Here is a 283361-nt window from a genome sequence, read left to right on the forward strand (position 1 = left end):
TAGTCTCAGAGTGGTTTCAAACTCACCATGATCCTTCTACCTCTGCCTCCTGAGTGATGGGATTAAAGATGTGCACCTCCCTGCCCAGCCTAAATATTTTTAAATTTATTTGAGAGACAAATAAAGGTAGAGATTGAGAGAGTGGTAGGGAAGCTCCTCTTTTCAGATGATAGTGACCATTGGGATGACCCAAAAGGCACTATAGTGCTGAGACGATGTGACAGAGGAGTGTTCAGCACTGAAACATCTCTATCACCCTTCCAAGGCTCAGCATCTATTGCAGAAGAGGTAGTGGAAAGAATGTAAGAACCAAAAGAAGGGGAGGACTGCTTACAATGCACTCTTCCAGACACAAAATAGCTTGGATATCCATGACCTTGCAGTGCCTGGTAGAACCTACACAAGACTCTCATAATAGGAGAAAAAGCTGACAGCAAAATAAAAGAGACTAATTGAGAGAGGGAGGGGATATGAAAGAGAATGAATTTGTGAAGGGGAATATGGAGGAGGGGAGGGAATTATCATGGTTTATTGTCCATGATTATGGAAGTTGTCAATACAAAAAGTTCAAAAAATTGGGCTGGAGAGATGACTTAGCCGTAAGGTGTTTTCCTGCAAAGCCAAAGGACCCAGGTTCGATGCCCCAGGACCCACGTAAGCCAAATGCACAAGGGGGCACACATGTCTGGAGTTCGTTTGCAGTGGCTAGAGGCCCTGGTGTGCCCATTCTCTCTCTCAAAAAAGAAAAAGTTTAAAACAATAAAAGAGAGACTAATTGAGAGGGAATATGATGGAGGTAGATTTGTGAAGGGGAAAGTAGGGGAGGGAATTGTGGTTTATTGTGTGTAATTATGGAAGTTGTCAATACAAAACGTTTATAACATGGGCTGGAGAGATGGCTTAGCGGTTAAGCAAGTGCCTGTGAAGCCTAAGGACCCTGGTTCGAGGCTCCATTCCCCAGGACCCATGTTAGCCAGATGCACAAGGGGGCGCACACGTCTGGAGTTCGTTTGCAGTGGCTGGAGGCCCTGGCATGCCCCTTCTCTCTCTCTTTACCAGCCTCTTTGTCTGTCACTTTCAAAATAAGTAAATAAAAATAAATAAAAAAAATTTTTTTTAAGTTTATAAAAAGGACACAGTGTGATACATGGTAATTTAATGATAACATTATTCTTAGAGTCACTGACCTTAACCATTGTTAAATTTAAAGGTCATATGGGAGGTGGGGGTGAAGTACTTGCCCAGGGCATCACACATATAAAGCTCACTTCAGTCTACTTTGCCAGGTGTGGTGACAGCACACATCTGTAATGCTAGTGCTCAGGAGCTTGAGGCCAGGAGGATCAAGTGTTAGAAGTCAGCTTTGGGATACACAGCAAGATCCTGTGTTAAAAACAAAAACAAAACTCAGTGTGGTGGCACATGCCTTTAGGAGGCAGAGGTAGGAAGATCTCAAGGTCAGCCAGAGCTAGAGTGAGACCTACCTCAAAAAAACAAACAAAATAACCCAAACTAAAAACTCTTACTTTGTTTTATAGAGTCCCTTGGCTAGGAAACTAAGTTCCATCTAGCACTAGTATCTATCTATTCATGGTGATGCAGATTTAATTTCTGCCTTCTCAAGTCCCATTGACAAATCCTCATGTTTGAAGGCAGCTGACCAGACCACCTCTCGTCTTAAACATCCCACTTCCTGCAGTGTAAGCCAGCGCTTCCAGCAGTCTTCTCTTGGGCACATTGTGGTTTATCAATTTGTCAGTAAACAAAATTGTCCTCTGGCGGCAGGCTAACTTATGTCCCTATAGAAGTACTACCTTCCTTATGTTAAAGATTATATGTTTATTTTGTCTGTTTTTTGAGGTAGGGCCTCACTCTAGCCCAGGCTGACCTGGAATTTACCATGTAGTCTCAGGGTGGCCTGGAACTCACAGTGATCCTCCCACCTCTGTCTTTCCAGTGCTGGGATTAAAGGCCTGTACCACCACACTCAGTTCCAACCTTTACCCCCTAACCTCCCCCCCCGCCCACCCGAGGTAAGGTATTGCTCAAGCCCAGGCCTGGAATTCACTACATAGTCTCAGGGTGGCCTCAAATTTAGTGATCCTCCTACCTCTGCCTCCTGAGTGCTGGGATTAAAGTCGTGTGTAAGCCTAGCAAGATTAACTTTTTATGGTTGATTTTTGTGTAGCTTCACTTTAAGTTTCACATTTCTGCTCCTTTTCTCTTGCTTTCACAGGAAAGTCCTTTCATCATAAGGCACAAAGTGGGCAGAACACCTGATAGAAACCATCATAAACAAAAACATGTAGTAGCCAGGCATAGTGGCACATGCCTTTAGTCCCAGCATTCTGAAGGCAGAGGTAGTAAGATCCCTGTGAGTTCCAGGTCAGCCAAGGCTGAAGTGACACCCTGCCTCAATAAAATAAAACAAATGTAGAAACCATCAGACAAGGGAAAAATGTGAAGAATTGGCCCATAAGGATCCAAGTACAGGTTTCTAGTTTTAACTTCAAGCCAAAAGACATATAAGGAAATAGATTAAGTAGACTATTCAGCAACAATTCTGAATGGTTAATTCTATTTTTTTCCTCCTGGAATTGCTTGTGTAATCACTAGATGAATGCACATTCCTTTCCATGGTGTAGACCAGGCCTCCGAGAACACTCCTTGACTGTCAGGCAAATGTGGAACAAATGGAGAATTCTCATGCTTAGATGTAGAAGTCAGCCTCAAAGACCAGTAGCATTGTCATATGGCACCTGCAAGCTCAACGCTGAGGACATGAACTCAAGACCATCTGCTTAGTTCTGGTTTTGTTCCCTAGAAGTCCATTCTTCACAAAGCCAAGGTTTCAGATAGCCTCTCTCTAGCTCCTACATCCTTCAGCATCTACCTGTGTGCCCATCAATGGGCAGGAGCTTGCTGGAACCAGTGGGTGTGGATCATGCTTCCATTTATTGGGACTTGTGGCTGTCAGCAAAGCTGACCTGGAATTCACCATGTAGTCTCAGGGTGGCCTTGAACTCACAGCGATCCTACCTCTGCCTCCCCAGTGCTGGGATTAAGGGCATATACCACCATGCTGGGCTAAGCTATGTTTTAAAATATTGTTAGGGCTGGAGTGATGGCTTAGCAACTAAGGTGCTTGCTTACCTGTAAAGCCTAAGGACCCTGGTTGATTCCTCAGTACCCACATAAATGCACAAGGTGGCACATGTGTATGGATTTTGTGAGGCCCTGGCAGGCCATTCTCTCTTGCCTCTATTTTTTTTTTTTTTCCTGAGGTAGAGCCTCACTCTAGCCCAGGCTGACCTGGAACTATGTAGTCTCAGGATGGCCTTGAACTCATGGCAATCACCCTACCTCTGCTCCTGAATGCTAGAATTAAAGGCATGTGCCACCACACCCAGCTCTCTGCTTCTATTTTAAGTGAATGAATATATACGTATATAAAATAAGTTAGAGCTTGAGAGATGGCTTAGTGTTGAAGGCGCTTGCCTGCAAAGCCAAAGATCCCAGGTTTAATTCCCCAGGACCCAAGTAAAACCAGGTAGATACACAAGGAGGCTGATGTGTTTGGAGTTTGTTTGCAGTGGCTAGAGGCCCTGGCACATCCATTCTCTTTTACTTTTATTTGATTTTCATAGGTAGGAACTCACTCTAGCTTCAGGCTGACTTGGTATTCCCTATGTAGTCTCAGGGTGGCCTCAAACTCATGGTGATCCTCCTACCTCTGCCTCCCAAGTGCTGGGATTAAAGGTACATACCACCTCACCTGGCTTTAAACTTTATTTATTTATTTGAAAAAGAGCCGGATGTGGTGAGACTGAGACTACATAGGGAATACTAGGTCAGCCTGAGCTAGAGTGAGTTCCTACCTCGGAAAACAAAAAAAAAATTTGAGTTAGTGTTGCTGTTCTTTTCTTTTCCCCCTTCAGGCAGAATCTCCCTCTGTAACCCACAAATCCTGTCTCAGGTTCTCAAGTGCTGGGATTACAAATGTGAGTTACTAAAATATATTGTGTAATATAATACATTTTAAAAGTTGAGGGGGAAAATTTAATACAAGTCATGTAGGACAGTGACAAGCATGGATCATACATTCAAGAAAATGTTACATAGTAAGACTCTACCTCTAAAAAACATGGGTTACATATTGAGCCCAGTATGGTGGCACATGTCTTCCCTACCCAGGCTGGGTCTCACTCTAGTCCCAGGATGGCTTTGAACTCAGCAATTCTGATCCTCCTACCTCTGCCTCCTGAGTGCTGGGACTAAAGGCATGTGCCACCACATCAAGCCCCCCCTTTTTTAATTGTATTTATTATTTGCAAGGGAAGAGCAAGCATTGACACTGAAAATGAATTCCAGATGCATGTATAACTTTGAGCATCTGGCTTTACTTGGGCAGTGGGGCATCAAACCTGGGCAATCATTCTTTCCATGTAAGCATTTTCAGCCACTGAGCCATCTCTATAGCCTGCATATGTCCTTACTTACTTTTAACTTATTTTCAAGCAGACACATGGGGGGGAGGTCTGTGAGGGGAGGGGGATGTGCATGCTAGGGCCTCTAGCCACTGCAAACTCACTCCAGACTTTGTGCTTCTGACTTTGCATGAATAGTGGGGAATAGAGCCTGGATCTTTAGACTTTGAAAGCAAGCGCCTTAACTACCAAGCTATCTCTCTAACCCAGCTGCACATATCTTTAATCTTAGTATTTGGGAGACTAATGTTCAGTGTGACTTTATGATCAGCCTGGGCTACAGAGAGACCTTTCCAGAAAGAAAAGAAAACAAAAAAAAAAAAACCCAAAAAGTACTACTTTCTTTAGGTTTTCCCTAAGCACTCAGTAAGTTGACACAAAGCATATAGTTTCTGTAGCTGGTTTTCCTGCCTGGCATGGCTAAATCAAAGCTGAATTCACAGAGATAGGTGAGCTAAGAAGACAGTGTTAGTTGGGCATGATGGTGTACATCTTTAGTCCCAAAATATGGGAAGCTGAGGTAGTAGGATCACTGAGTTGAGGCTAGTCTGGAGCTAGAGTTCCAGGTCAGCCTGACTTAGACAGAGACCAGACCCTGCCAGGAAACAAAACAATCTAATCCCTCACCGCCACCCCTTGCCCCAAAAGAGAGAGAGAAAGAAGACATAGGCAACATGGAAAAAAAAACAACTTATTATGATTCCACATTTCCACTGATTGGGAAGACACGGCAATTTCCTCCTGCACATACTTTATTCGCACATGCTAAGTCTCACTAAACATGTCACAGTCAGGAAAGATCACTGAGAGGCAGTTAGGGTTTTCAGGGCAATCCTTGCTTCTGGTCTTGTTCTGCACCAAGGTGAATAGCCAGGAGCAATACTGGGATGAGGGTAAGAGCGAGGAGAGGACAAAGTGCACAGTGTGGGAGGGCAGCTCACAGTGAAGCAGGCAGCACTTCTAGCCAATCAACACTTTTTATTTTTTCAAGTCAACACCTACACAGATATTACTATCCACTTCCTGACCCTAGCAGGGAGTCCAGAGGAGGTTTGCTCCTTCCTTAGGATGTCTCTCAGTCAACAAGACAGTGTGCATTGTCACCAACCTCAGCTCTGGTCAAAGTGCTGTGGGACCCTGCTCTCCTGCATCATGAGGGTTGAACTGGGCAAGGGTGCAGTGCAGGTTAGAGGCAACAGTGACTTAAAGAGCAGAACTACTGGGCTGACCCGCCACCCAGGTTACTCTTCCCAGACCAGAAGCTGCCCTAAAGCTTGGCTTGTGCCTGTGGGGAGGAGGAGCTGGCTAGGGTAGGGGTTGAGCTGCTAAGGACAGGACACAGCAGGATATAAAGCTGAGGGGAACATGGGACAGGAGAGAAAAATTATAAAGTGCTGGAACTAAACAGCCAAGTGGGACACGAGGGCAGAGCAGCACAGGTCCCTGAGGATAGGAAGAAAAAGAAAGGGCAGACCACCAGGGCTTGGAACATAGTGGAATGACAGAGATAAGGCAGGGAGGCAAGTACAGGCTGCGGGAAGGACTTCCCTAGCTCTGATTACATCCACTAACCCAAATGGAAAATTATTTACATACTTAAAACCTATCCTAGGCCCAGGTACTATACCAGGCCCAAGACAGCAGGCAGGCAGGCAGGCAGAGGGTGGGCTGGCTACCATCAGACAGCCAGCTTCCCCATGCATCCCTCCATCCCAAGTGGTAGGGAGAGAAGAAAATGTCACATCCCTATCCAGAAAGCCCTACTGTGCCTGCAGCTCCTTCTAATGGCTCGGCTACAGCATGAGCCTCTTGGTCTGACTGTAGCAAAGAATGGGTGTCTGACCCTAGGGGAGGAGGAGGTGGAGCATCAGGGGGCTTGGGAGGTGTCTCTGGCCTCAAGCCCAGCTCTGCATTTAGCTGCTCCAGCTCCCCTTGATCCAGCAACTCAAAGTCCTCAGTGGTAAGTGCCTCTTCTTCCTCAGGGGAAGGCAGGGGTTGGGTTGAGTCCTGGGGAAAGGGTGGGAGTACAGGGGGGGAGAGGAAGGGAACTGGGCCACTTTCAGCAAGACAAAGTGGGGGTGAGAGGATGCTGGGTGGAGCCTCAAGGTCACCACTCACTGCTTCTGGGCTCAATGTCTCCACTGGTCCTTCGGGAGAGCACTTCATTCCATCCTGTGGGGACCCTGCCCCATTGAAGTGCGTGTTCACAAAGTGAAGAGGGGATGAGAGCCGAAGCAAGGTTTCCTTGACTGTTCTGTCTTCCTCTTCCGAGTCCAGGGCTTGCTTTGAGAGGGCCTGAGAGGCACCTAGCAGATCTTCAGAAGGAGCCAGCTCTGCCTCTTCTCCCTCCCCCAGCTCCCGGCTTAGGGTCTCTTCTGGCTCACTTGGCAGGCTCTGCTGGTCCAAATCTGTTAAGAGAACAAAGGGTGAGGAATAGGCCTGCTCTCTGATTGGCCACAGCCAATGAGTTCAAGAGGAAAATGTGGGGAGGCAGGTTTGGCAGAACACTGCCTATAATCTCAACTCTTGGGAGGCAGTGGTAGGAGGATCAGGAGTTCAAGGTCATCTTCAGCTACCTAATGAATTCCGGGCCACCTATCACTCACCTACTCACAAACAAACAGGATGGGATGCTGAGCCAATGTCTTTTAGGAACAGAGTAGAAGGGTAAGTTAAAGGATCAGTTCACCAGACAGCACAACCAGTACCCCAAGTCAGGAAACAGGAAGACTAAGGTGGCCAAGGACTCCTCATACCCTCAGAGACATCTGTTAGTTGTGGAGTTGTGGCCCGAGACACGGAGAAGCCACCACTTTCCAAGATGGAAGCCTCCTCATCTGACAGCTCTGAGTCGGTAATAGCTAAAGCCAGTGCTGTTTTCTTCACATCCACCTGCAAGAAAATCAGGATGAACACAACAGGTAAGGGGACAAGAGCATCCTGCCCTCAAACCCTCTTGTTCCCATCCCCTTCAAAGATGGCAGTTCAATAGCAGATGGATTCCCCACAGGTTGGCCTCCAACTCATTACGGAGATGAGGCATGCCTAGAAAACTCCTAATCCTACTGCCTCCACCTTCCAGGTGCTGAGATTAGAGGTGTGTACCACCATACCCAGCTTCCACCCAGCCTATTTGACACCCCATCTCTGCTGGACCTCACCACTGGGGAGAAGCCAGCCAGCTCTGCCTCGCTTTCACTCTCCGTCTCAGCCAGTGGCTCATCACCTTCCGAGGGTGCATTCTTTCCTTGCCGCTCTAGAAAAGGACAGTAGGGGAGTGATGAGTAAGGACAATGGTAGAGGACAAACATGGCCAAGGAACTGTTAATTATTTGATTCCAAGAGAATTCCTGGGTTAAGAGAAAGAGAACCCCTTACTCCTCTTGTCATGTTTGTGATGCAGGGCGTCTGCTTCTGCCTTCATGCTGTAGTCTAACTGCATAAGCAAGGGCTCCAGGCGAGTGTACATCCTCTGGATCAATTCATGGTAAACCACCAGGGGCCACAGCAGGATACTCAGCACTATGGGTAAGAAAGTCTAGAGTTCACTATGCCAATTTCCTAAGACCTTCCATTCACCTGCCCTCTAAACAGTAAGGTCTAAAGGAAAATTAAGTCCTTTCCTGAAGTGGTACCACCCCATGTCCCACCCCACATCCACTGTCCTCCATCCCAAATGACTCTTCTGCTGTTAATAGGGATATTCTACAATATCTCTGGACATCTCTACACTTTATCCAGCAGAGAGATCAAAGTCTTTCCTTTGGTTCAGTTCAGGGAAAGAAGAATTAAAAAAGCTTCACAGAGGTCAGGGCTAGACCCACTCACTCACAGACAATGTAGGAGATCATAATCCCTGGAACATAGTGTCCCAGAACAGCCAGCACAGCACAGCCAGAGCAAACTCGAGCACAGAACTGCAGAAAAGAGCACAGTCTAAAAAGTGGGCTAAGCCATGCACCCACTCCTCAATGTAACTACTGTTCTGCTGATGGAAGGATGGGAATTTCCTCTAGGATGACAGCCAGTGATCAAGTCTAATCAAGCTAGGTGATCCAAGTCCACCAATTCAGGAAATTTACAACAGACACTGCTCACATCACTCCTCTCCCATCTTCCCTGACTTGAGGACAGTTATAGAATATCGGAGAGGTTTACCTGAGCTGGATTCTGCCTCTTGTACTGCAACAGCTCTTGCAGGTGAATCTGGAAGGTGAGCCAGCTCTCAGCCAGGTATCTGCACAACTCGGGCACACTCAGCAGGTGCGGCCGGGCGCCTGACCCCGCACCCTCACTGGGGAGACATGACATGACCCCTGGAGGCCTCAGATACCAGCTTCCTAGGCACTCAAAACCCTCTAGTATTTCTGATGGTCTCTTCAGTATAGTGTAGTAGAAAACCCCACCTCTACAAAGAAGGCTGTCTGGACCTGGGAACAAATCCTTAGGGCACCCAAACCTTGGTCTCAGAAGGCAAGGGCACAAGAGGACCTGCACAGGGGCCTAGGACCAAGTACACTATAGCTTGCTGACTGTCTCCTTTCTGTACTGAGGTCTGTGCCTGCAGAAACTGCAGCCTTCTCCTCTTTGAGATGACAACAACATCAGCAAGCAGACCAGATTTGGAGATTTGTCTTTAAGAGGTGGCCTGTACTCACCTGTCAGAGTGTGGCTCTTCAGGGGATGACGCTATAAAGAAAGGACAGGAAAAGATAAATTAAGAGTGGAACAGGCCCTGGGAGACAGACCCCAAAGGAGAAAGACTTGCCCCTCCTCTGAAGTCCCAGAGCTTTTAATTCCAGCACTTGGGATGCAGAGGTAGGAGGACTGCCATGAATTCAAGGCCACCCTAAGACTACATAGTGAATTCCAGGTCAGCCTGGGCTAGTTTGAGACTCGACCTCAAAAAAACAGAAACAACCAAACAAACATAAACAAACCCAATAACGTTTTACTATGTAGCCTAGGCTGGCCTCCTGTCTCTGCTTCCTGAATACTGGGATTAGGATTACCAGCATGAGTGACCATACATGGCCCAGAAGCATTTTCTTCAAATACCATCAACAACACTGGGGACTGAACCTTGAATACATGCTAGGCAAGCTCTCCACCACTAAGTCACATCTCCCACCCTCTTTCCAAGTATGCACATTTAACCACTGAGTCATCTCCCCAGTCCCCCAAAATTAGTTGTTATTTTTTAAAATTTAGCCAGATGTGGTGGCACATGCTTTTTTAGTTTTAGCACTCAAGAGGCCGAGGTAGGAGGTATGAGAATCTCGGTGAGTTTGAGGCTAGCCTGGGAGTTCCGTCAGATGGACTAAAGTGAGATGCTACCTCAAAACAAACAAACAAAAAACCCCCAAACAATTGGGCTGGAGAGATGGCTTAGCGGTTCAGGTGTTTGCCTGTGAAGCCAAAGGACCCATGTTCAATTCCCCAGAACCCACGTAAGCCAGGTGGTGCATGCAGTGGTTGAAGGCCCTGGCATGCTCATTCTCTCCCTTTTTCTCTCTAAAACAAACAAACAAACAAACAAACAAACAAACAAACAAACAAGATAGGTGTTAATCCCAGCATTCAGGAGGCAGAAATAGGATCACTGTTGCTTCTAGGCCAGCCTAAGACTACATAGTGAACTTCAAGTCAGTCTAAGATCGAGTGAGACCCTACTTCAAAAAGAAAATTTTTCTTTTCTTTTCTTTTTATTTTTATTAACATTTTCTATGATTATAAAATATATCCCATGGTAATTCCCTCCCTTCTTTTTTTTTTTTTTTTTTTGAAATAGGGTCTGACTCTAGCTCAGGCTGACCTGGAATTCACTATGTAGTCTCAGGGTGGCCTTGAACTCACAGCAATCCTCCTCCCTCTACCTCCCGAGTGCTGGGATTAAAGGTGTGCACCACCATGCCAGGCCAAAAAGTTTTTTTTTCTTTTTCGTGTGTGTAGTATATGAACACAGATGTACATGCCCAGTGCACACCTGTGTCAGTGGTTAACCGTGGCTAAAGGAATATGTTTGCAAAGTCTAAAATCCTGGGTTCAATTCCCCAGTACCCCCCTAAAATCAGATGCACAAAGTGGCATATGCATGTAGAGTTTATTTGCAGTGGCCAGAGGGGACGTAGTGCACCTCTCTCTCTCTGCATGTGTGTTTCTGCTTGCAAATAAATAAAATATTTTAAGAAAAAAACTTAACAGTAGGCTGGGCGTGGTGGCACATGCCTTTAATCCCAGCACTAGGGCGGCAGAGGTAGGAGGATCGCAGTGAATTCCAGGACACCCTCAGAGTACATAGTGAATTCCGGATCATCCTGGACTAGAGCAAGACCTTACCTCGAAAAACCAAAACCAACCAACCAACCAAACAAACAAACAAAAACTTAACAGTCGGCCAGGAATATAGCTCAGTGGTAGAGGACTTTCTAAATATCCGCGAGACCCTAAATTCAATTACTAGCAACACACACGAAGAATACTTACACAATTCCTATCACGAATTTAGCACTAATCATGTAACTTGCAGATTACTTAATTCTTAGGTCTCTGTGAACTCTCTGTTTTGTAGGAAATTTAGGGAGAGGTTGGGTGATTCTTTACGAGGTGATACACATGGTTAAGTGGCAGAGGAAGGTAATGGAACTCAGCTCATGTGGTTACAGACTTCACAGTCTTAACTACACCCACCAGAACGTAGCTTTTGGAAAAAGGGCAATTCTCACTTTAGGACAATTTCCAAATAAGAGAGACTGGCGGGATGGGGAGCGTGCCTGGGAGGCTGGCTGCACATTCCCCTCCCGGTTCAACCCCACGCAGCGCAGCGGGGGTGAGGTTCTCCCCCTCCCCCGAGCAGGTGCACAAGCGGCGCACGCTGAATGAGGAAAACACTCACCTGCGACGTCAGGGAGGAAGCGAGGATGCCAGAGATCCAGCAGAAAATAGGTCAAAAGTGAGATGCTGAGCAGAAAAAAGGGCCGCAGGGACGACGAAGACAGCAACCTTAGGGAGACAGGGCATCTCAGCGGGGAGTGGGTGGGAGGCTCCCGCGCCCGTCGCAAAGGGGCCGGACAGCCGTCCGCGCCTGCACTGGCCAAGCCGGAGGCGACAGGCCTAGGGGGAAGGGTGGGGGTGATGGGTGGCTCCCGGCCCCGGGCCGCGGACAAGCCCGCAGGCTCGGGGCGCTCCCGCCCCCGGGCTCCGCCCCCTCCTCGGCGGCCGGCCGTTACCAGAAGAGGCCGTTGAGCGCGGCGGCCGTGACCAGGCTGTGCAGCGGTTTCTCCCACACCAGCAGCCGCTGCGCCGCCGCCAGCGCCGCCTCCCAGCCGCGGAGCCGCAGCCACAGCGCCGTGGCCAGGCGCCCCACCGCCTCGGCCGTGGCCGCCTCCTCCTCAGCCTCGCCGGTGGCCTCAGCCACGCCGAGGCTCAAGCCCAGGCCCAGGCCTATCCCGGAGGCCCCAGCCGCGCCGGCGTTAGCGCCGCCCGTCGCCATAGCCGCAGCCGCTGCCGCTGCCCGAGCCCGCGAGGAGCCAGGGCAGCGCGGCCGCCGCCGGGGGTGGGGGCGCGTCAGGCGGAACCGGGCGCAAGCCGTGAGCCCAACCCGCCGACGGGCGTCACGTGACGGCCGGGCGCCGAGCCCGTCACGTGACGCGGCCTAACCGCCCGGATGGGGCGGCCGGCGCGTGCGCACTGGCGGTGGCCGGGACTCCCCGTGCCCGCGTAGGTTGGCGGTTTCTGACTGCTGGGAGTCGTGAGCCCCCGGGGCGAGGGGCCGGGCGGTGCCGCCCGCTCTGTCCTCCCAGGGTGGACGGAGCGGCTCGGGGTGTCGGGCTGCGCGTGTGACCCGGACCCAAGGGCTTCCAGACGCCCCATGTCACCGGGTAGGACGTGCTCGGGCTCGGAGAGGGCGGAGGCGGTGGCGTAGCTCATCCTCGGACGCCCTGGTCCTCCCCTAACCTCAGCGGGCCCACACGCACCCGCGCGGGACGCGGCTGACATGAAAGCAGCCCCGATGGCCCTCTCGGACGAGTTGTTTCTTCCGTGAACTTCTTCCTCCGCCTCCACGCGCCTGGGCCCCTTCCTCCCACATCCTTCAGGGACGGGTGAATAAATAAATAAATGTAGTCCCGCCGGGCGTGGTGGCGCACGCCTTTCATCCCAGCACACGGGAGGCAGAGGTAGGAGGATGGCTGTGAGTTCGAGGCCACCCTGAGACTACATAGTGAATTCCAGGTCAGCCTGAGTTAGAGTGAGACCCTATCTCAAGGGGGGGGGGGGGGAAATGATGCTGAGAGACTGAGTAATTTTCCATTAGCCATATATATTTTTTTTTATAAGTGAGCAGGAGAGCCATAATCAATGCAAGCCATCTGACTAGAGCTTGAAGCCCACTCTCTGCTGTACTGCCTTCCAAACTTCAAGGCCAGTATGAACACCCACCGTGGGCCCAGAGGTGGGCTTGTGCAGTGGGAGCGTTCCCCAAAAGTAAAGCTGACATGCACACACACACACACACCTACCCATGCTTGTGCAAACACGTAGACCCATTAGTGCCGTGAGTTCGAGGCCACCCTGAGACTACATAGTGAATTCCAGGTCAGCCTGAGAGTGAGACCCTATCTCAAGGGGGGGGGGGGAAATGATGCTGAGAGACTAATTTTCCATTAGCCATATATATTTTTTTTATAAGTGAGCAGGAGAGCCATAATCAATGCAAGCCATCTGACTAGAGCTTGAAGCCCACTCTCTGCTGTACTGCCTTCCAAACTTCAAGGCCAGTATGAACACCCACCGTGGGCCCAGAGGTGGGCTTGTGCAGTGGGAGCGTTCCCCAAAAGTAAAGCTGACACGCACACACACACACACACCTACCCATGTTTGTGCAAACACGTAGACCCATTAGTACCGTGAGTTCGAGGCCACCCTGAGACTACATAGTGAATCCCAAGTCAGCCTGGGCTAGAGCGAGACTCCACCTCAAAGAACCAAAACATGAAATACAGCCTCGCTCGGGTGCTGTTGACTTTTGGGAGGGGACGTGTTTACATCGTTTTCTGAGCCCTCACATCCCTTGCGATCTTTATTAAGCCGCTGACGTAACCCTACAAAATACAGTGCGGTGCCCAATGAGTTTTGCCGTTTCAAACTCGGCGGGGCGTAGGCGCGACAGTTCCCCTCCCAACCTGGGGGGTGCACATCCTCCCACGGGCGACTGCCGTGCACCCATCCTTTCCGTCGCGCGTGTGCGCGGCTGCTGTGCACACACCTTCCCGGAGCCCCTGGCTCACGCCAGGTCACTGCGGGGCGGCGTGGTCCCCTAGGAGCTGTCCAGTCCAGTTCTCAGTCGGGGGAGGGCGGGGGAGACGTCGGTGAGCGCAGGAGATCGGGGTGCCGTGGGTGGCACGCCCGCGGCTTGTAAACGCGCGGCGGACGCGGCCCGGGGCGCGGCGTCCCCGGCAGCCGGACCTCCAGCGCTCACTCACTCACTCGCGGGGCCCGGTGAGCGCCGCGCCCCGGGGCGGGACAGGAAGAGGCGCCGGCCTGCCGGGGCTCCGCCTGCCGCTCGCGGCGCCGGGGAGGGGGCAGCGCGGGCCAGGGCGGTGGCCCTCGGGAGAGGCGGGCCGGTGGGGGGAGCGGCGGGCGCGGACGGCTCCAGCGACCCTTACAACTCCTTCCCTTCCCCGCCACCTTCGCAGGACGGCGGCTGACGACGCGATGGACCTGTCCGGGCTCCTCCTGGACGAAGAAGGCACCTTCTCGCTCACCGGCTTCCAGGACTTCACGGTAAGCGCGCAGGCGGCCTCCTCCCCGGCCTCCCGGCGCTGGGGCTCTCCTTGGATCCCCGGCGCTCCCCGCTGGGCCCGAGCGGACCTGGAGCTCTCCTACTTGCCATAGCCTGGACTAGGCGGACCCTGCCGGAGCAGTTGGTAATACGCGAGGCCCCGGCTGCTTGGGCCCTGAGGCAGAGCCGTAGGTTACAGGAAGGGAGAGAAGGGCTGGCTGGACTCCTCGCAGCCCGTCTCTCGGGAGCTCCCGGTTAAGGCCAGGTGGCTTCCTTGTCCCTCCCCAGGGACCAGGCTGCCGTTGGCATGCAATCTGGAGAACTTCGGGGGCCGGCTGGGGCATGCCCCCTGCTCCCTCCCCCCCAGCAAGATTGGCTTGCTGAGCCAGGATCTCTACCATACCCTTCCCTGCCCTTCACCCTCCACCACCCCTCCCTCGTTTCAGTTCCTCCCTGGACACCAGAAGCTGAGTGCCCGCATCCGAAGGAGACTGTACTATGGCTGGGACTGGGAGACCAACTGCAGCCTGGAGGAGCTCTCCAGCCCCGTGGCAGGTTAGGCTGTATGGTTGTGTGTGACTGGGCAGATGAGAAGCACGGGGACAGGGTTGTCAACAGTCACTCAAATACCTGAAGGTTTACCCTCTGAACTGTACTTTGTTTCCTCATAGCCAGCTCACTTGGTACTTAGTTCAGGAATGCGGGCTATTTCACGTTCTTTTAGCTATGTGAGCGACAAACCTCGCACAGAGGCTGGACGTGGTGGCTCGCGTCTTTAATCCCAGCACTTGGGAGGCAGAGGTAAGGAGGATCACCGAGAGTTCGAGGCCACCCTGAGAATACTTAGTGAATTCCGGGTCAACCTGAGCTAGAGTGAGACCCTACCTCACACAACAATAACAAAAAATGGAAAAAAAAAACCTACTAGTTTTATTTATATTTCCAAAGTAAACAAGGCATGTTTATTTCTCAGACTGACATCAGTAACATACAAATGTGGGCAAACCAGTAACTGGGGTGTAAACTTTTATGCTGTAAAGTGCTGAAATTGAAGCTTGGAATCGACTTTTTTCTTTGTCAGCTTAGGAAAATTTAGGTTTTGGTATTTTGAGACAGGTTCTTGCTGGTATCCCAGGTTGGCCTTGATTTTGCATGATCCTTCTACCTCTGCCTCCCCAGTGCTGGAATTATAGTCACGTACTGCCATGCCCTGCCACACTAAGAGAATTTGTTTTTGTTTTTGTTTGTTTGTTTGATTGTTTTCCAAGGTGGGGTCTCACTGTAGCCCAGGCTGACCTGGAATTCACTATGTATTCTCATGGTGGCCTTGAACTCTTGGTGATCCTCTTACCTCTGCCTCCCCAGTGCTGGGATTAAAGGCTGCACCACCACGCCTGGCAAGGAGAATTTGATTTCTAGTTTGCTACTATGGTTCTGTCCTAAGACTTTCAATACTATAGACCTAGACCTTCCCTAAAAGCAGTAGGGACTGGTGAATGAGTGAGAGAGAAAGAGAGAGGTGCGTGTGTGTGTGTGTGTGTGTGTGTGTGTGTGTGTGTTTGTGTGTGTGTGTGTGTTTGCGTGTTTGCTCACTCTGCCCTCCTCTCCCCGGCAGACATTGCTGTGGAACTGCTCCAGAAGGCAGCACCCAGCCCTATTCGCCGACTCCAGAAGAAATACGTAGCTCACGTATCCCGGTGAGCCTGGGATTGAGGGGAGCAGGGTTAGAGTGTTTGGGCCCTAGAGAAGAGAGAAATGGGGAATGTTTCTAAAGCAAGGTGGAAGGACAGGGATAAGCGTCTTGCGAGTTTCAAGAGCTGAGGGACCCTCGGGTTTAATTACTGATCCTTTCCACCTCCCAGGGAGGCATGTATCTCCCCGTGTGCTATGATGCTAGCTCTGGTGTACATTGAGCGGCTGCGGCACCGGAACCCAGACTACCTGCAGCACGTGTCATCCTCTGACTTATTTCTGATCTCTATGGTAAGGTTTCCCTTCCCCTTTATCTCCCTAGTGAGCCAGGCCCCGAATTGGTGCTGACCCCACTTCTGGTTCCTCTCTAGATGGTGGCTAGTAAGTACCTCTATGATGAAGGAGAAGAAGAGGAGGTCTTCAATGACGAATGGGGAGCTGCCGGGGGAATGGCTGTGCCTACTCTCAATACCTTGGAAAGGGGCTTCCTGAGTGCCATGGTAAGTAGCTTTTCTATTCTGTTTTTCTCTGCTCCCTTGTCCATCTTTGCTTTCCTTTTCCTTTGTTTTCTCTGAGCTGTCTGTGTGCCTTCAGCTCTCTCTCTACATGTTCTTTTTTGTTTGTTTGTTTGTTTTGTTTGAGGTTGGGTCTCACGCTAGCCCAAGCTGACCTTTTTTTTTGATTTCTTAAGGTAGAATCTTGGTATGTAACTCTGGCTGTCTTAGAAGTAACTCATTGTATTGACCAGGCAGGACTTGGACATTTTGTTTGGTTTTTTTTTCGAGGTAGGGTCTAACTCTGGCCCAGGCTGACCTGAAATTCACTATGTAGTCTCGAGGGTGGCCTCGAACTCATGGTGATCCTCCTACCTCTGTCTCTGGAGTGCTGGGATTAAAGATGTGCACCACCACGCCTGGCTTGAACTTTAAAATTTTTTTAAAAATTTTTATTAACATTTTCCATGATTATAAAATATATCCCATGGTAATTCCCTCCCTCCCCACCCTTAAATTTATTATTATTATTGTTATTATTATTATTTGTTTTTTTGAGGTAGAGTCTCACTCTAGCTCAGGCTGACCTAGAATTCATTATGTAGTCTAAGGCTGGCCTCGAACTCAATGGTGATCCTCCTACCTCTGCCTCCCAAGTGCTGGGATTAAAGGCGTGTGCCACTATGCCTGGCTGAACTTTTTCTTTTTTAAACAACATTTAAAAAAGAAATTTTTTCAAGCAGAGGCAGGCAGACACACACCCACACACAGAGAGAGAGAGAGAGAGAGAGAGAGAGAGAGAGAATGCACACACTAGGGCCTCTATCTGCTGCAAGCAAACTTTAGATGTATGTGCCACTTTGTGTGTCTGGCCTTATGTGGGTACTGCAGAAGTGAACCTGGGTTGTTAGGCTTTGCAGCCAATCTCCTTAACTGCTGAACCATCTCTTTAGCCCCTGGCCTTGACCTTTTGATGATTCTCCTGCCTCCTGAGTGCTGGAGTTACAGCTGTATATTATCATGTCCAGCTTTCCATGTCTTTTTTAGTCTTTAAAAAATTATCCATTTTGAGCTGGGCATGGTGGCACACGCCTTTAATCTCAGCAGGCAGAGGTAGGAGGATCGCTGTGACTTCAAGGCCATCATGAGACTACAGAGCGAATTCCATGTCAGCCTGAGCTAGAGTGAGACCTACCTTAAACCTCCCCCCCCCCCAAAATTATCCATTTTGAATTGCTTCTCAGGCTTTTGTCTAAGATCAAGTGTAAAAAATTATCCATTTTGAGAGAGAGAGGCAGATAGAGAGCAAATAGGTGTGCAAGGGCATCCATATGAACTCCAGATGCATGTGTCCCCTTGTGTATCTGTCTTACAATGGGTACTAGGGAATTGAACCTGGGTCTTTAGGCTTCACAGGCAAATGCCTTAACCACTAAGCCATCTCTCTAACCCCTTTTGGGGCCTTTTAAGTTTTTATTTATTTATTTGCAAATACAGACAGAGAGATAGACGGAGATAATGGTCACGCTAGAGCCTGTAGGCACTGCAAATGAACTCCAGATGCACGTGGCATTTTGTGCATTTAGCTATTTGTGGGTACTGAGGGATTGAGCCCAAGCTGTCAGGCTTTGCCTCTGAGCCATCTCTCCATTTAGGCTTTTTTTTTTTTTTTTTAAAGTATTTACCCTTCTTGTCCTTTTAGCGTTAATTTGTGGGCTCCTGGAGCAGTCAGGTCAGGAGTGGCACTTTTCCTCCTCTCCAGGTTCTACTCTGGACACATTCTGAGTCAGAACTTGTAGTGTCAGGCTGAGTTTTTGCTTCCAAACTATCTGCCGTGCACTGTGAGTTTCCTAGGGACACAGACCATTCTCAGGGTTATTTTCTCCCTATGCAGTTAATAGAGGGTATAATGTAAAACAAGATAGGCAATAATTACATGATGTAATATGCAAGAGCACTTGGGTCAGATAAGTGCCAGTTTTAATTGCACTCCTGTCAGGTCACTGTGGCTCATATCTGTTTTGTTGGTGCTCTTCCCTTTTTAAAATTTATTTAGAAGTTTTGTTTTATTTTGTTTTTCAAGGTAGGGTCTCACTCTAGCCCAGGCTGATCTGAAACACACCCTAGCCCCAGGCTGGCCTCAAACTCACAGTGATTCTCCAAATTCAGTCTCTTGAGTGCTAAGATTAAAGGCATGCACCACCTTGCTCTCTTTACTTAGATTTTTCTTTTTTTTCAAGAGAGGGTTTCCTCTAGCCCAGGCTGACCTGGAATTCACTCTGTAGTCTTAGGGTGGCATTTAACTCACTGTGATCCTCCTACCTTGACCTCCCAAGTGCTGGGACTAAAGGCATGTACCACACGCCCGGCTATTTAGATTTTTTTTTCTTCTATACTTAGATTTTTTTTAGACAGGGTTTCACACTATAGCCCAAGCTTGCATCCACAGCAGTCCTCCTGCCTCAGCCTCCCAAATGCTGGGATTTTAGGCATTAGCCACTGTCTGGTTTTCTTCCTCCTTACTCACAGGATTGGAGGCTTTACACTGACCCTCGGGAGATCTTTGAGGTGCTGAGCTGGCTGGAGAGCTGGTAAGTTCCAGAAATTGTGTTTGAGGGACTTAGGGTCCTAGGCTTTAGCTGTGGAAGCTGGAGATGAGAATCTATAACCAGGAGGAGGGAGGTATGAAAAAGAAATTGCTTAAGGTGGTAGTTCTCAATCCCATCTGCCTTCCTTGGTATCATCCTCAGTTCCTGGATTAGCAAGTATCCCAAGGGTCTGTGTGCTTAGCCATCTCCCCCGTGCTGGCTGCCCCCGGCCTGGCCGCAGGAGTTACTGACTCTCTCCCCTTCCCACCAGTGTGGCTGAGCAGCAGGGACGGCGACGAGGCTGGTACACCTACACAGACCTGTGTGTACTGCTGGAGCAGCCAGCGTGGCAGCTGGCCCTGAGCTCCCTCTGCCAGAGGCTGGTAAAGGTGAGGAGGGGTTAAGAAGGAGAGGAGCTAGTGAAGGTGTTATGTAGTAGGGTGTTGCAAAGCAATAGAAGATGGGGTTTGGGTGGCAGAGAGCTACAGAAAGCTTCAGCTTGAGAAACTGGGTTGTGGGGGTGGGTGTGTGAATGGTAGTTGGAAGCCTGTTGTTTTCCTCTCTTCTCTCCTGCAGCTGTCCTGCCTGTTAGCTGTGGCATATGTGAGCAGTGTGGCCCTGGCTGTGGCATCTTTAGCTGTAGTGCAGCAGTCCTTGGGGCTGTCCTGTAGCTCTCCTCCTGGATCCCGCAACTTTGGACTGCACTCCAAGGGCACATTGGAGCCCTCTCCACCTTCACCTGTGGCACAGCGCCTGCTCTCTCCCACTAACGTCTCCAGCTGCCTGGAAGAAGACGCCCGGCTCCGGTCACTCTGGGGCAGTCTTCTGGCCTCACTGACTCCCCCTCCACTTCCTCCTCCAGACCCTCCTGCCCCACCCACTCTTCTCCCTAACTGCCCCTTTTGCCAGAAACTCCAGAGAGACCCTCCAAACTGCCGTGCCTGCCACCACCCTAACCGTACTATGTACACCAGGTCTTACCACCCTTGGTACCATGGCCATAGCCTGGCCCCACCCTGGCCCTGGAGCCCAGTGACCCCTCCATTCCTCCGGTCCCAGCAGTGTTCCCTTTTCAGTGTCATAGAGCTGGCCCGCCTCAAGTCTTTCATCTTCCCAGGCTAGGCAGGGCCCTGGTGAGTGCAATGAGGGCTTGGGAGTCTTGAGAATCTGGAAGAGGAAAGCTTGATTTAGATCTTTGCTACCTCTCTGGGTCCTTGGCTAGTACCCTGTCCTCCTAGGTAGGAGCATAAGGGGTTGTGGGGCAGAAGAACAAGGTCAGTCACTCTTCTAGACCTCAGAGGCTGGCTGCTAAGTCAGATCACTGACGGAGCTATGGGGCAGCTTCAGCTCAGTGACCAGGGCATGTTACAGATGACAGAAGCACCTCTCTCTGCCTCCTGCCTTCCCCCCAACACACCCTGGTTTGTCCAGACTTGCCTTTGAGTTTCTTAGGATGGAAGGGTAAAGGTGGGAGATGGGGATATAGGGGTATGGGAGTGAGGTGAGGAAAGGAAGGAAACATTGGCACAGGTCTGTGTGATGTCCCTATAGCAGGAATACCAGGGACTGATGGTGCCAAGCTGTGAAGGAAGGCTGTGTAAGGAAGGAATGCCTGCCACCTTTATCCCTTGGATGTAGCCTTGACAGCCAAGGATTGCTGGGACCTTCAACCTTGACCTTTTGTCTTCCAACCTGAGTTCCCTGCTCCAAGACTTCCCTCTCTTCTGATTCCTCTCTAGGTGTTTTCTTCACAGGCCTCTCTGGCCGCTGCTTTGTATCTGGGTTTTTCAAGCTTTTGTAGAACTGAGGTTTCAATAAACAGTTTCCGTGCATGACCTGGCCTTTGTCTTCTGCAGCAGCTCTTGAGGACTTTTCCTTCCTGTGTCTGCCCTACAGGTCTCATGGTTCCTGATCCTGTCATCTTGTGATCATTTCCTTTGAGTCCTCTTTCAGAACTTCCCTATTAACCTGATGGTCATAGGTTCCCATTTCAAGCTTCCATGTATCTCTGCCCCCAGCACCCTGCAGCCCCTAAAGCTGCTGGACTTGGCCTGCCATAGTATACAAATGGTCACTGTCATCCTAGACCTTGTCTGTTGTATGTTCTGGGTGGACACCAGCCTCGTGGGTACTTGTGGAGTCAAACTGGATTCAGGGGCTGGAGACACAGCTCAGTGGTTAAAGGACAGTCTGATAGCCCGGGTTTGATGCCTCAGTACCCACATAAAGCTAGATACACAGTGGTGTATGAGATGAGTCTGTAGTTTGTTTGTTTACAGTGGTGGTGTGCACATTCTTTATTTTTTTATTTTTATTTTTTGGTTTTTAGAGGTAGGGTCTCACTCTAGTCCAGGCTGACCTGGAATTCACTATGTAGTCTCAGCGTGGCCCTAAATTCAAAGTGATCCTCCTACCTCTGCCTCATGAGTGCTGGGATTAAAGGCGTGTGCCACCTGACTCGTTCTATTGATTTTTATTTTTGTTTTATTTACTTATTTATTTGAGAGTGACAGACAGACAGAGAAAAAGGTAGAGAGAGAGAATGGGCACCTCTGGGCCTCCAGCCACTGCAAATGAACTCCAGATGCGTGTGCCCCCTTGTGCATCTGGCTTACATGGGTCCCGGGGAGTTGAGCCTTGAACCAGGGTCCTTAGGCTTCACAGGCAAGCGCTTAACTGCTAAGCCATCTCTCCAGCTCCTATTTTTTTTTTAATAATTATTTGAGACAGAGAAAGAAAGGCAGAGAATGAATGGGCATGCCAAGACCTTTAGCCACTGCAAACAAACTAGACACATGTGCCACCTGGTGCATTTGGCTTTATGTGGGTACTGGGGAATCTAACCTGAGTCCTTTGGGTTTTCTAGCAAGTGCCTCATCCACTAAACTCTCCTGTGCATGTGTATATATATGTATATATGTATATATATTTTTTCTTTCTTTCAAGGTAGGGTCTAACTCTAGCCCAGGCTGACCTGGAATTCAATATGTAGTCTCAGGGTGGCCTCAAATTCATGGTATGCCTCCTACCTCTGCCTCCCAAGTGCTGGGATTAAAGGTATGCACCACCACGCCTGGCTAAACCCGAATTGTTTTTATTGATACATATTTTTTTTGGTTTTTCGAGATAGGCTCTTGCATTTATTTGTAAGCAGAAAGATATAGAGAAGAGAGAGAATGGGCACACCAGGGCCTTCATCGGCTGCAAGTGAATTCCAGATGCGTGTGCCACCTGTGCTTCTGGCTTTACGTATGTACTGGGGAATTGAGCCCCAGTTGTTAGGCTTTGCAGGCAAGCACCTTAACTGCTGAGCCTTTTCTCCAGTGGGTCCCCCCTCCCGCCTTTTTCAGACAAGGTCTATGTAGGTATAGGCTGGTCTAGAACTCACACTTTTCCTGCCTCTGCCTCCTGAGTGTTGGAATTACAAGCCACCATGCCTGATCAAGTCAGTCTTTCTTTTTCTTTTTCTTTATTTGAGAGAGAGAGTGAGAAAGTGCATGGGTGTGCCAGGGCCTTCAGCCGCTGCACTTGAACTCCAGACATGCACCTCCTTGTGCAACTGGTTTATGTGGGTCCTGGGGAATTGAACTTGGGTTCTTTGGCTTTGCAGGCAAGTGCCTTAACTGCTAAGCCATGTCTCCAGATCCCCCCTTTTATTTCTGTTTGGTTTTTCAAGGTAGGGTCTCACTCTAGTCAACACTGACCTGGAATTCACTATATAGTCTTAGGGTGGCCTCGAACTTATGGTAATCCTCCTACCTCTATCTCCCAAGTGCTGGGATTAAAGGCGTGCACCACCACACTCAGCCCTTTTTTTTTTTAAATAAATAAATACATTTTAAAAAGATATCCAGAAAGTGAAATGAAAAGCCACATACTGGGAGAATGTACTGGTAATGTAGATTTCTAATAAATCAATAAAGTGAATGGTTCTGATTAAAAACTGAGCCAAAACTTTAAACACTTCACAGGGAAAGCCATCCAAAATGGAACCCCCATGGTGGTGCTTATGGTGAAAGCCAATAGAAAGTACAGGGGCCTTCCACATGTAGATATGAATGAAAGCAAGTTTGGTGATTTTTTTTTTTCTTTTGGTTTTTCGAGGTAGGGTCTCACTCTAGTTCAGGCTGACCTGGAATTCACTATATAGTCTCAGGGTGGCCTCAAACTCATGGCAATCCTCCTACCCCTGCCTCCCAAGTGCTGGGATTAAAGATGAGTGTCATCACACCTGGCTTCATTTATCTTTCTTAACAGGGAAAATTCATACCATTTTAGAAAACTGGTCAGATATTTTGTACAAAGTTTACTGTATTCCCATCCCATCACCAAGCAATCTGAATCCCAGACAACAATTCAAGAAATATCCGTACACAGTTGTTCATCAGAAAACATGTACCAATCATTGACCCAAGGCAGCCAAGCATTAGACATGTGCAACAATGTTTCTAGATAGTAAAATGCATCTCTGCTATATTTACATAATGGAACATTACACAACGATGAAAGGAAGACATATCTGCTATTCTCAATCCTGGAGGATGGATCACACACTTAGGCAAACCTAGATGTTTAAAAGGCTGAACATGAAGTTCCAGATTGGCCAGGCTCATCTGGAGCAGCAGGACCAGGGAAGAGCAGTGGCTACCCCTGGGGTACTGGTTAGGTAGAGCACAAAAGCCTGAGACTGGGAAATGCCTGACTCCTTGATTTGGTGGTGTTTGTATGGAGGTGTTCAGGCTGGATGAATTAGCCTTATGTCCATGCTGTTTTCCATGTGTTAGGTGTGCTTCCATGGCAAATTTTGTATCAGTTACCTTGTTCATTGCTGTAATCAAATACCTGACAAGAAGCATCATGAGGACAGAAAGATTCATTTTGGCTTCTGGTTTGAGAGCATATGGTCCATCATGGCGGGAATGTGTCCTGGGAGGGCACTACTTGTCTGTGGCAGTGGGAGGGTGAGGCTGCTTGCTCACATCTCAGTAGACTGGGAAGCAGGGGAAAAGGAAATCAATTTTGGTGCTCAACTTTTTTTTTTTTTTTTCTTTTTGGTTTTTTGAGGTAGGGTCTCACTCCAGCTCAGGCTGACCTGGAATTCACTATGTAGTCTCAGAGTGGCCTCGAACTTACGGTGTGGCTAGTCCTCAATTCTTCTTCTCTTTCTTCCTTTTTTATTCAATTTGGGACCCTAACCCATGAGGTGGGTCTTCTCCTGGGACTTAACCCTTTCTAAAACCCCTTCAAAGACACGCCCAAAAGGTGAGGCTCACTAATGCCCTACATTTTTTTTCTTTTAGTTTTTCTATCTTAGGCTGACCTGGAAATCACTATGTATTCTCAGGGTGGCCTAGAATTGGTGGTGATCCTACCTCTGCCTCCTCCCGAATGAGTGCTGGGATTAGAGGCGTGTGCCACCACAGCAGCTTTTTTAAAACTTTTTTTTTTTATATAAACCCACACTCCATCATATCCCCTCCCTCTCTCCATTAGTCTCTCTTTTATTTTGATGTCATCCTCTTTTCCTCCTATTTTGAGAGTCTTAGGAAGGTAGTGCTAGGCACTGTGAGGTCATGTATATCCAGGCCAATTTCTGTTTGGACAATTGGACTGTAAGCAGTCCTACCCTTCCCTTGGCTCTTACATTTTTTCTGCCACCTCTTTTCTTTTCTTTTCTTTCTTTTTTTTTTTTTTTCTGCCACCTCTTTTCTACAATGGGCCCTGAGCCTGGGAAGGTGTGATAGAGATGTTTCAGTGCTGAACACTTCTCCGTCATATCTTCTCAGCACTATGGTGCCTTTTGGTTCATCCTAGTGGTCACCACCATCTGAAAAGAGAAGCTTCTCTAACCAAAAGTGAGAGTAGCATTAATATATGGGTATGAATGTTAAGTAAAGTGTTTATAGGGCAGTTTGGTGGGCAAGCACTTTAACTGCTGAACCGTTTCTCCAACCCTCCCCCTGCCTTTTATTTTTTCTGAGGTAGGGTCTCACTCTAGGCCAGGCTGACCTGGAACTCACTGTGTAGTCTGCTGATATTAAAGGCATGCCCCACCATGCCGGTCTTCCCCACCACCCTTTTCTTGAGGCAAGGTCTGTGTAGGTACAGGCTGGTCTGGAACTCACAATCTCCCTGCCTCGGCCTCCTGAACGCTGGAATTACAAGCCACCATGCCTGACCAAGTCAGTATTTCTCTTTCCCTCATTTCCCTCCCTTCCCTTCCCTTCTCTCCTAACACCCTTTATTTTGATTTTCTTTTTTTTTTTTTTAATTATTTATTTATTTGAGAGCGACAGACACAGAGAGAAAGACAGATAGAGGGAGAGAGAGAGAATGGGCGCGCCAGGGCTTCCAGCCTCTGCAAACGAACTCCAGACGCGTGCGCCCCCTTGTGCATCTGGCTAACGTGGGACCTGGGGAACTGAGCCTCAAACCGGGGTCCTTAGGCTTCACAGGCAAGCGCTTAACCACTAAGCCATCTCTCCAGCCCTTGATTTTCTTTTTAAAAGACATATATATATATATATATATATATATATATATATATATATATTAATTTATTTAAGAGAGAGGAAGAAAATGGTGCACCAGGGCCTCCATCCACTGCAAATGAACTCCAGATGCATGTGCCCCCCTGTGCATCTGGCTTACGTGGGTCCTGGAGAATCAAACTGGGATCTTTTGGCTTCACAGGCAAATACCTCAACCATCTCTCCATCCCCTCTTTCTTTTCTTTAAAAATGTTTGTTTATTTATTTGAAAGAGAAGGCCATAGAGTGTGTGTGCACCAGGGCCTCAAGCCACTGCAAATGATCTCCAGATGCATGACCCCCCCCCCCTGCATCTGGCTTACGTGGGTCCTGAGAAATTGAACCAAGGTCCTTTGGCTTTGTAGGCACATGCCTTAACTGCTAAGCCTTTTCTCCAGCCCTCCTTTCTTTCCTTTCCTTTTCTTCCTTCCTTCCTCTCTTCCTCCTTCTCTCCCCCTTCCCTCCTTTCTTTCTTTTTCGGGTTTTCCAGGTAGGGTCTCACTTTAGCTTAGGATGACCTGGAATTCACTATGTAGCCTCAGTCTGGCCTTGAACTCATAGTGATCCTCCTACCTTGGTCTCCCAAGTACTGGGACTAAAGGTGTGTGCCACCATGCCCAGCTCCTTTCTTTTTAAACATACAAACATTTTTTGTATATTTTGAAAAATTAAAAACTTGGGCTGGGGAGATTTCTCAGTGGTTAAAGACACTTGCTTAGAAAGCCTGCTGGCTGGGGTTCAATTCCCCAGTACCCATGTAAAGCAAGATGCACAAAGTGGCGCATGCAGTGGAACACTCATACTCACTTTCTCTTCACAAGTAAAATTATGAGAAAAACTCAATTTTACAGGAATATAATTCCATGTAAGTTATAACTATTCAGTGCCTTCCCAAGAGTTTGTTCATGGGCTGGAGAAATTCATTGGTGGTTAAGGCGCTTGCTTGTAAAGCTTAAAGCCTAATGACATGGGTTTGATTCCCCAGTACCCATGTAAAGCCAGTTGCATAAAGTGGCACATTCTTCCAGAATACATTTGCAGTGGCTAGAGGCCCTGGCCATATTTTTCTCTCCCTTTCTTTCTCTCTGCTTGCAAATATATATCTTTAAGTTTGTTCCAGCACTCGGGAGGCAGAGGATGATCACTGTGAGTTATTGGCTACTCTGAAATGACAGAGTGAATTCCAGGTCAGCCTGGGCTAGAGTGAGACCCTACCTCGAAAACAAAACAAAACAAAAAAGTTCATTATTTTGGAAAATCAGATCACCAATGCCAATGTTGCCTGTGGCATCAGATTTACTAATAAAGTGCCACTATCAGCTGGTCTTGTAGTTGTAAATCCACAGTATTCTAATGTAAGCCTGGAGGTTAGACTGTTCCATTATTTTCTGGTTTATTTCACATATTGAAATACGTGTTACTATAAAATATTTCCCCTTTCAGTTTGTGTGCCTTATATGTAGTGTGATCTTTGTCAAATGGGATGTTGGCACATTTATCCATGAGTTTCCCTTTGAGGTGGTCTGGGGCATATCCTATCCTGTATGATTGGGAAGTGCTAAAGTCTGGTGGGGTGGGGAGGAGTCTGCAAAATCTCTTTAAGCTATTTTTTTTAACCTTTTTTGTTTGTATTTTAAATATTTATTTATTTATTTATTTGAGACAGAGAGAGAGAATGGGTGCCATGTACATCTGCCTAATGTGGGACCTGGAGAATTGAACCAGGGTCCTTAGGCTTCACAAGCATATGCCTTAACTGCTAAGCCATATCTCCAGCCCTGTTTGTTTGTATTTTAGAAGTAGGGTTTCACACTAGCTCGGGCCGATTTGGAATTCACTTTGTAGTCTTGGGGTAGCCTTGAACTCACAGTGATCCTCCTACCTCTGCCTCCTAAGTGCTGGGATTGAAAGAGTACGCCGCCACACCCAGCTCTGGCTTAACTTTTTTTTTTATTTATTTTTTATTTTTATTTTTTATTTTTGGTTTTTCGAGGCAGGGTCTCACTCTGGCTCAGGCTGACCTGGAATTCACTATATAGTCTCAGGGTGGCCTCGAACTCACGGCGATCCTCCTACCTCTGCCTCCCGAGTGCTGGGATTAAAGGCGTGCGCCACCACGCCCAGCTTTTAACTTTTTTTTTAAATTGACAATGTTCATAATTATAGACAATAAACTATGATCATTCCCTCCCCTGCCCCACTTTCCCCTTCGCAAATCCACCCTCCATCATATCCTCTTCCCCTCTCAATTAGTCTCTTTTATTTATTTATTTATTTTAGTTTTTTCAAGGTAGGGTCTCATGCTGGCCCAGGCTGACTTGGAACTCACTCTAGTCCCAGGCTGGCCTCGAACTCACAGCAATCCTTCTCCTTCTGCCCCCCACCCCTGCCCCATGTGCTGGGATTAAAGGCATGTGCCACCACATCTGGCAGTCTCTTTTATTTTGATACCATCTTTTCCTCCTATTGTGGGGGTCTTGTGTAGATAGTGCTGGGCTCTGCAAGGCCATGGATATGCAGGCCACTGTGTGTCTGGAACTTTGCACCATAAGCACTCCTCCCCTTCCTTTGGCTCTTACATTCCTTCCACCGCCTCTTCGGCCATGGACCCTCTTCAGGCTATTTTGATAGGTCTCTCCCAACTTTCCTACTGTCCAGAGTCTAGGATCAGGGGATCTGGAGGAAGATTCTTGGGGGAGGGGTCCAGAGCTTAGCTTCCCGGTTAATGGCTGATGGAATTTGCACAAGAGCTGGGCAAAGGTGAAAGGGCTGTGTCCTGTCCCCAAACCCTCATCCCTTCGCTTCGCTTCATTGACATCCTCATCTCCTCCCCACTCCAGTCAGCTAACTTCACCCAAACTCTGACCTCTTCCTCTATTTAACTCTAGCCCCAAACAGCCCAGAAACAAAGTTGGGGCAGCATGAGCCGATCACCTCCCCGTCCCATCCCACTTTTATCTGTGGGCTCTCAGGATGCCCTGACTCCCTTACCATCTCTGCTACCTCCTCTCCAAGCCCAGACTTCCTCCTCCCACTCCTGGGCTTCCCGGTGTGGGCCTCCCACCTGGGCTCTCCGCTGTCTCCTAGCTCTGCAGGTAGGAGAGAGATCGAGGTGTGGGGATAGATGGTACTAACTAAAGAAGGTATTTGGAGGGAACCACTGTGTCATGAGGCAGCTTCTTCAGGCTGTTTCTGAAGCTTGCCCCTCACTGTTCCTCCATTGACAGCACTTCCTGGTCTTGGCATCTTTGCTCTGTGCCTCCCACCTGCTCCTGCTTCACAGTTTCCCCCAAGGAGGACTCAGTTACTCACCTGCTCAGCTCCTGGCCTCCAGCTTCTTTTCATGCGGTTTGTCTACAGTCCTGCAAAGTTGGATGGGCAGCAGGTGAGGGGAATTGCCCCGGAGAGAGAGGGGGCAGGATCTCAAGAGGGATCCTTGAGGGAATCCTTTCGGCTGCCGTGTTTCCAGACCCGCTGGGGCTGCTATTCCTACAGGCTGCCTGTCGTCCAGGCTCCATCCTTAGAGTTCCTTATCCCTGCTCTGGTGCTGACCAGCCAGAATCTACCTCTGGCCAACGAGACACGTGGGAATGGTGGGTACCGAACCAGGGAAGGCAGGGAGGGTTTGGCTGATCATCTGGACAGATCTGGTACAGACAGGATGGGAGTTGAGAAACAGTGCAACGGCCAGCCACTGTGGGGGTCTTGGAGCTAGGTGGAGAGTACTGTCTCCATCGCATCTACCTGTTTCTCTGCACCCCAAACTCTTCCAGCCTCCCTCTCACTCCGCCTGTGTAAACTGGCTGGCTGCCGTGGCCTAGAGCTCTGGAACACTTCTCTCCGAGAGGTGAGTGCTTGGAGATGGGCAGCAGGAGGACTGAAAGGTCCAGGCATGGGGAGGTTCTTTGTTCCTTTACGCAGGCCCTGAGATGCTCTGGGGAAGGAGTCAAGCGGGGACCTACCCCCAGAATTAGTTAGGAAGTCCAGGCTGAGGTCAATTTGTCTGAGCAAAGAGTCTCCTGAGCATCCTCTCTTCTCTTCTCTTCTGCCAGGTGTCCGGGGCAGTGGTGGCATCCGGGCTGCTGCAGGGCACGTTGGGACTGCTGGGGGTGCCTGGCCGTGTGTTTCACTACTGTGGGCCACTGGTGCTAGCTCCCGGCCTGGTTGTGGCCGGGCTCTCTGCCCACAGGGAGGTCGCCCAGTTCTGCTCTGCTCACTGGGGGCTGGCCTTGCTGTACGTGAGACCTGAAGGGTGTGGGGTGGTGCCCAGTGGGGGTGCAGGCCTGGGGGTGGGCAGAGCTGTTGACCTATCAGATGTGGCAGCCACCTGGGTAGGGGATAACATTTGTAGATTTAGAATACAAGGGTATTCCTTGATTCATCCTGTCTCCTTGACACTGGGGTCTCTTGCTGGGCCTCCCTTCCACGAGAGCATTTCTTCCTGGGGATCCCTTTTGATGGTATTCTGACCATTTCCACCTCCATTCAGCTGCCTTTGGACGAGAAAGTTCCTTCTCTCTCCTAGACTTATCCTGCTCATGGTGATCTGTTCTCAACACCTGGGTTCCTGTCAGGTACCCCTGCGTCCCTGGAGACCAGCTTCAGCCTCTTCAAGTCACTCTCACATCCCTGCCTTCCGGCTTCTCTCTGTACGTGGGGATTCGACAGATGAGATGAGAGGGGCTGATAGGGTCTTCTCCCCCAGCCCCCCCCCCCTACTTGTGGGCTTTTGTTGACTTCCATCCTGGCAGAAGGTTCTGGAGGAGGGGCTCTTTCCCATCTCAAGTTTTGTCCCTTAGGTACTGACCCCTGTGGCCTGTATATGGCTCACTTCTGCCCTCCTGGGTCTCAGTGTTACACCCCAGCAGCTGCCTGCCCCCTCTGAGGCACCATGGTTTTGGCTGCCTCACCCAGGTAGGACCCCGCAGGTTCCCATTCTCTTGCTCAAATCAAGGTATGTATTGTTTTGAACTCAAGATTTAATGAATTTCAGTTAGATATGGTGGTGCATGCCTGTAATTCCAAAGTATCTGGGAGGTAGAGGCAGGAGAATCAGGGGTTCAAGGTCATCCTCAGCTACATCTTGAGCTGGAGACCAACCTGGGCTACACAAGATCATGTCTCAAAAAACAACAATTTTTTTTTTGAGGTAGGTTTTCCTGCTAGCCCAGACTGACCAGCTTGCTGAGGTTATCTTAAAAAAAATACTGGGCTGGAGAAGTGGCTTAGTGGTTAAGCATTTGCCTGTGAAGCCTAAGGACCCCTGCTTGGGGCTCCATTCCCCAGGACCCATATAAGCCAGATGCACAAGGGGGCCCACATGTCTTGAGTTTGTTTGCAGTGGCTGGAGGCTCTGGTGCACCCATTCTCTCTCTCTCTTTTTCTCTCTCTGTTGCTCTCAAATAAATAAAAATAAATTTAAAAAATACTGGTAGAGGGCTGGGTGTGGTGCCGCACACCTTTAATCCTAGTACTGGGGAAGCAGAGGTAGGAGGATCGCTGTGAGTTTTAAGTCACCCTGAGACTACATAGTGAATTTCAGGTCAGCCTGGGCTAGAGTGAGACCCTATCTACAAAAACAAAACAAAACAAACAAACAAAAAGCATACAGGTAAAGGGCCGGAGAGGGGCTCAGTGGTTTAGGCACTTGCTTGTAAAGCCACTGAGCTCCACCCTGGCCCTTCGTTTATCAATTTTTATTTTTTGGTTTTTTGAGGCAGGGTTTCACTCTAGCTCAGGCTAACCTGGATTTCACTGTGTAGACTCAGGATGCCCTTAAACTCACAGTGCTGGGATTAAAGGTATTCGCCACCAGGCCTGGCTCCTTTACCAATTTAATAATGATCCACTAAATGTTGATGATGCCGAGGCATACTGGTAAATACAAGAGGCACAACACCTTCCTTCATGGTATTGATAGTCTATGGGAGAATACAGGTAGTAATCAAACAGGCACCTGAGTAATTGTGAAATTATCTTTGTGGTAAGTGTTCCCTAGAACTATGCTTTGAGGTGAGAGAAAATGATAGGGAACTTGATGCCACCAGAGAACCTAGGAGGTTAGGAAAAGTCTTCTCTTTTGTGTGGATTGAACCCACAAAGCCCCTTTTCTCCTTTTTTCCCTTCCCCCTCTCTTTTTTTTTCTCTTCCCTCCCTCCCCCACTTCCTTCTTCTCTCTCTTCCTTCCTCTTTCTGTCTTTCTGACTTCTCCTCCCCCTCCTCCTCCTTTTTTTTTTTTTTTGAGGAAGGGCCTTGCTCTAGCCTAGGCTGACCTGAAATTCAGTATGGAGTCTTAGAGAGACCTCAAACTCCAGGCGATCCTACCTCTGCTTCCCGACTGTTGAGATTAAAGGTGCCTGCCACCATGCCTGGCTTCTTTTCTTTTCTTTTCTTTCTTTTTTTCCAAATATAAGATAAACAAATTTAATGAGCTCATGTACAACACTAGAGGTAATAATACTGAACTGTTCTTTTTTTGTTGTTATCTTTTTGAGGTAGGGTCTTGCTCTAATTCACTGTGTAGTCTTGGGCAGTCTTGAACTCATGGTGATCCTCCTACCTCTGCCTCCTGAGTGCTAAGCTTAAAGGTATGCACCACCACACCCTGCTCCTTCTTTTCTTTCTTTTTTTAAAAAAATAGCTGGGCATGGTGGCGCACGCCTTTAATCCCAGCACTCAGGAGGCAGAGGTAGGAGGATCACCTTGAGTTCGAGGCCACCCTGAGACTCCATAGTGAATTCCAGGTCAGCCTGAGCTAGAGTGAAACCCTACCTCGGAAAAAAAAAAAAAAATACATACATACATACATACATACGTATGTATGTATGTATGTATGTATGTATTTATTAACTTATTTATTTATGAGAGAGACAGAATGGTCATGCCAAGGCCTCCAGCCACTGCAAACGAACTTCAGACACATGCGCTACCACGTGTATCTGGCTTACATGGGTCCTGGGGAATTGAACCTGGATCCTTTGGTTTTGCAGGCAAGCTCCTTAAATGCTAAGCCATCTCACCAGCTCTTCTTTTCTTTCTTTGCCTCATGTAGTCCACTCTGGCCTCAAAATTCTTTAAATAGTTTAATTAATTAATTTATTTGAGACACGGAGAAAGAGGCAAGGTGGTGGGAAGAGGTGTAAACAGGGCCTGCAGCCACTGCAAACAAACTCTAGGTGCATGTGCCACCCTGGGCATCTGGCTTATATGGAGTCCTAGGGAATTGAACCTGGGTCCTTTGGGTTTGCAGGCAAGCACCTTAATCACTAAGCCATCTCTCCAGCCCTGGTACACACTTTTAATCCCAGCACTAGGTAGGCTGATGTAGGAGGATTGCTGTGAGTTTGAGGCCAGCCTGAGACTTCATAGTGAATTCCAGGTCAGCCTGGGCTACAGGGAGACCCTACCTTTAAACAACAAAACAAACAAACAAACAAAAAAGGTACCAGGAAATCTTGGACTCTTGTGGCACAGGCAGTTAGAGGTGGAGGGCTACTCCTGATTGGAGTCTGGCCTCCAACGTGGTTCCTTCTCTTGCCCTAGGTGAGTGGGACTGGCCCTTGTTGACACCCAGAGCCCTGGCTGCAGGCATCAGCATGGCCTTGGCAGCCTCCATCAGCTCCCTGGGCTGCTATGCCCTGTGTGGTCAGCTGCTGCATTTGCCTCCACCGCCAGCACATGCCTGCAGTCGAGGGCTGAGCCTGGAGGGGCTGTGCAGTGTGCTGGCTGGGCTGCTGGGGAGCCCCATGGGCACGGCATCCAGTTTCCCTAATGTAGGCACTATTAGTCTTTTCCAGGTATGTAAACCTTGGCGGCGGAGGGGGGGTGTGTGGGGTGGGAAATTGGAAGTGGAGGGGAGAGGAGGGAACTCACACTGCCTGTCTGCCGCGCCAGTGCCCTCTCCAGCAGGCGGTTCACATCAAGGATGGTCCTGGAGGGAGGTGCCTGGAAGTGATAAGGGGCTAGGAATGTAAGGAAGCAGGCAATCATACCAGGTGTAGCAGGTACCCTACCAAGGCTGCGGTGAAGAGAAGACCCTTTGCTTTTGGGGACCTCAGACAGAGGGGAAAAATAAGGAAGTAAATAATTTCAGAGAGTGGTAAGTGCTGCTGAGAAAACAGCATGGGAGGGCTGGAGAGATGGCTCAGTGGTTGGGGGCGCTAGCCTGCAAAGCCTAATGACACGGGTTCCATTCCCCAGTGCCCACGTATGGCCAGATGCACAAAGTGGCACGTGTCTGGAGTTTGTTTGCAGTGGGTGGAGGCCCTGGTGTGGCACATTCTCTGTCTGTCTGTCCTCTCGATCTCTCTCTGTTTGCAAATAAAGATATTAGAAAAAACAGAGCAGTTGCCGGGTGAGGTGGCACACGGCTTTAATCCCAGCACTCAGGAGGCAGAGGTAGGAGGATCGCCGTGAGTTCGAGGCCACCCTGAGACTCCATAGTGAATTCCAGGTCAGCCTGAGCTAGAGTGAGACCCTACCTTGAACACCCCCCACCCAAAAAAAAGAAAGAAAAACAGCAGTGTGGTAGCTGAGCCAAGGAGGCACTTTTGGATAGAGTGGCCAGGATGTAAGTCAGGATGAGAAGGAGTGGGCCAGGCAAAGACCTGTGGCAGTCTAGGGAGGTGGATGTGTGCTGATGCCTCTTCTTCATGCAGGCTGGATCACGGCGAGTGGCATACTTAGTGGGGTTGCTCTGCATGGGGGTTGGGCTCTCCCCAAGGCTGGCTCAGCTCCTCACCACCATCCCATTGCCTGTGGTTGGTAAGTGGATATGTGGACTAGCACTGGCATTAGAATAGTACCCATCCCCCAGTGTAACCCAACCAGTTGGTTAGGCTGGTACTCTTTCTGAATAACCTCCCTGGATGGATGGATGGGAACATTAACCCTCATTTTCTCAGTCCAACATTGTGGTCTCTTGCCTGGGCTTCTTGTAGAATCTGAAACAAGCCTGTTAATTATTTTTCCTCATCACAGGCTGCCTGTCCTGCAGCACCCTGAGTGGCTCTCTCTCTCTCTCTCAATCTCCTCCTCCTCCTCCTTTGATTTCTTTTCTTTCTCTCTCTCTTTCCTTCTCTTTTTGTTTTTTTGAGGTAGACTCTCACTCTAGTCCAGGCTGACCTGGAATTCCCTATGTAGTCTCAGGTGGCTTTGAACTCATAGAGATCCTCCTACCTCTGCCTCCCCAGTGCTGGGATTAAAGGTGTGCGCCACCCCCCCCAGCCTTCCTTTGGTTTCTTTGTATGAGACAGGTGGGGTGTTGGGAGTGACCCAGGCTGTGGTTCTGTCTGCTGGATTCTCAAGCTTCCACCTGGCTGACATTGACTCTGGGCGGAATGTCTTCATCGTGGGCTTCTCCATTTTCATGGCCCTTCTGCTGCCAAGGTGGCTTCGGGAAGCCCCCGTCCTGCTCAACACAGGTAGGTGAGGTGGAGAAAGAAGAGCTGTCCAGAGGCGGTGTTGTGACTTTAGGCTCTCTGAATTCCTGGCGTCACCCTTCTCTGGGATTTTGTATAACTAGTTCACCTATTTATTTAAAAATACTTGTTGAGCACTATATAGCCACAAAGGTGCTTCCAGGTGTTCCTGTCTTATGAAAGAGATGAGTTGTTCAGGAGAATAACCAGAAAGTTCCATGTAAATAGCTGTGGTTCTTAATGGCAGAGAACTGCCATCTGCTGATCTTGGAGTATGGACAGATATAAACATGTGATTGTTCATCTTTTTTTTTTTTTTATTTTGGATTTCTGAGGTAGGGTCTTGCTCTAGACCAGGCTGAACTGGAATTCACTATGTAGTCTCAAACTCAGGTGATCCTCTACCTCTGCCTCCCAAGTGCTGGGATTAAAGACATACACCACTACACTGGGCTTCATTGTCATTTTCCCCTTCCTTCTTCTTCTTTATTTATTATTTTTATGAACCTAGGGCCTAATGCAAACTCTAGGCAAGTGTTCGACTACTGAGCTCTATCCCCAGCCCTCTTCCTTTGTGTGTGTGTGTGTGTGTGTGTGTGTGTGTGTGTGTGTGTGTGTCAAGGTCTCTGTGGCCTAGGCTGGCCTCATACTCACAGTTATCTTTTTGTTTCTGTCTCCTACTTGGTAGGATTACAGATATAAGCCACATGTCTGGCTAATAAAGTCATTCCCAATAGAAGAACCATAATAAACAAAGACAAAGAAATAGGATCTGAATAATAATAAAAAAAAAACTTGCCTTAAAAAAAAAAAGAAGGGACAGAGGAGTATTCCAGCACTGAGACATCTCTATCACACCTTCCAAGGCTCAGGGTCCATTGTGGAAGAAGTGGCGGCAAGAATGTAAAATCCGGGCTGGAGGGATGGCTTAGTGGTTAAGGCATTTGCCTACAAAGCCAAAGGACCCAGGTTTGATTCCCCAGGACCCATGAAAGCCAGATGCACAAGGGGGCACATACATCTGGAGTTCATTTGCAGTGGCTGGAGGCCCTGGCATGCCCACTCTCTCTCTCCCTTTCAAATAAGTAAATAAAAATAAAAATGTAAAATCCAAGGGAAGGGTAGGACTGCTTGTAATGCAATCTTCCAACACAAAATGGCCTGGATACCCATGACCTTGCGGTTCTTGGTACTACCTCCACAAGACCCTCATAATAGGAGGAAAAGAGGATGACATCAAAATAAAAGAGAGACTGATTGGGAAGGGAAGGAGATATGATGGAGGGTGGATTTGTGAAGGGGAAGTTTTGGGGAAGGAAGGAAATTATCATGGCTTATTGTCTATAATTATGGAAGTTGTCAATAAAAAAGTTTTTTTTTTTTTTTTTTTAAAGAAGTAGGGTCTGGGCTGGAGAGATGGCTTAGTGGTTAAACGCTTGCCTGTGAAGCCCAAGGACCCCGGTTCGAGGCTCGGTTCCCCAGGTCCCACGTTAGCCAGATGCACAAGGGGGCGCATGCATCTGGAGTTCGTTTGCAGAGGCTGGAAGCCCTGGCATGCCCATTCTCTCTCTCTTCCTCTGTCTTTCTCTCTGTGTCTGTTGCTCTCAAATATAAATAAAAAAAAATTTAAAAAAATGGGCTGGAGAGATGGTTTAGCGGTTAAGCGCTTGCCTGTGAAGCCTAAGGACCCCGGTTCGAGGCTCGGTTCCCCAGGTCCCACGTTAGCCAGATGCACAAGGGGGCGCACCCGTCTGGAGTTCGTTTGCAGAGGCTGGAAGCCCTGGCGCGCCCATTCTCTCTTTCTCTATCTGTCTTTCTCTCTGTGTCTGTCGCTCTCAAATAAATAAATAAAAAATTGAAAAAATATATTGTTAAAAAAAAATTAAAAAAAAAAGAAGTAGGGTCTGATTATAGGATTGAAGCAGTATGTCCCGAGAGCAAATGGCTTAGTTTCTCTTTCTTTCTCCTTCTTTCCTTCTCTTCGGTGTGTGTGTAGATGCCCTGTGTCCATGTGTGTGGAGGCTACAGGATGTTAATGTCCTCCCCTGTTGCTCTTCTGCCTAATTTCCTGGAGACAGTGTCTCTCGCTGGAGCTTGTTTTTCAGCTAGATTGGCTGACCAGTGATCCTCACATGTGTGCTGGAGACCAAACTGAGCCTGGTGTCGCAAGTGCCCTTACTTATTGAGCCATCTCCCTAACCCCTAAGAAGTTGTTTTCAACTGGGGATGATTTTGCCCTGCCCCCCCCCCCGAAGGGGACATTTAGCAATGGCTGGAGACATTTTTAGCTGTCACACGTAGAGGGAAGGAGGATTGTTGCTGGCATTCAGTTCATAAGGGCACGTTGCTAAACATCACACAGCACACTGGACAGCTCCTTATGGCAAGGAATTATCTGGTTCAAGTGTTAGTACTGAGGAGAGCCTCAGGGCAGCATGTAGAAGAAGGTCAAAGGAAAGAGAGGGACGTTTTAATACCAAACTACCCAGAGGGAGGACCTGCAATAGCCAAAGGGTATCTGGAAGGTATATGGATGCTCAGAAAATGATGCTCAGGGTGTTGAGGATATCTTATGGAAAAAGCCCGAGTGTTGAAAATGGAGAAAATACAAGGATAAAAGGTAAGAGAGGGAATGACAACTTAGCAAGCTCTGTCCCCTAGTTTAAGACTTAAAAGGATAAGACCCTTTGGCTTTGGATAGCATCAGAGTTACCTTCCTGTCTGGCCCCAAACCCCTTGTAGGCTGGAGCCCTTTGGATGTGTTTCTGCGTTCCCTGTTGGCAGAGCCCATCTTCCTAGCTGGACTCTTAGGCTTCCTCCTAGAGAACACTATTTCTGGTAAGTAGAGGCCAGGCCCCCGCAGACTGGCAAGCAGCCAGGAACTTATTACTCTCTGGGTTGGGCAATGACTCAGCCAACCTCTCTTTTGTAGGTACTCAGCTTGAACGAGGCCTAAGTCAAGAGACCCCAACTTCTTTTGCTGCCAAAAAACCTCGAATGCCTCAGAAGTCCAGGAAGAAGGCTGCTCAAGAGTATGGGCTTCCTTTGCCTATCCAAATGCTGTGTTCCTGCATCCCACAGCCCCAACGTTGCCTCTGCCCGGTGCCTGAAGACTCTGGCGATGTGGAAGGAGGGCACTCTAAGGCAGGAGAGACAGAAGACTTGTTGTCTGGCTCTAGGGAAGCACGCCCTGCATCCAGCAGAGAAGGTCCCGGCAATTACTAGGACTCTCTATTTCTATCCTTATCAGCACTAACTCCCATCTTGCTGGAGAGTCAGTTGTAATTTGTACTTTCTCCTAGGGAGAGGGTGTGTGTGTGCACGTGCCCGTGTGTAGCATGGGCCTACCTGCATGTCCCATTTACTAATGGGATAGGTTGTCTTTCTTTCTATATCTTCCTTCCTTCCTTCCTTCCCTTTTTTTCCCCCTCTCTTTTTCTTTTAACAAATGGGTGCACCAGGGCCTCCAGCAAATGAACTCTAGATGCATGCGCCACCTTGTGCATCTGGCTTACATGGGTCCCAGGGAATCGAACTTAGGTCCTTTGGCTTTACAGGCAAATGCCTTAACTGCTAAGCCATCTCTCTAGCCCAGGTTGTCTTTTCTTGTCCTTAACTAGGCCTAGCTGCTCAGAGCAGGGTCCATTGTTAGTGGGCCATGAATAAATAAATGAGATTTTTGCTGTGAACTGTCAATGCTACTTGAACTCTAACATCTGCTTAACAAATATTTATTGAGTACTTCCCAGTCCTGCATCCAGAGATACGTACCACAGGTCCCCTGTCCTCTCTAGGCATTTAAGGTTTAAAAATACCATGTAATTATTAACTAAATGCAAGATGGTCTGTAATAAAGATGAAAACAAGGCATTTCATTCAGATTGGGGATAGCAGGAAAGGCTTTATGAAAGCAGCAGAGTTGAGGGTAAGAGTTGATATGAGAGGGAGCCTTGAGGTTTTTGAAAAAAGGCTGGAACAGGGATGGTGCAGCACGCCTTTAATCTCAACACTCAGGAGGCAGAGGTAGGAGGAACGCTGAGTTCAAGGCCCCCCTGAGACTACATAGTGAATTCCAGATCAGCCTGGGCTAGAGAGAGACCCTACCTTGAAGAACAAACAACAACAAAAATTAATAAAAAAAAAAAGTTTGGGGAGAATTTTTCAAGCTCAGCAATCCGGGTTGAGCAAAAGTATGAGTTGTTGTCTAGCTTTAGTCCCCGATGAGGTAGGAGGATTTTTGTGACTTTCAAGGCCAGCCTGGGGCCACAGAATGAGTTACAGGCTAGAGCAAGACCCTGACTTGAGAAAAAACCTACATAAATAAGTAAAGTAGAGTTGTAAAGTACAAGTTGAGGAGTTCACATCTTTTTGTGGTGATAATAATGATAAGGGGTACAAAGAAGAAGAAACAAAAGAGAGAAAAATGACGGGTGAGGTATCAACAACTCTAGTAGTGATAAGGACCCCAGAGATTTTTTATATAGAGTGAAATTCAATCTTCGAATCCTTGCCCAAGTGCATGAGCCAATACTCCCAGCTTAGCCTAGTGTGTGTGTCTGTGTGTGTGTGTGTGTGTGTGTGTATCTATGTATGTATGTATGTATGTATGTATTTTCTGCTAGGGTGATTCCTCTTAAAGGCATCATTACCCCTCGATCCCTCGACTATTAGCCGCCCATCTCTAGTCCAGTTTTCGGGCCGAGACGGACGTCTAGGGATCTGGTGCACTTAATCGGCCTAGGAGGGGCCCTAGGCCCCGCCCACCGCAGCTCTGGCCCCGCCCCGCGCCCTTAGACCCCGCCTTCCCATGGTGGGGACTGGCCTTCTGTAGGCCTTTCGGTCTGCGCCGGAGGGCAGGCCTGCGTGAGCTCCCGCGGCCGCACACGGTAGGTGGGACGACCCCCTCGGCGCCCGGGGTAGGGCTTGGGCCCGGCCGCAGCGGCTGCGCGTGCAGTGCCGACAGCGCGGACCCCGCACGAGCGCTGCCCCCCCCCCCGCTCGAGGGAGCGCGCACGCGCGGCCGGGACCTCGAGGCAGGCCTTCCCGGAGTGGGCGGTGCCGCGCGTGCGCAGGCCGCCTCGGGCGGCCCAGAGGGTGTGCGGGTCTTAGCGGACCTCCTCCTGAGTCACTTCTTTGTTATTTAACTAGTTAATTAATTTAGTAACTTATTTATTTTGTTTTTTCGAGGTACCTGGAGTTCACTCTGTAGTCTCAGGGTGGCCTTGAACTCACGGCCATCCTCCTACCTTTGCCTCCCGAGTGCTGGGATTAAAGGCGTGTGCCACCAAGCTCGGCATCTGGGTCGCTTCTTGCTTTGTCCTTCTAGGCTGGGTCAGCTTTGATATCTTTTTTTTTGGCTTTTCGAGGTAGGGTCTCGCGGTAGCCCAGGCTGACCTGGAATTCACCTTGTAGTCTCAGGGTATCCTCGAACTCACGGTGATCCTTCTACCTCTGCCTCCCAAGAGCTGGGATTAAAGGCGTGTGCGCCTTTTGAGGGGTTCAGAGCAGTGCCTCGGCGCAGCCGGGGCTGTAAACACCGAAGGGCGGGGCGCGGGCTGGGGTGGCGGGTGGAAAATGCACGCCAGCTGGCGCTCCGGGGTTAGCCTGTGGTCGCGGCACCCGAGGGTCGCCCTTTGCTAGGGCACAGGGCGTGGCCCAGGCGGCACGGTCTCTGGAACCCTGCTGCCCTCTGCAGGGTGTCGCAGGAATTGCGCACTTGGGACTGGTTGAAATTTTGTTTCGTCCTCCATCTCTCTAGGGTGAATGAAGGTGGTTAACGTGAGAGCAGCGACGAACCCAGGCCCTCATACGTTCTACCACCGAACTGTCCACTTTTTCTTTTAAAAAATTATATATTATTTATTTGAGAGAGAGAGAGAGAGAATGGGCACTCCAGGATCTCTAGCCATTGCAAATGAACTCCGGACACATGTGCAACCATAAGCATGCTGCTTACGTGGGTACTGGGGAATCAAAGCTGGGTCCTTTGGCTTTGCAGGCAAGCGCCTTAACCGTTAAGCTGTCTCTCCAGTCCCCCCTTATTTATTTATAGTCTTTTAAAGGTAGCGTCTTGCTCTATCCTAAGCTGACCTGGAATTCAGTATGTAGTCTCAGGGTGGCCTCAAACTCACTGCAATGTCTGCCTGTCACCCCAGTGCTGGGATTAAAGGTGTGCACCGCCACACCTGGCTCCTTTTTTTCTTTTTGAGACAGATCATGCTGTATAGTCCAAATTTGTCTTCTGCCTGAGCCTTCTGAGTGCTGGGAGTTGCAGGCATGAGCCACCATGCCTGGCTCATTGAGTTACACTGAAGTACAAGACTCAACTCAGGCTCAGAACCAGCTAAGGAGCAGCTAGCCTAGGTCTGGTGTTGAATGCTTTGGACCTTTTAAATGTGCAAGGATCCCTGGTCACATTAAAAAAAATTATTATTTGACAGAGAAAGAGGGAGGGGGGGAGAGAGAGAATGGGCACTCCAGGCCTCCAGCCACTGCAGTCAAACTCCACACACGTGCGCCCCCTTGTGCAGCTGGCTAACATGGGTCCTGGGGAATTGAACCTGGGTCCTTTGGCTTTGCAGGCAAATACCTTAACCGCTAAGCCATCCCTCCAGCCCCTTAGTTACATTCTAAACTGTCCATCTCCATCCAAACAAAACCATCAGCTTGCAGGTCCTGACTTCTGGACTTAATATTAAGACCTGGGTAGGATGATAAACCCAATTTTGGTGACTTCCAGAGTGCACACCAGGGTATGTCTATAAGAGAAATTAGAGTCATTTGTATTTGTAATCTTTGGCAATGTGAACTCCTGCTCAGTGAAGACTAGTCTAAATTTTTCCAAGACCACCTTACCCTGTTGTAACAGCACATGGGAAATGTAATGGAAATACCATCTCCAAGCACAAAGTTTGAGCCTGCTGCAACTAATGACCCCAAATCATGTATCACTTGAGGTATATTTTGAGAACTGCTAAGCAAATTCATCGAGTGAATATCACACACACACACACACACACACACACACACACGCACACATATATGTCATTAGATTTAAAGGATCATTGTCATATAGTCTATTCATGATTGTATATTTACATTTCACCTGTCTAGTTACAATGCAAATTGAGTAATGTCACAAGCCAGTGCTTTGAAAACTAGGGAAGAGTGATGACTTGGGCTGAGTTGGAAATGACTTAATCAGGTTTAATCAGAAATTTCATTACTTCTCTTCATTTTGTATTTATAAGACTGGAATAATGAAAGAAATAATGTTCCCTCTCCTCTTAACCCTAAGAGAAATAAACTCTGTCAAGCAGCCATAGCTACTGAATGCTTACTAGGGTGAGGCTTTACATTTGTTGTTGAGGAGGAAAAATTCATGGCCGGGAGTTCCAAGCTGTGTAGAGGGCATGATATTGGTGGCGGTGCCTTGAGCTCTCCCAGATGAGTGAAGTGGAAATTAATTATCTTTCTGTATGATGTGATGTTTTGTGCTGAGTAGTCATGACTTACTGTTCATTTGTTGAAAGGGAATTTGGGTCTTTTCTGTTGCTTCTGGATACAGAGCTTATTAATTCTCATGTGTGTGGTTGATCATTTTAATAATTATATGATAGCCATGTACAGATATGCCTGTACACATGAAATTTTCCATAATTCTAGAGGATTGGCATATATAGACTCTAGATTAAGAACCTATGTTTTAGGCCTTTTTTTTTTCTTGGGTTTTTGAGGTAGGGTCTCACTCTAGCTCACGCTGATCTGGAATTCACTATGTAGTCTCATGGTGGCCATGAATTTGTAGTGATCCTCCTACCTCTGCTTCCCAAGTGCTGGGATTCAAGGGGTGTGCCACCATGCCTGGCCTTTTTCTTTTTGAAAGCTTTGCTTATTTACTTATTTATGTTTTCAAAAGCATTTTTATCTATTTATTTAAGAGAGAGAGACTGAGAGAAAGAGGCAGAAAAAGAGAATGGGTGTGTCAGGGACTCCAGCTACTGCAAACACACTCCAGACACATGTGCCACCTTGTGCAGATAGGTCCTTGCCTGGGTCCTTTGGCTTTGTGAGCAAGCACTTTAACTGCTAAATCATCTCTCCAGCCTCCAAGCTTTACTTTTAAATAATGATCAAATAATTTGAATTTTGTATTCCTGACATGACTTACAATATTTTTGCTGTTTCTTTTTTATTTTGAAAATGTTTTATTTATGTATTTATTTGAGAGAGAGAATAAGAGAGAATATGAATGGGTAGCTAGGGCCCCCAGCCACTGCAAAAGAATTCCAGATGTATGAATGTGCCACCTAGTGTATCTGGCTTTACGTTGGTACTAGGGAATCGAACCTGGGTCCTTAGGCTTAGCAGGCAAATGCCTTAACTGCTGAGCCATCTCTCCAGTCCCCCTTATTTATTTATTTATTTTAAATTTTTTATTTATTTGTGAGAGGAAGTGAAATAGGCAGGGAGGGAGGGAGAGAGAGAGAATGGGCATGCCAGAGCCTCCAGCCACTGCAAACAAACTCCAGATGCATGCACCCCCCTTGTGCATTTGACTTATGTGGGTCCTGGGAATTTGAACCTGGGTCCTTTGGCTTTGCAGACAAGCACCTTAACTGCTAAGCCATCTCTCTAGCCCCTTGTTTTTATTTTTAAATATCTTATTTCTTTATCTATTTGAGAGAGAAAGAGGCAGTTATAGAGAGAGGCTGAGGGAATGGGCATGCCAGAGCCTTTAACCACTGCAAATGAACTCCAGGTGCATGTGCCCCATTGTGCATCTGGCTTACATGGGTCCTGGGGAATTGAACCTGGGTTCTTAGGCTTTGCAGGCAAGCGCCATCTCTCCAGCCCTTTAAAAAATATTTTATTTGTAGTGGGTGGGGGGAGAGGGAGAGAGAGATTATAAATATGGACATGGGCTTTCCAGGGCATCTTTCCATTGCAAATGAAATCCAGATGCCCATGCCACTTTGTGCATATGGCTTACATGGGTGTTGGGCAATTGAATCCTGGCCATCAGTGTTTGTCAGCAAGTGCTATCTCTCCAGTCCTACAATGTTGTTTTCTTTTCCTTTTGTTTTTCAAGGTAGGGTCTCACTCTAGCTCAGGCTGACTTGGAAATCACTATGTACTCCCAAGCTGAACTCACAGTGATCCTCCTAGCTCTGCCTCCTACCTCTGCTGGGATTAAAGACTGCCACCTGGCCTGGTTTATAATGATGTTTTCTAAGACAAACTTTCTCTGGTAAAACTCCCGGGAAAGAATAGCGTTGATATGTTTATTAGGGTTGTGATAAAGATTCAATGGGCACATTTGGGTTTCCACCTTTTGTTATGTGATTAGAAAGCAGAAACACAACAATCACTATGAAAGAAGGAAATGCTTTTTTTTTTTCCTTTGAGACAAGGTGTCCTATAATCCAGGCTGCTCTCAAACTCCCCATTCTCCTGCCTCCACCTCCAAAGTGCTGGGATTATAGACATGGACCGCCATACCTGGCAGAGAGATGTTTTCTATGCTGTAGGAACTAAATAGTAAGGAAACTATTTCTCTTCCTCCTCCTACTCCTTCTTCTTTCTTTCTTCCTTCCTTCCTTCCTTTTTTTTTTTTTTTTTTTTAGGTAGGGTCTCACTCTAGCCCAGGCTGACCTGGAATTTACTATGTAGTCTCAGGGTGGTCTTGAACTCACAGTGATCCTCCTACCTCTGCCTCTCAAGTGCTGGGATTAAAGGCGTGCACCAACCACTTCCTGCCTGCAATATATATATATATTTTTAGAGTTCATTCATTCTTTCTTTCTTTCCTTTTATTTGGTAGGGTGTCACTTGAGCTCAGGCTGACTTGGAATTCACTATGTAGTCTCAGGGTGGCCTCAAACTCATGATGATCCTCCTACCTCTGCCTCCCAATTACTGGGATTAAAGGTGTGCTCCACCACACCCGGCTAATTCTGTTTTTCTTTTTAATTTAATTTATTTATCCATTTTGAGAGAGAGAGAGAGGGAGGGAGGGAGACAGAATGGGCACACCAGGGCATCCAGCCACTGCAAATGAACTCCAAATGCATGTGCACCCTTATGCATCTAGTTTACATGGGCATTGGGGAATTGAACCTGGGTCCTTAGGCTTCACAGACGAACACCTTAACTGCAAAGCCATCCCTTCAGCCCTGATTCTTGTCATATATATTATTTATTTATTTATTTGAGAGAGAGGGAGGAGGAAAGAATGGGTGGCCTTGAACTCATGGTGATCTGCCTCACAAGTGCTGGGATTAAAGATGTGTACCACCATGCCCAGTGGAAAATATTTATTTAAAATTTAAAATTATATTTATTTATTTATTTGAGAGAGAAAGAGGCAGAGAGAGAGAATGGGCCACCTTGTGCATTTGGCTTATATGGGTCCTGGAGAATTGAACCTGGGTCCTTTGGCTTTGTAGGCAAGTGACTTAACCATTGAGCTATCTCTCCTCTCTCCAGCCCTGCAGCCCCCCTTTAAAAATTTTTTTGCTTATTTTCATTTATTTATTTGAGAGTGACATACAGAGAGAGAAAGAGGCAGATAGAGAGAGACAGAGAATGGGCACGCCAGGGCTTCCAGCCACTGCAAATGAACTCCAGATGTGTGCGCCCCCTTGTGCATCTGGCTAACGTGGATCCTGGGGAATCGAGCCTTGAACCGGGGTCCTTAGGCTTCATAGGCAAGCACTTAACTACTAAGCCATCTCTCCAGCCCTCATTTTTGTTTTTTTAAGGTAAGGTCTTGCTCTAGCCCAAGCTGACCTGGAACCCACTATGTAGTCTCAGGGTGGCCTTGAACTCGTGGTGATCTTCCTACCTCTGCCTCTTGAGTGCTGGGATTAAAGGTGTGCACCAGAATGTTTTTTTTCTTAGCCCCCTTTTTATTTATTTTTATTTTATTTGTTTACTAGAGACAGAGAGAGAATGGGCATACCAGGATCTTTAGTCATTGTAAATGAACTCCAGACGCATGTGCCACTGTGTGCATTTGGCTCACATGGGTCCTGGAGAATTGAAACTGGGTCCTTAGGCTTCACAGGCAAGTGCCTTAACTGCTAAGCCATCTCTCCAGCCTTCCAGCTCCCTTTTTATTTTTTATTTTTGTTCATTTTTATTTATTTATTTGAGAGTGACAGAGAGAGAAAGAGGCAGATAGGGAAAGAGAGTGAGAGAATGAGTGCGCCAGGGCTTCCAACCACTGCAAATGAACACCAGACGCGTGCGCCCCCTTGTGTGTCTGGCTAACGTGGGTCCTGGAGAATCAAGCCTCGAACCGGGGTCCTTAGGCTTCACAGGCAAGCACTTAACCGCTAAGCCATCTCTCCAGCCCTATTTTTTATTTTTTTGTGTATGTATGTGTATAGGTGTATGTGTGGGCGTACATGCATATAGAGGTCAGAGGTTGACTTCAAGCATTTCCCTTGAGATAAGGTCTCTCAGTGAGCACAGAGCTTGGCCATTCAGCATGTCTAGCTAGCCAGCTTTGTCTCCACCACCCCCCAAATGCTGGGATTATAGATGCACTGCCATGCACACCTAGCAATTATGTGAGTTCTGGGGATTCAAACTCAGGACCTCACAATTGTATGGGAAGTGCTTTATCTGCTGAGCCATCTCTCCAGCCCCAATTTTTGCCTCCTTATTTATTTTAATTAATTAATTAATTAATTAATTTGCAAGCAGAGAGAGAAGGAGAGGGAGAGAGGAGATAGACACAGAAAGAATGGGCGCCCCAGGACCTTTAGCCACTGCAAAGGAACTCCAGACACATGCGCCCCCTCGCGCATCTGGCTTACATGGGTCTTGGGGAATTGAAACTTGGTCCTTTGGCTTTGCAGGCAAACACCTTAACCACTAAGCCATCTTTCCAGCCACAATTTTTGCTGCTTCTTCTTTTTTCTTTTTTTTTTTTTTTAAATCATGGAGGAGATCTATCAGAGTTCATTCATCATAAAGTTGCCTGGGTGTTGACCGTGGAGGCTTCAGTTTTGTGGAAGCACTTTGCTAAATTAGATCTTCCTTACAGATGGAGGGAGTGGAGCAGGGCCTGCTCACACAGCCATGGGCATGGCTGCAGCTCGGCGGGAATGCACTCTTGGCCAAGGCTTACGTCACCCGCCAAGGTTATGCCTTGCTGGTTTCAGACCTTCAACAGGTGTGGCATGAGCAGGTGGACACCAGTGTGGTCAGCCAGAGAGCCAAGGTGAGTGTGAAGAGCAGTTCCACTGTGGCACTGTGGTGCGGTGGGAAGGTGACCTTCCTCGTGCAGGTAAGAGGACATTCATAACAACCAGCTCGGCTGCCTGAAAGTTGGCAAAGAAGACTGAACTGAATTGAGATAGCGACAAGTTCAGCCTCCCTAATCTGAAGATCCTAAGTTGAAAATGCTCTCAACCTTTTTAAGTTTTAGGTTTTGCTGGGCTGGAGAGATGGCTTAGTGGTTAAGCGCTTGCCTGTGAAGCCTAAGGACCCCGGTTCGAGGCTCAGTTCCCCAGGTCCCACGTTAGCCAGATGCACAAGGGGGCGCACGTGTCTGGAGTTTGTTTGCAGAGGCTAGAAGCCCTGGCGCACCCATTCTCTCTCTATCTGTCTTTCTCTCTGTGTCTGTCGCTCTCAAACAAATAAATAAAAAAAATTTAAAAAAAAACAAAAAAAAAACAAAGTTTTTTAGGTTTTGCAACATTTTGGATTTTTTTTTTTCAAGGTAAGGTCTAGCTCTAGCTCAGGCTGATCTAGAATTCACTGTGTAGTCTCATGGTGGCCTCGAACTCATAGCGATCCTCCTACCTCTGCCTCCCGAGTGCTGGGATTAAAGGCGTGTGCCCGCATGCCTGGTCCAGGTTTTGAGAATACAGGAGTTCAACTGGTAAAGTCTGCGTGTACATCTGTAAATCCCACCCCTCAAATTAGCAATTTGAAACATTTTTTAAAAGATTTATTTATTTCTTATTTATTTGAGAGAGAGAGAGAGGGAGAGAGGGAATGAAAATGGGTGTACCAAGGCTTCCAGCCACTGCAAATGAACTCCAGACACAGGTACCACCATGTGCATCTGGCTTACGTGGGACCTGGAGAATTGAACCTGGATCCTTGGGCTTTGCAGGCATGTGCCTTACCTGCTAAGCCATCTCTCCAGTCCTTGAAGCATCTTTGATCCCAAATATTTCAACCTATCTTGTCTTACCTGAAACCCTGGAACCATTGTGTGTGTTTCTGCATGCATGGTAATGGATGGTATGGAATATATTTTCTGTCTACAGTACCCTTCAGTAAATTGATCTTATCCTAGGCAGAACCTTGAGCTTTGTGCATGCATGCGTTCTTTCTTTCCTTCTTTTTTGAGGCAGGGTTTCACTCTAGCCCAGGCTGACCTGGAATTCACTATGTGGTCACAGAATGGCCTTGAATTCATGGCATATACCACCACACCTGGCTTATTGTATTTTTTTATTTATTATTATTATTATTATTATTATTATTATTTTTAAATATTTATTTATTTGGTAGAGAGAGAGAGGGAGAGAGGGAGAGAGGGAGGGAGGGAGAGAGAATGGGTGCACCAGGGCCTCCAGCCATGGCAAACTAACTCCAGACGTGTGCGCCCCCTGTGTATCTGGCTAACGTGGGTCCCGGGGAATCGAACCTGGGTCCTTTGGCTTTGCAGGCAAACACTTTAACTGCTAAGCCATCCCTCCAGCTCTTATTTATTATTTATTTGAGAGAATGTGTGTGTGTGTGAGAGAGAAGCGGGTGGGGGCAGGGGAGAGAAAATAGGCATGCCAGGGCCTTTAGCCACTGCAAACAAATTCTAGATGCATTCATCTGGCTTTTCATGGGTACTGGGGAATTGAACCTGGTTCCTTAGGCTTTGCAGATAAACGTCTTAAGCGCTGAGCCATCTCTCCAGCCCCACATTTCTTTTCTTCCTGTTGTGATGTTTTTCCTTCCCTTTTCATTCTCCTTGCCTTCATGTCATCAAGCACTCTCCTTTACTCTCATTCATGAGGCAGTACTTTCCTTCCAGAACCTTCACTCTGCACTATGCCGTCTCTTTAGGAACTGAACAAGCGCCTGACTGCTCCCCCTGCAGCTTTTCTCCGTCATTTGGATGATCTGCTTCGCCCCTTGTTGAAGGAGGCTGTTCACCCCAGTGAAGCTACTTTCTCCTGCGAGCGTGTGACAGAAGCCCTGATTCTGCGGGTCCGGAGTGAGCTATCTGGTCTCCCCTTCTATTGGCATTTCCACTGTATTCCAGCTAGTCCTTTCCTGGTAAGTGCAGTTCAGATGTGGGGTGCAAGTGGGGATACCAGTTGCCCTCATATTTCTGCAAATCCTGTTTGAAATTTTTCTCCGATAAGCAAGCTCTTGGGAAATTGAACCTGGGTCCTTTGGCTCTGTAGGCAAACGCCTTCACTGCTAAGCCATCTCTCCAACCCCTCTTCTTCTTCCTTTTCTTCTTTTTTTTGGGGGGGGGGATTTTAGGGGTAGGGTCTCACTCTGGCCCAGGCTGACCTGAAATTCACTATGTAGTCCCAGGCTGGCCTTGAGCTCATGGTGATTCTCCTACCTCTACCTCCTGAGTGCTGGGATTAATGACATGTGCCAACTGCTTCCTGACTGGATTTATATATATATATAAATTTTTTTTTTTTTTTTGAGGTAGAGTTGTACTGTAGTCCAGGCTGACCTGGAATTCACTATGTAGTCTCAGGGTGGCCTTGAACTCACGGTGATCCACCTACCTCTGCCTCCTGAGTGCTGGGATTAAAGATGTGTGACATCATGCTCGGCAAAAATATGTATTTTTTAAAGAGTTGATTTTTTCTATTAGCTATGTACATACTCAGTGTGTAAACAGCACACATTGGTGCCATCCTTACCCTCATCCCTGTTCTCCCCCCCGAAGGAACCCTCCTTGTTGGGGTGCCAGTTATCCCATGGGAATGTGGGTTGTGCATTGTGGGGGTAGCCATCAGTCATGGGGAAGAGGCAATGTCTCTGTGCGTAGTGTCCCAACTTGTGGCTCTAACAATCTTTCCACCCCAAGTTGATCCTTCTTTTAAAAAAATATTCTATTTATTGATTTGGGGGGCAGGATTGGGAAAGAATGGGCTCACCAGGGCCTGTAGCCACGCAAATGAACTCCAGATGCATATGCCGCTTTGCGCATGTGGGGCATAAGTAATCCCCCACCTCAGGTTTTCAGGTAGCTGGTGTGTGCTGCTGTGACTGACTTCGTGACTAAGTCTCTAAGGCCTGTGCTCATGGCCTACCATCTAGCAATCCCATTTGCTGCTTTAATTGGATTTCTTGTGAAATCTTCCATCCTGCTTTAGGTACAGAATTTATTTCATTCAAAAACCCTGTTGACTTTTTCAGGTGACACCAGAGGGCACTATTTCCTCAGTAATCTCTGTTTCCAGGACCCAAACATTTGGACAGCCTTACAGAATCCCAGGCAGTAGCTGCTCTCATTGCAGAGTTCTACAAAGTTAGTCATTGGGGGCTGGTGGGCTCCAGAGCCGCCCCTAAGAGCACAGGGTGGATTAGAGCACTTAGCGTATGCCGGGCCAGGCTCATCCCCAGCACTGAAAAAGAAGGGCTGTAAAGATCAGTTGCATAATTTTATAATTGAAGAAAAATGAAAAATGACTATTTTAGCACATTTTTCTGATTGAGGACCTATGTCATGGAAGAAGCAATAGTGTTTAGAGGAGAATGAGGGTTTTTTGTTGTTTTGTTTTTGGAGAGTGAGTTTTTTTTTAAAAATTATTTTTATTATTTATTTATTTATTAGAGAGAAAAAGAGGCAGAGAGAGAGGGGCGGGGGGGGGGGGGGGAGAGAATGGGCGTGCCAGAGCCTCAAGCCACTCCATGTGAACTCCAGACCCATGTGCATGAGCATCTGGCTTACATTGGTTCTGAGGAATTGAACCTGGGTCCTTAGGCTTTGTAGGGAAGCACCTTAACTGCCAAGACATCTCTAGCCCTGGAGAGTGAGTTTTCTTTTTCTTTCTTTTTTTTTTTTTTATGTTTTGTTTTGTTTGTTTTTTCGATGTAGGGTCTCTCTAGTCCAACCTGACCTGGAATTTGCTATGTAGCCTCAGGGCCTTGAACTCACAATGATCCTCCTTCCTCCTACTTCTGCCTCCCAAGTGCCGGGATTAAAGGTGTACGCCACCACACCCAGCAAGAGTGAGGTTTGGCCGAAGGAAGAAGTTAACTTTGAACAATTGATTAACAAATATATATTAATTATGAGAGAGAGAGGGAGAGGGAGAGAATGGGCACACCAAGGTCTCTAGCCACTGCAGACAAACTCCAGATGCATGCACTACCATGTGTATCTGACTTATGTGGGTATTGGGGAATTGAACCTGGGTCCTTTGGCTTTGCAGGCAAGTGCCTTAACTGCTAAGCCATCTCTCCAGCCCTCCGCAAATATACATATATATATATATATTTTTTTTTTTCTTTGTTTTTTTCGAGGTAGAGTCTCACTCTAGCCCAGGCTGACTTGGAATTCATGTAGTCTCAGGCTGGCCTTGAACTCACAGTGATCCTCCAGGCATGCACTGCCACGCCTGGCTCCAACAAATATATTTTAAGTTAAAATAAACTATTTATCATTAAGAGCAGATAATGTCATCCCAGGGAAACCCCCAAACCTGAGAGAACTTTATAGGGAAGAGTTAGAGCTGGTAGACACTGGCAGGGACGTAGGCGGATACTGTTTCAGGCTGGTGTGTGTCTGTGAGGTCATGCGGTTGTAAGTTTTGTTTGTTACTCATTCTTGTGATACTTTCCATTTACATTTTTTTGAATGGGTAATTCATGCCAAAGGCAAACATTTCAAACAGCTTTTAAAGGTATACAGTGAAAAAAGCAGGTTTTCTTTCTGCCTCCTCCTCTAGTCCCCCATTTTCCTTCTCTAAAGCAATTGCTTCTGGTGGCTTTCTTTCTTCTTTCCTTCCTTCCTTTCATGTCTCTTTCTTTTCCTTTTTTTTTTTTTGAGGTAGGGTTTCACTCTACCCCAGGCTGACTTATGAGTCAATATGTAGTTAGTCTCATCTCAGTTTGGCCTTGAACTCACAACGATCATTTTATGTCAGCCTTTCCAGTGCTGGGATTAAAGGCATGCTACACCATACTGGCTTCTTTCTTTTTGTTTTTAAAAATATTTATATAAGGCTGGAGAGATTGCTTAGTGGTTAAGGCACTTGCCTGCAAAGGCTGAGGATCCAAGTTCAATTCCCCAATTCTCATGTAAAGCCAGATGAACTAAATAGTGCATGCATCTGGAGTTCATTTGCAGTGGCAGGAAGCCCTGGCATGCCCTTACTCACTCTCTGTGTCTGCCTCTTTTTCTTTCTCTTTCAAATAATAAAATAAATAAGTAAAATTTAAAAATATTTACTTATGGGCTGGAGAGGTTGCTTAGTGGTTAAGGCACTTGCCTGCGAAGCCTAAGGACTAAGGTTCAATTCCCCAGTACCCACGTAAGCCAGATACACAAGTTGGCACGTGCTTCTGGTGTTTGCAGTTGCTGGAGGTCCTGGTATGCCCATTTTCACTCTCTCTCTCTGCCTCTTTTGCTCTCAAATAAATAAATGAATGAACTATTTAAAATATTTATTTATTTGACAGAAAGAGAGGGAGAGAGAGGCAGGGAGAGAGAGTGACTGTGTGAGTGCACTGGGGCTCCTGCCTCTGCAGGTTAACTCCAGACACATGCATCACTTTGTGTGTCTGGTTTTATGTGGATCCTGAGTAATTTAACCCAGGCTGTCAGGCTTTGCAAGTAAGTGTCTTTAACAACTCAGCCGTCTCCCCAGTCCCCTTCCCTTCCCTTCCCTTCCCTTCCCTTCCCTTCCCTTCCCTTCCCTTCCCTTCCCTTCCCTTCCCTTCCCTTCCCTTCCCTTCCCTTCCCTTCCCCTCCCTTCCCCTCCCTTCCCCTCCCTTCCCCTCCCTTCCCCTCCCTTCCCCTCCCTTCCCCTCCCTTCCCCTCCCTTCCCCTCCCTTCCCCTCCCTTCCCCTCCCTTCCCCTCCCTTCCCCTCCCTTCCCCTCCCTTCCCCTCCCTTCCCCTCCCCTCCCCTCCCCTTCCCTATTGAGGTAGGGTCCCACTCTAGCTCAGGCTGACCTGGGATTCACTATGGAGTCTCAGGGTGGCCTTGAACTCACAGCGATCCTCCTATCTCTGCCTCCCGAGTGCTGGGATTAAAGGCATGCACCACCATGCCTGGCTTTGTACCACTTTTTGAATCCAGTTTTATGTGGGTGCTGAGGAATTGAAAGTAGCTCAACAGGCTTTGCAAGTAAGCACCTTTCACTGCTGAGCCATCTCCCTAGCCCCTTCAATAGCATTTTTTTTTCTAATTTTTGTATTAAAAACTTCCATGATTATAAAAAATATTCCATGGTAATGCCCTCCCTCCCCCCACTTTCCCCTTTGAAACTCCACTCTCCATCATATCCCCTCCCCTTCTCAATTAGTCTTTTCGCTTTTATTTTGATGTCATGGTCTTTTCCTCCTCTTATGATGGTCTTGTGTAGGTAGTGTCAGGCACTGTGAGGTCATGGATATTCAGGCCATTTTGTGTCTGGGGGGGAGCACGTTGTAAGGAGTCCTGCCCTTCCTTTGGCTCTTACATTCTTTCCACCACCTCTTCCACAATAGACCCTGAGCCTTGGAAGGTATGATAGAGATATTTCAGTACTGAGCACTCCGGTCACTTCTTTCCAGCACCATGATGCCTTCTGAGTCATCCCAAGGTCACTGCCATCTGAAAAGAGAAGATTCTCTACCAAAAGTGAGAGTAGCATGAATATAAGGGTATAAATATTAAGAGAAGTGCTTACTGGGCAGTTTCATAAGCATAGTATATACATTTAGCCAGACAGCAGCAGACGTGACACCCCTAGGGCTTATGACTACCCCTGTTTTAAGTTTTTAGTATCAGGGCTGTATTCCCTCCCATGGAGTGGGCCTGCAGTCCAATTAGAGGGCAATTGGTTTCCATCATGACAGATGTGCCACTATTGCACCGGTTGGCTCATTTGGCCTGGCTGGCCAATTATAAGGCTTGCAGTGTCCACTGTTGAATGTCGTCACTGGTGATTTCTCTTTCTCCCATTGAACTGCATGCAGAATGGCTTCTTCCAGCTTTCTGTCAGCTGATCTACATGAAGGAGGTTGTCAGCTCAGTTCCAGCAGCATTTCTCAGTGGCCTTGCAGCCCAAGTATGTGGAGTCTTCAGCAATAGGGTCTTACCTGGTGGGAAACCAAGAGCCTCAGCAATGGCCTATAATGTTTTGGGGGCATCAGGGATCTTCCTGGCCAACAACTCACTGGAAGGTACCCCATCCCTGGCATTGAAAATTTTCTAGCAACAATCTACAGCTCTGAGTATTCCATTGTTCAAAAAAGTAGGTTTCCATATGATTTTGAATAGCATTTTTTTTTACTGTTCTTTTTTTCCTTCCTTTCCTCCCTCCCTCTTTTCTTTCTTTTTGAGGTAGGGTCTCACTATAGCCCAGGTTGACCTGGAATTTACTATGTAGCCCTGAACTCAGGGTGATCCTCCTACTTCTGCATCCCAAGTGCTGGATTAAAAACATATACCACTATGCCCAGCTCTCTTTTTAAAAATTATTTATGTACTTGAGAAAGAGAGAGGGGGAGGAAGAGAGAGAGAGGGAGGGAGAGAGAGAGAGAGAAAGAGAGAGAGAGAATGAATGAGAATGGGCATGCCAGGGCCTTTCCATATGATTTTGAATAGCATTTTTTTACTGCTCTTTTCTTTCCTTCCTTTCCTCCCTCCCCCCTCCCTCTTTTCTTTTCTTTCTTTTTGAGGTAGGGTCTCACTATAGCCCAGGCTGACCTGGAATTTACTATGTAGTCTTAGGGTAGCCCTGAACTCAGGGTGATCCTCCTATTTCGCATGTACCACTATGCCCAGCTCTCGTCTTTTTAAAAATTATTTATGTACTTGAGAAAGAGAGAGAGAGAAAGAGAATGAATGAGAATGGGCATGCCAGGGCCTGTAGCAAATGAACTCCATATGCATGCACCACCTTGTGCATCTGGCTTTATGTGGGTACTGGGGAACTGAACCTGGATCCTTCGGCTTTGCAGGCAAGTACTTTAACAGCTAAGCCATTTCTCCAGCCCACATTCTTCCTTTTTTTTTTTTTTTTTTTTTTTTGAGGTAGGGTCTCACTGTGGCCCAGGTTGACCTGGAATTCATTATGTAGTGTCAGGGTGGCCTCGAACTCACAGCAGTCCTCCTGCCTCTGCCTCCCAAGTGCTGAGATTAAAGGTGCATACCACCATGCCCAGCCCACATTCTTTTAAAAAATTTTAAAATTATTTATTTACTTGTACTCAGAGATAGAAGAGAGACAGAGTGCGCCAGGGCCTTTAGCCACTGTAAACTAACTGCAGATACATGTGCCACTTTGTACATCTGGTTTACATGTATACTGGAGAATCAAATCCTGGTCATTAAGCTTTGCAGGCAAGCGCCTTAATCACCGAGTCATCTCTCCAGCCCTGAATAACATTCTTTTTTTTAAAATTTTTTTTCAGAGAGTAGTTCTGTTTATTCAGTAGGGAAATGGGTTTCTGAATAACATTCTTTTAAATAAAAATATCTGTTTCTAGGGCTGGAGGAATGGCTTAGCGGTTAAGGTGTTTTGCCTGCAAAGCTGAAGGACCTGGTTCGATTCCCCAGGACCCATGTTAGCCAGATGCACCTGCAGTGGCTGGAGGCCCTGGCGTGTCCATTCTCTTAATCTCTGACCCTCTTTCTCTGTCCAATAAATAACTAAAAATAAGATATTGAAAAAGTATTTCTAAATATATATAAAAATAGAGAGAGAGATTTGAGAGCAAGAAAAAGAGGCAGAGAGAGAAAGTGCGAGTGAGCATGCCAGGACCTCCAGCCACTGAAAATGAACTTGACGCATGCACCATCTTGTGCATTTGGATTACATGGGTCCTGGGGAATCAAATCTGAGTCCTTCGGTTTTGCAGGCAAGCACCTTAACCATTAAGGCATCTTTCCAGCCCCCTTCATTAGCTTTTTTTTTTTTCAAGGTAGGGTTTCACTCTGGTCCAGGCTGACCTGGAATTCACTACGTAGTCTCGGGGTGGCCTCAAATACACAGCGATCCTCCTACCTGTGCCTCTTGAGTGGTGGGATTAAAGGCGTGCACCACCACATCTGGCTCTGTTCATTAGCTTTTATACCAGTGTTTGCATGCTTTTCTTTCCGATCTACCTTGACTAGGACCAAATTTACAAAAGAGTTCCTAAGAAGAGGGTTGGACCTAGAGCAGGCAAATCTTAAAGCCACATGTTCCGGGCAGTCTAAGTTGGTGTGGAGGACCTGGGCTGGGAGAGAGGCTGTGCTGTATGACAGAAAGAAGTGGTGGTTATCTACAGCTGGACTTGACTTTGACCTACCCTGTGCCAAGAGCCCTGCATTTTCTTGGTATTGCTACAAAAGCTTCAGCTACTTCTCCCACCTTCTCAACCACATCCCAACATCTTGTCTTTTTTAATTGATCCTTGGAGAAATGTAGGAAAAAGTCTCATAATTTGAGTCACAATAAAGTGAGTTGTTGTTGTTTTTTGAGGTAGGGTTTCACTCTTGTCCAGGCTGACTTGGAATTCGCTATGGAGTCTCAGAGTGGCCTCGAACTCACAGCGATCCTCCTACCTCTGCCTCCCGAGTGCTGGGATGGAAGGTGTGCACCACCACGCCAGGCTACCAGTGAGTTTTTCGTGGTAACATTTACCTGAAAAAAAATAATGGAAAGTGAAAACACGGGCATTGAGAGCCAAGTGTGGTAGTGCACACCTTTAATCCAAGCACTTGGGAGGTAGAGGTAGGAGGATCACTGTGTGTTCGAGACCAGCCTGAGGTGAGTTCCAGGTCAGCTTGGGCTACAATGAGTCCCTAACTTGGGGAAAAAAAAAATTCAACAAAACAAAACAAACATAGTGTCTGAAGACTCACCACTTCCGAGCCTGATCCAGATGAGACTGGCGGGTGTATCTTGGGGGACACTTAGTCCCTTTTCCTTACTTCCAGCCCATGTTGGAATATTTTATTTGAAGTGCCCCCTTTTTTCTTTCTTTTCTTTTCTTTCTTTCTTTCTTTCTTTCTTTCTTTCTTTCTTTCTTTTTTTTTTTTTTTTGTTTTTTGAGGTAGGGTCTCACTAGCCCAGGCTGACCTGGAATTCACTCTGTAGTCTCAGGGTGGCCTTGAACTCACAGCCATCCTCCTACCTCTGCCTCCTGAGTGCTGTAGTTAAAGGTGTGCACCACCTTGCCCGGCTACAGTGCTCCCTTTTTACGTATAGGTAGGGTTGGTGTATGGCCAGCAGGCCAACTCTGGCTTGCTGCCTGGTTTTGTAAAGTTATATTGGAGCGCAGCCACCTCATTTGTTTACATATTGTCTGTGGCTGCCTTCGCGTGCCACAATAGCCAAGTTGAGCAGTTGTGGCAGGGACTGTATGGGCCACAGAGCTGAAAATATTGACTGTCTAGCTCTTTACACAACAAAGCTTGTTGACCCCCTGATGCAGGGCATTTCTTCTTTTCAGGACCTCTTTTAGTTCATCTCCTTGGGGAAAGTGAAAGGAGCTCTGATGATTGAGCTTATTTTCTTTGGCAGGCCAGTGGACCGTTAGTACAGGTGAATCAAACGGCTCTTCACACAGCTGCGCATTATGGCATGGCGGCTCACCGTAGCTACACTCTGGTACAGTTTTGTGCACGCATCCTGCTGCCCCAAAGCAAAGTGTGTGAAGTGGGCTGCTTGCTTTCTTTCTTCTATGTAGTTCTTTCACACATGCTGCATTTATGAGAAACGACTTTAGCTCTGGGCTCATATCAATCCTGAAATGGCTCTTAAAACGTGATGAGGCTGGGCATGGTGACACACGCCTTTAACCCCAGCACTCGACTCCCAGCACTTGGGAAGCAGAGGTAGGAGGGTAGACGGGAGCTCCAGGCTGCCTTGAGACTCCATAGTGAATTCCAGGTCAGTCTGGGCTAGAGTGAGACCCTACCTTGAAAAACAAAAACAGGGCCTGTAAAGATGGCTCAGCAGTTAAGGGGCAGGCCTGCAAAGCCTAATGACCTGAGTTCATTTCCCCAGTATCCACATAAAGCCAGATGCACACAGTGGAGCATGTGTCTGGAGTTCGTTTGCAATGGCTGGAGGTCCTGGTGTGCCCATTCTCTCTGCCTGTCTCTCTTCACTCCAGATGTGTGCGCTTCCTTGTATATCTGGCTTATGTGGGTCCTGGAGAATTGAACCTGGGTCCTTTGGCTTTGCAGGCAAGTGCCTTAAGTGCTAAGCCATCCCTCAATCTTTCTCTGCTTGTAAACAAATACAATTTTTAAAATATTTTTATTTATTTTATTTGGTAGAGAAAGAGGGAGAGAAATGAACTCCAGATGTGTGTGCCCCCTTGTACATCTGGCTAACATGGGTCCTGGGGAATCAAACCTGGGTCCTTTGGCTTTGTAGGTAAACGCCTTAACCACTAAGCCATTCCTCCAGCCCAAATACAATTTTTTTTAAAAAAGGAAAACAAAAACAAACATGATGAAATATAATTTGATCGTCAAAGCTCTCAACTTTTTTTTTCAGTTAAAAATATTTTATTTATTTATTTATGAGAGAGAGAAAGAGAGTGAGAGAGAGAGAGAGAGAGAGAGAGAGAGAGAGAGAGAGAGGAAGGGAGAGGCAGATAGAGAGAATAGGTGTGCCAGGGCCTCTAGCCACTGCAAACGAACTCCAGACACATGTGACACCTTGTGCATCTGGCTTAAGTGGGTATTGGGGAATTGAACCTGGGTCCTTAAATTTGCAGGCAAGCACCTTAACAACTAAGCCATCTCTCCTTTATTTATTTGCAAGCAGGGAGAAACAGAGGGAAGAGAGATATTGTTTATTTATTTGCAAGCAGAGAGAGAGAGAGAAGATAGAGAATAGGCATGCCAGGGTCTCTAGCCACTGCAAATGAACTCCAGATGCATGTGCCTCCTTGTGTATCTGGCTTATGTGGGTCCTTTGGCTTTTCAGGCAAGTGCCTTAACTGCTAAGCCATCTCTCCAGCCCCCTCTCTTGATTCTTTTACTCCAGTGGTGTGCTGTTTTAGCCACAGCTCCTTTCTTCAGGGTTGCCTAGATCTTTTCTATTATTCATCTGCTGAGAGTTGAGTCAGCCTTCCTCTTCTCAACTAAATCAAATTCTTCTCTTTAAATCACAACTGTTGATTATCTGTCCAGAGATGTTCTTCATTCATCCTTCTCATTCTTTTTTTTTTTTTTAAATTTCTTATTTATTTATTTGAGAGCGACAGACACAGAGAGAAAGACAGATAGAGGGAGAGAGAGAGAATGGGCGCGCCAGGGCTTCCAGCCTCTGCAAAAGAACTCCAGACGCGTGCGCCCCCTTGTGCATCTGGCTAACATGGGACCTGGGGAACCGAGCCTCGAACCGGGGTCCTTAGGCTTCACAGGCAAGCCATCTCTCCAGCCCCATCCTTCTCATTCTTTATCTAGGCCACAAAGGAAATCCTTGAATCTCTTTAAAATGTATAAATTTGACTACTGTATTTGTATTTATATTCATGTAAATGAATTGCTTATCCACAAAGCTAAGTTCCTGTGGAAACATTTCTTCTTGAGTATTTTTCTTCTAGTAGTGAATACAGTGTTAAGGAGTTATTAAAAAAATTTTTAGGACTGACGAGATGGCTTAGAGGTTAAGGCGCTTGCCTGTGAAGCCTCAGGACCCATGTTTGACTCTCCATATCCCACGTAAGCCAGACGCACAGGTGATGCAAGCTCAAGGCTGCACATGCGCACTGGGTATCCCACGCGTCTGGAGTTTGATTGCAGTGGCTGGAGGCCCTAGTGTGCCAATTCTCTCTCTCTCTTTCTCTCTCTCTCTCACACATACATAAAAAAGAAAAGAATTATTTATTTGTTTACTTATTTATTAGAGAGAGAGAAGCAGATAGAGAATGGATATGCCGGGGCTTCCAGCCACTGCCAACAAACTCTAGGTGCATGTGTCACTTTGTGCATCTGGCTTTATGGGTACTAAGGAATCAAACTAGGGTTCTTAGGCTTTGAAGTCAAGCGCCGTAACTACTGAGCCATCTCTCCAGCCTAAAGAGTACTTTTTATTTTATTTTAAATATTTTAACAGGCTAGAGAGATGGCTTAGCAGTTAAGTGCTTCCCTGTGAAGCCTAAGGACCCTGGTTCAAGGCTCAATTTCCTAGGACCCATGTTAGCCAGATGCACAAGGGGGTGCACACGTCTGGAGTTCGTTGTAGTGGCTGGAGGCCCTGGCATGCCCATTCTCTCTCTCTCTCTCTCTGCCTCTTTCTCTCTCTCTCTGTTGGTCTCAAATAAATAAATAAAAATGAAAAAATTTGAATATTCATTTATTTGCAAGCAGAGAGAGAAGGAAAAAGAGAGAGAGAGAAAGAGAGTGAGAATGGGTGTGCCAGGGCTTCCAGCCACTGCAATCAAACTCCACACGCATGCACCACTTTGTGTCGTGTTTTACGTGGGTTCTGGGAGGAACAAACCCAGACCAGCAGGCTTGCAAGCAAGTGCCTAACCACTGAAACATCTCCCCAACCCCAGGGAGTACTTTCAAAGACTTTGTTGGCTAATTGATATTTCTTGTCCATCAAAGGTCTCTCAACATTTGATTCGTCCTCTGCTGGGCATGAGTCTGGCCTTGCAGTGCCAGGCGAAGGAGCTGGCGGCCCTGCTCCGCATAAAGGACCTAGAGATCCAAGACTATCAGGAGAGCGGGGCTGTGTTGAGCCGAGGTGAGAGGACCTGCTTGAGAAATCGAGTGGGGAATGACAGGTAGTTTAGTGCTCTTGGAAAAAAGAGAGACTCTCATTTGAATTAGAAAAATGCTTCTTCCCCCAGGGTTGGTACTGGCTACTAACCAGAAACTGAAGCTGGGGACCTGATACTAAGTGACCTTACTGTCAGCCTCCAGTACCTGGGTGGGGCCCACGTGGCCAACAGAAGTTATAACCAAGCACATACATCAATGACAAGGAAAGATCTTGGAAAGGCACTAACAGCTATACAAAATGGTATTAAGATAGCCAGGTGTGGTGCCACACGCTTTAATCCCAGCACTTGAGAGGCAGAGGTAGGAGGATGGTTATGAGTTCAAGGCCAGTCTAGAGCTAGAGTTCCAGCTCAGCCTGGGCTAGAGTGAAACCCCACCTTGAAAAATCTAAAAGGTGGGGGGGGGGGTGATGGGGAGATAGCTTAGTGGTTAAGGCACTTGCCTACCAAGCCCGACAACCCAGGTTTGATTCTCCAGTGCCCACATAAAATCAGATGTACAAGGTGGCCCATGCAACTGGAGTTCGTTTGTAGTGGCTGCAGGCCCTGGTGTACCCATTCTCTCTATCTGCCTCTCTCTTTTTTGTCCTTCTATGTGTTGAGTTTAATGGAAGCGAGTTTAACCTTATTACAAGTGCTAACACCGTTATTACTAATAAGATAGTTATGGAAAAAATCTTATTTTCTTTTTTCTTTTTCTTTTCTTTTTTCTTTTTTTTTTTTGTTGTTTTTTCGAGGTAGGGTCTCACTCTGGTCCAGGCTGACCTAGAATTAACTCTGTCATCTCAGGGTGACCTTGAACTCATGGCAGTCCTCCTCCCTCTGCCTCCGGAGTGCTGGGATTAAAGGTGTGCGCCGCCACGCCCGGCTGTTTTGTTTTTTTTTGAGGTAGTGTTTCACTCTAGCTCAGGCTGACCTGGACGTGGAATTCACTATGTAGTCTCTGGGTGGCCTCAAACTCATGGTGATCCTCCTACCTCTGCCTCCCAAGTGCTGGGATTAAAAGCGTGAGCCACCATGCTTGGTTCTTATTTTCTTTCTTCTTCTTTCTTTTTTTTTTTTCAAGGTAGGGTCTCACGCTAGCCCAGGCTGACCTGGAATTCACTCTGTATTCTCTTTTTCTGTCTCTCTTAAATAAATAAATAAATAAATAGGGCTGAAGAGATGGCTTAGTGGTTAAGGCACTTGCCTGCAAAGCCTAATGACCCATGTTCAACTCTCCAGATCCCACATAAGCCAGACACACAAAAATGAGGCGAGTACAAGGCTGCACAAGCCCAGTAGGTGGCCCAAGTGTCTGGAGTTTGATTTCAGTAGCTGAGGCCCTGGCGTGCCAATTCTCTCTCTCTCGCTTGCTGGCTCTCTCTAAAATAAAGATTAAAAAATAAACAAATAAAACTATTAGGAAAAAAAAAAGAAAAAAAAAACCCAAAGCAAGAAAAATCAAACAAAGACCAAAATGATGGTATTACTGCAATGTGAACTTGGGGGTTTAGGAAGCAACATGGCCCCAGTTTCAGTACAAAGTTCCACGTGACCTTTGTTTTTGTGGCAGGAAAATCTTCTAAAGCAAATGCTGCCATTGAACCTGCTGCCATTGGTGCCATTTCCATTTCTTCTTGTTTGTTTGTGCTCTTACCCCCTCATACCTCTCCTGCTGGGTCAGGGCTTGCTCTACGTCTTGTCCTTCACCCCTTCCCAAGAAGGCAAGGGCGTCCTCTGAACATCTCATTGGTAGACTTATGCTTCCTTTGTCTATTTCTCCTTAATTCCAGGTCGATTGAAGACTGAGCCATTTGAAGAAAATTCTTTCTTGGAACAGTTTATGGTTGAGGTAGGGTGTTTGTTATTTCCTTTCTCTGTCTACAAACTCAGATGCCCATAGTGCCTGGGCGGCACCCTGCGTTTTGGGTGTTAGGCGGCTTAAGTGGTTGGAAAGCCCTTTGTCTGAGAAAGTTGCTGATGGAAAGTTTGATGAAGTTTGAGCTGTGCGTAGAGAAGACAGGGAAAGAGTGCAAAGCCCCACTGCCTTTTATCAGCTTAAACATCTCTATTAAATTGATGCATGTGTGGGGGTGGGGGTGTAATTTAGAATTCGTTAACATTGCTTGGCCAGTTGTTAAATACTTGGTGACATCTGGATGGTGGAACGGAAGGGTAGTTATTGGTTCTTGTCTGGTCCCTTCAGCATCCAGCAGCAGGGGAAGGTAAAAAGCTCAGGGCTACCATTTGGGGACTGTCTTGTGGGCACAGCAGGCTGTGGAAAATCACAGTGTTTATACAAGGGGACTGGCAAAGGAATGAATGGGGAGTAGATAATTGTGGCCTGTCAGAAGCTTCTGCCTAGGGTTCTCTTCTAAGGAGTAAGCTTGGCCAAAAGAAACATCTACCCAATGCCAAACAGTGGGAGTATTAATAGTGACCTTTGATAATGCCAGTCAATATTGGTCTTTCCCTCCTCCTTCTGGGACTTGTTGGTTATATAGTTAGTACCTTAGTATTATTGCCCCATTTTCTAATTACACACGCTACCCAAGTTGGTACTTTATTATGAAAGTAAATATTGCTATTACAGTATTAGGTATAGATAGATTACTCATAATTCTGTTTTGTCATCAGGTTAACTGCAAGTTTCTTGTGGATATAGTCTATGCCTCATGCCGTTTTTGAGCCTGACAATGAACATTTTTCATAGGGCAGTCATAAAGCAGGTGTTCTTGATTTGAAACCTTCTGTTCTGCCTCTGTGTATTGATTGAGCTCTGATAATTAGAGTCTTAACATTAAGAGTTAATGGTAGGGGCTAGAGAGGTGGCTTAGTGGTTAAGGCGCTTGCCTGCGAAGACTAAGGACCCAAGTTTGATTCCCCAGGACCCACGTAAGCCAGCTGCACAAGGTGGCGCGTACATCTGGAGTTTGTTTGCAGTGGCTAGAGGCCCTGGTGCACACCTTCGCTCTATCTGCTTTTCTCTCTCTCTAATAAATAAATAAAATACTTAAAAAAAAAAGAATTAATGATGAGGTGAGTGCTCAGCCCGTGGACTGAAGTAGGCATGACTGAGAAGGAGAAAACCTTGGGCAGGGAAGTCCTACTGCAGAGTGGATGTCAAGTCTTCATGAGCAAAAGGAGACCACGAAACCTGACCTTGTGAGGGAGCTTTGCTCGGTCACTTCTCCGTCAGCCAGCTCCCTCTGGTAGTTGGAGAAGGTTCACGTAAGCTGGTGCTGACACACTAGGTCCCTGCCTTACTCCTCAGTGAGACAGTGACCACCAACTCCCTAGCCTCTGTTGATGCCCTGCCTCCTGCCCTAGTTTGACTTCTGTGCCTGTCCCTCTGTGCTTTCTGTTGCAGCCATATGGGGTGACTTCTGATTTTCTCAAGTGCTATTTTTTCTTGCCTGTTTTTTTCTACACATTTACCCCTCCCCCCCCCTTCTTTTTGGTTTTTCGAGGTAGGGTCTCACTCTAGCTCAGGCTGACCTGGAATTCACTATGTAGTCTCACGGTGGCCTCAAACCCACTGCGATCCTCCTACCGAGTGCTGGGATTGGAGGCTGCGCCACCACGCCTGGCTTTAGAAGTTCATCTAAGTGTCAGCTGCAGCTTCTTCAGGAAGCTTTTCTATTTCCCTTGTAAAGACCATCCTTATTCCCTGCTGTGACAGTGCTTTGGTTTATACCTGCATTTTTACCACTTAGTACGCTGGTGTATAGTGTTAGGTGCCTATGAGATCCTGGCTTTCTCTTACATTGATCTGTGAACTTTTTTATGTAGGTTCTTATTCTATTTTATTTGAGAGAAAGAGGCACAGAGAGAGAGAGAGAGAATGGGCACACCAGAGCCTCCAGCCACTGCAAATGAACTCCAGATGTGTGCTCCACTTTGTGCATCTGGCTTACGTGGGACCTGGGGAATTAAACCGAGGTCCTTAGGCTTTGCAGGCAAGTGCCTTAACTTCTAAGCCATCCCTCCAGGCCGATCTGTGAACTTTTTGAGAGCAAGGACCATGTTGAACATAGCTCAGTATTCCTAGCATGATGGTAGTGCCTAGAAGTAGTTGATTCTCAGTAAACTTTAAAAGACGTATGTGTGTGTGTGTGTGTGTGTGTGTGTGTGTGTGTGTTTGTGTATGCCAGGGTCTCTTGTCACTGCAAATGAATGCCCATCTGGTTTTATATGGGTGGCTAGGAAATTGAACCCTGGCTGACAGGCTTTGCAAGCAAGTACCTTTAACCACTGATCCATCTTCCTACCCAATATTTTTTTAATTTTTAAAAATAGTTTTATTTATTTATTTGAGAAAGATAGAGAGGGAGAATGGCACACCAGGAGCTCCAGCCACTGCAAACAAACTCCAGATGCATGCAGTACCACCTTGTGTATCTGGCTTACGTGGGTCCTGGGTAATCAAACCTGGGTCTTTTGGCTTTGCAGGAAAGTATCTTAACCACTAAGACGTCTCTCCAGCCCCCCTGTTTTTGTGGTAGGGTCTCACTCTAGCCTAGGCTGACGTGGAATTCACTATTTAGTATCAGGGTGTCCTTGAACTCATAGCGATTTTCCTACCTCTGCCTCCCGTGTGCTGGGATTAAAGATGTGCGCCACTAGGCCCAGCTTCAATAAATTTAGGGGGCTGGAGAGATGGCTTAGCTGTTAATGTGTTTGCCTGCAAAGCCCAAGGACTCAGGTTTGATTTTCCAGGTCCCATATAAGCCAGATGCAGAAAGTGGCACATGCATCTGAAATTTGTTTGCAGTGGCTGGAGGCCCTGGTGTGCCCATTCTCTCTCTGTCTTTCTGTCTCTCTCTCTCTCTCTCCCTCCCCCCATCTCTGTCTCTAATAGATAATAATAACAACATTCTTTAATGAATTTTTTTTTTTGAGGGCCTCACTCTAGCCCAGGCTGACTGGGAATTCACTAAGTGTTGTCAGGTTAGCCTCAAACTCACAGAAATCATCCTCCCTCAGCCTCCTGAGTGCTGGGATAAAAGGTGCGCCACCACACCCAGCTTGGATGGATATTTTGATAAATCTGTGCCAGGGGGATTTTGTGAACATTGTGGCGACATGGCCCGGGATCCAGTGTTGCTTGTTAGACAACATAATGGTTCATTTTGCAGCCTTGAACAAATCACCTCTCTCAGAGCGACTATTATCTCATTTGTAAAATTGTAAGCTTATTTCCTTTATAGTGTTAGCGAAGACATCCCCGTGGAATGGAATGAAAAAGCATGTTGCATGTAGCCCCAAGGTGGTGTGGGTTTGTTTCTGTTGTTTGTTTGTTGTTCCGAGGCAAGGTCTCTATCGAGCTCAGGCTGACCTGAAATTCACTCTGTAGTCTCAGGGTGGCCTCAATCACACAGCAGTCTTCTTTCTTCCTGTGCCTCCTGAGCGCTGGGATTAAAGGCATGCACCACCATGCCCAGTTAGGGTTTGCTTTTATTTATTTATTTTTTCCAAGGTAAGGTCTCACTGTAGCCCCGAGCAAATGGCCAGGTTTTCCAAGGTCGAGTCTCACTCTAGCTCAGGTTGACCTGGAATTCACTATGGAGTCTCAGGGTGGCCTCAAACTCAGTGATCCTCCTACCTCTGCCTCTTGAATGCTGGGATTAAAGGCATGTACCACCATGCCTGACATTCTTTCTTCCTCCTTCTTTTTTTTTTTAGTTTAGTTTTTTTTATTTATTTATCCATTTTGAGAGAGAGAGGGATAGATAGATAGATAGATAGATAGATAGATAGATAGATAGATAGAGAATAAGAATGGGTACACCATGGCATCCAGCCACTCAAGTGAACTCCATATGCACGTGCCTTATTGTGGTTTATGTGGGTACTGGGGAATGGAACCTGGGTCCTTTGGCTTTGCAGGCAAGAACCTTAACCACTAAGCCATCTCTCCAACCATATTTACTTATTTTTTAAATCCGGGTGCGGTGGCGCACACCTTTTTTTTAAAAAAATTATTTATTTATTTATTTGAGAGCGACAGACACAGAGAGAAAGACAGATAGAGGGAGAGAGAGAGAATGGGTGCGCCAGGGCTTCCAGCCTCTGCAAACGAACTCCAGACGCTGCGCCCCCTTGTGCATCTGGCTAACGTGGGACCTGGGGAACCGAGCCTCGAACCGGGGTCCTTAGGCTTCACAGGCAGGCGCTTAACCGCTAAGCCATCTCTCCAGCCCATATTTACTTATTTTTGAATTGGAGTCTTACATTGTAGCTCACTCTGGTCCAAAACTCAATTTGTAGTCCAAGTTGGCCTCAAGCTCATAATCTTCACCCTCCTATCTCAGCCTCCTGAGTGCTGGGATTAGAGACCTGTGCCACCATGCCCAGCCACAGTTTTTTTTTTTTTATTATTTATTTATTTTTGAATGTTTTTATGTATTGGTGAAGAGAGAGAGAGAGAGAGAGGAGTCAGAATGGGCATACCAGAGCCTATACTATTGTAAATGAACTGCAGATGCATATGCCACTTTGTGCGTCTGGTTCTATATGGGTACTGGGGAGTTGAACCCTAGTTGTTAGGCCATACAGGCAAGCACCTTAACCACTGAGTCATTTCTCCAGGTTCTCCCCCCCTTTATTTTGTTTTTTTTTTTTTTTTGAGGTAGTGTCTCACTGTAGCCCAGGCTGGCCTGAAATTCACTATGTAGTCTCAGGGTGGCCTCGAACTCTTGGCAATCTTCTACCTCTGCCTCCTGAGTGCTGGGATTAAAGGCATGTGCCATTTTTTTGGAGGAGTTTTCAAGGTAGGGTCTGCTCTAGCTCAAGCTGACCTGGAATTCAGTATATAGTCTCAGGATGGCCTTGAACTCATGGCAATCTTCCTACCTCTGCCTCCTACGTGCTGTGATTAAAGGCATGTGCCATCACACCCAACCCCCAACCCCTTTTAAGATAAGCACTCACAAAATAGCTCAGGCTGGTCTTGAGCTTACTGTGTAGACCAGGCTGGCCTCAAACTCATGATCCTCCTGCCTCATTCTCCCGAGTGCTGGGATCACAGCCATGTGGCATCTCACCCAGCCAGCTTTCTGTTTTGTCGATGAAGATACTGAACCCTGGAGAGATTAAGTGACTTGCCCAAGATCTGTGCATTTAGGACCTCCCTGTTTCAACTGGTTACACACCATTTAGCGGAGGCATAAGAGCTAGGGTAATGTGCATTCTTATGACCTCTGGGGTCACCAACTGTATTCAGAATGCCCTGCACCGCTAGAACCAAAGTCTCCTATTGGGGCTATGGAGCGCAAGCTGTGGCATCTCTGCAGTTACGGCGCTTGCCTGGGGTCCTACAAACAGGATGTAAGAGAGTCAGGAGGTCACCCAAGACTGGACCGAAAGGATATGCCATCAAAATAAACAACAAGGAGTAGGAAAATAAACAAACCAGGGAGACAGTTTGGGATGAAGGTACAGGGGGCCAGGCCAATGTCAGAGGGCCATGCGGTCAGTGCCTGGAGTCACTCTTTCTATTTTGATTGGGACTATTGCTAGACAGGAGGTCGTATGCATAGGTAGGGCACAAGGGCAGAAGGACAGGGAGGTTTGTAAGATGCTGAAGCTAGGAAAGATATTTAAGGACTGAACAGAGGTTATGTCCTTTTGTTTTACTTCTTCCCTTTAAAGAGCTTCTGATTTTTCACTTCTATAGACCCAAGGGCACCAATAAATAGTGACCTAACTTGAGGGGAAAATGCCAGCAATGTCAAGATTTCAGGGCTGGGTGGGGTGTCTTATTAGTGTGATCCTCATGTAAGGTAAGACCCAATCCCGGCATAGAGCATTTCTCAGGACTGGACGCTGAGAGGCACCTTTAGCAGTAAAAGAAAAGTCAGGGAAGTGGATGGATGTAGGAACTAGGTTAAACTTCACGGTGAGCACGTTGACGCGGCCCCCGCCCGGTGGAGCTCGCTGGAGGGAGTTTCTTCCCCTGGCTCCGTCCATGCCTTTCTCTCTCCATCTGGTTGCTATCAGGCTGCGCGGCTGCTGGCAGGCTCTTTATTTATTTATCCCAGTGTAATAGGGTGAGGAGGGAGCTGGCCTGAGGTTGGCTTTCTGAGGCCATGCCACTGAGCCACAGGCGGTTTGCATGGGTGTGTGAGTCACTGGGGCTGCATGCTGCTCAAACCAGACGCGGCCAGGCTCTGGGACAGCAGGCTGCCCAAAATAGAGCCCCGCCCTCTGCAGCTGGCAACCTCTGGCTAGAAATCAGCCCTTGACACCAAAACTTGGGCAGTTGCATGAAATTGGCTTCCTTGGGGCGGGGCCCCTTAACAGATAGAGGCCTACAATTCTCTCCAGCTCTGTTGATATATAAGGGTACTGAGCATATCAGTGACTCCCACTGTTGTATTCTGAGTGCCTCATAAGAGGTAATACTCTGTAAAATATGGTAACCAAGAAATTTGGGGGCTATAGTTAACATTGATTTGACTCGGCCCAAATGCAGCCATGGTTATTGTATCCTGTCTAGTTTGAGTTACTATCTTCATCCCTGTCTGGTTATAGTCTCATTCTAGAGATGCTTCATGTGATAAAGAAGATACTTATTGCTGCCTTATGAAGCCAGGGTTTATATCAAAGTCGCCTGAGGGAGATGGGGAAGGCTTCTACCCCGAAAATTGCTGTCCAGTTATGTTCATTCACAAAAGATTCCACTTGGTTTGTTTGGACAACTCTGTTCCTTCCCTGCCTCATAGACATTGCTGTTCCCCAGGATTATGTCTGAGATATCTTTCTCTTCACTCTTCTTCCTTCTAGGCTGTTTCATCAGACCTTGGTGTCAACATCATTAAGAACCAGTCTTTTTAAAAATTAATTTATTTGATAGCCACAGACAGAGAAAGAGGGAGATAGAGAGAAATAGAGAGAATGGTCATGCCAGGGCCTCCAGCCACTGCAAACGAACTCCAGATGCATGTGCCCCCTTGTGCATCTGGCTAACGTGGGTCCTGGGGAATTGAGCCTTGAACCAGGGTCCTTAGGCTTCACAGGCAAGTGCTTAACCGCTAAGCCATCTCTCCAGCCCGAGAACCAGTTTTATATCTCCTCTCTGTTTCAAGCCCATATTTTTTTCTGCATCCTTGGCATTTCCATATAGATGTCTCACCAATATCACATCCCAAAGCATGTAGAAAATGAATTCTATCCTTCTAAACCTATTTCCTTTCTAATATTTCTTACCTTGGCAGATTGTATCATTGCCATGTTTTTTTCCCCCCACCCTGAGGTAGGGACTTACTCTAGCCCAGGCTGATCTGGAATTCACTATGTAGTCTCAGGGTAGCCTCAAACTCATGGCAATCCTCCTACCTCTGCCTCCCAAGTCCTGGGATTAAAGGCGTGTGCCATCACGCCTGGCCATTGCCATGTTTTCTAAACTAGAAACTAAGGAGTCACCCACCTTCTTTGTCATCACTTGCAGCATCTGACTAACCAGCTGTCTTGGAATCTGCCCTTCTTCTCTGTTCCACTTTCTGCTGCTTTAGATTGATCATGACTCTTTTTGGCTTGACTTTGCAGAGGCTTCCTAACCTACTCACTTGAACTTATACTTCTTAGAGTGTTCCCTTTGAAAACAAAACCGGGTTATACCACTCTCGCGTACAGTCCTTGAGTGGCCTCCAGTGGCCTGGAGGATAAAGTCAAACCCCTTGCAGGCCACACAAGACCACTCACGATGTGTTCCTGCTAGCCTTTCTCTTCATCAGTCATTCTGCCGTAGTGCCCTGCATTTCCATACCCCGAAGTGTTGATCGCTTCCTGCCCTGCTCTCTTTGCTCTGTTTGCCTGGTTCCTTTTTCCTCCCTCCCTCCCTCCCTTCCTTTCTTTCTTTCTTGTTGTTTTTTAAGGTATGGTCTCACTCTAGCCCAGGCTGACCTGGAATTCACTATGTAGTCTCAGGGTGGCCTTGAACTCATGGTGATCCTCCTGCCTCTGTCTCCCGAGTGCTGGGATTAAAGGCGTGTGCCACCATGCCCAGCTTTCCTGGTGCTTTCTTGTCCTGTCCAATGGTTCTAACTGTGGATTATCCCTTTGATGGGTCTTCAGTAACAATTCTTCCTTCCCTTGGCCTGCTCTTCTTTCTTTCAGGGCTATCGCACCATCGTGCTCTTCCTATAGCCCTCTGCTAGAGTACTTCTCATAAGGAGGACTATCAGTACTGAAAGAAGGGGAGCTGGGGAGGTGGCTCAGTGGTTAAGGTGCTCGCCTGGGAGTGCCAGGGCCTCCAGCCATTGAAAACGAATGCTAGACGCAAAGCCTAATGACCCTGGTTTGATTCCTAGTACTCACGTAAAGCCAGATACACAAGGTGGCACATGCCTCTAGAGTTTGTTTGCGTGGCTAGAGGCCCTAGTAAACCCAGTCTCCCTCTCCTCTTCCTTGCAAATAAAAAAAAAAAAATTAGAAAACAATGAAGGGAAATAGGGAAGTTTTTGCCATCCTTTCTCCATTAGGCTTTTCCTTTATGGTACTTATCAGTCTTTTTCTTCAACTTTTCTTTTTTTTTTTTTTTTTTTTTTTTTTTCCGAAGTAGGGTCTTACTATAGCTTAGGCTGACCTGGAATTCACTGTGTAGTCACAGGGTGGTCTCAAACTTACAGTGATCCTTTTATCTCTGCCTTCCAAGTGCTGGGAATAAAGGTGTGCGTCACCATACCTGGCTCTGTTTAGCTCAGTATTCTTTCTTAGAATGGTTTCCATCGTCCAGTCATCTTCTCTTTGTCACGCAACCTCTTTGGTTGCTTCTTACAACCTTTTTCTGGTTAATCTTCTTGCCCACGGAACTGTTGGAGTACTCCAGAACTAAGTCCTTGATCTCTTATATTTTTCCTCTTACTCCTTTGTTGAGCTCAACTAGTCCCATGGCTTTAAATACTTTCTAGATCTTACTCTACAACTACAGACTCCTTGCTCAATATTTCCACATGATAACTTGGTGTGGTGACTCAGGCCTGTAATCCCCATAATGGGAGGCTAAGGTGGGAGGATTATAAGGAGCCCATTTGAGCTGCAGAGTGAATTCAAGGGCAGCCTGGAATGCTTAACAAGATCAGTCTTGGAAAACTGCAAAATCCTTTAAAAAAAAAACAAACCAACCGGGCTGGAGAGATGGCTTAGCGGTTAAGCGCTTGCCTGTGTAGCCTAAGGACCCCGGTTCGAGGCTCGGTTCCCCAGGTCCCACGTTAGCCAGATGCACAAGGGGGCGCACGCGTCTGGAGTTCGTTTGCAGAGGCTGGAAGCCCTGGCGCGCCCATTCTCTCTCTCTTCCTCTATCTGTCTTTCTCTCTGTGTCTGTCGCTCTCAAATAAATAAATAAATAAATAATAATAATAAAAAAAAAAAAAACCAAACCAACCAACCCCCCAAACCAATCAATATTTTAAAAATTGTTTAATTATTTATTAGAGAGAAAGAAAGATTGGGTGTGCCAGGGTATCCAGCCATTGCACATGAACTCCAGGTGCATGCACCAGTTTGTGCATCTGGCTTACATGGATTCTGGGGAATCGAACCTGGATCCTTAAGTGTCACAGGCAAGCACTTTGACTGCTAAGCCATCACTCCAGCCTCCTTTAAAAATATATTATCGCCGGGCGTGGTGGCGCACGCCTTTAATCCCAGCACTCGGGAGGCAGAGGTAGGAGGATCGCTGTGAGTTTGAGGCCACCCTGAGACTCCATAGTGAATTCCAGGTCAGCCTGAGCCAGAGTGAGACCCTACCTCAAAAAACCAAAAAAAAAAAAAAAAATATATATATATATATATATATATATATTATTTATGGGCTTAGCAGTCAAGGTGCTTGCCTGAGAAGCCTAAAGATCCAGGTTTGATTCCCCAGGTTCCAAGTAAGTAAGATGCACATTGTGGTGCACGCGTCTAGCGTTCATTTTCAATGGCTGGAGGCCCTGGCACACCCATTCTCTCTATCTCTAATAAGTAAATAAAAATAATTTTAAAAAATACTTTTAAAAACTATTTATAAAAATCATATTTACTTGAAAGATAGAGATTAGTGTTGCAGTCAGGTTCATGTTGCTGGCAGAAAACACCCAATCAAGCCGGGCATGGTGGCACATGCCTTTAATCCCAGCACTCAGGAGGCAGAGGTGGGAGGATTGCCGTGAGTTTGAGGCCACCCTGAGACTCCATAGTGAATTCCAGGTCAGCCTGGGCTACAGTGAGACCCTACCTCAAAAAACAAAACAAACAAACAAACAAAAAAAGAAAACACCCAATCAAGAGCAGTTTGTGGGAAAGGGGGTTTATTTTGGCTTATGTACTTGAGGGCAACTCCATGATGGTAGGGAAAAACGATAACATGAGCAGAGGATGGGCATCACCTCCTGGCCAACATCAGGTGGACAACAGCAACAGGAGAGTGTGCCAAACACTAGCAAGGGGAAGCTGGTGATAACACCCATAAGCCCACCCCCAACAAACACACTGCCTCCAGGCGTCTTCAATTTCCAAATTGCCATCAGCTGGGGATCTAGCATTCAGAACACCTAAGTTTATGGGGGACACCTGAATCAAATTACCACAAATAGATATAGATAGACAGACAGACAGACCGACAGCTAGCTAGCTGGCTGGACGGATGGACGATAGATAGATAGATAGATAGATAGATAGATAGATAGATAGATAGATAGATAGAGGCATGTCAGGGTCTCTTGCCACTGCATATGACCTTCAGATGCATGTACCACTTTGTGCAGCTGGCTTTGCTTTGGTACAGGGAAATTGAACCCAAGCTGTCAGACTTTGCAAGGAAACCATTTCTTTTAATTTTACTTTTATTTATTTGAGACAGAGAGATATACAGAAATAGGCGGGTAGAGAGAGGAACAGAGAGAGAGAGGAAGGGAGAGGGAGAGAGAGAGAATGGGTACCTCAGGGCCTCCAGCCATTGCAAATGAACTCCAGATGCATGCACCCCCTTGTGCACCTAGCTAACGTGCTTCCTAGGGAATCAAACCTGGGTCCTTTGGCTTTGTGGGCATATGCCTTAACTGCTAAGCCATCCCTCCAGCTCCAAAACTGAATTCTTAATCTTACCTACCAAACTGCTTTTCTAACAACCCAACCTCTTCCTGTTTAAGCTGATGGAAATGTCATCCTTGTACTTAGACAAAAACCCTGGAGTCACTCTTGGCTCTTGTGCTTCCTTCAGGAAGTCCTGTTGACTGTGCCTGTAAGAAGGGACCACCATCTCACCGCTGCTGCCATTGACCTGAGCCACTGTTTTCTCCTTTGGCAATGGCCTCCTTACTGGCATCCTGATGTTATTCTAGGAATGCAAAACTCTCATGAAGTTGCAGGCGCGATGTCAGCTGGGGGTGTTGTCGTGCACTTCCAAGTTCTTTCATGTGGCTTTTGGCAAGAGGTAACATTGCTTTCTTGCTCCTTCCCTCCCTCCCTCCCTCCCTTCCTCCCTCCTTCCTTCCCTTCCTTCCTTCCTTTCTTCCTTCCTTCCTTCTTTCTTTCTTGAGGTAGGGCCTTGCTCTAGCCCAGGCTAACCTGGAATTCTCTATGGAGTCTCAGGTTGGACTTGAACTCACAGTGATCCTCCTACCTTTGCCTCCTGAGTGCTGGGATTAAAGGTGTGCACCACCACATCTGGTAAGAGGTATCATTTCCTTGTACATAGCCTCTCATAAAGCTCCTCACCTGCCCCTGGCCTTCTCAAGAGCCAAAGATCTGAAATAGACCAAGAAAATAAGACCAAGTGGTGGAGTGATGGCTTAGTGGTTCAGGCACTTGCCTGCAAAGCCTAAAGACCCAGGTTTGTTTCCCCAGTGGTTAGATGCACAAGATGGCACATGTGTCTTGGTTTCATTTGCAGTGGCTGGAGGCCCTGACATACCCATTATTTCTTCATTTGCCTCTTTCTCTCAAAAGAATTTTTTTTTATTAACAACTTCCATGATTATAAGCAATATCCCATGGTAATGCCCTCCCTCCCCCAACTTTCCCCTTTGAAACTCCATTCTCCGACATATCCTCTCTGCCTCTCAATCAGTCTCTCTTCAATTTTTTTCTTAAAAGTAAAGAAGGCTGGGCATGGTGGAGTGTACCTTTAATCCCAGCACTCAGGAGGCAGAGGTAGGAGGATCACCATGAGTTTGAGGCCATCCTGAGACTACATAGTGAGTTCCAGGTCAGCCTGGACTAGGGTGAGACCCTACATCGAAAAACAAAAAACAACAAAAAAAAGAAGACCAAGATCAATGGAGTTGCAGTCATTTATTTATTTATTTTTATTTTCTTATTTTGAGTTAGGGCCTCACTCTAGCCCAGGCTGACCTGGAATTCCCCCTGAAGGAGTAAAGAACTTAAGAGAATCATAAGCCATCAGGGCTCCATATCCACTCATCCTTCCTGTACTTAGTAAAGTGCACACGTGTTATGCAGGGTCCGTAGGCATAGACGGCGTGGTAATTGCACAGCAAAGGGCTCACAGTGCTTGAGGAATGATAAGGGCTAACAGTGGAATGGTTCCAAAAGAAGGGGCTGGAGAGGCAGTTCAGAGGTTAAAGACTTGCTTGCAAAGCCTGCTAGCCCAGATTCAGTTCCTTAATATGTATGTAAAGCCAGATGCACAAAGTAGCACATGCATCTGGTTTTTGTTTGCAGTGGCAAGAGGCCCCGACACACCCATACTCTCTCTCTCTCCTCTCAAATAAATAAATAGGTAAATATTTTTCGTTATTTTTTTTGGAGGCAGGTTCTCACTCTATCTAAATCTGACCTGGAATTCTCTATGTAGTCTCAGGGTGGCCTCAAACTCACAGCAATCCTCCTACCTCTGGCTCTCAAATACTGGGATTAAAGGTGTGTGCCACCACACCTGACTCTAAAAAATGCTTTTTAAATTAATTAACTTATTTATTTGAGGGGGGGGAGGCACGCAGATAGAGAATGGACATGCCAGGGCTTCTAGCCTCTGCAAACAAACTCCAGATGCATGTGCCACCTTATGTATCTGGCTTATGTGTGTGGGTCCTGGGGAATTGAACCTGGGTCCTTTGGCAAGCGCCTTAACCACTGAGCAATCTCTCCAGCCCCAGTATTACTTCTTCTTCTTCTTTTTTTTTTTAAGTGTTGGAGATGGAGAACTGGAACCCAGAGCCTTGCAATTCTAGGCTTTTTTTTTTTTTCTCAAGGTAGGGTCTCACTCTAGCCTCAGCTGACCTGGAATTCACTACGTAGTCTCAGGGTGGCCTTAGACTCATGGCAATCCTCCTACCTCTGCCTCCTGAGTGCTGGGATTAAAGGCGTGCGCCACCACGCCTGGCTTCTAGGCTGGACTTTCTACAACTGAGCTACATTTCTAGCCCTTGGTTCATCATTTGATGGGGAACTGTATAGAAAGCATTCCAGGCAGGAAGCACATTGGTAAGGATGCAAAGAATGGTGTGGGAGGATTGGTAGAAAGTGCCATTTGGGCCGAGCATGGTCATGTGTGCTTATAACTCCAGTCCCAGAGAACACACACACACATGCAGACACACCACACACACATTTAAATAAGGGTGGCTGGTATCTGAGAAATGACACCCAAGGTTCTCTGGCCTTCATGTGCACATGCATGTATACCTGCACATATGTGTGTACTCATATGCATGAACAAGCACACATATGTGCATATGTGTGCATACACACAAGCAATAGATGTTTTAGGGCCTTTGGGGCATAAAATTGCATGTCCCATTGACCCCTGTCATCTAGACCTGATAGCCTAGCACAGTTTGGCAGACACCACTCCATGAGGCTATATATCTTCCTTTATTCAAAGTAAGCTATCTCCTCATCTAAAAGGAAAATTGTCTATTGATATATATGTGTATACACACACACACACACATTAATATATAAAATTTTCTGTTAGGCTTTCTCAAATCCATGGTTAGTCTTTCATTTGGTTTAAACTTCTAGTCTGAAGCCCTGTGTGGTAGCACAGGTCTATACTCTCAGCACTCAGGAGGCAGAAGTAGGAGGATCAGCCTGGTCTACATAGTGAGTTCCAGGCCTGCCAGAGCTACATATCAAAACCTTAGCTCAAAAATAAATAATTAGGGCTGGAGAAATGACTTAGTGTTTAAGGTGCTTGCCTGCAAAGCCAAAGGACCTCCATTCGATTCTTTAGGACCCCCATAAATCAGATGCACAAGGTGGCGTATGTATCTGGAGTCTGGAGTGGCTGGAAGCCCTGGTGCACCCATTCTTTCTCTTGCAAATAAATTAATATAAAATATTTAATAAGCACTCGGGAGGCAAAGGTAGGAGGATTGCTGTGAGTTCAAGGCCACCCTGAGACTACATAGTTAATTCCAGGTCAGCCTGGACCAGAGTGAGACCCTACTTCGAAAACAACAACAAAAAACCCCAATAATAATGATAATAATAATAATATTAATAATAATAAATACATTTCAGTCTGAAAGAAAGTTCAGAGCTGGGTGTGGTGGTGCACGCCTTTAATGACAGCACTTGGGAGGCAGAGGTAGGAGGATTACCATGAGTTCAAGGCCACCCTGAGACTACATAGTGAATTCCAGGTCAGCCTGAGCTAGAGTGAAACCCTACCTCGAAAATCAAAAAAAATAAAAATAAAAATAATACATATATATACACATACATAAACAAAAAGAGAGTATTGTGGGAGATTAGGTATTAGAATTGACATATATATTTATTTTTTGTTTTTGATTTTCTTCAAGATAGAGTCTTGCTTTTGCCCAGGCTGACCTGGAATTCACTGTGCAGTCTCAGGGTGGCCTTAAATTTACAGCGATCCTCCCACCTCTGCTTCCCGAGTGCTGGGATTAAAGGTGTGCACCACCATACCTGGCTCCATGTTTAATTCAAATAGATTGTAGAACATATAAGCCAAAATTATCAGCAAAGCATTGAAAAAAATGTGGTTGAATTTTAAGTTGAATAAAAGCCCTATAGAAATTGAAACTTACAGGCTGGAGAGATGGCTTGGCAGTTAAGGCACTTGCCCTTGAGGCCTAAGGACCCAGGATCGATTCTCCAGGTTCCATATAAGCCAGATGCACAAGGTGGTGCATGTGTCTGAAGTTCATTTCCAGTGGTTAGAGGCCCTGGTGTGCTCATTCTCTCTGTCTCCCTTTTTCTGTCTCTAATAAAAATTACAAGAAAAAGAAATTGAAGCTGAGCTGGAGAGATGGCTTAGAGGTTAAACATTTACCTGCCAAGCCAAAGGATCCAGTTTCGACTCTCCAGGACCCACGTGTGTGAGATGCATAAGGGGCATATGCATCTGGAGTTCCTTTGCAGTGGCTGAAGGCCCTAGTGTGCCTGTTCTCTCTCTCTCTCTCTCTTTCTCTCAGACAAATAAGTAAATTATATATATATAGAAATTGAAGCTAATGTTGACAAAAAGACCTATAGTCAGAGTTGGGAATTTTCTACCAAGGAGCACTATTTGAAACCATAAGGATGGATGGGCATTTTGCTAAGAAAAACATGAAGAAAAAACAGTGCCTGATCATGGAGATTAGTGAAGCCTCCCTAATTGGAAGGAGTAGTAGGAACCTGTGTAGGAAATGTGAGTCAGGAAGTCAGGATATAATAAAATATAAAGCACTGTGTGTGTGTGTGTGTGTGTGTACGTGCACGTCCATGTGCAAGACTCCACATAAAGCTAGGTGCTTTATCTAGCTCTTGACTTTCAATCCTTATAACAAACCTAGGCTTAATTGTTATCTTTATTTTAAAGATAAAGTAGGAGAGGTCCAGGAGTGAATTGATTTGTTTAAGGTCTGTCAGCTGATGTAGCCACGTCTATCTTTAATCAGATCTTGCGCTCTTTCTGTCACCAAATAGGGCAATCCACAGTGCCACATTCAGGAGGGCAGCAGAGTTCAGATCATTAAGCAATTACTGACCTTGGACAGTCTCAGCAGGTTGCAGACAGTTAAAGAAGGATTAGTTGAGCTGGGCTTAGTGGTGCACGCCTTTAATCCCGTCACTCGGGAGGCCGAGATAGGAGGATCGCCATGAGTTCGAGGCCACCCTGAGATTACAGAGGGAATTCCAGGTCAGCCTGGGCTAGAGCAAGACCCTACCTGGAAACCTCCCCCCCTCAAAAACAAAATAAAGAAGGATCAATTGATAAGGTGATGCAGACAGCTAGTGTGGAACTCTTATGGGAGAAGTTTCATAAGAGGGAAACCAGAGCTCACTGGAGAGCTAAAAGAGTGGGCAGTGGGCAGACACATATGTGTCTGAAGGCAAAGAAGCTAGTGGAAGAGGAGTAGTGTGGGAACAGTATTCATGCAAGGAAGGATGTGTCCTTCGCAATGTGAGGGTTGCTTGTGGGGATGGCAACGAGTTTGAACAGAAATGATTTGATTTATACATACTTCCAGCCCCTCCGTCCAGGGGATGTACTCTTTTCATCCAAGGGTTTTCTTTTTTTTTGAGGTAGGGTCTCACTCTAGCCCAGGCTGACCTGGCAGGCTGGCCTCAAACTCTTACAATCCTCCTGCCTCTGCCTTCTGAGTGCTGGGATTGAAAGCATGCGCCACCACGCCTGGCTTCATCCAAGAATTTTTTTAAAAAATTATTTATTTGCAAGTAGAGAGAGACATTGAGAAGAGAGACAGACAGAAAGAGAAAGAATGGGTGTGCCAGGCCTTCAGCCACTACAAATGAACTCCAGATGCATGCTCCAGGTTGTACATTTAGCTTCATGTGGGTACTGGGGAATTGAACCCAGGTCGTTAGGCTTTGCAGGCAAGTGCTTTAACCACTGAGCAATATCTCCAGCCCCATCACCCAAGAATTTTTAAGTCCCTTTTCTTCTTCTAAAAATTATTTATTTATAAACTGGGCATAGTGGCGCACACCTTTAATCCCAGCACTCAGGAGGCAGAGGCAGGAGGATCGCCATGAGTTCGAGGCTACCCTGAGATTACATAGTGAATTCCTGGTCAGAAACCCCCTCCCAGTTTTAAAAATTAATTTATTTATTTGAGAGACAGAGAGAAAGAGTGAGAATGGGTGTGCCAGGGCTTCCAGCTACTGCAAATGAACTCCAGACACATGCACCACTTTGTGCATCTATCTTACTTAGGTACTGGGAAATTGAACCTGGGTCTTTAGGCTTTGCAGGTAAGAGCGTTATCCACTAAGTCATCTCTCCAACCTTTCCTCCTCCTCTTCCTCTTCTTCTCCTTCTTTTTTGAGGTAAGTCTTACTCTTGCCTAGGCTGACCTGGAACTCACTCTGTAGTGCCAGGTTGGCCTCAGACTCATCCTTTTACCCTCTGCCTGAGTGCTGGGATTAAAGGCATGTGCCACCACCACCCAGCTAAAGTCCTTTTTCAAGGGCATTCAATTCTCCTTACTTAAAAGAAGTTCAATGGCTAGAGAGATGTTTTAGCGGCTAAGGTGCTTGCCTGCGAACCCTAAGGACGCATGTTTGACTCTTCAGATCCTATGTAAGCCAGACACACAAAGGTGAGGCAAACACAAGGTCTCACATGCCCACTAGAGGGTGCAAGGGTCTGGAGTTTGATTTCAATGGCTGAGGCCCTGTGCCAATTCTGTCTCTCTAAAATAAAAAAAATTAAATTAAAAAAATTCTAAGAAAAGGACAAGCTGGGTTCTATCCTCAGCACAGCAAGAAGATAAACAAGAAAAAAACAAAAAGAGAAGAGGGACAAATGATTATATAACCTTTTTTTTTTTTTGAGGTAGGGTTTCACTCTAGCCCAGGCTGACCTGGAATTCACTATGTAGTTCAGGGTGGCCTCAAACTCATGGTGATCCTCCTACCTCTGCCTCCCAAGTGCTGGGATTAAAGGTGTACACCACCATGCCCAGCTCTTTTTCTTTTTTTTTTTTCCCCCTGAGGTAAGGTTTTTAGCTCAGGCTGACCTGGAATTTACTCTTTTGCCTGAGACTGGCCTCAAACTCCTAGTGATCCTCCTACCTCAGTGTCCTAAGTGCTGCATGACAAAAATAGTGAAGGGGTCGACTAGAGAGATGGCTCAGTGGTTAAGGTGCTTGCCTGCAAAGCCTAATGACCTGGGTCCAGTTCCCCAGTGCCCAAAAAAGCAAGATACACAAAGTGCCACATGCATCTGGAGTTCATTTGCAGCTCTCTTAGTCTCTCTGTGCTTGCAAATAAATAAATTAATTAATTTCTTTAATTTTTTTATTTTTTAAAATTATTTATTTATTTATTTATTTGAGAGTGACAGACACAGAGAGAAAGACAGATAGAGAGAAAGAGAGAGAATGGGCGCGCCAGGGCTTCCAGCCTCTGCAAACGAACTCCAGACGCGTGCGCCCCCTTGTGCATCTGGCTAACGTGGGACCTGGGAAACCGAGCCTCGAACCGGGGTCCTTAGGCTTCACAGGCAAGCGCTTAACCGCTAAGCCATCTCTCCAGCCCAATAAATTAATTTTTTAGAAAATAGTGAAAGGGAGACTGGGAAGATGGCTCAGTGATTAAAGGCACTTGCTTGCAACACCTGCTGGCCTGGGTTTGATTCCCAAGCCACCCATATAAAACCAGACAAAACCAGGCATGGTGGCACATGCCTTTAATCTGAGCACTTGGGAAGTAGAGGTAGGAGGATCACCATGATTTCAATGCCACCCCGACACTACATAGTGAATTCCAGGTCAGCCTGGGCTAGAGTGAAACCCTACCTCAAAAACCCAGAATAATAAATAAAATAAAATAAAATAAAATAAAATAAAGCCAGACAAAAAGTGGCACAAGTGTTTGGCATTTGCAATGGCAAGAGGCCCTGACAAAATCCCTCCCCACCAAACAAATAAAAAGTTAAAAAAATTGGGCTGGAGAGATGGCTTAGTGGCTAAGGCACTTGGCTGTGAAGCCTAAGGACCCAGGTTCGATTACCTGGTACCCACCTAAGCCCGATACACATGGAGACACAAGTGTTTGGAGTTTGTTTGCAGTGGCTAGAGGCCCTGGCACACCCATTCTCTCAGTCTCTCTCTCTTTCTCTCTCTCTCTCAGATAAATAAGTAAACAAATATAATTTTTTTTTTTTTTGAGGTAGGGTCTCACTCTGGTCCAGGCTGACCTGGAATTAACTCTGTCGTCTCAGGGTGGCCTTGAATTTATGGCGATCCTCCTACCTTTGCCTCCCAAGTGCTGGGATTAAAGGCGTGTACCACCATGCCCGGCTGCAATATTTTTTTTAAATTTAAAATAGTGAAAGGGGTCTGGAGAGATGGCTTAGTGGTTAAGGTGTTTGCCTGAGAAGCCTAAGGACCCAGGTTCAATTCCCCAGGATCCACGTAAGCCAGATGCACAAAGGGGCATGTGCGTCTAGTTTGTTTTTGGTGGCTAGAGGCCCTGGTGCACCTATCCCCTCTCTCTGTCTCTTTCTGTCTCGAATAATGAAAATGGTGAAAGGGACAGAAGTTAAAGTAAAGTACAAGGTATGTTCTTTTCCTTACCTGAAGTCCTGTAACTCTGGATTTTTCCTGTCACAGATGCAGTATATTGTGAGAATTTCTACACTTGTTTCCCATTAACTTACATAGTACTGAAGGGAAGAATAGTTTTATTCACTTATTGTTTCCTTTTCTGGACCTAGTTTAATGCCTTTAGATGGAGGCACATAACCAACCGTTGTAGATTAAAGGTCTTAACATTGTAGAGGAAGCTGTCTCGTTGATACAATGTGTCTGGCTACAGAAATGAAGAGAGAAAACAAAAGTATCAAACAACTTACCTTTAAGCATCACCTGGGGTTGTAACTTTACCTTTATACTTAAAGTAGTCTTTTGCAAAACTCTTTGCTTTGGGGGGTGTTTCCTATGGATAGTAAGCCACACTGAAAAGTGAGAGTTCTGTTAGAGATGGAGTATTCTAGGTTGGCAGCTTACCTGCCCAGTGCTTAGGGACTGAGACGTCTCCAATCCTGGAATTGTCAAGAGAGGAGGTTCCAGAAGGTATCAGAAAGGGTATTTTTAATTCTATATGGAAGATCTATATGTGGTTTATTTTTTTATGTTTAGAAGTTTAAATTGTGGGTGCAGAACTTATTAGACACCCCCGAAAATATTAAACATGTGGAGTCATACTGAAAACCACAGCCTGGAGAGATGGCTCAGCAGTTAAAGGCACTTGCTTGCATAGCCTCCTGGCCTGGATTCAGTTCCACAGCCCTCATATAAAGCTAGATGGGCACTCATTTGCATTGCAAGAGACTGCACAGACACATATACACATACTCTCACACACACATGCATGCAAAAATAAATAAAAATTTAAAAATAAATAGTCAAGGGCTGGAGGGATGGCTTAGCAGTTATGGTGCTTGCCTGCAAAGTCAAAGAACCCAGGTTAGATTCCCTAGTACCAGTGTAAGCCAGATATACAAGGTAGTACATACATCTAGGGTTTGTTTATTGAAAAAAAAAAATCTTTTACTCCAAAGAACCTTTTCTAATTCTGTGCAGATAAGGAAGGAATGAGATGGAGGCATTGTGATACTGGCTTAAAGAAGGAACAATTATCCAGGTGAGGTGACTCATGCCTGTCTTCCTAGCACTTGGGGAGGAGGCTGAGGCAGGAGGATTGCATCCAGTTTGAGGACAGCTTGATCTATATGGTAAGTTCCAGGTCAGCTTGGGCTAGAGTGAGATACTGTCTCAAAAAAATTTTTTTTTAAAATTTTTAATTATTTTTGGTTTTTACGAAGTAATGTCTCACTGTAGCCCAGGCTGACCTGGAACTCACTCCTATCTGTTCTTCCTGAGTGCTGGGATTAAAGGCATGCACCACCATACCCAGCTAAATTTTTGTTGTTGTGTTTTCAAGGTAGGGTCTCATTCTAGCCCAGGCTTATCTGGAATTCACTATGTAGTCTCACGGTGGCCTTGAACTCACGGCAGTCCTCCTACCTCTGCCTCCTAAATTCTGGGATTAAAGATGTGCGCCCCCATACCTGGCTACCCATCTAATTTTTTTTTTTTTTTCAGTGGCGGGGTCTCACTCTAGCTCAGGCTGACCTGGAATTTACTATGTAATCTCAGGGTGGCCTCAAACTCACGGCAGTCCTACCTCTGCCTCCCAAGTGCTGGGATTAAAGGTTTGCGCTACCATGCCCAGCCTCATCTAAATTTTAAAAAGAATATTTTATTTATTAGAGAGAGAGAAAATGGGCATGCTAGGGCCTCTCGCCACTGCACATGAACTCCAGATGCATGCACCATCATATGCATATGGCTTACATGGGTACTGGGGAGTTGAACCTGGGTCCTTAGGCTTTACAGGCAAGTGCCTTAAACGCTAAGCCATCTCTCCAGTTCTTTTGTGTGTGTGTGTGTTTTCAAGATAGGGTCTCACTCTAGCTCAGGCTGACCTGGAATTCACTATGTAGTCTCAGGGTGGCCTCGAACTCATGGTGATCCTCCTACCTCTGCCTCCTGAGTGCTGGGATTAAAGGCATGCACCACCATGCCTGGCTCCTCCCCCTCCTCCCCCTCCTCCTCCTCCTCCTCCTCCTCTTCTTCTTTTTCAATGAAAGTTGTAGCCTTCTGCTTGCATAGGCAGGGAGGAGAGCTGAGGAAAATCACTGCCTTTAGTGAGGTTATATGGAAATGCCAGTCTCAAGCAGAGTATCAGAAGATGGGATCACCTGTTGTCCTGAGGTAAACAAGAATCAATATAACAAGGATGGGATTAATTATCCACAAGAGCAGCCCCTCCAGTGGTTTATGGATATACTGCTATGAGACTAGTTTGCCAATCGCAAGGGTCCAGGCAAGAACCATCAGTGAAGGGCACTGTGGCATCTCAGGCAAGAATATCAGTGAAAGACATTGTGGCATCTCAGGTGAGAACATCAGTGAAGGACACTGGGGCACCTCAGGTGAGAACATCAGTGAAGGACATTGGGGCACCTCAGGTGAGAACATCAGTGAAGGACATTGGGGCACCTCAGGTGAGAACATCAGTGAAGGACATTGGGGCACCTCAGGTGAGAACATCAGTGAAGGACATTGTGGCATCTCAGGTGAGAACATCAGTGAAGGACATTGGGGCACCTCAGGTGAGAACATCAGTGAAGGACATTGGGGCACCTCAGGTGAGAACATCAGTGAAGGACATTGGGGCACCTCAGGTGAGAACATCAGTGAAGGACGTTGGGGCACCCCAGGTGAGAACATCAGTGAAGGACATTGGGACACCCCAGGTGAGAACATCAGTGAAGGACGTTGGGACACCCCAGGTGAGAACATCAGTGAAGGACGTTGGGGCACCCCAGGTGAGAACATCAGTGAAGGACATTGGGGCACCCCAGGTGAGAACATCAGTGAAGGACATTGGGGCACCTCAGGTGAGAACATCAGTGAAGGACATTGGGGCACCTCAGGTGAGAACATCAGTGAAGGGCATTGTGGCATCTCAGGTGAGAACATCAGTGAAGGGCATTGTGGCATCTCAGGTGAGAACATCAGTGAAGGGCATTGTGGCATCTCAGGTGAGAACATCAGTGAAGGACATTGGGACACCCCAGGTGAGAACATCAGTGAAGGACATTGTGGCATCTCAGGTGAGAACATCAGTGAAGGACATTGGGACACCCCAGGTGAGAACATCAGTGAAGGACATTGTGGCGTCTCAGGTGAGAACATCAGTGAAGGGCTCTGTGGCATCTCAGGTGAGAACATCAGTGAAGGACATTGGGACACCCCAGGTGAGAACATCAGTGAAGGACATTGGGACACCTCAGGTGAGAACATCAGTGAAGGACATTGGGGCACCCCAGGTGAGAACATCAGTGAAGGACATTGGGACACCCCAGGTGAGAACATCAGTGAAGGGCATTGTGGCGTCTCAGGTGAGAACATCAGTGAAGGGCTCTGTGGCATCTCAGGTGAGAACATCAGTGAAGGACATTGGGACACCCCAGGTGAGAACATCAGTGAAGGACATTGGGACACCTCAGGTGAGAACATCAGTGAAGGACATTGGGGCACCCCAGGTGAGAACATCAGTGAAGGACATTGTGGCGTCTCAGGTGAGAACATCAGTGAAGGACATTGGGACACCCCAGGTGAGAACATCAGTGAAGGATATTGGGGCACCTCAGGTGAGAACATCAGTGAAGGGCATTGTGGCGTCTCAGTGAGAACATCAGTGAAGGACATTGGGACACCCCAGGTGAGAACATCAGTGAAGGGCATTGTGGCGTCTCAGGTGAGAACATCAGTGAAGGACATTGGGACACCCCAGGTGAGAACATCAGTGAAGGACATTGGGACACCCCAGGTGAGAACATCAGTGAAGGATATTGGGGTACCTCAGGTGAGAACATCAGTGAAGGACGTTGGGGCACCCCAGGTGAGAACATCAGTGAAGGGCACTGTGGCATCTCAGGTGAGAACATCAGTGAAGGGCACTGTGGCATCTCAGGCACTTGCTGTAGAAGTTCATAGCCACAGAATTTTATGAGTTTGATGGGACTTTATCAGTCTAAAGATCTACCAGAACTCTGTTTCACTTATGAGGAAATTAAGGTCTACAAGGGTAAAAGAATTCTTATAAGCCAGGCATGGTGATGCCCACCTGTGATCTCAGCACTTGGACATCAAAGGTAGGAGGATTGCAAGTTCAAGGCTAACCTGAGTACATAGACTGTGAGATCTTGTCTTTAAAAAAAAAGGGTGGGTGGGCTCTTTCTCTCTGTCTTTGTCTCTCTGTCCCTGACCCCTCTCTGTCTGTCTCTTTCAAATAAATAAATAAATATTTTTTAAAAAGGGCTAGAGAGATGGCTTAGCGATTAAGGCACTTGCCTGTGAAGCCTAAGGACCTAGGTTCCATTTCCTAGGACCCATGTAAACAAGATGCACAAAGTGGCGCATACATCTGGAGTTCATTTTCAGTGGCTAGAGGCCCTGATGTGACTATTCTCTCTCTGTGTCTCTCTCTCTGTCTCTTTCAAATAAATAAATAAAATATTTAAAAGGGTTGGGGGGAGCATGGTGGCACACACCTTTAATTCCAGCACTTGGGAGACAGAGGTAGGAGGATCACTGTGTGTTCGAGGCCAGCCTGAGACTACATAGTGAATTCTAGGTCAACCTGAGCTAGAGTGAGACCCTACCTCAAAAAACCAAAAACTAAAATAAGTAAATAAAAATTTTTAAGAAAAGGGTTGGGGAGATGGCTTAGCAGCTAAGAGCTTGTCTGTGAAGCCTAAGGACCCTGGTTCAAGGCTCAATTCCCCAGGACCCACATAAGCCAGATGCACAAGGTGGTGCATGCATCTGGAGTTCGTTTGCAGTGGCTGGAGGCCCTGGTGCATCCATTTTCTCTCTCTCTCTGTCTCTTTCTTTCTCTGTCTGTCTGTCTCTCTCAAATAACTAAAGAAAAATAAACAAAAAAAGAAAAAGAAAGATAAACCAAGAGAAAGAAAAAAAAAGATGGGTGTGATGGCTCACTTCTTTAATCCCAGCGCTTAGGAGACAGAGGTAGGAGGATTGTGATGAGTTCAAGGCCACCCTGAGACTGCATAGTGAATTCCAGGTCAGCCTGAGCTAGAGTGAGACCCTACCTCAAAAAAAAAAAAAAAAAAAAAAAAAAAAAAAAAAAAAGGCGGGGCTAGAGAGATGGCTCAGTGGATGAAATACTTATTGCCTGAGCACATACTTGAGTTCAGAACCCATGTGAAACTGTAGCACTGGTTTCTGTGATCCCAGGGTGAGAAGGGAAAGGAAGGGAAGACAGGAGAAGCTTGAAGCTTGAAGGCCAGAGAGCCTGGTGAAATGCAGCAGTGAACAAGAGATGCCGCCTTAAAGAAGGTCAAAGGCAAGGACCAATTTTGAAGTTGCCCTTTAATGCACACGCCTGCATCTGCACACATATACTATGCGCACATCAAGGAAAGAAAGGGAGGAAGGGCCAGAGAGATGGCTCATCAGGTAAGGCACTTGTTTCAAAAGGCTGAGGGCCCAGGTTCAATTCTCCAGTACCCACATAAAGTCAGAGGCACAAAGTGGCACATGCATCTGGAGTTCATTTTCAGTGGCAAGAGGCCCTGGTGTGCCCATTTACCTGCTTCCCTCTCTCTGTCTGTCTCTGTTTATCTCTCTCTCTGCTAATAAGTAAATAAATAAAAATAAATAATAAAATATTTTTAAAGAAAGAGCATGCTGGTCTGTAGATGCCAGTTTTAAAATTTGGCAGCAGGAACCAGGACTCTGAACTTTCAGTCTTTTCTTTTTAAAATGTGTAGCCCAGGCTGGCCTCGAACTCCTGATCCTCCTGCCTCTTCCTCTTCAGCAATTTCTTACCAACATGTGCCACCACAACCGGCTGAACCTCTAGTCTTAATGTACTTCCATCAGGTCCCATTGCCTTGACAGGTTATAGGGATATGCTTGGAACTTTAAGTGGGAAGTAGGCATATCTGAAATCAAGTTGCGAGTGGTGTAGAGACCTAACTTACTGAAAAGGTAAGGAAGTACACTATGCTTCCTCTGGAAACCTAACCTTCCCTTCCCTCCCCTCCCCTCCCCTTCCCTTCCCTTCCCTTTCATCTTTCCTCCTCCTCCTCTACCTTCTTCCGCTTCCTCTTCAGTTGGAGCCTGTGTGGACTGGACCCCCTGGGCCCAAGCAATTTTCCTACTTCCGCCTCCCAAGTAGCTAGGACTGTTGACATGAGCTGTCATGCCCGGGTCCCCCAACACTTCCTGCTGAGAAGACTGCACCATTGCAGAGTTTCAGAGTACCCTAAATGTTTCGAGATTGCTTATGGGATGCTGTGCACTTTGTTGGATGCAGAAAAAACAGCTTCAGCCATGCAAACTCCTTTCGCAGATGCTCACATGCACAGTGAGGAATCCTTCCTTGGTTCTGGGGCTTTGCTTGGCTGGAGAAGCCTTCTGGATGCGGAGTGAGGGGTGAAGTTCTAAGGTGGAAAGGATCTCTCCAAGCACTCTCAACTCAGAGTGGCTTTTCTGTAACATTATTTGGCCAGAGAAGGAGAGAATACCAGTGGCTGTTTGCCTTTTGTATTTTCTTATATCTTGGGCTATTTAAGAATGGCCAAGGGAGTTTCTGGAGTTTGCTTCCCTGATCTAGACAGCCCTAATAACCCCAGAGTCCAGGGGCTGGTTTTAGCTGTCCTCACTGGCCAGAACCACCTGGGTGGACCAGCAGTGATACACAGACCAGGAGCCTGTCTCCTGAATCAAATGACCATTGTACTAGCCTCCGATTGGGGCTCCAAAAGCCAGTGTTCAGCTTGTCCTCATATATAAATATAGGTCTCTCTAGATATAAAAAGTGAGAGAGTCTGTAAGTTACTTTTTTTTTTCTATACCTCCTTTCATGAGGCAACTTAATGAGATGCATATCATTAAAGGCTGATGTTTTGTGGGACGGAGCCTTTTAAACTGGATGTGCCTGGCTTAGTTATGGCAAATATTTACCAAAAAAAAAAAGGGACATACCATATAAAATTAGAGTTCTGAAAATAGTACTGAGAGAGGGAGAAAGAAAAAAAAAAAAAAAACCAGGACAGAAAATACAGGCCAGTCTGTTTGGGGAAAAGGGAAAAAGAGATAAAATGAGAGAAACCTCGGCAGTAAAAACAGCATCTTGGTAAACAGACTATAAAAAAAAAAATTGTGACCTGCTTTCTGGCAGCCCTGGTGGCTGTGGAGCGGGTGAAGGTGGTGGAGCTGGCGTCTGTGTGGACACACGGTGCCCGGGGCGCATGGCTCCCCTGGCCGCGCAGGGCGTTAAATTTAGCCACATAATGATGGGCCTGAGGAGCAGCCTCTTGTTGACCACACCGTAATTACTGCTTCGCTTTATGAATTTTATTTTGCTTATTCTGTTTCCTCCTCCTTTGGCACAAGAGAGGCCTGGAGTGGGGGGAGTCCCGCCCCCACACCCCTCCCCTTACTGGACAAATGAGTCTTCATGGAACCTGGGCCCCAGGACCATCAGAATATCAAGTCAGCTCTGTTGATTAATCAGAGTGGGAAGAAGCGCTGCTGCCCCAACCCCCCAAGGTTTTTATCTTGCGAGTCCCACTTTTTAGAGCTCCTGGAAAAACTGTCCCGCAGCCTTTGGCCTTAGATGACACATTCTACTTTCATGCGAATCTGAAATGTCAAGGCTCCGTTTATCCCCTCAGGAACGAGTCCCACAGGTGCTGTTGGATGCTTTTGGCCTTTGGTCCTAAGCCCAGAGCTACCCTTGGAAGTTTGGTTTTGACAGCGTTGTATGTCATGAGAGGCACATTGTATCTGCATATTTTAGTCATGGTGATAACTAGGTTTAGAAGCAGAAGCTTGAATATATCAGTGACTCTTCAGGTAACATAACATAAAATGCGTGTTCAGAATATTCTAGCGACACCTCAAGTAGTGTCCTCCTTGGGCACTTGGATAGATGCTGCTTGGGCTTAGTTTGCCGGAACATGCTGTGGCCTTTGTCAGAGTGGTTCTCCGAGGCTTGACCTCGTCTGCAGCTCCGGGGAAGGGGGCCAGGATCCTTGGCCTCAGAGCACAAGTTCCACATTGGAGAGAGAGCTTAGGCTATCAGAAGTACGGCTCAGGTACTGGGTCACTGGGGGTAAAGTTCTTGACTGTGACCTAGGCTGGCAGCTACCTATGGCCCCACAGTGGCCCTCCAGCTGAGGAAGTGGTGGAAAAGGAAAAGCAAACAGGGCTTGTGGTCAAGGTGCTGGCTTCTCCGTCATTCACCAAGACTGTCCTGTTTGTGTGTCACGGGTGGTTGGGCTCCTCCCAAGCCAGGCAAGAACGTGTCAAGGAGAAGCTTCATGCAACTCTTGTTTTCCCAAAACAAAGGAAGCTCCTTGCATTGCTGGAAGTCGCGTGCTTGGACGCTGGGTTTGTTATTGCCTGATAACCTGGCTACCAACTCCTGCCCTCCTCTTCACCCCATACAGCAAGTAGCTGAGTGGGGAACAACTTCCTGTCCTTACCCGAGGCAACAGGTTCACTTTCTGCTGACCCCAGAAAGGAGGAAGGGAGAAGAGCTAGCCCTCTCACCTCCGCTCTATGGGCTTCTTCTCAAGCGAGTGCTTTTCCAAGTCCATCTGCCGTTCGGGCATCATGGCAATGTCCCATTGGTAGAGACGTTTTTAAATGCTTATGCTTAATTTTGGTAAGTGTTTCATCATGACCTCCCTATAAGGTCATGGACTAGCAACAGGCATTTCATCATACTTTGTGTATTGTTTTAAGATGGAATCTTGCTGTGTGGCCCAGCCTGGCTTTGCACTCAAGATCCTCCTGCCTTAGTCTGCCGAGTAGATTGCTGGGATTAGAGGTACAAGTCCCCATACTCAGTATCTGATCATACTTTATCTAGCATTGTCCTAACATTCAAAGGCCTGGTGAAGCTAGGTGTGGTGGCTTACACCTGCAATCCTATACTTGGGAAGCCAAGGCAGGAGTATCGCATTCAAGTTTGAGGCTAGCTTGATCTTCATAGAGAGTTCCAGGGCTACATAGCGAAATCCTGTTACAAAAAACCAAAACTGAACATACACACACCCAGACAAACAAGCTTTATGAATGGACCTAACAATCTCAGCAGTCTTACCCTAAAGCTGTTATTTTTTTTTAAAGTTTATGTATTTATTTATTTGAGAGAAAGAGGCAGATAGAGAGAAAGAGAGGATGGGCACTCCAGGGCTCTGGCTACTGCAAATGAACTCCTGATGCATGTGCCACCTTGTGCATCTGGTTTACATGGGTTCTGGGGAATTGAACCGGGGTCTTTAGGCTTCTCAGGCAAGCGCCTTAACTGCTAAGCCATTTTCCCAGTCCCTAAAGCTGTTTTGATGGGGATTCATTTTTTTTTTAATTTTTTAATTTTTATTAACATTTTCCATGATTATAAAAAAATATCCCATGGTAATTCCCTCCCTGCCCCCCGACACTTTCCCCTTTGAAATTCCATTCTCCATCATATTACCTCCCCATCTCAATCATTGTTGATGGGAATTCATTTTGTTCTGCTGTGTTTCGTTTTGACACAGGGTCTTACTATGTAGTTCTGGATGGCCTGCTACTTACTATGTAGTTCAGGCTGATTTTGAACTTGTAGCAATCTTCCTGCCTCAGCCTTCTGAATACTCTGGTTATAGGCATGCTCATCATGAGCAAAAAGCATGGAATCTCAATTACCAACTCATGGGCTGGAGAGATGGCTTAGCTGTTAAGGTGCCTGCCTACAAAGCCAAAAGACCCAGGTTCGATTCCCCAGTACCCATGTAAAGCCAGATGCATAAGGTAGCATATGCATCTGAAGTTCATTTGCAGTGGCTGGTATGTCCATTCTTTCTCTTTATCTTATTTTTCTCTCTCAAATAAATAAATAAATAAAAGTTTAAAAAAATGTTCCAGCTGGGCATGGTGTCACTTGCCAGGTGTAGTGGTGCATGCCTTTAATCCCAGCACTTGGGAGGCAGAGGTAGGTGGATTGCCATGAGTTCGAGGCCACCCTGAGACTACATAGTGAATTCCAGGTCAGCCTGTGTTAGAGTGAAACTCTACCTCGAAAGACAAAAACAAAACAAACCAAAACAAGTGTTGTTCAATTGCTAACTCATGTTAAAGAGCTCTGACAGTGAGATGAAGGTTGGACTAAAGATTTCTTTCTCAGCCAGATGTGGTGGCACACACTTTTAATTCTAGCACTTGGGAGGCAGGGCTTGGAGGATTTCTGTAAGTTCAAGGCCAGACTGGGACTACAGAGTTCCAGGTCAGCTTGGACTTGAGTGAGACCCTACCTTCAAAAAAAATAAAAAACAAACCAAGCTGGACATGGTGGTGCACGCCTTTAATCTCAGCTTTCGAGAGGTAGAGGATTGTCCTGAATTCAAGGCCACCCCATGACTACATAGTGAATTCCAGGTCAGCCTGGGCTAGAGTGAAACCCTACCTCAAAAAACCAAATAAATAAATAAATAAATAAATAAATAAATAAATAAATAAATAAACAAACAAATAAAATAAAATAAAAATCCTTCTCAATGCCAAGGTTCTATGATCCTAAGGCTAAATGGTGTGAGGCCAAGAGATAAAGTTAATAACCATGATGATTTTCCGGTAGGATATTGATCCTAAACTTTAAACTACCCCTGGGTGACTTAATGAGGTAAGGAAGAAAGCCAAGGAGGGGATGTTTTCATTTGGTTTATTTTCTAGTCTGCCATTATCATTGAGATATGAGGTCATTCTTCACAGATTGAGCATTATCTTAGTCTTCTGTTAGGCAGCCACCAAGCCCTTTCTAGAGTTTGAGAGATCTAGCATTGAGAAGAAAAGTAAATATTTGCAGAGTTGGTGGAATTCAAGTGAGAGATAAGAAATGAGCTTTGGATTAGAAATGTGGATTATTGGCAGGGTTATTTGACAGTCCTATTTGGAGGGTGGTGATGGTGAGGAAACAGTCAAGGAAGGAGGCTAAAAGCCAGGTCAATAGGAAAACTAGTTGGAGGACACTGGCCACACAATCAGAGGGTTTTCTTTCCCAGAGTGGAGGGGGGAACTAAGTGAAAAGCCTATTTGGAAAGCAAACCAAGAATTTAAAGGACTGGAGAGTCTCATAATGAAGGAGGTGGGAACCTGCTGAATTCCACGGTTGCTAAATGGTGGAAAGAGAAGAAGTAAATCCAGCCTTTACCTCTGCTTCCCTGCTAGCCCCCAAGATTCACAGTCAGGAAAAGAAACCATGTAGGCACTATTGGTCAAAGAAAATCTAGTCATGTGTCACTGTTTAAAAGTGTTAGTGGGGCTGGAAGGATGGCTTAGTGGTGAAGGCACTTGCCTGCAAAGCCAGAGGACCCAGGTTCGATTCCCCAGGATCCACATTAGCCAGCTGCACAAAGTGGTGCATGCTTCCGGAGATCGTTTGCAGTGGCTGGAGGCCCTGGCGTGCCCATTCTCTCTGTCTCTCCCTCTTTCTTGCTCTCAAATAAATAAATAAATAAAATATACTTTAAAAAAGGTGTTGGTGGCTTTTCATTACCCTTTAAAGATAAAGCTTAAACTTCCAAATCAAACCATTAAGGCCCTAGCCAGGTGTAGTGGTGCAAGATTTTAATCCCAGGCTTAGGTAGGAGTATTGCTGTGAGTTCAAGTCCAGTCTGGAGACTACAGAGTGAGTACCACATCAGCCTGGGCTAGAGTGAGACCCTACCTCGAAAGAACAAAACAAAACAAAATGCATTAAGGTCCTTTATAATCTGACTTCTATTTATATTTCCAATTTTATCTCCAATTTGTATGCATTCTTATTTATGCCCCGAATCCTCCTGTTAGCTACAGTAAGCTGTTCTCGATTTCAAGTCCTTGGCAATGCTTTTATCACCTGAAATCCCACTGTCTACCATCCACAAAGATTTTTTTTAAATTAATTATTTATTTATTTGAGAGCGACAGACACAGAGAGAAAGACAGATAGAGGGAGAGAGAGAGAATGGGTGCGCCAGGGCTTCCAGCCTCTGCAAACGAACTCCAGATGCGTGCGACCCCTTGTGCATCTGGCTAACGTGGGACCTGGAGAACCGAGGCTCGAACCGGGGTCCTTAGGCTTCACAGGCAAGCGCTTAACCGCTAAGCCATCTCTCCAGCCCAATTTTTTTTTTTTATATTAGTTTTCTATTCTGCAAGTACAGGCAGTTTGGTACCATTATTAGGCTCATCCGTGACCTACCCCTCCCCATTGGCCCCTCCTTGTTGAGGTATATGGGCCGTGCATTGTGGAGTTAGTCCATAGTTATTGGTACGATAAATGTCTCTGTATATCAACAAAGATTTTTACCCTCTTCTTCTTTCTCCTCCTCCCTCCCCCCTCTGACGCTGGGGATAGAATCCAGGGCCTCTACCTGTTGAACAGGTGCTGTACACTGAGCCACATCCTCACCCTTTCCTCATTGTTTAGTGTTCATGAAGCTTACTTCCTCTGGTCATCTGAGTTCAGGATGCTTGTCTTCCTTATGTGCTACTGGACTTGCTCTCTTGTAAGCCATCTCAACTACTGGTTATTCTGGCTTCTCTCCATGGGAATTTTACATCTTGTTTAACTTGGCTGACCTGTTGAAAGCACTCAGTAGATTTTTGTGCTGCTTTCCTCTTTTCTCTTCCTCCACTCCTCCTTTCTTCTTTTTAAAAATTAAAAAAAAAATCATTTATTTATTTATGGGAGGGGAGAGGGAGAGAATGGGTGTACCAGGACTTCCAGCCACTGCAGACGAACTCCAGACGCTTGTGCTACTGTGTGCATCTGGCTTATATGGGTCCTAGGGAATCGAAACTGGATCCTTTGGTTTTGCAGGCAAGCACCTTAACCACTAAGCCATTCCTCCAGCCCTCTTCTTCTTCCTTGATAGAGTCTCACTATGTAGCATAGGCTAGTCTTGAACTCATGATTCTCCTGCCTCAGCTTCCCTAGTGAGGGGGTTATAGGCACGCACTACCATGGCCATCGGTTGCTAATGTGTTCCATAGAGGACTTTTGTCTTTATGACTTTATTTGGCTCCCATAGCTACCTTATGAGACAGGCAGTCTTCACTAAGTAAAATTTAACTTAATTTACAAAACACTTAAAAATTTTTTTGGCTTATTTTTATTTATTTATTTGAGAGTGACAGACAGAGAGAAGGAGGCAGAGAGCGAGAATGGGCGCACCAGGGCCTCCAACCACTGCAAACGAACTCCAGATGTGTGCACCCCCCTGGGCATCTGGCTAATGTGGGTCCTGGGGAATCGAGCCTCTAGCCGGGGTCCTTAGGTTTCACAGGGAAGTGCTTAACTGCTAAGCCATCTCTCTAGCACTCAAAAAACTTTTTTTTTAAATTTTTATTAGCATTTTCCATGATTATAAAAAAAATCCCGTGTTAATTCCCAAAAACCTTTTTATTGACAAAACCTTCTGTAAATATAGACAATAAGCCATGATAATTCCTTCCCACCATCCCTGTTGTCTGCCTTCCGAATCTGCCCTCCATTGAATCTCTTCATTTCCAATTGATCTCTCTGCTATTTTTTTTTTTTTTTTTTGGTTTTTCGAGGTAGGGTCTCACTCTGGCTCAGGCTGACCTGGAATTCACTTTGTAGTCTCAGGGTGGCCTCAACCTCTCGGCGATCCTCCTACCTCTGCCTCCCGAGTGCTGAGATTAAAGGCGTGCGCCACCATGCCCGGCTCTCTCTGCTATTTTGATGTCAGCATTTTTTCTCTCCTATCACAAAGATCTTGTGTAGGCTGTGTCAGGTACTGCGAGGTCATGAATATCAAGGCCACTTTGTGTCTGGAATGCAGTATTTTATAAGCAGTTCTACCCTTTCTTTGGCTCTTATATTCTTTCTGCCACCTTTTCTGCAGTGGACCCTGAGCTGTGGAGGGTGTGATAGAGGTGTCTCGCTTAGGTTTTTGAGGTAGGGTCTCACTCTAGCTCAGGCTGGCCCGGAATTCCCTGTAGTGTCAGCGTGACCTTGAACTCATGGTAATCCTCCTACCTCTGCCTCTTGAGTGCTGGGATTAAAGGTGTACAGCATCATACCCTCCTCAACCATGGGCTTTTGACTAGTTTTTCAAAATTAGGCATCCATTTCCTCCTGTGGAGCAGACTTCCAGTCTAGTCAAAGTTGGAGCTGGACATGGTGGCGCACGCCTTTAATCCCAGCACTTAGAAGGCAGAGATGAATTTGAAACCAGCCTGGGACTAAAGAGTGAGTTTCAGGTCAGCCTAGACTAGAGTGAGACCCTACCTCAAAAAACCCAAAAAGGCAAAATGATAAATAATAATAACAGCAGACATGCTGCTATTTCACCAGTTGGCACATTTGGCTTGGCTGGCCAGTCATAAGACCTGTAGGGTCCACTGCCAGTTAACACTGTGGGTGACTTCTCTCTCCCAAAAGGCTGCATGCTGCATAGCTCCTTCCAGCATTCTGACAGCTAGTCAACAGGGAGGTTAACATAAATATTTTGGTCACCTATTTAGCAAAAAAGAGGATTAAACAAAAGACAAATTTACACAGTCATATATATATATGTATGTATCTATAAAACCTATTTGGTCATGTAAGGCTGAGGAGATATGATGGACTGGCTCAGAGAAATTGAGAAAACCCAAGTCCCACAAGTAATTGCGGTGGAAACCAGAACCTCATCCTTTGACTTTCTAGTACAGAGCTTTCCCCACCAGTCCATGCTGTCCGAGACGGCACTCTAATGGAATGTGTTTGAGATGGGAGAAAAACACAGAGTCAGAAAGCATTCCTGTAATTCATCCTGAGTCTGCCCATTGCAGTGAAAGTTCTGAAGTTACAGAAGAAATGGGCAAGCACTGAAGTAAATTATTCCCACATAGAAGGTCAAGGAAAAATGTTAGAATCATGCGACATGGAAATGAGCTGAGACAGAGTTGGAGGGAATCCTTCATCCTGGAGAAGGATCTGAGAGACACTGACATTTTTAGCTGCCAAATGTTTTCCTTGGGGCTGCCCTGAGAATAGACTAGCCAAGTGGGATGAGAGCAGAACCGGTGTGTGTGTGTGTGTGTGTGTGTGTGTGTGTGTGTGTGCACGCGTGTGTTTGGTGGGGGGGAGGTGGGTATCTGCCCGCCCTCTTCCACCCCTAGCAATTCTCAGACCCTGATCAAGGAAGATGGAGCTGGAGCGCTTAGTGCTGCCTCTTGGCCCTTTGCAGCCCTCAGCTCTTGGGCTCTGGAGTGAATGGGCATCACTCAGTCGTGGAAAACTGGTCTATAGGCAGGGCTGGGTACAGGGCCCGATTCAGAATGATTCCTGCAGCCCGCCTTTGGGCAGAGAAGAGTATGGCCTTGCTTCTCTCTCCAACAGGGATCAGTAAATTAGAGCCACAGAGGACCCAGACGCTCTTTGTCCAGCTATGTTTCCCCAGTGTCTCCTGGGGAGTGATTCAACGCCAAGGTGACAGTGGGTTTGGAGCCCAGATGAAAGGATCACAGGGACCACAAGACAAGATCCCTTGTGTGGTGGCCTCTGGAAAGAGGAGGGAGTGAGTATGTGTGGAGGTCAGTGACGCAACTGCCCTGGCTTGCAGGCGTGGGGGAGGAGAAGGCTCGTGGTGTGTCTCCTTATAAAGAGGACCTCACCACATGAAGCAGGGGGTGAAGGTGATCCCACTGTGAGTCACCCAGGAAGGGACGCCGTGTGCCCAGAGCCCAGAAGGGGGGGCCGCTTGTGGATTTCCCACTCTTTCCTTCTATGATTTTCTGCGTAGCATGGGTTGTTTTAGTCACGCAGGCTGCACAGCTTCTCGTTCTGACTTCTGACCCATCCTTACCCCTTCCACACACTACCCCTGACTGACGCATATGGGTTTTCAATCTATCTATCTTGATTTCTCTGGGCCTTTTTTTTTTTTTCCTACTGAAATTTGCAATCTATTGATTTCAAGAAACCCAAACCATGACTAATTGTGTTTGTCTTTGAAAAGATGGCCTGGTGGCTCTTTGCCAAATGCAGTCCTCATTCTTAGGCCTCTGTTTGCTTTCCTCCTTATCTTTGGCATGGCAGGTATCACATCCTGGACTGGAATCTGGAGGGATTCTAGGGCATCCTGGATCCAATTGCCCCAATTGAAGGCAGCTATAGTCGAGCCTTTATTGAGGTTTGGGAATGCAGAGAGCTCTGGGGAGTGTCCCTGTAATCAGCCAGCCACCAACTGCACACTGCCTTGTAATAAAGCAGCACTATATTTGTTCTGTTTATAGTCTCCTCTGTAATAATGCCACAGCCCTCACTTCTCTTTCTCTTCAGGGAGAGTTTTCTGGGTAATAGAAAATTCTGAAATGGTAAAGTGAGCTGTCTACTCAGAAGACGATTTTATCTACACTATGTCTTCTGTTGGGAAGGTGCCCAGGGAAGCAGGCAGCCCATGCCCCGAGAGAGCAGGGTGCTGTGGTGAGCATGCATGCTTGTGTGTGCGTATGTGTGTGTGCGTATGTGTGTGTGTGTGGGCGCGCGCACGCGCGTGTGCACACGTGTGCACGTGCATGAAGAGGGGCCATGTGGGAGAAGCCGTGGGTGTGTGGGGTGTGTCACTCTTGAGAGTGTAAGGTGTGTTTGTGATCGAAGCAAGTGCATTGATGGAAAATGCTATCTTGCAGATTTCAGAACTGTCCGGTATAGTGGTTGCTGTTAGAAGTTGAGCTCCAGTCTGTTGTGCGAGTCCGGCGCAGCCTGAGCCTTCGATCTTGCCAAGATGTTTCAAAGCCTTATTAAGAATGTGTGGGTTAATGAAACATGTCTATCACACCTTCGGAGGCCCAGGGTCCATTGCGGAAGAGGTGGCAGAAAGAATGTAAGAGCCAAAGGAAGGGCAGGACTCCTTACAACGTGCTCCTCCAGATATAAAATGGCCTGGATATCCATGACCTCACAGTGCCTGACACTACCTACACAAGACCATCATAAGAGGAGGAAAAGATCATGATAGTGAAGTAAAAGAGAGACTGCTTGAGAGGGGGAAGGGGTATGATGGAGAGTAGAGTTGCAAAGAGGAAAGTGGGGGGAGGGAGGGAATTACCATGGGTTGTCTATAATTTGGAAGTTGTCAATAAAAAAATAAATGAAAAGAAAACGTGTGAGTCGAGCTGGAGAGATGGCTTAGTGGTTAAGGCACTTGCCTGCAAAGCCTAAGGACCCAGGTTCAATTCCCCAGGACCCATGTAAACCAGATGCACAAGGTGGCACATGTGTCTGGAGTTTGTTTGCAATGGCTGGAGGCCCTGAAACACTCATTTTCTTGTCTCTCTCTCTCTCTCTCAAATAAATAAATAAATAAGTAAAAAAAAAAAGTGTGGGTTGCTCTGAAACCCTACTATGCCAAGATCTGTCAAGAAATTTGCGTAGAAGTAGGGTTGATGTCCTTGACCGTCTATAAATTCAGGAGTGATGATAAAAGAAGGAAAGCTTTGAAAGGCTCCAGCCACGCAGCTTCCTGGTCTACTTGAGACGAAGTGTCAATTGGCCTGTACAGTTAAGCGGGCTGTGTTAGATGGGAGCTCAGAACATTGCTGTACACTTATCTAAGTTCCGTTTACTACGTGAATAAATGTGTCTCTGCAAATAAGAATTTTTAAAAATTAAAAAAAAAGCCAGGTGTGGTGTGGTGGTACACACCTTTAATCCCAGCACTCAGGAACAGAGAGGTAGGAGGATCACTGTGAATTCGAGGCCACCCTGAGACTACATATGAATTCCAGATCAGCCTGGGATGGAGCAAGACCCTACCTTGAAAACCAAACAAACAAAAAAGTAATTCTGGGCTGGAGAGATGGCTTAGTAGTTAAGGCACTTGCCCGTGAATCCTAAGGACCCAGGTTTGATTCCCCAGGACCCACGTAAGCCAGATGCACAAGGTGGAACATGTGTCTGGATTCCTTTGCAGTGGCTAGAGGCCCTGGTGCGTCCATTCTCTCTATCTGCCTCTCTCTCTCTCTCTCTCTCAAAAAAAAAAAAAAAAAAATTTAAAGCTAGTATTCTATTCATTCTTTCAGTGGATGCCCCAGTCTTTTGAGGCCTAAAGTCCCATGGTTTTGCTGCTATCCCATATTCCTCTTGCCTGTTCATCCCAGTTCCCCATCTCACTTGTAGTTAACCAGAGAGAAGAGAGAGGCAGACTGTTTCGGAGTCTGCGCTGTGTGTTTTCACCCTCCCTCTACCCCTGCCCTAAAACCTGAAGGTTCTGGATTCAATCTGTATGACCAATATTGAGAGCTAATGCCAGGCTGTTGCTAACAATTCTGATTCTTCCTAATTCCCTCCCCCTCTACCTCTGCCCACCTCCCTCAGATTCTATAAATACTTTATTATATGGCACTAGTAAAACTTCAAGTATTTTTTTTTATTAGTGCCACATAATATGGTAATTGTGTGACAGAACACAGCTCCCGTGAGCAGCCCCCACCCTCTTCCTAGGTGTGGCTCTTACCACCTCAGCTCGGGCTAGGTCCACAAGCCCCTCTGTTCCTCTTGAGTGTGAGTAAAGGGGGGCTGGGCCAGCTTTTCAAGCAGAGCTGAGGGGTCAAGGCCTTTGAGCAGGATCAGGCTAGGGGAATGAAGAGCCACGTTCCTAGTTTTAAGAGTAATTTGTCCTGATGTGTGAGTATAGCAAGAATCTCATCATTGATGTCAAGTCCAACATAGGACTTCTTAACCTGTTTTTCCTTTTAATATCTCTGTCATATGGTATAGAAGTGGGTGTTGAACATAGACCAAGATGAGGGATACATGAGTTTCTTTGGTTAATTTTGATTCACAATAGTACTCGTTTGTTTTGCTTTGGTTTTTTTTTTTTTTTTTGGTTTTTCGAGGTAGGGTCTCACTCTGGCTCAGGCTGACCTGGAATTCACTATGTAGTCTCAGGGTGGCCTCGAACTCTCAGAGATCCTCCTACCTCTGCCTCCCAAGTGCTGGGATTAAAGGCGTGTGCCACCATGCCCGTCTGTTTTGCTTTGTTTTTGAGGTAGGGTCTCACTGTAGCCCAGGCTGACCTGGTACGATCTCTGTAATCCCAGGCTGGCCTCAGACTCACAGGGATCCTCCTACCTCTGCCTCCTGAGTTCTGGGATTAAAGGCATGTGCCACCACACCCAGCTGTTTTGTTTTTTTAAATAATGGTCATTCTGTTTTTATTAAAAAAATATTTTATTTATTTATTTATGAGAGAGAGAGAAAGAGAGAATGGGCATGCCAGGGCCTCTAGCCACTACATATGAACTCCAGGTACATGTGCCCCCTTGTGCATCTGGCTTACATGGGTCCTGGGGAATCAAATCCAAGTCCTTAGGCTTTGTAGGCCAATCCTGTAACCACTAAGCCATTTACCCAGTCCCCAAATAATGGTCATTCTTTAGGCTTTCTTCTGGGGTTAAAATTTGTAGGTACTAATATTTGCATATATGTACCTGTGTGTGTATATTATTTTAAATTTTTTTAAAATATATTTATTTATTTAAGAGAGAGAGAATGGGCATGCCAGGGCCCCTAGCCACTGCAAACAATATCTAGACTCATGTGCTGCCAAGTGCATCTGGCTTTATGTGGGTCCTAGGGAATAGAACCTGGGTCCTTTGGCTTTGCCAGCAAGTGCCTTAACCACTGAACCACCTTCCCAGCCCTGAGTACTGGTCTTTTGAGGTAGGGTTTCACTGTAGCCCAGGCAGACCTGGAATCCACTGTGTAGTCTGAGCATGGCCTTGGACTCAACGGTGATCCTCCTGCCTCTGCCTCCCAAGTCTGGGATTAAAGGCATGTGCCACCACACCCAGCTGATTTGGTGTTTTAAAATAACATACCCAGAATATATATATATATATACACACACATGTATGTATGTATGTATGTATGTATGCATGCATGCATGCATGCCATATATGTATGTGTGTGTGTATTGAACCCAGAACCTTGTGCATGTTGCATGTCACACAGGTGTTCTACCAGTGAAATACACTCTTAGATATATATGCAAATAGACATTGACCTCTTCTATTTTTTTTTTTTTTTTTTAAGGTAGGGTCTCATTCTAGTTCAGGCTGACCTGGAATTCACTATGTAGTCTCAGGGTGGCCTCACACTCACGGCGATCCTCCTGTCTCTGCCTCCCAAGTGCTGGGATTAAAGGTGTGTGCCACCACGCCCGGCTTCTTTTATCTTTTACTTGTTCAGTCTGAGAGCATCTTTCCTCTTAAGCCTGTTATTGTTCCCTATGACTTAATTTTTTTAAAAATTTTATTTTTATTTATTTATTTGAGAATGACAGAGAAAGAGGCAGAAAGAGAGAGAGAGAATGGGCACACCAGGGCCTTCAGCTATGCAAATGAACTCCAGAGGCGTGCACTCTCTTGTGCATCTGGCTAACATGGGTCCTTAGGCTTCATAGGCAAGCGCTTAACCGCTAAGCCATCTCTTCAGCACTCTTAATTTTTTTTTTTTATTTTCTTTTAAGGAACTCCAGTTGCATGTGCCACTTTGTGCATCTGGCTTTACATGAGTCCTGGGGAATCAAACCTGTGCTGTGAGGCTTTGCAGGCTAGTGACCTAACCACTGGACCATCTCTCCAGCCCTCTGTGTGGAGAATAAAGGACTGGAAACTTCTGATTCTCTCATTACTGTTAAGATATGACATGTCAACTACAGATTTTGCTTCCTGATTGAGTCTTTTGATTTGATTCTGGTTTCTGTCCAATGTGATCTGACTTTGAACCTTGCTTACCTCGCTGCTGTAGCAACTGAACTTGGTCCTGATCTTCCTGCCAGTGTTTTTCTACCTCGTAACTTCTGTAAAGTGTGAGCATTAGGGATTACTGCCCAGGTAGCAGCTGATAGAGCCCCCAGTGCCAGAGATGCGGGACACAATGTTTAGCCTTTTCTTAATTGCCCACGTGCCCATGTTTGTATAGAGGCCAGCCCCTAAGCTGGCATCTGCTGTCCACCCATTACTGCCCATAGGGATGTATGTGCATATGCTATTCCCACCTTTTGGGCCTAGCCAAGGTTAATATTAGACCTTCTAGCTGGGCAGTTATTCCCGAAAGCCACAGGGCGTTGTTAATATTCATGTGACCACAGGGGCTCATCAATATTCATGAGGTATCCACAGTCTTCCTTCAGGCCCTTAGCTTGGAGAAAACAAGAATGATTAGAGTTTCTAGAACTTAAAACTAACTTCTATTTCCTGGATTCTTTGGAGAAGGAGGCAAACCTTAAGAGTAAACGTCTGGGCTGAGAGTAAATGGAGTTTTCATGCCAATATCCTGAACTGCTCTGACAACTTAGACTTGTGTTGGAAAGCTGCTGTTAATGCTGTTGTCCTTATTCAGTGTTAACCGAATGTCTCTGGGCTTGGGGTCTTGTCTTGCACAGGTACTTAAAAGGAGCATCTTTGATGAGTGCTAGGGACGCACTGATGTTTGACATGGTCCCTGCCCCCCAGAAGCAGATGACTCAGAGAGGGGACAAGTCTACGTGCACACGCTTCTAGTTCAGGGAAGAGTTCTTTATGGAGAAAACCAAAAATGCCAAACAAGACACATAATGGTGTCGTTCTTTATGGGGAAATCAATGAGGAGTCCCAGGAAGCTTGCAAGAGATAGCTGGATCTAAAGGAAGGATCCTTTCTTTCTGTCTGTATGTCTGTTTTTCTTTTTAATTTTTTATTTATTTATTTGACAGAGAAAGAAAAAGAGAGAGAGAGAGAGAGTGAGCAAGAATGGGGCTCCAGGGCCTCCAGCCACTGCAAACAAACTCCAGACACATGCGCCCCCTTGTGCATCTGGCTAACATGGGTCCTGGGGAACAGAACCTGGGTCCTTTGGCTTTGCAGGCAAACACCTTAACCGCTGAACCTGAAGGATTGTTTCCTTAAGGACCCTCAGTGAGGCATAAAGCCCATATATATTATCAGCCTTGACCACTACTACCTTTGTCAGAGGCCTCTCCTATTCTCTGCCCTGCTTAATAGAATTTTCCTATCAATTTTGTTTTTATATGCAGTTTCTGTTTTTCACATTATATGTAATTAGATGTGCAAAATCTCTCAGTATAGCAATTTTATTTGTAAACAGAGAAAGACACACAGAGAGAATGGGTGTGCCAGGGCCTCTTGCCACTGTAAACAAACTCCAGATGCATGTTTTACTTTGTGCATCTGGCTTACATAGGTACTGGGAATTGAATCCAGGTTGTTAGGCATTGCAAGCAAACGCCTTAACCGCTGAACCATCAGCCCTAAATTTTGTTTTTATTCATATATGGAGAATGGCATCCTTGTGTCCTTTCTTTCTGCTCTGAAAGATTTAACTTAGTAAGTGTACCCAACTTTTTTGGTGTGGTTTGAGTGCTTGAGAAAATGAGTATAATTCCAGATGATAGAACTAAAAAATAGCACAGGAGCTCCAAGCCACCCTTCCATTGTATTTTTGTTAGTTGGGCTCTTGAAATTTTGGTGTTATGTTTGAAAGATGCTTGATAACCTTAGTGCCCAAGGAAAATCAGGACAATGATAAAAGGAATAAAACAGAAATCCGCCTGTCATTCCAGCACATGAGACATGGAAACAAGAGGATTAGGAGTTCAAGATCATTTTCAGCTACATAGCAAGAGAACCTCTCTCAAATAAAAACAAAATCAAGGGGGCTGGAGAGGTGGCTCAGCAGTTAAGGGAGTGCCTGCAAAGCCTAACCACCTGAGTTCATTTCCCCAGTGATGTTTTTTTTCAAGGTATAGTCTTTCTCTAGCTCAGGCTGACCTGGAATTCACTATGTAGTCTCAGGGTGGCCTTGAATTCACAGCAGTCCTCCTACCTCTGCCTCCCAAGTGCTGGGATTAAAGGCATGCGCCACCGCGACCGGCATTCATTTCCCCGGTATTCATGTAAAAGCCAGATGCACAAAGTGACACATGCAGAGGCTGGAGCCCCTTATGTGCCCATTCTCTCTGTCTCTCCTCTCTCTCTCTCTCTCTCTCTCTCTGCTTGCAAATAAATAAATAAAAATGTTAAAAGGAACAACCAAGTAACAACATCCCCCTCCCTGAAAAATCCAAAGGCAATGCCCATTTTTGGAGGGTGGGGAGAGGCAGGGTTTTACTATGTAGCTCAGGCCTGCCTGGAGCCCAACTGGCCTCTCATGTCAGCCTCTCACGTGCCGTAACTACAGGTGCGCTCTCCCCCACACGTGGCTTTCCTCCATGTGTGCGTGTACTCAGAGACAGTGGAACTCTGTAATTCAGACACTAGGTCTGATGGTAACTCATTCTGTTTTTTCTTTTATTTTTAAAAAGATTTTATTTTTATTTATTTATTTATTAGAGACAGCGACAGGGAGAGAGACACACAGAGAGAGTGAGAATGGGCACACCAGGGCCTCTAGCCACTGCAAGCAAACTCTACATGCATGTGCCACCATGTGCATCTGGCTTACGTGGGACCTGGAGAATCAAACCTGGGTCCTTAGGCTTCATAGGCATGAGCCTTAACCTCTAAGCCATCTCTTCAGCTCCCCCCCTTTTTTTTCTTGTTTGTTTTCTCAAGGCAGGATCTCACTCTAGCCCAGGCTGATCTGGAGCTTACTCTGTAGCCCCAGGCTGGCCTCTAACTCATGGTGATCCTCCTGCCACATCCTCCAAAGTGCTGGGACTAAAGGTATGTGCCACCATGCCTAGCTAACTCATTCTTTTAAAATATTTTATTTTTATTTATTTATTTGACAGAGAAAGAGGGTGAGGGAGAGAGAGAAAATGGGCATGCCAGGGCCTCTAGCCATTTGCAAACGAACTCCAGACACATGTGCCCTCTTGCGCTTCTGGCTAATGTAGGTCCTGGGGAATTGAACCTGGGTCCTTTGGCTTTTAGGCAAATGCCTTAACTGCTAAGCCATCCCTCCAGCCCTAACTAATTCTTTTAAATACCAAGAATTAGCTCATAGCTTTTCTGTATTTTATTCAGAATAGCCCAAGAAAGGATAGAGTCAAATCATAACAAGTGCAGAAAATGTTCTGGAGGAGTCTTTCAGTGCCACAGCATTTGACTGCAGAGAATGCTTTACTTGACCAGAACATTACCAGAAGCTTTAGGAACTCCTTTTCTAGAATGCTTTAAGATTCTTTCAAGACTGGCATATCATTGCCCTGCTTGGGGAAATTGGGGAGTAGGATTAGGAAAGGGTATGAGTACCCTAAGATTCGATGTCTGACTTTATCCCCTTAATCTACTGGCTTGTTATAGGGTCTGTCAAAAACCTTTCTCTCTGGGCTGGTAAAATGGCTTAGTGGTTAAGGTGTTTGCCTGTGAAGCTTAAGGGACCTGGTTCGATTGCCCAGGACTCATGTAAGCCAAATGCAAAAGGGGGTGCATGCTTCTGGAGTTCATTTGCAGTGGCTAAAGGACCTGGCATACCCATTCTTTCTATCTGCCTCTCTTTCTCAAATATATATATAGTTGTTGTTGTTGTTTGTTTGTTTTTGGTTTTTCCAGGTAGGGTTCCACTCTGGTCTTGGCTGACCTGGAATTCACTCTGTATTCTCAGGGTGGCCTCGAACTCACAGCGATCCTTCTACCTCTGCCTTCTGAGTGCTGGGATTAAAGGTGTGCACCACTATGCCCAGCAATAAATAAATAACTAAATATATATTTAAAAAAACTTTTCTCTGGTCTACAAGATGACACTACATTTGATGGATTCTCATGTTTTCTGTAGTAACATTTGATAAAATGCTTACATATAATTTTAGCCGTCAATCCCAGGATTCTTTATATTAATGACCTGTTAGTCTTGAAACCCGAGAAAGCTGACCTGCAGTTTTCTCCCCTCCTCCTCTCTCTCATCATTCTGCAAGTGCAGTGTTACAGCTGCCTTCTTGTTGCTGGGAAAAAGCTCCTGACCAAAAGGAGATGATGGGAGGAAAGTTTTTATTTTGCCTTATATGTCAAGAAGAGACTTCATTGTAGCAGGGAAAACATGGCATGAACAGAGGCTAAACATCACCTCTGCCACACCAGGTAGAAACGGCAGCAGGAGAGTGAGCCAAACTCCACAAGGACAAGCTGGCTGGAGCACCCCTAGATCCACCCCGCTAAACACCCCTACTCCAGCAAGGCCCCACCTCCGAAATCCCACCGGCGGCGGGGGACTAGGCATTCAGAACAATGTGTTTGTGGGGAGCATCTGATTCAAACCACCACACCCAGACCGGCCTGAAACCTACCCTGCACATAGCCCATGCTCGTGACAATCCTGCCTCTCAGCTTCCAAGTGCTGGAATGAGCCACCATGCCCGGCACATAATTGTTTTTCTGTATTCACTTATTGCTCCCTCCACAATCTTTTTATTCTTACATTTCTTCATTTGTCTCTCATCATTTGTGTGTGTGCGTGTGGTCCTGTTTATTTTGTGTGCTTGTGTGAGCACAGGTGTGTGTGTGTGTGTGTGTGTGTGGCTGCAGGCCGGAAGAAGACTTCTGAGCCGGTCCTCATCTGTCTGCCTCATGCGAGGCAGAATTTCCCACTCTGGATTGTCACTCCACTGTCCCTTGCTGGGCTCACCCCGAGCTTCTGCCACAGCTTCCGGCTTTTTATGCAGGGTCTGAGACTCAACTTAGCTACCCCAGCCTGAGTCCCCATCCTCTCATTTTGTTTCTTTACTTTCAAGGCAGGATCTCGCTCTAGCCGAGGCTGACCTGGAATTCCACTACGGAGCCTCAGGGTGGCCTTGAACTCACAGTGATCCTCTTACCTCTACCTCCCGAGTGCTGGAATTAAAGGCATGTGCCACCTGCCTGGCTCCTTTTGAAATATATATTGGCAAATATATATATTTACAAAAGTATGGGGCTGGAGAGATTGCTTAGCAGTTAAGGTGCTTTCCTGTGAAACCTAAGGACCCAGGTTCAATTTTCTACAACCGACGTAAGCCAGATGCACACAGTGGTGCATGTGTCTGGAGTTCCTTTGCAGTGGCTGGGGGCCCAGGTATGCCTGTTTTCTATCTTAAATAGATAAACAAATAAATAATAAAAAATAGGGGCTAAAGAGATGGCTCTTGCCTGCAAAATCTAAGGACGCAGGTTTGATTCTCCAGGACTCATGAAAAGACAGATGCACAAAGTGGCTCATACAACTGGAGTTTGTTTGCATTGGCTAGAGGCTGTGGCACCTATTCTCTCACTCTCTATGTGCCTCTTTCTCATGAACAAATAGATAATTTAAATATACATAAATTTAATAAATACATACATACATATTTATTTTTTGTGAGATAGTGGGAGAGAATATGCATACTAGGGCCTCTTGCTACTGCAAATGAACTCCAGATACGTGTGCCTCTTTGTGCATCTGGCTTTATGTGGGCACTAGGCAATCAAACCAACAGTCTTTGCAAGCAAGCACCTTCCACTGCTGAGCCATCTCCCCAGGTCCCCCGAATGACAAATTTCTACACTGCCTAAATTAGTACATAAAAGATGCTGGGTGGGGCTGAAGAGATGGCTCAGTGGTTAAGGTGCTAGCCTGCAAAGCCTAATAACCTGGGTTCAACTCCCCAGTACCCACGTAAAGTTGGATGCACAAAGTAGCGCATGTATGTGGAGTTTATTTGCAGTGACTGAAGGCCCCTGGCATGCCCATTTTCTCTCTCTCTGTCTCTCTCTTTCTCTGCTTGAAAATTACATGAATAAATAAATAAGTAAGTAAGTAAATAAAATGCTGGAATGTAGTCCCTATGGGAGCGCAGATATCTTAACCACTCCACCTCCAGTTCATGCTTGGTCTATGGTAGGTGCTACAGAAATATCTAGTAAATGAATGAACAGATGTCTGTGTCTGTGTCTGTGGGATGAGCTGCCTTCTTAGTGAGCTAGTTACATATCAGAGAGCATATAAAATATCTAAGTCGTTGCCTGTGGGATAACACTGCTTTCATTATGGTGTTTGATGACAGACAGCAGCTTGTGTCCTGTAGGTGTAAAATTAGAGCTTCTACCTAAAACCAAGCAAACCAAATAGTATACTGTAGCGATCATTCAAAATATATGGACTCTATTAACTAGAGAAACGCTTGCTGAGCCGGGCGTGGTGGCGATGCACGCCTTTAGTCGCAGCACTCAGGAGGCAGAGGTAGGAGGATCGTTGTGAGTTCGAGGCCAGCCTAAGATTACAGAGTGACTTCCAGGTCAGCCTGTGCTAGAGGGAGAGCCTACCTCAAAAATACCCCTGGAAGAAAGAAAGAAAGAAAGAAAGAACAAAAGAGGGAGGGAGAGAGAAAGGAAGAAAGGTTGGGAGAAAGAAAGAGAAAGAAATTCACTGTTCTCAAATCCACACATGCAGTGAAGGGCTGGAGAGATGGCTTAGTGGTTTAGGCACTTGCCTTCAAAGCCCTAGAATTGGTGTTCGAATCTCCAGTCCCACGTAAGCCCGATGTGCAGTGTCGCAAGCACACAGTGTTGCACATGCGCACAAGGGGGCATGCATGTGGCGTTATTTGCAGTGGCTGAAGGCCCTAGTGTGTTCCATTCTCTTTCTCTTTTCAAAAAAAAAAAAAAAAAAAAGCAAGCCAGGCATGGTGGCACACGCTTTTAATCCCAGGACTTGGATTTGGGAGGCAGATGTAGGAGTATCGCCATGAGTTCAAGGCCACCCTGAGACTACATAGTGAATTCCAAGTCAGCCTGGGCTAGAGCGATACACTACCTGGAAAAACAAAACAAAAAAAAAAGTAATAGAAAGGTTCTGTCTAGTAGAAATGCCCAAGATACAAGACGTAGGAAAAAGGAGTAGAACACTCCAGGGATCTCCCCTTGGTTGAAGTTAAGCAAACACTCTCCAGCTATGCTACATCCTCTGTCTAGAAATGATGGTTTCTGTTCTCTTGGACTTTGCTCCTTTAGCATTTATGATGAATTAAAGGTTAACTTCAGGTCCATCCTGTTTAAGGGTCTAGTCCACCCAGCTATCAGAAAAGGACACCAGGTGGCGCCAAAACATTTGGCATACTTGGGCTGGCTTGGACAAAAAAGATTGAGAGGGAAGGAGTCTCTTGAATTGAGACTGGGGCAGCAGGCATTGGTCACCCTGACTGTGGTTCAGATAAGAAACTTTTGTGGCTTGGTGTTTTTTTTTTTTTTTTTAATCTCCCCTTCACCCACCTTGACACTGGACTTTGGCAAGAAGATTGGTGGCAGAGGGATCCCAGGAAATCGGAGCCGAAGATGATCTTGGTCACTTTTTGTCCCTGGTGTGACTGGGGCTGCTTTAGGCCTTCATCTACCAGCTGCAGCGGTTTTGGAGGCCCCGGCCTCATTATAGGAGCTGTTTGATTATTATTATCATTCCCATGAATTTGACTTTGTGCTTTGCTCTACTTGTGGTGCTCAGGGTCTCACAGAGCGCTCTGTAGGAGAGTCCACCCTCATCTCTGTTTCTGTCTCATGTTGTTTGTTTTCTCTAGACCAGGTCTGTAGCCTAGACTGTCCTCATATACCCCAGGCTTGTCTTAAACTCATAGCGATCCTCCTGCCTCGGCCTCTCAGGTGTTGGACAGACGTGTGTGGCTTATTTCTATTTGACAGTTTTCCATCTTGAAATATTTTCTTTGGTTTTTTTTGTTGTTGTTGTTGTTTTGATACTTTTTTTAAGGATAGAGTTCTTATTTTTTTATTTTTTAGTGTTTTGAGGTATGGTCCCTTATAGCCCAGGCTGACCTGGAATTCACTATGTAGTCTCAGGGTGGCCTTGAACTCCTAGATCCTCCTACCTCGGTCTCCCCAGTGCTGGGATTAAAAGCATGCGCCACCACACCTGACTAGTTTTTTTTTTTTTCCCACCTATCCCCAGTTCCTGTTTCTCTGGGATGTTGGGGCTGAGGTGAAGGGGTTGAGAAATGATGTGTACCGACCCCTGGGCTGACCTAAAGAGGAGGTGCTCATGGGGAGAGGACGGAGGATCAGGACAGCAGATTGATTCGCAGCTCTGACAAGGAAGCGGAGCTGGCACAGCTGGGAGACACCGAGGCAGACTGTTACAGCCACCCCGGGATCTGCTGAAACTCCCCAGAAGGGCTTCTTAGCATCTCCGAGGTGGCACAGGCCCAGGCTCCGCCCAACCCCGATTGATTCCACAGCCTAGTTGTTAGCTCCCTTCTAGCATTGTCCCCCGACGACGCCCCTAATTTCCCCACTCCCTTGGCAAACCCGCCGGGCTGTCTCCAACCTTCATTCCTGGAGCTTGTTCCTTGGGCCTCCCCCTTCCCCGAGGCGGGTTTAAGGGCTGGGCGGAGCTGGCCGCCTGAATTCCCTGTGGCCCCTTTGGTTCCTGGTTCTATATATATCCCTGTCCTTCCCTGCACAGGGTTTGATATGGCTTTATGGGCATTTCCACCCGCTTTACAGACACAGCCACCACAGAGGCCTATTTCACCCGAGAAACCTCAGCGGAGCCCGGCCTGCAGCGGACTCAGTCTGGTCCTCTGAATCAAAGCTCTCTTCTTCTCCTGCCCTCCCGGGCCCTCCTGCCCTCCGCCTCCATCGCCATCTCCTGGCTGCTCACCCCCAGCGAGCAGCAGAGCCCAGGGGAGCACTCAGGCTCCCTGGCAGTGTTTGGAGTCCCAGGGGCTTGCGGAGAAGTCCCCTGGGTCCATCCTCTGCTAAGCTGACCCCCGACTTCTGGCTTAGGCTCTGGTAACAGGGCATTTTCGAGAAAGAACAGAATCCAGTGGGTGCTGGCAGGTTCTCCTGGAGGCCTTTGATGAGAAAGAATGTCTTTCTGTGCCGAGGCTTGGGGGAGCCACTGGGGCCTGGTGACGTGGTGCAGGAGCGGTTGTAGGTTTTATGAGTTCCAAGTGATCAAGGGAACACGTTACTTGCGACAGTAGGGAAAGCTCCCACCTGGAATTCTTGTACTTGGGAGGCTGAGGCAGAGGCAGGAGGATTGTTGTGAGTTCAAGGCCAGCCTAAGCTTATATAATGAGTTCTAGATCAGCGTGGGCTACATAGTGAGATCCTGTCTCAAACACACACACACACACACACACACACACACACACACACACACACACACGAGAAGAGAGAATAAATACTCAGGAAATTCCCTTTGGCTCATTCTTGAGCCAGATCAAGCAGTGGAGTCTGGCTCAGAGAGGGAAAGTTTGCATAGAATAACGAAGAAAACTGTTAAAAAGTCTAAATTTGCATGGGGGAATGAATAGAATCTGCCACCTCACCCCCCACTTTTGCCACTCCATCCCAAGTCACCACAGTGGCTGGCTGCCACGTTGTGTACGTACTGCAGGCCAGGCACTCTGGCTCTGAAGCTTACTGTTAGACAACTGTCCCCAGCTTTTTATGAATCGGTATCTTCCCATAGCACAGAGAGCAAAGCCGAGATTTCAGAGGACCTAAGTCACCCAGAGTCACACAGCTAAGGAGCAAACGACGCGGCCGACTTCCAGCTCCGTTTAGCCAGACCCCGAGCCGGAGCTCTTTCCACTGCCCCACGCTGTCTTCTTATGGAGCCCGTAGGCAAATGGCAGCGCTGATTCTAGTCTGTGGTCTGAATCATGTTTAGCCTCTTTCCGCTATTTGACATTTCACATTTCCACATGGTTCTCTGAACCTGGCACCTGTGTTTACCTGTGAGCTTTCCTGACATTCTGACTGATTCTTTGAGCCTGGGAATTCCCAGAGTGCTTGGCTTTGCTCCACAGAAGATTGGCACATCTCTGTGTGTATCTCTTTGTGACAGTCTGGCTGAGCCCAGGTAAGAAGGCAGCTCACTACTGCTGACCGGCTCAAGGACTTCAGTCTGCTTGTGACTCTGCTATCCACAGTAGCCTGGCTAGGTATTTTCTTTCCTCTCCGATGTTTACTGTTCTTTCGTGGGATTTCAGATTTCCATGATGGCGGAAGGCTTGTAAAATGAAAGGGTGGGGAAGGGTTACTGTGGCAGGAGCCCTGGCCAGACCAGGTCGAGCGAGCAGCACAGACAGCTTTTATAATGGTGTGTAGGGCTGGGAGGCTTATAAAGGCGATGCAGGCAGATAGGGGAATTAATCATGTAAGCAGTGGGCAGGGTGGTGAGGCCGAGGTTAGGAATTAACTTTGTGTTGGATGGAGCCCAGGTTGTGGGATGGGAAGAGAGGCCTCTCCTCTTTTCCTTTCCCCTCCGCTCTGTTCTCTGCCTCTTCTTTCTGTTGGGCCCTATTCACTGCAGGCTGTGACATGTTTGCCCTAGCCCTTCCTGTCCCTCCTCCGAGTTACCTGAACTCAATTAACAAGGGAGAGTGTACCCCAGAGCAAGGGGAAGAAAGTATTCCATGCCTGTACTAATCAAACGGCTTAAAAAAAAAATTTTGAGGGCTGGAGAGATGGCTTAGCGGTTAAGCGCTTGCCTGTGAAGCCTAAGGACCCCGGTTCGAGGCTCGGTTCCCCAGGTCCCACGTTAGCCAGATGCACAAGGGGGCGCACGCGTCTGGAGTTCGTTTGCAGAGGCTGGAAGCCCTGGCACGCCCATTCTCTCTCTCTCCCTCTATCTGTCTTTCTCTCTGTGTCTATCGCTCTCAAATAAATAAATAAAATTTAAAAAATTTTTTGAATGGAACCAGCTGATTCCTTCCCTCTTACACCACATAAAGAAGATCCCCTTACCCCTAGTTCCTGTGTCTGTGTGTTTATGTACTAGGATTTTCCTATTGAAAATTCACTCCAATCCCTTGGGATCATAAAGAAGATAGAAAATGCCCTTCTAGCCACTCTAGATTCATCTTGATGTGATAGGCCAGCTTGCTTGAGGGCACAGGCTTGAATTGGCTTCTTTTGAGGGTTGGGACAAATGTCTTTCTCTGTCTTCTAAGAGAGAGAGAGAATGGGTGCACCAGGGCCTCCAGCCACTGCAAACGAACTCCAGATGCGTGCGCCCCCTCGTGCATCTGGCTAATGTAGGTCCTGGGAAATCCAACCTAGGTCTTTAGGCTTCACAGGCAAATGCCTTAACCACTTAAGCCATCTCTCCAGCCCAAATCTCTCTCTCTCTCTCTCAATTCAGGAACATCTGTTGGTATAGAATGTTTTCCCCAGGAGGTCTGTGCGGGTCATCCGCGGAAATGAATGGGGAGTTGGGAGAAATGCTGAGCGACCATGTGAGTTAGTGTGGATTTGTGTGAACAAAGAAGTGGCAGTTAAATTTTCCCTGGAGACTTGTGCAGATGAGTATAGTGGTTAGTGCTAAGCAGGACAGTGCTTTTAAGCCTGCCATGGTCCTTATTCCTCCTTGCTGCCCTCCGTGCAGTGCGTGGCCGGCGGTGTCTGATCAGTACATGTTGTTGACTATCTGCTCTGGCCCTTGACTTGCATGCTCTGCCAGCCCCAGGCCCGCCTTCGCCACTCCTCCCTTCTCCATATCTCTTACCATAAAATGTCCCTCTAATCATCACAGCTTTCAAGTGGATGGGTCAGCCCAAAGGAAAGACATTGACGGCATTTCTTCCCCTCCAGATCTGTCAGAGAACGCCACTTTTCTTTCTAATTAGGCCCTGATTGAAAACTGGTTGCATTTGGAGTTTTTTTCTTTTTCTCTTCTTTTCTTTCTTTTTTTCTGTTTTTTTTTTTTCGTTTTAGTTTCAGTGGTGGAAAAACATTAAGTTGAGGTTTGGGGTTTTTTCTTCCCCACACCCTACCTCCCTTTCTCTTCTTCTTTTTAAATATGGCAGGATGCTTTTGGAAAAGCTGTCCCCAGCCTGTTGGAGCCCCACTCACAAACCCCAGCCTTCTCCTAGAAGACCCGGGGTCTTTTCAAGTGGTTTGCATTGAACACGTCGGAGGCCCCCAATGCCTGTGACAGTTTCTGTTAATTATAGAGGCTCTTTCCCCCTCTCACATTAGTCAAAGGAGTTTTGTATGTTTTAACAGCGTTCTCCCTTGGCCTGAATAAGACTCTGTTTCCTAGGGCTGCTAAGTCGGCAGTCCTCCTTGGTACCCGGTAGCAGCGTTTCCTTGTTTGCTCCTGTAAGGGCTTCAAAGACTATGGCGGAGGGGTGCTTCCCAGGACACTTGAAATTCAGTTGTTTCTGGATTGCATGTATAGTTCTTATGCAGTTAGGAGCTCCTGTAATGTCTAGGAGTTTGTGTGTGGACGTGTCTGTCCACTGGGTCTGGGAGTCTTTTTTCTTTTCTTTCTTTTTTTTTTTTTTTTTTTTTTTTGCCACTCTGACTCAATTACCCAGTTTCCATGTAAGGGCCTCCTTCTTGTCTTTATTGTTGGGCCACATACATGCATTTTCCTGGAACCTTGGCTTCCATGTCTTTTTTTTTTTTTTTTTTGTGAGATAGGGTCTCCCGCTAGCCCAGGCTGACCCGGAATTCACTATGTAGTCTCAGGGTGGCTTTGAACTCACGACAATCCTCCTACCTCTGCCTCCCAAGTGTTGGGATTAAAAGCATGTGCCACCACGCCCGGCTCCATGTCTGTTTCTCATACCTGTGTAAGCATGGTGCTATCATCTTCAATGTTAAAGGATTCATTTGTTCAGAAGCTCCCAGGAATGAGGGCTGGAGAGATGGCTTAGCGGTTAAGGCATTTGTCTGCAAAGTCAAAGGACCCCAGTTCGACTCTTCAGGGGGGAGCACATATGTCTGGAGTTTGTTTGCAGTGGCTGCTGGCGGCCCTGGTGTGCCCATTCTCTCTCTCTCAAATAAATAAATAAACATATTTAAAAAAGAGAGAGAGCAAAGTTCCCAGGAATGACAATTTGCTTGATTAGATATCATGATATCCCAATTTTTTTCTTTTTTTTTTCAAGGTAGGGTCTCACTCTAGTTAAGGCTGACCTGGAATTCACTCTGTATTCTCAGGGTGGCCTCGAGTTCTCGGCAATCCTCCTATCTCTGCCTCCTGAGTGCTGGGATTAAAGGTGTGTGCCACCACACCCAGCTCTTTTGTTTTTTTGAGGTAGGGTCTCACTGTAGCCCAGACTAACTTGGAACTCACTCTGTAGTTCACAGTGATCCTCCTATCTCTGCCCTCTGTCTCCCCAGGGCTGGGATTAAAGTGTATGCTACCACATCTGGCTTAGATGCACCTTTAAAATTGTTTTACTTTTTATTTTTGGCAAGACGTTCTAAATAGGAATAATCACTAATACATGATTTGCTTAGATTCCTCAGAGAGACCAACCTATTAGCTTGGTCAAGAGAAAGCAGACCACTTAAACAAATGATGTTCAACTAGAAATCCTACATGGGTAGCAGTTTACAAAACTGTGTTGAATTTAGATGGCCTGTATTTAGTGTGGGAGGGGCCTGGAGGGTCTCACAGGTGGAGCCGTGAGTAGAAGCAGCAGACTTCTCAGAGGCAGATGACATGTTACATCTATTTGCTGGCTGCTAATCACTTTGTCCCATTATGGGCGTTTTTGTTCTTTCCAGAGATTTACTTAACTTCTGCAAAGCCCTGAGTTCTCCCTTAAATATGCTTTGCCTTTGATGATGGTTGTTTCAGCCCTGGCTCCACCGTTTTAGTTAGAGCCACTGGCATTTGGGATAAGAATCTTGTGGGAGGAGTAATCCAGGTTCTGTTCTGTTCAGGCCTTCATCCAAGAGCTGCACTTTTGTGTGCTGGGGTATTAAATGGGTGACATTCATAATTATGGTGAATCTTCTTTTCCCCTCTTGTTTTTCTAATTATTATTATTATTATTCTTATTTGAGGTAGGATTTGACTGTGTAGTCTCATGGTGGCCTTGAACTCATGGGGATCCTCCTACCTCTGCCTCCCAAGTGCTGGGATTAAAGGCGTGTGCCACCATGCCCAGCTTCTTTTTTATTTATTTATTTATTTATTTATTTATTTATTTATTTGACAGGGAGAGAGAGAGAGAAAGAATGGGTGCACCAGGGCCTCCCGCTACCGCAGAGGAACTCCAGATGTATGTGCCACCTTGTGCATCTGGCTAACATGGGTCCTGGGGAATCAAATCTGGGTCCTTTGGCTTTGCAGGCAAACACCTTAACTGCTAAGCCATACCTCCAGCACCCCTCCCTTTTTGTAGTATGGAATACCTTGAAAATGATAGTTCTGGCTATAGCCTGGTAGGATTGATAAGAAATCTTAGGTTCATAAAAGGAAGGTCAGCTAACTCTACTCCACAGTTTATGGGAGAGAGAACTAAGATGTACCAAGGAAAGCCATTTGCCCATGAGAAAGATGGGAATGAAGTGAGGAAAGGGCTCTTTTCTATGGTGAGGCTCTAGAAGCTCTGAGAAGATGATTCTTGGGGCTTACCACTTATCTAGAACTCATGGAAGGACAAAGCCATAAAGATGGTGACCAATAACTGTATTATTTGTTTATTTGAGAGAAAGAGATGGTGTAGGTGTGCCAGGGCCTCTTCCTGCTGCAAACGAGCGCCAGATGCATGCACCACATTGCGTGTCTGGCTTTATGTAGATTCCAGAAAATTGAGCTCAGGCTGACAGGCTTTACAAACAAGTGCCTTTAACTGTTGAACTGTCTCAACCCTTTGCTTTTTGTTTTGTTTTGTTTTTTTCGAGGTAGGGTCTCACTGTAGCCCAGGCCGACCTGGAATTCACTATGTAGTCTCAGGGTGGCCTCGAACTCACAGCAGTCCTCCTACCTCTGCCTCCCGAGTGCTGGGATTAAAGGTGTACATCACCACACCCGACAGCCCTTTGCTGTTTTTTTGTTTTGTTTTGTTTTGAGTTAGGGTCTCACTATTACCCTGGCTGACCTGGAATTCACTACATAGTCTCAGAATGGCCTCAAACTCAGTGATCCTCCTACCTCTGCCTCCCAAGTGCTGGCATCATAGGCGTGTACCACCATATCCAGCTTGGCTGTATTTGTTTTTAAATTTATTTTATCTTATTTAAAATTTTTATTTTAGGAAGAGAGAGAGAGAATTGGTGCACCTGGACCTCAGCTACTACAATAGAACTCCAGTCGTTTGCACCACCTAGTGGGCATATGCAAACTTGCACTTACTTCACCTTTGTGTGTCTGGCTAATGTGGGATTTGGAGAGAGATTGTGCATAGGTCCTTAAGCTTCGCAGGCAAGTGCCTTAACCACTAAGCTATCTCTCCAGTCCTTATTTTACTTTTTGTTATTGACAGCTTCTGTAATTATAGACAATAAACCATGACCATTCCCTTCCTCCCCCACTTTCCCCTTCATAACTCCACTCTCCATCATATCCCCTCTCCCGTTCAATCGGTCTGGCTTTTATTTTGATGACATCATCTTTTCCTCCTATTATAATGATCTTGTGTAGGTAGTGCCAGACAGTATGAAGTCATGAATATCCTGGTCATTTTGTGTCTGGAAGAGTGCATTGTAAGGAGTTCTACCCTTCCTTTGGCTCTTACATTCTTTCTGCCACCTCTTCTACAATAGACCCTGAGCCTTGAAGGTGTGATAGAGTTGTTTCAATGCTGAGCACTCCTCTGTTACTATTTTTTTCTTGGTTGACCTGATTTTGTTTATTTTTTGAAGTTTTTTTTTTATTGACAGCTTCCATAATTATAGACAACAAACCATGATAATTCCCTCTCCCCCCCCCTTTCCCCTTTGCAACTCCACTCTCCATCATATCCCCTCCCCCTCTCAGTCAGTCACTCATTTATTTTGATGTTATCATCCTTTCCTCCTATTATGATGGTCATGTGTAGGTAGTGTCAGGCACTGTGAGGTCATGGATATCCAGGCCATTTAGTGTTTGGAGGAGTGTATTGTAAGGAGTCCTACCCTTCCTTTGGCTCTTACATACTTTCTACCACCTCTTCTGTAGTAGACCCTGAGCCTTGGAAGGTATGATAGAAACATTTCAGTTCTGAGCACTCCTGTCACTTCTTCTCAGCACTATGGTGTCTTGTGAGTCATCCCAAGGTCCCTGACATCTGAAAAGAGAAACTTACTTAACCGAAAGTGAGAATAGCATGAATATATGGGTATGACATTAAGAGAAGTACTTACCAGACAGTGTGGTGAGCATAATATATGCATTTAACCAGGCATTAGCAGGCTTTGCACCCCTAGGGCTCATGACCTCCCCTATCATAGACTTTTTTTTTCAATTTTGATTTTTTGAGGTAGGGTCTTGCTCTAGCTCAGGCTGACCTGGAATTCACTGTGTAGTCTCAGGGTGGCCTCAAACTCATGATGTTCCTCCTACCTCTGCCTCCCGAGTGCTGGGATTAAAAGCCGTGCACCATATTCCCTCCCATAGAGCAGGCCTCCAGTTTAATTAGAGGGTAGTTGGTTTTCCCCATAACAGATGTGACACTATTGAGCCCATTGGCTCATTTGGTCTGGCTGGCCAAATATAAGGCTTACAGTGTCCACTACTGTTTATCTCCACTGATGACTTCTTTCTCTTCCATGGTGCTGCATACAATGTAGCTTTCTCCAGCTTTCTGTCAGCTGGTCGACGTGGAGGAGGTTATCAGCTCAGCTCCAGCTTGATTTCTCAGTGGCCTTGCAGCCCAAGTGTGTGAAGTCTTCAGCAATAGGGTCTTACCATTTATTCCTGGTGGGAAACCAAGAGCCTCAGCAATGGCCTGTAATGTTTGTGGGGGGAGGCATCAGTGACTTTCCTGGCCAACAACTCACTGGAAGGTATCCCATTCCTGGCACTGAAAATTTTCTAGTAACAATCTGTGGCTTCTGGGTGCACTGTTGTCCAAAAAAAGTAAGTTTCCATATGATTTATTCATGCCCTCTTAGATTTTGATTAACCCTCCCCCTACCCTTCTTTTACTCAATCTCTTCCCCTGACCTCACTTAGGCCTTTCCACCCCCAGTAATCTGTCCTTCTACTTACACATTTTTAATATAAGTTCAGGATCCAAAGAAACCACACCTCTACCTGGAACATAATTTCCCCATTTTTCTCCCTGTGTCCATCCCTGTCCATCTCTCCCTCCCTAATTGGTTTTGAGTGTGCGTCAGCACGTATTTGGTACAGCAAATGCAAAACATCTCCCAGCCTTGTGACCACAGAGACTGCAGCGTTAGGATTCTTCCTGAATTGCTGACATGGTTCTGCTGTACGTTGTTTATGTTTTATGACACACGTTCAACAATATAAACTGTGATATATTAAGGTAAAACATTGAAGGAGCCAAGCAGAGCAACAAGATACAGGGGCTGGTTTGCTTAGCACCCAGGAGGTCAAGGGCTTTAACTTAGTCACCACCTTTTCCATATGCATAAATGAGAGCTGTGTCTACCCTGTGCTGTTAAGATATATAACACAATCACTGTACAACATGCAGGCACAAAAGCATTCTATAAAAGCAGGTGACTAATTTTGGCAAAATCTGTTTATGTTTTTTTAAATTTTTTGTTTGTTTTTATTTAGTTGTTTGAGAGTGACAGAGAGAGAAAGAGGCAGAGAGAGGGAGAGAGAGAGAGAGAGAGAGAGGGCGGGAGAAAATGGGTGCTCCAGGGTCTCTAGCCACTGCAAACGAACTCCAGATGCATGCGCCACCTTGTACATCTGGTTTAGTGTGTCCTGGGAAATCGAGCCTCGAACCGGGGTCCTTAGGCTTCACACAGGCAAGTGTTTAACTGCTAAGCAATCTCTCCAGAAGATACTTTCAGAAGTTTGATTCTTTGTGGCATAATAGTTATGTTAGTTAGATTTCCATTGCTTTGACAAGTACTTGAGAAAATCAACTTCAAGGAATACAGGTTTTCTGGGCTCAGGGTTTCAGTCAGTCCATGGTCACTTGGTACTATTTTTCTGGGCTATAATATCACAGCAGGGAACATGTGATATGCAAAGCTGGTCACCTCATAGTGGCCAGGAAGAAGAAGTAGAGGGAGTGGGATCTGGGGACATGATATGGTCCCCAAAGGCATGCCTCCAAGGACCCACTTCCTTCAACTAAATTGCACCTTCTAAGTTTCTGTCACCTCCTAATAACCACATCGAGTTATGAATCCATCAATGGACTAATCCATCGATAACATGAGTGCCTTCATGGTCCTGTTAATTCCTCTCCAAATCTCATCTGATCGTCACTGCATTGGGGACCAAGATTTTAACACATGAGCCTTTGGAGAACATTTTAGGTGTAAACTGTAGTGCTGGAGGAGGTGTGTGCTGTGCTTTAGCACCATGGAAGCAGATGTTTATCCCTGTTGTTGTATATCCTAGAGTCATGAGCTCAAAGGGCCGCATACAAGAAAGCAAAGCAAGAGAGGTTAAGAACAGAGTAACTTTCTCAGCATCTGTGATGTTTGTTCCTGAAAAACCTTAGGTGAACCTGAGTTCAGCTTTCAGGGAAGTAGGATGGATAAATCCTTTCTCCTCCTTGTGTCTGGCTATCTTGCTGTGTGTGTGTGTGTGTGTGTGTGTGTGTGTGTGTGTGTGTGTGTGTGTGTGTGTGTGTGTGTGTGTATGTGTGTGTGTGTTTGCATGTGCAGGGATGCAATCCAGGAGACTGACCTCCTCCTTGTTCCTCTGCATGGGATGGATCAAGGAGTAGTTTTTAGGAGGCTTTTAACATGTTCCCTGAAATCTCAACCTCTTTCCTCCAGCCCCTGACTGCTCTAGGGAGATTCTAGCTTGTTGGCCAGTTTGGAATATGGAGACACACTTAGGGACAGAATTAATACATGGTTCTGTCTATATGATCATTGTGGTTGGCAAGGCACTTTTACTCGTGCTCTCTTCCTTGGCTCTGTCTTTTTGTGAATTGGGGAAATGTTTGTATTAATATCCCTATTTAATAGATAAGGAAACTGGAGGGCTTTGAGTTTCCTCAGGCTACATAGCCAGTAAGCAGCAGAGCCAAGATTCAAACCAGGTCAGTTCAGATTGTTCTGTTAGGTTACTTAAATTGGTCACCTGGTCTTCTACCTTATGACTCTTGGTTTGACCAAGGATCAGGGTTCAAAAGGATAAGCTCCCCAGAGTCCTTTCCATTCCCTTTCAATCTTTGTTTTGCTACTCATTCTTTTTTTTTTTTCTCCCCCAAGGTAGGGTCTCATTCTAGTTCAGGCCGACCTGGAATTCAGTATATATTCTTAGGATGGTCTTGAACTCACAGTGATCCTCCTACCTCTGCCTCCCAAGTGCAGAGATTGAAGGCGTGCGCCACCACGCCTGGCTGCTACTCATTCTTCTTAGCACTTTTTTTTTTTTTGATGTGACTCCTTTCTTCCCTATTTCCCATTTCTCTGACCCCCAACTTTTCAAAGACTGTCTTATTGACTTTCCTAGAAATTCTACTTGTAAGGCTTTTGGGAACTTTGACCTACCAATAGTAAGAACATTTTAGAGAGCATTTAAAATGTCTTCTGCCCCTCTCATTCACCCCCACCCCCCAAAGTGTGGCCTCGCCCCATCCTGCCATCGTGCTGGCCAAGCGCGTGGGGCAGCTGTGGTCAGTCCCATTTATAAAGCTGGTAAATATGGGACCGGTTTCTGTCCCCTCCAAAGGTCAATATTTGTGCAGAGTTTAATTTTAACTTAACAAGTAGTTGTTTTCTGCAGCTGCCCTGCTGTGCTGTGTTGTGTTGTGTGTGCTCCCCTTTCTCCTTTTTCTCCGGTGACTGCACGTCTGTGCACACACGCATGCATGCATGCATCTGTGTGTGTCTGCACACTTAATCAGTCTTCCGAGCCTGCAGCTCCATAACCTGGGCGTCCTCTATCTCCCCAAAGACATCTGAGACTGAAAAGAGCTAGATAAAGGGCAGTGGCCTAACATGGGTGGCAGTGGGGGTGGGGTGACTAGACTTTTTTTCTAGGGGACAGAGGACAGTGTTTAGTCTTCAGTGGTCCTAATGTCACCACCATGTTGTTCCCTTACATGAGAAGTTATAGAACACAGGACTTGAGGGAACGGTTTGCCTCTTTCTGAAGCTACACCATCCCCCCATTTTGCTTTCTAAGGAGTGTTAACCCTTTATTTAGGAACCCTGACTTCTAATTTTGGAAGCTGCTTCTTACAGCTTTTAATATTCTGTTATGAACAATAAACCGTTGAACTGGGCAATGAGCAAACTTGCCTATTCTAGTGTTAGCTTTAAATCATTCTAAAAACGATTCCCTCTCTTCTTGTTGGTCCTCAGGTAAAGAATATGATTTCTGGTCCTTACCAAGAAGTTGTCAGAATGGATGAGATTTTATTTATAGGGCATTTGAGCTATATAAATTAGGAAAATAGCTTCGTATTAAGCTTACCTTACCTATCCATGTCACTTTCCACCAAGCTATTTAGGTTGGTTCTGCTTTTTGGCAGGTCTGGCCTGGAGGATTTAGTCCAACAGGCAGGCAGCCCAAACTACTCAGAGCCATAGGATCCGAGACAGAGGAGGAGCTCTGTGATGACCAATGGCATGTGGGCTCAGCATAGCGGCCACCTCCTTGTCCCGCTGCGTCTAGTGACACTGGGCATGTGCCCCACCTTTGGACCTTCATACTTGCTCTGGCCTCTGCTGAGCATTCTCTCCTCAGAATCTGTGTGGCTCATTCTTTCTCTTGCTCCAGCTTTTCTTTTCTTTTCTTTTTTTTTTTTTTTGTTCAAATGCTACTTTCAGGATGGAGAGTTGGGTTAGTGGGTAAGGCACTTGCCTGCAAAGCCAAAGGACCCAGGTTCAATTCCCCAGGACCCACGTAAGCCAGATACATAAGGTGGCACATGTGTCTGGAGTTTGTTTGCAGTGGCTGACAGCCCTGGCATGCCCATTCTCTGCCTCCCTCTCTCTCTTTCTACCTCTTTCTCTCGAATAGACAAAATAAATGTTTAAAACAAATCAAATGCTGCTTTCTCATGGAGGATGTTCTGACCGCTCTATCTACGGTTTAAGCCTCACCTTCACCCCCCACTCCCACTAGCACTGTGTACTTTTGCTATTTGCTTGAGACAGAGTCTCTCTAAGTAGCCTTGGGTGGCCTTGAACTTACAGTTTCCCTCTCTGAGCCTCCAGAATATGCCATGCTCCCTCCAACACTTTCTACCCCACTCTGGTTTTCATTTAGCATTTATCATGACTCGTATTAGTAGATGGTGTTTTTTTCTGATTACTTATTTATTAGAGACAGAGAGAAGGAGAGAGAGAGAGAGAGAATGGGCATGCCTGGGCCTTTAGCCACTGCAAATGAACTCCAGATGCATGCACCACCATGTGCATCTGGCTTACATGGGACTTGGAGAATCAAACCTGGGTCCTTAGGCTTTGCAGGCAAGTGCCTTAACTGCTAAGCCATCTCTCCAGGCCCTAGATGGTGTTTTTGTTTTTTTTTTTAAATTTTTTGTTTATTTATTTGAGAGTGACAGACACAGAGAGAAAGACAGATAGAGGGAGAGAGAGAGAATGGGTGCGCCAGGGCTTCCAGCCTCTGCAAACGAACTCCAGATGCGTGCGCCCCCTTGTGCATCTGGCTAACGTGGGACCTGGGGAACCGAGCCTCGAACCAGGGTCCTTAGGCTTCACAGGCAAGCGCTTAACTGCTAAGCCATCTCTCCAGCCCCTAGATGGTGTTTTTATTCTTTTAATTTTGTTTTTGAAATTGTGTTTGTTTTTGTGTTTTTTCTCCACACAGTGGGCCTGGATTCTGAGTGAGGGCAGGGAGGGATTTTGATGTCCATACCTCTCCCCTCAGTGCCTCTAGGACAATGCTGGCATGCATAAGCTCTTGCAATGTGTTTGCTAAATACATGGAAGGAAGGGAGGGAAGAAGTAGGCTCCCTAAACTCAAATCTTCCTAGGGGTTACATACTCTACAGGGGAGACCTGCCTTTAGGGAGCTGGTATTAAAGGCATGCGCCACCACGCCCAGTGATTGGAGGCCTCTCTAAGCTACTCATAGCTTTTCCAAAATAATTCGGGTGTGTGCTACCTTGTCTCGGGATGGGTAAGAATTGCTGCATAATGGACCACAAGCTGCTGGTAGAAATCTGGCCTGTGTTTCTTGTGCATGAGGTAGATTTTAAAAGGTCAAGATCTGGCCGGGCGTGGTGGAGCACACCTTTAATCCCAGCACTGGGGAGGCAGAGGTAGGAGGATCACCATGAGTTCGAGGCCACCCTGAGAATACATAGTGAATTCCAGGTCTAGAGTGAGACTCTACCTCGCAAAACCAAAACCCAAAAAACAAAAAGTCAAGATGGGCAGTCCTGCAAATCTGACAGGGCATGAGTCCTCTTGGCCTGTGGATCCCAAGTAGTTGTCCTGCGAAGGGCACATTTGACTTTCCCCTTTCCTTTTCTTACGTCATTTAAGCCCCAGTCTGCACCTCCTTGCCCCTCCCCTGTCCTTTCTTTTCAGTCAGACACTCAAGGCCGCCTCCACTGTGAGTGGTTGCAGTTGTGACACAGAGAGCCGTTGACTAGGCGAGTGCTTCTTGTGACATCAGCCCTGTGGCTTTAGGAGGAAGGTTGTGGCTCTGGGTGCCCAAGGGAGGGGGCTGTTTTTCCTCTTCTTGATCGTTCACGTTGGTGCCCGTCTGACTTATAAACTTTAATGGCCAGTTTTAAAGGTTACTGCCATGGGGCACCTTTGTTGCCAGTTTTAGTTTTTTAATTTGGAAACTTTTTTTTTTCCCCTTGTGGTCTTGGGAGGAAAGATTTGGGACCATTTGGGGCTGGGAGTTGGTATTTGTGGGTGATGATGAGATAGCACAACAACATGCTGGTTCTGGCTCCAGAGTAACCAGAATCTATGGCATATGATCCAATGGCCAGAAGGAACCCCCAGATGAGCAGACGCCTGGGAGGGTGGTCAGGGGCACAGAGGGTTGGGAGCTCGTTGCACTGTCTGGGAAGAATGGAAACCACAGTTTGGGTGACAGGACATGGAAAGGAAGGGGACATCTCACTGTTACCGTAAGCCTCCTTTTGTCTCTAGTCATAGTCCTTTGTTCTGAGGAGGAGCATAATTGTCACCCGTCAGACTTAATTGGGATGGGAATTCACGGTAGAGAATGTGGCCCATGGGTGGCTGTCCACTGCAACCCAGGCACAGAATAAACAGAGAAAGCACTTGAGCCAGGCCTTTTGCCTTTTCTCTTGTGTTTTATTTAAAATATTTAATTAATTAATTATTTGCAGGCAGAAGGAGGGAGAGAAGAGAGAATGGGCATGCCAGGGCCTCTAGCCAGTGCAAACGAACTCCAGATGCATGCACCACTTTGTGCATCTGGCTTTACATGCGTACTGGGGAATTGAACCTGGGGCATCAGGCTTTGCAGGCAAATGCCTTAACTGCTGAGCCACCTCTCCAGCCCACTGAGCTTTATTTAAAAACAAAAAAAACCTACTTTTCTGCACTCAAGATAACTTCATATAGCCAAAGAAACCAGTCATTGCTCATTTTTAGTAATATGTATCTCCAGGGCAGCAGAGGCAGGGATATAATTATGATGCTATCTACTCAAGCGGTAGCAACCTAGAACCAGAAGGGATTGTCCACATCACTCTCATAAGACTCATATTCAGGGTCCCTATCTGAAACTAAGGATGCTGAGAGTTTAAAATGTATTCTGTATATGCTAAGAATGTTGGTAAGTTTAATTCTGAGCATGTATACTGGATGCTCCATGGATCCACGATGGATACTTTTCTATTTGTTTTTTTTTAGAGGTAGGGTCTCTCACTCTATCGGAGGCTAACCTGGAATTCACTATGTAGTGTCAGGGTAGCCTCGAACTCACAGAGATCCTCCTACTGCTGCCTCCCAAGTGCTGGGATTAAAGCAGGCAGCACCACACCTGGCCTTCATGGATACTTTTCTTATGGACAGTTAGAGTAGTAATGCAAATAAATGGGTGGATGATCCAACAGACGCAGAGGAGGCCAACATACAGCTCCATGGGTGCTCAGACATGTACGCAAAGTGAGAAACTTTTCTCAGTTGTTGGCTGGTGTCCTTGCTAGCCAAAGCCCACATCTCCCCTCTCTAGTGTTGTAATGGGCTCTACTGAAACCAGGATTTAACTCTGGATGAACTTAGAGAATTCAGGAGAGGAGCCCACTATAGAAGGAGGAGAGAGCTCATCTCTCAAGATATGAAGCATGAAGCTGACCTTCTAGACAGTTCTTTTTTTTAGAGTGACAGAGAAAGAGGCAGATAGAGACAGGGCCTCCAGCCACTGCAAATGAACTCCAGATGCATGCACCCCCTTGTGCATCTGGCTTACATGGGTCCTAGGGAATTGAGCCTCGAACCAGGGTCCTTGGGCCTCATAGGCAAGTGCTTAACCACCAAGCCATCTCTCCAGCCCCAAACAGTTCCGATACCTCTCACAAGGCATTCAATACCAGGTCTTGGATTCAGATCTCACTCCTGGCCGTTCTTTCTGTCTGGACAAAGCCGGGTTTGCTTCTTGCTCCCTGTGTTGCAGGGAGGGGGAGGAGGTGTGGGGTTGGCTCAGGGTTGGGCCACAATTAGTGACCTGGAAGCTGGGCTGGGCACCCAGAGGCTATAAATAGCAGCCACGGAGCACTCGCTGAGCGGACTGGAAGCCCAGCCAGACTAGCCGCGTTTCAAGTGGTCTGGGTGGGATTTCTTTTCCCCTCTGTTAACCATTTGTACATCTGGTTTCCTCAGTGTTGGTGGGGGCAACAGACGAGGGTGGAGCTGTGAGCAGAACCAGCTCATAAGGGGGGTGATTTCTGTCAGCTTTGTCCTGTGTGGACAGCGATGCTTTTGGGGCCCTTCGGCCCAGTGAACATCTGGGAACAAGGATGGAGGACAAGAGAGTAGATTGCCGAAGCAGCGTGCATGTGGGGGGTGAAGGAGTCCTGCGGGGCCCTGTTGCTAGTTTAAGGTGTAGTGGGTATTCCTGACGAGAAGGAGTCACTAAGCCTATTTGGGCTTCTTATTTCTCATTGCCCTATGAATTGCCCCCTCTGGCCAAGCCAGCCTACTTGCCCTGTTCCTCACAGGCATGGCTGTTTCTCACTCCTGTGCATTTGTTCCCGTCATCTCCCCTGGGTTTGAAGTCAGGACACTTTGATTTGAATTCCAATTCTTCCACCTTTATTTATTTTAAAAAATATGTTTTATACAGAGAGAGAGAGAGAGAGAGAGGGAGGGAGAGTATTGGCACACCAAGGCCTCATGCCTCTGTAAACATGAACTCCAGATGTATGCACCACTTTGTGCACCGGGCTTTATGTGGACACTGGAGGATTGAACCCAGGCCATCAGGCTTTGCAAGCAAGCACGTTGAACCACTGAGCCAACTCTCCAGCCACATGTTAAGCTTCCTGGTTTCTGTTTACCTTCCTTTATCATATGATCAATTTTGATGGCATACACCCTAATTGATTTCAGCATATCAGCTTTTTAAAATTGTGTGTGTGCGCTCACGTGCACTTGTTAGTGTTTTGTGTGGGCACAGGTGCACATGCATAGGTATGTGTGTATGGTCAGAGTGTTGCTCCTCAGGAATGCTATCCTTTCCTTTCCTTTCCTTTCCTTTCCTTTCCTTTCCTTTCCTTTCCTTTCCTTTCCTTTCCTTTCCTTTCCTTTCCTTTCCTTTCCTTTCCTTTCCTTTCCTTTCCTTTCCTTTCCTTTCCTTTCCTGTTTCCCCTTTTCCCTTTCCCTTCCCTTTCCCTTCCTTCCTTCCTTCCCTCCCTCCCTTTTTCTTTCTTTCTTGGAGACCAGATCACTCATCGGCCTGGAGTTCACAAATTAGGCTAGACTGGCTGCCAAGAGAGCCCAAGGATCCCCCTGTCTCTGCCTTCCCAGTGGTGAGGTCACAAGAGCGCACTACCACACCCGACGTCTTTACCTGGGTCCTGCTGATAGACTCCAGGTCCTCTTGAGGCAGAGGTTTCACCGAGTAACTCATTTCCCAGCCATTCCATTTTTATTTTTCCTGTTTTGGGAAGCTCATCTCTGACAGGAAGCCCACCCTGTCTTACCTTCCTCACTCTTCTCCACAGTTATGCCACTTATCCTATTTTCTCCTGCATGCATCATATATCTCTCTGCGTCTATTTTCTTGTTTTTGCATGCTTACATTTTATTTCTCTCAAGGGCATTACAGGTCTCACAAGCACAGCGCCATGTCTTCTGGATCCCGTCACCCACAGCTCTCACTGTCAGTGTCCTAGGAACTACTGAAGCCCACTAGAACCTACCAGAAAGACTCGAGTGGCTTGGGAAATGAAATGTGAGCATGTTTTCAGCAAATTGCAGTTTGAGAGGTCGCATTGGTAAAGTGGGAAACAGCGAATGAGAACACACGGGAGTCTACCCGTTTTCCCAAACATGGGGCGGGGGGCAGTCTAGCTCTGTTTTATGACCTCTTCTCTGTTTTTGCCTCCCTCGTCTTCTTTTGAAGGGACTTTCACTTACCAGAGCAGTCAGCATCAGTGGGTTTTGGACACTGCCTTAATAATACTGAGCATAGGGCTATATTTAGAATAATGGAAAAAGAACTTTCTATTCCAAGGATAGGCTTCACACACCGAGGTTCAGTTATTCTAGCTTTAGTAACCCACCTTTCTGTAGGCCTCCTCTGTGCCTGTTGTTGTGGATAGGAACACACGGTGGTATCTGTGAAACGTGCGTGGCATTGTTTTCTCAGTCCAAGGAGAGCGGTGGCTCTGCTGACACCAGGCTCTGACCATCCTGCATGGGCTCATCCTGTCTCCTGCTTTGCGCTTGCTGGGCCAGGCTAAACAATTCCTCCCCTCCGAGGTGTTTACCCGATGCGAGCCGAAGGTTATCATGTCTAGTTTCACACGTCACTTAGGCCACCTGTCTGGCTGGAGCCCCTAGTTCCTCCTCTTTCATCCTGTTCTCCCCCAGCCCACATCAGCTACCGTACTCCAGCCAGAACACCCTTTAGCTTATCTTTCTAGTTTTGGTGCCAGACTCTTCAACACTGGGAACAGCACCCAGGCAAGGGCTCCTTAGAACCAAGAGAAAGAGACTATTGCTCTATCTTCAAGGCAAAATGCCTCCCAGCCCTGGGATTTGAGACAACCTATTTATGTTGGAATTATCTGTCTTTTAGTTCATTCATGTAAGAAACATTCTTATTTTTATTTTGGTTTTTCGAGGCAGGATCTCACTGTAGCTCAGGCTGACCTGGAATTCACTATGTAGTCTCAGGCTGGCCTCGAATTTATGGTAATCCTCCTACCTCTGCTGGGATTAAAGGCATGTGCCACCACACCCAGCTGTAAGAAACATTTTTTTTTTTTTTGGTTTTGTTTTGTTTTTTCAAGGTAGGGTCTCACTCTAGCTCAAGCTGACCTGGATTTCACTATGTGGTCACAGGGCGGCCTTCCTACCTCAGCCTCCTGAGTGCTGAGATTAAAGGCGTGCGCCACCACGCCCGGCTTGTAAGAAACATTTTTGAGCATTTAGTGTGTTAGACACCAAGCTATAATTCTACGTTCTGAAACATCAGACATTTAAGTATTTGCTGTTATGTTGCATGGGGGCTCATGCTGGGCGTGGTGTCAATACAGCACTGGGCATCTGAGGGAAGAAGAGAACGAGTTCCAAGTCAGCCTGGGGTACTCTGGAGGCCCCGTCTCAAGAGCAGGAGATGGCGATGATAGGAGTGCAAGAGTAATAAAAATCAGAGCCTTGCCCTCAGCGAGCTTATAGCTCTTTGGAAGAGTCAGGCAGATGACTATTAAAGCATTGTTAAGTATGGAATGAAATTAGCTGGGGCCAGTGGTGCAGACTTGCAATCCCAGCTGCTCGTGGTAAGGCGCGCAGGAGGGTCATGAGGTCTGGGCATGCTTGGCCCACAGAGTGAGTTCAAAGCCAATGACAAGTTACACACACACACACACACACACACACACACACACAATGTGGAATTATATTGGAGGCCTAAGTAATGTGCTATGGTGAAAAGAATAAAGGGTTTTTTTTTTTTTTTTTGGAAGGAGGCAGAATAATGGGCAGCAAAAAGAAGTGGGGGAAGATTTTTGAGGAAGTGATAAATTTGAGCAGGACTCTGAAGGATGGGAATCCCCCCAATTAGGAAAAAGGGTGTGTAAGACAGAGCATTCATACGTACTTTAAGAGATATTTGGGGGCTGCAGAGATAGCCCAGTGGTTAAAGCACTTGCCTGCAAAGCCTAATGACCCCGGTTTGTTTCCCCAGTGCCTATGTGGAGATGGGTACATGGGGTGACACACACATCTGGACTTTGTTTGTAGCAGTCAGAGGCTCTGGCATACCCATTCTCTCTCTGCCTGCCTCTCTCTTTCTCTCTCTCTCCTTGCAAATAAATAAATAAAAATTGGTTTTTAAAAGAAATACACACACACACACACACACACACACACACACACACACACATATATATTTGGTTTTTCGAGGTAGGGTCTCACTCTAGCTCAGGCTGACCTGGAATTCACTATGGAGTCTCAGGGTGGCCTCGAACTCACAGTGATCCTCCTACCTCTGCCTCCCGAGTGCTGGGATTAAAGGCGTACGCCACCACACCCGGCAAAAGAAATATTTTTGAGGGAATGGGAAAGGGGTATATTAAGTGGGAACATAGTAAATACGTGTGACAAAAAAAAAAAAAAAAAAAGAGCTGGGAGGTAGAGATAGGGTGATTGCTGTGCATTCAAGGCCAGTCTGAGACTTTATAGAAAGTTCCAGGACAGTCTGGCTAGAGTGAGACCCTATTTTTTTAAAGTACTTTTGAGTGTCTCCTGTGTGCTGGTCAGTAGTATCCTGGAGGTGGTAACAGGACAGTGGCAAAGCAAGGTCCTTACTCTTGTGGAGTTTGCAGACAAAATGAGTGTGGCATCTCCCCTCCTTTCCCAGTGCCGTTATCTGCTTATACTTGTGACTATATGAAAGCCCATGAGCAGCCACAAAATGTCCCTCTTCTGCCTGCGCATTGTCGTTTTCTTACTTGTGCCCTCTAAGTCTTTCCAGGTATTTCTTCTTCTCCAGCTCTTTGACAGGTTTGTAAGTGAGACCAGATTCTGCACAACCCTTAGACCATAGTGACAGCTGGTGCTTTTGATGAACTCCCCGTGGTTTTAGAAGATTAAGCAGGGCTTATATGTTGATGTTATTTTTATTTTGTAACAGACCTTCTAATTCTTTTGACAATTGGTGATCTGTATAAGGAACAAGTGCTAAACATTAAAGTAGAAAATGTGACGAGCCAGAATTTCCCCTTCTCAATCAGGCTTCTCAGCACATGGCTGTGATCATGTTAGCTGTCTCTCCACTTCCTTCAGTCACTGTGCAAATGCTCAGGGCCTATCTTCTGCCCTAGCTGATGTGTGTTTCTGTTTTATCCATGGTCTCCTCATGGCTTTAGGCCATTTTAATTTGGTCAAGTTAAGCCTTTCTTCCCAAGTCTGCAATTGCCTTTGCCTCAATTCTAAGAGAGGCTGACAGTAGGAATGAATCCAAAATTCCATTCATTTTATATTCACCACATCTGGGTTTCTTTTAGCATCATTTTCTCCCTTGAGAACATTTTCAAGGCTTTCCTAATTTTCTAGTGCTTTTTTTTTTTTTTTTGAGGGGGCAGGGGGAGACTTTTGGAAGATTGTGTAGAAGTTTCCAGGACTGGTTATCTAGTCTTGAGGCTATTTCTGAATGCTCTTATTCTCTGCCACCTTTTCTCTTATGGGACAAATCATTTTCCTTAGTTGTCATTTACTGCCCAGTCATGCTGCTCTTGGGACCTGAGCCTCTGTCCTCTTCTCTCCTAGGGAATCACTGGTTCTCTGCAGAGCACTCTTGCTAGATCTTGCACACCTCGTGATGAATACCCAGGGTTGAGAAAGCAGCCATGGATGTGTTCTTATCTCCTGACTAGCATCAGTAACCACCTATCCCGATTTGTCCATTGTGGACTTCTCTAGCTAGATTTCTACAGTTCTCGACATGATTATCAACCACCAGGGGACACTGTGTTTCCCTTAGCTCTCTTGGCTGCCTGTAGTTAGCCTGTATCTGGTCCTGGGGCCACCATGTTGAGTTGTGTGTTGTGTACTGTACAAATCCAATGATTTCTCCCATGCAAGATACTGCTGGGGTGATGCAATGCAGTGGCTGTTAATTTAACCAAGGCAATGCTAGTAATTTTTTTAACCTCAGGCAAAACAAAACCCAAAATACCAAAACCAGAACCAAAAGAATGTTTGGATAGTAATAAATTTCTTTCAATACTGTTATTACATTATTCATAAAGATAACATCACTTCTACTAAATGAGCACCTTATATTATATATGCTCTAGAGTTGACAGCCCTGAGTTTGGCTTTTTTTTTCCCTTTTTTTTCATGCTTTGTTTTAAATTTCAAATTTTTATTAACAGCTTCCATAATTATTAAAAATATCCCATGGTAATGCCCTCCCTCTCCCCCACCTTCCCCTTTGAAACTCCATTCTCCATCATATCCCCTCCCCATTTCAATCAGTCTCTCTTTTATTTTGATATCATGATCTTTTCCTTCTCTTATGATGGTCTCGTGTAGGTAGAGTCAGGCACTGTGAGGTCATGGATATCCAGGCCATTTTATGTCTGGAGGAGCACGTTGTAAGGAGTCCTACCCTTCCTTGGGCTCTTACATTCTTTCCACCACCTCTTCTGCATTAGACCCTGAGCCTTGGAAGTTGTGATAGAGATATTGCAGTACTGAGCACTCCGGTCACTTCTTTTCAGCACCATGATGCCTTCTGAGTCATCCCAAAGTCACTGCCATCTGAAAAGAGAAGATTCTCCACCAAAAGTGAGAGTAACATTAATATAAGAGTATGAACATTAAGAGAAGTGCTTACTGGGCAGTTTGATAAACATAGTATATACATTTAGCCAGACAGCAGCAGACGTTACACCCCTAGGGCTCATGACTACCCCTGTTTTAAGTTTTCAGTATCAGGGCTGTATTCCCTCCCATGGAATGGGCCTGCAGTCCAATTAGAGGGCAGTTGGTTTCCACCATGACAGATGTGCAACTATTGCACCCGTTGACTCATTTGGCCTGGCTGGCCAAATATAAGGCTTGTAGTGTCCACTGTTTAGAATCTTCACTGATGATTTCTCTTTCTCCCATTGAACTGCATGCAGAATGGCTTCTTCCAGCTTTCTGTCAGCTGGTCTACATGAAGGACGTTATCATCTCAGTTCCAGCAGGATTTCTCAGTGGCCTTGCAGCCCAAGTATGTGGAGTCTTCAGCAATAGGGTCTTACCATCTATTCCTGGTGGGAAACCAAGGGCCTCGGCAATGGCCTATAATGTTTTGGGGTCCCTCGCCAACAACTCACTGGAAGGTATCCCATCCCTGGCACTGAAAATAATGTAGCAACGATCTATGGCTCCTGAGTGTTCCATTGTCCAAAAAAGTAGGATTCCATATGATATTATTTATATCCTCTTAGATTTTGATTAGCCCTCCCTCCACCTTTCCTTTGCTCAATCTCTTCCCCTGACCTCACTTTGGGCCTTTTTTTTTTTTTTGGTTTTTCAAGGTAGGGTTTTGCTCTAGCAGGCTGACCTGGAATTCACTATGTGATCTCAGGCTAGCCTCGAACTCACGGCAATCCTCCTACCTCTGCCTCCCAAGTGCTAGGATTAAAGGCGTGCGCCACCACACCCAGCGAGTTTGGCTTTTGGCTTTCATACTTACTGGCTATTCCACTGTGGGTTACTGCATCTGTCTAAGTGGGGGCTTCAGAGTCAGGGTTCAGAACCTTGACTACACAGTTGTGATCTGTGTGACTTTGAGAAAGTTACTTTATATATCTAGTTTCACTTTTCTTTTATGTAAAGTGGAAGCAATGTCCTCTGCAGAGAGCTCAACAAGGTCATATACTTGGGTGTTTTTCACAGCGTCTGGCTCACTGTAAGCATTCCGAAGTAATGCCCATATGTGTACTTTTGTGATTCTTAGGTTTCTTTCCCTTTAGGAGTCTTTTTAATGAAAATGATGGTCCTCTTGGTTCAGTGTTTATGTATATTATTCTTTTTATGCATGTGTGTTTGTGCATATTTATGTGTGGGGGGTGCATTCCTGAGATGGTACCTGTATGGGTGCATGTGTATGACTTCAGCCAATTAGGTTTTGTGTGTGTGAATACCCATGGTAGCTATGTATGCACATGTATGTGGAGGCCACACGACGGCCTCAGGTGTCCATTCTTTTGGAGACAGGTTCTTTCACTGGCCTGGAGCCCCCATTTAGGTGAGACTGGCCGGCCAGGGAGCTTCAGGGATCCTTCTGTTCCCATGTACAGATGTGGGCCATCATGCCTACATTTTTCAATGGACACTGAGGATCAGGTCCTCATGCTTGCAAGGCAAGTGCTTTGTTCACTAAGTCTCCTGGTTTGTTATTCTTTTTATTTTTATTTATTTAATTAATTTAGTTTTTGTTTTTTGAGGTAGGATCTCCCTCTAGCCCAGGCTGACCTGGAATTCACTATGTAGTCTCAGGGTGGCCTCGAACACTTGGTGATCCCCCTACCTCTGCCTCCTGAGTGCTGGGGTTAAAGGCGTGCGCCACCATGACCAGCACCTGGTTTATTATTCTTTTTAATTTTTTTTTAAATTTATTTATTTGAGAGTGACAGACACAGAGAGAAAGACAGATAGAGGGAGAGAGAGAGAATGGGCGCGCCAGGGCTTCCAGCCACTGCAAACGAACTCCAGACGCGTGCACCCCCTTGGGACCTGGGGAACTGAGCCTCGAACAGGGGTCCTTAGGCTTCACAGGCAAGCGCTTAACCACTAAGCCATCTCTCCAGCCCTGGTTTATTATTCTTAAACTGACACATTCTCCACTCACCAAAACTACCAAACAAAAGTTCACATTAAAGCAAGAGAGTCTGTTTCTATCAGTTAGCAAATCTTAAGACTGTTATACTTTTAATGAGAGTATAGAGAATTAAGTATGTCATATAATTTTGGTAAGAAAGTAAATTGGCATATTTTTGAGGCAGGATCTCAGTTTAGCCCAGGCTGGTCCAGAATTCATTCTATAGCCCAGGCTAACCTTGAACTTGCAGTGATCTTTCTACCTAGCTTCCTGTGTGCTGGGATAATAGACATTAGCCGCCATGCCTGGCTAAACTGCTACAGTTTTTGGAGACATTTTTTGGCATTATCAGAAATGTCCTTTAATCTAGCAGACAAGAATATAATCTATATAATTACTCATGTGAAAAGACATCTCCAGCAGTGCATGGTGGTGCACGTCTTTGCGTCTTTGACCCCAGCACTCGGGAGGCAGAGGCAGGAGGATCACAGGGAGTTCCGGGACACCCTGAGACTACATAGTGAATTCCAGGTCAGACTGGGCTAGAGTGAGACCCTACCTTGAAAAACAAAAACAAAAAAATAAAAATAAAACCAAAACAAAAATATAGCCAAAAACATGTTCGAAATAGTAAGGAAAATTAGAAATGTGGAAGGGGATTGAGGATTACCCCCCCCCCCAAGTGTTTTTATTTATATATTGTAGGAAAAAGGCAGGGAGAGGGCATACAAAATTATTTTCAAGACTTTCCTCTAAAGAGTGGGTTGAAATTACATATATATATATTTTGGATTTTCGAGGTAGGGTCTCACTCTAGCCCAGGCTGACCTGGAATTCACTATGGAGTCTCAGGGTGGCCTCGAACTCACAGCAATCCTCCTACCTCTGCCTCCCGAGGGCTGGGGTTAAAGGCGTGCGCCACCATGCCCGGCTGAAATTACTTATATTTATATTCTATAGTGCTTAAGTATAAACCCACATTTTCTGATTTTTTTTTCTGAAATGCCAACAAAGGAAAAATGTAAACGCCAGTTTTCCCCAGCCCTAATTCTGTGGCTTGATAAAGTTCTTTGCCATTTCTTCTCAGCTGGAGGAATGTCATGACTTCAGTGGTCCCAGCCACCTTTCCTCACATTTTTCTGGCTTGGTAGGATTCTTGGTTTCTCTGTAAATCTGCATTCGAATTTCATCCAAAGACTGTGAACCCTATATCAGGTTGTCTGGATTCTGGTACATATCCCATTCTTATGTGGAATCACTTTGACCTCTCTGTTAGATCAACCTAACTGTGGTCCTCTCATGAGGAAGGAAGACCCTTTCTTGGCTGATCTAAGATTTCTATTTTTGGCTTCAGACCTGTCTGTGTTAACCCCACACAAGCGTCTCCCTTCTTTAGAGCTTCCTTACCTCGGGGACACTTAAAACCCTTACTGTCATCTCTAGGTAGGCTTATGTATATTTGCTCCACTTCCTAATATTAAAAGTAAGAAAATTATGTACTTACCCTGGACTAGTTCTTGCCTAGGGTTGATAGTGTGACTTCTGGTAGCATGTGCCACATGTCCAGTAGATTCCTATCTTATGCCCATCTTCTTGCCCAAATGTTGAAGGCATCTTTCTTCTTTTCTTTTCCTTCTTTCTTTTTTTTTTTTTTTCTTCGAGGTAGGGTCTTGCTCCAGCCCAGGCATATCTGGAATTCACTATGTCTTAGGCTGGCCTTGAACTCAAAACGATCATTCTACCTCAGCTTTCTGAGTGCTGGGATTAAAGGTATGTGGCACCATGCCTGGCTCTCCTTTTATTTAAACATTTTTTTGTTTGTTTGTTTGTTTTATTTTTCAGGGTAGGGTCTCACACTAGCCCAAGCTGACCTGGAAATCACCATGTAGTCTCAGGGTGGCCTTGAACTCACCGCGATCCTCCTACCTCTGCCTCCTGAGTGGTGGGATTAAAGGCTTGTGCCACCACGCCTGGGGTCCTTTTATTTAAAATAATAATAATCTGGGGCTGGAGAGATGGCTTAGTGGTTAAGTGCTTGCCTGAGAAGCCTTAGGACCCCGGTTTGAGGCTCGATTCTCCAGTTCCCACATAAGCGAGATGCACAAGTTGGCGCATGCATTTCAGAGTTTGTTTGCAGTGGCTGGAGGCCCTGGCATGCCCATTCTCTCTCTGTTGCTCTCAAATAAATAAATAAAAATAAAAAATAATAACAATCTGCCCCCACTGTCCTAGCCCTCCCCCAGGCCTCCCGCTAGGTTTCACTATCTACGTTGGGGAATAGGTCTTGCTTTTCCCCATTCTGTCCTCTTTCTCCGCTTGCTCTTGCCCCAGTTCCTGAGCTTTGCCAGCAAGCACCTTTCCCTGGAGTCACTAATTCACGTCAGCAGTATCTCATTCATCTTCAGTCTCTTCTCTGAACACTGCTTGCTTCTTCCTGGTCAGAAACCTGGCTTTTCCACGAGGATGCGCCTTTCTCTGCTGCCCTCTCACAGGGTGGCGATTTCTGCTCTAATCACTGAGGATAGAAGTGGGATCTGTACTACCTTGATTCTAGCTACTACTTTCTGGACATTGTGCCTCCTCCCTAGGAAACCTCAGCATTGAATCTCATGTTGTCACATTAAATCACCTCGTTCTCCTCGTAATGTAAGGACTGAGTCATTCCATTTATGTCACGAGGACTTTAGCCCCTGACTCACTGACACTCTCTCCATAACTTATCTAGCATTTTATTTATTTATTTACTAGAGAGAGAGAGAGAGAGAGAGAGAATGGGTGTGTCAGGGTCTCTAGCCACTGCAAACGAACTCCAGATGCATGTGCCACCTCATGCATCTGGCTTTATGTGGATACTGGGGAATCGAACCTGGGTCCTTTGGCTTTACCAGCAAGCACCTTAACCACTGAGCAATCTCTCCAGCCCCTTATCTAGCATTTTGCTGGAGATGGAGGTGGTGGCAAATAGTAGTCAGATGAACTCTTGCAGATACCAAACCTCTACTTCTGCTTCTTATTAATCTGTGTACCGCTCCCCGTCCTGTGTCTCCATCTAGGCTGGCTCCTCCAGTAAACTTCTCAGCTGATGGTAACTTTAGCCTTCCACCTGTGCAGGTTAAAAATTGTAGAGGTTGGGCTGGAGGGATTGCTTAGTGGTTAAGGTGTTTGAAAGCCAAAGGACCCAGGTTTGATTCCCCAGGACCCACGTTAGCCAGATGCACAAGGGGCGCACGCATCTGGAGTTCGTTTGTAGTGGCTGGAGGCCCTGGCGTGCCCGTTCTCTCTCTCTCTCCCCCACTCCCTTCCTCCCTCTTTCTCTGTCAAATGAATAAATAAGTAAAAATAAAATATTTTAAAAAATCATAGAGGTACCAGGCGTGGTGGTGCACGCCTTTAATCCCAGCACTCGGGAGGCAGAGGTAGGAGGATTGCCAAGAGTTTGAGGCCACCCTGAGACTACAGAGTGAATTCCAGGTCAGCCTAAGCTAGAGTGAGACCCTACCTCACAAAACAAAAAACCAAAACAAAACAAAAGATCACAGAGGCATGATTGACTCCGCTTTCTTTCATACCTTACATCGAATCCATTAGGACATTCTGTTGGCGTTTTAGCGTGAAACGAGCACAGAATCTGTCTCTACCTCCATCACCTTGATCTGACCCACCTTGTCTTTGGCTTTGATGGCTACCGTGGTGTCCTCCCTGGACTTGGTGCTGCTGCTTCTTAGCGCTCTGCGGGCTCCTCGCTCTCGCTGCCGGCTGCTCTAAACGTGGAACCTACAGTGATCCTTCAGAATTTTGTGTCAGTTCATGCCACTTCTTTACTCCAAGCCCCGCAGTAGAGAATTCATTTTTATTTTTTTTAATTTATTTTATTTACTTGAGAGAGAGAGAGGGAGAGAATGGGTGTGCCAGGGCTTTCAGCCACTGTAAATGAGCTCCAGATGCATGTGCCCCCTTGTGCATCTGGCTTACGTGGGTCCTGGGGAATGGAACCTGGGTCCTTTGGCTTTACAGGTGAGCACTTTAACTGTTAAGCCATCCATCCAGTCTTATTTAAAAAAATTTTTTTTGTTACTATTTATTTTATTTTATTTTTATTTATTTATTTTATTTTTATTTTTTTAAATTTTTATTAACATTTTCCATGATTATAAAATATATCCCATGGTAATTCCCTCCCTCCCCACACCCCCACACTTTCCCATTTGAAATTCCATTCTCCATCATATTACCTCCCCATTACAATCATTGTAATTACATATATACAATATCAACCTATTAAGTATCCTCCTCCCTTCCTTTCTCTTCCCTTTATGTCTCCTTTTTAACTTACTGGCCTCTGCTACTAAGTATTTTCATTCTCACGCAGAAGCCCAATCATCTGTAGCTAGGATCCACATGTGAGAGAGAACATGTGGTGCTTGGCTTTCTGGGCCTGGGTTACCTCACTTAGTATAATCCTTTCCAGGTCCATCCATTTTTCTGCAAATTTCATAACTTCATTTTTCTTATTTTATTTACTAAGAATTCATTTTATTCCAAGGAAAAGTGGTCCTCCCAGTGGCTTATAAGGCTCTAAACATTGGACCCCCATAAACAGATCTGTTCTCTTTATGTGTGTGTGATGATCCTTAAAGTTCCTCTTATTTTTTTTTCTGAATTTTTATTTATTTAAGCAGAGAAAGATAGCAAGATGAGAGCAGAGAGGATGGACATGACAGGGCCTCCAGCTGCATGCACCACTTTGTGCATCTGGCTTTATGTAGGCTCTGGGGACTTGAATTCAGGTCATTAGACTTTGCAGGCAAGTGCCTGAACCGCTGAATCATCTCTCCAGCCCCCAGACCTCTTCCTTTACAGTTTTCCCCTCACTTCACTGTAGCTATGTTGTCTAGTTAGTTTTTCTTTGAATATACTGACCACAATCCACCCTCGTACCAGCTGGACCCTCTGCTTCTAATGCTGATTCCCTCAGACAGTCCTGAGTCATCTTCCTAACCTTTGCTCGAACGTCAGCTTTACAAAGCCCGACCTGTTCACGCTATATCAAATTGTAACCCACTCTGTTATTCCTACAATTCCAACTCCTTAAACTACTTTTCTTTCTTTTTTTGTTTTTTTTCTAGGTAGGGTCTCACTGTAGCTAGGCTGACCTGGAATTCACAATGTAGTCTCAGGGTGGCCTTGAAATCATGGCAATCCTCCCACCTCTGTCTCCCGAGTGCTGGCATTAACGTCGTGTGCCACCATGCCTGGCCTCTTCTTTTTTATTTTATTTTTTTGAGGCAGGGTCTTGCTCTAGACCAGGCTGATCTGGAATTCACTATGTAGTCTCAGAGTGGCCTCAAACTCACCGTGATCCTCCTACCTCTGCCTCCTGAGTGTTGGGATTAAAGAAGTGCACTACCATACCTGGCTATTTTTAATTTTTTTTAAATTAAACTTAAGTGAAAACCCCTATTGGAAATTGACATAGGGCTGGAGAGATGGCTTAGCAGCTAAGTGCTTGCCTGTGAAGCCTAAGGACCCTAGTTCAAGGCTCAATTTCCCAGACCCCACGTAAGCCAGATGTACAAGGTGATACATGAATTTGGAGTTTGTTTGCAGTGGCTGGAGACCCTGGTGCACCCATTCTCTCTCTCTCTCTCTCTCTCTCTCTCTCTGCCTCTTTCTCTCTCTCTCTTGTCACTCTCAAATAAATAAATAAAAACAAACAAAAAACTTTTTAAAAAATTGACATAATTTATATATACCCCCTCCACTGACCCGTCCACTGACCCCTCCAACCATTCCTTCTTCTATATTGCTGTCCTTTAAAAAAATTATACACTTATTTGAGAGAGAAAGAGGAAAAAGGAGAGCAAGAGAGAGAAAGAGAATGGGCATGCCAGGCCCTCTAGCCACTGAAAAGGAACTCCATGCACATGAGCTACCTTGTGTGTCTGGCTTACATAGGTTGTAAGGAACTGAACCTGGGTTCTTAGGCTTTGAAGGTAAGCACCTTGACCACTAAGTCATCTCTCCTGCTCCCTCCCCCCCGCTTTTTTTGCCCTTCTCCAGCATCCACAACAACATGTTGGTAGAGCCAATATTATGCCGGTCTTGTGCTGGTAACACAGCTACAGTGAGATCATGAACATGACCATTGTATGTCTGGGAGACAGCATTCCAAAGACTCCTTATTCTTTGGCTCTTACATTCTTTCTGCCATCTCTTCTGAGCCATTGACAGTGTGATATAGATATCTCATTAACTACTGTACGCACAACTGGAACTTCCTCTCAACACTTGGATGAGTTTTGAGTCGTCCCAGCAGTCACTGCCAGCTGAAAAGAAAGACTTCTCTACCAAGAAATGGGAGCAGCATTAATACATATGCATAGACGTGGTATTTGGAGGGCAATTAGAGGGTGTATGTAATACATCCACATAGCCAAACAACAGTAACTCCCCCTAGGATTTATAACCCTTCGAGCCAGAGGTTTGTTTATTTTTTTTTTGAGGTAGGGTCTCACTCTAGCCCAAGCTGATCTGGAATTCACTAAGTAGTCTCAGGGTGGCCTCAAACTCATGGCGATCCTCCTACCTCTGCCTCCTGAGTGCTGGGATTAAAGATGTGCACCACCATGCCTGGTTACCAGCCAGAGGTTTTTGACTAAGTTTTCAGTCTCAGGTATGAATTTCCTCTCATGGAATGGGCCTCAAATCAAATTAGAGAGCAGTTGGTTACCCCCATAGCAGACATGCCACTGTTGCACCAGTGAGCACATCTTGCCTGGATGGCCAGTTTTGTAGCTTGAAGTGGCTTCTGCTGGTTAAAGCCAGTGATCACTTTTGTTCTCCAGCACTGTGTCCCTAGTAGAAGGAGGTGGCTGACTTCAGCCAGGTTCCTATAGCTTGGTTGTTCAGTGTCTTGCAACCAAGCATATGGTGTCTTCAGCAGTAGGGTCTTACCATCTAGTTTTGGTGGGTAACCACGTCTTAGCCATAGTCTGTATTGTTTTGGGGGATCCCAGAGGCCTCACTGACCAACTCCTCATTGGGTAGTATCCCAACCTGGTAACTGAAATTTTTCTGTGACAACCTGTGGCTTCTGGGTATAGCATTATAACCCTGTAGCTTTTTTTAAAAAATGAAATATTTATGTATTTATTTATTTATTTGCAAACAGAGAGAGAGAGAAAAAGCTGGGGGTGGTGGCACACTCCTTTAATCCCAGCACTTGGAAGGCAGAGGTAGGAAGATCACCGAGAGTTCGAGGCCACCCTGAGACTACATAGTGAATTCTAGGTCAGCCTTGGCTAGAGACCCTACCTCAAAACACACACACACACACACACACACACACACACACACACACACAAAGGCTGAAGGGATGGCTTAATGGCTAAGGCGTTTGCCTGCAAAGCCAAAGGACACAGGTTCAATTCCCCAGGGCCCACGTTAGCCAGATGTACAAGGGGGCGCACGCATCTGGTGTTCGTTTGCAGTGGTTGGAGGCCCTGGTGCGCCCATTCTCTCTCTTTCCCTCTTTCTCTGTCAAATAAATAAATAAATAAAAACAAAACATTATTAAAGAGAGAGAGGAGAGAATGGCATAATAGCACCTCTACCTGCTGCAAAAGAACTCCAGATGCACACGCCACTTTGTGCATCTGACTTTACATAGGTACTGAGGAACTGAACCCAGATTGTTACGATTTCTAGGCAAGCGCATTAGCCGCTGAGCCATCTCTCCAGCCCCCTGTAGCTGCTTTATTTACCCCATGACATGTAGCATTGTTTAATATCGCTGGTCCTGCATCACTAATGTCAACTTCACAAGGGCAGGGATGTTTGTTCATGTCTCAGTAGCAAAGAACAATCCACAATAAGAGCATGTGCGTGGGTTGTGTTCTCGTTCTCGTTCTCGTTCTCCCTCCCTGTGATCCTCTCCCTCCACTACTAAGGATGGAACCTAAGCCATGTACCTTGTGCATCCTGGGCAAGTTTTCCAACACTGAACTATACACCCAGTGCAAATGCCTCCTCTATTCATATGTACATATGAATATGTATGTATGTGTGTGTGTATGTATGCATCTTTATAGTGCTAGGAGTGAGCCCAGGGCCTCATGCATGTGCGTGCTACATCACTGAGCTGTGTTTTGTGTGTATTTTATTATGGTGGGGTTTTTTTTGGTTGTTGTTGTTGTTGTTTTTTTTTTGGTTTTTCAAGGTAGGGTCTCACTCTAGCCCAGGCTGACCTGGAATTCACTCTGTAGTCTCAGAGTGGCCTCGAACTCACAGCGATCCTCCTACCTCTGCCTCCCGAGTGCTGGGATTAAAGGCGTGCGCCTCGACACCCCGGCTATGGTGGGCTTTTATTCCCATCCTCTTCCCTGCTGTGTTCTCCTACACATGTTATAGAAGGCACCTCAGCAGAGGCCCAGTGGAGGTGGAAAGAAAGCTGATTTGGCTAAGCATTTCTTCCCCTTTCTCCCTTAATCCACTTCCCACCTTCCCTTTCTGGGAGGAAGTGACACAGCTCCTTACCTCCCCCACCCCCCTGACAGCGGCAACCTTTTCTGGGTCCTCTCTTTGGTGTTCTACTCTGGCTAGTGGCCTTTGAGGTAACGTTGGGGGCGGTTCTTCTGTGGAAGGGAAATCAGAGGGTGTAAAATTCCTCTCCCATCTTCTGCCTCTGTTTTGGAGGGATGGAGGGCCAAGACCCTGACAGGCAGTGTTTTATTATCAGCAGGTGTTCTAGATACCCTGTAACCAGAGCCCAGGGTCTGCTCCTTCCTTCAGCCCCTCACCTGAAGATGAACCCTGGGGGAGCAGTGTGTTGCCTAGGGTCAGCCTGGTGTCACGCTGCTTATTCTTGTCTCCAAGGCCGAGGATGGAACATTGGCAAATCAGTGAGAATTCTGCACCGACAAGCTATGACTTCCTTTAAGGAAATGAAAAGTTTAGCTTTTAGGAAATGCTAAATTAAGTAACCAAGGTACTCCTTCCTTCTCAGTGAAACCTGCATTCCGAAGAGTTGCAATGCACTGTACCAGCTACAAAGGACCTGGGTGTTTTATGATGCGTAGACCATTGCCAGGAGCAAGGGCAGGGATGCGGAAATTCTAAATGGAAGAACTAGACATCACGGGAGCTACCTCTCAGCCGCAAACCTGGTCACATCCATCTGCCTTTTTTTTTTTTTTTTGAGAGTGACAGACACAGAGAGAAAGACAGATAGAGGGAGAGAGAGAATGGGCGCGCCAGGGCTTCCAGCCTCTGCTAACGAACTCCAGACGCGTGCACCCCCTTGTGCATCTGGCTAACGCGGGACCTGGGGAACCGAGCCTCGAACCGGGGTCCTTAGGCTTCACAGGCAAGCGCTTAACCGCTAAGCCATCTCTCCAGCCCTGGCTTTTCTTGACTTCTCTGTAGAGTCACACATCTCTCTTTCTCCAGTCGCTTCTCCCAGCAGCCACCCATTGCTCCCCCATAGTTCCACCATACGCCTGTTCTGACTTGAGGTTTGGATTTTGGAACTCAGCAGCTAAGCCTTTCCATAATTGAGTGTACACACTCTGAAATAATGAAGAATTTATAACCTAACGGGATGTTAATACAGGTTGAGCTTCGCTAACCCAGAAATCCAAAATCTGAAATGCTCCAATATCTGAACTGCCCAAGTGCTGACATGACACCTGACTTCATATGGTGGGTCACGGCCAGTATGCAGATACACAAAAACTATTGTATACAACTGCCTTCCGTCAGAGTATGTAAGCTATACATGAAAATACATTAATTTTGCATTTCCCTAATCCCTAATATATCTTATTATGCATATGCAAATATTGCACAAACTGAGCAAAATCTGAAACACTTTTGGTCTCAAGCATTTTTGGACAAGGGATATTCAAATTGTATAAACAAATATACAGAATATGTTATAAACATGTTGAATGAGCATATTTGTCTAACACTCAGCAATTAGTTTTAAGCAATTGATCAACCTAGTAATAGCACACAATCACACAATCTGAGGATGTGCATCCGGGCCTCTCAAGACCTGGAAAGGCAACGGGTCTCTTATCTCTGCTCCTCACAGCCGGTCTGTCTCACTCCAGCAGACACTGACCTGCCGCTTTGGCTTGCTGCTCACTAAGTCCACACACTGCTCTTTCTAATTCAGCATCCATTGTATCATTGTTATCCAAAGAGTCTTTTTTTTTTTTTTTTTTTTTAAAGGTAGGGTCTCACTCTAGCCCAGACTGACCTGGAATTCACTATGTAGTCTCAGGGTGGCCTTGAACTCATGATGATCCTCCTACTTCTGCCAATCAAATACTGGGATTAAAGATGTACACCCAGCCAAAGAGTCTTTGACAGGAACTTTTTGCCCCTCTGAGAGCTACACATTTCTTGGGAATCAGTGCTTAGAGTTCAAGATTACATGAATTGAATGGAGGGAAAGTGCATCTTTATTTTCACTAAAGTGTTACTATAGCTTAGCATTTCTTTTGACTATAAATGTAAATAAGAAATCACCTTAGGGCTGGAGAGATGGCTCAGTGGCTAAAGCACTTGCTTGCACAGTCTGAGGGCCCAGGTTCGATTCCACAGTACCCACATAAAGCCAGATGCACAAAGCGGCACATGCATCTGGAATTCGTTTGCAGAGGCTGGAGACCCTGGTGTGCCTGTGTGTTCTCTCTCTGTCTCTCTGCAAATAAATAATAATAATGAAAGTCATTTTAACAGTAGGACTTTGTCACTTATAGAGAAACACAAATATCATGTCATTTTATATATACTTCAGGTACCTTGAAATTTAGTTCCTGCTCTTTACTACTTGAAATTATGGTCATTAAGCTTACTGCTCGATCTTATTATTTAATGTGTTACTAAAGGAGCCCCTGTGTGAACCCCAGTGCCTAAAATACATTAAGTAATCCCCACCCCCGGCTGCCACATGTACACAGTAACTTGTTGGTTTGGGAGAGCCATGAGGCCCTCAAAGCAAGGCAGACCATTGCCAAAGTGCTTGGTTGCCCATCAGAAGTGGTGATGGTAAGACCCTATTGCTGAAGACACCATAAGCTACATTTGGAGGATGCTGAGAAATCAAGTTAGAACAGAGGTGGAAGCCATCTCCCTCCAAGGTAACTGTCATATTGCTGGAAGGTGTTACGAGAGCTGCTGGAGGAGAAAAGTCATCAATAGTCTGAACTAGCAGTGGATCCTGCGAGCTACAAAAGCCAGGCAGGATGTACCCACCAGTGCAATATGTAACATAAATTATGGGGTAATTATTTACTCTTTGATTGGGAGGGAATTCATACCTGCTACTGAGAATCAAGTTAAAAACCTATAGCTTGGAAGGTCACAGACCCCAGAGCGAACTTTCCACTGTCCATTGGCTAAGCAGAGGCATTATGCCCATCAGAAAGCCTTGCAAGTGTGTATGTTTTTGTCCTTAGGTTAATGCTGATGCTGATCTCACCTGTGGTTAGAAAGCCTTTTTTTTTTTTCCTTCTTTTTTTAAGGTAGGGTCTTACTCTAGCTCAGGCTGACCTGGAATTCACTATGTAGTCGCAGGGTGGCCTTGAACTCATGGCAGTCCTCCTACCTCTGCCTCCCGAGTGCTGGGATTAAAGGCATGTGCTACCACCATGCCTGGCTAGAAAACCTTCTTTTTACAGATGGTGGTGAATACCAGGGAGACCCAAACCTCATGAAAATGACAAGAATCTCAGGGTTTAGCACAGGATGCCTCATCTTTATCACACCTGCCAGGGCTTGGGGAACAATGCAGAGGTAGTCACAAAAAGAATATGAGCGCTGTTGTCACTGCTAGCCAGAAAACCGTCCCTGGACATGGGGTAGATCCTGAGGTGGCTCTGAACTCGTCAAAGTTGAAAATACGAGGCTGTCAAGGGTTAAACACTAATGCTGATGAAATGGCTTAGCGGTTAAGGTGTTTGCCTGCAAAGCCTAAGGAACTCGGTTCAATTCCCCAGGACCCACATAAGCCAGATGCAGAAGGGGTTGCATGCTTCTGGAGTTTGTGTGTAGTGGCTAAAGACCCTAGCGTGCTCATTCTCTTTTTCTCTCTATCTGCCTCTTTCTCTCTCCCTCTCCCTCCCTCTCTCTTTCTCTCTCTCTCCCTCTCTCAAATAAATAAGCAAATAAATAAAGAGTTAAACACTAAAGGAGATTTCTGCCACACCCTCTGAGGCTCAGGGAACATTGTGGAAGAGGGGACAGAAAGAATGTACAAACCACAGGGTACATAGGCATACTTTGGGGCACTGTTCCAACATGAACTGACTAGTGCATTCATGAGCCCACAGTGGGTACCAACCCTCCCACAAGACCACACAGTTTTGAACTCATCAACATTTTAGTGTGAATGACAGAGGAGAACAAAAGGAACAAGACTATAAAACAGAAGAAGGACTACCTTGAAAGAGGAGGGTCCTTGGGGTGGGGGTGGGGAAAAATGGATAAAAAATTGGAAACATAAATTACTGTATGTGTATATATTAAAGTTCTCAATAAAAGCACTTATGTCATAATATTATAATTTTGCTTTTAAATGTTCAAATAGCAAACAACAGTTTCCTTTGTAATCTTGTATGGTATTTTTTGCTTCAACATTTTATTAAACCTTTCATATTATACAACTTACTATCTAAAACATTGAAATGTTAGTGAGACAAAAACAACTAAAACAGAAAAGCTAAACATACAAATACATCTTCTGGCTGAAGTAATGCCATATAATATTCACTAATAAATCACAAGTTTTTGTTACAACTTGGTACTATATTAGTACCAAGGACATTATATATTCAATTTATGAGAAAAAGAGAAAGAGGGAAGAGAGAAGGGAGGGAGAAAGAGAATAGAAATAGACTACTATGTACAACTACTTGAGGAAGAGAAAGCAGATATACAAGCATTAAGTAGCCCTCAGATCCTAGTGTATTGTGAATTGTTACCAAGGACTTTTAGTTTCATATATGTGTATGTGTGTGTATATATGTATATATATATATATAATTTTTTTTTTTTAAGGTAGGGTCTCACTCTGGCCCAGGCTGACCTGGAATTCACTATGGAGTCTCAGGGTGGCCTCAGACTCAAGCAAGTTAGCTTGCTTTCAGCATTTTATAACATCTGATGTTGGGTTTTGAAGGTATGGGTAAACAGTTTTATCATCCTAGAAATTTTATTAAGGACCCATAATGAATTTGAAGATATTTCAGGCAAATCTATACACAATTTAGAAAATCAATTAGTAAATTTAGGTGATAGGATAATTTAAACTTTTTTTGTTTTGTTTTGTTTTTCGAGGTAGGGTTTCACTCTAGTCCAGACTGATCTGTACTTCGCTATGGAGTCTCAGGGTGGCCTCAAACTCGCAGTGATTCTCCTACCTCTGCCTCCTGAGTGCTGTGATTAAAGGCATGCGCCACCACACCCGGCATAAACCACTTTTTAATTCAATAATTATCCGTCTATTCTAGTCAAATTATGGAACCCAACCATGTAAGAAAGCAACACAAGTTCCCCAGCCAAAATCCGGCCTGCACAACTACTTACCAGAATTGTATCCATAATGAGATTTGCCATACTAAATTTACAAGTGTCATTCTGTTCTATGATTACCTTAAGAAATGTACCCTGTGAATATAAGGAAAATGGCAATTTTTCAAAAGCATGGATCTAATGGATATTTCTTAAGTTTGTATAATCTTATACATTTTTTTCATTTCATTTTATTTTATTATTTTAATTTTTTTATCTTTTCACAATTTTTATTAACATTTTCCATGATTATAAAAAATATCCCATGGTAATACTCTCCCCCCACCCGCACTTTCCCCTTTGAAATTCCATTCTCCATCATATTACCTCCCCATCTCAATCATTCTTCTTACATATATACAATACCAACCTATTAAGTACACTCCTCCCTTCCTTTCTCTTCCCTTTATATCTCCTTTTTAACTTACTGGCCTCTGCTACTAAGTATTGTCCTTCTCACGCAGAAGCCCAATCATCTGTAGCTAGGTTATATGTTTTATGTTACGTACTTAGAAAGGGCTCCTAGCCTATACCAGATTCCAGAAGAGTTTGTGCCATAGGGAGAAGGTTAAGAATGCATGCTTAGGGCTGAAGAGATGGCTTAGCAGTTAAGGCGCTTGCCTACAAAGCCAAAGAACCCATGTTAGATTCCCCAGGACCCACATAAGCCAGATGCACATGGTGGCACATGCATCTGGAATTCATTTGCAGTAGCTCGAGGCCCTGGCGTGCCCATTCTTTCTTTCTCCTTCTCTGCTTCCTTCTTTCTTTCAAATATAAAAATAAAAATAAAATAAAAGAATGCATGCTTAGCTTTTGGGTTACATATATATGATGAGAAAAATCTGATTGATGTAGGGATTAAGTTCTCTGGGGTCAGATGTCCAGCCTTGATCTAATTAGCTGGACAGGGAATGAATGTCACATGTACCAATTTGGTCTCTCATGTCTTACCTTTTTTTTTTTTTTTTTTTGGTTTTTCAAGGTAGGGTCTCACTGTGGTCCAGGATGACCTGGAATTAATTATGTAGTCTCAGGGTGACCTCGAACTCATTGTGATCCTCCTACCTCTGCCTACTGAGTGTTGGGATCAAAGGCGTGCACCAGAATGCCCCAGCTATGTCTTACTCTTTCAAGAGAGGATGTGTGTGTGTGGTTTTTTTTTTTTTTTTTTTTTTTTTTTTTGGTTTTTCTAGGTAGGGTCTCACTGTGGCCCAGGCTGACCTGGAATTCACTATGTAGTCTCAGAGTGGCCTCAAACTTATGGTGATCCTCCTACCTCTGCCTCCCGAGTGCTGGGATTAAAGGCGTGCGCCACCATGCCTGTCTAAGGGCATTGTTCCTTTTAAGACACAGCCTCTCATTGGCTTGGAGTTTGCCAACGAGGCAGACTGGCTGGATAGCATGCCCCAGGGATTCCCCCACCCAGCCCTGAGATTATAAGAATGTACCACCATACTTAGAAATTTTTTGTTTGTGTGTTTTCGAGACAGGGTCTTCCTCTAGCTCAGGCTGACCTGGAACTCACTGTGTAGCCTGAGGCTGGCCTCAAACATGCTGGAATCCTCCTATCTTAACCTCCTGAGGGCTAGAACTAAAGGTGTATGCCACCACATGAGGTTCATACCTGGAAAATTTACATGGGTTCTGAGGAATCAAACGCAGGTCTTCAAGCTTGCTTGGCAAACACTTTTCTAACTGAGCTATCTGAGCCTGGGAGAGTTTTTATTTTTTTGTTTTTTTGAGGTAGGGTATTACTTTAGTCCAGGCAGATCTGGAGCTCCCAGGCTGGCCTTGAACTCACAGTGATCCTCCTACCTCTGCCTTGCCTTGGGAGTGCTGGAATTAAAGAGGTATGCCACCATGCCTGGCCAGACATTTTTAATTTTTTTTTTTTTTTTTTTTTTTTTGCTTTTTCAAGGTAGGGTCTCACTCTAGCTCAGGATGACCTAATACCAGGAGAACAACATAATATAATACTTATTACAAGGCTGGAGAGATAGCTTAACAGTTTAGGCGCTTGCCTTCAAAGCCCAAGGACCCAGGTTTGATTCCCCAGTACCCACGTAAGCTGGATGCACAGGTGGCATATGTGTTTGGAGTTCATTTGCAGTCTCTAGAGGCCCTGGTGCACACCCATCTTCTCTCTCTATCTGCCTCTTTCTTTCTAAAAATAAATAAATAATTAATTTAAAATAATAAGATAATACTACCTACTAAGGAGGAGTAGGGTGGAGAGAATTACTACTGAAGACATGCATGCTTCTAACCTGGGGCTGAATTAGGAATCCAAGCACAGATATTTCTAGAGAATCTTATTTTTCTCAACTAGGGATGTAGCTCAGTTGGGAGAATGCTTGCTTTGCATGCATGACACCCTAAATTCCACCCTTAGCACTGTGAAAAAAAAAATATTCCTGCCGGGCACGCCTTTAATCCCAGCACTCGGGAGGCAGAGGTAGGAGGATAGCCGTGAGTTCGAGGCCACCCTGAGACTACATAGTGAATCCCAGGTCAGCCTGGGCTAGAGCAATACCCTACCTCAAAAAAAAAGAAAGTCCTGAGACATTCATACAGACTTTCCTGCAAAGCATCCCACCTGGGCTGGAAAGATGGCTCAGGTGGCAAAGCATTTGCCGCAGAAGCGTGAGGACCTGTGCCTGGGTCTTCATGGAAGAGTCAGGCACGCTGGCACACCGTGGAAGCTCAGCACCAGGAAGTCAGTGATAGGGGCTCCTGGCGCTCGATGACTACCTAGTTCAACTAACTCAGTGAGTTCTAGGTGCATTGAGAGACCCGGTCTCAAGTAACTAGAGTAGAAGGGCTGAGGAGATGGCCTGACAGGTAAAGGCACTAGCTTGCAAGCCTGCCACTCAGATTCAATTCCCTGGTCACCCGCATATGAAGCCAGGTGGACATTTGTTTGCACTAGTAAGAGGCTCTGGTGTGTGTGTGTGTTTTCACATATACAAATTATGTAAACAAATAAATAAAAAGAAAAAAACTAAGGTGTGTAGCATTGACCTCTGGCCTACACACACGCGCGCGCGCGCACACACACACACACACACACACACAAACCACATACACATAAACATGCCAAAAATACTCACATGACTTCCCATACAAGGTTGTTTCTCCTTCTCATCTCTCCCACACTCAGCATTAATTGTAGCAGGTCATTCGCAGCATTGATTTGGATTAGGGTTATTAACTGACTGGTTCCTATGGATTTCCTTGTCTCTTCAACTCAGTATGTTACGAGTTTATGGACTCCCTTTTACCCACCCCCATCTCCCAGAATGACCTGATAGTATTGTTTCTGGTCTCCTCTGGTATAGGTTAAGAGCTGAGAGCTAGGGGTGGGGCAAGAAAAATCCCTAAAAGAGCTGGGCAGGCCTGTTGGCTTTCTACTGTTCTCTCAAAGCAGGCTGTAAATGAACCCATATCACAGAACTGAGCAGATTCTTTAAACTCATAATAATGCATTTATTTCTTTGTACCTAGAACAGTCTGGCTCAGAGAAGGCGCCAAGTTAAGTGGCTCCTGAATGAATAAATGTATTTGTTTCTGTGGCCTGAGACTTTGTCTCTGATTCTGCAGTGAATGCATTATTTCCTGCTATTAAGGCAAGGATATGTTCATTAATTTTGTACATGCACACTTATACATACATACACCCCTGTTCATTTAATAAATAATTGGGAGCAGCTTTTTCAACAACGCTTTGAACATTATTATCTTCTAGTTCTGGAAAAGGGTTCTTTTGTCCTATCTCCAGGGAGTTTGCAGCCACATATATATTTTTTTAGTTTTTATACTGTTTACTTGCTGAAGTGATAACGATATTCAGGATTAAAATCAACTTCACCTCTTTGTCCTTTGAATGTAGCAGTTTGTGACTTGTGTGCTTCATATTTGTTTTTTTTTTCTTCTTTTCAATTTTTTTTTATTTAAAACTTCCATGATTGTAGACAATATCCCTTGGTAATGCCCTCCCTCCCCCGACTTTCCCCTTTGAAACTCCATTCTCTATCATATCCCCTTGCCCCTCTCAATCAGTCTCTATCTTTTTTTCAATTTTTGTTAACAACTTTCATGATTATAAAAAATATCCCATGGTAATACCCCCCCACTTTCCCCTTTGAAACTCCATTCTCCATCATATCCCCTCCCCTTCTCAAATATTTTTTATTTTGATGTTATGATCTTTTCCTCTTATGATGGTCTTATGTAGGTAGTGTCAGGCACTGTGAGGTCATGGATATCCAGGCCATTTTGTGTCTTGGGGGAGCATGTTGTAAGGAGTCCTACCCTTCCTTTGGCTCTTACATTCTTTCCGCCACCTCTTCCGCAATACAACTTGAGCCTTGGAAGGTGTGATAGAGATATTGCTGTACTGAGCACTCCTGTCACTTCTTTTCAGCACCATGATGCCTTCTGAGTCATCCCAAGGTCACTGCCATCTGAAAAGAGAAGATTATCTACCAAAAGTGAGAGTAGCATTAATATATGGGTATGAACATTAATAGAAGTGCTTACTGGGCAGTTTGATGACTATAATATATACAGTTAGCCAGGCAGCAGCAGACGTTACACCTCTAGGGCTCATGACTATCCCTGTTTTAAGTTTTTAGTATCAGGGCTGTATTCCCTCCCATGGAGTGGGCCTGCAGTCCAGTTAAAGGGCAGTTGGTTTCCACCATGACAGATGCACCACTATTGCACCCATTGGCTCATTGGGCCTGGCTGGCCAATTATAAGGCTTGCAGTGTCCACTGTTGAGTATCTTCACTGGTGATTTCTCTTTCTCCCATTGAACTGCATGAAGAAAGGCTTCTTCCAGCTTTCTGTCAGCTGGTCTACATGGAGAAGGTTATCAGCTCAGTTCCAGCAGGATTTCTCAGTGGCCTTGCAGCCCAAGTATGTGGAGTCTTCAGCAGTAGGGTCTTACCATCTATTCTTGGTGGGAAACCAAGGTCTTTCAGACACATATTTTTATTGAAGTTGAATTCCGTGTCCCTGCACTCAGGCTGGCTAAGCAGGAAGTAGGCTTTTGGATGAAGTCAGGCTCATCTGGTAGAGAAGCTCAGACTGTGGACATCTGGGAACTTCAGGACATTGAATTTCAAGGATATGTAGGGCTCAGCACTCCCAGGTTCCGTTATTTCATCTCAGTGAGACCTGAAAAGACTTACTCCACACTCCCTACCCCACTCTCACTAGGCAGTCTCAGGCTGGCCCTGAACTCACAGCGATCCTTCTGTGTTGGCCTCCCAAGTGCTAGGATTAAAGGTGTGTGCCACCATGCCCGGCCCCGCCTCACTCTTTACAACCCCAGACACAGTGTCCTGTGCCTGACACCTGCCATACTTAACTCTTATTTACAATGCTGAAATGAACAGCTCCGTATAAAAATAACTTGCAGAAATGGGTCCAAGGTTGTGCTGTTTGCCCTAGCTTAGACTTCTGGGCTATGATCATTGGTATCCAGGGCTGCAGAAGGATGAGCTATGTGTACCAAGAGTTCTAGCTTCTTCCTTTTTAAATTTTTTTTTTTTTGGTTACTCAAATAATTAGCATCCAAGGGCCAATTATCACACAAGGATCCTTAGCCAGAAGTGGGGTGAACATCCATCTCAAAGCTTCTTTACGAATATAGGTCATGAGCTTCAGGAGCTTGGTGACCATGTCTCTACCTTCACCTGAACTCCCAGCACCTGCTCCAGGGCCTGGCGCATTGTACATACTAGGCACATGTTTGTTTGCTGAGTGACTATTGCCTGGGCACTGGGTGTTCGCAGCCTAGTGGAGAGATAGGAAACCGTTCAACAGATCAGTAATTGAAACTGGCCATGGTGGCACGTGCCCATGATCTCACTTAGGAGACTAAAGCAAGGGGATTGAGAGCTTGAGGTCGGCTACATAGTGAGATCCTGTCTCAAACCAGCATGCTGGCTCAAGCCTATGATCCCAGCACCTGCAGAAGATTGGCATAGGAGGACTACCATGAGTTCGAGGCCAGCCTGAGATAGAGTGAGATGCCGCCTCAAAAGAAAAAAAAAAAAAAACTGAAACAAAAACAAACATGTAAATGAAAAACAAATAAAACCCTTGAGTAAGTGAGAATGTTATAATTGTTTTGAAGAAATAGTGCTATAAGAACAAATACTACAGATGCTGTGATTTGGGGCTGGAAGTGACCTAAAAGGTGAAAGACCCAGTGCCAGAAGAATAGGAAGAGGCAGACCTAAGAGGGATGTCCTGGGCTGGGCAGATGCCTCGGTGGTTGAAGGCACTGTTTGTAAAGGAGATGTCCTTCAGTCCCTGGCCAGGTACTAGTAATGCCAATGAGGAAGTCTGCGTGTCTGTTTATCTAGGACTTTTGTAGGCAGTTTGTGGGAAAAGAAGGGTCTACTGTTGATTCAGGGTTAGTCCATTCACTGCCACCCCCACCCCACTGTTCCTTATATATCCAGCTTTGTTCCATAATGCCCCAGACCTGGTGCTATTGACTAGGAATCAAAGGCTCCAGTGTATGCCTGGCCAGGAAGAACAATTGGTTGTTTATGTGTCTGACTCCCTAACCAGACTATGAGCTCCTTGAGGGCAGTGAACCCTGTTTCATCCTTAGGAAACAGCACATGATTGGTAAACTCAATAATTTTGTTTAGTGATTGAATGGATAATAACAATATTTATTGAGCATTTCCTAGGTGCCGGGCACTGTCGTGAGAACTGTCCATGCATCATCTCATTTAATCCTAGTAATAATTCTGTAATGCAAATAGAATTATAATTCTTTTTGCACAGTTGATGAAATAAAGGCTTAGAAAGATGACCTAAGGGAGCTGAAGACTTGAACATCCACCACTTAGCTGCTGAGTTCCACTATTTGCTGAAATAAAGAACTTTTCTCAGTTGCCTTCAAGCAGTTTAGATAGTTGGAGATTTTCAAGGAACGGAATTAATGTTACTTACGTCATCTCTTTTAACAATCCTGAGACAACCCATGTAGATAAGGACTTATTTTCCCTTTTGTGGCACTAGGAATTAAATTTGGGGCTGCAAGAATGCTAGGTAATGTCCAGCATAGTAGTGGCACATGCCTTTAATCCCAGCACTCAGAAGGCTGAGGTAGGATGATCAGCAGGAATTCGAGGCCAGTCTGGGGCTACAGAGTGAATTCTAGGTCAGTCCAGGCTAGAGTGAGACCCTGCCTCCAAAACACCTATCCCCATCCCCCCTCCAAAAAAAAGAGCTAGGCAAGTACACTAACACTGAGTCAAACCCCAACCCTTATTTATTTTCTAGTGAGAAAATCGAGGCTCAAAGAAATTAAGTTGCTTGGCCATGGTTACAAAACAGTTAAACAGGTGGGAGGTTTATTCAAAACTAGGTCTGTCTACTTCTAGGTTCTGTGATCCTCCACAATTCCATGATGAGCCTCCTCTCAGGGGCAGGCGCTGAAGTCTCCTTTATAAATTGTGCAGGCCCCTCTGAGTATGGTGGCCCGTGATGGTAATCCCAACACTGAGGAGACAGAGGCAAGAGTGCTAGTGAAAGTGTGAGGCCAGCCGAGTCTACCTAGTCCACGTAGTGAGTTCCAGGCCAGCTAGGCTACATGTGAGACCCTGCCAAACAAAAGCAAAGAACTTGTCCAGGTCTGACGGGGCTTGGAGGGATGCTCCCGTTGTTCCAGCTACTCAGAAGCACGAGGCCCACCTGGGCTCCATAAAAGTGTTCCAGGTTATTGATAGCCTGAGTGTCCGTTCCTAATAGAGGGAGCAGTGTAGAGAATAAACAAGAAGCTGGAAGAGCAGACTTTATCTTTTTGTGATCCTTTAAAGAACTGAGCTATCATCTACACATAATGAAATTTTCCCATAAACGTATGTCAGAACCACATGATTCAGTGGTTTAAGTATATTTGCAGGATTGTACAACCATGACTATTATCTGTTTCCAGGACATCACCCCAAAGAGAAACCCCATACCCATTTACAGCCATTCTCCATTCCCTCCTTCCACAACCCCTGGAAATCTATATATATTTGTTTGCTTGCTTTTTTTTTTTTTTTTTTTTTGAGGTAGGGTCTTACTCTGTCCCAGGCTGACCTGAAATTAACTATGTAGTCTCAAGGTGGCCTCGAACTCACAGTGATCTCCTACCTCGGCCTCCTGAGTGCTGGGATTAAAGGCATGCGCCACCACACCGGGCTTCTTCTGTATATTTTATACAAATAGACTCCTACGGTATGTGGTCTTTTGTGTCTTGTTTCTTTCACTTAGCATATGCTCAAGGTCCATGTAACAACAGAACTGCATCTCTTCCTATGGAAGAACAGTACGCGTGCACTGTTGTTTGGGCATGCCACATTTTTGTTTATCTATCCATCTCTTGATCGGCTCTCTCTACTTCCTGGCTATTCTGAATAATACTGCTGTGACTATTTGTGTGTGACTTCTGGTGGTATTGAGATTGAACCCAGCACTCTACCATAGCTACACCCCAAACCCATATGTGTGTCCATATTTTTTTTAAATTTATTTGCAAGGAGATAAAGAGAGAAAGCATACCACGGCCTCATGCCACTATAAACCAACTTTAGATTCATGTGCCACCCCGTGCATCTGGCTTTTATGTGGCTCCTGGGGAATTGAACCTGGGTCTCTAGACTTTGCAGACCAGTGCCCCCCAACTGCCAAGTCATCTCTCTAACCTTATTTATTTATTTCTTTGCAAGCAGAAGGAGACAGTCTGATATATATATATATATATATATATATATATATATGTATATATATATATATATATAGGAGAGAGAGAATGGGCAACATATTTTTGTATGAATATGTTTTCAGGGTTGGGTCATTAACTTTTTGAGGAACTTTCTGCTTTTTGTAGTAGTTTATCTTTTTTTTTTTTTTTAAATAATTTTAGCTGGGTGTGGTGACGCACGCCTTTAATCCCAGCACTCAGGAGGGAGAGGTAGGAGGATCACCATGAGTTCAAGACCACCCTGAGACTACACAGTGAATTCTAGGTCAGCCCAGGCTAGAGTGAAACCCTACCTTGGAAAACAAAAAACAAAAAAAAAAAACAAACAACAAAAAAGTTTTATCTATTTATTTACAAGCAGAGAGAGATAGAAGACAGGCAAACAGACAGAGAAAATGGGCATACCAGGGCCTTCAGCCACTGCATACAAACTCCAGGTGCATGTATCTCTTTGTGCATCTGGCTTTCCATGGGCACTGGGGAATTCAGCCTGGGTCGTTAGGCTTTGCAGGAAAGCACCTTAACTATGGGGCAATCTCTTGAGCCCTAGTTCATCTTCTTTAAAAAAAGTTTTTGTTTGGTTTTTGTTTTTCTTTTTTTAAACACATATTTATTTATTTATTTATTTATTTGAGAGAGAGAGACAGAGAGAGGCATATAGGAAGAAAGAGTGCACCAGGGCCTCCAACCACTGCAAACAAACTCCAGACGCGTGCACCTCCTTGTGCATCTGGCTAACATGGGTCCTAGGGAATCAAACCTGAGTTCTTTGGCTTTGCAGGCAAACACCTTAACCACTAAGCCATCTCTCCAGCCATGATTTATCTTTTATTAATAAAAATTTGGGGTCTGGAGAGATGGTTTAGTGGTTAAGGTGCTTGGCTACAAAGCCTAAGGACCCAGTTTCAATGCTCCAGGTCCACATAAACAGGACTCACAATGTGGCACATGCATCTGGAATTCAATTGCAATGGCTGGAGGCCTCATACAAAAGTTAAAAATTTAATCAAGTAAGATGTATATATGAAAATGATAATACTGTAAGTGCCTGGCTTGAAGAATGTTGCAGTTACTGTTGCTGGGACAAAATACCCGACCAAAAGCAGCTGATGGGGGAAAGGGTTTATTCCTGCTTATAGTTTGGAGGGAAGTTTCATCATGGTAGGGGAAAGAATGATGGGCCTGAGCAGGAGGGCTGAGTAACATCTCCCCATTAGTGGAAAGGAAGTAATCCCAGTGAGTTAGCACTGCCTGGCCAGTGGGAGCTAGGCTGTAACACCCCAAAGCCTGCCTCCAGCAACATACCTCCTCTAGCAAGACTCTACCTCCCACATGCCCAACAACCTAGCCAAATTGCCACCAGCTGGAGACCAAGTATTCAACACAGGGGACTATGGGAACATTTTACATTCAACCCACCACAATGAACTATTGCAAAATGAGTGACTATGTAGCCAGTGTCAAATCAAGAATTAAAAATTTGTTGAGAGGGGGAGGGGATATGATGGAGAGTGGAGTTTCAAAGGGAAAAGTGGGGGGAGAGAGGGAATTATCATGGGATATTGTTTACATCATGGAAGTTGTCAATAAAAAAAAAATAAATTTTAAAAATTAAAAAAAATTATTCAAAAAACAAGAATTAAAAAATTGGGCTGGCAGATTGGATCTCCCAGGACCCACAGAAGTCAGATATGGGTCTGGAATCCATTTACAGTGGCTAGAGGCCCTGGTGTACCCACCCTCTCTTTCAATCTCTCCCTCTCAAATAAATAAAATAAATTAAAAGAAAATTGGGGCTGGGGAGCCGGGCATGGTGGTGCATACCTTTAATCCAAGCACTCAGGAGGCAGAGGAAGAAGAATTGCCATGAGTTTGAGGCCAGCCTGGGACCACAGAGTGAATTCTAGGTCAGCCTGGGCCAGAGTGAGACCCTACCTTGAAAAATCAATAATAATAATGAAAAGAAAAAAGAAATTTGGGCTGGGAATATAGCTCAGTGGTAGAACATTTGCCTAACACAAGGCTCTAGGTTCAATCTCCAGTACCTTAAAAAAAAAAAAGAGAGAGAGAGAGAGAGAGAGATGAGTTAGTGGTTAAGGTGTTTGCCTGCAAAGCCAAAGGACCTAGGTTCAATTGTCCAGGACCACATAAGCCAGATGCATAAGGGGTACATGCAGTGGTTACAGGCCCCGCTGTGTCCATTCTGTCTGTCTGTCTCTCTTCTGTCTTTCTCTCTCTCTTTTTCTGCTTGCAAATAATTAATAATTTAAAACAACACCACCAAAAATAAAAAACCCCAAAAATTTCCAGCACTCCTCTATTCCCTCACAGAGCCTTGGAAGGGTAAGCACTGTTGTTTTAACTTCTAATTTGATGACCAACTTTTCTTGTTTTTTAATTTCTGGGGTCTGATGAGGGTTGAGTGCCATCCACTGTCAGGGCTCGTTGATGGGGCAGGTAAGTTATTAGACACTCCGTACTTCTCAACACTCCAACTTCCATGGCCACCACCCTGCTTGTTTTCTTAATTTTATACAGATGCAATCATATACTTATTATTTTGTCTGACTTCTTTCACTCAGCGAAATGCTTATGAAATTTGTCCATTGTATAGGTATGCAGTAACATTTTATTAATTTTCATTTCTATATGAAAGTTCACGTAAGGCTTTGCCAAAGTTTGGCAAATGAACACAATGAATTGAAATGTCCGGCTCACAGGAAATAAGTCAATATCTAGGTTTAGGTTGAGTAGATACTGTCCAATCGTTTCCAAAGTGATCACATTGACTTACTAGACATGCAGAAGCAATATATGAGACTTCTGGTTGTACCATGTCTTTCCTTTTTTTAAAATTTAATTTATATATTTGAGACGGGGGGGGGGGGGAGAGAATTGGCACACCAGGGCCTCCAGCCACTGCAGTCGAACTCCAAAGTTGCATGCTTGAGTCACCTTGTGCATCTGGCTTACATGGGACCTGGAGAGTTGAACTTGGGTCCTTAGGCTTCGCAGGCAAGCACCTTAACTGCTAAACCATCTCTCCAGCCCAAGTTTTTTTTTAAATATATTTTGAAAGCAAATCCTTTTGTTGATTATTACATGTTTTCTCCTATTCTGTAACTTACTTTTTTACTTTCTTATGTCTTTCAATGAACAGAATTTTCTAATTTTAACATAGTCTGTTTGTGTCCTATTAAGAAATATTTACCTCACAAGGTCATGAAGATCGTGTTCTCTGTGTGTGTGTGTGTGTGTGTGTGTGTGTGTGTTGGGGGACTGGTGCATCATGTAGTGTCCTAAGATTTCTCAGGGCAGAGATGGCACTGTTACCCTACAGACAACAGGCAGCTAGCTGATGGGGGCAGGGAGCCCTTGAACCCTGCCATGGGCTGTGTTCCCAGCTGTCAAGCATGTAATCTGGGGTGAAAGAGAATCTCCTTGGTGGCAGAGGTCCTGCAGGGGACACTCCGAGGTCCCTTACTTCACCTCTGTGCTTGCCGGTCCAGCTGACTGTCCCCTTCCCCACGCAACTAGGGAGTCGGGGAGCCCTCACCCAGCTGGCCTTCAGAGCCAAATGCCTGCCTGCCTAGAGCTGTGCCTTTCTTGTTAAGCCTGATGCTCCCCCACACACACCACGCCATCCCCCTTTCTTTCCGATTTCTACCACATTGTTTCATCTCCATTTAGTTGGCCAAAGGATATTGAGGTGGCCGCATTTGAGAGAGGTGATCGCACTTGAGAGAGGTGATAACCTAATGTTCAAACCGGCTGTCCCCTGCTAGGCTAGCTGGAGCCAGAGGACAGGAGCTGCTTGTTCTGGGGAAAGAAGGGAGTGGGCGCCGAGCAGAGGAGGAGCGAGAGCTGCTGCCGCACTTTCCGAGGGGCTGTGCGGACTCATCCCCCCCAGGAAACCACTTTGGTCCCGGAGCCCCTTCGCCTCTCATTAGTCGCTCCGCAGACTAGAAAGCGGCGGTCTGTGCCGGGCTGGGTGGAGCTGCGGGACAGTTTTGGGCTCCGGCCTTCAAAACGGGAGGTGGGGGGTGTATGGAGCGAGCAGAGGGTCACAGCTCACTCTGTGCCATTAGCTTGTCACCTTGAGAAGTTCCACCTTGTCTAGCAAAACCCCCTTTCACAGGCAGCCACCACAAAGGGCTCTTATGAGAGCAGCTGCCCCCACCCCCACCTCCACTTCCACCCCTGCCATTATTTTTCTTTGGGGCCTTCCCGCACTGACTCTGGGAGGTGGTCCTTCCCCTAGAAGGAGATTCAGAGGCCGGAGCCTCCCCTGGACTAGGGTCGTTTGGCGGACTTTTCTGGTGCCCTTGGAGACCATGGAGGGTTAAGTAAGGCCCCCCTCGGCGAGAAGGCATTTTGTCTTTCTCTCAGTCTCTTGGTCCTTTGGAGCCTTAAGGGGGGTGAGAGTTCACTGTCCGTGCCACTAGATCTCACTAGATCTCACTAGATCTCCTAGCTGGCAGGGCGGGCTGGGGAGGAGCGCATTGTCTGCAAGTGCTTCGTGGGTCCAGAGCAGCTCCTGGAGTCACAGCCCTCCCGGGGGCTTCTCTTTCTTCATTCTGCCTTGACCTGGTTAGTTAACTGAGCCTTTGTCTTTTCACACATATGAGCATGCTCAGTGCTTAGCCGATAGGGTAACTGTGGAGCTTACTTGGGGTAAAGGATTAAAATGCTTAGCCTAGTACTTAGCACATAGAAAACATTAAGACAGTTAATCTGGGGGACGGCCATGTACCTTGATGGCAAAACGTGTGTTTAGCATGCATGCATCTCCAACACCACATTAAAAAAAAAATTAGTCATAATCGGGCGTGGTGGGGCACACCTTTAATCCCAGCACTCATGAGGCAGAGGTAGGAGGATCACCATGAGTTCAAGGCCACCCTGATACTACAGAATGAACTCAAAGTCAGCCTTGAGAAACAATCAATCAAAAAATTAGCCAGGTGTGGTGGCACATTCCTGGAATCCTAGCATTTAGGAGACTTAGGCAGGAGAATCACAAGCTTGAAGCCAGGCTAGTGAGACCCTGTCTCAAAACAACAAACCAAGGGCTAGAGATAGCTTAGCAGTTAAGGCATTTGCCTGTGAAGCCAAAGGATCTAGGTTCGATTCCCCCAGGACCCACATAAACCATATGCACAAGGGGCGCATGCATCTGGAGTTCATTTGCAGTGGCTATAGGCCCTGGTGTGCCCATTCTCTCTCTTCTCTCTCTCTCTGCTTGCAAATAAATAAATAAATAATTTTAAAAAACCAAAAGGAGAGAGAAAAAAAAACCAAGTCAAACAAAAAGCCCTTACCTTTTATTTTTTTGGTTTTTTGAAGTAGGGTCTCACTCTGGTCCAGGCTGACCTAGAATTAACTATGTAGTCTCAGGATGGCCTCGAACTCACGGAGGTCCTCCTACCTCTGCCTCTCAAGTGCTGGGATTAAAGGCGTGCACCACCACGCCCGGCTTGTTTGTTTGCTTGAGGTACGGTCTGTATCTGGGACCCTTTGTACTCTTCACCCGTCTTACTTCCACTGTATTTCCAGCATCGTGGGAGAGAGCCAGGGGTCAGAATTATCCCACTCTAAAGAGAAACCACAGAGAAAGTGATCTAGGGGCTTCACTGGATACGTACATGTATGCTTGCACATATAATGCATTCATGCCTCCACTCTACCTTGTTATGAAAGAGGAAGGGGCAGAGTGGACTTTAAATTTAACCATTTGCAAGGTTCCTAAGCTATAATTAATTTGTAAGGTCTCTAAACACAAGATAATGTCCAGACTGCTCTGTTTGTTTGTTTGTTTTTTAACTAGTCCAATACTGAGTTGATGCGTAGGAGCCAGAGGCTAACAGTGGAGGTCGGCAGGGCCAGGGCAGAATGGCCAGTGGAGGCCTTGTGACCGGCACAGACCCAAACAAACCTAAGTCAGACCAAACACAGAGTAGTGCTGTCTCGTTGATTTCACATGGGGACCTTCAAGGGCAACGTGGCTTGTGTCCTTAGGATACTGTGTTCTTTCCCAAGTCACCAAGGTTTCTCATTACTGAGCTGATAGGAGGTTTTTATTTTTTTTAATTAGTGTGTATTTGTACCAAACAGTGAGCTTCATCATGATATTTTCATACATGTATACAATGTATTTTGATCATGTTCATTCGCTAGAGAGGTAGTGTATGAGGGACAAATCAGGGGACTCTTCATGGTTGGACCTTGCCAGGAAACTCAGAAACTGTTTATCTAGGTAAGCTGCTGTCAAGAATTTGGAATGAAGCTCGGAGTGGTGGCACATGTCTTTAACCCCAGCACTCGAGAGGCAGATGTAGGAAGGATCGCCATGAGTTCAAGGCCACCCTGAGGCTACATAGTGAATTCCAGGTCAGCCTGGGCTAGAGTGAGACCTTACTTCAAAAAACTAAAAAAAAAAAAAAATTGGAATGAGCCGGGTATGATGACACATGTCTTTAATCCCAGCACTTGGGAGGCAGAGGTAGGAGGATTGCCAAGAGTTTGAGGCCACCTTGAGACTACATAGTGAACTCCAGGTCAGCCTGGGCTACAGCAAGACTCTACCTCGAAAAACCAAAAAAGAAAAAAGAAAAGAAAAGAAAAAAATTGGAATGAAGCTGGGCATGGTGGCTTAACACCCTTAATCCCAGCACTCAGGAGACAGAGGTAGGCGAGTTGCTGTGAGTTCAAGGCCAACCTGGGCTAGAGTGAGACCCTGCCTCAAAAACAACAATGAAAGAGTTAGAATGAGAAGCCGGGCATGGTTGAGGTAGGAGGGATCTGTGTGAGTTTGAGGCCAGCCAGGATTTTTTTTTTTTTTTTTCAAAGTAGGGTCTCACTCTGGCCCAGGCTGACTTGTATGGAATTCACTATGTAGTCTCAGGGTGGCCTCAAACTCACAGTGATCCTCCTACCTCTGCCTCCCCAATACTGTGATTAAAGGCATGTGCCACCACGCCCGGCATGGGCTATTTTTAAGAAACATCAAGGATGCTGCAGAGATGTCTTAGTGGTTAAGGCGCTTGCCTGTGAAGACTGAGGACCTAGGTTTGATTCCCTAGTACCCATGTAAGCCAGATGCAGAGGATAGCATATGTGTCTGGAATTCATTTGCAGTGGCCGGAAACCCTGGCGCAACTATTCTCTCTATCTTTATCTATTTGCCTCTCTCAAATAAATAAATAAATTTTTGTTTGAGAGCAACAGACACAGAGAGAAAGAGGCAGAGAGAGAGAGAGAGAGAATGGGCACACCAGGGCTTCCAGCCACTGCAAGTGAACTCCAGACACGTGAGCCCCCTTGTGCATCTGGCTAACGTGGATCCTGGGCAATTGAACCTCGAACCGGGATCCTTAGGCTTCACAGGCAACTGCTTAACCACTAAGCCATCTCTCCAACCCAACAAATAAATTTTTAAAAAAGAGAAACATCAAGAGCTGGTGTGGGGGGCTGAAGAGATGGCTTAGTGGTTAAGCGTTTGCCTGTGAAGCCTAAGGACCCCAGCTCAAGGCTCAATTCCCTAGGACCCATATTAGCCAGATGCACAAGGGGGTGCATGCGTCTGGAAGTTTGTTTGCAGTGGCTGGAAGCCCTGGTGTGCCCATTCTCTCTCTTGCTCTCTGCCTCGTTCTCTCTCTCTCTCTCTCTCTGTCGCTTTCAAATAAATAAAATAAACAAACAAAATTTTGGGCTGGAGAGATGGCTTAGTGGTTAAGCGCTTGCCTATGAAGTCCAAGGACCCAGGTTCAAGGCTCAATTCCCCAGGACCCTCATTAGCCAGATGCACAAGGGGGCGCATGCATCTGGAGTTCATTTGCAGTGGCTGGAGGTCCTGGTGCGCCCATTTTCTCCCTCTTTCTCTCTCTCTCTGTCTGTCGCTCTCAAATCAATAATAATAGACAAAAACTTTAACAAAATTAATAAAAAAAAAAGAGCTGGTGTGGGGAGTGAAGAACCATAACACATATTAAGCAGGCACCCTTCACAACTATCACCTGTGGGATCCGTCCAGCAGCGCACCAGCACTAGGTGCTGGTCCCCTCGAGTTTTCAGTGAGGGAACAGCGGCTGTCAGGGGCATAGCAGCAGTTGGTACCATAGCAGGGAACTGGCAGAGCCAATGGAGATGCAAGTTTAAGACGTAGAAGCCACGCTGTCTGGGTCTTTGCTAGAGACTGGCATAGGGTTATCTGATAGTGGTAAATGGTGAACCACCTGCAGGTTACTAGCTAGGTTTCCGTGGCTGTCTCTCTCATCTGAGCCTTGATTAGCTACTGAATCATTTGAAGGTGTATGTTTCAGGATACCAGGAGAGACCAGTTAATAACAGGACTAGGCCCTGGTTTCTCTGTATATGTTATAGGACACTTCTTTGTACTTTTTATTTTATTTATTTATTTTTGTTTTGCTTTAGGGTGTCTCTTGAGCTAACTTGGAACAGGAGAGGGGCTAGGCAAGAAAAGTCTCAGTAGTTAGGCATGGAGCTGTACACTTATTGTCCAAACACTTGGAAGGTGGAAGCAAGAGGATCAGGAGTTCAAAACCAGTCTAGGCTACATAGCAAGTTTTTTAAAATTTTATTTATTTATTTGAGAGAGGGAAAGAGGCAGAGAGAGAGAATGGATGAGCCAGGTCTTCCAGATGCTGCAAACAAATTCTATATGCATGTGCCACCTTGTGCATCTGGCTTACGTGGGTCCTGGGGAGTCGAACTGAGGTCCTTTGGCTTTGCAGGCAAACACCTTAACCACTAAGCCATCTCTCCAGCCCCTACATAGCAAGTTTAAGGCCAAATTGGGTTATACGAAACCCTCTCTCTCTTTCCCTATCTATCTATCTATCTATCTATCTATCTATCTATCTATCCACACACACACATACGTATATGGTGATATGGTGTGTGTCTTGGTGTGCCTTGCAAAGGGAAAGAATAGCCACTTCTTGGGTTTATGCATTATATTCATATTTGATCTTTTCACCAACATTTTGTGCTGTTAGTTTCAGTCTTCCCTTCTCTCTTTCACTTTCTCCCTCTCCTTCCTTCCTTTCTTCTCTCAAAATAAGACATCAAGTATAGGAACTTGCTCAAAGTGTCACAACTAGCAAAGAGAAAACCTTAGGTATAAATTGAAGTCTTTGAGATTCCAAAGCTAGAACTTAAAGCTTATTTCAATTCTCCCCTTCCCCAAGAAGTCCCTAGCTAAGGATGTAGCTCAGGGGAAGAATGCTTACTTGGTATGCCCTAGACTACGGGTTTGATCCCTGTTGCAGTCAGGTTCTCACTGCTGGCAAAAAACACCAGACAAAAAGCATCTTGTGTGTGTGTGTGGTCGGGGGGGGGGGCGGTTATTTTGGCTTACAGACTTGAGGGAAAGCTCCATGATGGCAGGGGGAAATGATGGTATGAGCACAGGGTGGACATCACCTTCTGGCCAACATCAGATGGACAATAGCAGCGGGGGTGTGTGCCAAACACTGGTAAGGGAAAACTGGCTATAGTACCCATCAGCCCACCCCCAACAATACGCTGCCTGCAGGAGGATTCAATTCCCAAATTGCCATCAGCTGGGAACCTAAGCGTTCAGAATACAAGTTTATGGGGGACACCAGAATCAAACCAACACACTTTCCAAATCAAAAGAAAAAAACTACAAAAGAAAAAAAACAAACTACAAATCAAAAGAAAAAAAACCTTTCCTCTTTTCTTGATTATCTTGTTATGTTTTCCCTGCTCTGGAGATACCACCTAGGCAAGCACTCCACTGAATCCCTGGCTCCTCCTGGGTAGGAGTGCTGCTTCCTCTTTGAGAGAGACACTGGGGCTTTCTCTTGATAAGCTTTGTTTCTTTGGTTGGTTTTGGTTTTTCCAGGTAGAGTCTCACTCTGGCCCAGGCTGACCTAAAATTTACTATGCAGTCTCAGGGTGTCCTTGAACTGATAGTGATCCTCTTACCTCTACCACACCTGGCTCCAACTTTTTTTTTTTAACATTGCTGGGAATCAAACCTGGGATCTCATTATATTAGACAAATGTTCTACCACTGAACTAACTACTCCCAGATAATCTTTGATTTAGGGATTTCATTTTAGGTTTCTAGATCATTCCTCTGTTACATCTGTCTTGTACCTGACTCCTCTTAATATTTATACCTATGTTGGGCCTTGAGAGGCCTGGACGTGAGGTCTAGTGGAACGTCCTGAGCCTAGCTAAAGTTTGGTGACCTGTCTCTGGCCAGCTGTGACTCAGCAGGGCACCAAATTGCCTCTGGCCTGCTACTTTTGTAAAAAAGTTAGAATTCCTGCACATGCTTAGAACCAATCATTTCAAGGGTCGCGGTATGCTATTGGGCCTTACACCTCACCCCATCCTGAGATCCCCACCCTCGTCCTCAATGCTACATAAGCACCTGCCTGTTACAACAAAGTGAGATCCTGCTTCGAGAAGACTCCCGGCTCTGCGTGTTCGTGGCCGTGGACGCCCACCCTCCTCCTCAACCCCTCGCCCCTTGGCAGGAACTAGCGGGCCCGGTCCTTCCTCAGCACTACCTGCCAGGGGAGGCCCACATACCTAGTGCATCAGTTTGGAGGCATGCTGCCTATGCTGGCCTTTAGATTCATCCAGAACCTCACTTTCTTCTGTCTCCACTGATGCCAAGTGGGCAGAGCTGCCTCCATCTTGTCTACCCACTGCCCTTTCTTTCGCACTCAGAGTGATCCTTGTGAGATGCAGACAGATCGCCTCCCCCTCTGCTCAGAAGCCCTGGTAACTTTCATCTTACAGGGAGAAGATGGGATGCTACGTAATGTCGTGATTTCAGATAAACACACACACAGATCCATATACCTGCCCGACCCTTCCTCCGATAAAGGGTAAACACCTAATTTATCATTCAAATTGAGACACTTTGTAACTGAGAACGAGGCTCTAATAATGATGAAGATGGGCAGTGTGCACAGACTGAGGCTATTTCAGGAACGCTGGACGTCTGGGCACTTGCCTCTCTCACTGCTACTTAGGACTTTGTGAAATGTCACCCTCTCCATAAATTCATAGCCTTTGCAAGAAAGTACCTTTAACTGTCAAGCCATCTCCCTAACCCTATTTATTTATGTATTTATTTATTTTTGAGGTAGAGTCTTGGTGTAGCCCAGGCTGACCTGGAATTTGCTATGTAGTCTCAGGCTGGCCTGGAATTCATAGTGATCCTCCTACCTCTGCCTCCTGAGTGCTGGGATTAAAGGAGTGCGCCACCACACCCAGATATTTATTTACTTTCTGAAATTTTTATTTATTTATTTGAGAGTAAGAGGCAGTGAGGAAGAGGAAAATAGAAAGAAAATGGGCATGGCAGGGCCTACATCTGCTGCAAACAAACACCAAACTCATGTGCTATCTTGTGTATCTGATGTATGTGGGCCCTGGAGAATTGAAACTGGGTCTTTGACTTTGCAGGCAAGCACCTTAACTACCAAGCCATCTCTCCGGCCCTACTTATTCACTTTTTATTGACAGTTTCCATATATATATATATATATATATATATATATATATATATATATATATATATACATATATATATATATATATATCAAATATATATTTATTATTTTTAATGTTTTTTTTTTTTTGGTTTTTCGAGGTAGGGTCTCACGCTAGCCCAGGCTGACCTGGAATTCACTATGGAGTCTCAGAGTGGCCTTGAACTCACAGCAATCCTCCTACCTGTGCCTCCCAAGTGCTGGGATTAAAGGCATGTGCCACCACGCCCAGCAAAATTATTTTTAAACAAGCCTAATGGACTGTCCTTTTTCAAATATTTTATTTTTATTTATTTATTTGACAGAAAGAGGTAGAAAGACAGTGAGGGAGAGAGAAAGAGAGAATGGGCATGCCAGGACTTCCAGCCACTGCAAATTAACTCCAGATGTGTGCACTCCCTTGTGCATCTGGCTAACATGGGTTCTGGGTCCTGGGGAATTGAACCTGGGTCCTTTGGCTTTGCAGGCAGATGCCTTAACCACTAAGCCATCCCTCCAGCCCTGGACTGGCCTTTGTATGCAAGAAAGCATGAGCTAGAGTGAGAATGAGAGAGATAGAGAGAGAGGTAGACCTCAAATCCAGCCAGGGAGCCATTGGCTATCCCTATGATAGACATGCCGCTACTGCGCCAGTGAGCACATCTTGCCTAGCTGGCCAGTTTCGTGGCTCATGGGATCCACTGCTGGTTAAGGCTGTTGATGACTTTTCTCCTTCAGCATCCCACAAAGCACTTTCCAACATAATGACAGCTAGCCAGCAAGAAGGAGGCTTCCAGCTCAGTTCCATCTTGGTGTCTCAGTGTCCTTGCCACCAACTTTGGTCTCTATTTAAAATCACATCACAGGCTGGGGATATATCTCAGCTGGTAGAGTGCCTGCATATAATATGCAGGGAGCCCTGAGTTTGGTTACCAGCACCATGTAAAATGGGGTGTGGTGGCTCATGCCTGCTAGTCCAGCATTTGGGAGGTAGAAGCAGGAGGATCAGAAGTGCAGGGTCATCCTCAGCTACATAGCTAGTTCGGAGTCAGCCTGGGTTACATGAGACCCTCTCTCAAAAACAAAACAAAATAAAACAAAATTGCATCCCATCCTTACCCCCCCCCCCATTCCACAGTACTTTGGTTAGTTTCTTTTACTCCATGGAACTGCTTTTCTCGTGACTCTGAGACTATGAGGTTCTTTTTAAAATATAATTTTATTTATTTATTTGAAAGTAGAGAGTCAGAGGAGGGGGTGATAAGAATGGGCACGCTAGGACCCAGTGCCACCGCAAACGAACTCCAGACACATGTGCTGCTTTGCACATATGGGTTTACATGGGTACTGGGGAATTGAACCTAGACCTTTAGGCTTTGTAGGCAAGTGCCTTTAACCACTGAGCCATCTCTCTAGCCCTGAGACTATGAGTTTTAATTAGCTGGATGTTTTGGTCCCTCTAGAATATATTCCTAAAACAAGCTGATAAAGGCTGGGGATGGTAGCTCATGCCTTTAATCCCAGCACTCTGGAGGAAGAGGTAGGAGAATCTCTGTGAGTTTGAGGCCAGCCTGAGACTCCATAGTGAACTTCAGGTCAGTTTGGGCTAGAGTGGGAACCTACCTTGAAAAACCAATAAATAAGTAAGCTAATGAAGAGCATCACCATGAGTGCAGAAACTGTGGGCCTGTTGTAAGAAGAGACGGCTTCTTACCTTTAGGGAAGTTTCATGTCAGGGGCCTGGCCTTGGCTGTCACAGTCTAAGGTCAGTCTCAGGACCCTGAGACTGTGCCAGAAGGGCCCAATGCCAGAGAGCTCTAGTTGGCTTGTTCTACCTTGTCCTGTCCAGTAAACTTGTCCTCAGAGCAAGGCACCTATTCACAAAGTGAGTGGTATGTCACAGTTGAATCTTTCCATCCCCAGGATTCTAAAGATTTCTTTTCTGAAACACCTCAGAGAATGGAAGGGGCAATGAAGGGAGAAGCAGACCACAATGATCAGTTTTGAGGATCCACTGGGATCACAGCAACAAATTCTCCAGGAGTATGTTTTTGGCTGGACGTAGGTGGGAGTTTTCATAAAAGAGGGTGTTGTGTTTGGGCCCCAACAAACAAAGATAGGCTGCAGCAAGGACAAGGAAAACTAAAACACCACACAGGACTTCCATGACCTTGGTTTTCCTAAGGCTTCTTTCTGGTATGGTTTAAACAAGAACCAGAGTCCTAGTGAATTCTCACAGGAGCATAAAACATTTCTTGGCAATAGGAGAGGAACACAACTGTAGTAGCTACTGAAAAGTCATGATACTAGAAGTCAGTAGTGGAAAAGTACTAGGCGTTTAAGTGACTATAACCAAGAATCTAAAAAGGCAGAAGTCAGGTTCCTTAGCGGTGTAGTCATCAATGTTGCCCATTCCACAGTGAATAGCCTCCTCCCATGATCATCTAACAACCCTAATTTAACCCTAATTTAAATATGTAAATATATAAATAGCCATGAAAGCAAGTTGGGGATTAATGAGGAAGAATAAGGATATCAATGGAGGGGAGGGGTTAAGTGAGGATAACTAAGGGTAAGATTAAAATACAGCCAGGCGTGGTGGCACACACCTTTAATCCCAGCACTTGGGATTGCTATGAGTGTGAGGCCACCCTGAGACTACATAGTGAATTCCAGGTCAGCCTGGGCTAGGGAGCAAGATCCTACCTCAAAAAAACCACCAACAACAAAAAAGATTAAAAATCTTTAAAAAAAAAAAAAAAAGATTAAAATACACAGGACCGGAGAGATGACTTAGCAGTTAAGGCACTCGTCCTCAAAGGCTAAGGACTTAGATTTGATTCCCCAGTACTCATGTAAGCCAGATGTACCAGTGGCACATGCGCCTGGAGTTTGTTTGCAATGTCTGGACACCCTGGCCTGCCCATTCTTTCACTCTTTCATAAATAAATAATTTTTTTTTTTGAGGTAGGGCTCACTCTAGTTCAGGCTGACCTGGAATTCACTATGTAGTCTCAGGATGGCCTTGAACTCACAGCGATCCTCCTACCTCTGCCTCCTGAGTGCTGGGATTAAAGGCATGAGCCACCATGCCTGGCTTAAATAAAATATTTTAAAAGATTAAAATACATTGTATACATGTATGAAAATGTCAAGAATGGAAAAAATAAAAGATTTTTAAAAAAATGAATAAAGGGCTGGAAGATAGCTTAGAGGTTAAGGCGCTTGCCTGTGAAGCCTAAGGACCCAGGTTCAATTCCCTAGTACCCACGTGAGCCATATGCACAAGGTGGCACATGTGTCTGGAGTTTGTTTGCAGTGGCTTGGAGCTCTGGAGTTCCCATTCTCTCTCAGAAAAAAAAAAAGTAAACAAATAAAATATTTTTTAATTTTTTGTTTATTTTTATTTATTTATTTGAGAGTGACAGACAGAGAGAAAGAGGCAGAGAGAGAAAGAGAGAGAATGGGCACACCAGGGCCACCAGCCACTGCAAACAAACTCTAGATGCATGCACCCCCTTGTGCATCTGGCTAACGTAGGTCCTGGGGAATTGAGCCTTGATCCAGGGTCCTTAGGCTTCACAGGCAAGCACTTAACCGCTAAGTCACCTCTCCAGCCCAGTAAAATATTTTTTAAAAAATAAATAGAAATAAAAAGAATCTAAAAAGGGAAGTCGGGCTGAAGAGATGGCTTAGTGGTAAGGACCTATGTTCACCTCTCCAGATCCCACGCAAGCCAGATGCACAAAGGTCAGACAAGCATAAGGTCTCACATGCCCACTAGGTGGCGCAAGCATCTGGAGGCCTTGGTGTACCAAGTCTCTCTCCCTCTCTTTCTAAAATTTTAAAAAAATAATAATAAATGGAAACCTAGAGGGTGCTTCTGAGGCTTCCCCATTGTGTCAGTGTTATTTGGGAGCCAAGGAAGCGTTAGCAAACAGAAAGTAGAGAAAGTCACTTTGTGAAGCACAAGAAAATTCCCATGGGCAAAACCTTAATTCAGAAAACTTCATCTGCTGCAACTTTGCGTGGGCCGATCCATGTATTCTCTCTTTTCACACTTGTGTGCCTCACACACTTCCAGCACACACCTTTGCAGGGTTTACCTTGTTGTCACACTTCAGAAGCTTTTTTCACTTGGCATTCTTTCTCCACTGGGTTCCTTTGTTTAATATTGTTAACAGCAAATCATTTGAAAACACAAAATCAAACAACAAACACCTGCCTATCTCTCTCACATGCGAACGTGAATTCTCAAAAGCAAAACTCAGCTGGGCATGGTGGCGCACGCCTTTCATCCCAGCACTCAGGAGGCAGAGGTAGGAGGATCGCTGTGAGTTCAAGGCCACCCTGAGACTACATAGTGAATTCCAGGTCAGCCTGGATCAAAGTGAGACCCTACCTCAAAAAAACCAAAAACTAAAATAAAAAAAAAAAGCAAAACTCTTATTTGTGTATCATTGTGTTTTTGACTCAGACCTGTTCCAAGGAGGAGGAGATTGAGGTATCCATTCCCTGCACCTAGTCCTGTAATGCCTGGCACCTAGGATCCCAGTGGCTTTTGTAATGGCTAGAATTGGCTCTGGACTAGTGAGATGAACGGGCTGTGCACTAGGCTGGCCCAGCTCTTCTTCCCCTCCCATTCTGGGCAGTGACCCGCTTTGTGCTGGTACACCGTGCTCCTGGCCAGGCATACTCACAGAAGGGGACACTATTTGCTTTGCTTAGACCTGACTCCAGCATTCTCGCTTTGATCTTTGCAGCCCTGCCCCACCTCACCCCAACCATTGTCCTGCCCTGGGAGCTAATGTTTCTCTTTCTCTAGCTCAGGCCAGCCCACACCTCTCTCCCTAGGCTACTCTGAGAGGATGCCCAAGGAAGCAGTGATGCTGGAGAGATTAGGTGCGGCCCCTCAGCCCTCAATTGTCTGCTTTTAATCTGCTCTCTGTTTCTTTGTCACTTCAGGGATGATTGATAGAAAACCTGTGACTTGAGACACTGGGGGTTGTGGTCTTGGGAGAGGCTCAGTTGTCGTTTAGTCTAAAATTCTTCTGTTCAGAGAATAGGTAGCAATTGCAGTTGTGGATTCTGAGGCCAGATTTTAATCCTGTTCGTTTTACCTACTAGTTGTGACTAACTACTTAAGCCAAATGAGATCATAGTAGTGCTTGTCATGTTCATTCATTCACAAATAGCTATTGAGTCCGCAACATTGACTAGGGTCTGTTCCAGATGCCAGAAAAAATAATAGTGAACAAATCAAAAAGGGGGTTAATATTTAAAGTACTTAAAAGAGTGCCTGGTACATAGTGAGCATTTAGCAGTATAATGCTATTCAGTTCCAGTACTTCCTGAAAATAGATATGTAGATGGGTTAACCATTGGCAGCAGCTGCAGAACCTTTTTTTCTTTTTCTTTCCCCTGAGGTAGGGTCTCACTCTAGCCCAGGCTGACCTGGAATTCACCATGTGGTCTCAGAGTGGCCTTGAATTCATGGCGATCTTCCTACTTCTGCCTCCTGAGAGTTGGGATTAAAGGCATGGGCCACCATGACTGGTGACTGGCCAAATCTTTTTTTTTTTTTTTTTAATTATCTAGTTACTTAGTTGATAGAGAGAGAGAAAATGGGCACGCCAGTGCCTCTAGCTACTGCAAACGAACTCCAGATGCATGTGCCACCTTGTGCATCTGGTTTATATAGATCCCAGGGAATTGAACCTGGGTCCTTCAGCTTTGCAGCCAAGTGCCTAAACCACTAAGCCATCTTTCCAGAGTTTGTTTGCAATGGCTGAGGCCCTGGCGTACCCATTCTCTCTCTCTCTCTCTCTCTCTCTCTCTCTCTGTCTCTGTCACTCTCAAATAAATTAATAAAAATTATTTAAAAATCTATTTTATCTATTTATTTATTGAGAGAGAAAGAGATAGACAGATAGAGAGTCTCTAGCCACTGCAAATGAACCCCAGACACATGCGCCACCTTGTGCATCTGGCTTTACGTGGGTACAGGGAATTGAACTCTGATCCTTAGGCATTTCAGGTAAATGCCTTAACCATTGAGTCATATCTCTCCATCCCCCAGATCTGGTTTTTCTAAAAAAATTTTATTTGTTCATTTTTGTTTTTCGAGGTAGGGCCTTGCTCTAGCCCAGGCTGACCTGGAATTTACTATGTAGTCTCAAGTTGGCCTTGAACTCATGGCAGTCCTCCTACCTCTGCCTCCCGGTGCTGGGATTAAAGGCATGTGCCACCACACCCGGCTTACATGTTTGTTTGTTTTTTAATATTTGCAGGTAGAGAGAGATAGAAAGAAGAGAGACAGAGAAAATGGGCATACCAGAGCCTCCAGCCGCTGCAAAGAACTCCAGATGCATGTGCCACTTTGTGCATCTGGTTTTACATGGGTACTAGGGAACAGAACCTGGATCATTAGCCTTTGCAGGCAAGCACCTTAAATGCAGAGCTGTCTCTCCAGCCTCAGGACCAAATCTTCCTGAGAAGACAAAGGACAGAGCAAAGGCTTAAACTAGCTGGCCGTGGTGGGGCACACCTTTAATCCTAGGACTGAAGGAGGCAGAGGTGGGAGGCAGAGGCAGGAGGATCACCTTGCGTTCAAGGCCACCCTTAGAGTACATAGTGAATTTCGGGTCATCCTGAGCTAAAGTGGGACCCTACCTTTAAAAAAAAAAAAAAACATAAAAGGCTAAAACTGGGATGTGCTCTTGGATTTAGGTCCAGGGTAGCTCTAGCTTGAATGGCCTTTCGCTTCTGGCCCTTATATTTGAGGTTAAAGACCTAAGCTGGGTAAAGATCAGCCTGAAATATTTATGAGTCTGTTTAGTTCCATAGAAAGGGCAGGAGGCAATGACCCCAGACTGCTGAGATTCTGCCAAGCCTGTTTGTACAGACTGCACCATGCCTACCTGAGAGGTGCTACATTTCTTGAGAAATATGAAAATCTCAGAAACTGGAGGAGAGCTGCTGTGTGTCTCTGTTGTGAGGGTCCACTTGCCCACTAAGTGACCTTCTTTTGGAAGAGGTGACTTGGGGATTAGAAGGGGAGTGGAGTCTGTCTTCCTGGTTCCAGGTCATTCCTTGGGGAGTGTAGCTGAAGACGGCTGGTATGATAGCTCACAGTGTGATTATTGCTAGAGGCAAAGTTTAGTCTCCAGGCTTCTGATTCATCCATGGTTTCCAGTGAAAGTTTAAGTCTTACTGAAACCTGAGGTGACATCGCAATAAAATGAGAACGTCCAAGCCGAAGGCAGTCTCCATGGCGGTGGGGTTGGAATAGAAAAAGGCTTTATTCCCTGGGGCTCATCGGGCTCTCTGACTGCTGCCCCATTCCAGGAAAGGTAACTATACAGTCCTGACTGTGGTTCAGCTTCTCCTTCACTGCATGCATTCTCCCTCCCACCCTTCTCCTCAAGGGGGTTTTAGAAATAAATGTTGGGCAGGGCGATGTGGCCTGGTGGCAGAGCATTTACCTTCCATGTGTGTGGTCCTGGGTTCAATCTTCAGCACCAGGGACTGCTGAGGAGAATGTCCTTACGGCACAGGAAAGGTGCCCTTGACATGAGATATTATGGTCCGTAGGTTCTTGGGTTGGTTCCCATGGGAGCTGCTGGAATGGCCACTCTTGGGGACCTGCTAACTTGGCTGGGAACCATCATTGTTGGCACGTACGGGGACAGATGAAATTGTTTTGGGCCCATTCCAGGACTCTGAAGTGCGGCCAGGTTGAGACCACTGGACACATTTTCATCTCATTTTTCATGACATTTTGTTCCGTCTTCATCTTCAGCCATTCTTTCAGCTTAGGTCAGCCAGGTCTATGAAACTAGAACTCGGCCGAGCCTGTAGCTATGAGTATTAATGCACTGTTCACTCTACAGGGAAGGCAGTAGAATGTGATCATGGCACTTTCTTACCCCGTATTTCATTATCACCTCCTTAAGAAGCCTTTAATTTTATTTCTATTCATCCACGCTCAGGGAAATTAAAATGCCACGGTGCCACCACATTCATTTTGTCCTTTATTAGGAGTTGAACCCAGGCCCTTGTTCATGCTAGTTGAACAGTCTACCAACTGAGTCACATCCATCACCTTTCACTTATGTGTGGTACTTTTTTTTTTTTTTGAGGTAGGGTCTCCCTCTAGCCTAAGCTGACCTGTACCCTATATAGTCTCCCTCCTACCTCTGCCTCCCGAGGGCTGGGATTAAAGGCGTGCACCGTCACGCCTGGCTGTGCTGAGCTCTAATTTTAAAAATATTTTATTTATTTATTTACAAGCAGAGAGAGATAGAAAGAAGAGAGACAGAGAGAATAGGCATGCCAGGGCCTCCAGCCACTGCAAACCAACTCCAGATGCATGTGCCACTTTGTGCATCTGGCTTTACATGGGTCCTGGGGAATCAAATGCACACCATTAGCCTTTGCAGGCAAGTGCCTTAACCACTAAGTTATCCCTCCAGCCCATGTGTTGTACTTTAAGCAAAAAAATTTTTTAACCTCTTAAGAAAATCTCATTTCATTTAGAAATATCACTTCCACTGAGGGCATGTGGATTTTTGGTAAAGCACAGTGGAATTGCAGTACAGTATATAAAGTGTGAGGTTGGCCTCATAGGCTCTTTCAACTTAATCTTCCATTTCTGACTAGCATCATTCCTCCATAATTTTTCTTGTTTCTCTGTCATTCCTGTTTTGCTCTCTCTTCCACCGTGAATTTCATTTTTTCCTTTTAGAGTGGATGCTCACACTTCAATTTAGTTAAAAAGTGTAAACTTTAAATCTTAGGGACACTTAGGACATGCCCCCTGGAGTTTTCATGGGAATACATAATAGACCTAAGAAATGACAGAAATAGAGGTGACATTTTGGAGTTAGCCTTCAGAGGAGACCTCCTCAGAAGTCTTTATATTGGTGGCAGCCATCAAGCTTGCAGGTTAACACCCTATATTGTATCTAACTTATTTACTTGGTTTTTCTAGGTAGGGTCTCCCTTTAGCCCAGGCTGACCTAGCATTCACTATGTAGTCTCAGGGGGACCTTGAACTCATGATAATCCTCCTACATGCTGGGATTAAAGGTGTGTCCACTATGCCCAGATTTATTTATTAAATATTTTGTTTATTTATTTATTTGAGTGAGGGAGAGAAAGAAAGAGGCAGGTGGAGAGAGAGAATGGGCATGCCAGAGCCTCAAACCACTGCAAATGAATTCCAGATGCATGTGCCTCCTTGTGCATCTGGTTTACATGGGTCCTGGGGAATCAAACCTAGGTCCTTAGGCTTCACGGGCAAGTGCCTTAACCACTAAGCAATCTCTATAGCCCTGGATTTAACTTCTCTGTATACACTTGTTTGTAATTGGTGGCATTTCTGTCAGTGGGCTACCAGGTTCCTTTTTCTCTGACCAGACAGGCCAATGACACTGTCTCATTTCTTCTAGAAATTACCAGAGGCAAGTAACATTGGTGATGGAAGGCCTTTTGCCATGAATCTTCAGAGTCTGTATGTAGCAGTGACCAAACAGGAGGTCCAAGCAAGGCAGAAGCATCAAGACATGGGTGAGTAGACCAGTGGAACCTGGTCTGCTTGAGGTTAGAGTTGTAATCCAGGCTTGTGCTATGCAGTTTTATAGCTGTAGCACACATGTTTATTTAAATTAATAAAACTTAAATAAAATTATTTTTTTCTCATGCACTTTAGCCACATTTCAAGTGCTCAGTAGCCATTGTAGTCAGGTCCATGTTGCTGGGATAGCCATCCAAATCAGGCAGTTCTGGGGGGAAGGGATTTACTACGAACTTACAGATCCAGGGGGAAGTACCATGGAAGAAGTTGCTTCCATACATCCAAGCAGAGAGAAACTATCACCAGCCAGTTAACACTGAAAGCAACAAGCACAAACTTGGCAGCAGTCAGCAGGGGAGACACAGGCAAAACTCAAACATCTCTGTATATCTTTGGACTGGTAATTAGATCTGCCCCAAACACATCTTAGGGCTGGACCCCAGGATCCACCCCCCAGGGACACCTGTTCTAACCAGGCAGCTAGAAATCCAAGTTAGAAGCTTTAATAAAACTTGAGTCAATGACCATCTCACATTGTAAATTATATTTAGTCCAATTTCAAAGGTCCCCACAGTCTTTACCAACTTTAAGATTGTCTCTGAGCTTAAGCTAGAGTAAAACACTACCTTGAAAACAAACAAACAAACAAACAAACAAAGATTGTCTCTTAATTATAAGTCCTATAAAATCAAAACAAGTTATATACTTCCAACATATAATGCACAGAGTAAACACTTCTATTGCTATCAGACACAACAAGGAGAGACTGGGCCAATGCAAACTCAGACACCATCAGGTAAACACCAAACGTCTGCAGTTCAAGTGCGACGTCCATAGCCAGTCCTCCAGCTGGGCTAAGTAGCCATCCCATCTCAAGCCAGCAGTGTTCCATGTAGCCTTTACGTCCAAAACATGTTTGGGTCCATTGCAAACCATGGTCCATCCTACAGCAGCCTCACCGGACTCTGTATCAGGGACATCACACCCTGCCTCATTTGCCTCATCTCAGCAGTGGCTCCTGGAACCATGTGCACTCCGTGACTCACTTCCATGCAGTTTTCATTTTTCCAAATCCAATACCAGGTATTCAGTGACACAGCCACTTTGAGTAAATAAATCATAATCTTCAAGAGCAGGTTAACTTTCAGTCATCGCCTTTCAAAAGAGTTTTCATTCCTGTTCATTCAGCCTTTGATGGGTAGAATTGTGTCAGGCATCCTTTCCTTTGTTTCAGTGTAAAGCAGTTGGCCATCCTTAACAATAGCAGCTTTAGCAACCAGTCTCTGTGCCAGTAACCTTAAACTTAAAATTTTCCAACTTTAATTTAAAAATACATATATATTTGTTTACTTATTTGAGAGAGGAAGAAGCAGAGCAAAAGAGAGAATGGGCATGCCAGGGCCTCTAGTCACTGCAAACAAACTCCAGACATATGTGTCCCCTTGTGCACCTAGCTTACATGGGTCCTAGGGAACCGAACCTGGATCCTTAGGCTTTACAGGCAAATGCTTTAACCACTACACAATTTCCCTAGCCCTAAATATTTTTAAATAATATTTTATTACTTATTTATTTGAGAGATAGAGAGAAAGAAAGAATGGGTTTGCCAGGGCCTCCATCCACTGCAAACAAATTCCAGACACATGCACCACATGTATATCTGGTTTACGTAGGTACTGGGAAATCAAACCTGGGTCCTTAGGCTTCACAGGCAAGAGTCTCAACCAGTAAACCATCTCCTCTCCAGCATTTAAATTTTATATCTTTTAGTTCTATATCTTCCACCCAGCACATTAGTTCATTGTTTTCAAATTAAACCTTGATCTCAGGGCTTGGGCAGAAGAACACAACCAGCCTTTATGCCAGTATCCCAGTCCCAACAAAGTTCTCTGGTATTTTCTTCCCCTTTGAAAGTTCATAAGCAAAGTCTTCAAATACAATTCTCTGTTCCCTTAACATTTTCAAATTCTCACAAGAATAGCTCATAAAACTTGGCTTACCACACGATGAGGCTTCTATAGTGACAAGTCCCAAGTCACACGTATTCCTCCTCCAGCACACAGTTCCAAAAAAACCAAAATCCACATGGTCAGGTTCACTGCACAGCAACTCCACTTCTGGTACCAAGTTTCTGTTGTAGTCAACTCCATGTTGCTGGGATGAACATCCAAACTAGGCACAGTTAAGAGGAGGAAGGGATTTACTTCGAGCATACAGATCCAGGGGGAGTTTCCATCAGTGGTGGGAGAAGCTGTCTCCATACATCCAAGCAGAGAGAAAGCATCACCAGCCAGTGAATGCTGGAAGCAGCAAGCACAAACTTGACAGCAGTCAGCAGGGGAGATGCAGACAGAGCTCAGACGTCTCTGTATACCTTTGGCCTAGAAATCAGATCTGCCCCCAAACACATCTTAGGGCTGGACCCTAAGTTCTGCCCCAGTGACACCTCTTCCAGCCATACAGCCAGATGTCCAAGTTACAAGCTTTAATAAAATACCTGAGTTTTTCTGGGGGAATACACATTCTAACTGCCACAATAGCTATATGGCTGGTAGCCACCAAGTGGGGCAGTGCAGACACAGGACACTTGCCTTGTTGCAAAAAGTTCTTTTAGTTGGCACCAGCCCAAGTGCTTAGAGGTTAGCAAGAGAAGCAGTGGTGAGATTAACCTCCCTACTGAGAGGTATCAGGGGAAACGGAGTCAACAACTTTGAGTCAAGGAGACCCACCCTACCTGCTGAAAGTGCGCTTGAACAGTCTTTATAGAAACAGAGCTTTCTCAAAGTCAGCTGGAAGCTAGATTTGTGGCTACTTCGGTCTGTTACTGTGTTAGCACCAAACTGTCTGGCCTTTGATACAAATGCTTGGTAAATGCTTATGTCTTCCTGGTAAGAAGGCATTTCTCATTATCTTCTCTCGATCTTCCTGATTTCAGCAGAGAATCGGACCTCCAGCAGTGCCTCCCCCCAAGAAACTGATAGCCAAGTTAGGAAACAGCCAGAACAGCCTGTCCCCTCAGCTTCAGTCCTCTCAGCACCTGAACCTGAGGCCATGGTGAGTCATGCATGAGCAGCTTCCTGGACGGTGATCTGAGCACTGGAGGAGTTGGCACCTATAACCCCTGAACCAACGATCCCAACTATAGCCACCTGGTTGACACTTCCTCAACAATATGAGGGTTGTTCTTTCTTTCAAATTGTGGGGAGTCCTGGTCTTTCACACCTTCCCTTGCCATCTCCCCTGTGCCATTTGTGGACTGAATGATGAACCTTTACCCCTTTGTCACCTGATTCCACTTCCAGTGGTAGTCTGTAAGATACACCTTGGGGGCAAAGGCATGCATTCATGCCTGCTTATGACATGTTTATGGTCTACTATAGACCAAAACAGCAGAGGACCTCATCCTAACCAGGAGCTAGGAGAGGGGAAAAGTTCCTTTCCTAACATAAATGGGTCTGTTTCAAAATCTCCATTAACTCGGTTGTTTTATTTTATTTTTTTTAGGGTCCTTCAGGCTTTATGCAGAAATCTCTGCTGTCAAAGGCCAAAAGGAAGAAGCAGCAGCCAAGGGGGCTCTTCAGTTAACCTGCCATGGTCTTAGCCACTGAAAATGGAAGAGAATAGCTGCCTGGCGTCATGTGGAAAGGAGCTTGCATGGCAGAGTATCTCTCAAACAGAGTTGCCAACTGTCAGAGCCAGAGAACAGGCATCTGAATGGCGATAGTTCACTGAGGGGAGCTTGACTTCAGCTCACTGGCATTGCCTGCCCTGTGTGGGTGGAAGCCAGGCTGTCTTTCAGTAAAGACTTTCTTCCCCCTAGTCTCAGCACACTGTAGTGGACTTGATGGATTGTATCTTTCTGCAAACATGCTTTATATACCTATGGTCAGAAAGCCTGTCTACCATTTTCAGGGGTCCCTCTCCAGCACCAGATGCTCCTTAGAGATCCATTTCTCTCTGTAGTATTGTAATAAAAGGCACACAACTCCCCTGCATTTGAGGCTACCTATTTGTGAGCTCTAACCTGTTCACCTCTGGTTCTCTTGCTGTCTCTGGGCAACATCTGAGCCCTCAATCTGATCTTAAAGATCTTTTCTTGGCTTCTGTAATGTGGTCTGAGTCAGTCTCATTTGGAAACTTTGATCTAGAGAAACTCTCTCCATGGTAGCACAAGACTCACACACACTGCCGGTCTCCTTTGCCAAGCTTGGATGTGCTTTTTGTTTGCTTCCAAAGCATCGACAGCAGGTTAAACCACAGAGTCAGGTCAAAATTACAAATAAGTTCAGGTACTAGGGCCAAAGTCGCTTCCCATAGATGGGTGAAAGGGGAATTTGACTTTCTCATTCTTTGCTCCATTTCAAATAATAAATAGAGCCAGGATGCCAGGGAACAGGAAATGACCCCAGGACTTCCCTAGATTAACAGAATTGGCATATAGAACTACCAGTTCTTAACAAGAGGAAGTGTAAAGGCAATGTGAGCCAGTTTTGATGGCTCATATCTGTAATTCCGGAGCTTGGGAGGTTGAGGCTGGAGGATTGCCATGAGTTTGAGAGTGAATGAGACTGTCTCAGTACAACAACAAAAGGCTATATGAAGCTGGGCATGGGGCACACACCTTTAATCCCAGCACTCGAGAGGCAGAGGCAGGAGGATTGTCATGAGGTCAAGGCCAGCCAGAGAATACAGAGTGAATTCCAGGTCAGCCTGGGTTAGAGTGAGACCCTACCTTGGGAAAAAAAAAAAAGTTAGGGTTAGTGGGGGCAGGTCTGCACTGTCAGGAAGCTGGGTGTGAGAAGACTATGTCTTCTTGGGCCTGTGATAGAGTGTTGGCCTAGTATTCTCAAGGCCCTGGTTTGATTCTTTAGGACTCACGTAAGACAGATGCACAATGGGGCGCACGCATCTGGAGTTCATTTGCAGTGGCTGGAGGCCCAGGTATGCCCATTCTCTCTCTGTCTCTCTCTGTCTCTCTCTCTCCCTCTTTCCCTCAAATAAATAAATTAGGGACTGGTGCAATGGCTTAGCAGTCACAGTATTTGCCTGTGAAGCCTAAGGATCTACGTAAGCCAGATGCGCAAAGGGGCACATGTGTCTGGAGTTCATATGCAGTGGCTAGAGGCCCTGGCGTGCCCATTCTCTCTTTCTCTCTATCTGTCTCTTTCTTTCTCATAAATAAATAAATAGATAAATAAATAAATAAATAAATAAATAAAATATTATATATAATAATATATGTATATGATGCGAGGTATCAGGGGATATAGATATGTGAAAGCAGGTGGAATCCTATAGTTGTTCTTGAGTACCCAGACTTGCACATCCCCTTGACCTTGGAGAAAGGAATGAAAGAGAGCTCAGATACTCACTGGGAACCCTGAGGCAGAGAAAAGGGCCAGGAGCAGAATGCAAAGACTGTCTCGGTGTGCTTGCCTTGGTCCTCATCCGTGTAGCCTTTCACTGGGACTGATGTCTCCCATGGGGAGAGGATCATCCCAGTGATAACAAGGTTCTAGTTGTGATGATACTTACAGTGGCTGGGTGGGGTGGCACACACCTTTAATCCCAGCATTTGGGAGGCAGAGGTAGAAAGATCATTATGAGTTCAAGGCTATCCTGAGACTACATAGTAAATTCCAGGTTAGTCTGAGCTATAGCAAGACCCTGCCTTGAGAGAAAAAAAAAGTTACAGCAATGGTAATATGAAGCTAACATTTCTTATTTTCATGAACTCACACATATATATGATCTGTTTTGACCTTGTTCACCCCCATTATTCTGTTCCCCCCCTCACTAAATCTCTTTCCTTTTCTTTTTTTTTTTTAATTTTATTTATTTGAGAGCGACAGACACAGAGAGAAAGACAGATAGAGGGAGAGAGAGAGAGAATGGGCGCGCCAGCGCTTCCAGCCTCTGCAAACGAACTCCAGACGCGTGCGCCCCCTTGTGCATCTGGCTAACGTGGGACCTGGGGAACCGAGCCTCGAACCGGGGTCCTTAGGCTTCACAGGCAAGCGCTTAACCACTAAGCCATCTCTCCAGCCCACTAAATCTCTTTTCAACTATTCCCCTCCCTACCTTCATGCTTGTGTGTGTATGTGCATGTGTGCTCACATTCAAGAGACAGTTAAGTTAAGCTTGCTTGCCTAAGCATGGGTGGGAAGGTATTTACTGATCTTAGGCCATTAACCAGTGGCTACACCACTGAAAAACATGACTCTTCTCCCACCAACCATTAACTGTCCATAATGACTGTGGGAGGGGTAGTGTCTGATAAGCCTCTCGTCCATCCATGATGGAATGAGGATGGGCTCACTCTGGGGCAGAAAACCACAGCTGTTGTGAGTTCATGAGTGTTGAACAGTCATCTTATTTTCAAACGACAGCCTGCTGGCATGCACACCTTTAATCCCACTGCTCAGGAGGCAGAGGTAGGAGGATCGCTGTGAGTTTGAGGCCAGCCTGAAACAACACAGTGAATTCATGGTCAGCCTGGGCTAGAGTGAGACCCTACCTCAAAAAACAAACAAACAGGGCTGGAGAGATGGCTTAGCGGTTAAACGCTTGCCTGTGAAGCCTAAGGACCCCCGTTCGAGGCTCGGTTCCCCAGGTCCCACGTTAGCCAGATGCACACGGGGGCGCACGCGTCTGGAGTTCGTTTGCAGGGGCTGGAAGCCCTGGCGTGCCCATTCTCTCTCTCTCCCTCTATCTGTCTTTCTCTCTGTGTCTGTCGCTGTCAAATAAATAAATAAAAAACAAACAAACAAACAAACAAAAAAAGACAACATGCCATAGCACTCCACCCTATCCTCAACTCCCCCTTTTCATGATGTTCCATGACCCTTGGGGGTGCTGACAAAGATGTCCTGCTTAGGGGCTGGAGAAATGACTCATGGGTTAATGACCTGGGTTTGATTCCCCAGGACCCACATAAAGCCAAATGCACAAAGTGGTGCATGCATCTGCAGTTCATTTACAGTATGTCAAGAGGCCTTAACTTGCCCATTCTTCCTCTCTCTGTCCTTATAAATAAATATTTCTTATAACGATGTCCTGAGCTGGCAGTGATGGCACATGACTTTAATCCCAGCATTTGGGAGGCACAGGCAGGAGGATCACCATTAGTTTGAGACCATCCTGAGAGTACAAAATGAATTCATTTTTAAAAAATTTATTTATTTATTTGAGAGCGAGAATGGACGCACCAGGGCCTCCAGCCACTGCATGCAAACTCCAGATGCATGCGCCACCTTGTGCAAAAGGCTAACGTGGGTCCTGGAGAGTCAAACCTGGGTGTTTAGGCCTTGCAGACAAGCGCCTTAACAGCTAAGGTATCTCTCCAGCCCTACAAAGTGAATTCTAAAGCAGCCTGGGCTAGAACAAGACCCTACCTCAAAAAAAAAAAAAAAAAAGGATGTTCTGTTTTTCTGTTTAGGACTGAACACACAGTAGTCACTTATTTTCAGCATTACGAGTCTCTGTATTAACTCCTGTGCACTGTAAAAGAAACTTCTGTGATGTAGGCTGAGAGACACACTAATCAATGGGTATGAACGTAAGTATTTAGACTGAGAGCAGCACAAATCTATGAGTATAGACATAAATATTTAGAAGACAGTTTGACAGCTAGTCCATTTAGTGTAACAACAGTACTAGGCTCCTCCTTAGGGTCTGTGGCCTCCTTAGCCACAGGCCTTTGACAAGGTTTGCAGTACCAGGCATGAATTCTATCTTGCGCAGCTAGGCTTTACCTACAAGCAGAAAGTGGTTGGTTACCGCCACACGTCATGCCACCATTGCATTAGTAAGCACATCTTGAAGGGGCCAACATTTCTCTGACATTGACTCTTCGCAGTGTGATCTGAAGAAAGTACTATTAACCCACTAAGAAACCGAGTCTTGAAATGACGTATCAAAGGTCCTGCAGGTAATTGACAGCCAGAATTGGAAATCAGACAGTTGAGTCCTTCATGTTATTATTCTATACATTATGAAGACATTTTTCAGGAAAACCTTTGCGTTCTCTTCCAATCTTCCATGGTCCCTGCTTTTATCTTGGACACTTGGACACTTCTGACAGGGTGTTGTCCACCCTGCAGCTTCTTCAAGGAAGGACCCCCTGAGGGCTCTGGGTCTCCATGTCCCTTCCTTTTCCTGCCAGCTGCCTCTGCCAGGGTGAGTCTCCAGCTGCCAATCGCTTTTGCCCACCGGCAGGTCACAGTACCGCGTCAGCAGTGAATGTGAAAACAGCCCATCAGGTGCCCACTTCAGCCAGATTTCAAAATCTACATGGCATAAGACCACATGGAAAACGGAGAAAAGACTTCCCAGCAGCCTAGGTTCTTTATCAGAGATACAAACCTGCCTGAAATGGTAACCTCAAGGAGGCATTTTTAACCATGAATCTCCTACAATTGCGAGGAAAATGCTAAAAGGATAATTTAGTTCATGTTGTGATAAGATTATGTGACTCATTCAAAAGGTTTTAGGAAAATATGCCTAGTAACCTTTGGGTCCACTGTTCTTGTATTCCCAAAGGTGGTTCCCACCTTGGGGTATTACTCAAATGAGTTGTTAGGGAAACATTGCTGCCAGCGGCCTTGGCCCGGGCATCCCTGCCCCGAAGCCCTTACCCCTGAGCTAGGGTGCTGTCAGAATCATTCATCCCCGGGCAACTCCAGGGAAATCCCCGCTTTGACAAATTGGCCTAGCCAGGCTGTATTCCAGCCCAGCCCCCTGGCTTGGGCCCCTCCCTTCGGCCCCCAGCCTGGCCCAACCCCCACTTCCCCATGCACATAAAAGGGTCGAATTCTCGTGGCTGCTCCATAAATTTTATTCCGTAAATATTAGTTTTCCCTGTGTTTAATAAAGCAGTGGCCCACCTCCCCGCCTGCCCGCCCGCTCCCCGGGGCCGGGGCTGGGGCCAGGGCTGGCTGGTGGGAGAAGGGACTCTTTCAATTGCTTTGGAGTATTTTTAGAAAAAAAAATAATATAAGGTGGTTTACACGAGCAAGCCAGCAAACCAGGAGCAGGACTTGGGACCTCGAGGAAGTTCCTGCGGCAACTGGACCTAAAAAGTAGAGAAATAGCGCCACCTAGGTTGCAGGGCCTTCTTGGCTTTGCAGGCTGCCACCGCGCGTTCAGGACAGGCCCTGGCTTTGCTAAAGGGAAGTCCTTCCTGCCCTCCAGCTCGGTGGTACCCCGTCACGCAGGTCTCATGGGGGCTTTTCTGGGAGCGCTTCAAGACAAAGCCCAAACGGGGTTCTGGAAAAGTCCCATCAGAGCCATTCCATTGCCACCAGGAGCCAGCCTCCAACTCCAGGAGTGATTCCTAGGCATAGTGAAGTGACTCAGGAGGGATGAGCTTTCTAGTCTCTTATCTTCCCTGGACTTCCTAAAGTGTAAGGCGGTATGGAGTGAGGTCTGTGCTCTGGGCTGGCAGGGCCGGGCCTGGTCAGATCAATAGTCTCCGAGAGCAGGTACCCAGTCGCTACTGTGGGCACTGGGAGAGGACGGATGCCAACCTGATCATCAGCTTCTTGTTTGTTTCCTGGGGTATGTTTGGCCTCGCCCCCTCCTTCTTGGTCATTTGAGTCTTCTATTTCCCCAGTCCTTCTCACCGCTGCGTGGAGCCTGTGGGAAGATCTGCAGGAGCTCCTTGTATCGATGGATCCCGGGAGGAGCTGCCCCTTGCCTGCCTCCTGGTTCAAGACTTACTCTCATTCTTGATGTTATTGGGAGTAATATCTTCTCTCCACCTAACATTGTCTTCTTGTTTTCTCCCACTTGTAAAATTACAATGCTTTGTTTCAAAGAGTTGGGGAACCTAACTCTCCTGACAGAAGCTCACTATGCTGTGCCTAGCCCTCACTGTTGTTATTAATGTAATGTGTCAGCAGATACATCGCCCAGGTGCCTTTTTGTTGTCTTCCTTTCATTAGATCCTACTCCACAAGAAGAGAGTTAACACATCACTGTGGTGGAGTTACAGTACTAAAGGGTATAACTTTATGTTAAATTTTCAGACAATCAAAATGTGTTTATCTAAGCCTTGTCTGGTGTAGTTTCTGTCTTGTGATATTCCTAGAAAAGGACTAAGTGACATATTGTAAGGAAGCCACCAAATTCAGAGCTCAAGAATCATGGCTGGGGCTGGAGAGATGGCTTAGTGGTTAATGTGCTTGCCTGCAAAGCCAAAGAACCCAGGTTCAATTCCCACAGAGCCCAGGAAAATCCAGATACACAAGGTGGAACATGTGTCTGGAGTTCCTTTGCAGTGGCTAAAGTCCCTGGCATGCCCATTCTCTGTCTTTTTCTTTCAAAAAATTAAAATAAATAAATTTAAAAAAAGAATCATGGCTGTTAGTTCCTATTGCCACGGTCCTTCAATGTATGGGCTAGCAAAGTTGTAACAGTTTATACTAGGCTCTTAGATACAGAAGAAACCCAGGCATAATATGTGTGGGGAGGGATGACACCCTTGCTGGTTGCTATCAGATGCTCAAGGTCCTTATTGCTGAAGGTACCTTCTGTGTTCCTTGGCCAAGGCCTCAGAAGATCCTAATCTGATGGGCCAGAAAGGTGGCTTAGTGGTTGAAGGTGCTTGCTTGCAAAGCCTGCCAGCCTGGGTTCAATCCCCCAATACGAAATAAAGCCAGATGTACAAAGTGGTGCATGCGTCTGGTGTTTGCAGCAACAAGAGATCCTGAAGCATCCATTCTCTCTCCTTGCAAATAAATAATATTTTTATTAAAAAAAAAAAAAAAGATCCCTGCCGGGCATGTTGGCACATGCCTTTAATCCCAGCACTCGGGAGGGAGAGGTAGGAGGATTGCCATGAGTTCAAGGCCACCCTGTGACTACATAGTGAATTCCAGGTAGCCTGGGCCAGAATGAGACCCTACCTCAAAAAAAAAAAAAAAAAAAAAAAAAAAAAAAAGATCCCATCATAAGGAGAAACATCTACAAAGGGCAGAGTATGAGGCAGCTTGTCTGTTTTTCATCCGAGGACCCTTTAAGAATTATTGTTGTTTATCCAGATGCTATATGTATCCTTCAGTTCTGGGGGTCTCGTTTCTCTGCCCTGGCACATGGAATGTCATGAGGTAACACCAGAGTACTCCAGAAAATGCTCTCTCTCCAAATGCTCACTCTACCTTCTGAGCCCAGAAGTCCCACCCCTCGCCCAGCTTTTCTGTCTGGAGCTAACAGATCTTTTACTGCTTTCCACACCCTTGGATCCCCTTCGAATGAGTGCTGGCCTCTGAGCACCCAACTTGCATGGACTTCTGAGAATCGGACCAGCCTACAAGGGGAACCCGGAAGAGGCATTGAAAGAACTCCAGGGTGTGGGGAGCACACGGCCATTGACTCACCTGGGAAGACTGTGCCAGGATTACTTATGCTGCTGGGCCAAGAGCCAGTGGTGAAGGCTGCACGTGGTGCCACTCTTCTTCCTCAAACTTTGGGACCCAAAACAGTGGTAGGGCTGGAGCTGGGGCATGCAGCTTGGGGGCAGCTGGGAGTCCCTTCTGAAATCTGGGTGTTGTATTTACTTTTTCATATTGGCAGCTAGAAGGGGAAGCCCATCCCAGCTCGGCATTGTTGTCTAACATGGTTAATCAGATCCTATAATCCTGCTGTGGAAATATTGGGCCTCACTCAAAACAATAGAGACCAAGAATATTGTGGTTAAATTTCAACCAACCGCCTCCTTGGCCTGTTTGCCTAACCCCTACCCCCCTCTCCCGGGCCAGAGTCCTCACAGCTTTATGGACCCCTGATAGGATCGACAGCGGTCAAAAATCGGTGACAGGAGAGGGGAGAATGGAATAGGGGAAGGGCAGCCCTCTTGACTGTCACTCCAATCTGCTCTACCCTTCCTCCCTCTCCAGGCCTTCAAGAGTGAGCAGGGTTTGGTAATGTGGATTGGAGCTGGCTTGTGAATCTTCACTTGTGTCAAGAACCACACCCCTGGGAATCATGGGTGGTACAAAGATCCCATATTCAAGTAAAAAGGACTGCTGAGATTTATTAATCCATTTATTACTGGTCCTGCATCGCACACAGGAGGAATGGAATACACTGGTTAGGGAGGTAGAATTGTTGATCATGATTTCTTTTTGTTTCACTAGTAACAATATAAAGACAAAATTAGTACTAATATCCTGATGTTCTACAAAAGTGATATTGAAACAAATGGAGTCATGGTGATAGCTAGGTCCATTGTGTCACTCTCCTTAATAGTTATGAACTAAATGTGATAAGAGAATTTAATTATAATAGGAAGCCAAAAGGAGTAGATCATTTAAGAAGGATAAGGAGATTTTGAAACAAAGGAAAAGATGAGAGATCGGGAAGGGAAATGTAATACTGTGATCTATTCAGCAAGAGACAGAAGGCTCATTTCTCTTGCAGTCACAAGACCACTTCAGATTGTACTGGGCTGTCACGTCCCCCAGACACACAGGGCACGGGTTGCAGCCACGCTGCTTTTGGAGGTGTCGCCCATCAATGACGTGAAGTACAGTGAGGCCCCAGCTCCAGCACTGTGGACTATTGAACGGTCAAAGTGTACATGCATTTTTAGGATTTGAAGAATGGAAGGAGCGAACAGTGCCAAACGAAACTGCACTAATCTGTTCGTGTAGGGTGGAGCGGCCCAACAGAAGAGAACCCTGGCAGACATTTCTTACTGAGGGTGCTCGGTGACGAGGTGGGGAGTCGTGTGGCTCCTGGCGGTCACTTATCAAAGCACTGTGACACCAAGACTATCTGGTGGGAGTGGAGCTTTGCATCAGAAAGACATCTGGGAATCAGGCAGTTTCTGGAGCAGAATCCAGAAAATAACTCAAGGATAGTCATCAAATAGAACCGAAGCAGATAGAGAAAACTGGCACCAAAGTGACCCAAATATTATGGAAAGCATGTCAACAAGCAATTCAAGTGACTGGATGGAAGAATTCAGTGGAAAGAAAGAGTCTCACGGAAGTGTTGGAGGATGGGCAGCGTCACTGACAGAAATCAGGGTGTAAGAAACTAAGATAGTGAAAATGGGAAGGTTCAGGGGGAAGACATTTCAGATTTCTAGGAAGAAATGGAAAGGGCTGGCACATGTTCATTGGTAGTGTTGGGAACAGATAGAAAACCCCATTTTCAACCAAAAACAGGAGTAATTAAACATGCATTGACTCAAATCATGTATGCGTCAAGTATTTCGACCAACAGACATTTATTTTACTTGCTATATGACCACAAAGACATACTTTGTTTTCAACCATCCTACAACCCAAAGTTGATATTTTTAAAAATGTTTTTATATATTTGCAAGGAGAAAGAGAGAATGGATGCTTCTAGCCACTGCAGATGAACTCCAGATATATGCTCCACTTTGTGCATCTGGCTTTATGTGGGTGCTAGGGAATCTAACCCCCAGGTCAGCAGGCTTTGCAGGCAGTTCCTTAACTACTGAGCCATTGATAGAGTCCCCCAAAGTTGGTATTTAAAGGATAGGGATTTTTCTCCAAATATTTTCAAATGTATGAAATAAAACTACGACAATACTTCTCTCTTTCCGAACTATGTTATATTTATCTACATTTACATGTCAGCACATACATCCCTGTAAAGGGTAAATTATCCTCAATTTGACTTTTATAAAAAGTTTGAAAATCATCCTCACTGGCTGGGGCTGTAACGTGGTGGTGGAGCACTTACCTAGCATGCATAGGGACCTGGGTTTGACTGCCCTAGCATGCTTAAAAAAATAAAGATTGCGATGGAATGTTTTTTTTTTTTTTTTTTTTTGAGGTAGGGTCTTTCTCTAGCCCCGGCTGATGTGGAGTTAGTCTCAGGCTTGTCTTGAACTCACAGCGATCCTCCTACCTTAGCCTCCCAAGTGCTGGGATCAAAGGCATACACCACTAGATCTGGCAAAATATTTAATTCAACAATAAAATTGCTTTAAAAAAGAAAGAAAGAAAGAAAGAAAGAAAGAAAGAAAGAAAGAAAGAAAGAAAGAGAGAAAGAGAGAAAGAGAGAAAGAAAGCGAGCCAAGCATGGTGGCGCACCAGAAGGCAGAGGTAGGAGGATCGCCATGAGTTCAAGGCCACCCTGAGACTACATAGTGAATTCCAGGTCAGCCTGAGCTACAGTGAGACCATACCTCAAAAAAAACAAAACAAAACAAAAAACAAGAAAAAAAAAAAAAAAGAGAAAGAGAAAAAAGAAGAGGAGGAAAGAAAACTACCTTTGATCAGAAAGTAGAAAGTAAAGCTAAGCTCACTCACTCTGTTTTCTCCCTTAATCTTATCTTTCTTACACATAGTGATCGCCTTCCTCTGTCAGGGGTATGTCAAACATGTCAGGGCCTTCACTCTAGGCCATTCTGTCTGCTTAATGCTCCTTCCCTGGATGTTTACTTGAATGAAACCTTCACTTCTTTCAGGTCATTGCAGTTTGCTCCTTCTCAATGAGATTTGCCTTGACCACTCCACTAATGGAGCAAGCGACCTACTGACCCTCCTTCCCTCAAGCCAGCTGACCCCAGATCCCTTTGTCCTAGTTAATACATTTTGCTCATGTTTCCCTGATTTTCTTTCTAAAACAATATGTATTTTCCTTGCTTTTATGTTTGTTTTTAATTGTCTATCTCCTCAATTCCTCCCACTAGAATAAAACTCCATGAAAACAGGAATCTGTGTTTTCTAAAAGAAATTTTGTGCTCTCGCATTCTAATCCCTCTGACTAGTTACGCATTAAGTAGATGCTCCAGATTTTTTTTTTTTTTTTTGAGTGAATAACTGAAGATTCACATGCATGTCTCTTTTCACATCAGCAAGATCTTGGGGCTGGGGCTGCAGAGATGGTTCAGAGGTTAAAGGCACTTGCTTGTAAGCCTGCCAACCAGAGTTTAATTCTCCAGCACCCACATAAAGCCTGACTCAAAGTGGTGCCCGTGGCAAGTCCCTGTGGCAACAGGAAGTGAAGCCAGGGAATCCAGAGGCTCCAAGGCCAGCTAGATTGGTGCACAAGCAACAGAGAGAACGTTGAGGACCCTGTCTCAAAAAGAAGGTGGAAGGAGAGGACAATCAGCCTGTCCTCTGATCTCCTCAACACCCAGGCCATGGAGCGCAGCATGTGTACACATGCACACACACACGCACGCACACACACATGCACACACACACGCACACACGCACGCACACACACACGCATACACGCACACACACATGCACACACACACACAATGTATAAAGAAAAGATCTTGGGGCTGTTTTAGGAATTTGTGCATATAAGCAATGTAGTCTTTGTGTGTTTGGGGAAATCTGTTGTAAGATGTGGGGTAAAATACCTTTTGCAGGGTCTCACTTTTAGCCCAAGCTGACCTGGAATTCACTATGAAGTCTCAGGTTGGCCTTGAATTCATACCTCACAGGCAATGTGTGGCAAGCTATTACTTTTTTTTTTTTTTTTTTGAGAGTGACAGACACAGAGAGAAAGACAGATCGAGGGAGAGGGAGAGAATGGGCGCGCCAGGGCTTCCAGCCTCTGCAAACGAACTCCAGACGCGTGCGCCCCCTTGTGCATCTGGCTAACGTGGGACCTGGGGAACCGAGCCTCGAACCGGGGTCCTTAGGCTTCACAGGCAAGCGCTTAACCGCTAAGCCATCTCTCCAGCCCAAGCTATTACTTTTAATGGAAATGATTTTCAATTTGTGGAAATTAAAAGTGTAAGTAATTAAAAAGCAAGTGAGGGGCTGGAGAGTTGGCTTAGTGGTTAAGGTGCTTGCCTGCAAAGCCAAGGGACCCAGGTTTGATTCCCTAGGACCCACATAAGGCCATATGCACAAGGTGGAATATGCATCTGGAGTTCGTCTACAGTGGCTAGAAGCCCTTATTTGTGTGCCCATTCATTCTCCCTCTCTCTTACACTCATAAATAATAAAGAAATAAACAAAATAGTTTGTTTGTTTTTTTAAGGAAAGTGAGTATACTTTCTTGCTTTCTTTGACCTGAGATCCCCAGGATCCTTTGGGGTGCCATCTCCACCAAGAGAGACTGGGTGAGAATGTGAATAAACTAGTTCAAATCCAGTTACAGAAGCCAACAGGCATGCTAGAAGAATCACTTAAGTATTAACAGAACAGTAATCCCCCCTATTGAACATTCACTGAACTGGTATTTTCCAAGATTTTCTCTTAAGCAAACAATTCCTTCCCAAGCAGACACTGGGATGAAAACAAAACTCATTAGTTAGTCAATGTGTTATAATCCATATACAGAAACACATCTTAAAGCTAGCATACAAAGTAATGAGTTTTACTGTGACATTTTCATAACTCCTGTCGTTATACTTTGTTCTTAACTCATCTTCCTTCTTCACTGTACCCTCTTCCTCATCCTGTTAGTACCCTTTCTCCCCCAAGTTGTCCCCCTCTCTGCTTTTACACCACATCCATTCCATTACCCTTTCTGTCTTAAAAAAATATTTATTTGAGAGAGAGAAAGAGAGAGAGAGAGAAGATGGGCATGCCAGGGCCTCCAGTCATTGCAAATGAACTCCAGATGCATGAGCCACCTTGTGCATCTGGTTTATGAAGGTACTGGGGGAATCAAACCTGGGTCCTTAGGCTTTGCAGGCAAATACCTTAGCCACTAACCCATCTCTACAGCCCACATTGCCTTGTTTCTTCTCCACCCCCCCCTCCCTCTACTTATTTGTGTGGTATTGAGGATTGAACCTAGAGCCTTGTCATATAACGCTACCACAGTCCTCTCTCCAATATGGAGTGCTTTATGAATTTGAGCATCAGCACTTTTTTTTTTTTTTTTTAATTTTCCAAGGTAGAGTCTCACTGTAGCTCAGGCTGACCTGGAATTCATTCTGTAGTCTCAGGTTGGCCTGAAACTCATGACAATCCTCCTACCTTTGCCTCCTGAGTGCTGGGATTAAAGGCGTGCACCACCACGCCCCTGGCTTTCCTTTCTTTCTTCCTTTGTCTCTTTCCTTCCTTCCTTCCTTTTAAAAATTTTATTTATCTCTTTATGAGAGAGAGACAGAGCGAATAGGCTCGCCAGAGCCTCCAGGCACTGCAAAAGAGCTCCAGATGCATGTGCCACCTTATGCATCTGGCTTCATGTGAGTTCTGGGGAATCAAACCTGGATCCTTAGACTTTTCTGGCAAAGCTCCTACACTGCTGCTGAGCCATCTCTCCAGCTTGTGCTTCCTTCTTTCCTTCTTTCCTTCCTTTCTTTCTTTTTGAAACAGAGCTCAAAAAAAAAAAAAAAAAGTTCCAGGGTGGCCTGGAACTCAGTTTTTAGGCCAGGCTGGCCTTGAACTTTTGATCCCCCGTCTCAGTTACGGGTCTGTGCCCTCTGTCTATGAGTTTCCCACCATCATTGTCTCTAACTTGAGAAACAAACACTCTTTGTAACTAATTTTGCTGCCATGCCTTACCTTTTTAAAGCCATCAAAGCAAGCTCTTCAATGCCTGAGTCTCTCTGAAGTGCCTTGTAATGAGCTTATTGTTTGGCCAAAGGTAACTTGACATTCCATTTCTAATCAATAGCTAGCTTTCAAGGCATTGTTAGTTTTGAGTGACTCTAATTGGATCTCTAAATGTGTTCTGGACTGATCAGAGAGTTGAAAGACAAGTGTGCTTCGATATGGGCCAAATTTGGTGGAGTTGCTAATCTCTTAAAAAAAAAAAAAATCAACAAGCCAGGCATGGTGGCACTTGCCTTTAATCCCAGCACTTGAGGGGCTGAGGTAAGATCACTGTGAGTTTGAGGCCAGCCTGGGCTACAGAATGAGTTCCAGGTCAGCTTGGGCTAGAGTAAGACATTGCTTAAATCTCCTCCCCCCACCCCAACCCCACCCCCCCAAAAAAGGAATAATAGAAATCCAAGTGATCCTAACCAGTTGGGGAAAGAGAGTAAGAAGGCTTGAAAACCAAAGAAGGTAATAACTCCTGAAGGGAAAAACAGTTCCTTAGATTTCACAGAGAAAATGATTGACTTGAACAGAGGTCAGTAACTCAGCATGCTTATTGTAGAGTCACCCTCCAAGAAACCATGCCATTGTGGAGTCACACAGGTCTGGATTCCAACTCCCATTCCCTCACGCGCAATCTGAGCCAGCCTTGCACCATTTTGCAAGCAGTTTCCTCATCTGTAAAATTAAGATAATGGTGCAAACTTTTGTAAGGCTTTTGCAACAGTTTGTGAGATGGCACTGCCTCCTCCCCTCAGCACGTCGGGTCACTCAGCTCTTCACGACTGGTGGGGCTATCACCTTGTTTGTCCCGTGCCCTTTCCTCATGTCCTTTTCCTACCTTGTGGTCACATTAAAACCGCTTTCTCTCAGGAGGTTCCTAGCCCTAGGCTGTTTCTTCATTCCACAGTCTCCTGAATCAGGTCCATCTTATCTTCTAGCCTACCTCGTTTATAGTGCACTGCTCTGTGCTCATTTATGAGTGGCATTTGTGGCTTTGTAATTGCCTTTTATTGTAGTGATTTATCTGGAAGGTCAAATAGTAAACTCCTGAGAACAAGCGCATCTTCTGCTTTGCTGTCTGCACTCTCTCTACTGCTGTGTCCAGGTAGATGCACCCTAACTGACATTACCACCGCTGTCCCCCCCCACACACACACACCTGAGCACCCTCATGGGTGCCACCCCTAGAGAACCAGGGAGTGAAGGTAATTTACATGTAACATTTGTGCTTGATGTTTACATTCTCCAACCCTCTCAACTACATTAAGCGATAGGTGATTTTGTTTTTGTTTTTGTTTTTGAGACAGGGTCTTGCTGTAGCTCAGTCTGGCCTGGAAGTCACCATTCTCCTGACTCAGCTTTCAGAAGTGCTGGGATTACGGGCACATACCACCACACCTGGCTTTATTCTCAGCTTATTGAATGACAAAACTGGATTCCAGAAAGGTCACAGAGGTAGAAGACAATGTTCTGCCACCTCCAGAGCTAGAGTTCTTTCTGCTGGGTCAGAGCTACCGGGCCTGAGTCACTGGAGGACATTTGGCTAACTGCATTCTGAAAACTCTGGTTGTGGCCCAGAACCCTAGAGTCCAGAGCTGGATTGAGCTGGTCAAGTGGCAGAATTAGGAGAAAAAGGCTACTTTCACAGTTTGGGTGCTATGCAGTTCGTGTGTGTATATATGCATATATATTACACGTGTCTATGATTATATCATATGCTACAATACACTGTCTTTGTACTAGCCTGTAAAATTCAGACTTACTAAAAATCGAATGTGGTAGTATACAAAACAGATGTTTAAATTACCCAGTCCCATGGTATGTTTTCTTCTTTTATAACCTATTTCTCTAAATTCTGCTTTTATAGACAAAGCAATTATGCAAAGCATTAGATTTTTCTTTTCATTTCTCAAAGGAGCTGATTGAGGAGAAACAGCATGTATAAAGGTGAGGATGGAAAGCCATTTTGCCAACAGGCCCAGGACTCTGATGTGAGGTAGCGTGTTGAGGCTCTCACTGGCACTCATTCCTGAGGAGAGGCGGCTGCCAACTCTCGGTGGCTCCAGAGTGGTCCACCTCACCTCTGGTTTTATTTCTAGATTTTTAAAAATTTATTTGAAGAAGAGGTAGACAATGGATGCACCAAGCCTTCTAGTTATGTGGGCACTGGGGAACCGAACCTGGGTCCTTATGTTTCTCAGGCAAGCACCTTAACCGCTAAGCCATCTTTCTAGCCCTCACCTCTAGTTTTAATGCTGACAAAGCCTGGCAGTGATCAGAAAAAGAATCAGGTTGTGGCTCAGCATTGGCCCAGTTTAGTCACTACTGACATCTACTAAGCCACCAAGAGCACAGATGTCCAAGGTCCTCAAGGCCCTGACTTAAATTAAAAGTGCTGCTGGTCACCAGCTATGGTGGTGCATTCCTGTCTTGTCTCAAACGAAAAACGTGCTCCAGATAGCTGTTAGATAAATCTCTCTCTTTTTTTCTACTTCAGTGCTAGGGATTGAACACAGATCCTGCCTAATGCTAAGCAAGTTCTACCACTGAGCTGTATCTCCAGCTCTCTCTCTCTCCCCCTCCCTTCCTTTCTTCCTTTCTTGAACTTTTCCTTTTATTCTTGAACTAAGGATTGAATTCAGGGCTTAAACATGCTAGGCAAGCATTCTATTACTGAGCTCCGTCACTAGCCCCTGAAATAACCTGTTTTTAATTTTTATTGCATGTGTGTGTGGTGTGTGCATTAGTGTGCCCCGTATGCTCCCATGTGGAGGCTGAAGGAGAATGTTGTGTCCTCTTCTCTACTTCATCGAGATGGAGTTGCTCTCTGAACCTGGAGCTACTGGTCAGTCGGATTGGCTGACCAGCAATGTCAGTGGTCCTCCTGTCTCTACCCGCCTCAGCACTGAGCTTATAGACATGTATGGCCAGCCATAGTTGACTTTTTACATGGGTTCTGGGACTTGAACTTGGTTCCTCATCCTTTTGCATCAAGCACTCTTGCACACTGAGCCATCTCCCCAGCTGCCCCTTTTAAAAATATTTTATTTATTTATTTGTTTGTTTGTTAAGACAGAGAGAGGGAGGGAAAAAGAGAGAGGGAGGGAGAGAGTGAGAATGGTAGGGACGCCAGCCACTGCAAACAAACTCCAGACATATGTGCCCCCTTGTGCATCTGGCTAATGTGGGACCTGAAGAATTGAACTGGGGTCCTTAGGCTTTGCAGGCATGTGCCTTAGCTGCTAAGCCATCTCTCCAACTCCCCAGCCCTTTTTATTTAGGTTTTTGTTGTTGTTTATTTTTATTTATTTATTTGAGAGTGACAGAGAGAGAAAGGGGCAAATAGATAGAGAGAGAATGGGGTGCCAGGGCCTCCAGCCACTGCAAATAAACTCCAGATGCAGTATGTGCCCTCTTGTGCATCTGGCGTATGTGGGACCTGGGGAATCATGCTTCAAACCTGGGTCTTTAGGTTTCACAGGCAAGTGCTTAACCACCAAGCCATCTCTCCAGCCCCCCCTTTTATTTATTTATTTATTTATTTATTTATTTATTTATTTATTTATTTTTGAGGTAGGGTTTTGTTCTAGCCGAGGCTGACCTGGAATTCACTCTGTAGTCTCAGGGTGGCCTCGAACACACAGTGATCCTCCAACCTCTGCCTTCCAAGTGCTGGTATTAAAGGCATGTGCCACCATGCTTGGCTCCCCTTTTTATTATTATTATTACTTGGTTTTTCAAGGTAGAGTTTTGCTGCAGCACAGGCTGACCTAGAACTTACTATGTAGTTTCAGGTTGGCCTTGAACTCAGTGATCCTCTTACCTTGGCCTCCCAAGTGCTGGGACTAAGGGCATTTACCACCATGCCTGGGTTATTCTTATTAGTTTTGAGGTAGTCTCATTTGTATCTCAGGCTACCTTTGAACTCTGGATCCTTCTGCCTTGACCTCTGGTGCCAGGATTACAAGAATGTGTCACCATGTCAGGCATGCTAGAGAAATCATGATGCTTCCAATCTGAGCATTTGTTTGCTTGTTTCTTTGTGACTGGGTTTCGTGTAGCCCAGGTTGATCCTGACTCACTGTGTGGCCAAGGATAACATTGAATTTGTTTATTTATTTTTGTTTTGTTTTGTTTTTTGAGGTAGGGTCTCACTGTAGCCTAGGTTGACCTAGAATTCACTATGTAGTCTCAGGGTAGCCTTGAACTCATGGCAGTCCTCCTACCTCTGCCCCTGAGTGCTGGGATTAAAGGCACATGCCACCATGTCCAGCTTCATGACATTGAATTTCTGATCCTCAAGCACCGGGATTACAGGTGTGGGGCAGTACACCCCATTCAATATTCAGATCTTTAAGCTATTGTGTCCTCAGGAAAGAGCATAGTTTTGAAGTATAAAAATTCTAGGTTCAAATTTTAGCTGCAGCCCAACATATAAAGTAACCACCTGCAAGTTACTTCTACAGCTCAAAGTCGTAGTCTTGTAGAAAGGACAGTAGTGGTCACTGGGCATGGGACTGGGCTTGTGGCTCGGTGGTAGATCTTAGCAGGTGCTCAGCACGTGACCCAGGTTTAATCCCCAGCACACGTCCACAAAACTGCTATCTGGGCATAGACTGGCAGAGGGGTGATTGTGGAGATCTCACTACTAGGTGAAGCTCCTGCCACAAAGCAAGGATTCGGTCCATGTAAGTCTCCGTGAGCTTGTTACAGCACACACCTCAGTGATCGGACGGGCAGAGGAGGGTCGGTCTACTCTTAGTGAAGCCCAGGCTCAGCTAAGGAGGTGGTGCTCTGCAGACACCCAGCTAGTGGCCAGCTGCTGCTCTGCCTGCGTATTCCTTATTGGACATAGATCAGATCTATATAGACTTATTAAAAAAGATATGAATCACCATTTAAATGAGAAAGTGAGAAAACTAATAAATGGTTATACTAGAAGCTCTGACTCTCTCTCTATCTCTCTCTCTTTGTTTTTTTGAGGTAGGGTTTTGCTCTAGTCCAGGCTGAGCTGGAATTCACAATGTAATTTCTGGATGGCCTTGAACTCATGGTAATTCTCCTACCTCTGCCTCCCCAGTGCTGGGATTAAAGGTGTGAGCCACCATGTCTGGGAACCTCTGACTCTTAAACTCTTTTTTAAAAAATATTTTTCTAAATATTTATTTATTTATTTGAGAGAGGGAGAGAGGCAGAGAAAGAGAGAGACAGACAGGGTGCTCTAGGCCTCCTAGCCACTACAAACAAACTCCAGATGCATGTGCCACATTGTGCATTTGGCTTTACATGGGTACTGGGATATTGAACCTGGGTCCTTTGGCTTTGCAAGTGAGCACCTTAGCTGCTAAGCAATCTCTCCAGCCCCAGAAATAGTCTTTTAAAAAAGTTATTTATTTATTTATTTATTTATTTAGAGGAGATAATGCACCAGGGCATCTTGCCACTGCAAATAAACTCCAGAAACATGCACCACTTTGCACATCTGGCTTTACATAGGTATGGAGAATTGAACCTAGACCATTAGGCTTTGCCAGCAAGCACCTAAACCACTGGACTGACCATCTCTTTATCCCAAGAATCGGTCTTCAATGCAGAGAAAGAAGACAGAAAGTGAATTTCAAGACCATGCTTTTGAGCTATTAAACAAGACAATGGCCCTAAGCTAAGGCTAAAAGAAGAAGAAGAAAAATTAAATCTGCACCAGAGAGGGATGGATGAAAGTGAATGTAGCTAAACTTCTTTAGAAGATTCTATTAAACACAATAGGGTAGGTGTGGAGGAAGCCTATGGGATTTCCTTTCAGAAACTCCATCCTTGGAACCTGAAGGCAGAGGGGAAAGGCGTGAAAATACTGTTGGATGGCTCTTGAATCCTGGAAAACGCAAGTTAAAACCCTTAGAAAGATTTCACTGCAAAGAAGCATTGAGTTGAACTCATGGAAGGGCACTGGGGAGAAAGGAAGGGCCAAGGGGAGGAAAACAGACTGCCCATTGCACTTCCAAGTTACGGGTGCCGCTTCCTTCCTGGTGGAGCCCTCCTATGTATATATTTCCTGGGGTCTCACTTTTCCTTTTCTGTTATGCAAAGTGCTTGGATTAAGCACTCTTTTTAGTTCCTTCCAGTTCTGATTTTGTATTTGAAAAACTAATGCAAAAAAGAAAGAAAGAGAGAGAGAAAGAAAGAAAGAAAGAAAGGAAGGAAGGAAGGAAGGAAGGAAGGAAGAAAGAAAGAAAGAAAGAAAGAAAGAAAGAAAGAAAGAAAGAAAGAGGGAAAGAGAAGCTGGGCATGGTGGCCCATGCTTCAAATCCCAGCACTTGGGATGACAAAGTAGGTAGATGGACTCAAGTTTGAGGCTGGCATGGGCTACGGTGTGAGTTCCAACAACAAAACGGACTCCTCCCCCAACTCGGGCTGCGCTGCACACGGAAAGAGGCGTAGGTCCCAGCACCCTCGTGGGGTCAGACCCTTGCCCCTCAGCTGTCAGCTGCTTATCACGTCTGAGCTTCAATATCCTCATTTCTACAGTGGGGGTAACAGCTCATCTGGCTGTTGTGAGTTTAAATTAAGGTCATACAAGCAGCACACAGTGTACTTAATAATTCTCATAAGTACCAATAAGATGTACTAATATTGGAATAATAAGAATGTTTAGACTTTTTCCCTCATCGTTTATTTCCATTGATAATGAATTTGAGTAACCTACTGCAACCACGTGACATGGCGCTGTGCTGCGGGTGATGGGTTTTCTTGCCCTTTCTTGTTTGGGCCGTTTACATGCCACCCATTCCGCTTTTTTTGAATGCCTATGAAAACACACAGCCTACGCTCCCTTCTCTATCGGCATCTCCATAGTCGGTGTGCTTCACGTGCGTGGGATTCAGAGAGCGCCTGCATGCAGGTGGCTTGGGATCCCTTTGGCATTCTTACCAAGCTGGGCTTGCGGGGTCATTGCTACCCTCCTCCACCCGGGAGGTTGGTGTTCCTCCCCACCCCGTGGATGCCCCTGTTTTGGCTGCTCTTCTCTTAATCTTGGCCTATCTCTTTGAGCCTTCGTCTTGCTTCTTTTAGCAGTGTTTCCAACTCAGGAACCCCTGTGTGACTCTTGAAGGGACCGCACTTCCCACCCATCCACCCCAGTTTCACATCCAGCAGGTGGGGGGGGGGGGTTCACCCGGTCAATACAAAACCCAAGTCCCCCAAGACGAGGACGCGCTGCCTGAGCTGGGGTGGAGCAGCACCACGTTAGGAACGTCCTCCTGCATTTTGGGTTGGCTTCTCCGCAGGGGACACCGTAGGCGGCGGTGCGGTCCGGCCACTGTCCCCCGCCCCTTGCGTCCGGTTGCGCCGTGGGTTGCGGTCTCCGTGGGGGTGGCATCTCCTGTCCCGGAGGTTTACGCCTGGCGGGGCTCCCCGGAGCCGCGAGGAGCCCGGGAGGCGAGACGAGGGCGGGGTGGGGCGCGTCGGGAAGGCGAACGGCGGAGCTCAGGGGGCGCGGAGGGCAGCGGGCTGGCGGACGCGCGGCCCCGGAGCGCGCGGGACGAGGGCTGGCTAGCGGCGGGGCCGCCCGCGCGCCCGCCCGAGGGGGAGGAGGCTGGGCGGCCCTGGCTGCAGGTTCGCTGTCGAGCGCGCAGGAGGCAGGGACATGGGTAGGGTGCGGTCTGCGCGGGGCCCAAGCCCGGATCTCTTCCATTTCCCCTCTCACTCGACCCCGGGCTGCGCCGCAGACGGCAGCAGCTCCCGCTCCGCCCGAGCCGCCTGACCGCCGGGCCGGGGTGCTAACCGCGGGTCCCTCCAGCCCGGCGGCCCCGGCCAGCCCTGCCCAGCCCGGCGGCCCGCAGCCCCGCCGCCCGCCGCCCCCCGCCGCCGCCGCGTTGCCAAAACAAACGGGCCGGCCTATTTATTGGCGGCCGGCGAGCCGGGCAGCTCAGAGTCAAGGCGCCGAGGGGGACAGCACGCCGCCACCAGCCAGGGCCCCGGCCCCCCGCCCCGCACCTGAGTCCCGCCGGCCTCGAGCCGCGCTGCGCTGCCCATGGCGCCCCCGCCCGGAGTCCCCCGGAGCCACCCCGACGCCTGAACCCCCGCAGCGCTCCCACCGACCCGCCCACCCATCAGTCCACCAGGCACCCTCGCCCGCCGTTCTCCCGGGCTACCCGGCCATGTCTCCCGCCTGGCTCCGGCCCCGACTGCGGTTCTGCCTGCTACTGTTGCTGCTGGCGGTGGTGGTGCCCGCGGCGCGGGGCTGCGGGCCGGGCCGGGTGGTGGGCAGCCGCCGGCGGCCGCCACGCAAACTTGTGCCGCTCGCTTACAAGCAATTCAGCCCGAACGTGCCCGAGAAGACCCTGGGCGCCAGCGGGCGCTATGAAGGCAAGATCGCGCGCAGCTCGGAGCGCTTCAAGGAGCTCACCCCCAACTACAACCCAGACATCATCTTCAAGGACGAAGAGAACACGGGTGCAGACCGCCTCATGACACAGGTGAGCGCCCTCCGTCCTCCCAGCGCGCCACCGAAGCACCATCACCTGCCCAGCCCTACTCTGCCGCCTGGCATCTCTTCTCCACTGCCTGGCACGCCCCTTGGCACCTGCCCCTCTCGCCAAGCAAGGGTGTCTTCTGCCCTAGACCGGGACAAGCCAGGGATCCTAGAGGGGGTGTCATCATCCCCGATCCTGCCCGGAGTCTTTGGAAAGAGCTCCGGGCTGCCAGGCCCCACAGACCCGGCAGGTTGGCGGGCGGGCTTCTTTGCCCCCAGAGTGCTGGCGGCTCAAGTCCGACGCGGCCCCCGAAGGTACCTCGCCCCGACTGCCTTCGTGCGCCCCCGGGCCCGCGCGGTCCTTCCCGGCCCAACATTCCTCCCGGCGGCTCCCAGGTCATTTCGAAGCCGTTTGGCACCCCAAGCGGAGAAGCTCTGGGCGCAAGGGGCCCAATGGCTTTTCCTCCCCGCAGGCTGTCGTTCCCTGCGCTGCCCTCTCCTGGACCAACATCCAGACTGGGTCTGGGGTTAGGGAACCACAGGGAAGAGTTGAGCCGGGAAGCGGAGGTGGGAAAGGGAGCCCGCTGGGCGAGCTCAAGTGTCTGTGGCTGGAGCTGAGCGGTGAGGTCGTGGTTAAAGGATGGAGAGCCCAACCCTTCGGACTCTGGGATTGAAACTTGGGGGATCCTTGGGCTTGGTGGCAGGGTCGGGAAGGATTGCACATAGAAATAGGAATGCCTAGGGAGGAAGGGAGCAGAGCTGACTCTTGTCGCTGCATGCCCAGAGCCCGACCGGCGCTCCGCCAGAGCGCAAGGGCGCAAACTTCCTTCCCTTGAAGCCCGGTGCGTTAGAGACTTACGCCCCTTTCCTCTGGGGCCCCTTCGGGTCTTTCCTTCGCAAACAGGCGGCCGGCTTTCTAAACTCTTTAGGAAGAGCAGCTGAACCACGGCCTTCAGCATGCGTCCTGGCGCCTGGGCTGGCCGGGCCGATGTCGGGGCCGAAGGTTGGCTGGTGGCCGGGCCGGGCTGGGCGCCGAGGAATGCAGATAAGGATCCGGGCCACAGGCTGGGCAATCATTGACAGCGAGCGCCCAGGCTCTGCACCCGAAGGAGGGAGCAGAGAGGGAGAAATGGGCGGGAGCTGGCCCGATGGGGTGGACATACGCCTGGGGGCTAGAGGCTGGACGGCAAGGATCAAGGAGAGGCACGCGGAGCTACCTCTCCTGACTGCAAGCGCCCCCAAGCCAGGCCGTGCGACTCGTAGGACGGCCAGGCCAGACCTTAGATTGTAGTCACGGTTAACTCCTGGGAGGCCGAGTCCAAGGGTCTGTGGGGCCCGACCACATGGGGCGGGTGGGGGCTGCCCACACCTGGCGCCCCCCCACCTCAGAGTCAAGGACTGATAGAAGGCCCCTTTCCCTATAGGTGGACGCCCCGCCCCTTTCCCTTTGTCACCCAAGGTCCCTTGGGCTCTAAGGACCCAGGCACGGGGAGAGGCAGGGAAGACCCAAGATGTTGCCTGTCCTTCACTGGGGCGCTTTTCTACGGAGATGGTGAAGATATGGAGCCAGCTCTGGGAGATCAAGGGCTCCGTTTCCCGGGTCCCTTCCCCAACTAGGGGTAACGCACCCTCGTGAAGGTGCGGAGAGCTTGCAAGCCCCTTGAAAAGGAAGATCGTCCACGTTCCCCCAGTTGTTGGGTGGTGGTCATGTTACTACTGGCCGGCCCGCCAGCTTCAGAGTTCCTGCCTTGCTGTATCTGCGGCCAGCGCGCACGGGCTTGGGGTTTTAATCGGGTCTCCGTAGGAATGCTTGACGGTGCTCAGGAGAGCCGATTAGGCCTGGGATTTCCCTCCCACACACCCCCAGCCCCATGCCGTGAGTGCTGTCTGCACCTGCTGTGTGCTTACTGGGCTCGTGGTCCCGGGGCTTCAGCCCTGAGGCTGCGGTGACACCTACTGGGCATCTTGGGCCTTGCATGCCTGGCAGGTCCGCCCGCAGGCAGTCAGCTCCCTCCTTCCCTGCCCGCGGGCCCACCCTGTGCCTAGGCGGGACTCAGGGATCCCCCGAGCTGGAAAAGTGTGTCCTCCCCACCCAGAGGAGGAACCAAATGCCAGAGCAGGGAAGATGAACTCCACTTATTGGAGAGGGTGCGTGATTCCAGGTGCCCGCCACCTTTGTGGCACCATGTTTCCTGGGAACTCCTAGGTGGAAAGAATGTGTGGGGGGGGGGCACACTTCAGAATCCTCTGTTCCTAAGGAAGGACGGGTTTTGCCCTCCTGGGTTTTGCCCGTCCAGTGGGTACTGTGGGAGAAGAGGGGGTTGCGGCTTGGCACCTGCCCGGGAGCTGGCTCCTGCCCCTAACTGCGCTCACATTCTCTCCCTCAGCGCTGCAAGGACCGTCTGAACTCGCTGGCCATATCCGTCATGAACCAGTGGCCCGGCGTGAAGCTGCGCGTGACCGAAGGCTGGGACGAAGACGGTCATCACTCAGAGGAGTCCTTACATTACGAGGGCCGCGCGGTGGACATCACCACCTCGGACCGTGACCGCAACAAGTACGGACTGCTGGCGCGCCTGGCCGTGGAGGCCGGCTTCGACTGGGTGTATTACGAGTCCAAGGCCCACGTGCATTGCTCAGTCAAGTCCGGTGAGCCGCTGCCGGGGGGCTGGGCTCGGGGCCGGGGCCGCAGGGCGTGGGCAGGCAGATCGAGGCCCACCAGGGCCAAGAAGGTGAAGATGCCCTCGGGGGCATGGAGGCGGGGACACGGGGGAAGAGGATTTCCGCGGCGGCGGCGGCGGCGGCGGCGGCGGCGCTCCCCACAGCTGCTCTGGACTGCCTGCTCCTCCCAAGTCTGGTAGTGTCGTGGCAAGAGCCTAGGAAGACAGGGCCTGTCCCCCGAGCCTGCAACAGGAAGTGCAAGAGAGATGGAGGAAGCCGGGCGCTCAGGCACCGCCGCCTTCCCCCACCCCTTCCCCTTCCAGGCCCGTGCAGAACAAGGCCTGGTGGGGCCCGGGGTCCCAGGGTGTCTAGGCAACCACTTTGCCTGGCCAGGCGCCCAGAGATTCAGAACCCATCAGCCAGCTGCAGGTCAGGCCTCCCAGGGGGCGCAGGCGTTCCCACCCCCAACCCCCGAAACTGAACATTTTGGGGTAAAGCTAGCCATAAGAGCCGTAATAAACAAAGTGGACTTACTTAATAAAGTGGATTTTCCCAGATTGGCCGCCTTGTTGTTCAGCCCTGGCAGGCAATGGAGCCTCGCCCCTCCTCCCCAAGTCTCATCAGTGTTCTTGTTGCATACATTGAACCCACTCCACTCATGGATGCTTCACACGGTTCCCGGGAGCCCCCCCCCCCCAGTCCTCCACATGGGCACCACACAGTAATTGCACTTATAGACCCTGCACCCTGACACCAGCCCTGCTTTTTGGAAGTCGTGATCCACCTGACTTCACAGAGGTGATCTCACCACCTGATTCAGTTCTGTGCACTTCAATTCACCTCCACCTGCAGACACTGGCCAAGACCAGCTTCCCCAGTGGTCACTGCCACTCATTAGCCCTGACCCCCAAACACTTCTCCACGCCACCTGCTGATGCCACTGCACCCTGTCACTGCACAAGGAATCAGCTCATGACTTGAAGATGACGTTTTTGTCCTTGTCCTTGAGCTGCCCCTGTCCACTCATTCTGAGCTAACCCCAGGAGTCTATGTCTGCTCCATGGTCTAGCCTTTCCTTCCCTCCCCTTCCACAGACTCAAAGGGCCAGCTCTGTCGCAGAACTCAGGTGCCAGTGTCGGAGAGCCAGTTCTTGAAAGGATTTGAGCAAAGGGGTAGAGCAGGCCATCTAGACTCAAGAGGAGCTAAGCGGTTGGTCCTCTCGGCGGGCCAACAGCTTTCCTGGGGTCAGGCCATAACTAACCAATGGCCTCAGCTGGCTGCGTTGTGGCACTGTTGGCATGGGAGCACATTGGGGCATCACCTGGCCCTGGAGTCTCAGTGTGCAAAGGTCTGCACTGCAGAGAAGGGCCGAGGATCATGGCGTGGGTTAGGGTAGGTTCATACACGTGTGGGAAGAGAGGGTCACCGATTTGGATTTGGCCACAGTGCTCTCTCTGGGCGCAAGAGGACCTCTGACTGGGCTAGGTTGGCTACCAAAGGGGTACCGCGCCTGGGAATGTGAGTTTCCCCTCAGTAACACCTTCATGTCCTCTTTCCCCACAGAGCACTCTGCTGCTGCCAAGACCGGTGGCTGCTTCCCAGCTGGAGCCCACGTGCGCCTGGAGACTGGAGCTCGGGTGTCCCTGTCAGCTGTAAGGCCGGGAGACCGGGTGCTGGCCATGGGGGAGGATGGGAACCCCACCTTCAGTGAAGTGCTCATTTTCCTGGACCGTGAGCCAAACCGGCTGAGGGCTTTCCAGGTCATCGAGACCCAGGATCCCCCGCGCCGCCTGGAGCTCACGCCTGCTCACCTGCTCTTCACCGCTGACAACCACACAGAGCCAGCAGCCCACTACCGGGCCACGTTTGCCAGCCATGTACAGCCTGGCCAGTATGTGCTGGTGGCAGGGGTGCCAGGCCTACAACCTGCCCAGGTAGTGGCTGTTTCCACGCATGTGGCCCTTGGAGCCTACGCTCCACTCACAAGGCATGGGACGTTGGTGGTAGAAGATGTGGTCGCTTCCTGCTTTGCAGCTGTGGCTGACCACCACCTGGCTCAGTTGGCCTTCTGGCCCCTGCGACTGTTTCCCAGCTTGGCATGGGGCAGCTGGACTCTGAGTGAGGGTGTACACTGGTACCCTCAGCTGCTCTACCGCCTAGGACGTCTCTTGCTAGAAGAGAGCAGTTTTCACCCACTGGGTATGTCTGGGGCAGGAAGCTGAGAGGACTCCACCATTGCCCTCCCAGAATGGCTGTGCTGGATCTAAAGGCTTTGCCAGGAGGCCTTGGACCCTGGAAAGCACTTGAGCTAAGGATACTGGTTCCCATCCTCTGCTCCAGAGTGGTGACACCTTATTGAGACTTGACTGGGCAATGCCAAGTTTCCCACCCCTACCTTGTTGTAGTGGTAGAGCTGCAAGCTGAACTGGTGAGGGGGTGGTGAGCTCTTATTTTTCTTTCTTGAGCCATCCAGACCCAGCCAGCTCTCACTGCGATTTTTCATGCCCTGCCCCCCGCCCCATGGGGATTGGGGCCCAATCCATCTGTCTTTGGATTGCTTACTCTGGGTTTGTGACTTCACTGTTGGTAACAGATCGCAATATGAAGAGAGTCTGCCCATAGGCAGGCTTGCACCTCAGTTGATGCTGCTAGATTCCCTGGGAGCCAGCAGGGAGCTGGCTGGACTCTTTGCCTCCCAGACCTGAGAAGGCCATAGCCAGTCTGGCCATCCTGAGGCATGACTTCCCCCTACTGGCCACACTCCTCCAGATATCCTGAAACTGTCAGTGGGCAGAGTTCTCTGTCCCAGCCAATGTGACCACAGTGCCTGGGACTGGGGAAGAGGCCTGGATGTCTTTGCCACCCCTGCCCAGGCTAAGCTCCCTCTTCTGCTGAACCATGACCCTCCCCACCTCCTCCATCAGCCTCCCCCACCTTATTTATTGGCATGGAGTGGGATGCCCATGGGAGAATTTTGGGAATGTTTTGGTCTTTCCTTCCTTTTGTAATAAAATTATTTAAGTTGTTAGAGTTTCGAGTCCAGGATGCTGAGAAGAGACTATACGCAGCGGTGTGGAGTCATGGGCAGGTGGGTCTAGAGCTTGCCTCCCTCTTTGGTCCCTTCCCCCAAAGACACCTCAGAGCTCCCATCCCTTCTGCAGATCCTTTCCCACCCAGCAGCTGAGAGCTGAGCAGGGCCTTTGATCAGATCGCCCCTAAACATGGTTGGTGCAGGGAGAGTGCTGAGCTAACTAGCCCATGGTCACGTCGCGCACCTGGAGCCACGGCATTGTGCCTTAGCCAAGGTCATTCTCTTGCCTCCTCTGATTCTTTTCAAGGCCTGGGTTTCAGACACTTTGTTATTCGTAATGGACCATGAAATGACAAGACTCTGTGGTATTCACGGTTGTCTGTGGCCCATTCTGACGTCTTGGATAAGTGAGAGGTCAGTAAGCTGGCAGTTGTCAAACCTCACAATGACCTGAACAGCTTGTTTAAAGGAGATACCTGACTTCACATCCAGTATTCTACTTTCAAACATCTCACTCAAGACCCAGAAACTGGGCTGGAGAGATGACTCAGCAGTTAAGGCGCTTGCCCGGAAAGCCTAATGACCCAAGTTCAATTCCCTAGTACCCACATAAAGCCAGATTCACAAAGTGGCACATGCATCTGGAGTTCGTTTGCAGTGGTTAGAGGCCCTGGTGTGCCCATTCTCTCTCTTTCTTTCTCATTCTCTCTTGGGTATGGTGGCATGTGCCTTTAATCCCAGCTCTTGGGAGGCAGAAGTTGGAGGATCATGATGAGTTCAAGGCCAGCCTGAGACTACATAGTGAATTCAAGGTCAGCCTGGGCTAGAGTGAGACCTTACCTTGAAAAATATAAAAAGACCCAGAAACTTTTTTTTTTTTTTTACAAATATCCCAAACGTGACAAATGGGCTATATATGTTAATTCGTTTTTCATACCTGGGAGAAAACACCTGAGGAAAACAACTTAAGGAAAGAATGATTTATTTTGGCTCATGACTCATTTAAGAGCTTCATGGTTGCTCTGAATCTCTTGCAGATGAGAACAGGGTAGAGCAGAAATACTCACCTGATGACAGTTAGGAAGGAGCAAAAAAGTTTGGGGACTAAGATGTATCCCTCAAAGTCACACCTCAAGTGACCTACATTTTTCAAGCCTTTTATTTATATTTATTTATTTATTTGCACGTGTGTCAGGGTCTTTTGCCCTTGGAGTCTGTTGTAGGTCCCCTCAGGCTGTAATGATAATCTAAAGAAGGCTATTTGGGGCTGGAGAGATGGCTTGGTGGTTAAGGCGCTTGCCTGCGAAGCCAAAGGACCCAGGTTTGATTCTCCAGGACCCATGTAAGCCAAATGCGCCAGGTGTCACATGCATCTGGAGTTTGTTTGCAGCTACTGAAGACCCTGGCATGCCCATTCATTCTCTCTATATATCTCTCAACCCTCTCTTTCCCTCCCTCTCTCTCCATCTTTCAAATAAATAATAAAATAAATTTTTAAGAAGAAGGCTAACTATGGATAGGTGTTATTCTAGACTTTTATTCTCAGGAGCCAATTTAGCATACGTGTGTGTGTGTGTGTGTGTGTGTGTGTGTGTGCAGGTCAGAAAACAACCTTGGGTGTCATTCCTCAGAATATCACCCACATTTTTTCATATTTTATTTTTATTTATCCACGAGAGAGAGAAAGAGAGAGAAACAGGCACGGCGGGGCCTCTAGTCACTGCAGAGGAAACTCCAGACACATGTGCCACCTTGTGTATCTGGCTAATGTGGGCCCTGGGGAATCAAACCTGGATCCTTAGGCTTCGCAGGCAAGCATCTTAACTGCTAAGCCAGCTCTCCAGCCCTCACTCACCTTTTTAAAACCGGTTCTGTCATTGGCCAGGAGTTCATCAATTAGGCTAGACTGGTTGGCCAGCAAGTTCCAGGGATCCTACTGACTCTGCCCTCCCCCAGCCCCCAGTGCTGGGATCACAGGTGCACACCAGCACACCCGACAACTGTGTTGTGTGTTCTGGAGATTGAATTCAGTTCTCCATGCTTGTAAGGCAACCACTTTAGTGACTGAGCCGCCTCCCCAGCTTGGGGTTTTCTTATACACCTGTGTGGTATTTGCTCTACTGTTGCTATTTTCCAGATGAGAACATACTCCAGATCATACAGTCTGGTGAGATGGTGGGGGGAAGGCTCACAAGCAGAACATGTCCAAAAGCTCCTCTGGCTGCAGTATGGAGGGGACATGGAGGGAGGCAGCTGGGGAAGCAGGGAGTCCATTAACTGGGGAAGGACGTAGGTGACCTGGACTGAGGAAATGGCCACGGCGTCAGAAGCAAGATGGCCGGTTGTAGATATTCAAGTAATAGGAACCAGGGTCCAGGGGTTTCCCATACCAATATCCCCTCGTTGTTGCTGGAGGCTAGTCTGTTTGGGTTCAAGGGACTCTCCAGGCTCCTTCTGTCCCTGCGGTCATTCCTGCTCCTGTCTTAATCCATTTAGTGATGCCAAACAGAATACCACAGCTGGGATAATGTATCACTCAGTTCTTGAGGCAGCGGCATCCCCCAGCAAGGTGCCGCACCACCATCGATGAGACAGCAAAAGGAAGGCAGCTGGAAACATCATTGCATCAGGAACTCACTCAGCAACTATCCGCTCCAAGCACGTGGGCATTAACTCCTGACCACAGGCAGTCCTCATAACTGACCACTCTTACAGGTCTTGCCTCTGAGCATTGTTGCATTTGGGAGTTACACTTCCAACACATTTAAAAATATTTTATTATTTTTATTTATTTATTTGAGAGAGAGAGAGAATGGGTGTACCAGGGCCTTTAGCCACTGCAAATGAACTCTAGATGCATGTGCTACCTTGTGCATCTGGCTTATGTGGGTCCTGGGGAATCAAACTTGGGTCCTTTGGCTTTGCAGGCAAATGCCATAGCCACTAAGCAATCTCTCCAGCCCCCAACATATATATTTTTTTAAAAATGTATTTGCAAGGAGAGAGAGAGAGAATTAGCACACCAGGGCTTTTGCTACTGCAAATGAACTCCAGATGCACATGATACTTTGTGCATCAGGCTTTATGTGGATACTGGGGAATTGAACCCAGACTTTCAGGCTTTGCAAGCAAGTGCCTTAACCACTGGGCAATCTCTCCAGCCCCTAACACAATTTTTTTTAAGTTTATTTATATATCCATTTTGTGTGTATGTGTGTGAGGGTGCACGCATGCACGTGCACATAAGGATATGCCAAGGTCTCTTGTCACTGCAAACAAATGCCTGTTCAGCTTTACGTGGGTGACTGGGGAATTGAACCTAGGCTATCAGGCTTTGCAAGCAAGCACCTTCCAACCACTGAGCCATCTTCCCATCCCCCAACACGTAAATTTTGTGCAGGGAAAGAATTCAGAGTGGCTCCCTATGTCCAAACTCACCAATCATGGGGGAAGCTATGATAGCAGCAAGACCTGGAGTTGGAGTCCAGGAAACAAAGTGGGAGAACTGGCTGTGGGATCTCTGGCGTTGTCTAGACAGGCCATCCCTCAGAGGGGGACCCAGTACACTTAGGCTCCCATTCTTATCTTCACTGGGGCCTCTCTGCAAGACCACAGCCCAAGTAGTACCTGCCACCTCCTTTTTTGTTTGGAAAACCCCAGCGACACTGGGAATGCTCTTTGGAAGCCATATGGGCTTGCATTCCTTTCCCTTAGCACCCATGGGAGGCTTTTGATAGTTGGTAGCCCTGTGTTGGGAAGGAGTGAGTCCAAAGTAACATCTCTTCAGGTGGTGGTCTTACTGCTTGTACCAGGGGTCCTATGGAGGGAACTTGAAATAGGCACCTTCCACTGAAAAGCATAGGGTCTTCAGAGCCATGAGTTGTTTGGGTAAATGGATCCTCAGGAGCAAATGCATGGAGAGAAGGTTCAGGGCATGCCCAGGGACTCAAGGTGGCTGGGCAATTGGGGCTAAAAGTGCCAGAAAGAAAGGCTAGGACATGGGTCGTGGGAGGGGTTGTTGTTGGGGGCAGGAGCAGAGACAAGGGTCTGATGTGAAGTGTCCAGAGCAGCCTTCCAAACAGGGTGGACTCCAGAAACGGAGGTCTGTGAGGGAGAGCATAGACTTTACTTCTCACTCCAGAAGGTGCCCCTGTGCAGGTAAAAACCCCCAGTAGTGGCAGCTCTCCTACACTGCGCCCTCTTGCCTCTGCGTGGCTGTACCTCCTGGGGCTCAGCCCCACGTCCCACACCCTAGCCTGGTTCTCAAAGGCTCTTTGTTCCTAGAGCTGAATCTGGCCAGCCAGGATCCGATAAAGCCTCTTTGGGTAGATAGCTGCCCAGCCCTACGTGCTACACCGCCCCGAGCCACACCTGCTGCTTCGCACGCATGCATTCACCCCAGCTGGGCAGGGACCCAGGGACCTTCCATCTGTTTGGGGAACATTTGTTCCCTAGATTGTCCCTATCCATGGCCTCTTTAAGACCCCTCTTGGCTAAGGTTGTAGCTCAGTTTGTAGAGCACTTACCTAGCATGCACGAGGCCTTGGGTTTGATCCCCAACATCACGTAAACCAGATGTAGTGGCAGGCATCTGTAATCCCAACACATGGGAGTTGAAAACTGGAGGATCAGAAGATTAAGGACATTTGCAAGGCCTCCTGAAGCTAGGAGGGTGAGAGCTGATAACTCCCAAACATGATGTAAAGAATCTGTAAAGCCCGAAGTGGATGGCTCCCTGTTACAGAAAGCGGTCCTGGATCAGTCATGTTCTACGCGTTGTGAGGGAAGCCAAGATAGGGTCTTAAGACACTGCACAGGGTTGGAGAGATGGCTTAGCAGTTAAGGCACTTGCCTGCAAAACCAAAGGATCCAGGTTTGATTCCCTAGGGCCCACGTAAGCCAGATGCACAAAGTGGCACATGTGTTTAGAGTTTGTTTGCGGCAGCTGAAGGACCTGGTGCACCCATTCTCTCTTTCAAACAAATAAAATGAATAAATAAATGAATATATTTTAAAAAAATACATGTGCACAAATTCTTTGATACTCCTTAGGAAAGGGTCTGATCTGAGAGTAGCTCAAAATATGCCTGGGAAGCTCCACCTGACTTAGAGGTAGGTGTTCTCATCCATGGTTTAGCTGAGCTCCTTAACAGCTGTCAGCCACATGAGTGTGCCATTTAGGACACCCTAAAGCTAAAAGCAGCCCTAATCAATATAGTATTGCAACTAGGGGTGACATCCCAAGTAAGAATTTCCTGGATGGATCCTGGCTTCCTAACCCACAAAACCATAAGCAAAATGAAATGGTTGCTTGGCAATTTGACATTTTGGATTAACTTCTTAGATGATGCAAGCCACAATAGAGATCAGAGAGAAGGAACAGGGACTTAGGAAGTTATCAACTCTGTGTGGTGTATATGTGTGTGTGTGTGTGTGTGTGTGTGTGTGTGAAGAGAGAGAGAGAGAGAGAGAGAGAGAGAGAGAGAGAGAGAGAGAGAGAAGGAACAAACACCTTGTTTGGCACAGAGTCTCCCTTGTCGTTTGCCATAGCAAATGTCAGACTGGATGGTCTGTGAGTGCTGGAATTCTCCTGACTCCACTTTCCATTGTCATAGGTTCACTGGGACTACAGATAAATGTGCCACTGTTTCTGGCTTTACGTGGGTTCTGGGAATCTGACCTCGAGTTCATAGCAAGCACGTTTAACCACTGAGCCATCTCCCCAGATCTTTCCTGAGGTCTTTGCTATGATTTAGCTGCAAGGCTTTTACATATGGAGCCCTGGTGAGGGTGGGGAAGGTGTGGTGTTTCATCTTCACCTGGAGGGGAGGCATGAGAAGATACTGGAAGAACTTAGCTCAGGGAAGATGGAAATGGAGGGAAAAGGAGGGTCAGATGAACATATCTCTCCAACTCAAATGATTCAAACATGTGTGTTTGGCCTTTTGCCCCCCCCCCTTTGAAGTTATTGATTGATTGATTGATTTGAGAAATAGAGAGAGGGGGTATATGGGTGTACCAGGGCCTCCTGCCACTGCAAACACAAACTCTGGATACATTTGCCACTTTATGCATGTGGCCTTATGTGTGTACTGAGGAATTGAACCTGGACTGTCAAACTCTGTAAGCATGCACCTTTAACCACTGAGCCATCTTCCCAGCTCCGTCTTTAGTTTCTTTGGTAGGATCTCTGCTGATAGTCAAATCTTTTTTTGAGGGGAGGTCCTAATTAGAAACAGTTCTGACATTTTTTGTGTGTTTATATGTGTGCAAGTGCACATGTGTGTGCAAGTGTGCATGCACATAAATGTGGAAGCCAGAGATCAACATTGGGTGTCTTCCTCATTTGCTTATTTATTTCCAAGCAGAGAGAGATAGAGAGAAGAGATACAGACAGAGAGAATGGGTGTACCAGGACCTCTAGCCTCTGAGAATGAATTCTAGACACATGTGCCACTTTGTGCATCTGGCTTTACGTGGGTACTGGGAACTCAAACCCCAGTTGTTAGGCTTTGTAGGAAAGTGCCTTAACCCCTGAGCCACCTCTCCAGCCCTGCTTTTTTTTTTTTTTTCTTTTTCTTTGAAGCAGGATCTGAGTCTAGCCAAGACTGACCTGCACCTCACCTTATAGCTCAGGTTGGCTTTGAACTCATGGCAGTCCTCCTACCTCAGCTTCCCCAGTGTTGGGATTAGAGGATTGTGCCACCACACTCATCTTTTATGGGGGTTCTGGGGAAATGAACTTAGGTTCTCTTGTTTGCATGTCAAGCACTTTACTGACAGCTATCTCCCCAGATCCAGACATGGTGAAGTCTTTTATCTCACTTAAGCTTCACAAGCTTTTGAAGAAGCTGTTATAGTTTTCCAGGTTGGCTGATGAGACTGGACCTTCCAGAAGTGAATGAACAGGACCTTCACAGGTCATAAGAGTCAGGGCTGGAGTTAAATCCAGTTGGCTGGCCCTTGGCCTCTTTCCTAACTCTTCTGCTCCACTGTCTTCTCAACGATGCTCTCATGTCGTTTATACCTTGGGGTTTCTGAGTTGATGATGGGGTGCGTAGGGGAAGAGAAGTTAGAAAGCAGATGGAAGGAGGAAGGGGATGGCGGTTTTTTGGTGGAGCTGTCCGTGGTGCTGCCACCTCTCAACTTGGTATGGAGCTGAAGAGCCAATAGGAGATGGTGGTGGAGTGTGGCATGGGAAGCAGTGAGATGTGGTGGTGAATATTCTGCCAACGAAGAGGAATCAATATGCAGAGACTTCAAATTTGAGAGGCTCTGTGTTGAAGTAACTGGTGAGGCAGGGCCATGTGCTCAAGACTGTCTTGCAATTGTGTATATAACACACTGGTCGTCAATATCTGGTAACACATTAGCACCCATTAGTAAAAGTCAATAGTCACTGACTGAACCCTTCACTGCCATGATTACTCCCTCAGTCCTCTATCACATGCGCAGACCCTCCTATGATCCAAGAACTAAAGATTTAAGGCCGGATATAAAGTGGGCTTCAAGGACACTGCTTCAGCTTTGAGGCCAACTGGTACCCATTCTGAGAAATCCAGTGCCTGTATCTACCACTTGTTAAGTGTTTTAAACACTACTTATATCTGTTCCCATTTTACAGATAAACAAAATGAGGCTTTACAATCTGCCTGACATGTATCTATTAAAACTTGAAACCAGGGCTGGAGAGATGGCTTAGCGGTTAAGCGCTTGCCTGTGAAGCCTAAGGACCCCGGTTCAAGGCTCGGTTCCCCAGGTCCCACGTTAGCCAGATGCACAAGGGGGCGCACGCGTCTGGAGTTCGTTTGCAGAGGCTGGAAGCCCTGGCGTGCCCATTCTCTCTCTCTCCCTCTATCTGTCTTTCTCTCTGTCTGTCACTCTCAAATAAATAAATAAAACATTTAAAAAAATAAAAAAAGAATAAAACTTGAAACCAGGGCTGCAGAGATTGCTCAGTAAGGCACTTGCCTGCAAAGCCTAAAGACCTGGGTTTGATTCCCCAGTACCCATGTAAAGTCAGATACACAGTGGCACATGCCACTCTTCCCTGTCTTCTTCCTTCCCTCTCTTCCTCCCTCCCTCCCTCTCTCTCTCTTTGTGAATAAATGAATAAATTAAAATATTTTCAAAAGTAATAAAAGTTTAAAAATTGAAACCAGTAGTTGAAGCTTAGTATTTCCATATTAAATCTCATGTTCTTTTCCCTCTATTCCATTAGTACTGGTCAGTATGTCTTTCTAAGCTGCAGTATGGTAAAGGACAGCTATAGGGGAAAATTGTTTAGGGAAGCTAGGCCCTACTAGAAAAAAATTAGAAAAGTCCATGTTGGAGGGGTATAAGGAGATGATTCAACAGTTAAAGGTGGTTGCTTGCAAAGCCTGATGTCCTGGGTTTGATTACACAGAGCCCACATAAAGCCAGTTACACTATGTGGCAATGCATCTGGAGTTTGTTTGCAGTGGCAAGAGGCCCTCTACCCTGATGCATTCTCTCTCTCTCTCTCTCTTCTGTCAAATAGAGAAGCAAACATATTTTTCAAAAAGTTCAGAAAAGCACATATTGGTCCCAAGCACGTTGGAATTCTCTTATTTGAATTTGTGCCGTATGACAGCTATGATAGTTAATTTTCCTTGTCAACTTGACTTGATTTAGAATCTCCTGGGAGGCACACCTCTGAGTGTGTCTGTGAGGGTGTTTCTAGAGAAGACTGACTGAGGGGGAAGGGCTCACCTTGAATATGGTTGGCACTATCCCATGGGCTGGAGGGCCAGACTGACTAAAAGGGGGGAAGGAGAAAGGCAGCATTGCCCCTCCTCTGCTTCCTGGTCCATCAAGATGGGAAGAGTCCCAGGCACACCCTCCCCTGCCATGAGCTCTGCTGTGCTGCCCCCTCCCCCAGGACAGACAGCCCCTTCTCGAACCTGGGGCCAAAATAAACCCTTTTTTTTTTTTAATCAAGTATTTCATCATAGAAATGAGAAAAACAGGCTACCCCAAACTCCTCAAATTGTGGAGAAACAGCCCTTTTAACCATAAGCTCTGGAGCTGTCTGGATTATAGACTGGTCAGCAAGCAGAACACCGTCAGCCCCTTTCAGCTTCCTGTTCCTCAGTGCAGAAAGGCGGCCTCCTTGCTAGAGAAAAAGAGGAGGAAGGTGTGGAGAGTGTCCTGCAGAGAGCCTTGGAGCTGGGGTACAAGTGTCCAGGAAGCTGAATGACATATTTACAGAGACCTTCCACTTCAGGAGTCGTGTGTGTGTGTGTGTGTGTGTGTGTGTGTGTGTGTGTGTGTGTGTGTTGTAAGTTTATTGACTGCTTCACACATACTTGGTCACTCAATCTTCACATGGCCTTTGGGAAATTATCCCAGATAAAGCCAGCCATAGAGGCTGAAGTAAGAGGATTGCAAGTTTGAGTTCAGCCTGAGCTAGAAAAGAGACTCTCTCTCAAAACATACCAACAACAACAACAACAACAACAAGAAAAGCAGACAGAAAAGGAAACAGAGAAAGAGCGGGGGTGGGGGTGGGGGTGGGGGGAGAATTGTCCCCAATAAACATGAGGAAATTGAAGCAGAGTATGATCATGTGACTTTCTACACAGCCAGAAAAACAACAGTCATGATCAACCCCAGGCCTGCCTGATTTGCCAGTCCAGAATCATCTATTCCTGGCAGTGGATTGGGGCCATGATGAGAAGACCTTTAGAACAAAAACGTAGCAAGTATATTTGAACTTAGCAAGGACATTGAAACCGAAAGTGTGCTTTATCCCCCATTCCCAGCTTCCAGGCTAGCCTCTGTGGGTCCAGGGAGGACATGACCACCAGGACCCAACACCTGTTATCTCCCATAGGATCTAGGCTCCTGAGAAGGGGACTTCCAAAGCAAGCCTGGCTTTTGTTTCCTCCTCTTCATAACCAATCCCTAGCCATTTCTAACCTCTTTCTAAGCTATTCACTGTCCTGGGCAAAGTCCAGTAGGCAGGCCTCTCCCTGGGAGTTCCCTTCATGTCAGCTCAGGTCACTTCTGCAGAGCTTCCAAGAGGCAGTTAGAATCCTGTGGAAGCACAAGCCACAGGGCCCTGCTAATAGAAGGAATCATTTCCTTTCTTGTCTCAAACTACAAATACACCAAAGCATGAACAGACAAGGACTCTGGCGGGAGGCTCCCCCAGTGAGGAGACAAGTGTGTGCACAACTACTAGGAATTTTATTTCCTTCTCTGGGTTTTCTTACTGGATTCCTGAAGTCTCCAGCCAAACCTTGTTTCTACGGTCAGTGCTGTTAATTTCTCTTTTGGTCCGGAAACGAAAAGGTCCCTGTCTTTGTCCCCAAAGTCCAGCTGAGTCAGGCTAAGCATTTCAAAAAGAACTTGAGGAAAAACACAAAGCAACTCATTATAGAAACTCTAAACAACATAAAAGTCGTCATGTCCAAAGTACAGGTTTTCAGATTCTGAGAATCCCGTTAAAACCTGTGAAACGCTCAGTGAGTTTCACATTCCTTGATCCCAAGAAAATATCAGGCTTAATCTTGCTGGCATGACTTAACTGACCCCTTGGCCTGCCCCTTCTCTCCAGTCCTGCCTCCCTGCCCTGTCATCTCCCAAGATGACTCGGGTCACTTTGCCATCCCAGGCTACCCGAGTAGCTTTTTAAAAAATATATATATATTTTCAAATTTTTATTAATAGCTTCCAGGATTATAAACAAAAAATCCCATGGTAATACCCTCCCTCCCCCCTACCTTCAGCTTTTTACAAGCCAATCTCAACCCTTCAAAATGATAGTTTACTTTCTGGACTTAACTCTAGCCCTCTCCCCATAACCAGACCACACCCCTTTCACTCTGAGAAGAAATGGGCTCACTGTCTAGGCAACAAAGCATCTTTGACTGTGGAAGAATTGAAATCTTCAGGCTGGAGAGATGGCTTAGTGGTTAAGACTCCTAGCTGAGAACCCTAAGGACTCAGGATTGCTTCCCTCAAACCCATGTAAACCAGATGCACATGGTGCTGCGTGCGTCTGGAGTTCCTTTGCAGTGGCTACAGGCCCTGGTGTGCCCATTTTCATATATATAGCAGGTGAGCGTCGTAGCACACGCTTTTAATCCCAGCACTCGGGAGGCAGAGGTAGGAGGATCCCTGTGAGTTCGAGGCCACCCTGAGACTCCATAGTGAATTCCAGATCAGCCTGGGCTACAGCGAGAACCTGCCTCGATCAATCGATATATATATATCGAGAGAGAATTGAAATCTTGGAACCTTTGAAATCTTCGACTTTACCCGCCTAGTCTTCGCTCAGTGCTCACGCCAAACACATGAACAATTGGGCTTCCAAAACCCCTCATGCAGCCACTTCTTCAGACGTTAACTTCTTTTTTATTTGAGTGACAGAGAGAGAAAGAGGCAGAGAGAGAGAAAATGAGCATGCCTGGGGTAACGTGGGTCCTGGGGAAATCGAGCCTCGAACCAGGGTCCTTAGGCTTCCGAGGCCAGCGCTTAACCGCTAAACCATCTCTGCAGCCCCGGACATTGACTTCTGACTCCCTTCTAAAGGGTTAATTTATCTCGGCGACGGAGCAGAAGAAATGCTGATAGAGATCGTCGCGGACATCCTCTCTCCATGCCCGCTCGCCAGCGGAAGGAACCCCTTTACAAACGAGCTGCTTTGAAGAGGACGAGGCCAGCCCAGGGGACGGGGTTCTGACCCACGTGGGCCAGGCTGACGCCCCATGCGGAGATGGAGTCCAGCAAGCAGTCTCCTGCGGACTTGACCAGCGGCTGCGTGATGCTTGCTGGGCCGCCCTGACATCCGGGGCCTGTGCTCTCCATGCCCGGACTGGGACGAGACACGGTCGCTGCTAGAGAGAGAAAATCGGGGAACGGCGGGTATCAAATTTGCACGGCGGGATCCGGGGTGTCGCTTAGTGTTGTGGGGTGAGGGGCTTGCCTAGAATGCTTGAAGCCTTAGTTGATCCCTAACACCGAAAACGACTACAACAACCCCCCCTCCCAAAACACAACACAAAACAACATCTGGGAGGCGCATTCGCTTTCTATGACTCTTGGCTCCTGTGGGTTGCCGTCGTTGCCCTGGGATACCGAGAGACGCCCTGTCCTACGCGTCCCGTTTCTACGGAGACGCCTGCATGGCGGCTGTTTGAGTGCTGAGCGTTGGGTCCCGGCGAGCTAGCTGCAGGAAAGGGATCTGTACCGAGAGACCGCCTCCTCCGGGAAGTCGTGGCCAGGGTCCTCCCCGTGCCCTTCGCACATTCCGGGGGACCGAGATTTGGATGAGATTACTCAAGGAGAAGCAGCTCTAGGTATGCCGTTGATTTCCTAAGTATGCTTTGTTCTCTTTATTTTACCCGTTTCGTCTTCGGTTCCCTACAGTTATTCCATTGGTTACTTTGGGAGTATTGTGTGGGCGGAAATTATGCAAATAAAGAAAGTTTGGTGTTACAGAAACTTTTTCCTCTCGAGATAAGAAAGCTAGGAGAAACTGAAAAAACTAAAAACCCACGATTGCACCTTCTCTTCACAATTATTACAGAAATGTCGTTGGGAGAGGAGTGCATGCGAGTGTGGAAGTGGTGGTTGTTAGGTATAGTGACAGATTTTGAGTGCTTTTAGAAATCCCCTGTCCCTCTAAGGCTCCACTTTGACTGTCAAAAGGCCAGGACAATACCCATTTTACAGGCAAGGAGACTGAGGCTTGAGGAGACAGAAAATTTCGTCTATCCCTTGCTGAAACCTGCTTGCCCTTTCTACCCCATTGTCTCTATATATTCTGGGCACTCTCTGTGATAGATCAATGTGTTGAGTGGAGACTTTCAGGGGCCTAAGGCAGGAGCTCTCTGTTGAATCTCTGAAGTCATGGACATTAATGAATAGGGGGCAGGATGTGGAAGGCAGCCAGCAGCAGAAAAGTAACATATCTCTCCTCTTAGCCACTTCAGCTTGTATTTCTTGGGTTCTGTCTGAACATCCATCTTATAACTGGAGGTCGGAGGAGCCTTGCCTGTCTTGTCTCCTGTCTAGAACAGTGCCTATGTAATAGGCACTCAGTAAATGCTTTCTGAATGAACGAATGAATGAGAGCATGAGAAAGGGAATGTGAGACTCAGTGAGCTGGGATTAAAGGTGTGCACCACCACACCTGGCTTCATTTGCCACTTTTTTTGTTGTTGCTGTTTTTTTTTTTTTTTTTTTTGAGGTAGGGTCTCACTGTAGCTCAGGCTGACCTGGAATCCACTATGTAGTCTCAGGATGGCCTCGAACTCATGGTGCTCCTCCTACCTCTGCCTCCCGAGTGCTGGGATTAAAGGCCACACCTGGCTTTCATTTACCTCTTTTTATTTCCCAGTATTAGAGCAATGCTGTCCATGTTAAGTCACTAGGCAAATGTAGCTATTAAGTGCTTAAAGTATAGGCAGGCTCAACAGAGATGAACTGTGAGTATAATATGAGCACCTAATTTCAAATTCAGGACAAAAAGAATGTGAAATATCTTATTAATTAATAATTTAATGTCAATTAAGTATTAAGTGATAGTGTTTTACATAGTGAGTTCCATAAAATAATATATATGATATTCATTAATAATATATATTCATTTCACCTATTTCCTTCTACTTTTTAAATGTAGCTACTAGATCTTTATTTAGTATTTGTAAAAATATTTACTTGAGAGAGAGAGCACACCAGGGCCTCCTACCACTGCAAACTCCAGATGCATGTACCACTTTGTGCATCTGGCTTTATGTGGGTACTGAGGAATTGAACCTGGGTTGTCAGGCTTTGCCGAAAAGTATCTTTAACTGCTGAGCCATCTCTCTAGCCTGCTACTAGACATTTTCAAAAGTCTCTATTTATTGTGTTGGAGAGATGGCTTAGCAGTTAATCCATCTGGAGTTTGTTTGCAGCAGCTAGAGGCCCTGGCATGCCCATTCTCTCTCTGTATCTGACTCTCAATCAATCAAACAAACAAATTAATTAATTAAAATATTTATTTATTTGCCAGTAGAGAGATAGAGAGGGACAGAGAATGGGTACACAAGGGACTCTTGCCATTGCAAACAGACTCCAGATGCATGTGCCACTGTCGGTATCTGGCTTTATGTGGGCACTGGAGAATCGAACTTGGGCCAGCAGGTTTTGCAAAGTGTTATTACCTGCTGAGCCCAGTCTCTGGACATGTTTAAATAACATGGTGTTTGTATGAACTAGGAATGGGCAAAGCCATGTTTGGTGACTTTGTGGATGAAGGCTGCATGTGAATGGAAAGAATGAAAGTGATGCGTTTTGAGGTGGATCATTTCAGAGGTCTGCAAACCTCTCCTGCATATGCCTGAGCATGGCTGGCCACAGTTGGAGCATCTGAGTGTGGAAACTGCTAGCCTCCTTAATAGACATACTTGAATGTGCAGGCTTAAAAGAAGCCTGCTAAAAGAAATGGGGATTTGAGGTGATAGAGCCAGAGTATAAGACTCTTTGTTCCTATTCCAGCAAGGACAAATAACCTTTTTTTTGTTGTTGTTGTTGTTTATTTTCGAGGTAGGGTCTCACTCTAGCTCAGGATGACCTAGAATTCACTGTGTAGTCTCAGGGTGGCCTCGAACTGCAAAGCAGGCTCTCTCTTTCATCTCTGTGTTGTCCATGACAAGCCTCCCCCTCAACTCACTGTCTTCCTCCAAGCTCCGGACTCACATGACTCTTCCTGGCTTAACAGTTTTGAATTTATATTCCAGGTGCCCAATGCTCACCCAAGCAAGTCCAAACTCTGTCACAAGGCCCCGAAACTATGTGGCCTCTACTGTAAACTCTGGAGGATCATGTCTGAGTGCCAGCACGATGCCTGTGCCCACCATCAACAGCAGCAGTGGGGCCATGAGTGCCGACAGCAGCAGCAGTGTCCAGGTGAGGACTTGGCCAGGGCGGGCAGAGCAGGGCGTGGCTGGGTCAAGTGGGGACATGGTGGCGGGGCAGTGGAGTGGGAGTCTGGGTATGCACAGTCTTCCATCTACACCCCAGTGGCAGCCCCTGCCTAGGTGGAGCGCCGACTGACTGGTGGCAGCAAGCACGCAATAATAGGGGAGCTCCAGGGAGGGCCAAGATGGAGGCTGGGTGGGTAGACAGCATTTCTGTGCTTATTGTTATTTATTTGTTTGTTTGTTTTTTGTTGTCGTTTTTCAAGGTAGGGTCTCACTGTAGACCAGGCTGACCTGGAATTCACTATGTACTCTCAGGCTGGCCTCGAATTCATGGCCATCCTCCTACCTCTGCCTCCCGAGTGCTGGGATTAAAGGCGTGCGCCACCACACCTGGCTGTAGACAGCATTCCTCTCTCCCATCAGGAAGCACTTTTCGCCTTGACCCCTGGGATTTTGTGTTTGACCAACATGTGGATGTTATTTACTCTTTGTAACTCTTTCTGTCTGTGTGTGACACTACCTAGGGGCATGAGTATGTGCTTAGTGCAATGTGTCTGTTACATGTGGGGTGGTGCAGTGTGTCTGAGTAGGGGTGATACCTTTCTCCTTACATGTGATGTGCATTGTACCCAGGGACCCATGGAAGATGAGTCTCCCTTCCGTTGGGCCTGCTTGCGTCCTTCCCTTCTGTGCTGTGAGCTGAGAGGAGATTGAGAGGAAGGGAGAAGCCAGATGTTTTCCTTCTTCTCTTATTAGAGAGAAAGACAGAGGGGGGGGGGAGGGAGAGAGAGAGAGAGAATGGGTGCACCGGGACCTCTAGACACTGCAAACGAACTCCAGATGCATGTGCCACCTTGTGCATCTGGCTTACATGGGTTCTGAGGAAGTGAACTGGGGCCTTAGGCTTCGCAGGTAAGTGCCTTAACTGCTAAGGCATCTCTCCAGCCTCTTCACTGGATGGTGTACTCACCAGTAGCTGCACCTCCCCATTGCTCCTCTTCCCCCCAGACAGACCACAGGGCTGCAATGTCCCCTCCCTTCATTCATGTATGTATGTATGTATGTATGTATGTATGTATGTATGTGTATATGCCTATCTAGCTCTCTATAATTTTCATTAGTGTATCTTCACTGTCTGTTGTACTGCATTACATAAGGACATTTTCATACTAGTATATAATATCCCTCCCCTTCACTTTCTCCTTCCTCCCTTTCCCATTAGTCCCCTTTGTTCCCCTCAACAGTTTCACTTCTACTTTCATGTCATACATACATGATTTTATGCATCTCTATATATCTAGGATCCACAAAAGAGAGAAAATATGACTGTCTTGTCTTTCTGAGACTGGCTTGATTCACTTGATATGATCATCTTCAGTTACATCCATTTTCCTGCAGATGACATGACTTAGTTCCTTAGGACAAAAAAACGTCCATTATAGTCTGGGGGTGTAGGTCTGTTGGTAGAGTACTTCCTGAAAATGCACAGAGTCTTGGGTTCACGTCTAACATATCTAAGCAGGCATGGTGGGGCTTTCCTGTAACCTCAGCATGTAGGAGCTGGAGACATAAGGAGCAGAAGTTCAAGATCATTCTTCGCTACAAGTGATTTTGAGTCCAGCTTGAGATATATGAGATCCTGTCCATAAACAAAACAAAACAAAATTCATCATATATATATGCACACCCACACATTTTATTTATCCACTCCTTTGTCGATGTGCTCTGAGTTAATTCTACAACTTAGGTCTTGTGAACAGTGCTGCAATAAACATTGAAGTGCAAGCATATCTGTGATAGGTTGACTTGGAATCCTTTGCCTATACACCTGCAAGTGGTACGGCTGGGACATGTGGTAGATAGTTTTAGTTTGTGTATGTGTATGTGGGTATTGTTCCTCAGGCAACTGAGCTAGCTATCCCTCAGCCCCTATCTTTAGTTTTAGTTTAACTTTTTTTGTTGTTGTTGTTTTGTTTTGGGAAATCTCCACTGATTTCTATAGCATCTGGACTAGTTTGCAGTCCCAGTGGCAGTCCAGGAGGGTTCCCTTTTGTCCTCAGCCTCAGCTGCATCTGTTATGGTGGCCACATCACCATGTTGCTAATCCTAGGATTACCTACTCACCCTGTGAACTAGACAGTCCAGTCCCTATTTTCTTTTCTTTTCTTTTTTCAAGGTAGGATCTCACTTTAGCTCAGGCTGTCCTGGAATTCACTGTGTAGTCTCAGGGTGGCCTCCAACTTACAGTGATCTTCCTACCTGTGCCTCCTGAGTGCTGTGATTAAAGGCATGCGCCACCATGCCTGGCTACAGTCCCTGTTTTAAACACAAGGGTGTCACCTGTTTTTCTGGCTGGATCCTGACTGATGCACTAACTGCTACTTATGGTCCATTATCATTCATGTCACTTTTCATCTATGGGCAGTCCAGAAAAGAATATATCACACTGGCCATCCAGCCCTCTTGGTGAATGCTGAAAGTGAGACTGTAAGCTCTTAGAGAGGGTTTGGAAGTGTTGTTCGCCATTGTAGCAGCATCTAGCATACCATCTGGCACATGAAAGGTAGTGAAGAAATATTTGTTGAATGAGTGACTTCATCCTGTGTTTTTCAACAGGGGACAAGCAATACTGGCTTAAAGATGAAACAGCTATGAGTTGAGTGCTTATGGCAAGGGCCATGGTAGGAAGATGTGTCTGCTTCATCTTCCCTCCTCCACTTTATTGTCTCAGGCAGGAATGGGAGGCACCACCCCTCTCCCTTCTCAGATAGGCAAGTGGCCTTTTCAGTCTATGAAGGATTCTTCACTATGGACAAGGAAACATGGGCACACTAAGTTTTTGAGTGATTTCAGGAGGCATGGCTAGAGTTTGTTCTCAGGCAATGGGCTTCTTCCTCTGCTTCAGAGGGGTAGGAGAGGAGTTGTGGTGTGCCCAGAGATCTGGAAAAGGGCCTTAGATAGAACATTCCAGCTAGGAGAGCCTCCTATAGTTCAGGGCAGGATGGGGAAGAAGAAGAGGAGGAGAGGGAGGAGGAGGAGAAGGAGGAGGGGAAGGAGAAAGAAAAGACAGCTGCCTAGACCTGCCCTGCCCCGGGACAGAGCACTGCATTTGTGTAGCTGATAGAGTGGCTAGGTAGGAAGGCCTGGGCCTCTTATGGGCAAACTTCCAGTGATCTTGGAACATTGTCCATCTCCAAGGTCTGCCTTTTCTTCAACCCTGTCACTCTGTAAAAGCCCTAGAGTGAAAGATATTCCTCCTTCCTCCCTCCCTCCCTTCCTTCTTTCCTTCATTCCTCCCTCCCTCCCTTTCTGCCTTTCCTTCCCCTCCCTCCCTTCCTTCCTTCCTTCCTTCCTTCCTTCCTTCCTTCCTTCCTTCCTTCCTTCCTTCCTTCCTTCTCTTTCTTTCTTTTCTTTCTTTCTTTCTTTCTTTCTTTCTTTCTTTCTTTCTTTCTTTCTTTCTTTCTTTCTTTCGGTTTTTGAAGCAGGATCTCATTCTAGCTCATGCTGACATGGAACTCACTCCATAGCTCCAGGCTGGCCTCAAACTAACTCATGGCGATCCTCCTACCTCAGCCTCCCACGTGGTGTAATTAAAGGCATGTGCCACCACACCCAGATGAGACGCTGTTATTTCTTATGTGCTGAAGTCAGGAATGGAGGTAGGGGAATCTTTGCTCATTATTGGAGTCTTTATATCCTGTTGCTACTCATGCAATCTTCCTTTGTCCCTTCTCCCTGCTACCTGAACAGGTTGCCAGCCTCCTGGATGCTCAGGGGTGCTTCTCACAGAAGCAGGAAAGAATGAAGAAGAGAGTCATGTGGGGCATTGAGGTCGCCGAGGAGCTGCAATGGAAAGGCTGGGAGCTGGGAAAGGAGACTACAAGGAACTTGGTTCTGAAAAACCTCTCCTTAAAAATCCAGAAGATGAAGTACAGGTACCAGAAGAGGGACCAGGGACCCAGCCTCTGAACCCTCAACCCCCCCAAAGTGGGCTCTCTTTAATTTTTAATTTTCTTATTTGCAAGGAGAGAGAGAGAGAGAGAGAGAGAGAGAGAGAGAGAGAATGAATATGGCATGCCAGGGCCTCCAGCCACTGCAAACAAACTCCAAATGCATGTACTACTTTGTGCATCTGGCTTTACATGGGTACTGGGGAATCAAACCCTGGTCCCTAGGCTTTGCAGGCAAGCACCTTAACCTCTGAACAATCTCTCCAGCCCCAAGAGTTTCCATTTTTCTATGCTGTTATCATAAGTGCTATCATCAAGTTTGAAAATATTTGTCAGGGGTCTGGAGAGATGGTTCACTGGTTAAAGCAGTTGCTTGCAAAGCCTGATGACCTGGTTTTGATTCCTCACTACCCACATAAAGCCAGTTGCACAAAGTAGCCCATGTATTTGAAGGTCATTTGCAGTGATAGGAAGCCCTGTCTCTGCCTTTTGTTCTTTTTTTTGAGGTAGGGTCTCACTCTATCTAGCCCAGGATGACCCAGGCACTCACTCTGTAGTCCCAGACTGGTCTTGAACTTGTAGTGATCTTCCTACTTCTGCCTTCTCTGCATTCCTCTCTCTCTCTCTGTCTCAAATAAATAAATAATTTTTTAAAGATATTTTAAAAATACTTGAGCCGGGCGTGGTGGCGCACGCCTTTAATCCCAGCACTCGGGAGGCAGAGGTAGGAGGATCGCCGAGAGTTCGAGGCCACCCTGAGACTACATAGTGAATTCCAGGTCAGCCTGAGCCAGAGTGAGACCCTACCTCGAAAAAAAAAAAACAAAAAAAACCTTGGGGCCAGATAGATGGCTTAGTGGTTAAGGCGCTTGCCTTTGAAGCCCAAGAACCCATATTTGATCTCTCTTCAGATCCTATGTAAGCCAGACACACAAAGATGAGGCAGGCACAAGGCCGTACATGCCCACTAGGTGGCACAAGTGTCTGGAGTTGTATTGCATTGGCTGAGGCCCTGGTGCAACAATTTTCCCTCCCCCCCCCCTCTCTCTCTCTCTCTCTCTCAAATAAAAAAAAGGAATAAAAGAAAATGTTTGTTGTGGCTTTAATTTAATCTGTTGTTACTGATTTTCTGAAGGACTACTCAGTGAGGCTAAGTATCTTTGCATAGACTTGTGACCATTTGCATTTTTGCAATTGTCAGGCTAACATTGTAGTCAGTACCCACTTTCCTATTACATCATTTTAAAAAACATTTTTATTTGCATATTTGCAAGCAGAGAAAGATAGAAGATAGATAGACAGAGAGAATGGGCACACCAGGGCCTCCAGACACATGCACCACCCTGTGCATCTTGCTTTATGTAGGTACTGGGGAATCAAGCCCTGGTCCTTAGGCTTTGTTGGCAAGCACCTTAACTGCTGAAGCATCTCTCCAGCCCCTTGATTTTTTTGAGAAAGGGTTTCTCTATGTATCACAAGCTGGCCTCAAATTCATAATCCTTCTGCCTCTATTTCCCAAGTGCTGGGATTACAAGCATGTGCCACCATGTCCAGCTATATGTGATATATATACATATGTATGTATATGTATATGTTTTTCAAGGTTGGGTCTCACAGTAGCCCAGGCTGAGCTGGAATTCATCATGTAGTCTCAGAGTGGCCTTGAACTCATAGCAATCCTCCTACCTCTGCTTCCCAAGTGCTGGGATTAAAGGCGTGCACCGCCATGCCTGGCTTCATATGTGATATATTTTAAAGTTGTTTTCATTTTTTCTTGTTTTCTCCTAGTTTTTTGAATGGTGCTAATTTTTTTTCTTGTTTTTTTTTGTTTTCTGGAGTAGGGTCTCACTCTGGTTCAGGCTGACCTGGAATTAACTATGTAGACTCAGGGTGGCCTCGAACTCTCAGCAATCCTCCAACCTCTGCCACCTGAGTGCTGGGTTTAAAGGCATGTGCCACCACACCCAGCCTTGAATGGTGCTAATTTTTATGTGGATATTTTACCCAGCAACCTTGGAAAAGCCTTTCATTAAACCTAATAATTGATTTGTCCTTTTTGTTTTCCTCTCACATGCACATTTGTATTTTATATGGAAAATGGCATCTTTCTTTCTTCCCTTCCAGTTATTATGCCTCTTCTTGCTTTGTGTTTCCTTACTATGCTGCTAAATATGAAAGTTTTGGAGCAGAAGTGTTAGAGAAGACAACCTTGTTAGTTCTTGGGTTCAACATGAAAGATTCTAATGTATGGCTATTAAGTTGAATGTTCCCTGTAGAGTTTTGCTTTCATTTTGTAGACTTTATCAGGTTAAGGAAATTTTCTGTTGTTTGTTTGTTTTGGATACAGGGTCTCATGTAGCCCAGTCTATCCTCAAACTTACTATGTAGACAAGACTGGCCTTAAACTTTTGGTCTTCATGCCTCCACTTTCCAAACACTGAGATTACAGGCATGAGCTACCACACCTGGCTAAGGAAGTTTTCTTCTAAACCTTTCCTACTTCACAGATAGTTTTTTCTCATAAACACACATTAAAGAATTCCTTCCTCCCACTCTCCCATCCTCCCATTTTCCCTACTTCCCTCCCTTTCTTCCTTTCTCCCTTCCTTCCTTTGTTCTTTCCCTCCCTCCTTCCTTTCCTTTCTTCCTCTCCTCCCTCCTTCCTTCCCTTCTTCCTTCCTTTTCTCCTTCATTCTCTCCCTCCTTCCTTTCTTACTTCCTTCCCTCCCTCCTTTCTTCCTTTCCTCCTTCGCTTATTTCTTTCGTATGTTTTGTTTTTAAGACAGAGTCTTTTGTGTTGCTTTGCCTGGCCAAGAACTTGCTATGTAACCCAGGCTGGCTTTGAACTCTGGTGATCCTCTTGCCTTAGCCTCCCACATGGAGGTATAAAAGGTGTGAGCCCCCATGCCTGGCTATGTTTTTCTAACATTTTAATTGAGATTATGATATTTCAATTTGTTTTTCTCTTTTATTAAAATGGTAGATTATGTTAACTAATTTGTTAAGTAATTTTCTATGTTAAACTAAACCATGTATCCCTGGAATAATCCCAAATTGACCATGACTGAGTATGCTTTTTGTACTTTGCTAAATTCTCTCTCTCTCTCTCTCTGTTTTTTTTGTTTTGTTTTGTTTTTTGTTTTTTTTTTTTTCCCAAGGCAGGGTTTCACTGTAGCTCAGGTTGACCTGGAATTCACTATGTAGTCTCAGGATGGCCTCAAACTCACTGCAGTCCTCCTACCCTCTGCCTCATGAGTGCTGGGTTTAAAGGTGTGCACCACCACGCCCTGCCCTTTTTGCTTATATTTTGTTTCTGGCTAAGATTGGCCTTTAGCTTCCTTTCTTCTGACTTCTCCTATCAGCCTCTGGTAATAGCACATGGTGATTTCAAAGAAGATGCAGAGTGTTCTCTTATTTTTATTATCTGGGTGAGTCTAAGACTGGAGTAGTTTTTCCTCCAGTGCTTGGTAGGACTTGCAGTGAGTTGAAGCTATCTGGCTTTGAATTTTCTTTGTGGGAAGATTTTTTTGCTTGTCTTCTCCATTTCTTTGATGATTTTAAGTAGAATGATTGTAACATTCATTGCCTAATTCTTTTTTTTTTCAGTTTCTTTTTTAATTAACAACTCCCATGATTGTAAACAATATCCCATGGTAATGCCCTCTCTCCCCCCACTTTCCCCTTCAAAACTCCATTCTCCATCATATCCCCTCCCTCTCTCAGTCAGTCTCTCTTTTATTTTGATGTCATGATTTCTCCTCCTCTTATAATGGTCTTGTGCAGGTAGTGTCAGATACTGTGAAGTCATGGATATCCAGGCTATTTTGTGTCTGGGGAGCAGGTTGTAAGGAGCCCTACTCTTTCTTTGGCTCTTACATTCTTTCCACTACCTCTTCCGCAATAGACCCTGAGCCTTGGAAGGTGTGACAGAGATATTGCAGTACTGAGCACTCCTGTCACTTCTTCCCAGCACCATGATGCCTTCTGAGTCATCCCAAGGTCACTGCCATCTGAAAAGAGAAGATTCTCTACCAAAAGTGAGAGTAGCATTACTATATGACTATAAATGTTGAAAGAAGTGCTTTCTGGGCAGTTTGGTATATAGATATACATTTAGGCAGTCATTGTCTAATTCTTGAGCAAGTTTGATAGGTTGTATTTTCCTAGAATGCACTTATTTGTACATGGGTGCTGAGTTGTTGACAACATTGTATTCTTGTTTAATGCCTGTGCTGTCACCTGCCCTGGGACCTGCTGCTCTGTGTCTCTGGCACTTCCTTTCCCAGCCTTGCTTCCCTGGCTGACTGCTCAGGGATTCTGTTAGGACAGGGTGAACGGTCCTTCCAGTCCCCATAGCCATCATGTTAGCAGAGATACAAACCTGTCTCCCAGGCTAAACATGGTGGCACAGACGTGTAATCCTTGCAGTTGGGAGGTGGAGACAGGGGGGTTAAGAGTTCAAGGTCAGCTTTGGCTACATGAGACCCTGTCTCAAGGACAAACAAATAAAAAATGAGCTGAGGAGATGGCTCAGTCAGCAAGATTTTGTCTCACAAGTTTGCAGGCCTGAGCTTCATCCCCAGCAGCTATGTAAACTCCTGGGTGTGGGGGTGTGCATCTGTAACCCCAGTGCTGGGGAGGCAGACACAGGTGGATTCCTGGAGCTTGTGGGCCAGCTAGTCTGGCCTATTCATTGAGCTCCATGCCAGTGAGAGTCCCTGTGTAAAAGGAGGTGGATAGCATATGTGAGAACACCTGAGGATACCTTATGGCCTCCTTGGGCACATGCACCCCACTTTGGCAAGTGAAGAACTGGAAGGAATAGGAAAAGTAGGGGAGCTAGGTGTTACAGTCAGCTCCTCGTTGCTGGATAAACATCCAGCCAGAAGCAGCTTACAGGAGGAAAGGGTTTACTTCAGGCTTGCAGAGTGCAGGGGACACACCATCAATGTGGGAAGAAGCCAGCTCCCTTATATTGATCCAAACAGACAGACGCCCACAGCCAGAGCTCCAACTGCTCTCTACGTACGGTAGGGACAGACTTCAAGATCCGCCCCCAGCGACATGTATCTTCCCTAGTAGGGCTGTGCCCACGAGAGACTCAAAATTCAGGCCTGAGTCTATGGGACCAGACACTGGGCACAGTGGCACACACCTGGAGTACCAGGAGTTCCAGGCCAGTGTCACCTCCATACTGACTCTAAGGCTAGCTTGTGCTTCATGAGAGCCTATTTAAAAAAAAACAAAAGGGCTGGAGAGATGGCTTAGCGGTTAAGCGCTTGCCTGTGAAGCCTAAGGACCCCGGTTCGAGGCTCGGTTCCCCAGGTCCCACGTTAGCCAGATGCACAAGGGGGCGCCCGCGTCTGGAGTTCGTTTGCAGAGGCTGGAAGCCCTGGCGCGCCCATTCTCTCTCTCTCTCCCTCCATCTGTCCTTCTCTCTGTGTCTGTTGCTCTCAAATAAATAAATTAATTAATTAAATTAAAAAAATAAATAAAATTAAAAAAATATTTTAAAAAATAAAAAAAATTAAAAAAAAACACTTTATTTCTTTGAGAGAGAGAATGGGCATGCCAGGGCCTTCAGCCACTGCAAGTACACTCCAGATGCATGTGCCCCCTTGTGCATCTGGCTTACTTGGGTCCTGGGGAATTCAACCTGGGTTCTTTGGCTTCACAGGCAAGTGCCCTAACCACTAAGCCATCGCTCTAGCCTGAGAGCCTATTTTTAAAAATCATACATGTGTTTTGTGTGTGTGTGCGTGCATGTGTGTATGTGTACCTGGGCCCCTCAGCTCTGCTGGTGATTTGGAGCCCAGATTGGAAGTGCTCATCTCCTGGCTTTTTGCCACAGGCCTCCCAAGACCAAGTTCTTCTTTACCATCATCCCTCAGCCCATCTTCCTGAGCCCAGGCATCACCCTCACACTCCCCGTCATCTTCCGGCCGCTGGAGGAGGTGAGGTCTGCCCGACAAGCAATGGAGTGTGAGACGGGATATGAAAGCAAAGACTTCAGAATTGCAGGCAGGATGGGGAGCAAGGATCCCCCCAACCCACCCATATGCTCCGCCAGCTCTGGCAAAAACTCCAGCTCAGAAAGACCTCAGGAGGGGCTTATACTTCGATCTCATTCAGTAGAGGGGTGATATCAGTGACTGCCAAAAAGCCCTAATCCATGGGGTCTTTTCAGTCTCTGCAGATTTTCCCAAAATTGTTTGTAAAACTTTCCTTTCTTTGAGACTTACTATGTTGAGCCACAGTTGCCCTATGTTGCCTAGGTTTGACTCAAACCCCTAGGCTGACATAACCCTCCTACCCCAGCCTCCTGAGCAACTGTGATTATAGGCACATGCCATTACATCTGGCTCCTTAAAATTCCTTGTTCCCTACAAAACAGGTCTTCATCTCTGAGATCAAAGTATAAGAGTTCTGGAAGGGACTGGAGAGATGACTTAGTGCTTAAGGCACTTGCCTGTGAAGCTAAAGGACCCAACCAAAGGGGGCACATACTCTAGAGTTGGTTTGCAGTGGCTAGAGGCCTTGCTGTGCCCATTTTTTTCTCTCCTTGTAAATAAAACAAAATAAAAATTCCTTTAAAAAAGAGTTTTGGAAAGGGCTAGAGATGGCTCAGCAGTTAAGGTGCTTCTCTTCAACACCTAATGACGTGGGTTCAATTCCCCAGTACCCATGAAAGCCAGATTCACAAAATCACACGTGTTTCTGGAGTTCATTTGCAGTGGCTAGAGACCCTGGCATACCTGTATTCTCTCTTTCTCTCTGTGTCCATATCTCTCTGCTTGCAAATAAATAAAATATTTTAAAAAGCATTGCATTTAAAAAAAGAGTTTGGTGGGCTGGAGAGATAGCTTAGCGGTTAAGTGCTTGCCTGTGAAGCCTAAGGACCCCAGTTCAAGGCTCCATTCCCCAGGACCCACATTAGCCACATGCACAAGGGGGCGCACGTGCCTGAAGTTTGTTTGCAGCAGCTGGAGGCTAACAAAAAGTTAAAAAAAAAAAAAAAGAGTTCTGGAAACTGATCATCTCCTCAGACTGACACAGTGGTTCACAGCCCAGCCCACCTGCCGGGGGTTGTGGATGGGATGTGTGGTCCATGAGTGTCACCTGGGCACCATTGGCTGTGACTGTCCCGCCCCCTTCATCGTACCTGCAGAAGGAGTACGTGGACCAGCTATGGTTTGAGAAAGAAGAGGGGATGTTCTGTGTGGCCCTCAGGGCCACCTTGCCCTGCCACAAGCTAATGTGCCCACCATCCCTGAAGCTGCCCATGTGTGCCATCGGGGACGCAGTGGATGCCTGGTTCTGCCTGAAAAATGTGGGGTAAGGGGAGAGGCTGCGACTCCAGGGTAGTAAGAGCAAGTCCTGGGAGGAAGGGTGTGGGGAGCAGGGGACAGCAGCATCCCCTGGTGGGGAGCAGAGAGAGCCCGACAGCCTTCACTTGGCTGAGTCGGGAGCGGGTTGAGGAGTGCTGTGGCTCTGACCCAACCCCTTTGTACCCAGGGACCTACCCACCTTCTTTGCCTGGGAGGTCCCAAGCCCTTTCCAGATACTTCCCACCACGGGGTTACTGGAGCCAAACCTGACCTGCAAGATCAAAGTGACCTTTCAGCCTGTCAAAGCTGTCGTCCACGAAGTCGAGGCCACGTGCTGGTATGGGGAGGGCTGCAAGCAGAAGAGCAGCATCCAGCTTCAGGCTGTAGGTACGACGTGCCCCCACCTGTCCCTGGGACCCTGCTGCTGCCTCCCAAGTCCCCAGTGTTCCCCACAGACCCCTGCCAGCCGCTCATCCTCCCCCTGCCCCAATCTTTACCTCCCATCATGTCACTGACTCTTCTTTCTCTGGGGACTCACCTCTTTCTTTCTTTCTTTTTTCCCCCTGAAGTAGGGTGTCAACCTACCCCAGGCTGACCTGGAATTCACTATGTAGTCTCAGGGTGGCCGGGAACTCACGGCGTTCCTCCCACCTCTGCCTCCCAAGTGCTGGGATTAAAGGCGTGCGTCACCATGCCCAGCCGGGACACGTACTTTCTAAGGGCTGGTCAGTTGGGGCAAGCGAGGTCCCTATGTCTCACCCATCCCTACCACAGCTAAGTGTGCCCAGCTGCTGGTGAGCATAAAGCGTAAGCTGCCAGAGGACCAGGATGCCGAGGGCTTGCAAAAGGTGCTGCACTTCGGCTCCGTTGCTGTGGGCTGCGTATCTGAGAGGCAGATCCAGCTGTACAACCCGACTGGGGTACGTGCAGCACTGGCGAGGGGGCAGCTTGCCCACGTCTGCGGATGCGCATGCGTTTCAACAGGTGCTCCTCTCCTCTCAGCTGGGACTTGCCTCTGGTGTCCTGGGTCCCCTGAAACAACAACCTCTAGAGCTAACTTTTACCCCATGTCTAGCTCTGACAGTGTCTTTTTTAAAATTAGCTTATTTGAGAGAGAGAGAATGAGAATGGGCACTCCAAAGCCTGTAGCCACTGCAAGCAAACTCCAGACGCATGCGCCACCTTGTGCATCTGGCTTATGTGGCTTCTGGAGAGTCAAACCTAGGGTCCTTTGGCTTTGCAGGCCAGCACCTTAACCACTAAGTGTGACAGTATCTTTGGGTAAAGAAAAAGATGCTCTCCTCTGGGAAGCCCCCAGAAATGGCATACATCTTGGCTCTTTCCTCCGGGTGGAAGCAGTATTACTGGCCAGTGGACCGAGGGTTCTGGGTTCTGGTTTTGTTTTGTTTTGTTTTGTTTTTGTGTATGTTTGTTTGTTATTTCAAGGTAGGTTTTACTCTAGCCCAGGCTGACCAGGAATTCATTATGTAGTCTCAGGGTGGCCTAGAACACGTGGCAATCCTCCTACCTCAGCCTCCAAGGTGTGCACCACCACGCCCAGCTCCCATCTGGGTTCTTTTGATGTTGTTGTTCTTTATTTATTTACTGGAGAGAGAAGAAGAGAGAGAGAGGCAGACAGAGAGAGAAAGAAGGGGCATGCCAGGGCCTCCAGCCACTGCAAACTCCAGACGCGTGTGCTACCTTGTGCAGCTGGCTTACATGGGCACTGGAAAATCAAACTTGGGTCCTTACACTTCACAGGCAAGCACCGTACCAGCTAAGCCATCTCTTCAGTCCCTACTTGGGTTCTTGATGCAGGCTGCCCAAACCTGTGGCCTGGCTCTTCACCCTCCTACCTGGCCCCACAGGTCAACGCCCCCTTCAGGATTGAAATGGCTCCAGACATGCAGGCCAAAGACCAGATCTTTTGGTGCTCCGTAAACCATGGCGTTGTACCCCCAGGAGAGAAGAAATGTGTGTCAGTGTTCTTCCACCCCAAGACCCTGGACTACAGAACCATAGAGTACTTCTCCGTCATGCCTTCTGGCTCTGCCTCCCAAACCACGGTCCAAGTTGTTGGTTTCTGTCGAGGTACTGAACAGCCCAAAAGACCACACTCCTCAGGCTGGAGACGTCCTCTCGGGCTTCCTTAGTGTTCCTGCCTGGTCTGCTCTTAAGGGGCCTTGCATCCTGACCCCTTAGCCCGAATGTCTGCTGCCCCCTGGTGGTCCTTTGGAGAAGCATTGTGGACACCTGAATCTTTCCATCACCCTAGTGTCTGGGTTCTCTCTAGGTTTCAGGGTCTCTGGATCCAGGAGACACCCCATCTCAGCAGTGGAACCCCTTCTGAGGCATCCTCGGAAGCTGATCCCCCAACCTCACCCAGGGGGCAGGGCCCCCTCACAGGAACCCATCTCCTATGCCCAGGTCCCGCTGTGTTCCTGCAGCACGGCTGCGTCAATTTCAGCTGGGTCAACCTTGGGGAGCGCTCAGAGCAGAGCCTGTGGATTGAGAACAAGTCAGACTGCCTAGCTTACTTCCAGTTTGACATTGACGGCCAGGACAGCGTCTTCAGTATCAAGCCTGCCCTGGGAACCCTGGAAGGCAAGGCCCGCCTGACCCTGCACTGTGCCTTCCAGCCCACCCACCCCATCATCTGCTTTCGGCGGGTGGCATGTCTCATCCACCACCAGGTGAGTGGTGGGAAAGGGACCAAGGCTGCGGGCGAAGGGGCCCCTCTGGCTCATGAGGGTCCAGTCTGAGGCCCGGTGGGCCCTCTCCTGTGTTCTGGAACTTCTGAGGCAGGTCATCTTCAGAACCCCTGATCTGGCTTTTTTTTTTTTTCTCAATTTTTATTAACATTTTCCACGATTATAAAAAATATCCCATGGTGTTGCAGTCCGGTTCTCATTGCTGGTATAAATCACCCAACCAAGAGCAGCTTCTGGGAAAAAGAGATTTATTTTGGCTTACAGGCTTGAGGGGAAGCTCCACGATGGCAGGGGAAAACGATGGCACGAGCAGAGGGTGGACATCACCCTCTGGCCAACATAAGGTGGACCACAGCAACAGGAGGGTGTGCCAAACACTGGCATGGGGAAACTGGCTCTAAAGCCAATAAGCCCGCCCCCAACAATACATTCCCTCCAGGAGGCATTAATTCCCAAATATCCATCAGCTGGGAACCTAGCATTCAGAACACCTAAGTTTATAGGGGACACCTGAATCAAACCACCACACATGGTAATTCCCTTCCTACCCCCCCCCCACTTTCCCCTTTGAAATTCCATTCTCCATCATATACCCTCCCCATCTCAATCAGTCTCTCTTTTATTTTGATGTCATGGTCTTTTCCTCCTATTATGATGGTCTTGTGTAGGTAGTGTCAGGCACTGTGAGGTCATGGATATCCAGGCCATTTTATGTCTGGAGGGAGCATGTTGTACGGAGTCCTACCCTTCCTTTGGCTCTTACATTCTTTCTGCCACCTCTTCCACATTAGACCCTGAGCCTTGGAAGGTGTGATCAAGATGTTACTCAGTACTCCAGTCACTTCTTTCCAGCACTATGATACTTTCTGAGTCATCCCAAAGTCACTGCCATCTGAAAAGAGAAGATTCTCTACCCAAAGTGAGAGTAGCATTAATATAAGGGTGTAAATATTAAGAGAAGTGCTTAATGGACAGTTTGATAAGCATAATATATACATTTTTCCAGACATCAGCAGATGTTACACCCCTAGGGCTCCTGACTACCCCTATTTTAAGTTTTCAGTATCAGGGATGTGTTTCCCTCAGGGAGCGGACCTCCAGTCCAATTGGAGGGCAGTTGGTTTCCACCATGACAGACGTGACACTATTGCACCCATTGACTCATTTGGGCTGGCTGGCCAATTATAAGGCTTGCAGTGTCCACTGTTGAGTATCTTCACTGGTGGTATCTCTTTCTCCCATTGAACTACATATAGAATGGCTTCTTCCAGCTTTCTGTCAGCTGGTCTACATGGAGGAGGTTATCAGCTCAGTTTCAGCAGGATTTCTCAGTGGTCTTGCAGCCCAAGTATGTGGAGTCTTCAGCAATAGTGTCTTACCATCTATTCCTGGTGGGAAACCAAGGGCCACAGCAATGGCCTATAATGTTTTGGGGACATCAGGGTGATCTGGCTTTTTTTTTTTAATTTTTTATTTATTTGAGAGTGACAGAGAGAGAAAGACAGATAGAGGGAGAGAGAGAGAATGGGCGCGCCAGGGCTTCCAGCCTCTGCAAACGAACTCCAGACGCGTGCGCCCCCTTGTGCATCTGGCTAACGTGGGACCTGGGGAACCGAGCCTTGAACCGGGGTCCTTAGGCTTCACAGGCAAGCACTTAACCGCTAAGCCATCTCTCTAGCCCTGATCTGGCTTTTGAAAGCAGAGTATGACCACACCATCAGGGCCTACTGAGCCAGGCAGATGTGCCAAATTTATCCTGATTGTTGCCAGGCTAGAGTCTTTGTTGTTGCTGCCAGGAGTGAGCTGGGCAAGACATGGGCACACCCGCCCCCTCCACACCCAGCAAGTGCAGAGCAGAGAGCGCTGAGGTTAGAACCGAAGCCCAGGCCTTGAAAAGGGTAAGGGCACCCAAGAGGCTTGGGCATGATCGCAGGTAGGTGCTGCAGTCTAACTGGAATCCTGGCCTCCTCCTGCCACACACACACCTGAGCTGGTCACCAGGCTGTGGTTATACCCCTTTGCATGAGGGAGAAGAGCCTGTGAGGCCTTGAAGCCAAAGGATGGGTTAGATAGGCTTCTGTTCCTTCCAGGTGGGGCTGCGTGGTGGTCTGGTAGGCTCCTAGCTGGCACTAGGATGGGCAGGAGGATACCCAGGAGCTGTATACAGTGGAGGAAAGGCAGGCAGATGGCTCCTTCTGTCTCCTCAGCCAGTAGGCAGCTCTCAGGCGGCTCCCTGCCCATGTCTGTCCTCAGTTCAACCATCCATCCTGTGTCCTGTCTCACATGGACAAATGTCACAGGACCCCCTTTTTCTGGATTTGATCGGGACCTGCCACTCAGATAGCACCAAGCCAGCCATCTTGACGCCTCAGCACCTTGTGTGGCACCGCACACACCTGGCTCGGGGCCTGGCGCTCTATCCGCCTGACATCCTGACGGCCATGCTCAAGGAGGGGAAACTGGAGCAGGATGCGGACGGGGCCCTCATGGTGCCTGTGGAGGTAAGCAGTTCTCTCTGGGCCCCGTGTGTTCAGCCTCCCGGAGTCAGGCTGCCCTCCCTCGGTCCCTGCCACCTTCCCTAACAGTCGGGCAGTCTTGTGTTCCCAGAGCCTGTGGATAACACTGTAGCTGGGGCTGACCTGTATGGAGCGCTTGCAGTCTTTTCTGGAAAGTAGGGGGCAGAGGAGGGCAGGAGCAGAAAGAGCAGTTGGGCCTGTTGCTGTCTCTCCCTGTGCAGGACCTGGAGGATTTTTCAGCTCCGCCGTATCCCTGTGTCCCCCCCATGGCAGAGTACTTCTGTGATGGCACCAGAGACGTGGCCATCTTTCCCCCAGCCGTCAGTCTGGAGCCTGTTGAAGTGGACTTTGGAGCCTGCCCTGGGCCCGAGGTCCCCAACTCTGTCCCCCTGTGCCTGAGGAACTATACCAAAGGCAAGATCACAGTGGTCTGGACTCGCAGGTCTGACGGCCCTTTCTGGGTGACCCCAGACACTACTGAGGTGCCTCCACTCAAGTCCACCGCCATGCGTCTGCACTTCCGGCCACCCGCCCCCAACTGCCTCTACGCTGCGGAGCTGGAAGCTTTTGCTGTCTTCAAGGTGTGTACTTGCAGACCAGTCAGACTGGGGAAACTAGCCATCTTTCGGGAGCCTCAGGGGAAGGGTGGGTCAAGGGGGCTGCCGGGTGCTTGCTTTCCACGCTAGTCTTTTTTCTTGGCTGGACGGCGCCCTCTACTGGTTTGATCTTTCCAGGCTCATGACCTAACCTCCCATCCCCCAGGGAAGAGCTCAGATCAAGCATTTTGGGGTCTTGCTCTATCCCAGGTTGCCCTGGAATTCACTATGTAGTCTCAGGGTGGCCTTGAACTCTCAGTGATCCTCCTACCTCTGCCTCCTCAGTGCTAGGATTAAAGTCATGCGCCACAATGCCTGGCTTAAAGAATTTGTTTAAGGAAGTTTTTTTAAAAATATATATTTTATTTAGTTATTTAAGAGAAGGGGCAAGCGTGTGTGTGTGTGTGTGTGTGTGTGTGTGTGTGTGTGTGTGTCCAGAGAGAGAATGGGTGGACCAGGGCCTCTAGTCATTGCAGAAGAACTATACACACTTGTGCCATCCTGTGCATCTGGCTTTATGTGGGTACTGGTAATCATACATGGCCCTTTGGCTTTGCAGGCAAGTGCCTTAACCATTAACCACTAAGCCATGTAAGGAGGTTTTAAAAAGTGGATTATTTATGGTTTTATTTTTTTCCTTTTCTTTTGAGGTAGGGTCTTGCTGTAGCCCAGGCTGACCTGGAAATCACTATGTAGTCCCAGGCTGGCCTCGAACTCATGGTGATCGTCCTACCTCTGCCTTCCAAATGCAATTAAAGGCATGTACCACTATACCCATATTGTAGCCAGGCTTACCACTGTTGGCAGAAATCACCTGACCAAGAGCAGTTTTGGGGGAAGGGGAGAGGGGGGTCATTTTGGCTTAGGGGAAGGTCCAAGATGGCAGGGAAAACAATGACATGAGCAGAGGGTGGACATCACCCCTTGGCCAACATAAAGTGGACAATATCAAGAGGAGAGTGTGCCAAACTCTGGCAAGGGGACACTGGCTATAATAGCCATAAGCCCACCCACAACAACACACTGCCACCAGGAGATGTCAATTTCCAAATCTCCTTCAGCTGGGAACCTAGCATTCAGAACACCTAAGTTTATGGGGAACCCCTGGATCAAACCACCATAACACACCTGTTTTTATTTTTTATTATTTTGTTGTTGTTGTTTTTTGAAGTAGGTTCTCACTCTAGCCCAGGCTGACCTGGAATTCACTATGGAGTCTTAGGGTGGTCTTGAACTCACAATGATCCTCCTACCTCTGCCTCCCAAGTGCTGGGATTAAAGGTGTACACAACCACACCCAGATTCTGTTTTTATTTTTTGAGACATGATCTTGCACTGTAGCCCAGATCGGTCTGGAACTGACTGTGTAGCCCAGGCTAGCTTCTCTTGAGAATCCTTCTGCCCCAGCCTCCCAAATTCTGGGATTACAGGCATGAGCCACAAGTGACTCAAAGCCGTCTTTAACTGCGCCTGTTCTCAGATGCTGACAGGAGCGTGCGGGGGGGGGGGGGGGGTGGAGGAGCTCACTTCTGCCAGTCCTGGACACATCAGAAGCTTAGGTCGCAGGCGCTAGACCTGTAACCCACAAGGCGGGCACCAGTCACACATGCCTGGCAAGTGCATGACAATGGCTGGTCCAAATAGAAATGTGCTGTGAATATAAAATATGCCCAGATTTCACAGACTTATCATGAAAGGAATATGAAATCATTTTATAGTGATTCTAGAGTAAAATGATATGATTTTTAATTTATGGGACTAAATAAAATATACTATTGAAGTTAATTTGATTTGTTTTATTTTTTCGTGTAGCCACTGAAACATTTAAAACTGCATTTGCGGCTGGCATGCGTGGCTCATGTTATATTTCCATTGGCCAGTACTTCTCTGGGTTCATTTCTACAAAATGAATGCCTCCTCCACATCCTGCCCCACCTTTCTCCTGGCAGCTGTGGGTCTCTGCAGTCTCCCCGGCCCTCTTCCCTGCGCCTGCAGTACGGGGCTGGGAAGGGAACGGGGGCTGCTTCCGGGGTCAGGCCCCAGGCGCTGAGCTCCTTCGCGGGCGGGCCTCCTGCAGGTCCTGCAGCACTACAACAACGTCGAGGAGGACTGCACTCTGTCCCCGTCCTGGTGCCTGACGGTGCGGGCTCGAGGCCACAGCTACTGTGCTGCCTTGGAGCACCACATCCCCCAGTATTGCTTGGACGCACCTAAGGTGAGCAAGACCCCACCAACAGTGGGAACAAGATGGGGAATCCCGGCCTGAGGATCCTTGTAGCCTTGGACACACATCCCCATCTCTTCCTGGCCATCCTATGGAACTGGGCCAGTGGAGGGCTTGCTCTTGGGCCATGGTGCTGGCCCAGGAACAGTCTAGGGGTTGGACACGGCCTCCCCTGCTCCGTGTAAAGCGCACCCACCTGGTCCCCTCATCCTCCACCTCTTTCATTTGTCAGTGTCCCAGCCACTGAACACTGCTGGGCCCCAAGCCCCAGGCTAGATCCTTGGGGATTCAACAACCCAAACCATGAACGCTGTCCTTCGGGAGCGTATCTCTGGGGACAGGCCTCTTCTCTGGCCCCTTGCAGGCCTTGCTTGACCTAGAAGCATGATAACATTAGGCTGAAAAGTGCACAGCCTGAGGGCTCAGGCTCCCAGCTGCCAGCTCCGTGTCTTCTCTGTGGCCTCCTCCAAGCTTCTAGCACCATGATCAAAATTGAATTCGTCTTCTTGTTGCTAGGAAGGTGCCATTTTAAGACAGTGGCTGCATCCTCAACCAACTGCACTTCTGCCTTCCAGCCCCAAGCCCACACCACCCAGGCATCTGGTTCAAGACTCCCCTCTCCTCACTCACAGGACTTTTCTCACTGCTGTACTTGGCTCCTTACCAGAACCTACCAGTTCCCTGAGGCCTTTCCTGCAGCCCAGCAGATTCTACCAGCCCATGTTAGTCTCACACCGACTGGATGGGAATTCAGGACAGGGACTGTGGGTCCTGTGCTGTGTGGACTGCTCGGCTCTTAGCATCTTGACCACACTAGAGATGCACAAGGACAGTATAGGAGCTGGAACTATTGGCACTGACTCTCTCCTGCCACCTGAGTCAGAATCATCTAGAATGTGGATCACCGGGCTTCCGGATTAGGAGTTTTAGAAGTCGTTCTTATGAGTGACTGGAGGGCACACTGAGAAACAACTCCTGCAACTCTGAGGACAGGGTTTTGGCCGGGTTGTATGCAGGCATCTTGGGTTTCTTTCAAACCAGTGTGCGTAGCCTGCACCTGAGCCCTGAATGTGTATCTAAGGGTGGCGATCTGAGCAGGGGTCCCCTTCCCACTTATTCTCCACCACCTTCAGCTGTTTCCTGCCGTGTCCTCTGGAAGCCCCTCCTACAGAAGCCTGCTTCTGGTCAACGAGGGCAACATGCTGCTGACCTTCAGTCTGTCCCCCAAGAGCAGCTCGGACATCACGCTGCGGCCCACTTCCGGCCTTGTAGTCCCCGGGGCCCACCAGGTGTTCCTTATCTGCACCTACCCCAAGGGCACTTCCTGGAAGCAGCACCTTTTCTACCTGCAATTCAACTTCTACCCCCAGTACCTCAAGGTAGGAGGCAGGGTGAGGGGAGCCACGTCCTTGGGAGTGGGCCCTACTCTGGGATTTCTGTTTTCAAAATCACATTCTGGGATGGGCCTCATGGTGGGGGGAGACACTGCTTTGGGAAATTGTGTTACAGTAGTTGTTCAGTGAGCAACTCTATCACTTCTCAGAGCCCTGCGTGTCCACCTCATGGAGTCTGGGACCGAGACAGAGGCTGCAGAAGTCTCAGACTCATACGTGCAGGTGTTAGAGGAGGGCATTTGCAGCCAGCCCAGGGGTAGCTGACACCATGAAATGGTCTGGACATCCTCTTTCAGTCCCTGAGAGAGAGAGGGAGTGTGTGTGTGTGTGTGTGTGTGTGTGTGTGTGTGCAGCACAGGCTGGCCTTAGATTTGCAGTTGTTCTCAGCCTCCCTAATGCTGGGATTGCAGATGTACACCATCTTATCCAGCCCATACTCCACACGCAGCCCTGAGTCACTTTATTTTTGATTTATTTATTTGCAAACAGAGAGAGAAGAGAGACAGACACAGAGAGAGAATGGGCATGCCAGCTCCTTCAACTGCTATAAACAAACTCCAGATACATGTGCCACTTTGTGCATCGTGGGCACTGGAGAATGAAACCTGGGTGCTTTTGGCTTTGAAGGCAATTGCTGTTGAGCCATCTCTCCAGCCCAAGTTTTTTATTTAAAAACAAAACAAAACATGTTTTTGTATTTTATTTATTTGAGAGGAAGAGAGAGAGAGAGAAAGAGGCAAATAGAGAATGGGTGTGCCAGGGCCTCCAGCCATTGCAAATAAACTCCAGATGTATGTGCCACCTTGTGCATCTGGCTTACATAGCTCCTGGGGAACTGAACCTGGGTCCTTAGGCTTCACAGGCATGCACCTTAACTGCTAAGCCATCTCTCCGGCGCCCCCTACCCCTGAGTTCTTGGTTTTTTTTCTTAATTTTTATTTATTTATTTAACTTTTTTTTTTTTTTTTTTTGGTTTTTCAAGGTAGGGTTTCACTCTAGCTTAGGCTGACCTAGAATTCAATTCACTATGTAGTCTCAGGGTGGCCTTGAACTCATGGTGATCCTCCTACCTCTGCCTCCCAAGTGCTGAGATTAAAGGCGTGTTTCACCACACCCAGCTTCCAAGTTCTTTTATTTTTAATTTTTTGTTCTTTTTTTATTTATTTGAGAGTGAGAGAAAGAGAGAGAATGGGCACGCCAGGGCTTCCAGCCACTGCAAATGAACTCCAGACGCGTGTGCCCCCTTGTGCATCTGGATAACTTGGGTCCTGGGGAATCGAGCCTTGAACTGGGGTCTTTAGGCTTCACAGGCAAGCGTTTAACCTCTAAGCCATCTCTCCAGCCCCCAAATTCTTTTTAATCTGCTTTCAACAGAGGCTGCTATGCCCAGGCTGGCAGAGAGCCTTTGCTGCCTCCTTCCAGGTTGGAAATCTGCACACCCATGGCCTCTTGGATGTGGGTGTGGGAGCCAAGGGGTCAATGGTGCTGCCTTCCTTTCTCTTGACCCAGGAGGTGAGCATGCAGAGTCGGGAGGAGCCACTGCAGCTGGAGCTGGACAACCACAAAAGCATCTTCTTCAAGCCCACCTGGGTGGGCTGCTCCTCCACCAGCAGCTTCACCTTCCACAACCCCACACGCCTGCCCCTGGAGTTTGAATGGAGGGTCTCCCAGCAACACCGTAAGGTGCTGGCTGTCCAGCCCTCGAGGGGCATCATCCATCCTAATGAAAATCTTGTGAGTGCATGAGCCCATTGCCAAGGGTAGAGGACAGGGTGTCCATCACCTTCACCATCTGTCATGCATGGCTTTCATCAGCTACAATGTATACCCACCCACTCAATCCACAGTCACGGATCCTGATCTATGAGCAGCGTCAGTACCACCTTTCTCACTCCCATCTTAGAGCATGTTGAGACTTAAGGAGGAAGAGTTCTCTACTAAGATCAAGGTTAGGAAATGCAGAGCAGGGACTGGACCCAACACTGCTGATGCCACTTCCAGAGCACGTTCATGTTCCATCACCCATAATGCCAAACGGCAGGAACCCTGGAAGGTGGTTTAAAGCAGGTGGATTTGGGCCACACAGGTGGCTCTTACTAAGGAGTAGGGAAGGAGACACAGGGTCCTGGGGGGCGGGTGTGTGTGCATAGGGTGGGACTCAAAACAGCAGACTTTTTGTCTAGGGAAGTCACACTTGGGGCAAGGACTACTAACACATGGCATTTGTGAACACTGGGGGACAGGAAATGGAGGTGCAAGAAAAACCACAGACTCAGAAGTCATCTTGAGCTCCCACCAGGCACCCAGCTCTGGCTTTCTGGCCCTAGGTCAGTTAATCCTTACTCTACTTCTCTGAGGCTCTAGTTTTTCGCCACCAAATGAGTCTCAAAAAAACTGACTTGTCCTAAAAAAATAAATAAATAAAAATAAAAAGCTGACTTGTGTGCATACAGGATTAAGGGGCTTTGGGAAGTGCCATGGTATGACACTTGGATAGAAACACAGACAGAAAGCATTACCAAAGCATGGCCCTGCCTGCAATGGGACCTCCACCAGGCAGGAGCCCAGAGAGAGGTGTCCTGGAAGCCCATGCAGGGGCTCATCTCTGTCACCCCAGATGCTGACATGGGCGTTCAGCCCTTTGGAGGAGACCAAGTACCTGTTCCGAGTGGGGATGTGGGTCTGGGAAGCTGGCCTGCCCCCAAATGCCAAGCCCCAAGCCACCATGCACTACATGATCCGGCTGGTGGGCATGGGAATCACCAGCTTCCTGTCTGTGAGTGGAGACCCCCGTGGGGACCTGGACCCAGGTGGGAGGGAAAGCCCTGGTTGCTTGATCTCGGGAGAGGAGGGTGTAGTTCCCCGCTCACACCCCAACCTGCCCTGCCTTGGGGGGATGCTCTGAGGTCTGGAGGCCTTGGGGAGTCCCCAGTAGCTGGCTGGCTGTGACCTCAGGCACAGGTGCGGGAACTGGACTTCGGGAATGTGCTAGTGAACAGTCGGCAGTGTAAGTCTCTGGTGCTTCTGAATGAAGGCAACTGCACCCTCTCTTACCGCCTGGTGCCGGAGCAGCATGAGCCCCAGGACTTCAACAACGACCCTCCTGGTATTGGGGCCAGGGAGGTGCATGTGTGTAGACGGTGGGTAGGTGGTTAAGACTGATCAACCACTCCATTGTGTGAGTCAGAGCTGGAAATGGAGCTCCTACTTGCTATACTGTGTGGCAGATACCAGTGACAGCAGAAGTATGGTCCCTCTGTCTCAGCCTGGGAGGAAGGGCTCTGCTTCCTGTTTCCCACCTTGGGCCTGCTCTTGGGCAATGTTCTGCTGACCAGGGAAGAGTATTGAAAAAGGAGCAGAGGAGGCCAGCTGCCTTTGCCCAACTGCCCACTGACCTCACCTGTATTGTTCCCAAGCAGCTCTGCAGCTGGACCCCTCAGAGGGGAGCATGCCACCTCACTCCCAGGACACCATCTGCCTGACCGCCTGCCCCACACACCAGTCCCATTACTCCTGGACCATCAGCTACACTATCCTGTCTCACAGAGGTATCTTGGCACCCGACAGAAGGGCAGCACCAGGGAGGGCAGAGGAGATACGGGGAGCTGTGAGAATTAGGGTTGGGACAGCTGCCACAGTGAGTGGGGGCAGGCCGGGCTAGGCCTCTGGACTCTGATGCAGGTGCTGTATTTGTCTATATGGGCATTCACATAGGTATGGCCCTGAGCTTTGAAGACACAACCCAAAGAGTTGTGTTGCTTTCTGGTGGGATCACGGGCAAATCCTCAGTGGCCTGGGCCTCAGTTCGATCCTCCATGTTACTAACCCGCCCTGTGGAAGCTGGAAGGTAAGCAGGCACAAGAAGAATGTGGACTCATCAGGATTGGATCCTGGTTCCCACACTTACTAGCTGTGTACGCTTATCCAGCTGTTTCACCTCCTTGTGCCTCAGTTTCCCCATCTATAAAATGAGACAATCATGGCACACAGGCCACAGAAAGGAATGAAGCAATAAGACATTCCACCATGTAGGTAAACTAAAAACACGAAGCTAAGTGAAAGAAGCCAGTCACAAAAAGCACCATGTTGCATAATTCCATTTATACGACACATTCAGAAGAGGTAAACCATACAGGTGGCGAGTCTGGTGGCTGTCAGGGGAGGAGGAGGGTAGGTAGGAAGTAAATGATTATCTGGTCCTGGGTTTCTCTCAGGGGTAATGGGCAATTTTCTATAAATAGATGATGGCGGTAAATTCTTAGTTCTAAATGTGAACAAATCCACTGAATTGAATGTGTTAAAAGAGTAGATTTTTATAGTATATAAACTGTCTCTCAAAACTGCTATTGAAAAGTAGCTTAAGCCAGGCGTGGTGGTGCACACCTTTAATCCCAGCACCGGGGAGGCAAGGTAGGAGGATCACCATGAGTTCAAGGCCACCCCGAGACTACACAGTGAATTCCAGGTCAGCCTGGGCTAGAGTGAAAACCTACCTTGAAAAACCCAAAAATAAAAAAAAAAAAAAAAGAAAGAAGGAAGGAAGAGAAGGAAGGAGGGAGAAAAGTAGCCTCTTGCTGGGCGTGGTGGCACACGCCTTTAATCCCAACACTTGGGAGGCAGAGGTAGGAGGATTGCTGAGTTCAAGGCCACCCTGAGACTTGCATAGTGAATTCCAGGTCAGCCTGGGCTAGAGCGAGACCCTACCTTGAAAAACCAAAAAATAAAAAAAGCTTAAAATTAAATTGCAGTGGACATTAAATGCCAGGACATGTGTGAAGCACTTAGGACAGTGCCTGGTCCGTAGAAAGTAAATCAGACAGAGCCTAAGGTGTCTCACCAGGGTCCTGCCCACTTTACCCAAGGAAGATGGAAGGTAAGCTGCCTCCTCTCTCCCACACCCACTCTCCCAGGTAACATAATTGGTGAGAAGGAGGAGCTGTGTCAGGTCTCCCTGATGGCTGTGTACCCCTTACTCTCCATCCTGGATGTCTGCTCCATGGGCAGCGCTGAGGGCATCACCCGGAAGCACTTGTGGCACCTCTTCTCCCTGGACATGCTCAACAGTTACTTGGCACATAACCCCACCCCCTTGGAGCTGACCTACAAGGTTCCCACCCGGCACAGGTGAGCTGGGCTGGGGAGCTGGCAGGGTCTGCTGGGGGTGTTCATGGCACATGGTACATGTTCAACCAGCACCCCAAATCCTTACCTGTTCCTGGTGTAGCAGGGTGAGGGCAGGAAGGGAATAGTTGGCTTGAGGGCGGAAGGGCTAACCCACTTGTGCCCCCTGGGTCCCACGTTCTCCATTTTGTGCCTGTGCAGGGATGGGAGGAACACCCAAGGGGAGAGTTTTACCCTGTCTCAGTTCCCCACTCTGAGCCCGGCTTCTCCATTTCACACAGCATGAGCCAGATCCCCACTGTCTTCACCCCTTTGAAGCTTGACTTCAATTTTGGGGCAGCACCATTCAAGGCCCCTCCCTCAGTGGTGCTTCTGGCCATGAAGAACAGTGGACTGGTACCCTTGGACTGGTATGGCTGGCCATAAAGAGGTTTCTGTGGGAGGTTGAAGAACAGGGTTGTAGGGCCCAAGGGTGAGAGATCCACTTCCTGGCTATTCCTCGGAGATCTGACTACCAGGTGTCTGTGAGAAATAGGCCTCCCATTGACAGGATGAGGGAATCTGGTGGGACTGAGGTCTCCCAGCAACTCTCAGGACATGTCACTGACTGTAACTTGTCAATAAGCCCAGGGCAAGGTAGAATTTTCCAGATGGATACTATATTGCTATCTTAGTAACTGATGTATGAAAAGCATTCATTCAGCTCTTGCTACATGACATCCTTCAATCCTCAAATCTTCCCAGCATTCCTGTGAGAAAGTCCTCTCCCGTATCATACACAGACAGGACCTGAGGGTCAGTGTGATAAGGACTCGGCCAAGGCCACTCAGCTATTAGTGTGCAAACTCGCATCTGTCCAACTCCAGCGCCCTGCTTATGCCAGTCAGCAAGGTGGCTTCAAGTTGCTTCTTCTTACCCCAAGAGTGTCTAGGCACTGTGCTGCCTAACATCCCAGTTCAGGGGTTAGGCCAAGTCAGGGACTGGGGGGAAAGTCAAGAGTGTTTGAGCCTGCACTCAGAGGTGTGGGGCTTCAGGGAGGGTGAGTGGAGGCTGGACACAGTGCAGGGTGAGCCTCGCAGGTCGCCGGGAGGCAGGCATGGAGGCCTGAGCCTGCCAAGCCTGGCATTCCTGTGCTCCTCTGTCTTCCCGCCGGGGCCCAGGACTCATGCCCAGCAAGCCTCCTATCCAGGCCTTGTTCTTGTTCTTCCTTCCTGCCTCTGCCACGTGCCAGGATTTCCTAGTAAACAACCTTTTGAGGACTTTTAGCTTTGCTTGGTTAATGAAAAGTTAAGAAGAAAAGAGGGGCTGGAGAGATGATGTAGTAGTAAAGGCGCTTGCCTGCAAAGTCTAAGGGCCCAGGTTCAATTCCCCAGAACCCACATAAGCCAGATGCACATGGTGCAGCAAGAATCTGGAGTTTCTTTGCAGTGGCTGGAGGCCCTGGCATGCCCATTACCCCCTCCCACTCTCCCTCAAAAATAAAAATTAAAAAAGAAGAAGGGTCCCAATCTGGGTTAGTCTGGCAAGAGAGAAGTAAGGTCCAGCTCGAACATGGTGAGAGGGTGGGTGAGTGAAGGGTACAGGGAAGGGCAGCTGTGGTCAGGACTTGCTTGGCCGAGCAGAGGGGATTATGGGAGTGTAGGGTAAAGGAGGGTGGGGGTTGTACCGCCAGCCAGACACAGGACACGGGTTGTCCCACTCCGTCATGATGGACTAAGATAGGGAGGTTGGCTTATTAGACAGCTACCAGCAAGGGTAGCAGTGTGACTAGGTGGGGAAGCTTGGCAGGGCTGTTGGCCTAGTGGGGAAAGTCCAGAGTCTGCCTTGAGCTCTAGGTCTGCATTCACTGCACCTCCAAGCAGGCTAAGAGCCAGACCCTACAAAACTGAAGGCATTGGCTTGTGTTATGGGGTGTTTTGGTGGACATGGGCATGCATGTGTTTGTGTAGGATCAGCCCAGCTCACACTCTCTGTGGAGTGGCTCCAAGCTGTTGGAAACTAGGCCAGGAGGGGCCCAGGCAGAATGCCCACTGGGCTGCATCTGCCAGCAGATCGTTTAAAGTACAGGAAACCTGGCTGTGCTTCTTCAGGGCTGCAAGCAGCCGACTCTCCTGTGCTTTTTGTGTTGTGTTTCCTTTCAATTTCTTAGAAGGCTATTTTTGCAAATTCTAATGTGTCTCTGCTGAGCTCATAAAGAACAGATGGAAGGTTTTATTTCTGCCAGGACAAGTAGGACCCGGGAGTGTGGACTTGGCCTGGCGATGTCAGCAGGTAGGATGGAGGGAAACCTCAGATCTGGGAGAGAGCAGAGAGCTAAGAAGCTGTCCATCTCTTTCTGATGCCCCTGCTCTGTTTGGCCTGAGGATGCGGATGTGTAGGGTCATGACTTTACAGATGTCAAATATGTTGATTACTATTTGTTCACACATGAACTGTTTTGAAAAAAAATTTTTGAGGCAAGACCAACAGACTGTCTTTTAAAAATATATTTATTTATTTATTTGAGAGAGAGAGAAAGAGGGAAAGAGAGAGAGAAAATGGGCATGCCAGGGCATCCAGCTACTGTAAATGAACTCCAGATGCATGGGCCTCCTTGTGCATGGCCTGTCACTCTGATGTCCAGAGGAGGATGGATTTGGAAGTTGTTGCTGTCCTGCACATTAGGCCGTCAGAGGACATACCCACACTAGAGGCAAATCAGGGGAAAGGAGGACTGGAATTATGTAGGCAAGAGTCCAGTTGTGTGTGTGTAAAGATCTGGGGGCTGCAGAGATGGCTTAGAGGTTAAGGCGCTTGCCTGAGAAGCCTAGGGACCCATGTTCTATCTCTCGCCAGATCCCACATAAGCCAGACACACAAAGGTTGCAAAGCGCAAGGTTGCACATGTGCACTAGGTGGCGCAAGTGTATGGAGTTTGATTGCGGTGGCTGAGGTCCTGGTGTGCCAATTATCTCCCTCTCCCTCTCTCTCATTCTGTCTCAAAAAAAAAAAAAAAAAAAAAAGGAGTGGTAACTACCCAATGGATCCTGAAGTAGCAAGATCTCCAACTGGGTGCCTATCACCATACCCCCCCCAAATAAAGTAACTGAAGCACTTTGCTCACGTGCAGCCAGCCAGCTGGTGGGGGTCATGAAGAACGGCAGAAACCCCCAGTTCACTGCTGAGGTAGTACGCTCAGTGCTCACGCCAATGCAGACACTTGGCTGCGTTCACAGAATGGTTCTTGTTTGTCTGATTGTTTTTATAGGCAGCACAATGCCACACTTTCCGGAGACTATTTTTAGTAAGCATCCTATCAATAATATTCCTCCCATATAGACTAGTGCTCCTGATAACATCCCACAGTCTAGAGGGGCCTAAGTTATTAAGACACTCCTTTACTGGATGGCTTTATTCCCAGGGTTTGTGGGTCATTTTTTTCACCTCTACAAAAGAAAGTTATTTAAAAATTGTTTTAAGCCAGGCATGGTGGTGCACACTTTTAATCCCAGCACTCAAGAGGCAGAGGTAAGAGGATGGCCATGAGTTTGAGGCCACCCTGAGACTGCATAGTGAATTCCAGGTCAGCCTGGGCTAGAGTGAGACCCTACCTCAAAAAAACAGAAAACATTTTTTTAATAGGGCTGGAGAGATGGCTTAGCAGTTAAGCGCTTGCCTGTGAAGCCTAAGGACCCCAGTACGAGGCTTGGTTCCCCAGGTCCCACGTTAGCCAGATGCACAAGGGGGCGCAAGCATCTGGAGTTCGTTTGCAGAGGCTGGAAGCCCTGGTGCACCCATTCTCTCTCTCTCCCTCTATCTGTCTTTCTCTCTGTGTCTGTCGCTCTCAAATAAATAAAAATAAAAAATTTTTAAAAATTTAATATTTGTTTATTTTTATTTAGAGAGAGAGGCAGATGAGAGAGGGGGGTGAATGGGCACTCTAGGGCTTCCAGCCACTGCAAACAAACTCCAGATACATGTGCCACTTTGTGCATCTGGCTTTACATGGGTACTGGGGAATTAAACCCAGATAATCAGGCTTTGCAAGAAAGTGCCTTTAACTGCTAAGCCATCTCTCTGGCCCAAGAAAGTTATTTAAAAAAAATATATTTTATTTGAGCCAGGTGCGGTGGCACATGCCTTTAATCCCAATACTCAGGAGGCAGAGGTAGGAGGATCACTGGGAGTTTGAGGCCACCCTGAGACTACAGAGTGAATTTGAGATTGTCTGGGCTAGAATGAAATCCTCTCGAAAAACCCGTGTGTGTGTGTGTGTGTGTGTGTGTGTGTGTGTGTGTGTGTGTGTATGTATGATTTGCAAGGAGAAAGAGAGAGGGAGGGAGAAAGGAATGCATGTGTCAGGGCCTCTAGCCACTGCTGGTTAGAGTATGATACCTACATTCCTACAGTGCAAGGCACTGGTCCTCTAATTCTATGCATAGCCTAGCTTGCTTTAAGAGGGCCAGCCCTGCATAAGGCCTGCTCTCTACCTTGTGCCTAAACTGGCCTCCACACCCTCCCTCCCAAGAACCTTACCCTGGCCTTTTCCTGTGGGACTCCAGGGGACCTGAGGTCATCCCCTGGGAGGCTGATCCCTTCAGGGAGGTCTAATGTTGTTCCTGCTACATCTGAACTCAGGGTGAGTCTTATCGGGCCCCTCCTAAGAGCTCACCAAAGAAGGGTCAGTGGCCAACTCTAAGTGGCTCACATATGCAGGTAACTAACACCATGGCCCCTGGCATCCACAATGGCACCCTCAATCTTCTTTTTTCCTCAGTCTACATGATTCTGCCTCTATTCCCAGTTGTTTTATTTTATTTTTTTTCTTCTTTTTTGTTTATTTTTTTTTATTTTAAAGAGACACAGAGAGAGAGAGAGACTTGGCCCAGGACCTCAGCTACTGAAGTCAAACTCCAGATGCTTGCACCACCTAGTGGGCACTTGTGACCTTGTACTTGTCTCACCTTTGTGCATCTGGTTTATGTGGGATTTGGAGAGTTGAAAATGAGTCCTTAGGCTTCACAGACAAGCGCATTAATCACTAAGCCATCTCTCCAGCCTAATTTTTTTTTTTTTTGGTTGGGTTTTTTTTGTTTGTTTGTTGTTGCTATTTATTTTTGTCTCTCTCTGTATTCCTGGTCTGGAACTCTCTATGCAGCCCAGGTTGGCCTTGACCTCACAGCAGTCCTCCTGCACCCGCACCCTTCCCCTGTGTTTGTATTACAAGTGTGAGTCACCACTCCCGGATGTTCCCATGTTTAGGGACCATTATGAAAGGAAAATCCACCTAGCCACATTTGCTTAGCTAAACATGGAGCACCCTACCAAATGGAGGTGTGGCATGCAGGAGATGTGACATGGCAGAAGTCCCCGTCTCCCCACGGGACTGAGAACTCCCTTCTTTGAGGCCAGCCCATCCTTTGCATGGCTTTATCCCCTTGCTTCACACCCTTTCCCAGGGCCTTCCTCTTTCCAAGCGACCAGCAGATCGACCTGGAGATATGGGCAGATCAAGCAGAGCTTAACCTCACTGAACTCCACCAGATGCGTGCAGAGGACAATTGCCTCTTCTCCATCAGTCCCAAGTCTGGGTCCCTGAGCCCCGGACAGGAGCAGACGGTGGAGTTCAAATACAGGTACTCCTCTACCCCTCACCCAGCCAGCCCTTCCTGGCCAGGAAGACACCTTACCCTGGCCTTTTCCTGTGGGACTCCAGGGGATCTGAGGTCTTCCCCTGGGAGGCTAACCATCTGAACTGAGGGTGAGTCCCTCTCAGAGGCTGGCTGGCTCAAGGCCACAAACATGCCATGCCCATTTGTTCTCCTGCTCAAGCCAGGCTCAGAAGCTCTCTGTCTGACTGGTCTTTTCCCTTCCAGCCACCTGTTCATCGGCACTGACCGTCTCCCTGTACTCTTCAAAGTGTCCCATGGCAGGGAGATCCTGGTGAGTCCCCAGCATGCTGGTCCTGCTTTGGGTGTCCGACTGGAGTATGAGCTTTCTGGACAGCCAAGAGAGGAGCAGAGAGGGATGGCCCCTGGAGACCTGGTACCCAGATTTCTCTGTTGGTTGTTCCAGTTCTTCCTAGGGCAGGGTGCCATCCTTGGGCTCTTTATTTGCAGGTACATTTCATAGGTGTGACAGTGAAACCGGATCAGAAGTACGTGCACTTCACCTCCACGAGACACCAGTTCACCCCTGTCCCCATTGGTGACACACTGCCCCCCCGTCAGGTCAGTGGTCTCATGGGGCCCTGATATCTGTCTGCATCAGGCCTTAGAGGTGACAGTCACTACCCTCAAGAATGTGGCTGGCAGGCTGAACCCCCAGAGCAGGCGACCAGGGAGACCCAAGTCCAAAGACTTCATGGTACCAAGCCCTTTTGGCAAGCTCTATTCCTGTTGCAAAAGTGAGGGGTTTTCACCCTTTAGTAAGGAGGCCTTGCTACTTCTTTGGCCATGGAGCATTACAAGTGTAATGTATTTTATATAATGTATGCTTACACCCTAGTTTTTATATGTACATGCAACTGGACAGAAGTATTGCAAATCTACACTTAGTCTCCTACAAAGTACACTGATACTTCCTTTTAACTTTATTCTGTTCTATTTATAAATGCTGAATATGAATATTAAGGAGGTAGCTAAGTGGACAAAGGGCTTGTCTTGTAAATGTGATAGCCTGGGCTCAAACCCCAGTGCTCATGTAAAACTGGCTTGCTGGCTAGCCATTCTTGTCTAATTGGCAAGCTCTAGGCTAATGATGTACCCTCTTAAAAGAAGGCGTTCCCGCTGGGCGTGGTGGCGCACGCCTTTCATCCCAGCTCTCGGAGGCAGAGGTAGGAGGATTGCCGTGAGTTCGAGACTACCCTGAGAATACATAGTTAATTCCAGGTCAGCCTGGGCTAGAGTGAGACCGCACTTCAACAACAACAACCAAAAAAAAAAACAAAACAAAACAGAGAGAGATGCTCCTGAGGATATTACTCAAAGTTGTTCTCTGGCCTTCACATTCACATACACACCTGTGCACCCAAAGGCATATAAACATGCATACATATACACAGCATGCATGTGCATACACACACACAAAATAAAAAATGCTGGATATAACCCACTAAGTTCATGTATACCTGCCTGCTAATTGGTTTGAGCCACAGTTTGGAAATCACTGCACCTAGAACACCTTGGTGAAAGACAGGAATGGGAGTCTGTGGGAAGTTGTAGACTTTACTTTCTTAATCAATAGGCAAAAATCTAAGTACCTTTGCTCTAAAATGTATATTGGAGGGGCTAGAGAGATGGCTTAGCAGTTAAGCACTTGCCTGCAAAGCCAAAGGACCCAAGTTTGAGTCCCCAGTACCCACATAAAGCCAGATGTACAAGATAGTGCATGCATCTTGAGTTTATTTTTTTTTAAAGCAGCAAAAACAAAAACATGGGCTGGAGAGATGGCTTAGCGGTTAAGCGCTTGCCTATGAAGCCTAAGGACCCCGGTTCGAGGCTCGGTTCCCCAGGTCCCATGTTAGCCAGATGCACAAGGGGGCGCACACATCTGGAGTTCGTTTGCAGAGGCTGGAAGCCCTGGCGCGCCCATTCTCTCTCTCTCCCTCTATCTGTCTTTCTCTCTGTGTCTGTCACTCTCAAATAAATAAATAAATAATTAAAAAAAAAACATAAAATGCACCCTGGAGCTGGGTGTGGTGACATACGCCTTTAATTCCAGCACTCCGGAGGCAGAGGTAGGAGGAACAGTGAGTTCCATGCTATCCTGAGACTACATAGTGAATTCCAGGTCAGCCTGGACTAGAGCAAGACCCTACCTCGAAAAATAAAAAAAGAAAGTAAAATGTACATTGGAAATCTCCATTGTCTGTGTGTCAAACATGTCAGTTCTGGGAAGTCTCCAACCATTGAGAAGCCACTGCTTTTGGGCAGGGTCCAAAGCCACTCAGCATAAAGGCCAACAGATGGGCTTCCTGGGCCTGGAAGGGGTTCTCCCAGGCTGGAGTCCTGTTCTCCACACCACCCTCCTCCCCTCTGGCTTCCCAGAAGCCTCCCTCAGGACTGTGACAGAGCAGCTGGCTTGGACTACACAGACATGAATACCACTTGTGGAAAGGAGCAGGGCTTACAGTGAAGAGTTGAGGGCTCATCTGGAGACAGTGGACGCTGGTTGTCATAGTCCCTTCTGGATGTGGCAGTGAGTGACTTGGAAAGGACAGAAGCTAATTTCTTACAGTTCTAAAGGCTGGAAAGGGGCTGGAGGGATGGCTTAGTGGTTAAGGCATTTGCCTGCAAAGCCAAAGGACCCAGGTTCGATTCCCCAGGATCCATGTTAGCCAGATGCACAAGGGAACACACACATCTGGAGTTTGTTTGCAATGGCCGGAGGCCCTGGCACCCATTCTCTCTCTCTCTCTCTCTCTCTCTCTCTTCTCTGTCAAATAAATTAATTAAAATAAAGGCTGGAAAGTTTAAGACGAAGGTCTGGTGAGGCCTTGTTCTCATGGCTCATACATAGCAAGTACCTTCTCTCTGTGTCCTCACACAGTGGAAGAAGCAAGCAAGCTCCTCGGACCAGCATGAATCCCACTCCTGAGCTCTCCACCCTCATAACCCAATCATCTGTTAAAGGACTCACCTCTTTAGTTTTATTTTATTTTTGAGAAAGAGAGAGCGCACGCAACTGCACACCAGGTCCTCAGCCACTGCAATTGAATTCCAGAAGCTTGCACCATCTAGTGGACATGTGCAACCTTGTGCTTGCCTTACCTTAGTGCATCTGGCTTACATGGGATCTGGACAGTCAAACATAGGGTCTGTAGGCTTCGCCTTAATGGCTAAGCCATCTCTCCAGCCCAGGGCTCACATGTTAATGCTGCTGCACCAGAGATGAGGTTTCAGCCTATGTACTGTGGCGGGCTAGGCACATGGAGATCAAAGGGATGGGTCTGGCTGGAGTAGAAAGAGTCAGCATACTGAGAAGTGAGAAGGAAAGGCCTAGGACCACACCCAGGTGAGCCCTTTATTCTCTCTGACTTCCATTTTCTAATATCTAATGAGAAGTATGGGACAAGGATATTCTTTAGAGCATGTGGATTAGTAACTCGAACCTTCCTTCCCTCTCCCCCTGAACATTTTTTTTGTTTGTTTATTTTTATTTATTCATTTGAGATCAACAGACAGACAGAAAAAAGAGGCAAAGAGATAGAGAGAATGGGCACATTAGGGTCTCCAGCCACTGCAAACAAACTCCAGATGTATGCACCACCTTGTGCATCTGGCTTACATGGGTCCTGGGGAATTGAGCCTTGACCCGGGATCCTTAGGCTTCACAGGCTTAACCACTAAGCCATCTCTCCAGCCTGCCCCTGACCACTTTAAACAAAATAACTGTAGATCTGAAAAGAGACAGCATCATGGAGGACTAGAATGAGAGTCTGTAAGATGGTGAAGGGTCTAGATGGTATATTTATGGACATTTCCTCAAATCTCAACATGAAAGATGCTTATAATAGGGTCCCTTATAAACTTGACAGAGGTAAGCTGGGAACAAATAAAAAACAAGCTGCTCCTTATAGAGTTCCAGATTATTCTAAAATGCCATAGATTCAATATACAGGTGGTCAAGCCATAGGGAAGTCAGGTCTTTGGGGAAGCTCATGGACTTTCAGAGTGGCTATGGAGATCAGCCTGCCCTCCCACATTAGACACAGAGTTCTAGGCTTTCTGGTCTGCATTTCTGAGCTGGGGTGGAAGTCTCTTTCCTGTCTCCTGCAGATTTATGAGCTGTATAACGGTGGCTCAGTGCCCGTGACATATGAAGTGCAGACCAACGTGCTGTTGCAGGTTCAAGAGAAAAATTTCAATCACCCCATCTTCTGCTGCCTGAACCCCAAAGGGGATATCCAGCCAAGCACTACTGCTCGGCTCCTGTGGATCTTCTCACCCATTGAGGCCAAGACCTACACAGTGAGCAGCAACTTGGAGAATGTGCTGGGTAGGGGGGAGCATGACTTCTTCACCAGGTCGTGGTCTGACCAGACCCTATCCCACCTCCCTAACTTCGTAGGTGGATGTGCCCATACAAATTCTGGGATGGAACTCCGCTGTCATCTCCTTCCAGGGAGTAGGCTATGACCCCCATGCCATGGGTAACTCAGCCCCTTTCTACAACATCTCCACATGGGACAACAGCTCCATATACTCCAGGCTGATGGTTCCTGGACAGGTGGGAGGAAACGATGGGGAGGTGTGATTCCTTGCAGAAGGGCCTTCAAGTCTAAGAGCTGGGGAGGCTGGGGAGGAACTATGAAGGAGTTTAGGAGGAACAGACAGAAGCGAGGCCAGCAATCAGCCTGGCTCCAACTTTAACCTTATTTATTTATTTGTGTTGGTGTATGTATGTATATGTGGGGGCATGCATGTGCCATGGTGCATGTGTGGCGGTCAAAGGACAGTCTCAGGGCTTTGTTCTCTCCTTCCACCTTGAGACAGGGTCTCTCATGTCACTGTTGTTTTTTTTTTTAATTATTAACTTATTATATGAGGGAAGTACAGAACCAAGGAAAGGTACCTATGTGGCTAGAGACCCCACGTGGAGGGCCTGGGAAAACCATGGAAATAAAAGAGAGAAAAGACATTTCAAAGAGCTTTTAACATGTGGGGAGTTGGAGAGGATACAGAACCCATGTGGAGCAGAGGCCAGTAAGTTAACAAGGAGACATAAAGGGAAGAGAAAGGAAGGGAGGAGGGTACTTAATAGGTTGATATTGTATATATGTAAGTACAGTGATTGAGATGGGGAGGTAATATGGTGGAGAATGGAATTTCAAAGGGGAAAGTGTTGGGGGGGGGGGAGGGAGGGAATTACCATGGGATATTTTTTTATAATCATGGAAAATGTTAATAAAAATTAAAAAAATAAAAAAAATTTTAAAAAGGTCACTTAAAAAAAAAGAACCCACGTGGAGAGTAATGGCCAGGGGGCCTCCCTTCTGGGCCTGGACTCAGCCCAGGCCAGGCCCAGCCAAGGGAAAAACTCACCCATAGCTGGAAGTTCCCAAGTGGTCTGAGCTCCTGTCACGGTTGTGCTGCTAGAAAGGCCAGTCTAACTGGCCCGTGAGCCTACAGAATCTCCTGGCTCTGCCTGCCGCCTGTGGTCATAAGGCATTGGGATTCCAGAGGCGTTCACCACTTTGTATCCAGCCCGACATGAGCACTCAGGATTGAACTTGGGTTGGCACACTTGCAAGCAAGCAACTTTAAACATGGAGCAATCTCACGAGTACCCGCCCCCCGGCTCCAGCTTTGGAGGCAGCACGAGCTTCACAAGGGGCTTGCCCTGCCAGCCAGCTAGTGCCCACAGTGTTCTTGTTCATGCTACATCACCTGCTTCAGGCCCTTGATGCCAGTTTTTGTTTCTGTTTTCCTTCTGTAAGCATAGAGCAGGGATGTTTCAAGGTTTAGAAAGAAGGCCTCCCATTCTGGGGATATCTTCTTATAGAACAGTCCGTCTCCTAGATCTAGATGTATTTTGCTGAAGATAGTAATAATTCTACCTTTAGTTCTCTTTTTATACTTTATTTACGACAGAGAGAGAGTGAGTATGGGTGTGCAGAAGCGTCATGCCACTGCAAATGAACTCTAGATACATGCAACACTTAGCATATCCGGCTTTATGTGGGTACTGGGGGACTGAAACTGGGCCATCAGGCTTTGCAAGCAAGTGCCTTTAACAGCTGAGCCATCTCTCCAACTGTCTTTAGTTCTTCTCATTGTTGGGAAACCTAACCAATTCATCCATCTACCTATACATGCACTCATCCAACTATATACCACCTACTGATCTCTGTACCCATCTATCCAGCCATCTACCCATGGGGCAACTCATCCAATCATTACCCACCTGTCCACCCTTCCATTCAGAGTCTGACCCCCACCCCCCGCCTCCATGGCAAGGTCTAGTCCAGGATGAGCACCGTGGAAGCACTGAGGACACACAGAGGAGCCCGACAAAGGCCTTCCCTGGGAGCACTCAGGCTCAAGGCAGGGAGAACATGCTCGTTCCATGTGGTGTGTCTTTCCAGACAACCCCACGGTGCAGCTCTTATTCCGTGCCCAGTGAAGATATCCAAAGCTGATTACTGTTCATTTACACTTACCCATTAGAAACTCAAGTGATGTTGGTGTGGTGGTTTAAATCAGATAAACTGATGTGTTTTGAATACTTGGTCCCCAGCCAGTAGCAATTTTGGTGGTGGAGGCCTTGCTGGAGGAGGTGTGTTGCTAGGGGTGGGCTTTGGGGTATTGTATCCAGCTCCCCCTTGCTAGAGCTTGGCTCACTCTCCTGCTGCTGTTTTTCACTTGCTGTGGCAGAGGTGATGTCCACCCTCTGCTCATGCCATGTTTTCCCATGTCATCATAGAGCTTCCCCTCAAGACTGTAAGCCAAAATAAGAAACTCTCCTACCATCAGTTGGCTTTGGTTTTGCTTTCTGATCTTCTTTAATAGTTGATATCATAGGCTTTATGGTAAGGCTTTATGAGTTTACTCCAGCTCTCCTCATGAGAGGCATTTGGAATAGTTATCTACGTTCTCTGAGCCTTAGCAACAGATCTGTCAAATAAGCACTGCAGCATAGGACCACGGTGAGGGTCAGGTGCACCTAACGAAAGACCTGGCCTGTAGAAAAATCTTAAGAACTGGTCGTGTTTGTGTGGTTGTTTCTTCACTTCTCAAAGTCACTGCTACACTGTCTTCGTCAACAGACCGTCTTCCTGTCCCAGTCTCACATCTCCCTGGGAAACATCCCTGTGGAGAGCAAGTGCAGCCGCCTGCTATTCCTCAACAACATCTCTAAGAAGGAGACTATCGTTTTTATCTGGCAGCCAAGACCCCTAGACCTTGGAGAGGTGAGAGTCCCTTTGCCCACAGGCTCGGGGCTCCAGTCTCATTCCTGCCCTGCCCTATCTCACTCTATCCCATCTTATCCCATTCTGACCCATCTCAGCTTGTCCTATCCCATCCCGTCCCATCCTATGGCATCTCACCTTGTTCCATCACAACCTGTCCTGTACTGTCTTGTCTCATCCTATCCCGTGCCACCCCACCCAATTCAGAGACTCCTTCCACAAACTGACAGGTATCTGTGAGTCCCATGGAAGGAGAGGTGGGCCCTGAAGAAGCAATCCCAATCCTGGTTACGCTGAAGACCTCAGTGCACGCCAGCTTCTACAGCATGGACCTGATATGTAAGGTAGGGACCAAGCATGGAGAAATGGCAGGGATGGTAAAGGAGCTAAGTGCAATGTTCACGGCACTGACCCAGGCCAAGCTGCAACTGAGACCCTCCAAGCCTAAACCTTTTAAAATTTGTTATTATTTATTTATTTATTTGAAAGAGGAAGAGGTAGAGAGAGAGAGGGCTGGAGAGATGGCTTAGCAGTTAAGGTGTTTGCCTGCAAAGGCTGAGGACTCATGTTTGACTCTCCAGGTCCCATGTAAGCCAGATGCACAAGGTGACACAAGCGCACAAGGTCGCACATGCGCACAAGGTGGTGCACGTGTCTGGAGCTCGATTACAGTGGCTAGAGGCCCTGGTGTGCTCGCTCGCTCTCTCTCTCTCTCTCTCTCCCTCTCTCACTCCCTTTCATAAGGGAGCAGTCTGTTGGGTTTGCCTCAAAAGAGAGAGAGAGAGAGAGAATGGGTGCACCAGGGCCTCTAGCCACTGCAAACAAACTGCAGATACATGCACCACTTTGTGTATCTGGCTCACATGAGTACTGGGGAATCAATCCCAGGTCCTTACGCTTCACAGGCAATGTGACTTAACTACTAAGCCATCTCTCTAGCCCCAGACCTAAGCTTTTTGCTCACCTTATGTTGGGCCCAGGTGTACAGAAAGGAACTCATGAAGCAATACCACCGAGAGCTGCAGGAGTGGAATGATGAGAAGGTGCGGCAAGAGGTGGAGTTCGTCATCACCGACAGGAAAGTGAAGGTGAGAGGGGCTGAGTGGGTCTCATCCACTCAGATCTCACTGGCCTCACCAGAGGTGATGGGCTGGGAGGCCCTTCATTCAAAACTGGCTAGCCTGCCCTAAGATGTTAGCTTCTTCTCACTAGACTTGGCATAGCATCTCCACATCCATCCTGGGCCACTCAGGGTGGAGAAAGTTAGCTGATCATGCCATGCTTCATGTAGCAGGATTTCATGAGCTGGGGACACAGAGGAAAACACAGAGTTCACCTTCTGAGGGAAGATACTGTGGCCTACTGGCTTTGGGAGCAGGCTCTGGAAAGATCACCCGTGTTTGGTAGTTGTCTTTGTTATTATTCTGTAATCTTGGTCATCTTACTTCACCTCTCAGTTCCTTCAGCTATGAATTAGGGATTTCCTTCAAGATAATCCACGGGTAGGGGACAAACAAAAAAAAATATTGAGGGCTGGAGAGGTTTCTTAGCAGTTAAGCGCTTGCCTGCAAAGCCTAAGGACCCCAGTTTGAGGCTAGTTCCCCAGGACCCACGTTAGTCATATGTACAAGGGGGCACACGTGTCTGGAGTTCGTTTGCAGTGGCTGGAGGCCCTGGCGTGCCCATTCTCTCTCTCTCTCTCTCTCTTCTCTCTGCCTCTCTCTCTGTCACTCTCAAATAAATAAATAAATAAAAATAATAAACAATATTGAGCATGAGTTGCATTTTAAAATATGTCTTTTAAAAATATTTTACTTATTTGTTTGAGAGAGAGAGAGAAAAAGAGGAGCAGATAGAGAGAAAGAGAATGGCTGTTCCATGGCCTCCAGCCACTGCAAATGAGCTCCAGACACATGTGCCATGTTGTGCATCTGGCTTTATATGAGTCCCTGGGAATCAAACCTGGGTCCTTCAGCTTTGCAGGCAAGTGCATTGACTGCTAAGCCATCTCTCCAGCCCAAAAATATATATTTTTTTTTGGTTTTCTGAGGTAGGGTCTCACTCTAGTCCAGGCTGACCTGGAATTCATTATGTAGTCTCAGGGTGGCCTCGAACTCATGGCGATCCTCCTACCTCTGCCTCCTGAGTGCTGGGATTAAAGGCATGTGCCACCACACCCGGCTTAAAATATGTCTTAATACTAGTGAAATATCTATTCTGTAACATTAAGAGAAGTAAATGAGATGACACATATAACATGTGTACACTTGAGCCCAGCAAACAATGAGCTTCCCTACATGCACACTGTTCTGCCTCCCAGGGCGGGATTTCAGTAGTAAACACCAGACGAAGTTCCCTTGGTTCCTGCTCATTTCCCAGTCTGTCCATACAGGTGTTCTTGCCCTTCAGTCACCTCTGTGACCACCACACGTCCCAGAAAAGCTCTGCTCCCCCTGAAACTCGTCCCCCAATGAATACAGATCCCTTTTGTGGGGGGATATGGAGAGTTTTCCCAGTCAGGTTTCCACAGACTGCTTCCTAGTCTCCAGGAACCCCAGAACCTGGTGACTGGGGAGGGGACGGGGCTTCTTGCCTCCTAAAGTGGGGTCTCTGCACTTCCACAGAGGAAAACACATTGTGTGACCTGCAAACCCGTGAGGAGGTACGAGGTGAGCCCTAAAGCCTGGCGTGGTTCTTGCAATGACTTGGGAGGGTCCATGTTCACTCTCAGAGATACTCCAACCCCTGAGTCAGCCTTCTAGAAGGGGGTAAGCCAGGGGACCCACTGGTGGTGGGAATGTGGTCACCCTGTCACTCGTGACTCCCCGTTCCCACAGACGCTGCCCCCCATTACAAACCAGCCCTCTACTGGCCAGCTTGCTAGCTGGAACCTGAACGCCACAAAAGAGAAGACATCCTGGCCTTGTCCCCAGCCACCCGAGCCAGGCCTGCTCTGCCTGGGCCTCACTGCCCGGGCCCATGCCACTGACTACTACCTGGCCAACTTCTTCTCCGAGTTTCCCTGCCACTTCTTGTACCGGTAAACTTGGGGAGGGGGGCAAGGGTCATCTTCCTGCAGCCTGGGTTCCCTCCTCCCCCATTTCAGAGCACAGCCTGCCCACCTCCAACATTTAATGGGGATGGGAGCAAGAACAGGGGCAGGGACACTCACTGGGCACCATGGGCCCAAGATACCACCATGACAGCTTAGGCCCTCGTGAGGAGGTGAACAAAGACACCCCTGGAGAGCCCACCCAGGCCTCCCACCCCTCCTCGCTCCTTTGTTTGCCAACTGGGAGCCTGTGGGTCCTGCGCGGACGTGGCATGGCTTGCCAAATGCGGCAGTGCACTAGTGACATTTTCATTAAGGCTGGGGGCGCCTCCAGGGGGTCAGCGCTCTCACAGGCGCAGAGCTGCAACCATGGCTGTGCCTCTCACCCCCGAACGGTGACTTACCCAGGCCACTCAGAGTGTCATGGCCTGTCCCAGGAAGCTGCCACAGAAGAAGGCCCTCAGGGAAGAGCTGGAGGCTTCTGATGAAGACTCTCCCAACAGCAAGGAGGCTCCTGTCTGCAGGCAGAAGAAGCAGCTTCTGATCGACTGCCTCAGCACTATCATCAGGTCCCAGCACTCTCTGAGCTCTATCCTTAGCCTCCCACCTCTCCAGCTCAATCTCTCCGTGCCCATAAAGTCACAGCATCTCCATCCTTGAGAAATAGAGAAGGGCCTTGCAAGATATTTCTGTACCAGTGGCCCAGGACAGAACAGCTCTAACGGAGACAGCTAGGAGGATCCTCAGGGCTGGGGCCTGAGTCTGTCCTTCGCTAGTAGATGAGGTCTGTAGCCAGTTCTCTATCACCTTAGGGACTCTGCCCTCACTGTGCCATTCTGACCTGCTGGCTCTGCCAACACCATATCCTGCTCACCTCTAGGAATCTACAGGGTTCAAAGATGCCTGGTTCCAAGGGCTCTCCTTCCACACCTAGCACTTGCTGACGAGAGTAGTAAGCAGGAGCTGTCTCTCGGGAAGCCAGGGCTCTCTAGGGGGCTTCAAAGCTCCTCTTCAAGTCTCACCTCCTCTTCCCTTCTACCCAGGGGCTTACTGGAAGACAAGAACTTTCAGGAGGCTGTGGGCCAAAGCCTGGTAGAGCAGGTGCCTTACTTCTGCCAGTTCTTGAATAAGCAGCCAGCCAAGTGCACGACCCAGAAGAACAGCATGCACTTAACGCCAGTCCTGTCCCCGCAGTCCAGCTGCTGCGAGGATGAGAAAGGCAAGGAGCAAGGGGAGGACAAGGACAACCTGGGGAGGGAGGAAGGCAGGGAAGAGGAGGAGGAGGACGAAGAGGAAGAGGGGGAGATGGAAGAGGAGGAGCTGGGCAAGGAGGAGTTGGAGGAGGAAGAGGAGGAAGTAGAGAAGGAAGCGAGGTTGACCTGGTCAGAGATTAAGAGTGCACAGCAGACTGTGTCCCAGCAGTCCCTACAGTGGCGATGGCAGCAGGACCTGAAAGCCAGACTGAAGGAGGAGCGAGAACGAGATGAAAAGGAAGCCATTAGAAGGTGAGCAGTCCACATGAGAGCTGGGAGGAATTAGGTATGCTGAGGCTGTGTGAGTCTCTTCCTAATTCAAGGTCCAATGACATCTGTTGGCAGCTTAAGGCCTATGTGGGAGTGTTTGCAAAACGGAGCTTTTTTTTTTTAATTTTTAAAAAAAATAAAATTATTTTATTTATTTATTTGAGAGAGAGAACGTGTGCGAATGGGCATGTCAGGGCCTCTAGCCACTGCAAACGAACTCCAGACACATGTGCTACCCTGCGCATCTGGCTTAAGTGGGTTCTGGGGAATTGAACCTGGGTCCTTAGACTTTGCAGGCAAGTGCCTTAACCACTAAGCCATCTCTCCAGCCCTCCAAGCTTTATTATTTTAATCTTCCAAGTCTCCTCAGTAGGTGTCCAGGACCAGAGGAGAAAAAGTACCATTTCTGGCATCACCTCCTGAGGCCTTTGGGGGCCTTTTTTTTTTTTTTTTAATTCTCCAGTTCTCTCATCAAGGTCTTCCTGTAAACCTGGCTCTGAGGTGTCGATTACACTGCCTGGGTTTGAATCTCACTATTTCAGCAGCAGATCACCTACTAATTAGTCTCTTGTAGCTACCCAGCTGGTATGAGAAGCTACAACAGGATGCCCCCACAGTGCAGAGGTGGGGCTAAGCAGTTTAAATGAGAACCTGTACAGAGCTCTAGCCCGCTGTACTGCACGCAGGTTGAGTGAAGCGGCTCACAGGTCTGTGGCCTCTCTGATGCTAGCCTGCCCACGCCCCCACTTCCTCTCCCGCTCCCCGCAGGCTCCCTGCCTTCGCCAACCTGCAGGAGGCGCTGCTGGAGAACATGATTCAGAACATTCTGGTGGAGGCCACGCGCGGGGAGGTGGTGCTCACCTCCCGGCCACGAATCATCGCCCTGCCCCCCGTGGCCATGCACAGGTGGGGGTCTGGGGTCCACTAACCCAGCTGGAGCAGCCCCTGCAGTTAGGAGTGTGACCAAAAACCTTGTGCCTCCCCCCACACACTGTGACCTGGGGCTTGCTGTTTTCCAGGACCGATCCGCTGCTGCCCATGCAGCAAGGAGAAACACCCTACCCAGGGGGGCCACTTCTGACTGACTATTCGCTGGTGCCCAGCGCCTCTTACATGCTGCCCTAAGTCCTTCCTGGCCCCACCTCCGGCCGTCCTGTCTTGTCAGTAAAGCGTCTAGTGAGTCTTGTTGTGATTATCTACCTGGATTTTACTCTTCCCGACTTGGGGAATGAGCGCCCTGAAGTGTGGGGCAGGTCGGAGCAGCCAGGGTAGGCTGCAGGAACCGAAGAGCTGGGGAGATGCCTTTTCCCTGGACGGGTGAGAGCTCTCTGCTCACCAGGAGGTGCTAGTCTCAGTCTGGCCAGCGGAGGGCGCTCGGAGAGGGGCCTGGCTGGCCTTTGCTCCTGCGCTGGCTGGTGGACAAGAGAGCCCAGCGCCAGGCCTGGTCAGCTAAACAGGTGTCCAAGAAAGCAGAGTGGACACCCCTTCCCATGGCTCCTTGCTCCAGCATCTCCCAGGGTCAACCTTTTAGCATTTGCCTGGCTCCTTGAACTCTTAAAGAGGTTAGGAAGGAAGATAAAGTGAAATGGCCTTCAGAGGGCCAGGAAGTAGTCTTGGTGCAGCTGGAGGTCACGATTAGTGGGCTACAGACCCTACTAAGCGACGCTTCCCCTTCCCCACTGTAAACCCATCTCCCAACCTGGAGATGCCCCACCTTCCCTTGGACACCCCCCTCTCCATTTCCCCTTAACCCACACCAGGCAGCCTCTGTCTTCGGCTCCTCCCCACTCAGGGCCAGGTGGGTGGAAAAGTGACATCTGGTGTTGTTCCAGAGGCGCCCAGGTCCCCAGCACCCTCCCCTCCATCCCCCCACCGCCAAGGCCTCCGCAGAGGAGCTCCAGTCTCAGAGCCAGGGCCGGGAAGGGGAGGAGGGCTCTCCGCCTCCAGGAGTCAATATTTGTCCCGAGCAAACGGGCGCCGGGACAGGTGTGCGTGCGTGCGTGCGTGCGTGCGTGTGTGTGTGTGTGTGTGTGTGTGTGTGCGCGCGCGCGCGTGTGTGTGTGTGTGTGTAGGGGCGGGGACTGAACTGGCAGTATAAGAGTGCCCTGAGCCCGGGCTCGGGCACAAGCTCCGGGGCGTGGGCTGGGGACGAAGCCAAGCTGAGCTGGGCTGGGCACAGGGGCCGGGAGAGCCGGTGGAGGGTGGCCGGGGGGAGAGGGAGGGAGGGGCGGGCCAGGTGCGCACCTGTGACCGCCGCCGCGGGCGACGTGTCAGCCCCAGCGGCGCGCGGGGGAGCGAGGTGGCTAGCGAGAGGACCGGGACCAGCCGATCGCCGAAGGCCACCTCCAGCCAGGCCCCGGGCCCTCCGCTCCCGCCCCGCGACGAGCCCCTCGCACAAACCGGACCTGAGCGTTTTGTTCGTTCGGCTCGCGTGAGGCTGGGGCGGTCCCGCAGCACCGTCCACCCGGGGCCGACCGGATCGCCACGCAGGCACCTTCCGCCACCGCCGCCGCCACCACCACCATATGGGTCCTAGAAGCCGCGCGCCGCTCCCGGGGGTTGGGGACATCCGGCTCCCATCCGGCCCAGCCCCACACCTGTCCTGCCCGCAGACTCCGAGCTGCCTGGTAATGCGGGCTGAGGTGGCTCCCAGTGACAGAGTAGGCTGTGGCCCGGAACAGAGGCTCTTTTGAAAGTGGAAACCCGGATTCTTGTCCGGCTTAGTCCCAGCCACTTCTGTGGCCTTGGGCAAGTCTTTTCCCAGCCTTTTGGTTTTCCCATTTGTACAGTGAGGGGCTCCGGCTTGGCCTCCCGAGAGGTGAGGACATCTCCACCCTCCATTACCTGGTTGCTGGGCTCCTGGGCCACACTTTTGACGTCCCACCCCCAGACCAGGCCTTCACCGGGCTCGCGGTGGAAGCTAACAGGTGTGGAAAATGTGGGTGTGGAGGGCAGAGACTCATATCCAGCCCCACCCCCCACCCCCATCTCTGGTCGGCCTCCATCCTGAGACTGTCATTCTTGCCACCTCCCTGGCTTCTCTTTCAGTCTAACGATGTCGAGACTATTAGACAGAGGAGCATGCCACCTTTCCCAAACCCGGTAATAGAGCATCCTCTTCAGCTGGGCCGGGCTGGCTGAATCTAAGTAGCCCATGGTGCCTTGGATGGGTGGCTCATGAGCTACAAGGAAGACCTGAGAAGGGCCACCCTCTTTCAGTTCCCCAAGTGCTATGATCTGGCTACAGAGGGGAAGGTGGGTCTGAGATTGCCTGGGCCCTGGCCAACGCACCCAAACTGAGGACTCCACACAAGGCCTGGGGTTAGGCTGGGCCAGGATTGAGGCTGTCCTTTGGCTCCACTCCTCCTTACCAGAATGTTCAATGACAGGGGTCAGTTGTAGGTTGGGGGATGGACAACGGCTCCTTGAATCGCGATGTGGTGGGGAGACATGTTGGCTGCACCACTTACCCACCAAGGCAGAGGCAGCCCTCGGGGAGATGGGAACTAGTATGAGAAATCAAATGTGCCCTTGGAGGTGATAGCTTGTCCCCCGCACCGCTTTACTGTCAACACTCCCCCACACATGTCCCCAGTTATCCAGAGGCCCCACAGGATCTACGGAGACCCTGTGTGGAGGCTGAGAGATGGGTTTGATGAACGGGCACAGGGGAGAGGGCGCCTCTTGATGGAGCCATCTCGGGGGCTGGGTTACACCCCTGCCTCCCCAGCTGGGCACATCCTGGCCCATCCTTTGGTCCCTTCTTGCCAGCAGTGAATGATTGACCTGTCAGGGCCTGACCTGGCTTGGTGTGCCTTTCTTGTGTTTTGAGAGCATCTTCTCCCCTCCTGCTTATGACAAAAGGCTAGTGCTTCCCTCACACAGGGGTGCCAGCTCTTGAGATCTCCCTTTGGGATGATCCCCCAAGGCACACGACAGCAGTCCTTGGAAGGAGGATGGCAAGAAGAAGAATGAAGCCCAGTGGGCTGGAGATGGAGATGACTGCCCCTTCCACAGGGCCTCTTTCCCCAGACCGCCACTCTCCCTACCCATCCCCAAGACCTTCATTTCCAGGCCATAACTGGGGATCTGGCTTGCCAGGTCCCCCCCCCCCATTGAACTGGGGTGGAGTTTCCAGACGCCTGGCAGGCCCGCAGGTGCAGGGCTGGAAGGGGGGTATCCAGCAGCTGGTGTGCGGGTGGCCCCTCCCCCTCCCGCTCCAAGCCAGAGCCTGCTTCCTGTCTTCCCTGTCAGCAGGGGGAGGGGGTGCAGGGGACAGGTAGTGGGGGAAGAGAGAAGGGGACTGAGCAGCCGGAGTGCAGGCCTGGGGAAACCAGGGGAAAGAGGCAGCGGAGAAACACAGTCGGTGGGGAAGGATGAGATGGGGAGCTGAGAACAAGGGCAGAAGAAAGCCAATAGAAAGAACTAAATATGCAGAAAAATGGATGGAAAGGATTATACTAAGTGAGGTAACCCAGGCCCAGAAAGCCAAGCGCCACATGTTCTCTCTCATATGTGGATCCTAGCTACAGATGATTGGGCTTCTGCCTGAGAAGGAAAATACTTGGTAGCAGAGGCCAGTACGTTAAAAAGGAGACATAAAGGGAAGAGAAAGGAAGGGAGGAGGATGCTTAATAGGTTGATATTGTATATATGTTAAGTACAATGATTGTAATGGGGAGGTAATATGATGGAGAATGGAATTTCAAAGGGGAAAATGTGGGGGTGGGGAGGGAGGGAATTACCATGGGATATTTTTTTATAATCATGGAAAATGCTAATAAAAATTTAAAAATTTAAAAAAAAAAGAAAGTTAGAATTCAGGGGTGGGGGAGACCCCAACAGTGAGTGGAAGCCCTAGGAGGAGACCTGAGGCAGAGATCACCAGAGAGAGACAGAGGGACAGTGTGAGAGAACAAGAGAGGGGACCTGCAGGGGGCTGAGGCTGAAAACACACAGAGGTGCACAACTGGCACCCAGCCAAGGATGCAGAGGTGGGCTACAAGGGGGGACAGCCAACGTGAGGGTGGCACTGGTGATGCTCCTGTGTTGGGAGATCATTCTTCTCCCGTGCAAAGTACAAGACTCATTCCATGGCTGAACACTGAGGGCCATGAGCAATGATGGACACCATTCCATCTTTCCCAGGCAGGTCACAGCTGGAGAGACCAACAGCTGGGGCAGCTGCCCTGGCCCCACCCACTCTGTAGCTTCTGGCCTAGCCTTGAAACATCAGGGATTGGAGGCCTCCCCGGGTCTGTGTGAGTGGGGGACTCTGGCGGGGTGTGTGTGTTGGGGGGGGTTCACAGCCAGGTGCTAATCCCCATCCAGCCAAGGCAGTACCAGAGCCTTGGTGACCTTCTTGGAGATTAATCCCCATGGAGACCAGCAGCAGCTCGCCCCCTCACTCCGGCTAGGACAGGTGGGTGGCCGGGTGGGGCCGACAGGGGCTGGATGGGGAGGAGAGAAAGCCTTCCTCAGGACAAGGCGAGATCCCCGGCAGGAGGGGCTGAGAGGACCCTCAGTCAGCCAGTTTAGTTTACAGACAAAAAAAATAAGTAAATAGAAAGAAAGGAAGGAAGGAAGAGAGGGAGGAAGGAAGGAAGGAAGGAAGGAAGGAAGGGGAAAGAAGAAAAAAACACTAAGGCCCCAAGAGGGGGAGTTACTTGCCAAAGGCAACGTATGGAGCCAAGAAAAGCAGAGAGAGTGTGCAGAGGACAAGTCATCAATCCCCAGCGTGTTTTCCTTGAGAGCAGAGAGGCCTGAGCAAGACTGAGGGATCCCAGAACACCTCCTGGGATCCCATCAAGCTGAAGTCATGAGCATAGTGGCTCCCGGGGGGAAAAAAAAAAAAAAGCCCTTATTGAGTGCTTTGCAACCTCCCCCAGGACCAAGGTGGGAAGGGGGCCAGGACTGCTGTCCTGACTCCTCCCAACCTAGCTCCACCCAAGCACAACCCCAAGGGCAGAGGGGAGAACCTCTGAAACAAAGGCAGCTATAACCTGAAAACACAACAGTCGCAGCTTTGGTACATGCATATTATAGGACACTTCTGTGTTTTATTTGCATTTGCGCTTTCACAGCATTCAAGACAATCCCACTTTACAGAGGGCAACACGCAACCTTTGATCTTAGGCAGCAGCCTGGCTATAGAGCCACTTTCGTAGCCTTCTGTGCCTGCATGATCGACCTCCTGGCCTGGCAGCTACAACCCAGAGGTGCCTGTGTGGGTGATGCAGAAGGGGCACGCACACACCCTCCAGTGTGAGTCCCACCCTCCCAAGTGTTTGGCATATGGCACCAGAAATAAATGACCGGGCAAATGTCCGTCCACAAATGAACAGACGTGAAGGTGTCTGTGAGACCTGCAACAGAGTTCACATGTGAAGTGTGTGGGATGCCAGTAACTGTAAATGACTGGGTCTCTATTTGACTGTGAACTTGTCTGCTGCCTTGTGAAAGCCCTGTGGCTTTGTGTCCAGGTGAGCTGCTTGTGGTGAAAACTACCACCCACCTGTCAGGATAGCAGCCAGTTCTCTAGCCCTATGGAGGGGAAGAGAAGTTGGAGGTTAGATAATAAGTCAATGTAGGTGGAGTTCCCTCAAGCTTGACTGAACTGGGCCGGTCTCTGCACTGAATTATCTCTGTCTCCTGGGAGACCAGGCTTGTATAGCCCCAGGGAAGGAGCTCACCACTTGTTCCAGACCCAGGCTTGGGCAGAAACTAAAGGAGCCGGACTGGAAAGAAGGGCTGTGGACGGAACCAGGGTGGAGGAGGGCGTCACACAGCATTTGCATCTTCCGTCTCCAATGCTCTCGATAATTTCCCAGTGAAATGAGGGGACGAGGTGGAAGCAGGCCACCTTGAGAGGACATTGGCTGCCAGTACCTCTGTGCTGCCTAGCAAGACTGAGAAGTCAGGCTTTTTTAATTCATTTATTTATTTATTTATTTGAGAGTGAGAGAGAGAGAAAGAAAGAGGCAGATAGACAGAGAGAATGGGCGCGCCAGGGCTTCCAGCCACTGCAAATGAACTCCAGACATGTGCGCCCCCTTGTGCATCTGGCTAACGTGGGCCCAGGGGAATCAAGCCTTGAACCGGGGTCCTTAGGCTTCACAGGCAAGCACTTAACCGCTAAGCCATCTCTCTAGCCCAGAAGTCAGGCTTTTTAAAAAGCATTTATTTACTTATTTGAGAGAGGGAGAGAGCGCAAATGAGCCCAGGTCTCTAGCCACTGCAAATGAACTCCAGACTCGCTGCGTTGTGCATCTGGCTTAATGTGGGTATTTGAGAATCCAACCTGGGTCCTTTGGCTTTGCCAACAAGCACCTTAACCACTAAGCCATCTCTCCAGCCCAGAAGCTGGACTTTTCATGGGATGAGACATCTGTGTGAGGGTGGCGCTGCTGCTCGGGGAATTCTCAGAGCCTTCACTCAGGATTCAGTCTGAGGGTTTCTTTGCAGGATTTTTATGGCCCCACATGGGATGAGGGATCTGGATAGGGGGTCTAAGTGTCCTCATGTTTCTCTGCAGGATCTAAGGGTGTACACGAGATGGGTGGGCTTTTGTTTTGGAGGTCTCGCTGTAGCCCATGCTGACCAGAAATTCGCTATGTAGTCTCAGGCTGATCTCAAACTCACAGCAATCTTCCTACCTCTGTCTCCCAAGTGCTGAGATTAAAGGTGTGCACCACCACGCCTGGTTGAAGTGGGTGTTTCGGTAGAATCATGGTCAAAGTCCTGAGGATTTCTCTGTGGGATCGGAGGGGAGTACATGAGGATGATGAGAAACAAGGTCTTGTAATGATTTTGTGATACAGATCTGAGGATTCTGGTGGTTTATTTTTTTCTGCCTGTTCCCCGAAGGTCAAATCTGTGAATGTGGAGGGGGTAGAGGAGATGATGCTGAGATGGCAAACAAAGCCACCTGGGCATCCATCCTTCAGGAAGCTCTAAGCTCAACTGATCTGGGAAAACAAACAGGAACAGCTGTAGAGGTGGGAGGGGGCATGTGGGAGGTACTGGGGCTGGTGTTGGGCCAGATTGGTGGGCAAAGGAGGAAAAGAGGAGGGGGTCTACAGCACAGAAAAGGACAACATATTCTAGTGTCCCATTCTGGAGCACAAAGGGCTTGCCTGAGATCCTCTTCCTGTCTCCCTGTCTCGCTGACTATGAGTTCTGGTGGGGGGAGGGGGACTTCAGTGGCTGTAGATGGTGGTGACAGGTGTGTGCCTGATTCTGAGGGAGCTGTCTGTACATATAACTAAAACCATGAGCAGGGTGGTGAGACCCACAACTACTTTTCTTATGAGGAAACTCATATACAAAGAAGGGAGAAACTGGCTTGTGCCAAGATTAGAACTTCAGACTGGGAGGGGTCGCAAGATCCAGGGGTTGTCCAATTCTAATGGGAACCTCACTTTCCCTTCACCCTTCCTTAAATCCTGGCACTTGGCGCAGGCACACACCTTTAGGGAATAATACGGGGCTCTGACCACCTGCCCTGGAAACCATCCCCACACCAGTTGGAGCCCAGTGTTCAGGGGTATTGCCAGACCTCAAACCCAGCTCCTGGCAAACACAGCCTCAGAACAAATACACTCATCTCACACAATGGACTAGACAGACACACAGCCTGAGGCCATTGCCAGTGCAGGCAGCCTTTCTGGATCTTAACAGCTCACCAACGCCTGTGCCCACTGCCAGCAGCAGCTTTCCTGCCAGAGCGGACTGGATCCGCCCCCTGGTGGCCGCCTCTGGAAATGAATTTGATACAGGAGGTATGAGGTCTGATATAAGCCTTTACCTCTGTCACCATGGGGACTTGAAAAACAGAGAAGTGGCTAGGACATTGAGGGCCCAGAATTGACTTTCCCCCTCAGCTTTGTCTGGGGGAGAATTAATACACCAACTGTGTTTGTCTAGAGGGTTTGTAGAGGGCCATGGAACTAACTGTGCAGTGCTTCTTGTCCTGTCCCCCTGTCAAACCCCATCGAGTTTGTCCCCATTTCTCATCCATGTGCTTTTTGTTTGTTTGTTTTGTTTTTCGAGGTAGGGTTTCACTCTAGTCTAGTCTAGGCTGATCTGGAATTCACTCTGTATTCTCAGGGTGGCCTTGAACTCATGGTGATCCTCCTACCTCTGCCTCCCAAGTGCTGGGATTAAAGGCGTGCACCACCACGCCCCGCTCATCCATGTTCCTTTAACTTGGAGTCCAGCTTCAGTTCTAGATCACTCATCGTTATACTGTGAGACCTACCAGTGATTTCTCAGCAGTGAAAGGAGACGCTCAAGGGAGGGTCTACCAGGCCCCAGTACCAGCGACCTAGTCAGAAGGTTAGCCATCATCTCTCACTCCCACTGTAGAAATCACACACCTTCCATGGACATTGAGCCCAAAGCTGACCATCATGCTTGCTCACTCATTTTGCTGAGTGCCCACTAGGTATGCACATCCAGCACTGCGCTAGCTTTGAGGTTAATTCTGCATAAAGCCAGACATAGTCGGTGCTCCTTTGAGTGACGCTTACATTCTCGTAAGGGAAAGACTGGTGCGCCCATAAACACGAGTAGAAAAAAGACGTCTTTATAGAGTGACAAACACCAGAGAGAACGCAGACCACTGCGGTGAATGGTGAGAGCGGCAGGAACAGCATCACCCCAGGAGGTGACAAAGGAGTGGTTAAGCCAGGATCTCAGGGCTGACACTCCAGAGAATGGGAAGAGCTCACCCAAACCTTTAAGCTGGGAGTGAGTTTCGCAGGTTGGAAGAAAAAGGTGGCAGGTGGCGAGGGTGCACTTTCACATGGGACCCGGGAGCCTGTTTAGTCACAGGAGTTGGGATGGGTAGCCGCGAAGCCCTGGCTTGGGAGTCAGAAAGTCAGTTCTAGCAGCTAAGATGCTTGCCTGCAAAGCCTCATGACCCTAGCTCAATTCCCCAGTGCTCACATAAAAAGCCAGATGCACAAAGTGGTGTGCGCGTCTGGAATTCCTTTGTAGTGGCTGGAGGCCCTGGTGTACCCATTCTCTCTCCTTGCAAATGAATAAATAAATATTAAAAAAAATAAAAGTCAGGGGTTGGAGAGATGGCTTAGTGTTTAAGCTCTTGCCTGTGAAGCCTAAGGACCCCGGTTCGAAGCTCAGTTCCCCAGGACCCACGTTAGCCAGATGCACAAGGGGGCTCACGCAACTGGAGATCATGTGCAGTGGCTGGAGGCTCTGGTGCGCCCATTTTCTCTCTGCCTCTTTCAGTGTCTGCCGCTCTCAAATAAATAAATAAATAAAAATAAAACAAAAAATCATTTTTAAAAAGTCAGTTGTGTTCTTGCTCTAAACGTGGCCAGCAATGAGTTTGTCAAAGACCCTGCATCAATTCAATTCCCACATCTACCCATGCAAATTGACTTCTTTGGGCAGCTGTGGGCCTATAAAGGAAGCACTTGTCTCATATGAGAAACAATAGCTCCAACCTCTCCAACCCTCACACTTCTGGTGGAATATTCTCCCAGCTATTTTTTTTTTAATTATTTATTTATTTATTTGAGAGCGACAGACACAGAGAGAAAGACAGATAGAGGGAGAGAGAGACAATGGGCGCGCCAGGGCTTCCAGCCTCTGCAAAGGAACTTCAGACGCGTGCGCCCCCTTGTGCATCTGGCTAACGTGGGACCTGGGGAACCGAGCCTCCAACTGGGGTCCTTAGGCTTCACAGGCAAGCGCTTAAACACTAAGCCATCTCTCCAACCCCTGACTTTTATTTTTTAACTGCTAAGCCATCTCTCCAGCCCTCTCCCAGCTATTTCTTTTTCTCTCCCAGCTATTAAGGAGTACTTGCATTTTAATTTTGCAAGAAGCTTTTATGTCTAGTTAGCATCTATGGTGGTGAGGATATCTTCCTGGAGCTACCAGCTTGGGCTGCTAAGCTTGTCCCATGTCCTTGTACCCCTTTCCACCACCGCCACAGGTGGCACTGGGGTTGTGTGAGTAAGAACTGATATATACGCGACAGAGGTGCAGCTTCACCTCTCAGCTAGGCCACTTCTCAGCTGTGCACCCCGAACACGTCAGGGCCCCCTTTCTAGCCCTCCCCGCCTTCAGGAAGCGACAGCATCCACTTCACGGGAGTCTTAGGATTTCTCTGAGGCCAAGGACGCAGAAAGCCTGAGCAAAGAATCCAACCTCCACTGAGCGCTGGTTCCTCGGGAGCTGCTAGCTCTGAGGCCAAGGTCAGGGCCGGAGCTTCGGACCCTAAAGTTGGCGATGGGGAGGGGGAAGGGGGAGACTTGGCAGCTTTTGCGGGTAGGGTGGGAGATGAAAGGTAGAGGTGTTCTTCATAACTAGCAAGGTTAGCCCCTCACTTGGCTACTGTAGTTCTCAAACTATCTGTAAGCAGCCCAGCTGTCCTCGCCCGGCGCCGTGCTGCGAGGTCCGCCCTGGGCGGGGGAACCTGCGCTCCGGAGGACGGGGTTGGCGCGTACCCATCTTCTAGGGGGAAAAATTTTTTAAAAAATGCAAGGCCGTTGGCAGACAGCCTGCTCCCCCTCAGGCCTAGCTTCACCCCTAAAGAGAGACTGGCCTCTAGGGCTGCTGAATGGAGAACTCAGGCGCCGGGTCAGCCCGGAGGCCTGGGAGCGCGCTTTGCCCCCCACCCCCAGACTGGGGACTCCCTGCCAGGCTCCCCGGCTGCAAAGAAAGAAAAGAGCCGAGTCAGCCCGGGCGCGGATGTGCACGTCAGCACTTTCTCTTGTGATCCCCGCCGATGGGGGACCGGGGGTGGGGGGTGGGGGCTGGCTTTGGGAAACGACTCTGCTGCCCCGAGGGACACCATGGCCGACTGCAGCCCGCCGGCTGACTCAGCTCGTCCACCCCAGCCGGGGAGGTGCGTGAGGCCTGGGTACTTTATAAAGCGGCTCGCGCGCAGCCTCTCCATTTTCCGTGCCAGCCTCGCTCATCCACCCGGTGAATGCCTAGGGCTGGGGGTGGGGGAAAGGCGAGATGCGGGAGAGCCCCGGGCGGCCGGGGTCCAGAGTCCAGCCCCTGGGGTCCCTGGGGATGGGCCGGCTTTGGCTAGGCAGGGGTCTCTGCAGAGCTGAGCGCACCGCCCCCCTCTCTCTCCTTCCGTCCGCAGCAGCATGAGCAGCGCCCCCGCGCCGGGCCCAGCGCCCGCCTGCCTCACGCTCTGGGACGAGGAGGACTTCCAGGGCCGCCGCTGCCGGCTGCTGAGCGACTGCGCCAACGTCGGCGAGCGCGGAGCCCTGCGCAGGGTGCGCTCGGTCAAGGTGGAAAACGGCGCGTGAGTGATGCTGCGGCCCGCCGCCGCCGGGCGGGGTGGGATGGGGTGAAGAGGGAGCTTAACTCTGGCCAAAGTTGGAGCCATGGAGGGAGTCCGGCAAACCCCAAGACTCACCAACACGGAACCCCCCCCCCCCCTTGTTCTCTCCAAAACTCCTAACTCGCTTCGACACATCCTGTGAGAGTGTTCGCAAATAAACTAGACACGAAGGCAAGGAGCTGTCCATGCGGCCACCCTGAACTCCAAAAAGATCCGTGCGCTGTAGGCATTGCCAGTCCCAAAGCTTTTCTTTGTGCAAACTTAGCCGGCTTTGTAAAGCCAGATCTCTTTTTTTCTGGTCCCATCTTAGTCTTCTAGAGTGACAGCTTGTGGTCCTGGGGAGACCAGAGACCCTGATGTTTGCTGCTTTAGCAGGCTGGAAGGTCCGATGCGTCATTAACAGGAGCCTAGATTCTTAAATAAAAGTCTTGGTCCTGTGATCTTTGTAACTCGAAAAATCTCTTCCCGACCTGGGGGCCTTGAAATGGGAAGTTTGAGCCCTTCAGACCGCATGTAGCAACAAGTTTGGGGGCTTCAGCCTCAAAAAAAAAAAAAAAAAAAAAAAAAAGCTTGTCAAGAGATGAGCGTGTCCAGGGGAAGAGGGTAGCGCTGGAGAAAGAGTTTGGGTTCTTTGGTCTTTCCAACCACAGCAAGCAAGAGGAGAGGAAGGAGTGAGGCTGGATAGACGCCTCTGGGCTCCTCTTTTTTTTTTTCCAGATGGGTAGCCTTCGAGTACCCGGACTTCCAAGGACAGCAGTTCATCCTGGAGAAGGGAGACTATCCTCGCTGGAGTGCCTGGAGCGGCAGCAGCGGACACCACAGCAACCAGCTGCTGTCATTCCGGCCCGTGCTCTGTGCAGTGAGCTCCCTTCCCCTCCTCCCCTGACTCCCAGCTCTCGGTCCTGTCTCAGGGCCCTGGGAAGGCCATAACCCGTACATGGGGCATGAGAACAAACTCTTAGGTCTGTGAACCTAAGAACCAGGTCTCTGAAAATTGGGACTCTGTGTGTGTGTGTGTGTGTGTGTGTGTGTGTGTGTGTGTGTGTGTGTCAGCACCATGGACAGCACCTAGGCCCTCCTGAGTGCCCAAGATAGTCACATGCAGCCCACCACAGGCGCGATTGGGAGCCTCTGTCTTCACACAGCATTGAAAGGTTGGGGTGGCTGCTGTTAACCACAACCAGAGATAGATTTGCACATGATGCTCAGCAACAAGGGCTATGTGGAAATGTCAGGAGAAGTCAGTCTAGGGACCAAGGCTGAGAACCGTCACTGTTGGCATGTGTTTGAGGAGGGGTGGTGTGTCAAATGCCTTGGGAGGAGGACCTGGCTTTCCACTTTGCTCACTTAGGTACTGAAGAGTCCTGGGGCTGTTGGGGGGGGGCATAGAACCTACCTAGCCCAGCT

At 47.3% G+C, this 283361-nt stretch overlaps 7 protein-coding genes across 11 annotated transcripts in view; 6 read left to right on the forward strand and 1 right to left on the reverse strand.

Moving 5' to 3' along the window:
* Window positions 1-5221: 5221 nt before the first annotated feature.
* Retreg2 (reticulophagy regulator family member 2) lies at window positions 5222-9163 on the reverse strand. Its single transcript, XM_045148306.1, has 7 exons — window positions 9146-9163; window positions 8646-8693; window positions 8320-8404; window positions 7866-8009; window positions 7649-7743; window positions 7244-7379; window positions 5222-6895 (listed from the first exon to the last, which is right to left on the reverse strand). Exons 3-7 carry the CDS (start codon window positions 8336-8338, stop codon window positions 6234-6236), a joined length of 1056 nt encoding a protein of 351 aa, XP_045004241.1. The 5' UTR covers window positions 8339-8404; window positions 8646-8693; window positions 9146-9163; the 3' UTR covers window positions 5222-6233.
* A 3140-nt stretch (window positions 9164-12303) lies between these two features.
* Window positions 12304-20874, forward strand: Cnppd1 (cyclin Pas1/PHO80 domain containing 1). 3 transcript variants are annotated; one of them, XM_045148191.1, is made up of 9 exons: window positions 12304-12367; window positions 14183-14270; window positions 14715-14823; window positions 15884-15965; window positions 16131-16251; window positions 16332-16460; window positions 18984-19045; window positions 19314-19431; window positions 19619-20874. In XM_045148191.1, the coding sequence occupies exons 2-9, from the start codon at window positions 14202-14204 to the stop codon at window positions 20162-20164; spliced, it is 1236 nt and encodes a 411-aa protein (XP_045004126.1). In that variant the 5' UTR covers window positions 12304-12367; window positions 14183-14201; the 3' UTR covers window positions 20165-20874. The 3 variants fall into 3 exon arrangements, with proteins under 3 accessions (XP_045004126.1, XP_004662974.2, XP_045004127.1); XM_004662917.2 differs by lacking the exon at window positions 12304-12367 and adding an exon at window positions 13733-13855; XM_045148192.1 differs by lacking the exon at window positions 12304-12367 and adding an exon at window positions 13956-13985.
* A 7526-nt stretch (window positions 20875-28400) lies between these two features.
* On the forward strand, window positions 28401-38680 carry Slc23a3 (solute carrier family 23 member 3). Of its 2 annotated transcripts, XM_045147826.1 has the most exons (12): window positions 28401-28667; window positions 28800-28957; window positions 29068-29165; window positions 29346-29419; window positions 29625-29806; window positions 30098-30221; window positions 30372-30486; window positions 33115-33368; window positions 34230-34335; window positions 34827-34994; window positions 37734-37829; window positions 37924-38680. In XM_045147826.1, exons 1-12 carry the CDS (start codon window positions 28494-28496, stop codon window positions 38214-38216), a joined length of 1842 nt encoding a protein of 613 aa, XP_045003761.1. In that variant the 5' UTR covers window positions 28401-28493; the 3' UTR covers window positions 38217-38680. The 2 variants fall into 2 exon arrangements, with proteins under 2 accessions (XP_045003761.1, XP_045003763.1); XM_045147828.1 differs by lacking the exon at window positions 33115-33368 and having other exon boundaries at window positions 30129-30221; window positions 30438-30486.
* A 1114-nt stretch (window positions 38681-39794) lies between these two features.
* Window positions 39795-183712, forward strand: Nhej1 (non-homologous end joining factor 1). Of its 2 annotated transcripts, none has more exons than XM_004662918.2 (8): window positions 39795-39877; window positions 47047-47223; window positions 49077-49289; window positions 60756-60894; window positions 62707-62765; window positions 179593-179710; window positions 182653-182771; window positions 183222-183712. In XM_004662918.2, the coding sequence occupies exons 2-8, from the start codon at window positions 47047-47049 to the stop codon at window positions 183300-183302; spliced, it is 906 nt and encodes a 301-aa protein (XP_004662975.1). In that variant the 5' UTR covers window positions 39795-39877; the 3' UTR covers window positions 183303-183712. The 2 variants fall into 2 exon arrangements, with proteins under 2 accessions (XP_004662975.1, XP_045003605.1); XM_045147670.1 differs by having other exon boundaries at window positions 182656-182771.
* Window positions 183713-205144: 21432 nt separating this feature from the next.
* On the forward strand, window positions 205145-211748 carry Ihh (Indian hedgehog signaling molecule). The gene is made up of 3 exons (XM_004662919.3): window positions 205145-205692; window positions 208076-208337; window positions 209913-211748. The coding sequence occupies exons 1-3, from the start codon at window positions 205375-205377 to the stop codon at window positions 210569-210571; spliced, it is 1239 nt and encodes a 412-aa protein (XP_004662976.1). The 5' UTR covers window positions 205145-205374; the 3' UTR covers window positions 210572-211748.
* Window positions 211749-223007: 11259 nt separating this feature from the next.
* On the forward strand, window positions 223008-270760 carry Cfap65 (cilia and flagella associated protein 65). Its single transcript, XM_004662835.2, has 33 exons — window positions 223008-223706; window positions 226134-226302; window positions 230067-230251; window positions 236118-236220; window positions 237435-237601; window positions 237782-237981; window positions 238369-238514; window positions 239463-239685; window positions 240022-240287; window positions 242606-242806; window positions 243043-243402; window positions 245495-245632; window positions 246775-247020; window positions 248545-248769; window positions 249653-249811; window positions 249991-250141; window positions 250455-250583; window positions 251946-252159; window positions 252438-252566; window positions 257595-257771; window positions 258012-258078; window positions 258255-258365; window positions 261915-262106; window positions 262207-262365; window positions 264905-265048; window positions 265279-265392; window positions 266029-266136; window positions 267673-267717; window positions 267886-268088; window positions 268538-268669; window positions 269144-269605; window positions 270392-270529; window positions 270643-270760. Exons 2-33 carry the CDS (start codon window positions 226141-226143, stop codon window positions 270746-270748), a joined length of 5562 nt encoding a protein of 1853 aa, XP_004662892.2. The 5' UTR covers window positions 223008-223706; window positions 226134-226140; the 3' UTR covers window positions 270749-270760.
* Window positions 270761-281754: 10994 nt separating this feature from the next.
* Cryba2 (crystallin beta A2) overlaps window positions 281755-283361 on the forward strand; it is a 3083-nt gene continuing 1476 nt past the window's right edge. Inside the window, exons 1-2 of the mRNA XM_004662920.2 lie at window positions 281755-281915; window positions 282672-282813. Coding sequence (XP_004662977.1) covers window positions 281755-281915; window positions 282672-282813 — 303 coding nt within the window. The remainder of the gene's footprint in view (window positions 281916-282671; window positions 282814-283361) is intronic.

The sequence above is a fragment of the Jaculus jaculus genome, chromosome 4 (genome assembly GCF_020740685.1).
Source record: "Jaculus jaculus isolate mJacJac1 chromosome 4, mJacJac1.mat.Y.cur, whole genome shotgun sequence".
Taxonomy (NCBI): Eukaryota; Metazoa; Chordata; class Mammalia; order Rodentia; family Dipodidae; genus Jaculus; species Jaculus jaculus.

Excerpts from the sequence above, each read along its gene's own strand:
- Cfap65 (XM_004662835.2), top strand. The coding sequence starts at position 226,141 with ATGCTCACCCAAGCAAGTCCAAACTCTGTCACAAGGCCCCGAAACTAT. Across the intron at positions 243,403-245,494 it reads AAGCTTTTGCTGTCTTCAAG|GTCCTGCAGCACTACAACAA; the intron begins GTGTGTACTTGC and ends GGCCTCCTGCAG. Across the intron at positions 262,366-264,904 it reads GGCTGATGGTTCCTGGACAG|ACCGTCTTCCTGTCCCAGTC; the intron begins GTGGGAGGAAAC and ends CTTCGTCAACAG.
- Slc23a3 (XM_045147826.1), top strand. The coding sequence starts at position 28,494 with ATGAGCCGATCACCTCCCCGTCCCATCCCACTTTTATCTGTGGGCTCT. Across the intron at positions 30,222-30,371 it reads CTGCCTTCCGGCTTCTCTCT|GTACTGACCCCTGTGGCCTG; the intron begins GTACGTGGGGAT and ends TTTGTCCCTTAG. Across the intron at positions 34,336-34,826 it reads CATCCCATTGCCTGTGGTTG|GTGGGGTGTTGGGAGTGACC; the intron begins GTAAGTGGATAT and ends TGTATGAGACAG.
- Cnppd1 (XM_045148191.1), top strand. The coding sequence starts at position 14,202 with ATGGACCTGTCCGGGCTCCTCCTGGACGAAGAAGGCACCTTCTCGCTC. Across the intron at positions 14,271-14,714 it reads CCGGCTTCCAGGACTTCACG|TTCCTCCCTGGACACCAGAA; the intron begins GTAAGCGCGCAG and ends CCCTCGTTTCAG. Across the intron at positions 16,461-18,983 it reads GGGGCTTCCTGAGTGCCATG|GATTGGAGGCTTTACACTGA; the intron begins GTAAGTAGCTTT and ends CCTTACTCACAG.
- Retreg2 (XM_045148306.1), bottom strand. Across the intron at positions 7,380-7,648 it reads TGGCTGGCTTCTCCCCAGTG|GTGGATGTGAAGAAAACAGC; the intron begins GTGAGGTCCAGC and ends ATTTTCTTGCAG. Across the intron at positions 6,896-7,243 it reads ACTAACAGATGTCTCTGAGG|ATTTGGACCAGCAGAGCCTG; the intron begins GTATGAGGAGTC and ends TTCTCTTAACAG.
- Ihh (XM_004662919.3), top strand. The coding sequence starts at position 205,375 with ATGTCTCCCGCCTGGCTCCGGCCCCGACTGCGGTTCTGCCTGCTACTG. Across the intron at positions 205,693-208,075 it reads CAGACCGCCTCATGACACAG|CGCTGCAAGGACCGTCTGAA; the intron begins GTGAGCGCCCTC and ends TCTCTCCCTCAG. Across the intron at positions 208,338-209,912 it reads GCATTGCTCAGTCAAGTCCG|AGCACTCTGCTGCTGCCAAG; the intron begins GTGAGCCGCTGC and ends CTTTCCCCACAG.
- Nhej1 (XM_004662918.2), top strand. The coding sequence starts at position 47,047 with ATGGAGGGAGTGGAGCAGGGCCTGCTCACACAGCCATGGGCATGGCTG. Across the intron at positions 60,895-62,706 it reads CGGGGCTGTGTTGAGCCGAG|GTCGATTGAAGACTGAGCCA; the intron begins GTGAGAGGACCT and ends CCTTAATTCCAG. Across the intron at positions 182,772-183,221 it reads CACCTGAACCTGAGGCCATG|GGTCCTTCAGGCTTTATGCA; the intron begins GTGAGTCATGCA and ends TATTTTTTTTAG.